The sequence below is a fragment of the Stigmatopora argus genome, chromosome 12 (assembly GCF_051989625.1).
Source record: "Stigmatopora argus isolate UIUO_Sarg chromosome 12, RoL_Sarg_1.0, whole genome shotgun sequence".
Lineage (NCBI taxonomy): Eukaryota > Metazoa > Chordata > Actinopteri > Syngnathiformes > Syngnathidae > Stigmatopora > Stigmatopora argus.
In genome coordinates, this window is record NC_135398.1 from 16,852,894 (window position 1) to 17,083,991 (window position 231,098).

The 231,098-nt window shown below is 42.0% G+C and overlaps 5 protein-coding genes and 1 long non-coding RNA gene across 19 annotated transcripts; 3 read left to right on the plus strand and 3 right to left on the minus strand.

The window, feature by feature from the left end:
- The first annotated feature begins 9,164 nt into the window (after positions 1 to 9,164).
- LOC144085801 (unconventional myosin-VIIa-like) lies at positions 9,165 to 37,447 on the plus strand. The gene is made up of 9 exons (XM_077615456.1): positions 9,165 to 9,182; positions 9,261 to 9,376; positions 9,465 to 9,592; positions 9,677 to 9,819; positions 10,511 to 10,624; positions 13,204 to 13,357; positions 28,143 to 28,219; positions 28,322 to 28,441; positions 37,199 to 37,447. Exons 2-9 carry the CDS (start codon positions 9,339 to 9,341, stop codon positions 37,349 to 37,351), a joined length of 927 nt encoding a protein of 308 aa, XP_077471582.1. The 5' UTR covers positions 9,165 to 9,182; positions 9,261 to 9,338; the 3' UTR covers positions 37,352 to 37,447.
- A 3-nt stretch (positions 37,448 to 37,450) lies between these two features.
- LOC144085799 (unconventional myosin-VIIb-like) lies at positions 37,451 to 85,178 on the plus strand. Of its 3 annotated transcripts, XM_077615448.1 has the most exons (37): positions 37,451 to 37,651; positions 37,761 to 37,896; positions 38,473 to 38,636; positions 38,726 to 38,866; positions 39,517 to 39,675; positions 40,070 to 40,162; positions 40,319 to 40,413; positions 40,700 to 40,784; positions 42,339 to 42,440; positions 46,132 to 46,245; positions 46,319 to 46,669; positions 46,761 to 46,985; positions 47,061 to 47,219; positions 47,381 to 47,443; positions 49,224 to 49,348; positions 52,307 to 52,433; positions 61,857 to 61,976; positions 62,093 to 62,266; positions 62,393 to 62,620; positions 63,303 to 63,470; positions 63,629 to 63,746; positions 66,689 to 66,815; positions 66,914 to 67,065; positions 67,135 to 67,316; positions 67,396 to 67,505; positions 73,629 to 73,744; positions 75,474 to 75,627; positions 75,720 to 75,875; positions 76,585 to 76,690; positions 76,770 to 76,883; positions 76,993 to 77,080; positions 77,163 to 77,260; positions 77,343 to 77,528; positions 77,643 to 77,759; positions 77,862 to 77,945; positions 83,232 to 83,351; positions 83,449 to 85,178. In XM_077615448.1, the coding sequence occupies exons 1-37, from the start codon at positions 37,544 to 37,546 to the stop codon at positions 83,542 to 83,544; spliced, it is 5,061 nt and encodes a 1,686-aa protein (XP_077471574.1). In that variant the 5' UTR covers positions 37,451 to 37,543; the 3' UTR covers positions 83,545 to 85,178. The 3 variants fall into 3 exon arrangements, 2 of the variants coding, with proteins under 2 accessions (XP_077471574.1, XP_077471575.1); XM_077615449.1 differs by lacking the exons at positions 37,451 to 37,651; positions 37,761 to 37,896; positions 38,473 to 38,636 and having other exon boundaries at positions 38,729 to 38,866; positions 39,075 to 39,675; XR_013304276.1 differs by lacking the exons at positions 76,770 to 76,883; positions 76,993 to 77,080; positions 77,163 to 77,260; ... (3 more) ...; positions 83,232 to 83,351; positions 83,449 to 85,178 and having other exon boundaries at positions 75,720 to 76,469; positions 76,585 to 76,654.
- On the minus strand, positions 81,444 to 87,704 carry LOC144085803 (uncharacterized). 2 transcript variants are annotated; one of them, XM_077615458.1, is made up of 2 exons: positions 87,646 to 87,704; positions 81,444 to 85,479 (listed from the first exon to the last, which is right to left on the minus strand). In XM_077615458.1, the coding sequence occupies exon 2, from the start codon at positions 84,257 to 84,259 to the stop codon at positions 83,867 to 83,869; it is 393 nt and encodes a 130-aa protein (XP_077471584.1). In that variant the 5' UTR covers positions 84,260 to 85,479; positions 87,646 to 87,704; the 3' UTR covers positions 81,444 to 83,866. The 2 variants fall into 2 exon arrangements, with proteins under 2 accessions (XP_077471584.1, XP_077471583.1); XM_077615457.1 differs by lacking the exon at positions 87,646 to 87,704 and adding an exon at positions 87,019 to 87,115 and having other exon boundaries at positions 81,444 to 86,946.
- A 10,729-nt stretch (positions 87,705 to 98,433) lies between these two features.
- On the minus strand, positions 98,434 to 130,744 carry LOC144085489 (Golgi reassembly-stacking protein 2-like). Of its 6 annotated transcripts, none has more exons than XM_077614813.1 (10): positions 130,582 to 130,744; positions 129,496 to 129,576; positions 128,758 to 128,961; positions 128,601 to 128,687; positions 128,373 to 128,503; positions 124,324 to 124,474; positions 124,115 to 124,238; positions 107,636 to 107,740; positions 105,184 to 105,309; positions 98,434 to 99,670 (listed from the first exon to the last, which is right to left on the minus strand). In XM_077614813.1, the coding sequence occupies exons 3-10, from the start codon at positions 128,899 to 128,901 to the stop codon at positions 99,453 to 99,455; spliced, it is 1,086 nt and encodes a 361-aa protein (XP_077470939.1). In that variant the 5' UTR covers positions 128,902 to 128,961; positions 129,496 to 129,576; positions 130,582 to 130,744; the 3' UTR covers positions 98,434 to 99,452. The 6 variants fall into 6 exon arrangements, with proteins under 6 accessions (XP_077470939.1, XP_077470935.1, XP_077470936.1 ...); XM_077614809.1 differs by lacking the exon at positions 130,582 to 130,744 and adding an exon at positions 130,205 to 130,489; XM_077614810.1 differs by lacking the exon at positions 130,582 to 130,744 and adding an exon at positions 130,205 to 130,486 and having other exon boundaries at positions 124,342 to 124,474.
- A 19,650-nt stretch (positions 130,745 to 150,394) lies between these two features.
- LOC144086233 (glutamate decarboxylase 1-like) lies at positions 150,395 to 212,961 on the minus strand. Of its 6 annotated transcripts, XR_013304381.1 has the most exons (18): positions 212,787 to 212,961; positions 211,940 to 212,056; positions 210,408 to 210,464; positions 208,887 to 209,027; positions 207,945 to 208,187; positions 205,454 to 205,544; positions 176,772 to 176,884; positions 176,067 to 176,182; positions 175,820 to 175,899; positions 161,967 to 162,021; positions 161,777 to 161,893; positions 161,618 to 161,682; positions 160,876 to 160,954; positions 160,619 to 160,768; positions 160,418 to 160,525; positions 160,254 to 160,343; positions 152,055 to 153,333; positions 150,395 to 151,929 (listed from the first exon to the last, which is right to left on the minus strand). XR_013304381.1 is itself a non-coding variant. In XM_077616099.1 (17 exons), exons 2-17 carry the CDS (start codon positions 212,013 to 212,015, stop codon positions 153,160 to 153,162), a joined length of 1,755 nt encoding a protein of 584 aa, XP_077472225.1. In that variant the 5' UTR covers positions 212,016 to 212,056; positions 212,787 to 212,961; the 3' UTR covers positions 150,395 to 153,159. The 6 variants fall into 6 exon arrangements, 5 of the variants coding, with proteins under 5 accessions (XP_077472225.1, XP_077472226.1, XP_077472227.1 ...); XM_077616099.1 differs by having other exon boundaries at positions 150,395 to 153,333; XM_077616100.1 differs by lacking the exon at positions 210,408 to 210,464 and having other exon boundaries at positions 150,395 to 153,333.
- A 7,946-nt stretch (positions 212,962 to 220,907) lies between these two features.
- Positions 220,908 to 221,509, plus strand: LOC144086241 (uncharacterized). The gene is made up of 3 exons (XR_013304383.1): positions 220,908 to 220,924; positions 221,006 to 221,389; positions 221,453 to 221,509. It is a non-coding gene; the product is annotated as an uncharacterized LOC144086241 (long non-coding RNA).
- The last annotated feature ends 9,589 nt before the right edge of the window (positions 221,510 to 231,098 follow it).

A 231,098-nucleotide genomic window follows, 5' to 3' on the forward strand; every position in this document is an offset into this window, starting at 1 on the left:
CATTATTCTACTCCAGGATGCTTTTTCATCTTGCGGTTTAGGGTCTGCAGGCCATCGTTGGCCCTGGTGTGGGACCCAGTGGGGGGCGTGTTGTTGAGTGCAACATTTTCAAACGTTGCATACGCCCCCTGCTCCTTCAAGAAGCATTTCAACCGCTGCACGATCCTGGAACGCCATCAGACTAGTGGCTGCCAGTTGTTCCTTTATCGCCACAAATCCCTGTTCAGTATAATTTCCAAGTTTTTGGACATTGTAGTGCAGGTAATTTATCCAATCAACATTTTTGTTTGGAGTAATTAAAAGAAAAATATACTCCCAACCTGCTGCGATCTGATTAGCCAACTTATACTCATCTGGTACGCCTCGTGGATGCCAATCGCATCAATGCATGTCGGATCACCCTCTCCGATCGACGCCGTCGCGAGGGGCCCGCCATCATACCGGATTTCTGTGCAGCCAATTGTATCTCCTCTACTGTAGATGGAAAAACAGACACTGGTAATAGCAGTGAGACCAAGGCACAAAGTCCTGCTGTCATTTTGGCAGGAGTCGTATAATTTGTTTTGACCCCACCACCACCATAGGTCAGAACGTGGAATCAGGGGTGCAGTCTGTTTTAGGACGTGGGCACACCACGTCACATTTATCGCTCCCAGTGCCGGACCGTGCCCTGTGAGGACTAAGCAGGTAAAATGATTAAACGCGACATGTGTTGAAAAGTTAGGCTTGTCCTTTGCTGCCGTTGTAACTGGATAGACATTATTCCATTTCATACATTTTGGGCTTACATCTTCTTTTGTCATTATCTCCTTTACACAATCAGGGGTAATTTGCGCGGGTACTACTCTTAAGAGAGGTCGGCCCCCCATACATGTTATACAGGTTTGATACAGGTTTGATTTATAATAGCTGCATTTTCCATCAACAATAACCAATTATTTCTTACCGCCTCCCGTTTGGGAACTCCCCGTTGCAAAAATGAATTCTCTGGTCATCTCAGATTTTAATTTTACTATGGCGGATCTGAATTATGATTTGTAATGCCCCCACCGTATGGGTTAATTTTATCGAAGGCCTGATGGGTTTTTTTCGCACGCGTGTGTCATCCAAGCTTGCCAATCTAGACCAGTTTCTGCAACAAGGTTTCCCCAATCTGTTTTAGGACTGTTATGTACCACACATATTCTATAAAATCCATGTGTATCCTTTGAAATGGATATGTAGCTTTTGTAGCTTGACATAAGGGGGAATCGCCCGTGTTTTTGCCATATATCTGCAAATAGATTGAATATATAACCTCCCCCTTTTTTGAGGCATGAAATTTACCATGACTCAAAATGGCAGCCCTCCCAGATAAGTCTTTTGTTTTTGTTTAGTCCCCCAGGTTCCCAAAATTTCCCATTGCAGAAATCAAAAATTTCATTTGGCGAAATTCTTTTCTTTTTTGTTTCTGTCCTACTCTGCCACCGCCGTCCTCGAAAGGCTTATCAGCGATTTCAGAAATATTCCACCTTGATATTAGAATATTGATATATCTTGGTGGCTAGCCAATTGAAACACAAAAGACAGACACTCATCCACGCTCGCACTCATAATCAAGGAATTTAGAGTGCTCCCCCAATCATCAAGATTGATGCCTGAAGAAACTAGATAATTAATGTATTAGATTCACATGCCACATATCTAAAAATAGAAATTTGTTCAATTGCCACCGCCCCTTACCCCAGTCAGCCAGCATGTAGACTGCCATGCGAGTGGCTGTGATTAACTATTCGCCAATAATGCAATAACGGAAAAGTTGTGACACATTGAAACACACACACACCCCCTTTTTGTATTTTAACCGTTTGTAAAAACTTTATCTCCATGTTCTGGATTAAGTTACACCCCCTTTCAATGTTATCGAATTTTGCCCATTCTAGTCAACCCATCTACTTAAAGCATTTCTCCAAGGTTGATATTTTATAATTTGGAGATGTTATTTTTAAAACATAGACATTATTTCACTTGTTTCACACCATGGAAGGCCCTACCAGACTTTGTTGTAGATATTCCCCTTTATCTAAGCTTGTTATTGCCAATCGTTATCACCGTAACATTTAGGTGTATTAACCCCATAATTGCAATGCAGTAAGTTTTGGCTAAATTCTTAATGTGTATGCCCCTAAAGCAATAGACAGTAATAACGTCCCAATAGTCATCAATATGACCTATACCAAAGCATACGCCCCCTTCAGGTCAAACAAGGAACGCGTTTTGTGCACTTAAAGGCGCTCCATGTTTCTTCTAGGGAAACTATGCCTATCCTTAACCAATTATCTTATCTACCCCAGCCAGGTTCAATTTACCTAACAATTTGGATGAATGCCATGAAATTTCTCATGCCATTTCTGCATTGTTAAATTCATGTCTGATTCCTTTAACAACCAAATAACTCTTAGTACCTAAAACATAATTTGTAAATCACCCCATACTATGTTTACTTAAGATAAGAGCCATTTCTTATAGCTCCCTGTTACCACAAGAAAAATCTACAATAATTAAATTAGAGAAATCCACCTTTTACTAGGCATTTCCTAATTACAATTTTCAATCCTTAATAAAGGACCCACAAATTGTAACCAATATGCCATAATATTGTAAAAAATCCATTCATTTTTCTTTAACCAGCCAACCATTCAAAAACAGTAATAATATCGTTTTATCCTCCAAAACTAGCTCTCTTCAATTAAGAGCCCTTTGAACTTCACAAAACAAAAAATAAAATAATAATAATAGTATTATTCCCAATTCCAAAGCTTTCCCCAAATCAATCTTTGCCAAACAGATTTTCTATCACCTCGAAAGACATTGACCTTCATGCTCGCTGCAGAAGCAGCATCCTTATCTTTTGTTTACAAATTCCAAAATGCTCTCTTTTCTTTGTGCCCAATGCTTCGCCTCCTGTGAGCAATTATTTTTTTTGAGAAGACTAAATTAATAAACTAAATTAATTACTCTCCCGATATCCAACTATATCATCATATCATCATAGTTTGCCAAGACCCCATAATCACAATACGCTGCAAGCACAACTATAACATAGCAAAACCCATTTCTGCCCTCAAGTTTGCTTCAGCACCCCCAAGGCCAATTATTTTAATATTCAGCCGCACCAAAAGAGAGCGCTCCCCCCGCAATCAAAGCATTATTCGGCAAGTTTAGAGTCTGACCAAAACGCAGTTTTGGCAACCCCGCTAAACATTTAATTGGCTGTTTTGTATTTCTGTTAACCAAAATATTCCCGCTAGCAGACGGGAACGAAACCAGGATAAGCCACAATAAGCCATTTCATTCCAGTACATTGACAGTACATTTAGTTACTATTAACAAGTATGCCTAGCACTTTGAAATAACCATTTTAATTGCCATTTTACAACTTTCAGCATCACACAAAAAAATCCAATTGAATTCATTCCCAAAGAATGTGATCTCTGGTTTAAAATTAACTCAACATCCTCATGTTCAAAATCCTCATTCAAATCATTTTGAGAAGGCCTGCCTTGTTTTTAGAGACATTTTTGTCCAGGCAATCACGCGATATATGTAATATATATAAGTATAATTTGAATGAGCATGCAACAAATTTTTTAGCTGCTCCTGATAAAGGCTGCCCACCGCGTGGTCTTCAGCGAGGCCGCTGTTGGCCTTAAAACAAGCCGTCATCCTGATTTGATATTCTGCAAAAGGCTCACCATCCCTCTGCTTAGCTCTGCTGATCACGGTATAATTAACTTTTGTTTTAAACTTCCCCGTAACCCGATCAATCAGTTCATGCACTCTCAAATTCAAATTACGACCGTCATGACACAACGGGCCACCATCAGCTTTTGGATTCGAACATCCAAATTTAGTAGGAGCCTGCTCCTTGCCCACATTAGTATTAGCAACTTCGATCATGGGATATTGTTCAATAAACACATCACTCATTGGCGGCGCCCCAGGCTGGGGAGATAGCGTTTTCTCCCCATGTCCCCCACGGGCCCTCCCGACCTGGTCATATTTGTCGGAGGGGGCCCTCCTTTTTAACAACAACAACAACACACTTCTTCCCCACCGGGCCAGTCTCCCCGTCCTCTTTTCTGTGGAATAACACAGCCTCTGTGTTTCCAGTCCCACCGTTAACTGATTTAACCCATGTATCATAAACCAATAATAGGTATCATTATATCCCTCCTGTTCCATTTTGTTAAGATTTCCCCCATGCTTAGCACGTATTTTATCCTGCAGTATCAATATCTTATGCATATTAAGCTGGCCAGCAAATCCATATTTATTTATCCATAAGTTTAGGTGTTTAACCCTTGTAGCGCTTTGATTTTCAACAATCCAATCTGTACACGGCAGACGTCAATAGCCGCGTTACTGTTTGCACCACCCATTTTTGGAGTGGATTTGTGTGTATCCCCGTAGTACCTTTTTTTCTTTTTAGGTTTTTTTTAACAACTACACACACACCCAAACACCGTCGATGTTTATAGACCACAACGTGTCTACCTGCTAGTGACTAGTATTCGCAGGGTTTTAAAATCGCCATCCCCAGGATGCGAGCCTTACTTCTCAAAATAAGGCCTTCGCGTGTGATGCCCTTCGCGCATTCGGATCCCGTCAACAATATGCAGCCATCACACGCGGACTCGGCAGAAATGTCGAAAGATGCTTACCCAGAGGATAGTCGTCAACCGATTAGAAAACAGGCGCTGCTGAGAAATAGTCCAGCCTGGAAAAGGGATTCTCGCCGTGCACGGTCACTCCAGATATTAAACTGCAGCGTCTGGATTCCTTATCGGTGTGTTGACCCCGGCTACTCGAAGGACCAAATGTTGGAATAATGATTCAAACCTTTTAAATCATTATTAGTAAGATTTAATTAAAAAAGGAAAAACATCTTTCAACAAATTCTGCTTACAACTTCGAAGGAGATGCCTTGTGACGCCGTCTCAGTCCACAGTGCATTCTGACGAGCGGCATACTCTTCGGTCCATTTAGCGGCACATAACCAAAACATTCAAAGGTAATCTGATTTAAACAATTGCATACGCAAAAACAACTGTCTCAACTGTTTTGAACAATTGTATAAGCTCAACCGAATAACATCATGAAGGTTATAAAAACACTGTCACAACAATCTGTTTTTATCGGAACACCTGCGTAAGAATTTGCACAATAAGCAAAACAACGGCATTATTATTTGCACCAGTAAGCATAATAATTTCTTTATAAGGTAAACAAAGCAAAGCAGTTTAATGTAAACAAAGCAGTATTTTCAAATCTGATGCTGGAGTCTTCGTCATAACATTTGGTAGAAGTGTCCGTAACGCCGTGACCTCTTTTCCTTCGCCCTTGAGGCAGGAAAAAAGTCCATCTTCCCATGACTTGATTTATAGCCTTACTACTTATTGAAAAATGCTTACAACACATATAGAATATTCCATAATAATTCTAACAACCATGAATGTTTTTGGAATGTGGGAGGAACCCGGAGTACCCGGGGGAAACCCACGCAGGCCCGAGGAGAACATGCAAACTCTACACAGGTTGGACATGACCTGGATTTGAACCCAGGACCGCAGATCTGTGAGACTGACGCGCTAACCACTTACTCCACCGGGCCGCCCTACTTTATATGTAAATTCCCTAATTCGTTACACGGTCCTTACACAACTACTTAACTAACTAAACCCTTTAAAATTGGTCAAAGTGTCCCAATTTGGTATGAAAACTCTTCTTTTTAATAAAATTTGTAATAAAATAATTTTATTTATTGCCTTTTATTTTAAAAATGGAGGGCTCAACGTAGGAACCGTTTAACGTGCATAGTGTATTTAGAGACGAGCCCATTTAGTACGCACACGCCCAGATGTTAATGTGTTTGTGTTGTCGAGTGAGTTTTTGCTGTTTTATTTTCTTTAATAAAGAATATAAAGAATATGTGAATTTGCTTTGTCTTCTTTAATAGTGGTTAAGGTTAGACGAACTGTCCGGCGACGAATTGTCCGGTCGACGAAGTGTCCGGTCGACAAACTGTCCGGCGACCAAACGTCCGTTCGACCAAACGTCCGGGGACGAAGTGTCCGTCGACGAAATGTCCGGGTACCAAATTTTCAATGTATTTTATTTTTGTAATAGAATAATCATAACATGTAAATTATATATACAGTGAAACCTTTACTTCCAGAATTAATTGGTTCTAGAATTTCAGTCGTAACTTGGATTTTTTAAAACTAGAGCAGTATTTTATATGTAAATTATTTAATTTGTTTCGCAGTCCTTAGATAATGTACCATCCGAACCCTTTAAAAATGATCAAACTATTCCTATTTTATATGAAAGATGTGAGGGAGACACAAAACTGAGTGAAAATGATAAGAAATTAATTTATTAATGGATTAAAATGGAGCTGGAGCCTATCCCAGCTAACTACGGGCACCAGGCGGTGGACACCCTGAATGGTGGCCAGCCAATCGCAGGGCACAAGGAGACAGACAACTATTCACACTCGCACTCATTTGTAGGGGCAATTTATAGTTTTTAACCAGCCTACCCTGCATGTTTTTGGTATGGGGAGGAAACCGAAGTACCTGGAGAGAACCCACGCAAGAGAACATGCAAACTCAGAGCTTCCGACCTCCGTCGACCCCATTTCTGGAGTACATATTTACTGAGTGAATGCGATTCACGCAAAATCCATATAAAAAAATAAGCGAGGACAATTTAAATCAAACTTTTATTTTCGTTGTTTTTACATAATATGAAATATTGTGTTTTTGCAAATTATTGAAAAAGCACAGCATAATGAAAATAAGTTGATCTATGTGTTTGGGTCCTTCTACGTGTATTTTACAGTCAGTAATTCCAACATGTGTCACGCTGTAGTCGCACTTGCATGTTCTGCAACACGCAAATGTCGGTCCTTTTGGAGACGATTTCAACATAGGATATTTCGTCAAATACGAACCAATAAACTTCTGCGAGTGTCTGGGTTTCTTATTAGAAGTTTCATCCCAATTGCCATCCATTTTGCACTTAACCCGTATTGATAAGACTTACCAGTGCTGTGTACTCTGACCTCCTTTAGAACAACCCCAGAAATGATAGGATTTGTTTCAAAACAAAAGACTGGTAGTTTAGTCAGCCTTAGTAATACTTGGTTCCAGTGGTGTGCCGTCAGGGCCTTCAAGGCCTTCTCTGCTGGCCTAAGAAATATCTGAATCACAGACTGATGTTAATTATATTTTCTCCATGAATACTTATTAAATAATTCCAAATTGTCTGTTAGCTTCCTTTCATTGCTTTTCCCCCTGGTTGCACTGCTTCCAGATGTGTGTTTTCATATTGAAGCATTTAACCAATCACATTTCAGCCATTATTTGTAGCCAGGGTCAGAAATCTGCCCCAAGGCCTTCACAATCAGTTCTGCAGGCTCTGCTGCATTAAACAAGCGTCGATAAGACTGTTGCTTGAACATATCAGAATTAAATTTGGTGACACCAAGGCCTTCTCGCAGGCGTAGGGATACGTCATTGCCTTCTCGCAGGCCTAGGGATACGTCATCGCTTTCACCAACTATGATTGGCTAGTGATAGAGTGGACTAGCCAGAGCTACCAAACTGGAGCGAGCTGCACAAGCAAATACATTGTTGTGTTGATTTAATAGCGGTTTTGTCAACCCCCAATGGCTGAAGGAGAAGAAATGGATTTGTTTGCAGATTTACTGTCAAAGCCTTTTTCAAGACGGACTTTTCAAGAAAAGAAAGCTGGACATCATTAAGTAAGGTCGGGCAACTCCAAAGCAAGCAAGCCTGTCACAACCGGAAACGAACATTTTCAGCACTAAATCGAATAAATACGTATGCCAGAAATACGACAGGACAGGCTCGACTTTCAGCATTAGCTTCGGTGGCGATAGAAAAGGAGGAAATAAAGGAGGGTGGAAATTGTGCACAGTTAAAAAGGATTTTTGGTGAGTAAATTATGGCTATATTCCTTAATAATATTTCAATTGTATGAGGTTATTATTGATGATTTTTTATGTGTCGCAGCTGTAGCTGCAGTAGAGGTTTTATAGCCATAAAATAGTTTTTGAGGGTTGGATTGATTCCGATAGCTGAAGGCGTCACAAGAAAATTCACGGACCGCCACTGCTTAGTTCCCTTGTGAAAAAAAATGAAAACGAAAATGTTAAAGTGATAGAAGCTACCTATGCTATCGATTCCGAATCGATTGCCACGCTGAAGTCACACAAGACGATTCATTCGTCAGAACTTGGAACTCAGATGATTCACAATGCACTTGTGTTACCGAATTCTTCCGGTTTACGGTGCAGTTGAATCAAGATGGCGCAAGCCGTAGTGAATTTCGAGGGATTTAAATTGAAAATCTGCTACTTTTCCGAAATGGTTGGTTGAAAAAAAAATTAAGTGTAAATTTTTGGGGATTTCTGGAGTTACAGGAGGTTGTTTGGAGTCCCGGGGTTTGCGTTGCATTTCTGGAGAAACTCCTGAAATTCCGGAGTAGTTGGTAGCCCTGCAAACTCCACACAGTGGAGCCAGGCCGATGCGCTAACTCCTAAAATAATATAGTACATAATTAATTTGCACACACAAAAGCTGTACGTCTATGTACACGTTATACTTGAAATGATATAATACTGTAATTCAGTCAGCAGTCTTTGCAGAACTTATTAACCCTAAGTTTCCTTAGAACAGGGGTGTTCAAACTTTTTTAGTCCAAGATCTACTTTTCAAGGAGTTAACCTTCCACGATCTACCTTTTTTACAGGCCACCGACAAAGCTCCGCAATTATTAGGGGTAGGGAACAGAGGTGAAATCCACTTTCAATCAATGCTAAAGCTTACTGCGGACATGCCTAATTCATAAGAGCTTAGGTAAGGAAATTGACAGAGCGGAGGGATCACAATGTTATTGTTGTGGTGATCTAACAATAGTTCCTTGGTGATCTACCGGTAGATCGCGATCTACGTAATGTCCACCCCTGCCCTAGAGCATGGTATAACATAATCAAATTTGTTTTAGGAACTGTAATAAAGGTCACCTGAACACATATCTTTCAGACTTACACAGGATCAGTCCTGGTGGCAGTAAACCCCTACCAATTTTTCCCGATATATTCAAATGACCAGGTGAGGCTAAAGTCCATGCATTTAATTACATTCATTTTTATACCATCTTTTTCATCTCTTCATTGTACTTTCCTTTAGGTAAGACTTTATCATGGTAAAAAACTTGGGCAACTCCCTCCACATATTTTTGCCCTGGCTGAATCTTGCTACTTCAACATGAAACGTTATTTTAGGAACCAATGCTGCATCATCAGGTTGGATTATTTTTCCTTAAGAAAACTCTGATTGCAGGACCAATGAAACCAGCCAATGTATGTTTTAAATAGTGTTTCTTTGTCCAAGTGGAGAGTCTGGAGCGGGCAAGACTGAAAGCACAAAGTTGATCGTGCAGTACTTGGCAGCAATTAGTGGTGAGCGCTCTGAACAACAGATTGAAAAACAGATCTTGGAGTCCAACCCTATATTAGAAGGTACAGCGCCATCATTGATGGTTCACAAAAATTATAAATAGTTGCGAATGTTTAGGCTTCTTTTGTAAATCAAAACTTTTTAAGGCTTTGGAAATGCTAAGACCATCAGGAATGACAACTCCAGTCGTTTTGGAAAATATCTGGAGATTATTTTCAATGATGCTGGAGCAATTGAGGGTGCTCGTGTTGAGCAATACCTGTTGGAGAAATCTCGTGTCTGCCATCAGGTGAGTGAACTACCTTACTAAGCAGCATTTTATACATTTACAGGGTCAGCTTTGACATCAGTTCAATGAGCTAACTGCTTTAAATACACAATCAATCGTATACAAATGTACATTTAGTGTTATAATGTCTCAGGTATGAATTGTGAGTGAAAGGTGTGTGTGATCTCAAACCTGCGAGTCACAGAATAGTTAAGAATGGCTTTGGAGGAATTAAGGAGATTTCCTGATGTGTGGCTGTGTTGATTCTTCTCAAATGAATCTTGGGGGGGTGTCAGTGTGGATGATGGTTAGTGAGCAAGTTGAAACATCATGGCTTTAAGGCTACATCAGGTCAATTTTGATTTATTATGTTCCATTTATTTGAATTTTTTTAACAGTAACTCTTTTTTTCTTACATGAAATTGTGAAAAAAAGAAAAATTGCACATAGTACACATTTAGATGATTTTTTTTTAGTAATGGCTCTAATGCCTGTGTTTACAAATATTTTCAGGGACAGTAACATGCATTGAATAATTCAACAATCTGTAGATTGTCTTCACTACATTTTCGTCTTGTGGATTCTTCACTGTTGTACCCTGAAAAGATGCGAAGGGAATACACAGTTTGAGTCACTGTACATGTTCTGATGCTATTCTAAAAAATTTAACCTTATCTGTGAGCAATATTAACAATTATTTTCACAACTTCAGGCCAAGGAGGAACGAAACTACCATATTTTTTACTGCATGCTGGCTGGAATCACAGCAGAAGAGAAGAAACATCTCGGTCTCCAAGATGCGAATGGCTATAAATTCCTTATCAAGGTAGGATAGTGTAAACTGACAACATTTGCTTTAGAATTGATTGTACTGTTTCTTGTAAAACGTTTAATCTTTTTTCTTTACAGTCCGGCACTATGTTCATAGATATAGATGTAGAAAAATATATTGTATTGGGAATCACTCACTTAAAACAGTTGCTTTCTAAAACATGTAGTAACTAATAGTACAGTCATCCTTTGCCACTTCGCGGCTTCAGTGAATCGTAGTATTTTTCATGTGTCCAAAACAATAAGCGTTCATAAAAAGTCTAAATTTGCGCTGAAACTGGCAAACAGGGGGTAGGCACCGCCCTTTCAACTCAAAGAAGAAAGATGAGTAAGAAAACCCCGCGCTGAAGAATATGGCGAGCGAGCTCATTCCAGCTTTGTTTTGGATTGATGACAACATCGTCAAAGCCATCGAATTTGGCAATCGTCTTGATGGTGTCATAACCTTGTATAAAACATTTATACAAAAAAGAAACAGCAGTCACAACTCCCACTCACATCGTGTTCTTTGTGTGCCGAAAACCTCCAGCATAAGCTCGTTCTGCTGCCACCTATGCCACCTCCTGAAGATTCCATCGATGATCCAATGCCTGGAATTTGACAAAAAGGCATTGACTTAGAATGACGCTCTCAATAACCTGTGCAGTGTGTGTGGCTTTATATAGCCCGATACAGCTTAGGGTTTTTTTTGTGTGTTTGAAAGTGTTATATATAAATGAAGTCAGGTTGATCTCCTGTCTTGTAAATGTATACAATAAAATTCTTACAAGAGGTGGTTGGAGTGCGTGAATAGCTTGAAGCTTTTGCCTTTTATTGTATTTGCAGTGTTGAGCTTAACGTATTGTATTGTTCAATGTGTTAAAGTGATGCATCATATACAAAGTAGGATTTCTCCGCTCCTGAAAAAATGGAATTATTAACCTTTTGTGAATAGACGATGCAAGCATCGAGTTGTTTGCTTGCCAGTAAAGGCCAAAATAGTTGGGCTGAAACACTAACAGTTAATCAATATTAAATTAGGATTGTATATATGCAAATAATTAACAAACAATATTATTGTATGCTGCATAGAGTGCTATGAAACGCAAAGGTTTCAGTTCTTTAAAGCAATTTTGATATCTAGCAGACGAGAGCGAGGTACGATTTGTATAACGATTCACAGGTTGCGATTCGATAAATTGGAAAAGCCATTCCCCTGCTATCCCTCCCTATCAAATCACAAAAAAACTGTTAGTAACCACAATTCTGGCAAACCTGAGTCCAACTAAAATGGCCACACACACCTGGTTGCCAACATCTTTATTGAAACAAGAAATCACTTAAAAAGGAACTGTTGGACAAAGTGTAGTAATCTACAAAATCCTAAGAAACAAAAGATCATGCCACGATCCAAATTATTTATGAAAGAAATGAGAATAAAAATATTGAAATTTGTAAGTGTGGAAAAGAATAGAAAGGGATTTCCTAGGTTATAGTGCTCTTGCGAAGCACTGTAAGAGAGCCATTATCAAGAAATGGAGAAAACTGGGAATACAGTAATCCCTCAAATATCGTGGATATTGTAAACCAGACATGGCTGTGATAATAAAAAAAACGCGAAGTAGGATGACCCCTATTGTTACTACAATATTATTTTTTTGAACTTTGTTTTCCAGAAGAAAAAAATTGCGATGTAGTGAAGCAGCAAAAGTTGAAGCCACAAAGTGAAGAAAGATTACAGTAGTGGCAAACTTTCCATTGAGTGGTCAACCAACAGAGATTACTCCAAGAGTCTGACGATAACACAGGTTAAAAAAGAATCTAGAAAACATACAGAAAGAAATGCAGGCCTTTTTAACCTCAGCTAAGGTCGTTGTTCATGACACCACAAGACATTGGCCCAAAGTGGCATCCCAGGGTGCGATGAGCAAATCACTCCAATCACAAAAGAAAAAAAAGGCTCCTCTCACATTGGCCATAATAAACTTCAAGACTTTTGGAGAATCACTCTGTAGACTGATGAGTCAAAATTTAAACCGCATACATCTAACATAAAAAAGGTACATTATTTGAGACCATAGTGTTAGCAATGTGATGATCTGGAGCTGCTGTGTTTCCTCAGGACGTGGACAACAAAGAAAAATTAATTCTGCTGTTTATCAGAAGATCCTGAAGAAGAATGTCTGGCCATCAGTTTTTACCTTGATCTCAAGTGCTTTTAGACCATGCAGCAGGAAATTAAATCAAAACACACCAGCAAGTCTACCTCAAATTGTCTTATACATCTTTTAAATATTTTTGAGGCGGACAACCATGTACAGAAAATGCACACTTTACAGTTTAGATTACAGTCAAATGTAAATGGAACGGTTTTCATATTTTAATGGCTTAATTTATTTTTACAGTTTGACAATGGCTGAGTTCTATTTTTAGTGAAGTGAGAAATGTAAGGTGTGGCATAGGACGTCAGAATGGACTAAAATGTGTAAAATTCGACAACCCTGGGTTTATGTTTAAAGAGTTTTGAGTCCCAAATAGCCTCCAAGTCTGGAATGATACGCTTTCCATTTAAAGACTAAATTTATGATTTTACAGGGTGAGTGCATGACATGTGAGGGGAGGGATGATGCTGAGGACTTCAAGCGAATTCGATCTGCCATGAAAATTCTGACGTTCTCGGATCAACAGTGTTACGAAATTTTCAAGCTGCTTGCAGCAATACTACACCTTGGAAACGTCTACTTTGAAGGTAAGTGTCATTTTAAAAATCTGATTTTCCAATAAATATGCATTCTCGAATCAAAGACATGAACCTATCAACTTCATATTATGTAAATTCAGGATGTTCCCGAACTGATGACGTTATTAGAAATTGACTTGATCATGTCATTTTAAAAGGTTAAAATTGGGTGAAGAAGATCAGGTTTGTAATTCACGGCAATCAATCACCAATCCATTTTGACTGGGAGGCAGCGATCGAATGATTGCCCACCCCACTCTGGTCAAATTGGATTGGACGTCTATAAACGTAAAAAGCAAAAAAAAAAAACCTGAATCGGTGGCCATCCGATCGCAGGGCACAAGGAGACGGACAACCATGCACACTCACACCGATACCTAGGGGCAATTTAGAGTGTCCAATCAGCCTACCATGCATGTTTATGGAATGTGGGAGGATACCGGAGTTCCCAGAGGAAACCCACACAGGCCCGTGGAGAACATGCAAACTCCACACAGGTGGGACGTGACATGCAATTTGAGATACGAGTAAAATTTCGAGCAAATATTTATCTTGAGATACGAGTAAAATTTTGAGCAAATATTTATCTTGAGATACGAGTAAAATTTTGAGCAAATATCTTTTGATACAAGTAAAATTTCGAGCAAATATTTAACTTGAGATACGAGTAAAATTTCGAGCAAATATTTATCTTGAGATACGAGTCAAATTTTGATATATGAGCATACAGCGGACGCAAGAGGCTGCTCATAAGAACATCATGGGCACTGTCTTTCTGGTCGCAACTCCCTCGTGTAATGTCTCTACGAGCACTGGGTGGGGCGTTGCATATTTTCAGTGTTTTTTTTCCGTTAGTGAGTGCGAATGGCAGAGCCTGTTCTCTAATACGAGAGGACTACTTCTTCCCGGGCAACTTGGCAAATGGATGTGCGTTATCTTATTGTGAGGACATTTGTGTGCATCATTTTCGGAATATTTTGAAGGGAAGACAAAAGCAAACAACCCTCGATAGGTTGCACCTGAAAGTCACGGTGCAGGCAGGCCAAATAATGCCAAGCCGGGAGAAGAAAGGTATAAAATTTTAAAACAAAATTAGGAATACGTTTAGTGTATGGTTAGATTAAACTTATTTTTGAGTGTCTGCATCGTAATCCAAGGTCATTTAAATTTGTTTATGTTATGTTACGAGCGCGTTGCTGTGCAAAAAGTCTCTCCCCCCTCTCGCTCTCTCCCCGCTTTCTCTCTGTCCCTCTCTCTCTCTCTCTCCCCTCCGTGAAATACGGTGTGTGTGCGTGCGTGCGTGCGTGCATACATATTTTCACGACTATTCGGTGCATTGTATTTTAAGGCGCAGTGTCAGTAACGAGTGCTATTTCTGTATTTTAGACACACAAAACACGCACCGTTTCATTACACGCATATATATTATATTTTATATATGGATGAACATCGAAACGCAATAGCGCTGGCTACCGGAAGCAGCCTATTTCCGGGTTCCGGTGCGCAGTGACTGCTGGGAAATATAGTTCTTGCACGCTACACCCACACGCTAAAAACATGTTTTAAAAAGGCAACGGAAGCAAAACTGAGTTCGGTTGTACTTTAATTAGACATTTTACAACTCACTCACATCATCATCACCCACAAATCCCTCAAAGTCCTCATTTTCTGTGTCCGAATTAAACAATTGCCCAAACGAGCCTTCCCCTCTCTTCGTTCTCAGAGTCACCGTCATTTCCATCAATCCATTCACAAATCGTAGCGTAAGAAGCCCGGCGCTGCCTGCCACTTTTCGTGAAGCCAGGCATGGCATATATATATTATTAATGGATGATTATCGAACCGTAATAGCGCTGTCTACGAAAGCAGCCACAGACGCTATTTCCGGTGCGGAGTGACTGCTGGGATAAATAGTCCTTTTGTCAATACACCCAGTTTGACGGCTGTGATAACTTTGCACTAATAATATCAATATACTACAACGGCGAACACACTAATTTGGTGCTACATGTACCAAATGCACGCTACACCCGCACGCTAAAAACACGTTTTTAAAAAGGCAACGGAAGCAAGACTGAGTTCGGTTGTACTTTATTTAGCCATTTGACAATATACTCACATCATCATCACCCACAAAACCATCAAAGTCCTCATTATCTGTGTCCGAATTAAACAATTGCCCAAACGAGCCTTCCCCTCTCTTCGTTCTCAGAGTCACCGTCATTTCCATCAATCCATTCACAAATCGTAGCGTAAGAAGCCCGGCGCTGCCTGCCACTTTTCGTGAAGCCGGGCATAGCATATATATTATTTATGGATGATTATCGAACCGTAATAGCGCTGTCTACGAAAGCAGCCACAGACGCTATTTCCGGTGCGGAGTGACTGCTGGGATAAATAGTCCTTTTGTCAATACACCCAGGTTGACGGCTGTGATAACTTTGCACTAATAATATCAATATACTACAACGGCGAACACACTAATTTGGTGCTACATGTACCAAATGCACGCTACACCCGCACGGTCCAGGCGGCCACAATTCATTCCCAAATGGTAGCTAGCTAGTAGCTAGCGTAACTATTCCAAGGCTGTCTTCCATGGTTCGCAACTGTGTTGATGCCAATCGCCAGGCCTCATCCGTTCACAAATGGTAGCTAGCTAGTAGCTACCGTAACTAGTATTCCAAGGCTGTCTTCCATGCTTCGCAACTGTGTTGATGCCGATCGCCAGGCCAGTCCATTCGCAAATAGTAGCTAGCTAGTGTTGATGCCGATCGGCAGGCCACAATCCATTGGGTGTATTGACAACAACAAAACTACATATCCCAGCAGTCACTGCGCAGTACTTTATCTACGGGAAAATAGTAGAGTCGGGGGCTGCTTGCCATAGTTGTCCTATCGACGGATTTATTTTATTTTATCGTGATAACAATTTTAGTATTGGTCCATATATAAAGCGCACTGGATTATAAGGCGCCCTGTCTATTTTGGAGAAAATTTCAGACTTTTATGTGCGCCTTATAGTCGTGAAAATACGGTGTATATATGTGTGTATGTGTGTGTGTGTGTATATATCAGTGGCGGTCGGTGCATTTTCTCGTAGCGCCTTCAACGTATCAATCCAACCCTCAAAAATAATCAATAAGTCAATGCACAAAAATGGGGTAAAATCCACTTCCTAGCAGCATTTCATGATTAAATACAAATATTGGAGCTTTTCAGACATTAAAACCAGGCCAAGGGGGCGATTTTCCAGGGAAAAGACAGCAATGAACGTCAATGGCGCATGGGCAAACATTGCCCGAAAATGGGGTAAAATCCAGCCGAAAACAGCATTTATTGATTAAATACAAATACTGGAGCTTTTTAGACATCAGAACCGGGCCCGGAGTATCATTTCCCCGGTAAAAAGACAGCGATGAACGTCGATACGTCCATACGTGAAATGACAAAAAATTGGATTGGATTGGATTGGATAACTTTATTCATCCCGTATTCGGGAAATTTCGTTGTCACAGTAGCAAGAGGGTGAGGATGCAGGAATAGAAAAGGCATTTCAGACATAAATAGATAGGTAATAAGTAAGTTAATAAATAAATACATGAATAAATATATGAATAAATAAGCGTGTTGCTTAGCACATATATACATACATACACATAAATGTACATGCATGCATACGGTAGGTCTTAACACTCAGCCATTTTTTTGTTAAAGAGCCTGACAGCTGATGGTAGGAAGGATCTGCGGAAGCGCTCGTTCCTGCAATGAGGGTGCCGCAGTCTATTGCTAAAGGAGCTTCGGAGGGACTCCACAGACTCATGCATGGGGTGGGAGGTGCTGTCCATGATGGACATCATCCTGGTCAGCATTCTCCGCTCTCCCACTTCCTCCATAGAGTCCAGAGGACAGCCCAGAACAGAGCTGGCCCTCCTGACTAGCTTATTCAGCCTGTTCCTGTCCCTCTCCGTGCTCCCGCGTCCCCAACAGAGCACTGCATAAAACACTGTAGATGCCACCACAGTGTCGTAGAAAGTCCTCAGCAGTGTCCTGCACACTCCAAAGGACCGTAGACTCCTCAGTAGGTAGAGGCGGCTCTGGCCCCTTTTGTACAGGGCATCTATGTTTGTGGACCAGTATAGTTTGTTGTTGAGGTGAACACCCAGGTACTTAAAATTCTCCACGATTTCAATGTCTGTACCCTGGATGTTCACCTGAGTGGTCTGTTCAGGATTCCTTCGAAAATCGATGACCATTTCCTTTGTCTTACTGGTGTTGATGTAGAGGTGGTTTTGCCTACACCAGTTAACAAAGGCTGTGATGACTCCCCTGTACTCCAGGTCGTTCCCGTCCGTGTCTCGTCCAACAATAGCAGTGTCGTCAGAGAACTTCTGGAGGTGGCAGGCACTGTTCCCTCTAAGCTGCGCGCGTGCGCAATTGCGCACTACTCTCGTCTTCTCTGCGCAGCAGCAATCCTATGGCGCGCAGTAAAAAAAAAACGGATTTTTTTTTTTTTTTTTTTACCCCTTTCTTTATGATGGCGCCGTTTAAGCGGCAGCCAGTGATAGTAGCTCTGTCCACTTATGTTTTTCGTGTTTTACAGCATGTTTTACATGAAAAATTAGAGGGAACATTGACATGCACCTGCTTGTGGCAGGTGTGATACTGGTGTGCCCATAGCGAGCAATGATGATGTCGTGACCGGATGATTCGCCTAAAGACGTTTCGCCGACGGACGTTTGACAGACGGACAGGTCTCCGAATGAACGTTCGTTCAAACAGCGTTTAATGATTAAATACAAATACTAGTACCGTAATTACTCGAATATAACACGCATATTTTTACTATATAATTAATTCCAATAGTTGGGGGTGCGTGTTATAATCAATAACTAAAATAAATTACAAATTTTCGATCGAAAAAAGCATTGTCAAACTCACTTTGACGCACGGACATTGTGCAATTTCCAACTTTGAATTCAAAATACACGCATATTAAAGATCGTCAAGCCTCACAAACATCACAATCCTGCATTAATAAGCTGGAAAGTAGAATACTACATTGTAGTGTAGTACATACTTGTATTTAAAAATATGTCCAGCGGGGGGCAGTACATTCCCTTGTTACATGTGATAGTCTTTTCCATTGTGCATATCTTCAAATCATTTATTTATTCAATTTGTATGTTCCTTTTCTTGTTTGAGAATGACAATAGATATTTGAATTAAAACATGGTATTGTCAATTGAAATGTAGTCAATGTTCAAGGAAGTCTAAAAGGTATTGCAACATAACATGTCTACATGATATGTTTGTCCACTCTGTGTATCATCTATTGCCCTAAAATTCAAACGCATAACTCCCAACTGCACGACACTCGACACGCTCGTACCTGAAGATTTCTCTATCCGGTTTTGAACAAAACAATCGTGAAACGAAGAAAAAAAGGTAAGATTTCTGATTTTCGTCAGCGGGAAATTTTAGGTGCGCACTATATTCGAGTACTGCGTTTTTCCAGATTTTTTTGGCCCAAAATTACCTGCGTGTTATTTTCGAGTGCGCGTTATATTCGAGTAATTACGGTATTTGTATTTAATCATTAAAGGCTGTTTTCAGCTGGATTTTACCGAATTTGAGAGCATTTTGAGCCGTTTGGCGAATGGACGTATATGGACATTTTTTTGCCTCCATCGCGACATCATCGCGACATTTTACCGAGGAATTCACTTCCCTGGGCTCGGCTCTAATGTCCAAAGAGCTCCAATATTTGTATTTAATCATTAAATGCTGTTTTAGGATGGATTTGACCCGATTGCTGTCATTTTATGGCTCGGTTCTGCTACATCTGCCCGCCCAAGAGTGCTTATTCCCGGGCTGCCATTGATGGTAGACTAACATTGATTTTTACTATAATTTGGACAACACCGGCGGCGGGCCGGATTAAAAATCCTAACGGGCCGTATATGGCCCGCGGGCCGACGTTGAAAAACTTGTACACACACGATCCGGGGGCGGGGCGAGCGCGCGAATCCCGTTTCGGCGAAACCTCCGTTCGGCCGAATGAACGTTCGGCGGAACGTCCATTCGGCGACCTGCCCGTCTGTCAAACGTCCGTCGGCGAAACGTCTTTAGGCGAATCATCCGAGTACCGATGATGTCGCTCACACTGGTACTCAGTGCGCTCAGGGAGGTTGACTTTCTGCTCAGACCAACGAAAAATTAGAGGGAACATTGGTGGCAGGTGTCTGTATTATGTTCGAAGTCTGATGTGAAGAGGGAGAAGAGGAGTGGGGAGAGCACTGTGCCTTGTGGGGCCCCCGTGCTGCAAGCTATCACATCAGACCTACAGTCCTGGAGTCTCACATATTGTGGTCTGTCAGTGAGGAAGTCGATGATCCATGCGGCTAGGTGGTTCCTTACTCCAGCCTCTTCCAGTTTCCCTCTCAGTAGGACCGGCACTAAAATTAGGTAAAATCCACTTCCTAGCAGCATTTATTGATTGAATACAAATACTGGAGCTTTTAAGACATTACAACAAGGCCAGGGGGTGATTTCCTCGGGAAAAGACAGCGATGGACGTCAATGGCGAAACGGCAAAAATTAAACTGGGGTAAAATCCACATCCTAGCAGCATTTAGTGATTAAATACAAACACTGGACCTTAAATAGAAACACTGGAGCTTTTCAGATATCAGAACCGGGCTCACAATTGAAATATTATTTAGGAATATAGCCATATTATACTCACCAATAATTATTTTTTACTGTACACTATCAATCCTCCTTTCTTTCTTCCTTCTTTCTATCGCCATCGAAGCTAATGATGAAAGTCGAGCTTGTCCTGTCATATTTCCGGCATAGTCCGTCTTGAAAATGGCTTTAAATCAACACAACAATATATTTGCTTGTGCAGCTAAGTTAGCGCACTGAAAGTGGCGCACACACCATTTTCCCGGCTGTAACAGGCTTGCTAGCTTCGGAGTTGACCGCCCTTTCTTAATGATGTCCATTTTTTCTGGAAAAGTCCGTCTGGAAAATAGCTTTGTGAGCAAATCTGCATCCGAATCCATTTGTTTTTGCCTCTGTCGTCCATTGTGGGTGGAGTTCGCGATCTCTGGCTGCCTCACTATGGCTTTGGCCCGCCTACTAGCCAATCAAAGTTGGTGAAAGCAATGACGTATCCCAGCCAGCAAAATGCCAATGCGAATGAAAAAGCATTGTGGGGTTGCCAACTCGAAATCTGATTGGTTAAAAGCAACAGTCTAGTTTAATGCAGCAGAGCCCGCAGAACTGATTGTGAAGGCTTTGAGGCAGATCTGATCTGGCAACAAATAATGGCTGAAATGTGATTGGTTAAATGCTTCAATATGAAAACACACATCTGGAAGCAGCGCAACCAGGGGGAAAAGCAATGAAAGGAAGCTAACAGACCATTTGGAATAATAAGTATTGATGGACAAAATATAATATGATTCAGATATTTCTTAGGCCAGCAGAGAAGGCCTTGAAGGCCCTGACGGCCCACCACTGATATATATGTATATATATTTATATATATATATATATATATATATATATATATATATATATATATATATATATATATATATATATATATATGTATGTATACCTACTTATTACCTATCTATTTATGTCTAAAATGCCTTTCCTATTCCTGTATCCTCACCCTCTTGCCACTGGAACAACGAAATTTCCCGAATACGGGATGAATAAAGTTATCCAATCCAATCCAATCCAATATATATACAGTGGTACCTCGTCACACGACCGCTCGTCATACAATATTCTCGTCTTACGACGGAAATTTCGATCGAATAATTCGCCCGTCATGCGATCAAAATTTCGTAATGCGACCAAGCTTTTTTGCATATCTTTCGTGTATAACAATATCTACGAGCACTGAACGATTAATTCAGACGAGTTTCTCCTCCTACGCATCGACCAGGAAACGCACAACGCGCATGCGCGGACAAAAAGTTGGCTTTCTGGGTAATGAAGTATACTCGTGCATACAACGCCGATAGGCAATGGCACTCTTTCTCAGAATGAAACTTCATTACCCACAATCAATACGTGGGTGAGCTGAGCTGTTGCATTTCCTGTTATTTTTATTATCTAATACAAGGAGTATTATATTACTTCTCGTTCGCTGCTCCTAAGAACATCAGCGGCACTGGCTCGCAATTCCCTCTTTGTAATATTTCTGGTCGCAACTCTCTCTCATAGGCGCAGTTCAAAGCGGTTGCAACCAGAGCCATTACGACGAAGGAGTTGCGAGCCGGTCTTTATGAGCAGCGGAGCGATCGCTAAAATGTACTACAAGACTATTTCTCGTTGGCAAGTGGTCGTGGGTTATCCTATTGTGAGGACATTTGTGTGAATCATTTTCGGAATATTTTGAAGGGAATACGTAGTACAACAGCAAACAGCCCATCGATAGCGAACGTGAGGGTGGAGGCGTGGCAAACCGCCAACCCGGAAAACGAAGGTAACAAAAGATTACAACAAAATTAGAATTCAGTTTTGTGTAAAGTTACATTAAACGTATGTTTGAGTGTCTGTATATATTAAACCAAGTTAATTTAAATTTGTTTGTTCCGTTTACGAGTGCGTTGTCGTGGAAAAAAAACGAACCCCACCCCCCACAACCCCCAAATGTCTCTGTCTCCCGTCGGCGAAATCTGCCCAATTTTAGTTAGATTAAACACATTTTATTACTATTAAACCACTAGTTATGTGTTACTTTGTTAATAGATGGCGAATTAGAAGAAATAAAACATTTTTTCCAATCCAATATCCTGTTATTGGTGTTTTTTCAGTGGGTTGGAACGAATTAATTTGTTTCCCATTCATTTCAATGGGAAACGTCCGCTCGAGTTACGAGAATCTCGTCATACGATCTCAGTCCCGGAACGGATTAAGATCGTCGAGGTACCACTGTATATATATATATGTGTGTGTATATATATATATATATATATATATATATATATATATATATATATATATATATATATATATATGTGTATATACATGTATATACATATATGAGGCAAACCTTCGCAGTCGCCGGGAGCTGGTTGCGCTCGGGAGGTGATGCGATGTATCCATCACGGCAGAATGCCAGCAAGTCTGAACCCTTGCCTGAGAAAAGTGCACTTCGTGGAGAAGCACCTTCAATTTCGTCATACGCAGCTGGGTATGATGACAATTAGGCTTTTGTCTAGTCAATGATGATGACAAGCCTAAGTCTGATTTTATTTTTATTTTTTTATTTATACAAATCAGTGGCGGGCGGTGCATTTTCTGGTAGCGCCTTCAACGTATCAATCCAACCCTCAAAAACTATTTTATGGCTATAAAACCTGTACTGCAGCTACAGCTGCGACACATAAAAAATAATCAATAAATTAATGCACAAAAATGGGGTAAAATCCACTTCCTAGCAGCATTTCATGATTAAATACAAATACTGGAGATTTTCAGACATTAAAACCAGGCCAGGGGGTGATTTTCCCGGGAAAAGACAGCGATGAACGTCAATGGCGTACGGGCAAACATTGCCCGAAAATGGGGTAAAATCCAGCCAAAAACAGCATTTATTGATTAAATACAAATACTGGAGCTTTTTAGACATCAGAACCGGGCCCGGAGTATCATTTCCCCGGTAAAAAGACAGCGATGAACGTCGATACGTCCATACGTGAAATGACAAAAAATGCACAAATACTAAAATTAGGTAAAAATCCACTTCCTAGCATCATTTATTGATTGAATACAAATACTGGAACTTTTGAGACATTACAACCAGGCCAGTAGGGTGATTTTTCCCGGGAAAAGACAGCGATGGACGTCAATGGTGAAACGCCAAAAATTAAACTGGGGTAAAATCCACTTCCTAGCAGCATTTTGTGATTAAATACAAACACTGGAGCTTTTCAGATATCAGAACTTGGCCCACAATTGAAATATTATTTAGGAATATAGCCATATTTGTAATTTTACTCACCAAAAATCCTATTTACACAAAATCCATCCTCCTTTCTTTCTTCCTTCTTTCCTATCGCCATCGAAGCTAATGATGAAAGTCGAGCCTGTCCTGTCATATTTCCGGCATAGTCCGTTTTGAAAAAGGCATTAAATCAACACAACAATATACTATTTGCTTGTGGAGCTAAGTTAACGCGCTGAAAGTGCCCCGCACACCATTTTCCCGGCTGTAACAGGCTTGCTAGCTTCGGAGTTGACCGCCCTTTCTTAATGATGTCCATTTTTTTCCTGAAAAAGTCGGTCTAGAAAATAGCTTTGTGAGCAAACAGAATCTATTTGTTTTTGCTTCTGTCGGCCATAGTGGGTGGAGTTTGCGATCTCGGCTGCCTCGGTACTGCTTTGGCCCGCCTACTAGCCAATCATAGTTTGTGAAAGCAATGACATGTCCCAGCCAGCAAAATGCTAACGCCTATGAAAAATCATTGTGGGGTTGCCAACTCGAAATCTGATTGGTTAAAAGCAACAGTCTAGTTTAATGCAGCAGCGCCCGCAAGAACTGATTGTGCAGGCTTTGAGGCAGATCTGATCTGGCAACAAATAATGGCTGAAATGTGATTGGTTAAATGCTTCAATATGAAAACACATCTGGATGCAGTGCAACCAGTGGGAAAACAATGAAAGGAAGCTAACAGACCATTTGGAATAATAAGTACGTATTGATGGACAAAATATAATATGATTCAGATATTTCTTAGGCCAGCAGAGAAGGCCTTGAAGGCCCTGACCGCCCGCCACTGATACATATATATATATATATATATGTATATATGTATATATATGTATATATATGTATATATATGTATATATATGTATGTATATATATGTATATATATATGTATATATATATATGTATATATATATATATGTATATATATATGTATATATGTGTATATATATATATATGTATATATATATATATATATTTATTCATGTATTTATTTATTAACCCACTTATTACCTATCTATTTATGTCTAAAATGCCTTTCCTATTTCTGCATCCTCACCCCCTTGCTACTGTGACAACGAAATTTCCCGAATACGGGATGAATAAAGTTATCCACACCAATCCAATAGATGGTGAAATAAAAATGTTTTTCCAATCCAATATCCTGTTTTTGGTGTATTTTCAGAGGGTTATATATATATATATATATATATATATATATATATATATATATATATATATATATATATGTATATATATATATATATATATATATATATATATAAAGTGAAAATGTTAAAATGCATGCTTCCCTTTCCTCCGTGTGGGCGGAAAAATAATAAAATACAGTTCCTTGCTAGGAAGAATGTAGCCAGATGAGCCTTCAAAAGATGAACATGCTTAACTAAAAAAATAATCAAAAAGTATTCTTTACACTTTCATACCTACATCCAGTTCATTTAATATCATTTACTGTACTGGCCTGAAAAGAAGACCATGTTTTTGCATTGAAATAAGACTGAAAAAGTCTCAGTTGTCTTGAAATCAGGGTCTAGACATTTGATAGGTTCACCAATAGGCATTCCCAAATGTACGCACAAATAAAGAGACAAGACAATCTTCTGGGTTTTCTTTCAAGGAGAATCGAACCTTTCAGATCTTCAGGCCCAGGTTCATTCTGGCGTCACACGCATCTTTTCCTCGTTTATTAGCTTCAAGGACCCTAGTTACAATGGACGTCTCAGCTCTCAAGGGAGGGGTAGGAAACAGAAGTGAGATGTCAAATAGTCAAAACAACTGAAGATCATGTATCATGTGCAGCCGAAGGATCTTCTCCACATTCCAGCAGTCCAAGTGGATTCGGCTTCCCTTTTGTTTAGTCCAGGGGTGGCCAACTCCGGTCCTCGAGAGCCGCTATCCGGTCTGTTTTCCATGTCTCCCTCCACCAACACACCTGAATCAAATAATCAGGATCGGTATCAATCTTCTGGATGGCTTGCTGACGAGTTGGTCATTTGATTCAGGTGTGCTAGAAGAGGGAGATATGGAAAACACACAGGATAGCGGCTCTCGAGGACCGGAGTTGGCCACCCCTGGTTTAGTCTAATTAAGGAGCAAAACATTTACTTCGTTGCAAGCAGGCGTTTAAGATGTAGTAAGCGAAGTACTTTCTTCATTGCAAACAAATATATAATAATGTAAGACTAATAACCCTAACAACATTGTACCCATTCACAGTGCTAGATAGTGCCAGATATTTTTAAAGCGAATGCCAAACCCTTTAATGGTTAATGGAGTTATTCCTTTTGGTTGTTTTATCACAGTAGATTAACTTGTTTAATTTACATATCAAAAACCATAAGTCATTCATTTACTAAATTGATATGTAGTTTTACATATTTAATTGTTCAGATACTATGTGATAGACGGTTTTCGCATAATTTAAATAAGGCAAAATAAGATGATTTTTCTCTCAAATATTTAAGGTTGATTTTGAGTTTGATTTATTTAATACAGGGACAATAGATATTAATGAACATATACCGTATTTTCTTGCATATACAGTGGGGCAAATAAGTATTTTGTCAACCACTAATTGTGCAAGTTATTCTACTCGAAAAGATGAGAGAGTCCAGTAATTGTCAACCTGAGTAAACCTCAACCATGAGAGACAGAATGTAGAAAAAAAACCATAAAGTCACATTATTTGATTTTTAAAGAATTTGTTTGCAAATCATGGTGGAAAATAAGTATTTGGTCAATACCAAAAGTTCATCTCAATACTTTTTATATGTACCCTTTGTTGAGAATAACGGAGGCCAAACGTTTTGTGACGTTTTGGGGCTGTCTGCATTTGATGAGTGCCTGTGTCTCACTGGTCATCCAGGGTTTTTGGTTAGAAAAAACCTGTATCCGTTTATTAACAGTGACGTTGTCCGTGCAGTTTTTGATGTAGGAAAGCACAGTGTCCGTGTAGTCCTGGAGGTTGTGGTTTCCGTGATGAAAATAATGTTGCAGTTCCTGACAAAGCTGTTGGTAGCAAGCTGAAGTTCCAAATCGTCCATTTTGTCGGTGATGGATATGGCATTGGTCAAGAAGATACTCGGAAGCGGTGCTCTGTGTGGTTGTTTCCTTAACTAAGTGTCAAAGCTGGGTTGCCTCGACAATAATCTTCATACTGAGGAAGCAGCAAAACACGTGGTAGTTTTTGACTCCCGGCCGATGGAGGTTATCTGGGAGGGAGGCCTCATCCTGACCGCTCTCAAAATGGTCGTTGCTCGCTCCGCTTCCTTTGTTCTTGGCTAGCCCCCTTGGCTAGCCCCCACCCTTCATAAGAAGGGGGGGAAAGCGGACGGATAGAGCTGTCCACGTGAAGCTCCCTCAACCAGATACGCCGTCCGCTCGGTCGGTGATGGTATTTAATAGAAGTTAGGCGGAGACAAACTTTAGGCGGGAACACGAAAGGGGTGTGTTATATACAAAGTGATGACAGGCCTTGACCTGTAGGTGTCAGTAAAAATTCTATTCTAGTGACTAAATTCATAAGAGTGCAGAAGGGTGCAAGATTAAATATAAGAATACAATTCATATTTCACACTAAGCATCCGCGCTTTTGCTTTCTTTCCCTTTCTTTCCCTTCCCCGCCTCTGTCGTACTCTGAGTGGGCTGACTATCCACGTAGATCCCGGTGGTCTCGAGATGTCCTCGGGGATATTGTAGGGTCGTTGGTAAAACAGATGCTATTAATACAGGTAGTGAGTGTAGACCTCGATTGACCTTGTTAGAAGTCTTTGACAGCCAGAAATTTTGCTTGTTTGTAGGTGACCAAATACATATTTTCCACTCTAATTTGGAAATAAATTATTTAAAAATCAAACAATGTGATTTTCATTTTTTTTCTCCACATTCTGTCTCTCATGGTTGAGGTTTACCCATGTTGACAATTACAGGCCTCTGTAATCTTTTCAAGTAGGAGAACTTGCACAATTGGTGGTTGACTAAACACTTATTTGCCCCACTATACACCATATTTGTAACTAAAAAAATGATGAATGAATCAAGGGTACGGCTCATATGCACACAAAGTAGACTTACCATGGACGAAATTGCAAGGTGACAAAGACGAAATGCCATAACGCAAGACAATGCAGCCGATACGGTCAATTTTTTCAAAATTGAGAAAAGATAAACAGATAAAACGCTAAACGAAATTTATTTAGACATCTATGAATGAAATTAAAGAAAAAAAACATATCTTGCATAAAACCGTGAAAAAGCTCTCTTGGGCCTGCGATTGCTCGCACAGGACGCCGGCACCTTACCGTAGTAGTTAAACGTGCTCTGACTGTTCACGTGCAGGCAACATCCTTTTGGAATGTGCAATCCAGCAGACGATCCTTTCAATTCATACAGCATCTCAGAAATACCTCGTGTGATTACGTTTCATACGATTTTCCCTTCAAAGTAATACATTTGTACTCCCTATTAAAACCATGAATATGGAGGTGAACATTGTGAATCAGGGGACGTTTTATACGAGAGAAATCGTACAATTCTGGAGATTGTTCCAGCTGACTTCGCAGACTACACCTTAGACTGTTCGCCAGTCAGCCGTAGGGCATACAAAGAGACATCCAACCAGTCACACTCACAATCATACTGCCGCCAGCGGGAATCAAGCCCGCGCCTGTCTGCACTGAAGTCAGGCAGGTGAACCACTACACCAACAGGCGGCTCTCAACAAATATCATCATCATTGTAATTTTTTTCTTGTTACAGGAAAAACCCAAAATTATTTGGAAACTAGCGACGTCAGCAAATCTGAAAATTTCAACACTGCAGCCTCATTGCTAGAGGTTTGTCTTGACATCATCAGGAACTGAGTGGATGTAAAACTACTGCATTAACAAACAATAAGATTATAACAAAAAAAACACTTTTTTGTATGCTTCCTGCAGGTGAAGAATTCTGTGCTGGCTAAGTGTTTGACTCATCATTCTTTAATGACCAAAAGAGAGAGGGTGACAAAACCACTTGACTGCGAGCAGGCCTCTGCATGTAGAGATGCCTTTGTCAAGGTCTGAGTTACTAAATTGTTTTGTTTTGTTTTTCTACCTGAATTTGGACTTTTTTTAACATGGATTTTCATCTCATTGTGCAGTCCTGATATTAAAGAACTATGTTTAAGTGAGTTAATAAGTGTACTTCAGAAAATAGTGTGAGCTACTTTCCTGTGGGATCTTTTGGTAAATGTGAACGTTTTCGGGTGTGCGTCAATTGCATACACTTGAGGAACTCCGTTATGTAGAAACTGTGAACATTCCATTTTGTGTTTGCTGGATGATTAACACAACTACATAATCTTATTTAGGAAAATAGAAATTTTACTCACCAAAAATTATTTTTATTTATACACAAAATCCATCCTCCTTTCTTTCCTCAAGAAGATTTCAATTACTCTGTCGTACAGATTACACATGTGTTTCAGGTCAAGAAGTTCTATCGCCATCAAAGCTAATGCAGTCGAGTCTGTCCTGTTGTATTTCTGGCATAAGTTTAGATTCTGTTTCGGAATGAAAATGTCCGTTCGACAGAAGCAGTAGACACGGGGATGGTCACTGTCAAACCCACTAATATGTACAGCCGCCCCATGCTCTCACTCAGATTTTTCTGCTGAAGGAAGTCAAGGAGATCAGTGGGAGATTTTCCTGTAAAATCATCTGCGGTATACATTACAATCAGTTCTGTTCTTAGCCGAGGCAGATCGAAAAGTGCTCCGTGGCTCTGCGTTAAGATAGAGAAGGCTGCATGTGGGAAAGTTTTCTGGTAATCCCGAAACTTCTGCGGATCGAGGAGGGAGAGAAACATCAGTCTTTCGTGTTCATGAAATCTGGTCCGCGTCTGGCAAATAATATTGTCCATAATCCTGTCGTGGAGTTGGTGGTAGTGCGCGCGAGAATCTTGCGCTTGACCTCTTCGTGCACTTGGAGCACCCGCACTGCATTCAGTGGCCTCGTAGATTTCCCTATATCGGCTCCTCTCGCGCTTAACTGTGTCACAAAACTCCTTTACTCTTGCAAGACAAAACTTTACATCCAGTTTGTTTTCTGTAGTATTGAAAAAAAGCCTTTCTGAATGCTCAAAAATGCCATTAAATGTGTGAAGCAAAAAAACAAAATTCAAAATCATCCAGATATGCTTTAAATCCATCAACACACCGCACAGACTCATTCACCATTACAGAGACAAACAGTACTTTTATTTCCCTTTTCATCACTTCAGCAATAGCAGTGATCAGGTTGTTTTGTATTTTGCCCGACGTGCCACTAAACACTTAATTAGTGGACAGGTGGGAATGTAAATCCGTGTTTCTCTCAGCAATGAGAGAAAGAAGTTCCACAAAATTTCCTTTGTTTGGGGATGCAGCGCTTTCATCGTGTCCCCGAAATGAAAGTTTACACAGTCCATCAAACTTTTTAAGATTTCCCTATTTTTCTTTACCTTTTCGTTGTGGCGCCCCTTTCCCTGCGCACTTGCTCGCTGAACTGTAATTCTACTCGGGTTTCCCCCAAAAGCTTTGGAGAGCACCGTTCCTTGTAAGTGTCCGGTAGTGCGTTGGTGTCTCGTTGCTGCTTTGGTTAATCAAGTCAAATTTGCAAATCCAGTGTTGCTCCAAACACCATGTCGATCGGTGGCAAATAACAAGCACTCCCAGCAATACAGTTTGCAGTGTTCCTTGGAGCCCATGAGCCAGGGATAGCACTCGTAGTTAGCGAACTGAAAGTGGCGGACAAACCCTTTCCCCGGTTGTAACAGGCTTGCTAGCTTCGGAGTTGACCACCCTTTCTTAATGATGTCCTTTTTTTCAAGAAAAAGTCTGTCTGAAAAATGGCTTTGTCAGTAAATATGCAACCAAATCCATTTGTTTTCCTCCATCAGCCATTGTGGGTGGAGTTTGCGAGCTCTGGCTGGCTCACTCTGGCTTTGGCCCGCCTACTCTATCACCAGCCAATCATAGTTGGTGAAAGTGATGACGTTTCCCAACAACTGCGAGAAACAAATAATGGCTGAAATGTGATTGCTTAAATGCTTCAATATGAAAACACATCTGGAAGCAGTGCAACCAGGGGGAAAGCAATGGAAGGAAGCTGATAGACAATTTGGAATTATTTAATAAGTATTCATGGGGAAAATATAATTAAAATTAGTCTGTGATTCAGATCTTTCTTAGGCCAGCAGAGAAGGCCTTGAAGGCCCTGACGGCACACCACTAATATATATATATATGTATATATATGTATATATATATATATATATATATATATATATATATATATATATATATATATATATATAAATCCGTGTTTCTCTCAGCAATGAGAGAAAGAAGTTCCACAAAATTTTCCTCTTGGTGGCGCTCACAAAGGGCGCTCTGCATTATAAGGCACCCTGTCTATTTTGGAGAATTTTTTTGACCTTTTTACTTTTATGCGCGCCTTATAGGCGTGAAAATACGGTATATATACATACATATATATATATACATATATATACACATATATATATATATACATATATACATATATATATATATATATATATATATATATATTGGAATTATTTTATATATATATATATATATATATATATATATATATACGCGCACACATAGATATACATATACATATGCATATGCATATGCATACGCATACAAGGTCTGAGTTCATTTTCATGATCTGGTTTTTAACCGTTACTGTGAGATGAGCACGCATGGAGTTGGAAATCAAAACAGACGGCGAGCCGTCATATATGTCACGAGCGCCGCCGAGACTGGTTACGTGACGTATACTCAGAGCTTGCCGTCATTCCCGGAGGCTTGACCAAAGAATTACAGCCGCTGGACATCGGCATCAACCGGGCTTTCAAATCAAAGTTATGAGCGGCGTGGGAGCAGTGGATGATCGCTGGCGATCACAGCTTCACGAAAACTGGCAGGCAGCGCCGGGCTTTTTACGCTACGATTTGTCAATGGATCGTTGCCGCCTGGGCGAACGTGTCTGCTTGCACGGTTGTTCGAGCTTTTGTCAAAGCCGGCATAATTTCTAAGGAGCCCAATGGAAATCATGGTGACTCTGATAATGAAGAGAGGGGGGGTGGCTATTTGGAAGGCTCGTTTGGGTAATTGTTTAATTCTGACACAGAAGATGAGGAGTTTGAGGGATTTGAAGGTGATGATGACTTGAGTAAATTGTAAAATGTCTAAATAAAGTACAACCGAACTCAGTTTTGCTTCCGTTGCCTTTTTAAAACATGTTTTTAGCATGTGGGTGTAGCGAGGAAGAACTATATTTCCCAGCAGTCACTGCGCATCGGAACCCGGAAATAAGCTGCTTCCGGTAGCCAGCGCTATCGCCAGCCGCTCGGCGCCCCCGCGAACACTCCCGCTCGGCGCCGCTTGGTGGCGCTCACAAAGGGCGCTCTGCATTATAAGGCACCCTGTCTATTTTGGAGAATTTTTTTGACCTTTTTACTTTTATGCGCGCCTTATAGGCGTGAAAATACGGTATATATATACATACATATATATATACATATATATACACACATATATATATATACATATATACATATATATACAGATATATATACACATATATATACATATATATATATATATATATATGTGTATATAATTTTATTTTTTATTTTTTTTACCTTTATTCTTCAGTGCTGAGTCCTCATACCAAGAGTGGCTTCTGGTTACGAGTTTCGGCATGTATGTTCACATTATTATGTACTTAAAAAATATAAAATAAAATTGTTTTTTCTTTTGTGCTGAGTCCTAGTAGCAAGCGGAAGAAAGGGGAGTTGCTTCCGCTTGTGAGTTTCAGCGTTATTTCATCTTAGGGTCCCAAAAATATACAAAATGTTGTGTTTTCATGTGATAGCTCCATTATCAACTTCTACACTCTGAAAGGGTACACAGGGCATTTAGGCACAGGAAGTAATGAACTAGACTTGTAACTTGGTCCCCAGCCGGGAAAGTTACAGTTAATATCCATGCCACCTGAGCCAGTGAATTATTTTTGCACATAATACATAGAGTAGCTAATATGTGACCAGACTTCATCTGAATTCTTAAGGCATGGATAATGTTTTGGACTGGTGTATCAAAAAAAGAGTTTTACATTCCACCCTTTGATGTAATTCTAACATACTTTCCATTTCACTCAGTATGTGAAGTGCCACTCAGACCACAACCTGGTCCATCTGATCCCCACCTACATCCCTATGGTGAGGAAAATATAACCTATCACGAGGATCATACAAAGATGGACCGAGGAGAGCAGCATGGTACTGAGGGACTGTTTTGAGACCACTGACTGGGAGGTGCTGTGCAATTCACATGGGAAAGACATTGACAGCTTGACCCACTGCATCACAGATTATATTAACTTCTGTGTTGAGAACATTGTACCCTCCAAGAAGGTCCGTTGTTTCTCCAACAATAAGCCGTGGGTCACCAGGGATCTAAGGGCCCTCCTGAACAAGAAGAAGAGGGCTTTTAGGTCTGGGGAGAAAGAAACTCTGAAAATGGTCCAGAAGGAGCTGAAGAGAGAGATAAGGAAGGGAAAGACCATCTACAGGGAGAAGCTAGAGAACCAACTCCAGAGAGGCTACACCAAAGAGGTCTGGAGGAGCTTGAGGACCATTTCGGGCCATGGAGGCAACAGTGAGACCCGGAGTCCGGCGGCAGGGAAGGTGCCAATGAACTGAATCAGTTATTTAACAGATTCAGTCCTGCCCCCACTCCCCTGACACCCCAGAGCAGAAGCAACGCTCCTCCTCCTCTTCCTCCCCCTCTTCCACCGGTCTCTGCATTACTGTCGATCAGGTGATAAAACACCTAAAGAAGATCGAGGCAAAGAAGGCTACCGGTCCAGACGGCCTCAGCTCCAGACTACTGAGAAAGTGTGCGGATCAACTTGGCAAAGTGATTCTGCATATTTTCAACCTCAGCCTCAGTCTGCAGAAGGTCCCCACCTTGTGGAAAACTTCCTGTGTGGTCCCAGTTCCTAAGACTGCGTACCCCAGGGAGCCAAACCACTTCAGGCCGGTGGCATTAACCTCTCACCTGATCAAGACATTGGAGAGAATCATCCTCAATCACCTCAGCCCCCTGATGAATGCAGAGCTGGACCCTCTGCAGTTCGCCTATCGTCCAGGCATTGGTGTGGAAGATGTTATCACCTACCTGATGCACAGGTCTCTTTCACACCTGGAGAACCCGGGAAGCACGCTGAGAATGATGTTTTTTGACCTCTCCAGTGCGTTCAACACCGTTCAGCCGGTCCTACTGAGAGGGAAACTGGAAGAGGCTGGAGTAAGGAACCACCTAGCCGCATGGATCATCGACTTCCTCACTGACAGACCACAATATGTGAGACTCCAGGACTGTAGGTCTGATGTGGTAGCTTGCAGCACGGGGGCCCCACAAGGCACAGTGCTCTCCAGGTGAACATCCAGGGTACAGACATTGAAATCATGGAGAATTTTAAGTACCTGGGTGTTCACCTCAACAACAAACTAGACTGGTCCACAAACATAGATGCCCTGTACAAAAGGGGCCAGAGCCGCCTTTACCTACTGAGGAGTCTACGGTCGTTTGGAGTGTGCAAGACACTGCTGAGGACTTTCTATGACACTGTGGTGGCATCTACAGTGTTTTATGCAGTGCTCTGTTGGGGATGCGGGAGCACGGAGAAGGACAGGAACAGGCTGAATAAGCTGGTCAGGAGGGCCAGCTCTGTTCTGGGCTGTCCTTTGGACTCTGTGGAGGAAGTGGGAGAGCGGAGAATGCTGACCAGGACAGCACCCCCCCCCCTGCATGAGTCCTTTGAGTCCCTCCAAAGCTCCTGTAGCAATAGACAGCGACACCCTCATTGCAGGAAGGAGCGCTTCCGCAGATCCTTCCTCCCATCAGCTGTCAGGCTCTTTAACAAAAAAATGGCTGTTAAGACCGACCGTATGCATGCATGTGCATTTATGTGTATGTATGTATATATGTGCTTATGTGTGTATGTATAGGTGTATGTACACGTATGTGTATATATATATTTATGTATATGTGTACGTATATATATATATATATATATATATATTTATGTGTACGTATATATATATATATATATATATATATATATATATATATATATATATATATATATATTTATGAATATGTGTACGTATATATCTCAGTGGCGGGCCGTCAGGGCCTTCAAGGCCTTCTCTGCTGGCCTAAGAAATATCTGAATCATATTATATTTTGTCCATCAATACTTATTATTCCAAATGGTCTGTTAGCTTCCTTTCATTGCTTTTCCCCCTGGTTGCACTACTTCCAGATGTGTGTTTTCACATTGAAGCATTTAACCAATCACATTTCAGCCATTATTTGTTGCCAGATCAGATCTGCCTCAAAGCCTTCACAATCAGTTCTTGCGGGCTCTGCTGCATTAAACTAGACTGTTGCTTTTAACCAATCAGATTTCGAGTTGGCAACCCCACAATGATTTTTCATAGGCGTTAGCATTTTGCTGGCTGGGACATGTCATTGCTTTCACAAACTATGATTGGCTAGTAGGCGGGCCAAAGCAGCCAGAGATCGCAAACTCCACCCACATGGCCGACAGTGGCAAGAACAAATGAATTCTGTTGCAGATTTCTCTCACAAAGCTATTTTCCAGACGGACTTTTCCAGAAAAAATGGACATCATTAAGAAAGGGCGGTCAACTCCGAAGCTAGCAAGCCTGTTACAGCCGGGAATATGGTGTGTGCGGCACTTTCAGCGCGCTAACTTAGCTCCACAAGCAAATAGTATATTGTAGTTTTGATTTAAAGCCATTTTCAAAACGGATTATGCCAGAAATATGACAGGACAGGCTCGACTTTCATCATTAGCTTCGATGGCGATAGGAAAGAAGGAAGAAAGAAAGGAGGATGGATATTGTGTAAAAAGGATTTTTGGTGAGTAAAATATGGCCATATTCCTAAATAATATTTCAATTGTGGGCCAAGTTCTGATATCTGAAAAGCTCCAGTGTTTGTATTTAAGCTCCAGTGTTTGTATTTAATCACAAAATGCTGCTAGGAAGTGGATTTTACCCCAGTTTAATTTTTGGCGTTTCACCATTGACGTCCATCGCTGTCTTTTCCCGGGAAAAATCACCCCCCTGGCCTGGTTGTAATGTCTCAAAAGCTCCAGTATTTGTATTCAATCAATAAATGATGCTAGGAAGTGGATTTTACCTAATTTTAGTATTTTAGTGCATTTTTTGTCATTTCACGTATGGACGTATCGACGTTCATCGCTGTCTTTTTATCCGGGGAAATGATACTCCGGGCCCGGTTCTGATGTCTAAAAAGCTCCAGTATTTGTATTTAATCAATAAATGCTGTTTTTGGCTGGATTTTACCCCATTTTGGGGCAATGTTTGCCCGTACGCCATTGACGTTCATCGCTGTCTTTTCCCGGGAAAATTACCCCCTGGCCTGGTTTTAATGTCTGAAAATCCAATATTTGTATTTAATCATGAAATGCTGCTAGGAAGTGGATTTTACCCAATTTTTGTGCATTAATTTATTGATTATTTTTTATGTGTTGCAGCTGTAGCTGCAGTAGAGGTTTTATAGCAATAAAAATAGTTTTTGAGGGTTGGATTGATACGTTGAAGGCGCTACCAGAAAATGCACCGCCCGCCACTGATATATATATATATATATATATATATATATATATATATATATATATATATATATATATATATATATATTCATGTATTTATTTATTAACCTACTTATTACCCATCTATTTATGTCTAAAATGCCTTTCCTATTCCTGCATCCTCACCCTCTTGCTACTGTGACAACGAAATTTCCTGAATACGGGATGAATAAAATTATCCAATACAATCCAATTTCTTAGTGCACTGTGGTCGCCTATTTCATGCATTTTACAGTTCTGACAGGATTCTTCTGGGATGCTCCCAGCTCGCTGCTAACTTGATGTTGTCTACAACACCCTTTCAAGCTTCAGAAATAAAAAGCACGGCGCTAGACTGGATTAGTAGGGAGATTGCTCCAGCACTGTGATGTTCTAGGTCTAGGCCCAGAGACACTTTATTCTCTGGGGGTCACATTTTGGTTCCTAACTGTCATGGCATTGGGTTTGGTGTATATCAGGGGTGTCCCAAGTATTCCACAAAAGTCCACATTGGGTATAGGTTTTTGTTTCAACTGATCCAGCACTGGCAGTTTAACCAATGAGATTTTCAAGCAGCACCTGAGTGCAAGATACTTATTACTTATTTACCATATTGGTAAAAATGTATTCTCTTTATTGCGTAGAATGAAAACTTGGACCGACTGTGACCCTTGAGGACCGGTGAGAACACCCATGGTCCTATATCAAAAGCCCCTTTAAGAACTTGAAAGCCCTGACCTCATCAGCGTCAAACAATGTTTTGAAGAATCTTGAACAAAAACTCTGAGCCAGCATCTCTTGTCTAAAATCAGTGTTCTTGGACCATAAATCCCACTGCCACACGAAAATTTTCTTTAACTCTTCTATAATAGTAGAAATGTGATCTGATAAGGTCTGTTTTCATAATTTCTTGAAATTTCAGAACTGAAGGTGTGACTCAGGATCAATCCCAATAGTTTTTATTCTAAGAGCAAGATCTGTCGTACTTCATCTGAAGTTTGATTATTCATTCACATCATTCTTCCTTATAAAGACCTAATTGAATGTTCATGTGTGCACTTGATTCCTCAGGCAATCTACAATAAACTATTCATATGGATTGTTGAGAAAATCAATGATGTAGTCCACAAAAGAATTTCTGACAGTCCAAAATCACAACCCCATCTGTCAATTGGCCTGCTTGACATATTTGGCTTTGAGAACTTCCAGATCAACAGGTCATGAGACTTTCTCTACTTTGCATACACAATATTATTGACAAGATATAATTCACTAAAGTTACCTCCAGAACTCAAACATTATTTTCCCCCCAGTTTTGAACAGTTGTGCATAAACTTTGCAAATGAGAAGCTACAGCAGTTCTTTGTTGGCCACATTTTCAAGCTGGAGCAAAAGGAATATCTGAAAGAACAAATAATGTGGAATACCATCAATTTTGTTGACAATCATGGGATTCTGGAACTTCTGGCTGGGAAACCTTGTAATCTGCTGGCGCTGATTGATGAGGAGAGCCATTTTCCAAAGGTCCTGTTTTACTCTATTTGTTGCATGGTTTTACTGTAAATTCTGGTTGTGGTGAATATGTGTTGCCCGTTATAATTTGTTCTTGATGTGTCGTTATGGTGCATGACAGGGGTCAGATCTGACAATGCTCAGCAAGATGAATCAGCAGCATCATGGAGACAAGGCTTACATTCCTCCTAAAAGTGAACATGACACTGACTTTGGGATTCACCATTTTGCAGGCATTGTTTTTTATGAATCCAAAGGTTGGCAAACTAATTATAGCGATCCAAATACTTTTCTTGTCTTGGTTTTGTGCTAAAATGGAAGTAGAAAAAAAAAGAAGTGATGCAAAATTAACTCATTGCTTACTATTGACAATGACACTAGATGTCCAATCGTTCATTCATCCCTCCCAGTCCAAATGGATTGGACGCCTAGCGCCCGTCAATAGCATCAAGTTAGTTAACTATTTCGGTAAAAAATATAATGATCTGGTCCACATCAGATCTAGTTGGCATTAATGTGGCCCGTGAACCAAACTGAGTGGTGATTGGTATAACACAAAGTTATTTTTCTGTTGTTTGAATGAGAACACCTGGAAACATAGATCAGGTGTACTCTCAGTATTTTCGTGGAAGATTAATTATGTAGTTGTTCTGATTTTCGTTGATTATTGCCGGTATAAATACAGAACTAGGACCAACTAATCCCTAGATCATTCCTCGCACAACACTAATGGTCTTCTGCAGTGTTTGAGTACCTCTTTGTACATAATAAGAAATGGATCAAGTGGGAACCAAAATATTTCATGATTAATTGTTAAATTCATTTCTCTGAAGGGTTTCTTGAGAAGAATAGAGACGCCGTAAGCACTGACATATTCAAGATGCTTGATATGTCCACCAACAAGTTGCTTCAGCGAATTTTCACATCAGAGCTCTCAACCAATGGAGTCAACATGACGAATAAGCGGGTTATGATCACACCTAATAATAGCATAAGGGTATGAAATCATCCTTGTTCGGTAATTGAAACATTTTTTATTTCACAACAGTTCTTTATCCCATTTGCATTGTTACATTGTTGATGCAGTCTGTTTCTAACAACCGCAAACAAGTGCCAACCCTCAGCGGTCAGTTCCGGAAATCTCTGGACACTCTCATGAAGGCTCTCACTATCTGCCAACCATACTTCATCCGATGTTTCAAACCAAACAACAACAAGCTGTCTGAGGTGCAAATTTACATTAAACATTTCTGCTTTGTCTCGTTTTAATTGTTTGTACCAAAATAAAATACATGCTGTAATAGTATGTATTTTGGAAGTCAATGAACACTGTATGTTTCACATGGTCTGAAATCTTTTAAATTAGTGCGTTTTTGATCACTTCGATCTGCTATTATGTTACATTTCATTAGCTGAACCGCTTTATCCTCATTAGGGTCGTGGGGGTGCTGGAGCCAATCCCAGCTGCCAGAGGCAGAGGACACCGTCAACCGGTGGCTGGCCGATCGCAGGCCACAAGGAGACGGACAACCATGCACACTCACACCCATACCTAGGGGCAATTTAGAGTGTCCAATCAGCCTACCATGTATGCCTTTGGAATGTGGGAGGAAACCGGAGTACCCGGAGGAAACCCATGCAAGCCCAGGGAGAACATGCAAACTCCACACAGGTGGACCGACCTGGACCTGAACCCAGGACCCCAGATCTTGAGGACGACGCGCTAACCACTCGTTCCACCGGACCGCCCTATCATGTTCCAATGTCACCATATTGTACTGAAAAGCATTTCAAATAATTTGCCACTTCTGTATGTTAGAAAAAAAATGTATGATCATTTTACAATAGTAAAGTGCTATTTGTTTTCCCCCACGGAGGACTTTGATAGAGAACTTTGTATTCGTCAACTGAGATGCTGCGGCATGATGGATACTATCCGCATCAGGAAATTGGGGTATGCTGTTCGTCACACCTTTGCAGAATTCTTGAAACGCTACAGAGTGCTCCTGAAAACAACCACCTGTGACCCCAAAACGGTTAGTACGTGGTGCCATTTATTGCTTGTCTAGGTATCAGGATCAGCATTATTGTTGAACCTGTAGCATACACTCATCTAAAGCATAATTCGGTACAATGTAACTACAAACCCTTGACAGCCGCAAACCCTAACCCCACCAAAAAAAGGAAATCCCTGTCATCATGACTGCACTGCAATATCCTCTCCTGACTTGCTCACAATACAATAAACAACAATAATAATAACCCTATAGTTAACCTTTAAATAAATCAAGCTTTAGTCTTATTAGATTGAAAAAACTTTACCTTGTGTAGTGATTTGTGAGTATCATCTGCTTCATGTAAGGTTTTCCATGGGTGAATGAAACCATACGGTTCTTGTCCGTATTCATCAATTAAATCTTCTCTCCACAGAACGCAGAGGCTGCCTGTTGTGAAGCCATCTGCCACACAGTGTTCACAGAACCTGACGAGTGGAAAATTGGGAAGACCAAGATTTTCCTGAAGGTTTGGAAGACTTTTCAGTTATCAAGTTTTGCATCTATTGGTTTGTATAATTTGACAGGGATTCTTTGTTTTCCAGTCATTGTGAACCTGCAAATTTTCAGATTCAGAAATTTCCCAGACTCATCGTGACACTGCAAATTGTTTTATTATTTTTAGGATACTCAGGATGCTGTCCTAGAACGACTGAGGGAAGAAGAACTCAACAGGAATGCTCTTGTGATCCAGCATTTCATGGTGGGGTGCAGACACAGGTGCAATTTGAATTCTATACATAACAGATGTAAATTATTGTAGGAACTCAAACAAGAAACAATGTAGGAAACTGTATGCTTACTCAAACAGGTTAGTGTTTTGAGGTGCACTGTAACCATATAGTTTCATATGGAGGGCTCTTTCTAGACTTTTAACCCTCTCAAATTTCAGATATTGATACCTAAATAAGATTATATTATATTGCCTATCATTGTCCTCTTTACCTAACAGCTGTGGCCGCTGAATCTACATAGCTTTAGCATTATTGCTCTGCCTCTTTTATAGAAAGTCTTTTCTGATGAAGCGTAGAGCAGTTATGGTACTGCAGAGATACTGGCGAGCTTACCAAGAAACTAAGGCAACTAAAAAGGTATACAATTTTTAATTCAGTTTCTCATCTCATCTTCTTCCGCTTTATCTGAAATCGGGTCGTGGGGGCAGCAGCTAAAGCAGGGAAGCCCAGACTTCCCTCTCCCCAGCCACTTCATCCAGCTCTTCCGGGAGGACCCCAAGGCGTTCCCGGGCTTGCTGGGAGACATAGTCTCCCCAGTTTGCCTGTGGCCTCCTCCCGGTGCGACGTACCCGGAACACCTCCCGAGGGAGGCTTCCAGGGGGCATCCTGATCAGATGCCCGAGCCAACTCATCTGGCCTCTCGATCCTGTGGAGCAGCGGCTCTACTCCTAGCCCCTCCCAGATGACCGAACTTCTCACCTTATCTCTAAGGGAGAGTCCAGACATCCTGCAGAGGAAACTCATTTCAGCCGCTTGTATCCGGGATCTCGTTCTTTTGGTGACAATAGATGAGGGTGGGAACGTAGATTGACTGGTAAATAGAGAGCCTCACCTTTTGGCTCAGTTCCTTCTTCACCACGACGGACCGGTGCAGAGTCCGCATCACTGCAGATGCCGCACCGATCCGCCGGTCGATCTCCCGCTCCATTCTTCCCTCACTTGTGAACAAGACCCCAAGATACTTATACTCCTCCACTTGGGGGAGGACCTGATCCCTGACCCAGAGAGGATATGCAACCTTTTTCCGACTGAGGACCCTGGTCTCAGATTTGGAGGTGCTGATTCTCATCGCGACCGCTTCACACTCAGTTGCGAATCGTTCCAGCGAGAGTTGGAGCTCACGGCCTGATGAAGCCAACAGAACCACATCATCTGCAGAAATCTACGCCTAGATATTCTGCCCATAAAAGTTATGAACAGAATCGGTGACATAGGGCAGCCCTGGCGGCGTCCAACCGCGACTGGAAACGGGTCTGACTTACTGGCGGCTGACTATGACACGTCAAAGGGACCGGACCTGCATATCAGGGGTTCCAGAACCCCATACTCCCGGAGTGCCCCCCACAAGACTCCCCAGGGGACATGGTTGAACGCCTTCCCCAGGTCCATAAAACACGTTGACTGGTTGGGCGAACTGTGATTCCCCTATAACACACCCTCCAGTCCCCCTTCTTAAAAAGGGCAACCATCACCCCGGTCCGCCAATCCAGAGGCACTGTCCCCAATGTCCACGCAATGTTTCAGAGACGTGTCAACCAAGACAGCCCCACAACATCCAGAGCCTTTGGAAACTCCGGGTGGATCTCATCCATCCCCGGGGCCTTGCCACCGAGGAGCTTTTTAACCACCTCAGTGACTTCTATCCCAGAGATAAGAGAGTTCACCACAGAGTCCCCCGACTCTGCTTGCTCATGTGAAGGCGTGTCGCTGGCATTGAGGAGGTCTTCAAAGTATTCGGACCAGCGATTCACAACATCCCGAGTCGAGGTCAGCAGCGCCCCATCCCCACCATTCACTGTGTTGGTGGTGCACTGCTTCCCCCTTCTGAGACGTCGGATGCTGATGAAATTTTGTTTTCTGATCAAGTAAAATTGTCTCAAACTCATTCCCTCCCACTCTTGCTTGAAATAGATCCTGCAGGGTTTTCACCGTCTTGTGTCAAAGATTCGTGGTCGGAAGCTTCTGTTCCAGTATCAGAGACAGCATGCAGCAGCAGTCACCTTACAGAAACATGTACGTAATAAAGATACATCTAATAATGTTTGGACACAGTACTGTATGGACCAAATGACAGTCTGCTCTATTTCATTTGACATGGTAGCATGCTATCTGTATGATGTGTTGTGTATTGTGTTTTCTAATGCCAAGATTGAGATCTATATTTTATGTGTAATTCTTGATTTATTTTCCATACTGATACTGCACTAGGGCCCGATTGAGGACTTTTCCCAGCTAACTATGGGAAGTATCTGTGGGACACATTCAATTAGTGGCAAGCCATTTCATTCCTTTTCTGTACCGCTTATCCTCATAAGAGTTGTGGAGGTGCTCGAGCCTATTCAAGCCAATGATGGGCACCAGGCGGAGGACACCAGGGATTGGAGGCCAGCCAATCACAGGGCACAACGAGATGGAAAACCATACATGCTCACTCAGGCAAATTTAGAGTGCTCAACCAGCCTACCAAGCATGTTTTTGGGATGTGGGGGGAAAACGGAGTACCCGGAGAGAATATACAATCTCCACACAGAATCAAACAGAACCACATCATCTGCAAAAAGCAGGGATGCAATACTGAGACCACCAAACCGGAGCCCCTCAACGCCACTGCTGCGCCTAGATATTCTGTCCATAAAAGTGATGAACAGAATCGGTGACATAGGGCAGCCCTGGCTGAGTCCAACCCCCACTGGAAACGGATCCCACTTACTGCCGGCTACGCGGAGTAGACTCTGCGACCGGTCATAAAGGGACCCCATACTCTCGGATTACCCCCCACAAGACTACCAGGGGCGCACGGTCAAATGCCTTCTCCAAGTCCACAAAGCACAAGAAGTCTGGTTGGGCAAACTCCCATGACCCCCCGGGTACCCTGCTGAGGGTGTAGAGCTGATCCACTGTTCCACGGCCAGGACGAAAACCACACTGCTCCTCCTGAATCTAAGATTCGACCTCCCGGCGGACCCTCCTCTCCAGTACCCCAGAATAGACCTTCCCGGGGAGGCTGAGGAGTGTGATTCCCCGATAATTGGAACACACCCTCCGGTCCCCCTTTTTAAAAAGGGGAACCACCACCCCGGTCTCCCAATCCAGAGGCACTGTCCCCGATGGCCACGCGATGTTGCTTAGGCGTGTCAAACAAGACAGCCCCACAACATCCAGAGCCTTTAGAAACTCCAGGCGGATCTCATCCATTGAGGAGCTTTTTAACCACCTTGGTGACTTCAACACTTCCTCATGGGAAGGCGTGTCGGTGGAATTGAGGAGGTCTTCAAAGTATTCGGCCCACCGATTCACAACATCCCGAGTCGAGGTCAGCAGCGCCTCATCCCCACTATATACAGTGTTGACGGTGCACTGCTTCCTCTTTCTGAGACGTCGGATGGTGGAGCAAAATATCCTTGAAGCGACCCGAAAGTCGTTCTCCATGTCCTCACCAAACTCCTCCCATGTTTTTGCCTCAGAGACGACCAGAGCCGCGTGCCGCTTGACCAACCAGTACCCGTCAGCTGCCTCCAGAGTCTAATGGCCAAACGGGCCCGGTAGGACTCCTTTTTCAGCCTGACGGCATCCCTTACTGCTGGTGTCAACCAGCGGGTTCTGGGGTTGCCGCCTCGACAGGCACCGGCCACTTTGCGGCCGCAGCTCCAGTCTGCCGTCTTAGCAATAGAAGCACGGAACATGGTCCACTCGGACTCAATGTCCCCCGCCTCTTCCCGGACATGATAAAATCTCTGTCGGAGGTGGTAATTGAAACTCCTTCTGACAGGGGACTCCACTAGGTGTTCCCAGCAGACCCTCACGAGATGTTTGGGTCTCCCGGGCCGCATTGGCATCTGCCCTCACCATCGAAGCCAACTCACCATCAGGTGGTGATCGGTTGACAGATCCGCCCCTCTCTTTACCTGAGTGTCCAAGACATGCGGCCGCAGGTCCGATGACACGACCACAAAGTCGATCATCGAATTGCGACCTAGGGTGTCCTGGTGCCAAGTGCACATATGGACACCCTTATGCTTGAACATGGTGTTCATTATTGTCAAACCATGACGAGTGCAGAAATCCAACAATAGAACACCACTCGGGTTCCGATCAGGGGGGCGTTCTTCCCAATCACTCCCCTCTAGGTCTCACTGTCATTGCCCACGTGGGCATTGAATGCCCCCAGCAGAACGAGGAAGTGTCCTGAAGGCACTCCCTCCAAGGACTCAAAAAGGGTAGGTACTCTGAACTGCTTTTTGGTGCATACGCACAAACAACAGTCAGGTCCTGTCCCCCCACCCGAAGACGGAGGGATGCTACCCTCTCGTCCACCGAGGTAAACCCCAACATACAGGCACCGAGCCAGGGGGCAACAAGTATGCCCACACCCGCTCGGCGCCTCTCACCGTGGGCAACTCAACCAGAGTGGAAGAGTGTCCAACCGCCCTCGAGAGGAGTGGTACCGGACACCAAGCTTTGCGTGGAGGTGAGCCCGACTATGTCGATCCGGAATTTCTCAACCTCACGCACTAGCTCAGGCTCTTTCCCAACCAGAGAGGTGACATTCCACGTCCCAAGAGCCAGTTTCTCCAGCCGGGGATCAGGCCGCCAAGGATCCCTCCTTTGGCTGCTGCCCAACTATCGGCACACCCGACCTCTTAGCCCCCTCTCACAGGTGGTGAGCCCATGTGAGGGGGAACCCACGTCCCCTCTTTGGGCTGTGCCCGGCCGGGCCCCAGGGGTGTAGGCCCGGCCGCCAGGTGCTCGCCATTCCGCCCCTCCTCCGGGCCTGGCTCCAGAGTGGGGCCCCGGTGTCTGGGCGAGGGAAGACGTCATCCAATTGTTTTTCATCATAAGAGGTCTTCTGAGTCATGCTTTGTCTGGTCCCTCAACTCAGACCAGTTTGCCATGGGTGACCCTACCAGGGGCACAAGGCCCCAGACAACATAGCTCCAAGGATCATTGGGACACACAAACCCCACCACCACGTTAATCGAAACACTAAATATCATCCTTCCCGGTTCAAATAAATTTGATGACTATCTTTGTCAGTGGTAGTGACTGAGTTAAAGGCTATAAGCCACAAAATAATCCAGAGGTAGAACGATTAGGGAAGTTCCTGATCTTATCACATGATCGTAAAATGGGCTTGAGCGCGTCATTTTCTGAATGGGGTCAAGAAGAATTGGTTATTAAGATCAGATTTGTTTTAGGGACTACACCAAAACAATGTTGTCAAAAGAAACAAAAACATTTTTTTTTAAATTTGCACAACACATTTTTAGAAGATCTTAATCGAGAAGAAAATGATTGCCTTTTAAAGATATTTTGATGGCAACAAAGCGACAAAATATTCAAGATGGACTTGGATATTGTCAAAAAAACAATACATGTTTTTTAATATTTTTTTCATCAGCAGATCCTCAGAATCAAGTGATTCAAACACAGGTGCAAAAATATGGGATCGGGACAATTACTTAGGAGTTATTCTTTTGCTGAATCTTCGCCGTCTCAAAATGACCAAATTATCCTTGAGACACATTGGTTTTGCGTTGACAAGTGGAGAGATGTGCTCTCTAACTCTCTAAGCAATGTTTCTTGTACCTTGTTGATTCTATGCCAAAAATATTCAAAGTAGTGCTATTGGCAAAAGAGGTCTAAGCCTCTCCTATAGCAATTAAATTAGTATGAATTGATGAGTAATCACTATGACAATGTTTAGGTGAGGCATTACCAAGCAAGGAAACGTCAAATAGATGCAGTCACACTGCTGCAGGCTTACACCAGAAGATTCCTTGCAAGAAAATTATTTGAGAGAATGAAGGTTGAGGTACCGGTAAGTGTTAAACCTCTTGAAATTTTAAGAGGTTATTTTGTGTTTTCTATACTCCATCTAACACTTGTATCAGGTCTACCCTGACCCCCATACCACATCAGAGGATCATGAGACTGAAGGTGACATTGCCTCAGCACTCACGTTCCGACTAGAAAAGGTTTGCATGCAGTCTGAGCAAGCGAATGAAGAATTTGAACCTGTCATTGAGGTGGATTTGGAGGACAACAAAAGCAATGTCCTTCCAATCACTGCGCTGGATTTGAAGGACAACAAAAGCAATATCTCTGAGGTGGATTTGGAGAACAATGAAGACAATGTCCCACTAAACATTGAAATAGACTTGGAGGACAATGAAAACAATGTAGCTCCTATACCTCCCTTGAGAGTTACAATGTGCGAAGACCTGGAATCAGATGAAACTGAGGTTTGACCACAGCTTCATTAAAATTGGCAAAATGATATGACAATGATTAAGCAAATATACGGCCTAACATCTGTTTATTTTAACCATACAGTATGCAGAGACCAGATCTGAGATAAGTATTAATGCCTCAGACATGACAAATCCAACTCCAACTCCATCACTTGAAGAAGAGGAAGACGATTTTGAAGATTTTACAGAGGACTTTTCATTCTACAAGTTTAGCCTTCTTCACTTTCAGAGTGAAATGAGCCATACACACATAAAACACAGACTTAAAAATCCTCTTCTCCAACACAATGATGAAGGTGATATATTGGTGAGTTGTAAAATTCTGTATTTATATTCTAGGATTTCTATGCTCTATCTGGACATTATCTATCATGGTTTTCAGGCATCGCTGACCGTATGGTGGATTATACTGCGATTTATGGGGGACCTACCAGAGCCACGATCTCCAGATTCGACCTCTCAGGTCTCAAGTCTCAGCATTTCTCGCCATCTGCCTAATAGGCAGGCAAGGAGGCTGAGCAACCTGGTAGGATTAGACCAGGTAAGAAAAGAAGAATAACAAGGATAAATATATATTTTTTAATATTAATGATAAGTTTAACAACAGTACTGAGCTTTTCCATCCTAGATGTAAATGCTTATTGGACTCACAAATGCTCTACAGATATTAATATGATTTGGTATTGGCACTTAACTGTTTAGAAAATACTGAGGAAGAACAAGAAAAAGCATGGAACCAGAAAAGCCTCTGCAATACTTGAGGAGGTTGGTCCACATTGCTTCCAAATCTTAATTGTGTGCGTGCGTGCGTGCGTGCGTGCGTGCGTGCGTGCGTGCGTGCGTGTCAGTATCAGTGGCGGGCGGTGCATTTTCTGGTAGCCCCTTCAACGTATCAATCCAACCCTCAAAAACTATATCATGGCTATAAAACCTCTACTGCAGCTACAGCTGCAACACATAAAAAATAATCAATAAATTAATGCACAAAAATGGGGTAAAATCCACTTCCTAGCAGCATTTCATGATTAAATACAAATACTGGAGCTTTTCAGACATTAAAACCAGGCCAGGGGGTGATTTTCCAGGGAAAAGACAGCGATGAACGTCAATGGCGTATGGGCAAACATTGCCCGAAAATGGGGTAAAATCCAGCCGAAAACAGCATTTATTGATTAAATACAAATACTGGAGCTTTTTAGACATCAGAACAGGGCCCGGAGTATCATTTCCCCGGTAAAAAGACAGCGATGAACGTTGATATGTCCATACGTGAAATGACAAAAAATGCACTAAAATACTAAAATTAGGTAAAATCCACTTCCTAGCATCATTTATTGATTGAATACAAATACTGGAGCTTTTGAGACATTACAACCAGGCCAGGGGGGTGATTTTTTTCCGGGAAAAGACAGCGATGGACGTCAATGGTGAAACGCCAAAAATTAAACTGGGGTAAAATCCACTTCCTAGCAGCATTTTGTGATTAAATACAAACACTGGAGCTTAAATACAAACACTGGAGCTTTTCAGATATCAGAACTTGGCCCACAATTGAAATATTATTTAGGAATATAGCCATATTTGTAATTTTACTCACCAAAAATCATTTTTACACAATATCCATCCTCCTTTCTTTCTTCCTTCTTTCCTATCACCATCGAAGCTAATGATGAAAGTCGAGCCTGTCCTGTCATATTTCCGGCATAGTCCGTTTTGAAAATAGCTTTAAAACAACACAACAATATATTATTTGCTTGTGGAGCTAAGTTAGCGCGCTGAAAGTGCCCCACACACCATTTTCCCGGCTGTAACAGGCTTGCTAGCTTCGGAGTTGACCGCCCTTTCTTAATGATGTCCATTTTTTTCTGGAAAAGTCCGTCTGGAAAATAGCTTTGTGAGCAAACAGAATCCATTTGTTTTTGCTTCTGTCGTCCATTGTGGGTGGAGTTTGCGATCTCGGCTGCCTCGGGTACTGCTTTGGCCCGCCTACTAGCCAATCATAGTTTGTGAAAGCAATGACATGTCCCAGCCAGCAAAATGCTAACACCTATGAAAAATCATTGTGGGGTTGCCAACTCGAAATCTGATTGGTTAAAAGCAACAGTCTAGTTTAATGCAGCAGAGCCCGCAAGAACTGATTGTGAAGGCTTTGAGGCAGATCTGATCTGGCAACAAATAATGGCTGAAATGTGATTGGTTAAATGCTTCAATATGAAAACACATCTGGAAGCAGTGCAACCAGGGGGGAAAGCAATGAAAGGAAGCTAACAGACCCTTTTGAATAATAAGTATTGATGGACAAAATATAATATGACTCAGATATTTCTTAGGCCAGCAGAGAAGGCCTTGAAGGTCCTGACGGCCCGCCACTGATATATATATATATATATATATATATATATACATATACATACATATAAATATTAATATGTATATATACACATATGTATATATATATATACATATATGTATATATATATATATATATATATTTTTTTTTTTACATAAAGTATACTCTTGTAATTCCTCTTATCTCACAAACAAGACAGAGAATTTGACAGAGGATGAAGATGTGTTAATTGGAGAGGGTCCTACATTGGACAGGCCTCTTTCCTCCCTGGAGAAATTACACATCATTGTTGGATACGCTCTTTCCAAACGAGGAATTCGGTGAGTGTGGTATACTAAATAATAATGGCTTATCAACATGGTATATGTGCTGGGGGAAATATAATTGGTAATTGAGGCAATCAAAATGGTACCTTGAACCAGTAATACATAGTTTTTGCGGTAGATATGTTCCACGACCTGCCGCAATAGGTGAATAACAGCGATGTATGGACAGGTTATGGTGCCTATTTAATATTATTTGTGCTTTTAAATCCCCTCTTTGTACGATCATTTTACTCTCTATTACAATACTGTTCACTAATCCTGCACTAAGGAAAACAATTGGTGAGAAGTATATATGCATATAATGTTAAATAAAATAAAGATTATTCTGTATTTGTTTTTTATTTGTATCCAAGGTTGTTTTATTTGTATCCAAGGATGTTTTTTCGGCATTCCACTATGCATATGCCGCCCAAAGTAGCTTCCATACAGATAACATTCTTATTATGAGACATAACAACCCTCCTTGCTGTTTTACCAATACTGATGGAAGTTATCATCCAATTGTTAGCTTCATCCTCCTTGATAAAAACAAGTAGTAGATTCATTCACTTCAAAATGGTGAGCAATGTTATCTTAAGTTTCCCCTTTCTTGCCTTTGCGCTTCCTTTCCCTCACTCATAGGACCCACACTACTGAAGGTAGACACTACCCCCTACTGGCCAATGAAATACTCTCCAATCGTGACTTGCCGTTTTTGCCCATTTCATGATTGTATTATTCATACCTCTCAACTATTACGATTTTGCCGTATTTTACAAGCTTTTTGTTAATTTTAAACTGTGTATGCCGTATAACAATTTTAGTACGGGGAAAAAAATTAAATGTATTTTTTTTTTGTAAAACTGACCTCGTTTTACCCATTCTGGCTCTAATCCGGATCGTCTTGATCACTGGTCGTCCAGCAGAGGAAAACAGCATCGTCAATTGCTAATACAGTCATACCTTGAGATACGAGATTATTGCGTTCCGGGACTAAACTCGTATGTCGATTTAGTCACTTCTCACACCAACGTTTCCCATAGAAATGAACTAAATACAAATTTTTCATTCCCACCCTCTGAAACAAACAGGATATTACAATTGAAAAACATATTTTTTATTGGTTGTAAATCACCATCTACTAACAAAGTAACAAATAACTAGTGGTTGTGATGTTTAATAATAAAATGAGACATTATTCAATACAACGGGAACTTCGCGGATGGGAGAGAGAGAGAGACTTGACTCGATGCGCTCGTAACGTAACCTAAACTTTAACTTTATCTTAAATGAACTTAGATTCCTATACACACACACTCACACTTTAAAAAAAAGTTTTAATCTTACGATACAATAAATTTAAAGCTTCTTGTGCAATAACCAAGGCAAAGAGGTTAATATTTTCCACCGTGGCTTTTGAGGCGAACTTCCTGCTTCTCCATACGTATTGGCGAGCTAGCTCAGTCACGCGTACACTACTCATGTTTTTTTTATTATTTTGTGCTTAAAATCCATTGTCATCATACGCCTTTTCTTCACACCACCCTTCATTGCACCGGCTTGTTTTGGACCCATTGTGTTCCACTTAATTCTGCACTGACTAACGCAACAACAACAAAACACGGAAAAAAATGCAACGCTCTGCCCATTGCTCGTGAAGATCTTTGCACGAGGGAGATGCGGTGAGAAATCATAAGCAGCCTCTCGCGGCCTGGCCACCTGGCTGACTCATATGCTCGTATTTCAAAATTTGTCTTGTATCTCAAGGTAAATATTTGCTCGTATCTCAAATTCCTCGTACGCCGGGGCACTTGTATGTCAAGGTATTACTGTATTGTCATGCTTTAAGATGTGCGCACCCGCATCCGTCACGCCCGCCTTTTCACTGTATAGCGTGTACCCAGACAATCAAGCTGTCAGCGTCATACAACATCTACAGAATCTTGAATTTAGTGCATACAAAAGGCTAATGACACCCTGTCCACTTAGGGGAAAATTGTATACTTCACAGTGCGCCCTATGCGAATAAATATGGGCCGCGTTGTGTTTGTACGGTTTATTATCACTTAATACGGGGAATTGCAATCATTAATAAGGGGAGCAACTGGCTGAGGTTGACAGGTATGTATTATTGTTCCTCCATTATGTACTTTTCATATATAGTTGGTGGATCCAAGCCGCTAAGTGGTTAATTTCCGATACTTGAACCGGAAAGGGGCAAGGTATTACTGTACTACTTTTTTAAATTTCCTGTTAAATCTGTGTGTTTTTGTGTGCACAGCAATACCCTGTTTATCGTGGTTAATAGGTTCCAAGACCTGCCGCAATAGATTAATAACCTTGATTAGGGACAGTGTTTTTATGGTGTCTATTTAATATTAACTTTTAAAACCCTCTCTATACTATTATTTAACTCTCCCTTAAAATACTGCTTACTGTTCCTGCGCAAACAAGAACAAATGTTAAAAAATAACATTTAATATAAAATAAAATAAAGATCGTACTGTACTTTGCTGTGATCCTATACATATGACTAACGGTGCTTCAATACAGACGTAATAACCCTCTTTGCGGTTTTATTAAAAGTGATGAAAGACATCTTCCTAATGTTAGCCTTGTCCTTATTCACATAGCGAATGGTATATGCAATATGTAAGATACCCCTTTGTTGCATTTACTCCTGCTCTTCCTGACTAGAAGGAGCCACACTAACGAAGATAGAGATTGCACCTTAGTGGCCGGTGACAGACTTCAATTGTGACTTGGCTTTTTCCCATCTTATTGTTTGTGTTCCTTGACTATAAACTTTTCATAAATATTTGGCGGATTCCAAGCTGGAATGTGGCGAATACATGATCGTTGTTCCACAAAGTGGCGAGCTTTGAACATATATACCATATTTTTCAGATCAGACGGATCATCCTAGAAATTAGTCTTTTATTTGGTATTTAGATTTATTTTGTTTTCCTACAGAGATGAGATTTACTGTCAAATCTGTAAGCAGCTGTTGAACAATAAAAAACAGACAAGCTGTATGCAAGGTTGGGCCCTACTCTCCATCTGTCTGGGGATCTTCCCCCCAACAGACCTGTTCCTCAAGGTTAGTCCCTGACACTTTATTTCTTCAAATTGTATTTTGTGTGAAAAGGCAAAAAATTGAAGGGCAAAAGTCAGATTTACATAGCCGAACTAAGTTCCATGATTTAATTTATGTACCATATTTTCACGACTATATGGTGCACCGCATTTAAAGGCGCAGTGTCAGTAACGAGTGCCATTTCTGTATTTGACACACACACAGGACGCACCGCATTTAAAGGCGCAGCCAGGTATGGCAAAACATACACCAGCTTAAACATACGGACACACGCTAAAAACATGTTTTTAAAAAGGCAACGGAAGCAAAACTGGGTTCGGTTGTACTTTATTTAGCCATTTTACAATGTACTCACGTCATCATCACCCACAAATCAAGTCCTCATTTTCTGTGTCCGAATTGAACAATTGTCCAAATGAGTCATCGAAAACGCCGGGTTCCCTCTCTTCGTTGTCAGAGTCACTGTCATTGCCATGTGGCTCCACAGAAATGATGACAAAAGCTTGAACCAGCGTGCAAGCAGACACGTTCGTCCAGGCGGCCACAATCCATTTCCAAATAGTAGCGTAACTAGCCCGGCACTGCCTGCCACCCTTCGTAAAGCTGTGTTGATGCCGATGTCCAGTGGTTTTCAAGCATCTGTTGTTAGTGCCTTTAACAACAGTGCAAGCAGACACGTTCGTCCAGGCAGCCATAATCCATTCGCAAATAGTAGCGTAACTAGCCCGGCGCTGCCTGCCACCCTTCGTAAAGCTGTGTTGATGCCGATGTCCAGCAGTTTTAAAGCATCTGTTGTTAGTGCTTTTAACAACAGTGCAAGCAGACACGTTCGTCCAGGCAGCCACAATCCATTCGCAAATAGTAATCCGGCGCTTTAGTTAAGCCTCCGGGAATGACGGCAAGCTCAGAGTTCATTTCCGTTACTTGGTTTTTCACCGCTGCTTTGGGGGGCCTTAGAAACCAAACCGAAATTGTTTTGCAATAAACACATGCCCACACTACGGGTACCTTGTAGGGGCATGCCCTTAGCGTCTGACCCCACCCACATCCGCCTTCTCTCTATATAAGAAGCGTGTCAACAAGAAGTGTTCTCAGTCAGGCTTCGCTGCCTGTCTGCTGGATGAGCAACAGGAAAGCATGGATCACAAAAGCCTTCACATAGGACTGGTTCTTAAACTATTTCATCCAGAACTCGACGCTGCACGTCACTGAAAGGGGGCTGCCCTTCAAGGTCTGGACTGTGCAGGAGGACTTGGACTAAAACTCCCATTAACGATTTTTTGGATTGATATCACACAGTGGCGGGCTGTCAGGGCCTTCAAGGCCTTCTCTGCTGGCCTAAGAAATATCTGAATCATATTATATTTTGTCCATCATTACTTATTATTCCAAATGGTCTGTTAGCTTCCTTTCATTGCTTTTCCCCCTGGTTGCACTGCTTCCAGATGTGTGTTTTCATATTGAAGCATTTAACCAATCACATTTCAGCCATTATTTGTTGCCAGATCAGATCTGCCTCAAAGCCTTCATAATCAGTTCTTGCGGGCTATGCTGCATTCAACTAGACCAGGGGTCCCCAAACTTTTTCTTGTGAGGGCCACATAACTTTTCCCTTCTCTGATGGGGGGCCGGTGTCAGTTTGTAACAGAAAAAGTGTGACGATCGTAGGGGAGCTTAATTTTTTTTAATTGTTTTCCAGAAAGCCACACATAACCAAATAACCCTTTCCAGGTTCTTTACAGAAAAAAAGTCAGGAAACATATAATAACACTATTAATGAAATAAATAATAACTAATTAACCCTCTCTGAGTTCTTCACAGAAAAAACTGGAAATAAATAACACTATTTATGAAATAAATAATAACTAAATAACTCTCTCTGGGTTCTTCATAGAAAAAAAAGCCATGGAACATTAACTTTCTGTTGTGCCATGCACAATCTTCTCCCTTTGCTCTGAAGTTTATGCACGACACCACAACCGTCATTACAGAATCCCACGTCAACATTTTGCAGCACAGTGCTTGGTGGTGAATTTGGCAGTGGACTCGTAGCGGGGCGGTGAGACCCCTTTTTTCCAACTCCCGGTTCATGCGTCCCATTATTAGACCGCGAGTTTCGGCCACCATGCTAGGAGCCCCGTCAGTCGTGATGCTAGCTAGCTTTGACCAGTCCAGGTCCAACTTCTCCATGGTTTGGCACACTTTGTCAAAAATATCCTCTCCCGTTGTAGTCCCTTTGAGACTTTGGAGGGCTGCCAGATCCTCGCAAATCTCAAAGTTTGCGCTAACTCCACGAATAAAAATGAGCAGTTGCGCTGTGTCTTGCACGTCCGTGCTTTCATCCAGTGCTAATGAAAAAAAAGTCAAATTATTTCGTCTTCTGCTGCAGCTGGGCATATACATTACTCCCGATTTCTTCAACGCGTCTGGTCATTGTACTCACCGACAGACTTGCGGCATTAAATGCATCTTTCTTCTCGGGACACACCTCCTCCGCGACAGTATCCATACATTTCTTAACAAACTCTCCGTCAGTGAAAGGCTTACCGCTGCTTGCTATCAATTTAGCAACCCAAAAGCTGGCCCGAACGGATGCCTGGTTCTGCTGAGATAGTAGTCCACTTTTTCGCTTTGAGAGTTTGTCTGCTTGTATTTGGCCTTGCAATCTATCGTACTTGTCTTTGTGACGGGATTCATAGTGTCGGCAAAGATTGTATTCTTTGAATACCGCCACCGTCTCTTGACAAATGAGACAAACAGCCTTTTCTTTGCATTGAACAAAAAAAAAATCGTTTGTCCACTCCAGGTTAAATACCCTGCATTCTGAATCAATTTTTCTCTCACCTAACTTTTTCGCCATTATTCCGTTCTCAAACAGGTTGCAGTTTTAATATGCTTGAATAGTCCGCGATGGTCCCAGGGCTCCGCCCTCACCTGCGATCGTCCAGATGTCTCGGTAACACTGCTCGTGCATGCAACGGTGGACGTGCCCGCATGCATCAAAGGGAAACACTCTCCCCGCGCGTGTCACCAAAGAAGCAATGCGAAGCCCCGCTTCACTGGGATGATTTGTGGGCTCAGCAGGGGGGCAATGAACCAAACACAAGATTAAAACGTCCCAGTCTTCAAGGCCAAATAGGAAAAAAAATCCGATAGCGTCTCTGGTATTGTTCAGAGGGCCGGTCCAAATGTGCCGGCGGGGCGCATCCCAAAATAAAAAAATTAAAAAAAAAAAATTAAAAAAAAAAAAAAAAATTAAAAAAAAAAATCCGATAGCGTCTCTGGTATTGTTCAGAGGGCCGGTCCAAATGTGCCGGCGGGCTGTATCCGGCCCGCGGGCCGTAGTTTGGTGACCCCTGAACTAGACTGTTGCTTTTAACCAATCAGATTTTGAGTTGGCAACCCCACAATGATTTTTCATGGGCGTTAGCATTTTGCTGGCTGGGACATGTCATTGCTTTCACAAACTATGATTGGCTAGTAGGCGGGCCAAAGCAGTACCCGAGGCAGCCGAGATCTCAAACTTCCCCCACAATGGCCGACAGAAGCAAAAACAAATGGATTCTGTTTGCTCACAAAGCTATTTTCCAGACGGACTTTTCCAGAAAAAAATGGACATCATTAAGAAAGGGCGGTCAACCCCGAAGCTAGCAAGCCTGTTACAGCCGGGAAAATGGTGTGTGCGGCACTTTCAGCGCGCTAACTTAGCTCCACAAGCAAATAGTATATTGTTGTGTTGATTTAAAGCTATTTTCAAAACGGACTATGCCGGAAATATGACAGGACAGGCTCGACTTTCATCATTAGCTTCGATGGCGATAGGAAAGAAGGAAGAAAGAAAGGAGGATGGATATTGTGTAAAAATTATTTTTGGTGAGTAAAATATGGCTATATTCCTAAATAATATTTCAATTGTGGGCCAAGTTCTGATATCTGAAAAGCTCCAGTGTTTGTATTTAATCACAAAATGCTGCTAGGAAGTGGATTTTACCCCCAGTTTAATTTTTGGCGTTTCACCATTGATGTCCATCGCTGTCTTTTCCCGGGAAAAATCACCCCCCTGGCCTGGTTGTAATGTCTCAAAAGCTCCAGTATTTTTATTCAATCAATAAATGATGCTAGGAAGTGGATTTTACCTAATTTTAGTGCATTTTTTGTCATTTCACGTATAGACGTATCGACGTTCACCGCTGTCTTTTTACCGGGGAAATGATACTCCGGGCCCGGTTCTGATGTCTAAAAAGCTCCAGTATTTGTATTTAATCAATAAATGCTGTTTTCGGCTGGATTTTACCGCATTTTCGGGCAATGTTTGCCCGTACGCCATTGACGTTCATCGCTGTCTTTTCCCGGGAAAATCACCCCCTGGCCTGGTTTTAATGTCTGAAAAGGTCCATTATTTGTATTTAATCATGAAATGCTGCTAGGAAGTGGATTTTACCCCATTTTTGTGCATTAATTAATTTATTATTTTTTATGTGTCGCAGCTGTAGCTGCAGTAGAGGTTTTATAGCCATAAAATAGTTTTTGAGGGTTGGATTGATACGTTGAAGGCGCTACCAGAAAATGCACCGCCCGCCACTGATATCACATAAAGGGGAACTGTTTTCACTGAGTACAGTAAATACAGTATTTAAAGTATTTATATTTTTTATATATAAATTATATTTATATATTAATACATTAGTCTTTTATATGCTTATAACTAATATTTAATAAATTCACTTCTTGATAATTGTACTAGTGTACTTGTGTTTTTGTATAAGCGTGAAAATATGTAGTATGGTAGTAATAATAGGGGTGATCCTACTTCGTGGTTTTTCGATTATCGCAGCCATATCTGGTCTACATTATCCACGAAATTCGAGGAATGACTGTATTGCAGCAAATGCCAGAAGATCATGGTACTTACTAAAAAATATCATCACAGTGCTTTGAATGCATTCTTTGGCTAACTCTGCCTCAAGATACATTTGTGGATCAGGATAGATTTCCACTGCATTGTTTGAAGAAGCACAATTAAGAGTTTTGCTATGAAGTGGCAAAAGTGTGTCAATGTGTGGAATTTTAAAAGTAAACTCAATGGATAAGTTGGAATCTCTTTTCTTGTAAATGTGGAAGAAAATCCGACACATTTAAAAATTATAGATACCGTATTTTCACGACTATAAGGCGCACTAAAAAGTCTTACATTTTCTCCAAAATAAAAGGGCGTCTTATAATGCGGAGCACCGTGTGTAAGCTCTAAAGCTTTGTTCTTGTTTTTTTAAAGCATGAGGAGTTCATTGAGGACAGTCAAACTTGTAGATTAAGGCTAGTTTCACCTTGAAGCCAGTCACATTCACACACATGATGATGATCCACACTTTCAGTTCATCTTTTAATACTAAGCATGTCTGGGAAGGCATCCTCTTCCAAAAAAGGCCAGTCTCATCCATGTTAAAAATTTGCTCTGGAAGATACCAAGAACAATTCTCTTGAATTATGTGGGACAACTCTTCCTCGATATAGTGTTTTGCTTGGTCTGCCCAGGAGGCTTCCCCATACAGCCAGTGCGGTGAGTGAGTCTTGTGGTTTTATTGCAAGCAAGGGCTGGTTTGAAAAGTTTAAGAAGAGGTATGGTCTCTACCTCTTAAGTGAGTGAACCTCGTGGCTTTATTGCAAGCAAGGGGTGGTTTGAAAAGTTTAGGAAGAGGTATAGACCATACCTATGGTCTATACCTCTACTTAAACTTTTTGGATTGCAGTCAGGTGCTTCTTGTTTCAGCAGAAATCAAATTGATTAAACTATCTGTATTGGATCAGTTGGAACAAAATTCTGCACCCACAGCAGCCCTCGAGAACCGGATGGCCCACCTCTGGATTTTAAACACCGATTCGAAATCCAAAAAATGCTGTAATAGGCTCGGCATAGTCTTTCTGTGCGCGATGCGAAATGTAATCCGAAGAAAAGGCAAGACTGTTACGATCACGCTGCGTCGCTGCGTCGTCGCAGCGCGATCGGGAATATCTTAGGGGACCCATGCGCAGGAGACATGAGTTGACTCGAGCCAGTTCACTTCAAACTACGTTCTTTAATGAATAAACAAAGGTCTACAAATCCACAATGGCCTGGAACAGAACGGCAGCATGCGACGCGCACGCACAAACAAAAGAGACGATCCGGCAATGGTCCTCTGACACATAGCTCCTTAAATAATAAAGCCAGGAAGCAATCAGCAGATTGACTGCAGCTGCTTCCCTGACGGCACGTCAGGAGGGACAAAACAGGCCACTCCTGACAAAGACAGCATCCTTCTCGGCATTCTTCTACGGTGAAATTTCGCTTCTTCTTCTGCGCTGAGTGCCACCCATTTCAGCGCCGAAGTGGAGCTCTGACCTCTGCTATTTTTCATCTCCTGTCTTCCGCTTGTGAGTTTCAGCATGAATTTTGACATTTTTATAAATATTTTTCTAATACTTAATATAAAAAACGCGACATAGTTAAGCCGCGAATGTTAAAACTGCGAAGTGGTGAAGGATAACAGTACAGTGGTACCTCGACATGCAAGCACCCCGACATACGAGCACCCCAAAATACGAGCATTTCGCAATACGAGTAACATTTCGAGCAAACAATTATCTCTAGATACGAGACAAATTTCGAGATACGAGAAAGCCAGGTGGCCAAGACATGAGAGGCTGTTTATGGTTTTAGCGCACTGTCTTTTTTGCCGCTTCTCTTTCGTGTATAACAGATATCTACGAGCACTGGACGGAGCGTTGCATTTTCTTGTGTGTTTTTTTTTCCGTCACTAAGCGCAAATGGCGGAGCGATCACTAATACGAGGAGTATATATTACTTCTCGTTGGCAAGTGGTTGTGTGTTATCCTATTGTGAGGACATATGTGTGCATCATTTTGGGAATATTTTGAAGGGAATACAAAAGCAAACAGCCCATCTATAGTGAAAGTCAGGTAGGATGCGGGGCAAATAGAGCCAACCCGGGAGAAGAAAGGTATCAAACTTTAATACAAAATTAGAATTAAGTTTAGTGTAAGGTTAGATTAAACTTATATTTGAGTGTGTCTGCATCGTAATCCAAATTCATTTAAATTTGTTTATGTTATGAAACGATCGTGTTGCCATGCAAAAAGCGCCCCCTCTCTCTGTCCGTCTCTCTTTCTCTCCCCCTTCGAAATCCGTATAATTTTAGTACTATTAAACACATTTTAGCAGTGGTGTGCCGTCAGGGCCTTCAAGGCCTTCTCTGCTGGCTTAAGAAATATCTGAATCACAGACTGATGTTAATTATATTTTGTCCATGAATACTTATTAAATAATACCAAATTGTCTGTTAGCTTCCTTTCATTGCTTTTCCCCTGGTTGCACTGCTTCCAGATGTGTGTTTTCATATTGAAGCATTTAACCAATCCCATTTCAGCCATTATTTGTTGCCAGGGTCAGAAATCTGCCTCAAGGCCTTCATAATCAGTTCTGCAGGCTCTGCTGGATTAAACAAGCGTCGATAAGACTGTTGCTTTAACCAATCAGATTTCGAGTTGGCAACACCGCAATGCCTTCTCGCAGGTGTAGGGATACGTCATCGCTTTCACCAACTATGATTGGCTAGTGATAGAGTGGACTAGCCAGGGCTACCAAACTGTGTCTGGAGCGAGCTGCACAAGCAAATATATTGTTGTGTGGATTTAAAGCCATTTCAAGACGGACTTTTCAAGAAAAGAAAGCTGGACATCATTAAGAAAAGCTCGGACAACTCCAAAGCAAGCAAGCCTGTCACAACCGGGAACGAACATTTTCAGCACTAAATCAAATATTAACGTATGCCAGTAATAAGACGGACAGGCTCGACTTTCAGCATTAGCTTCGATGGCGATAGAAAAGAAGGAAGAAAGAAAGGAGGATGATATTGTGTACAGTTAAAAATGATTTTTGGTAGCACTAAATCAAATAAAAACGTATGCCAGAAATACGACAGGAGAGGCTCGACTTTCAGCATTAGCTTCGATGGCGATAGAAAAGAAGGAAGAAAGAAAGGAGGATGATATTGTGTACAGTTAAAAATGATTTTTGGTGAGTAAAATATGGTTATATTCCTAAATAATATTTCAATTGTATGGGGTTATTATTGATTATTTTTTATGCGTCGCAGCTGTAGCTGCAGTAGAGGTTTTATAGCCATAAAATAGTTTTTGCTGAAGGCGTCACTAGGAAATGCACGGACCGCCACTGCATTTTAGTAATATTAAACCACTAGTTATGTGTTACTTCGTTAATAGATGGCAAATTAGACAGAAAAAAAATTCCAATCCAATATCCTGTTTTTGGTGTTTTTTCAGAGGGTTTGAATGAATTAATTTGTTTTTAGTTCATTTCAATGGGAAACGTTAGTTCGGGTTACGAGAATATCGACATACGAGCTCAGTCCCAGAACGAATTAAGCTTGTATCTCGAGGTACCACTGTATTGCACTATTGTACATTCCTTTATGATTCCAGTATGCCGTAAACACCAAAAAACTGCCTACTCTATCTGTGGAAGAATTACATACAACATTAGAGATGCATCGATCACAAAATTTTGGCTTATCACTGAATATAGAAAAGACTAACTTGCTGATCTATCTCGCGATTGTTTTCATTATCAACAGCAACCACTTTTAACATTCCAACAGGTCTTGTTTTAGTTGAATATGACCTGTGAAACTGGTTTGTTTTAACTGACCATGGAATAGTTTTCTAAAAAAAGTTTCAAAATTAAAAGAAATTCTTTCCAAACGACAAAATAATATTTTTTGCAATAAGCTTCCATATTTTCTGACTGAATTCAGTCTCAAATAATAAGTAATGAGCCTATCTAATGGCTGAAAAGTGATTACCATATAGCAACTACATATGTGAAACACCAACAGAAATTTGATTCCTTCCCACATGAATGTAACAAAGTGCAGTATACATTATCATTGTAAATATGTTGGAGTTGAAAAAGTATGAAAAACATCAACAAATGCACTTAACTTCTTATTTACATTGAATGCCTCATTATCCACAGCCAAATGCTAGTGAGCTAAAGTAGTTAACAGACTTTAAACGTGATCAGTGAACTGGTTATATTTTATCGTGTTCGACCGATCCATCACACCCCAAAATGTATGAAAGTGGAAACCTTTAATATAAATATTGGACATACAACTGTGTACATCTCATTCACAATATGAAGGCTATTGTGAGCAAGATTAATTGAATCAATTAACAATGCAGAAATATCTAAGTCCAATTCAAGTCTTTCATATATCATTGCAGCTGCATGCTTATGTTGAATGCATTTTTTTTCAGACAACAAGCTTCCTTACTGCCTTACACGTTTAAGCCATTTATTAACATTAAATTCATATTTGACCTGTCTTATTTGACTATTCCAAACAGTATTTAGAGACCTTTATCCGAAAGGGACCAAATGGGTATGCAGAATATTGTAGTAAGCGCCTGAATCGAATTAGAGCCAATGGAGAAAGAAAAGAGCTCCCTTCTTGGATGGAATACCAGGTAGATACCGCCTTGTTTATATTTTTATAAATTTGGAGTTGGCAAGAGTGTTCGTTCATTAACAAGCCACAAAAAGAAACTGTTGTCATCAAAGGTTTCCTTTCCTCCGTTGACAGGCTTCTATAGCTAAGGAGCCTATAGAAATGACTGTGATTCTAACAGATGGCAGTCAAATCAGCCTACAGCTGGACTCCGCTTCTACCTCTGCAGAGGTCTGTCAAACCGTGGCTGACAAGATTAATCTACGTGACACATATGGGTTCTCTCTCTACATTCACCTCTTTGATAAAGTGAGCTTTACTTCCCCTGGTTAACAGGAGAGGGATTTTACTCAAGCCAAGCTTTTCAAAATCACATCCACCTTTCGAAGGACACCTCACATAACACAGACTAATGATTTTAACCTTTGACACCAGATGTGGTCTCTGGGAAGCTGTGGAAAGCACGTATTTGATGCTGTGTCTCAGTGCGAGCAGGAGATGAGACGACAGGGCAGGCATGAAAAGGACACCCCTGTGCAGTTAACAATCCGCAAAGAGCTGTTCACACCCTGGCATGATTGCTCTGAAGACTCCATCAGCACAGATCTCATTTACAAGCAAGTCATTCAGGGCATCAAGTCAGGAGAGTACACTTGTGAGAAGGTGAGGCTGTAGATACAATATGCTGTAAAATGACATTGAAGAATAATACAAAGGAAAATTACAGGCGTTCACTTGAACAATTAATTTAAAGCTGTGATGACGAGTAGTTAGTGAATACAATCCATGCCAACCACAGATTTATGTTTAAAGTTAATGATGATGAATGTGAATAGAGGTCTATTACATTTTGAAACAGATGAAGATAATATTTAAAGGTCTTCTGAACTCAAAGTAAAAATGAATAAATTGTGGGACTGGGCGAAAGTGAGTTTTTAATTTTTTTCCAAAATGGAAAGAAATCCCAATACGTTTGAAAAAAGTGCAGGTTCACATGTATGCTAATTACAGTAATCCCTCGAATATCGCAAATTAATGTAGACCAGACATGGCCGCCATAAATGAAAATCCACGAAGTAGGATCACCCCCATTATAACTACCACAATACATACTATTTTAATACTATTTCAATGAACCACTCGGCCAGTGTTAAATACAAATCTTGAACGGCATGAAACTATCTATGTAATATTAAAGCCTTTTATCATTTTACATATGAAACGAGGACCAAACATTTGAAAATATGTGAACATTACCTTTGTTTCCTACATACAAATGTAATTGTAACCTTGCAAAGAATTTAAGCCTTTTATGTTGTCACTAAAATGAGTTTACATCCCTTAGGATGATGCATATATCTATCTAGCAACAAAGCACTATTACATTCAGTTTGGTTCAGCATACAAGAAAGAAAATGTGTGCAAGGTGGTTGAGGACATTATTGCTGTACCTCTCATCGAGTACAAGTCCATGACAAAATGGATCCAACTAATTAGCGAAGCATGTTTGCAGGTAAGATTAACAAATTGTACTGCATGTTCCTCTTTTGGGTTCACATGGTCACTCAGACCCAAACTGTGTGTAATACTAGATCATGCAGAATCTGCACATTTAACTTTATTTAAGTTGAACAAAACCTTAGCACAAATTTGCATTAAAAAAATTCACAGGATACTTACACAAATGGGACCATGAGCAAAGAGAGCGTGAAAGGAGAACTGGTTGACAGTGCCCGAATGGATTGGCCAGTCCACTTCTCCAAGTTTTATGATGTTACAATGATGTCAGGTCAGTGACCATGCATCAGATATTCCACACACACTATATTAGATGAACAATGTTAATGATGTCATTGTTGAGCATAATCCTTTACATGTTAATGGCATTTGATTGCTCCATTATGCAAAAAGTATAATCCAGATTTTTAGGAGACCAGAATGAACAATGTCCTAATCACAACAGCTCATCTCATTTTCTGAACCGCTTTATCTTATTGGTTTTGTCTTCAACCTGCACAAGGGCCTAAAGGTGGAAATTAGCCTCTGGATATAATCTTAAATATTTGCATATGTTCATTAACATGAACATGTACAGTTGTGGTCAAAAGTTTACATACACTTGTGAAGAACATAATGTCATAGCTCTCTTGTGTTTCTAGTTATTTCTACAACTCTGATTTTTCTCTGATAGAGTGATTGGAACAGATACTCCTTTGTCACAAAAACATTCAAGAAGTTTAGTTCTTTTATGACTTTATTATGTGTGAACAGAAAAAAGTGATCAAATCTGCTGGGTCAAAAATATACATACAGCAGCGCTAATGTTTGGTAACATGTCCCTTGGCCATTTTCACTTCAATTAGGCACTTTTGGTAGCCATCCACAAGCTGCTTGCAAGCTTCTGGTTGAATCTTTGACCACTCCTCTTGACAGAATTGGTGCAGTTCAGTAAAATTTGATGGCTTTCTGACATGGACTTGTTTCTTCAGCATTGTCCACAAGTTCTCAATGGGGTTTAAGTCGGGACTTTGGGAAGGCCATCCGAAAACCTTAATTCTAGCGGGGCTGATGACTTTAGGTTATGTTGAAGAATTTGAAGGTAATCCTCATTCATCATTATCCAATTTACTCTCTGTAAAGCACCAGTTCCATTAGCAGCAAAACAGCCCCACAGCATAATACTACCACCACCGTGCTTGACGGTAGGCATGTTGTACTTGGGGTTAAAGGCCTCACCTTTTCTCCTCCAAACATATTAATGGGCATTATGCCAAACAGCTCGATTTTTGTTTCATCTGACCACAGAACTTTCCTCCAGAAGGTCTTATCTTTGTCCATGTGATCAGCAGCAAACTTCAGTCGAGCCTTAAGGTGCCGCTTTGGAGCAAGGGCTTCCTTCTTGCACGGCAGCCTCTCAGTCCATGGAGATGCAAAACACGCTTGACTGTGGAGACTGACACCTGTGTTCCAGTAGCTTCTAATTCTTGGCAGATCTGCTTTTTGGTGATTCTCGGTTGAATCTTCACCCTCCTGACCAATTTTCTCTCAGCAGCAGATGATAGCTTGCGTTTTCTGATCGTGGCAGTTGGCAGTGACAAAACAGTGCCATGCACTTTATACTTACAAACAATTGTTTGCACTGTTGCTCTTGGGGCCTGCAGCTGCTTTGAAATGGCTCCAAGTGACTTTCCTGACTTGTTCAAGTCAAGGATTCGCTTTTTCAGATCCATGCGGAGCTCCTTTGACTTTCCCATTGTAGCGTTTGTGGGCGTTTGCATCCAATGAGCCCTATTTACATGGCCTCAGAGAAGTCACCAGCTGTAGTCACTCATAATCACTCACAAGAAGTTAAGAGGCCATGCTATGAAGCTCATTTCACTGACACAACTTTTTAAGTCACCAAAATTGCTAATTCGTGTTGCTGTATGTATATTTTTGACCCAGCAGATTTGATCACTTTTTCTGTTAACCCATAATAAAGTCATAAAAGAACCAAATTTCATGATTTTTTTTGTGACAAAGAATTTTCTGTTCCAATCACTCTATCAGAGTTGTAGAAATAACCGGAAACTCAAGAGAGCCATGACATTATGTTCTCCACAAGTGTATGTAAACTTTTGACCACAACTGTATATCTCATCTCATCTCATCTTCTTCCGCTTTATCCAAAGTTGGATCGCGGGGGCAGCAGCTTCAGCAGGGAACACCAGACTTCCCTCTTCCCAGCCACTTCGTCCAGTTCTTCTGGGAGTTACCCAAGGCGTTCCCGGGCTAGCCGGGAGACGTAGTCTCCCCACCGTGTCCGAGGTCGGCCCTGTGGCTTCCTCGATCTTTTTGAGCTCTCCATCTCCGTACATTACACTCTGACACCATATTTCATAGCCACTTTGCAATTGTTTGAGAGTTGGAAGTGACATGGCAGGACTCTTAACATCAATTTGACAATGATGCAACAAGAAATTAACCAACAAAGGAGGCTTAAGTATACTTGCATGAGTTAAAGTTCATACGGTCCTGTGAAAAAGTATTTGCTCCCTTCCTGATTTCTTTTTTTTTTTTTTTTAATATTTATCACACACAAAGGTTTCAGATCATCAAACCAATTTTAGTATGACACAGACACAACTCAAGGAAATAGAAATTGCAGTTTCTAAATGATGATTTTATTTACCAAGGCAGAAAAAATTACAAACTTTTCTGGCCCTCTGTGAAAAAGTAATTGCCCCCTGAACCTAATAACGGGTTGTGCCACATTTGGCCTATGGTCACGAATTGTGGGTCGTGCCTGGGTGAACAAGATTAGTTTTATCCTCTGCATTGGGAGCTGCCAGATGAGATGGCTCAGGCATGTGAATAGGGTGCCTTCTTTGTCAGGTGTTCTGGGCATGTCCTACTGGAGGAGGCCTCGGCATGAACCCAGGACACACTCGGGAGACTGGCCTGGGAACGCCTTGCGATCCTCCTGGATGAGCTGAATTAAGGGTTAGGGGAGAGAGAAATCTGGGCTGTTCTGGTGAATCTTCTGCTCCTTGAACCCGACCTCAAATAACCATAAGAAAGTGGATGTGTGGATGCTTCTTAGTGTCCATTGCACACATCAAAATGAACACAAAGTGTGGATGTAACAGATTATTGGAATTTCAAAAAAATACTACGACTATACTATTGTGTTTTGAATAACTAGAGTAGTCGTGAAAACATCCAAGTCAAGCCACCGTTATATGTCCACAGGACCTCTTTTGCCCAAGAGTAGGTTTTTTGTCGCAGTAAATTGGAATGGCATCTTCTTCATGGATGGCAGAGACAAGAAACTTCTTGAGTGTCCTTACCTGGAAATGAGAGAAGTCAAAAAGTTGAGGTATGGTTCATGTTTTCAATCATTGCTGCAAGCGTACTCATTTGTGTTAAACCATATTCAGCAAACAGTTTGACTTGTTCCAATGATGGTCTTTTTAGTGAACAGTCTGTGAGTGTAGCCACAGTGAGAGGTGAATTTGTCCTAATGTGCAGCGAAGCGGATGACATGAATGAAATTGTACAGCAAAACCTTACTGGACTACGAGCCCGCTCAGTCTTCGCACTGGCCGAACAGGATTTCAATAAAACAGGTATCATATTTAGTAACATTTTCTTTAACATCCATACATGAAAAACCTCTAATCTGCTTCCCGAAACAGATGACCCCACATTCTTGGTCTGTAAACAAGGAGATCTCTTGATGATAGAAAATCAGCAGGAAAATTCCTTTGACAAAAATGTGGTCAAAGCTACAAATCAGAAGACAAATATCAGCGGTTCCATCTATAAATATGCTTTGCAGTTTCTTCCAACTCTGACCAGACCCACTGATGAAATGCTGGTACCAATACACAGATTGAGTGAGAATGTTCTGTAAAGTTAATGAATGAAGCGTTATTTGTTTAAATTTACTTGATCAGGAGCTGCTGAGTCCAGGCCAAAGGAAATTGTCAGTTACACAAACTGGGGCCCAAAGAGAGGAAACAATTGCTCCAGTCTCTTTAAGAGAGTTTGCGCTGGAAAACTTTAGGTGATGTCTTAAAAAAAAAATCACAAATCATATATTGTGCTTGTTTATTTTTTCTAATTCAAGCCCTTAAAATCTATTTGATTGACGAATGAATAATCAATCAAACAAGAAATACTACTAAGTACAGCAATAACTGAGAAAGCCATCTATGCAGGATGACATTCTCATGGTGCTATACAAACTACTAAAGTGATGCCTCTACTTAAGAATGCTTTAACAGATGTATTTTTCAGGTTACAAAATGCTTTGATATGTAAATTATTGTTCCAAGATATGATAATTTGTCCAAGTTATGAAACATCAAAGTATAGCAAAAAAATATAACAAGGAAATGCCGCAACATTTGCTGTAGACTCACTTTCTACAGGCATCATACAAAAAATAGCTACACCCCTTCTTCCAGCAACACCCACCCTCCATACCATATTTTCTTGTATATTAGACGCCTCCGCGCATAAGCCGTACCCTTAAAACTTCCTTAAAGTCGTTGAATTTTACAATTTCCCTGGGTACAGTGGTACCTCGACATATGATCGTAATCCGTTCTGAGACTGAGATCGTATGACGAGATTCTCGTAACTCGAGCGGACGTTTGCCATTGAAATGAATGGAAAACAAATTAATTTGTTCCAACTCTCTTAAAAAACACCAAAAACAGGATATTGGATTGGAAAAAATGTTTTATTTCTTCTAATTTGCCATCTATTAACAAAGTAACACATAACTAGTGGTTTAATAGTAATAAAATGTGTTTAATCTGACTAAAATTAGGCAGATTTCGCCGACGGGAGACAGAGACGTTTGGGGGCGTGGGGGGTGGGGTTCTTATTTTCTCCACGACAACGCACTCGTAAACGGAACAAACACATTTAAATTAACTTGGATTAATATATACAGACACTCAAACATACGTATAGAATATTCCATAATAAATCTAACATCCGGGTTGGCGGTTTGCCACGCCTCCACCCTCACGTTCGCTATCGATGGGCTGTTTGCTGTTGTACTACGTAATTCCTTCAAAATATTCCGAAAATGATTCACACAAATGTCTTCACAATAGGATAACCCACGACTACTTGCCAACGAGAAATAGTCTTGTAGTACATTTTCGCGATCGCTCCGCTGCTCGTGGGGACATCGGGGGCACCGACTCGCAACTCCCTCGTTGTAATGGGTCTGGTCGCAACCGCTTTGAACAGCGCCTATGAGAGAGAGTTGCGACCGGAAATATTGCGAGGAGGGAATTGCGGGCCGGTGCCGCTGGATGTTATGAGCAGCGAACGAGAAGTAATATAAAACTCCTCGTATTAGATAAGAATAACAGGAAATTCAACAGCTGAGCTTACCCACGTATTGATTGTGGGTAATGACGTTTTATTCTGAGAAAGAGTGCCATTGCCTATCGGCGTTGTGTGCACGAGTATACTTCATTACCCAGAAAGCCCTCTTTTTCCCGCGCATGCGCGTTGTGCGTTTCCTGGTCGCAACTCGTCTGAAGAACTCATTCGGTGCTCGTAGTATTGTTATACACGAAAGATATGCAAAAAAGACAGTGCCATGGCCACCTGGCTTGGTCGCATCACGAAATTTTGATCGCATGACTGGCGAATTATTCGATCGAAATTTCCATCGTAAGACGAGAATATTGTATTACGAGCGGTCGTGTGACGAGGTACCACTGTATAAGACGCCCCCTGATTCACAATTTTGACGTCCATATTCATGGTTTTTGTAGGGAGTACAAATGTGTTACTGTGAAGGGAAAATCTTAAGAAAAGTCATTGCACGTGATATTTCTGACATACCATATAAATCAGGGGTCTCAAACTTGCGGCCCTCGGGACGATAATTTGCGGCCCCCGTCTTAATATGAAAGATTAATGTTCGTGCGGCCCGCAAAATTGATATGAATGACACTTGTGTTCGGAGCAATGTTCCCTCTAAGATGCGCGCGTGCGCAATTGCGCACTACTCTCGTTTTCTCTGCGCAGTAGCAATCATATGGCGCGCAGTAAAAAAAAAAATCGATATTTTCCTTTTTTTTTTTTTACCCCTTTCCCCATGATGGCGCCGTTTAAGTGGCAGCCAGTGGCAGTAGCTCTGTCCACTCATGTTTTTCGTGTTTTACAGCATGTTTTACATGAAAAATTAGAGGGAACATTGACATGCACCTGCTTGTGGCAGGTGTGATACTGGTGTGCACATAGCGAGCAATGATGATGTCGTGACCGGATGATTCGCCTAAAGACGTTTCGCCGACGGACGTTTGACAGACGGACAGGTCGTACTAGTATTTGTTAGTTTAATGATTAAATACAAATACTAGTATTTGTATTTAATCATTAAACGCTGTTTTCAGCTGGATTTGACCGAATTTGAGAGCATTTTGAGCCGTTTGGCGAATGGACGTCTATAGACGTTTTTTTGCCTCCATCGGGATATCATCCAGTATTTGTATTTAATCATTAAATGCTGTTTTAGGATGAATTTGACCCGATTGCTGTCATTTTACGGCTCGGTTCTGCTACATCTGCCTGCCCAAGAGTGCTTATTCCCGGACTGCCATGCCCGCCCAAGAGTGCTTATTCCCGGGCTGCCATTGATGGTAGACGAACATTGATTTTTACTATAATTTGGACAACACCGGCGGCGGGCCGGATAAAAAATATATGGCCCGCGGGCCGAGGTTGAAAAACTTGTACACACACGATCCGGCGGGGCGAGCACGCGAATCCCGTTTCGGCGAAACCTCCGTTCGGCCGAATGAACGTTCGGTGGAACGTCCATTCGGCGACCTGCCCGTCTGTCAAACGTCCGTCGGCGAAACGTCTTTAGGCGAATCATCCGAGTACCGATGATGTCGCTCACACTGGTACTCAGTGCGCTCAGGGAGGTTGTCTTTCTGCTCAGACCAGGGAGTGCAATATTTCTTTGTTGAACACAGGGGCACCCCGACGTGTCTCATTTACACTGAAAAAGTTGCGGTGCACAAGGAATACAATTTGAAACGTAATTGTACTACGAGACATGCTGAGGAGTACGAAAAATACCAGGGAGATGAGAGAGCCAACCAGGTTGCCAGTCTTAAAACACGTCTTCTGAGGCAACAGGGTTTCTTCAAGAAGGCTACCAAAGACAGTAATGCAGCAGTCAAAGCTAGCTACGCCGTTTGTGAGTTGATTGATCCTGTGCTAAGTGATCCCAAATGGCTCATGGACTTGGCTTTTCTTGTTGATATCACACATGAGCTTAATGTACTGAACAAGAAGCTACAAGGCCAGGGGCAACTTGTCAGTGCTGCCTATGACAACGTGAGAGCATTCTGCACTAAACTTGTGTTATGGAAAGCCCAGCTCTCTCAGACAAACCTTTGCCATTTCCCAGCATGCAAGGCTCTCGTGGATGCAGGCACACCATTCAGTGGTGAGAAGTATGTTGAGGCCATTTCGAAGCTACAGGAGGAATTTGATCACAGATTTGCAGAATTCAAGACACACAAAGCCACATTTTAAATTTTTGCGGACCCCTTCTCCTTTGATGTGCTAGATGCCCTTCCTGAGCTTCAAATGGAGCTCATTGACCTGCAGTGCAACTCTGCACTCAAAGCCAAGTTCAGGGAGGTGAGTGGAGAAGCAGACAAGCTTGGGCAATTTTTGAGAGAGTTGACCCCCAGCTTCCCTGAACTTTCCCGAAGGTTCAAGCGGACCATGTGCCTTTTTGGGAGCACATACTTGTGTGAGAAGCTCTTCTCCACCTTGAACTTCAATAAGTCCAAGTACAGGTCCAGACTTACTGATGAGCATCTTCAAGCTCTACTGAGGGTCTCCACTGCTTCCTCCCTCAAGCCAAATGTGACTATGTGAGAAGAAGCGCTGCCAGGTCTCTAGCAGCAAGGAGTAGGCAAGAGAAGCCGTGTTCAGAATATTTCATGTTCAATGTTCCATTCAAGTTCAGAAAGTTAAAGGTTAAAGAGCTGTTAATACAGACATTTGAAACGGAATAAAAATAATTCATTTTCTCTACTTAGCCAGCCAGTGTATATCTACTGTATGCTCATTAATATTATTTGGTTTTGTATTACTGATTGATTTATTTTTTATTCATCTTTAAGTTAATTTATTTAATTCATTATTTTTTGTTAAAAAATAAAGATATTTGATAACGTTGGAATGTTTTATCAGTGCTTTTCTTGTGGAAATCCTGATGCGGCCCAGTCTCACCCAGACTCGGCCTCTAGCGGCCCCCAGGTAAATTGAGTTCGAGACCCCTGATATAAATGCAAAGGATCGTCTGCTGGATTGCACATTCCTAAAGAGCAGTGGCGGTCCGTGCATTTCCTAGTGACGCCTTCAGCTATCGGAATCAATCCAACCCTCAAAAACTATTTTATGGCTATAAAACCTCTACTGCAGCTACAGCTGCGACACATAAAAAATCATCAATAATAACCTCATACCATTGAAATAGTATTTAGGAATGTAGCCATATTTTACTCACCAAAAATCCTTTTTAACTGTACACAATATCCATCCTTCTTTCTTTCCTCCTTTTCTATCGCCATCGAAGCTAATGCTGAAAGTCGAGCCTGTCCTGGCATACGTTTTTATTCGATTTAGTGCTGAAAATGTTCGTTCCTGGTTGTGGCAGGCTTGCTTGCTTCGGAGTTGTCCGACCTTTCTTAATGATGTCCAGATTTTTTTCCTTGAAAAGTCCGTCTTGAAAATGGCTTTGACAGTAAATCTGCAAACAAATCTATTTCTTCTCCTCCTTCAGCCATTGCGGGTTGACAAAACCGCCATTAAATCAACACAACAATATATTTGCTTGTGCAGCTCGCTCCAGATACAGTTTAGTAGCTCTGGCTAGTCCACTCTATCACTAGCCAATCATAGTTGGTGAAAACGATGACGTATCCCTACGCCTGCGAGAAGGCAATGACGTATCCGTACGCCTGCGAGAAGGCAATGACGTATCCCTACGCCTGCGAGAAGGCCTTGGTGTCACCAAATCGAATTTTGATTGGTTAAAGTAAAAGTCTTATCGACGCTTGTTTAATGCAGCAGAGACTGCAGAACTGATTGCGAAGGCCTTGAGGCAGATTTCTGACCCTGGCAACAAATAATGGCTGAAATGTGATTGGTTAAATGGTTCAATATGAAAACACACATCTGGAAGCAGTGCAACCAGGGGGAAAAGCAATGAAAGGAAGCTAACAGACAATTTGGAATTATTTAATGAGTATTCATGGACAAAATATAATTAACATCAGTCTGTGATTCAGATATTTCTTAGGCCAACAGCGAAGGCCTTGAAGGCCCTGATGGCACACCACTGCTAAAGGGTGTTGCCTGCACGTAGACAATTTTTTAAAAAAGTGCCGTGAGCAGTACAACCAGGAAGTGTGTCCGTAGCGGTCTCGTTTGTCATCCCTAGGTAAGATGGCGGTGCCCTGAATGAGAAATGGCAGGCACAAGTAGTAAGTGAGTTTTATCACGTTTTATGCAAGATAGGTTTTTTTCCCTTGAATTTCATTCATTGACGTCAAAATTAATTTTGTTTAGTGTTTCATCTTTTTATCGCTTCTCTATTTTGAAATAAATGACCGAATCGGCCGCATTGTCTTGTGATATGGCGTTTTGTGCATGTCTAGTCTAATTTGTGCGAATATAAGCCGTATCCTCGATTCAGTCATCATTTTTTTAGCGCCAAATACGGCGTATATGTGAGAAAATACGGTAGCTCACGGCACAACTCTATCTTTACGTATGCACACATTTATTTAACTCTGCGGCCTTCTTTAAAAACTTAGAATATATATTTTTAGCTAGACATTAATATATAATATTTAGAAACAGAAACATCCCTTAATTCTGATATTTCGCTAATGGTGTGAAATGTAGAGCCATTTTATCAGAGCAACTCAATGTTTTCTCTCCATCACAGCTGCTTCTTTATGGTGATTTTCAATAAGTGGTTAATCAATAGAGTGCATTATGTGTAGCCTGTATGAATAGAAAATCTTTTATATGGATTTGGAACTTGATTTGATCACGCAGGTGCCCAAAATGTATGCATAAATGTTTATTTAAACCCTCTCATTGTACTTAAATGTTTGCAAAGACCTCAAGATAAAGAAAGGCTATGGGTGTGTTCAAGAGAACCCGTGAAGCAGCCGCTTATGAAGAATCTGGTCCATAACTCTGATCTGAACTCCCTTGCCTGCAGTGCCTTCACTTATATCCTAATAGCAATTGCTGTTATGTCATTTGTGTGGATGACATTATCAATGTCTTACAAGGCTGAGTTTGTATAAACCCATTTATTTTAAACTTTATTTTTTGTTTCTCCAGAAAATGTTTTCTCAAAATATGACTTTAAAAGGTCCTTCATTTTCTTTTCTGTTTATTATTGAAAAGTGGTCCCCAATTACCGGTCCGCAAATCAATCTTTATTTTCCTTTAGGAGAGGCGTGCACATAATTGGTAGAAAATTATTGCAATACATTTCCATAAATATATTTTCAGTTAAGCTTTTGCGATATATTTATTTGCATCCTGAAAAAATATAAATTATTGGTCACCAAATCAAAATTATTTACAGTAATTTTCCTCAGCCATTCTTCGTCGCCCGCGAAAAATTTGCAAATGCATGCATGACTCCGGAGGTTGAAATCATCCAAGCTCCTCTGTTTGAAAAGGTTGTGGTGAAAACCCAAAACTTCAAAATTGGCGAGTTAACACTACAGGAAGAAAGGAACCATTGAGGCCCTCTAAGTGGACGCAAATTCATCAGGTGGTTTAAAATCGTCCGGAGAGTCCCAAAGCCTACTAAAGAGAATCGCCTCAGCATGGAGAAGCTCAGTCGCGCCCAATTAATGACACGCCGTTCATTTTGTCGACTTCAAATATCGTTGAACGTCAGCATCTCCTCCAAATGCTTGGAAATGCAACTTTTTTTCCCACCCATTAATGACCGTTTTTGAGATCGTGAGTTTGTCTCCCTTATCTTTTCATCAAATGCTGCTTCGGAAGGTCCCCCATAGTTTTTTTTCTTTTATGAGCGACACCAGTGCCGCGATTGAACGCCTCCAGTGCGCCATCCGGAACGCCCGAGTGGGTTTTGGGTCTGATAAATGCGCCTTCTTTTATCTTAGAAATCCACAATCGTAAATCCAATACACACAATTTTCTTCTTTATTTGGGATGGGAACTTTGGGATTACAATCCTGACCGCTTGGACGAGGTATGGGAATCATTTAATCATTAGTGGGCAGAGTATGGCTATCACAATATGATTGTAAACAATGCAAAAGTGCTAAACATGCAGTTTATTGAAAAAAGAAGAGTTTTTAAATTTAGCAAGTTAAACACCAATTTTCTTTTGTAAACGTGCAAAATATTTAATAGTGGGAGTTGAAATTTATTGCAATAATTTTCAATTACTGGTTTCCAGGCTAAAATTAAAATTAATTAAGTTTTTGCGGACAAAATAAGAATTGATTTACTCGGCTAGACAAATTAATTTTTGCCACAATTTTTTTTCTAGGCTCTGCTTTCGACTCAGCTGGTCCTCTAGGTCGGAGTTGCCACATCTTAACGCAAAGAAACCTATTCAATGCACATATCTGTTGGGCCTTTACACATTACATTTTCGTGATCTTTTCCAAGCTTAGGTATGATTGAAATTTAGCTCTCATAACATGTCGTTGTAGTAGTCATGCTCCTACCTAGAAAATAGGAAGCGCTTTAACCATCCATGGTGAGAAAATAGTTGTTGACCGTTATTATTGAGAACTAGGCATCAATTGAAAATTGAGTCCATGCCATCTGAAAGTCAACTCCATATCACGCACTTCCAACTAACTTAAAAAAAAGTTCCCTTTGCTTCATAACAGAAAACATAATTTCTGAAAAGGTCTTTGTTATTCTTAGTAATTATGAGTGAGTCCTTGACCTTGGTTGCTACCGATTCTTAAGTACATGGGTGACTACCCCATCAAGCAGGTCCGTAGCCCCATAGAGCTGACTGACCAGATCTTTGGCCCTGCTATCCAACACAAACTTCTGCAGGATGAGATCTATTGCCAGATCATGAAACAAATGACCAATAACAACAACAGGTACAGTAGTTGTGCCCATAGTTTTTATTTATTTTTTATTTTGATCATGTGAGTTAATTGATGAATTCCACTAAAATATTTTCTCCCTGCAGGTTGAGCATGGAGCGAGGGTGGCAGCTGATGTGGCTGTGTTCAGGCTTGTTCCCACCTAGTCAAGATTTATTGAGACATGCTCAGCGCTTCCTTGAGTCACGAACTAGACAACCCCTGGCTACAGAATGCCTCCAGAGGTTGAAGCAGATGCGCAGGTCAGGCTGCATACAAAAAGATAACATGAGGACACTTTAACACTGGATTTGATTTGGTACATGGACCTCCAAGCAAAGTATTGTTATACCATGACTCATAGTGTATAAAACTTATGCCTCTAACTGAATATTTGACAGTTTATACATGTATAGAATACTTAATTTCCCTCTTGTATTGGACCACATTAGATTGTTTTAAATTGAATGGATAGCTCTTTTACAATATTCTTTCATTCATTTTATACACTGCTTAGCAGTGCTGAGCCTAATCCAGCTAACTATGGACACCAGGTGGCGGTCACCCTGCATTGGTGGCTAGCCAATCGCAGAGCACAAGGAGACGGACAACCATTCACGCACACACTCATACCTGGACAATTTGTTCAACGAGCCTACTGTGCATGTTTTCTTGGGAGGGATGTGGGAGAAAACCGGAGTAACCGGAGAAAACCCACGCAAGCCCGGGGAGAACGTGGAACCTTCACGCAGGAATGTCAGGACCTGGGATCGAACCCTTGATCCCAGATCTGTGAGGCAGTCGTGTTAACTGCTTGTCCACCTTGCCACCTTCTATTACAAAAAGAACATAATAATGTAAACACTGTTCATCTTGTGTTTGTAAAACTCTACTGAGTGCAAGGTCTTTTACATTTCTCAACATAGTGGCTAGTTTTAATTAATGCCTCTTTCATTTGTCTCATATTCTCAGTAAGGAACCGAGGAAGAGACCACCTCCTTTGGTTGAAATAGATGCCATTCAACAGAACAGCACCCACATTTTCCATAAAATTCACTTCCCAAATGACACACATGATGTAAGATACAAACCACACCTGTAAACACAGTTAAAAAATATTTAATCACTTACATAGCATTTCATGAATATTTTTGCAGCTATACGAGGTGACATCTACGACAACAATCCAAGAGCTTTGCTACAGTATTTCATCTCAGCTAAATCTGAGGTCGCCCGATGGATATGGCCTCTATTTGAAAACACCAAACAAAGTGTGTTTTTTAGCTTCTATTGTTGTTTTTTTCCCCCCAACTTTGGTACTCTTCATTTCAAAGGCTTTGGGAAGTACTTTCATTTTCATCTCTTCCCTTTTAACTTTAGATGCTGAGCTTGATTGAAGATGAGTATTTCTTTGACAGTTTACGCGAGGCATCCGATATTTCAAAAAAAGGGAAAAAAGTGAGAGAAGGTATCACATCCAAAAAAGACACACTTGCACAATCTGCACTTTTTAGCCTTGCTGTTTTTCTAATTGACATTTTACTCATCAGTTAGCTTAGCCTATGGTCTGATTTTTAAGAGGAAGCTCTGGTTCAATGTCATCCCAGGAAAAGACTTAGTTGCTGACCTCACGTTCCATTTCCCACAGGTATCAAAAAGAATACTTTTTTGCACTGTTGTTGAAAAAAATCTACATGTAACGTGTGTGTTCTTAAATGCTGCCACATTAGGAAGTGCCTAAATACCTGCTGGGCTATCACAACTGCAGTAAAGACGACATGATTAGACTTGGTGGGCTGCTTTTCAGAGCCAAAGTGGATTCTGACAGGTCACAGTTTGTCATGATACCCAAAATGTTGAGAGACTTGGTCCCTGCTGACCAGATCAAAAGCTTGTCCCCTGAGGAATGGAAGAAGGTAACTAAGAATGACAGTGCATTCAAAGAATCTTACCAAGTGTAACCTGTACTTGCTTTCATGCATGCATTGATATCCTTCAAAATAAGTTGGGTGGAATTTTGCTTCCTCCAGAACATCATGTCATCCTACAACAAGCAGAGCGGCATCACACTGGATGAATGCAAAATTGCCTTCCTTCAAGCTATATCAAGCTGGCCAACCTTTGGCTGCTCCTTCTTTGAAGTTAAAGTAAGTTATAAGGATGAAAGACAGGTCCGCATAATACTGTATATGTGAATTTCCATTGTAAAATGTGTAGTTTATTCATGATTGCTTCTGCAATTTTTGCAGCAAATGTGTGAGTCGAGCTACCCAAGTACAGTTTTAATTGCTATCAGCAAACAGGGTGTAAGCTTAATAGACCCAAAATCAAAGGTAAGCACACTAAATAACAGTGTCTGGACCCGGCACACATTTAATCATTTATTTTATACAAATTCTTTGTTGGGGTTGGGGGTGGGATTGCCACAGAAAACAGGCTAGAACACTGTCACATATGACTAGAAGTGATCGTCAGAGGTGGGTAGAGTAGCCAAAATGTTACTCGAGTAGTGATACTTCAAGAAAATATTACTCAAGTAAAAGTAGGCATCCAATTTTTTTTACTTCGGTACAAGTAAAGTGAAAGTGAAGTATTTGTTGAAAATAATACTCAAGTAATGAATAACGGCTTACAATGTCTGGTTTTTATGAAAAACAATTATATTTTCTTTCTCAGCATCTATATGAACTTTTATCATTATATTGTATTATTATTATATTACAAGCAGAGGTGCTCGGCTTCGCCTGTCCCACCTGCTTGTTTAGAACCAAAAGACAGTTGATGCGCTATTTAAAAAAATCTCTTTTGAAAAATGGGTCAGATGAGAAATGAAAATTTCAGTTTCACGCAAAGCACAGCAAACATTTGTATACAATTATGTTCAGGTATGATACAGAAGAAGTTCAGCACTTCAAATAAATCAGGCAAAATGTACAGATATGATATGAGAAGCAATTCAATTCAATCAAGCTAAAGCGTCAGTAGGGTACCAAAACAAAGTAGCACACAATGTCAGTTTGAGGAATATGTAGAAATAGAATTCTCTTTCATGGGGATGCTGAAAAGTGAAAGAAAATATAAATATTCTGGAGAGAGCTAAGGTTAAAATGAAATTTACTTACAAAAAAACAAGATAGCAACACCCACACAGTCAGCCCAACCCCATTGGAAACAATAACCACAAACACGGATTACCCAAATCAACCAAGCAGCAGCAACACTTTAAATGCACATTTACAATCATTTGATTGTGTTAACGACGACCATCAACTCGCACCCATAAATCTGGATCCATGCCCTGTTTAAGAGCACAGGAGCCCCAAAGAAATGTATACCTCGAAATGCAAACAAATCAGGGCCAATCAAGGCTATACATGAAGCCAACTCAAAAGCACGAATATATCTACCGAAAGGCGTAGTAAACGTGGAAGGAAAACAGTTTTCCCACACCTGAAAACTCGCTGACCAATCAGGCACGCGGTGTGTTTAGGAACATCATGTAAAAACAACAATCCATACATAAACTCTGCTTTCAACTTTAACAAATACAAAGCTCTTTACACACTTAGAGAAGGTGAAGAAATTCAATCACTCGTCTATTAGGATGCTACAGCCGTTTCTGGCCAGCAAAAAAATTCAACTCCATGATGCACGGTTTGGATTAACGTAGCATGAGAATCTTAACATATCCATCCATCACTCCATCATCATAACTCCATCCATCCACCACTCCTTCCATCCATCATCACTCCATCCATCCATCCATCCATCACTGCGCCGGTCTTTTGGTCACCGGTCTTTTGGTCGCGGTCTTTAGGTCGCCCGGAAGTTTGGTCGTCATCTTTTGGGTCGCCGGTCTTTTTTGTCGCCGGTCTTTTGGTCGCCTGATCGGCTGCTGCCATCTACTGTCAATTTATTAAATAGCAGATGGTGTTTTTATTGAAGCAGTCCAATGAACCTTCATTCTCTCTTGTAGAACTTGGAGAACTTGCAATGTTGAAATACTTTAGATTAGATGGTCATTTTTATCAAACAAATAAAATTATTAGTATACTTTAAGTTAGACAGTATTTAGATCGTTTCAACAGTATTTAGACTCTAAATACTGTTGAAACGATCTCAATAGTGTTGAAACGATCTAAATATGTAATATCAAAATATCAATAAGGACACTCATTTAACACAACGGCTGCTGCCATCGACTGTCATAGGCGTCCAATGAACCTTCATTCTCGCTGGGAGAATGAATGGGAGAATCTCTCTTAAAGTATAAAAATGGTTAAGAATGCCCAGAAAAGTGTTCCAAAAGCGGAGTAATAGTTTTAAAAACAGCATTTAATGATTAAATACAAATCCTGGAGCTTTTCAGACATAAATTGGGGGTGATTTTCCCGGGGGAAAGACAGCTATAAACCTCGGCGCGACCAAATGCGACGACCATTTGCGAAAGGGCCTAAATTTCACTAAAACGGGGTAAAATACGCACTTATTGATGAAATACAAATACCGGAGCTTATCAGACATGACTACCGGGCTCTGGGGGTGATTTTCCCGGGGGAAAGACAGCGATAAAAGTCGGCGCGACCAAATGCGACGACCATTTGCGAAAGGGCCTAAATTTCACTAAAACGGGGTAAAATACGCACTTATTGATGAAATACAAATACCGGAGCTTATCAGACATGACTACCGGGCTCTGGGGGTGATTTTCCCGGGGGAAAGACAGTGATAAAAGTCGGCGCGACCAAATGCAACGATATGCGACCATTCGCAAAAGTGCCAAAAATGCACTAAAATGCGGTAAAATCAGCACTTAGTGATGAAATACAAATACTGGAGCTAAAAGGACAGCCGATGGCAGCAGCCGATGTGTTAAATGAGTGCTCTTATTGATATTTTGATATTAGATATTTAGATCGTTTCAACAGTATTTAGATCGTTTCAACAGTATTTAGATCGTTTCAACAGTATTTAGAGTCTAAATACTGTTGAAACGATCTAAATACTGTCTAACTAAAAGTATACTAATACTTTTATTTGTTTGATAAAAATGACCATCTAATCCAGTGGTTCCCAAACTGGGGGGCGTGCCCCCCTAGGGAGGCGTAAAGAGAATTCAAGGGGGGCGTGAAGTCATCTGCTAAAAAAATGTTTAAATAGATTATAAGAATAATAAAATCAAAGAACAAATATCTGCCATTAAATACATGCAAAATATGATTATAGCAGTCAATCCAACGGTCCAACCCGTTTTCTATTAACAGAGATCTGTTTTCCTGAACAATGCTAAGAAATAAATGCAATAAAATAAAATAAGTTCACATGAGCAAAAGAGGAAGTGGGAGGAGGGGCGTGCGCGTCTACTGGAAGCAAGAAGGGGGGCGTCAGGTAAGATAGTTTGGGAACCACTGATCTAATCTAAAGTATTTCAACATTGCAAGTTCTCCCAGAGAGAATGAAGGTTCATTGGACTGCTTCAATAAAAACACCATCTGCTATTTAATAAATTGACAGTAGATGGCAGCAGCCGATCAGGCGACCAAAAGACCGGCAACAAAAAAGACCGGCGACAAAAAAGACCGGCGACAAAAAAGACCGGCGACCCAAAAGACGACGACCAAACTTCCGGGCGACCTAAACGCGACCTAAAGACCGCGACCAAAAGACCGGTGACCAAAAGACTAGCGACCAATCGACCGCACACGATCACTCCATCCATCCATAATTCCATCCATCCCTCCATCATCCATCCTTCCATCCATCCCTCCATCACTACATCCCTCCATCATTCCATCCCTCCATCCTTCCATCCATCCCTCCATCACTACATCACTCCATCCATCCCTCCAAAGCCTCCCTGTATCGTAATCTAAATGCATTTAAGGTCGATACGGTCGTTTATTTCAAAATAGAGAAAGATAAACGGATAGAACGCTAAACAAAATTAATTTTGACGTCTATGAATGAAATTCAAGAAAAAAACGTACGTATCGTAGCATAAAAAGTGGAAAAACTCACATTCCCGTCAATGCTCGCTCGGGGCTCAGCCATCTTACCTAGGGCGCTGCCGTCTAAACCTAGTTAAACGTGGTCTGACTGGCCAGACGCGAGTAGCCTTGATTTTGAAATAAAACAAAATTTAGATTTTTTTTCGTTGTACTCTCTAATATGAACCATCGAAAGCATTGAGATATTTTGACCATAAAAGCAATATGGCTGCCACATCTTAAATTTCTGGTAAGAAAATTGTAATTTGTGTCATTAGAAAGCACCAGGTTCTCATCAAGATAGACTTATTTCTTTTTTTCAAATTCAATACAGTGGTAACTCGAGATAAGAGCTTAATTCGTTCCGGGACTGAGCTCGTATGTCGATATTCTCGTAATTCGAACGAACGTTTCCCATTGAAATGAACTAAAAACAAATTAATTTGTTCCAACCCTCTGAAAAAACACCAAAAACAGTATATTGGATTGTAAATTTTTTTTTATTTCTTCTAATCGCCATCTATTAACAAAGTAAGACATAACTAGTGGTTTAATATTCCTAAAATGTGTTTAATAGAACTAAAATTAGACGGATTTCGCGGAGGGTAGAGAGAGGGACATAGAGGGAGGCGGGGCGAGACTTTTAGCACCGGTGAATCGTAATATAACATAAACAAATTTAAATGAACTTGGATTACGATGCAGACACACTCAAAAATAAATTTAATCAAACTTTACACAAAACTTAATTCTAATTTTGTTTTACATTTTTATACCTTCTCCTGGCCGGGTTGGCTGTTTGCCACGCCTCCACCCTCACTTTCACTTTCAATGGGCTGTTTGCTGTTGTATTCCCTTCAAAATATTCCGAAAATGATGCAAAAAAATGTCCTCACCATAGGATAACGCACGACCACTTGCCAACGAGATGTAGTCTTGAACTAGCTATCGCTCCGCCAACGGGAGCTTACAGGCTAAGGGGGAACACTGAAAAAATGCAACGCTCTGCCCAGTGCTCGTAGATATCTGTTACACACGAAAGAGATGCGGAAAAAAGACAGTGCACTACAATGATAAACAGCCTCATGTCTTGGCCACCTGGCTTTCTCGTATCTAGAGATAATTATTTGCTCGAAATTTTACTCGTATCTCGAAATCCTTGTATGTCGGGGTGCTCATATGTTGAGGTACCACTGTAATTTAATATTTTGTATTTACAGAGACGGGCATATTAACTTCCTTATGATATTGACCCTAATAATGTGCTTTTGATTACATTTTACACAAAAAAAACGCTGTGACTCAAGTGTCCAAGCGTCTCAGAAATACCACTTGTGATGATTTTTCTCAAGATTTTCCCTTCAAAGTAACATTTAACACAGTATTTGTACTCCCTATTAAAACCATGAATATAGAGGTGAACATTGGGAATCATCCGCCCGGCTTATACACGAGAAATAGTAAAATTCAAAAATTTCAAGGCAATTTTCAGGGTGTGCCTTATACTCATCTCAAATTCCTCTTATGTTGGGGCACTTGTATGTCAAGGTATTACTGTAGTTATATTCTTTTGTCAAGCTTGAATTGACCAAAGTGACCCATTAACACTCAGTTGTATTTTGAACCTCACAGGAGTTGTTGGTCTTGCACCCATTCAGCCGCATCACAGAGTGCCACAGCAGAGGTGACTATTTCCAGATGACCATTGGCACCTTGGTCAAAGGGAACATCTTTACCTGTGAAACCTTCCAGGTGTCTCTCCCACTCCTGCATGATATTTAATCACCATATTCAAGGCCCTTGTTTTTCTAAGGCTGTAATTCCTGATAACCGTTATTTTATGTTTCAGGGACATACAATGGAAGACCTTCTCAGATCATATGTCCGGATGTATGAAAGGGAAAGGCAGGCATTTCAAACAAACAAAAAAAAAGTGTTTTCTTGAGCTGCCGTGATTTACACAAGCTCACATAAGTATCCACAGTTGTTATTATCATTATGCTTATCATTAAATTTCCAATTCACTGCATCCTTCTGTGAGAAAAGCAAGTTATTGTATAGACCATAATGTATATTAAGGACCTTTCGAAACATAGTCCGGCCGTTCCGGCAGTCGTCCTGTCCAGCCCGCGAGGAAGCGGCGGGCCCGCCAGTCTAGCAGTCGTCCGGCCCGGCCCTTGAGGAGTTGTCCTCGTCGGGAGCTCATCCCGGCCGACCCGCAATGAGGCCCCTGGCTGGCCAGTCAAACAATCGTCCGGGTAGTCCCGCTAGGCAGTAGCCAGGCGTCTCGCGCCCTGGAGAGTCTCTGCAGAGGCGACGGCACTGTCGCATGTTGCCGCCCCCTGAATGGTCTCCTGACCGCCGTGTTGGTGCGCAGCGGCGAAGTGGCGGAACGACTCACCCAAAACCGTGGCGTGTTGGGAGGCCGCCTCGACCGGGAAGCATGAAGGGTGATCGCCATCAGAGTCGCCGCCGAGGGCGTCTTTGCCCTCGGCCTTGGTGACGCTGAGAGGGTCTCCGCCTTCAGTCTCATTGTTGCCGTCACTAAAAGGGTCTCCGCCCTCGGCCTTGTTATCGTCGCCGTCGCCGACAGAGTCTCCCCCCTCGGCCTCGTTGCCGAGAGGGTCTCCGCCCTCGGCCCTTGAAGAACGTCTTGCCATTGACCATGAATACTTATTAAATAATTCCAAATTGTCTGTTAGCTTCCTTTCATTGCTTAACCCCTGGTTGCGCCCCTTCCAGATGCGTTTTCATATTTAAGCATTTAACTAATCACATTTCAGCCATTATTTGTTGCCAGGGTCAGAAATCACAATCAGTTCTGCAGGCCCTGGAGCATAAAAAAAGTGTCGATAAAACAGTTGCTTTGACGAATCTAAGTTCGAGTTTGCAACACCAAGGCCTTCTCGCAGGCATAAGGAAACAGCATTTTCACACACTATGTTTGGTGTAAGATGTTCTTTTGTTCTGAAAGATGAGTGACAAAATATTGGCAAGACATTATTGAAGTTTCCGTGGTCAATTCCCATTATTAGCAAGTGAAAGGACCAGAATCTCATGCTGACACCATATTTTAAAGCATTGTCTCCTCCCAAAGTGGGCATTAAATTGAATATAAGTTGGTTGGTTTCTGTTACACAGGAACATGGCTGGTTTGAAATCAAATATTATTGGGTCTTAACTTAGACATTTGTTGGGACAGAGATTCTCAAGATATCTCTTTGAACCATAAAAACAAGATATTTGAATGTCAGGAAAAGTTTTACAGTGTTTTGTTTCTCTTTGAACAGCTTTTTACAACTGCCAGAACACAGCTCAATTGTTTATACTGCAAACACCAGTGCCACATAGTCTGTTCGCACATTACTGTGAAGAATGCTACCCCATGATCAGATAGTGACACGCACTTCATTCTGTAAGCTAAATTATGTATAAAATAAAGTATATTTTGAATATGACACAAATGGGAATGTATATTTTAAATATATTACAAACCCCCTGTTTACAGATGAAACTGTGTAAAAAAACTAGTAATCAAATAATTCAAAAATTAACACATCCAAACCTTCAGTATGGTTAAAAAACGTGAGCAATTTTGACGTACCCGAAAGAAAAAAACACTTTACACACTACATCATGGTGACAAAAAAACTAGAAAGAAAATATAAAAATCAAATACTCATCGACTAGATAGCCCGCAATTGAAGCTCTTCTTGTAGTTCTTCCTCTTCTTCCAGCGGTCTGCGATCCCAGTCTAGGTCCATCAGTAATAAAAGTCCACATTCAAAGAAAATTAACCATGGGTAACAGACATTATTTCATTATCTTCCATAAGAACAGCATCAAAACGGCCATGAGAAGGAGAGCCGGTAGGAGAACACTGAATGGGAAAATTATACACAAGTGAATGAGTAGCAGAAACATTCGAGTTAATAATACTAAAAATAAATCTAATCATTGCTTTCACAATGCAACAATACAGAAACTAAGAAGTAAAAACGAGAAGAATAGAACGGAATAGTAAAAGAAGCCTTTAAAGAAACTCAATTTTTTCCATTTTGCAAGATTGTCAAAAGCAAGACATTGCAAGTTCCTGCCCGCCCAAAGGTAGCGGCGACTCTCCGGGCCCCCTGGACGAGGGGGTCGGCGGCAGCGACTCTCCGGGCCCCTTGGACGAGGGGTTAGGCGGCGGCGACCCTCCGGACCCCCTGGACAAGGCGCTCGGCCAACACTTAAAGGGCCGGTGCGGACGCCCGCAGGACTGGCTGATCCCACGCCTCGTCACCGGCCGGCGCGGACGCCCGCCGGAACGGCCAATCCCACGCCTTGCCACTTGGCTATCCACACAGGACTTTGAGGACCACACAGTTCCTCTTGCACGAATCAAACGTGACCTTATTCGATAAAAGTGTACGGGTTTTTATCGGCGCTACACACAGAAAAAAACGACTTCCGCACGCAGTTCACATAGAAAAGCGATTTTGTTTCGAAAAAGAATATAGCCTTTTTGGCCCGATCATACACAGAACGTGACTTTCAACACGGCCCACACAGAGCGCGACTTTCCTTAAACAACTTCAACAAAAATACACAGAAATACAATTTCCATGAATAAGAATAACAATGTTATCTCACCAGGACGACAATCACAAATCTTTCCCCAGACTCTTCTAATATTTTGATGCTTCTATAAATTACGCAGAATTTAAATCTGCTTACCTTTGTGTTTTCGAATATGACACAAAGGGAATGTATATTTAAAACGTATTACACTATTTATGATCCAGGCAAAGATACAATTTGCATGGCAGAGCATTGTGGGATGAAAAACAAGGCTCTAAATCCATTAAAACATTTTTTTGCTTCCCAAATAAATCCTACATTCTAATATATTTGTGGTTGCTATATTAATATTCCTTCATAATAATTTTGATACTAGATGCTTGCATACCTGTCAACCTCTGCCGATAACTGCCCTTATAAATGATTATGATTCCCCTTACAAACCCCCAAAAAACCTTACAAACACCGTACGACGCATGTTTACTCGCGGTAACCAGACATTGTAATAGAAATAACAAAGGTAATTTGCATACAAAGTCTTTTATTCAATTTAAAAAGTTTACAATGCAATAAACTGTGCCTTCAGGGCTTCCTATTGTAAGCCAATGTGCATGATTTAGCAGACTTTATCTGCTCTAATGAGGGTCTCACTTGTGAGCAACAGTTGTCACAGTTCAATTTCATCTGTAATAAAGAAGTAAGAGTGTCTGTTCCCATTGTCTTTCTGTACTCTGTATGAATTTTCCTCACATGGCTGAAAATCCACTCGCAGCAACTTTCACGTCTTTATTGCAAGGGACACAGAATGAGAATTGAGTGCCTCTTAACGATGCTTTAATCCAGCCAGCATATTCACCTTGAAGTAACTCCCATTCTTTCTGGTGTCGACCCAATCCTTGAGTTCTTCGTTTCTTACTAGGTGGCTCCTCCATGCTTGCTTCCACGATATTTACTCTATGTATATCTACGCATGCGCATGTCATTCTTTATCGATATTGCTGTACGCACGGCTAAAAAAATACATACGATTGAGGATAATTTTTGCTGGTATAACGTGACAATAGTAACGATCGATGACAGTAGCGTCGTTGGCTACCAGCCTACGAGACTATCTGGATTTTAGCCAAAACGGTCTTGTTGAGATCGGTTTTCATAAATATTGGCGATTTAAAAAAAAAAAAATGTTTCCCCGTACAAAAGTCGGTGTACGGCGTACATGATTTGAAATGGTAAAAAAACGTATAAAATACGTATAAAACGTACAAGTTGACAGGTATGTGCTTGGGCTTTTGTCAGAGTCTCCCAATATCAGGGCCCATGTAATACTGTATTATAATTTGTGACTTAGCACATTAGTTGGATATATTTTCACAATTTACGCAGGCTTGAAAACTGCTTACATTATTTTTTCATGTCTAAGCCTTGTCATTCACAAATCTTCTTAAAATCTGTTTCACGGTCTGGTTAAACCTAGTTAACTCACCTGTCTATGGATAATAAGGTGCAGAAGTATGCCCACATCTGCTCGACGCCTCTCACCGCGAGCAACTCCAGAGTGGAAGCGTGTCCAACCCCCCTCGAGAGGAGTATTACCAGAACACAAGCTGTGCGTAGAGGTGAGCCCGACTACATCAAGCCGGAATTTCTCGACCTCACGCACTACCTCAGGCTCTTTCCCAACCAGACAGGTAACATTCCAAGTCCCAAGAGCCATCTGCCGCCCAGCTTTCGACGCACCCGACCTCTTTGGCACTTCTCATAGGTGGTGAGCCCATGTGAGGGGGAACCCACATCGCCTCTTCGGGTTGTGCCCGGCAGGGCCCCATGGGTGTAGGCCACCGTGCTCCTCCTCCGGGCCTGCCTCCAGAGTGGGGCCCCGGTGACCCGCGTCCGGGGGAGGGAAATCATAGTCCGTAGCTCTTTCTCGTCACAAGAAGTCTTCTGAGCCATTTTTCATCTGGTCCCTTAACTCAGACCGGTTGCCATGGGTGACCCGCCCAGGGGCACAAGGCCCCAGACAACATAGCTCCAAGGATCACTGGGACACACAACCCCACCACCACAATAAGGCGATGACTCGTCGGGGGAGTCCTGTCTTTTCCCTTGCTAATAAAGAGAATTGACCACGGATGCTTCAATAATGTCTTGCTTATATTTTTGTTGACACTTATCTCACCAGATCTTTCAGAACAAAAATAAGAACATCTTACAATGGTGACGCTGGTCATGATTTGCTCTGAAAGTCCAGACGAAACCATGACTTTCCTTGCAGACTCTTGGGGTGACAAAACAAAAATGTAAGCGGATTTAAATTTTGCAAAATTTAAAGAAACATCAACATTTTAGAAGAGTCCATGGGGAAAGATCTGATATTGTCGTCCTGGTGAGATAAGATTGTTATTGTTATTCACGGAATTCATATTTTTGTGTTTTTGCTGAAATTGTTGAGTTTGTAAGGAAAGTCGACCTGTATGAATTGTGCCGAATACATACTTTTTTGAAACAACGTCGCTTTTCTGTGTGAATTGCACCAATAAAAACCTGTACTCTTTTATCGAAATGAGGTCACATTTCTGTCTGACTCGTGGAGGAATACTGGTCTTCCTTTTGGTAGCATCATGTATGGTTCGCCAAGAAAGCATCTGTGTGAGCTTTCGAAATCGTGCAAGAAAGCAGCTGTGTGCACTCTCAAAAACCGTGTAAAGATTTATTGTTTTATCAATAAACTAAGAATATGGCAAGTTCAGAGGTTGATGGAAAATATAGGTTAATTATACTGGTGGAATGAATAAGTAGATTCTATAAAATGAATGAGAAAACTTGAGGCAGATGGGTGGAGTAGAGCTGAGTATAGGACAGCAGCAGTTGGAAATAAAGTGGTGAAGTCAGAAAGAAAATGAGAGTGGTTTAAAGAGAAGGATGGTGATTGCTTTGAGAGAAGTGATTAATAGGATCGTATCGAAGTGTTGAGGTTTGTTTTGTTTGTTTCGGAATGTTGAGAATTGTGCTGTTAGAAAAAGTGTTATACGGATAAAAGAATGTTTGGGGAAACAACTCGGCAAATTTGTGTCGCCACTCAGAGAGAGAGATGGAGGGGCTGGGACCCCCCGAGCGCGGTGTGTGCGAACATGTGGCATCCGGTTGCTGAGAAAAGAATTCAAAATTATAGTTTGCGGACCCTCTGTGGCCCTCTAGTTGCAATATGAGCCCATGGACGGTAATTGCAGTTTTTTCCTTAAAATTGCCATTGTGGGAAATTTTTAATCTCTTTAAAAACAATTGGTGATACAAAACTTGAGACAAAATAGAAGAAAGATCAATGGATCTAAATGTACTTTAATTCAATGACAATGAAAAAGTATTGATTGATGGGTTTTGTCATGCTAAATTTGAGTCGAAAAGCTAGAAAAATTATATTAAGATAATATTGGAAGAGAATATGGGGAGGAATGTTACAAAAATGCCTGGCCAACCTATTTGTGGATATTCCAAATTGCCTTCTGAATCCAAAATAAAAAATAAAACAAAAGTAATAGTCTGCTGGCATGAATTGGAAAAAAAATCACAATTGCTACACTAAAGGTTTTAGTGGAGTTGATAATTTAAAGACTTGATCACTAAATGACTTAAGAGATGGACAATTTAATACACTTGTGGATAACACAAGTCACATGTTTGGAAACAGGAAGAATTGTTTCAATTCAGATAAGGTAAATATTTCCTAATGATAAAGTTTAAACTTGAAAAATAACGTAGAAAGAGTTTTTTTAGCCTGTGTAAAGTGTGAAAATATTGTCAACTAATTTGCAAAATAACAAATCAAAATATAGGAATAAATGGGACCTAATATCGCGAGACTTTGACAAAAGCCCAAGAGTCTATTATCAAAATTATTATGAATTAATATTAATATAGTGAGCACTAATACATTTGAATGTAGGATTTATTTGGACAAATGCTTTAATGGAATTAGATAGTGCCTTGTATTTCATCTCACAACGCTCTGCCATGCAAATTACATTTTTGCCTGGTCATAAATACAGTCGTACCTCTACTCACAAAATTAATTGTTTCCAAGACTTTTTTCGTAACTTGAAAAGAAGAGGTGTACTTTAGGAGGAGAGGAGACAGTGAGAGGTAAGTGATCCGCTCGGGGGGTGATGCGATGTATCCATCACGGCAGAATATCAACGAGTCTGAAATTATCACTTATTTGGGCCTTTTGCCGGGAAAACGCACCTTATGGAGAAGTACTACCAATTTCGTCTAACGCAGCTGGGTATGATGATAATTGGGCTTTTGTCGAGTCAATGATGATGACAAAACCTATGTCCGATTATTATTGTTATTATTATCATATTGTCATTGTTGTCATTGTTATTATTATTATCATATTGTCATTGTTATTATTATTATTATTTGTGAATTATCTAATTCGTTCCACGGTCCTCACACAACTACCAACTAAACCCTTTAAAATTAGTCAGAGTCCCAATTTTGTATGAAAGATGTGAGGAAAAAGAACAAAAATGAGAGAAAATTATAAGGAAATGATTTATTAATGTCTTAAAACAGGGGTCTCAAACTCGTGGCCCGCGGGCCAACTGCGGCCCGCGGGACGATAATTTGCGGCCCCCGTCTTAATATGAAAGATTAATGTTCGTGCGGCCCGTAAGATTGATATGAATGACACTTGTTGTGTTCGGAGCTGAATGAACCAATCACGGTGAGGTATACGGCTCTGGAGGGCGGGACATCGGCCGGGCTGTCCAGTGCCTCGCTCACTCACTCATTCATTCCTCCAATCAGCTGGGCGGAGGAGAAGCCGTGAAGCTGATCACTCCGCTCGGCGCCCACACTCCTCCGCTGCCTCAGCATACAACTGAATGAGGCGCTATGATCCGTGATCCAGCCTGTGTCAGTGTAGCCATCTTCGCGAGCGAAACGGAGAAACGGAGAGCGAAAGTGCGCATGCTCCACAAACCCGCGCGACTGAACGTGAAAGATCAACCCGAGACTCATTCCAAGTGGAAAAACATATTACAGAGCCCCAGAGATGTCTCTTTCAAAGCCTGGCGTGAAGAGAAAGGTCGTTGATGAGCACAGACAGTTTCAAGAAAAGTGGGGCGTGCAATATTTCTTTGTTGAACACAGGGGAACTCCGACGTGTCTCATTTGCACTGAAAAAGTTGCGGTGCACAAGGAATACAATTTGAAACGTCATTATACTACGAGACATGCTGAGGAGTACGAAAAATACCAGGGAGATGAGAGAGCCAACCAGGTTGCCAGTCTTAAAACATGTCTTCTGAGGCAACAGGATTTCTTCAAGAAGGCTACCAAAGACAGTAATGCAGCAGTCGAAGCTAGCTACGCCGTTTGTGAGTTGATTGCTAAAGCAGGAAAGCCATTCACAGAAGGTGAATTTATCAAAAAGTGCATATTACAGGCTGCACATATTGTCTGTCCAGAAAAGAAAAGTCTGTTCAACCACATCAGCCTTTCTGCCCACACCGTGGCAGAGCGCATTTCTCACCTGTCAAGCGACATTTATGATCAACTGTGTGAGAAAGCACAATGTTTCAGTGTATATTTAGTGGCTCTTGATGAGACCACAGACATCACAGACACTGCCCAGCTCGCAATATATATCCGTGGTGTTGATGACAATTTTAAAGTAATGGAGGAGTTGCTCACAGTAATTCCAATGCATGGCCAGACCACCGCGAAGGAAATATTTCACCAACTGTGTGATGCCATTAAGAATGCCGGTTTGCCAAGGAAGAGCTTTGTTGGAATAACAACCGATGGAGCCCCATCAATGACAGGGAGGAAGAATGGACTGGTAGCACTTGTTCAAAAAAAACTGGAAGAGGAGGGTGTGGAGGAGGCCATAGCTCTGCACTGCATTATACATCAGCAGGCCCTTTGCAGAAGATGCCTGAAGTTTGACAATGTGATGTCTGTCGTTGTGAAATGCGTCAACCAAATCAGATCCAAGGGCTTAAAGCACAGAAGGTTCCGTGCTTTTTTAGAGGAAATGGAGTCAGAATATGGGGATGTGCTCTACTTCACTGAGGTACGTTGGCTCAGCAGGGGAAACGTGTTGAAGAGATTTTTTGAGTTGAGAGCAGAAGTAAAAGACTTCATGGAGATAGACGGGGTTGCTGTTCCTGTGCTAAGTGATCCCAAATGGCTCATGGACTTGGCTTTTCTTGTTGATATCACACATGAGCTTAATGTACTGAACAAGAAGCTACAAGGCCAGGGGCAACTTGTCAGTGCTGCCTATGACAACGTGAGAGCATTCTGCACTAAACCTGTGTTATGGAAAGCCCAGCTCTCTCAGACAAACCTTTGCCATTTCCCAGCATGCAAGGCTCTCGTGGATGCAGGCACACCATTCAGTGGTGAGAAGTATGTTGAGGCCATTTCGAAGCTACAGGAGGAATTTGATCACAGATTTGCAGACTTCAAGACACACAAAGCCACATTTCAAATTTTTGCGGACCCCTTCTCCTTTGATGTGCAAGATGCCCCTCCTGAGCTTCAAATGGAGCTCATTGACCTGCAGTGCAACTCTGCACTCAAAGCCAAGTTCAGGGAGGTGAGTGGAGAAGCAGACAAGCTTGGGCAATTTTTGAGAGAGTTGACCCCCAGCTTCCCTGAACTTCCCGAAGGTTCAAGCGGACCATGTGCCTTTTTGGGAGCACATACTTGTGTGAGAAGCTCTTCTCCACCTTGAACTTCAATAAGTCCAAGTACAGGTCCAGACTTACTGATGAGCATCTTCAAGCTCTACTGAGGGTCTCCACTGCTTCCTCCCTCAAGCCAAATGTGACTCAGCTATGTGAGAAGAAGCGCTGCCAGGTCTCTAGCAGCAAGGAGTAGGCAAGAGAAGCCGTGTTCAGAATATTTCATATTCAATGTTCCATTCAAGTTCAGAAAGTTAAAGGTTAAAGAGCTGTTAATACAGACATTTGAAACGGAATAAAAATAATTCATTTTCTCTACTTAGGCAGCCAGTGTATATCTCTCATTATTATTATTTTATTTTTGTATTACTGATTGATTGATTTTTTATTCATCTTTAAGTTAATTTATCTAATTCATTATTTTTTGTAAAAAAATAAAGATATTTGATAACGTTGGAATGTTTTATCAGCGCTTTTCTTGTGGAAATCCTGATGCGGCCCAGTCTCACCCAGACTTGGCCTCTAGCGGCCCCCAGGTAAATTGAGTTTGAGACCCCTGCTCTAGGAGGAGGCTAAGTGCCATCCGGTGGGATGTAAACAGCCATTACAATGACAATCGTTAGCTCCCTAGGTAGATAGAAGGGCCTGCACCGAACTGCCAAGAGCTCTAAATCATGGGCACTGAGAAAACAAAACACCAAACTGGAGAGCAAAAAGCCGCTGCACCCGTGCGCGTCGCCATCTTGGATTTAAAGGCTTCTTTTACTACTTTTTATTCTTCTTGTTTGTACTTCTTAGTTGGTGTATTGTTGCATTGTGAAAGCTATGATTAGGGGATTTATTTTTAGTATTAGTAACTCGAATGTTTCTGCTACTCAGTCCCTGGTTGTGTATGATTTTCCTTTCAGTGTTCTCCTACCGGCTTTCCTTCACATTGATGCTGTTCTTATGGAAAATTGTGAATTACTGTCTGTGACCCATGGTTAATTTGCTTTGAATGCGGACTTGTATTGCTGATGGACCTAGACTGGGATCGCAGACCGCTGGAAGAAGAGGAGGAAGAACTACGAGAAGAACTTCAGTGGCGGACTATCTGGTCGAATAGGATTTGATTTTTATATTTTCTTTCTAGTTTTTAGTTACCATAATGAAGTACTGTGTAAAGTATGTTTTTTTTCTTTTGTGTGTATGTCAAAATTGTGTCAGTTTTTTTACCATACTGAAGATTTTGATGAGTTAATTTTTATTTGATTAATAGTTTTGTACCACAGTTTCCTCTGTGTAAACAGGGGGTCTGTTATGAATTATTTGTTATAAAAATTAACTTAATGGTTTGAGCCATATTCAAATTCACTTACTGAACAAAGTGCCTGCATTTATCTGATCATTGGGGTTTGCATAGCATTCTTCACAATAATGTGTGAACAGAGTATATGGCACTGGTGTTTGCAGTATAAACAATTGCTCCTGTGTTCTGACAGTCGTAAAAGTTGTTCAGAGAGAAACAAAACATTGGAAAAGCTTTTCCTGACCTGTCTAAATATCCTGATCCTTTACTTCAAAGAAAGGTGTCATATATTGAAAATCTCTTCCCAATAGTATTTGATTTCAAACCACCCATGTTCCTTTGTAACTGAAACCCATCCACTTATATTCCAATTAACGCCCACTTTGGGCAGAGACAATGGAGGCTTGGAAACAAATGGAGTCAGCACGAGAGTTCCCTTGGTAATAAAGAGAATTGACCACGGAAGCTTCAATAATGTTTCGTCCATATTTTTGTTGACACTTGTCTCACCATATCTTTCAGAATAAAAAAATATCTTACAATACGTATTCCTCAGTGTCTACATTCCTGCTGTCTTATTAATTTGTGAGCCATGACGAGCTGTTGGAGTTGATTACATTCCTGCTGTCTTATTAATTTGTGAGCCATGACGAGCTGTTGGAGTTGATTACAATTATATATGTATACAGTTGTGGTCAAAAGTTTACATACACTTGTGGATAACATAATGTCATGGTGATTGGAACAGATACTTCTTTGTCACAAAAAACATTCATGAAGTTTGGTTCTTTTATGACTTTATTATGGGTTAACAGAAAAAGTGATCAAATCTGCTGGGTCAAAAATATACATACAGCAACACAAATTAGCAATTTTGGTGACTTAGAAAGTTATGTCAGTGAAATGAGCTTTATAGCATGCTCTTAACTTCTTGTGAGTGATTATGCGCGACTACAGCTGGTGACTTCTCTGAGGCCATTTGGATGCAAACGCCCACAAACGCTACAATGGGAAAGTCAAAGGAGCTCAGCATGGATCTGAAAAAGTGAATCCTTGACTTGAACAAGTCAGGAAAGTCACTTGGAGCCATTTCAAAGCAGCTGCAGGTCCCAAGAGCAACAGTGCAAACAATTGTTTGTATGTATAAAGTGCATGGCACTGTTTTGCTGTCAGTTCTGTGGTCAAACGAAACAAAAATCGAGCTGTTTGGCCACAATGCCCAGCAATATGTTTGGAGGAGAAAAGGTGAGGCCTTTAACCCCAAGTACACCATGCCTACCGTCAAGCACGGTGGTGGTAGTATTATGCTGTGGGGCTGTTTCGCCACCAATGGAACTGGTGCTTTACAGAGAGCAAATGGGATAATGAAGGAGGATTACCTTCAAATTCTTCAAAATAAGCTAAAGTCATCAGTCCACAGATTGGGTCTTGGGCGCAGTTGGGTGTTCCAACAGGACAATGACCCCAAACACACATCAAAAGTGGTAATGGAATGGCTAAATCAGGCTAGAATTAAGGTTTTCGAATGGCCTTCCCAAAGTCCTGACTTAAACCCCATTGAGAACTTGTGGACAATGCTGAAGAAACAAGTCCATGTCAGAAAGCCATCAAATTTCATTGAACTGCACCAATTCTGTCAAGTGGTCAAAGATTCAACCAGAAGCTTGTGGATGGCTACCAAAAGCGCCTAATTGAAGTGAAAATGGCCAAGGGACATGTTACCAAATATTAGCGCTGCTGTATGTATATTTTTGACCCAGCAGATTTGATCACTTTTTTCTGTTCACCCATAATAAAGTCATAAAAGAACCAAACTTCAAGAATGTTTTTTGTGACAAAGAAGTATCTGTACCAATCACTCTATCAGAGAAAAATCTGAGTTGTAGAAATAACTGGAAACTCAAGAGAGCCATGACATTATGTTCTCCACAAGTGTATGTAAACTTTTGACCACAACTGTATGTATATATTATAGTGTAGACTACAGTAAAGTTCTGGTCAGCGAAATTTTCAAATGAACAAAAATTGTACAGTGACCTTATAGAGTAACTTAATTGTGCCAACTGTTCAAATCTTTAATCTATGGCATGTTTTACATTTTTTGGCCACTCGAGTGTTAGGTATTTTATACAGACTTCCGAAAACAAGAGTTGTTAATCCCCAATTTCATGACAATATGATATCAATTCTTTGGACGATGACACAATACCTATACGTAATTACAATTTTCTTTTTACAAATCCTGGCACACAGGTTGGCAATAAATAATTGGTAGAACATTATTGCAATACATTCCCATACATATATTTTCAGTTCAGCTTTTGCAATATAAATATATTTTTATACAGAAAAATTATCAATGAATGTTCGCAAAGCCAAAATTATTTGCAGACTTTGCAAATGCATGCATGCAGAAAACATGCAAGACACGCCCTGCACTTGCACGCACATTGCGAGCTTTTCAAAATACGTTCAAGGTCGAATGCTGTGAATTTGTGCAGTGCACGCACACGCCAGCATGCGTAATCCGCGAGATTGTAAAGCAGCTAATTATCGTGAGTCGTGATTATTGAATCTGTCTCCTGTATCGTTGGACACTAAGCTTCTGGTAACCTTCTATAGAGCCACTGTGGAGAGCATCCTGGCATACCATACTGGATTACAGTGTAGTACGCTGGAAGCACGGCAGCAGACAGAAAAGCCATGCAGAGAGTGATCAACACCGCCCAGAAGATCATCGGCTGCTCTCTGCCCTCACTGGATGACATTGCCAGCCTTCGCTACCTCAGAGCCAGGAACATTTTCAGGGACCAATACCACCCTGGTCAAAACCTGTTCCAGCTGCTGCCCTCTGGCAGACGCTACAGGTCTCACAAAACACAGACATATAGACTTTAGGGACAGTTTTTTTTCTTCCCAGAGCCACCAGGACTCTGAACTTGAGCTAGGACGACACACAATCCCTTCTGTGCAATAACTTCCGGGTGTGCAATAACAATGGGCAATATCTTAGAAATCTGTGCAATATTTTAGAATCTGTGCAATATTTCAGAATCTGTGCAATATTTTAGAATTCACCTGTGACTTTTTATACTTTTATACTACTATTTGTTTTTGTTTTTTTACTGGGAAAACACACTTTGAAAAGCTTGGAATAGCACCACCAATTTCGTTATACGCAGCTGTGTATGATGACAATTAAGGCTTTTGATTTGATTTGACATGGCCACAATAATCGGAAAAAAACGCGAAGAAGGATCACCCCTATTATTACTACATACCATACTAATGTTTTCACGCCTATACAAAAATACAAGTGTACAATTATCAAGAAGTGTATTTATTAAATAGAGTTAGAGGCAGATAAAAGATTAATATATCAATTTCTAAATATAATCTATAAATAAAAAATGTAAATACTTTAAGTACTTTACTCACAGTGAAAATAATTTAATAGATTTAAAAACATATATATTATGAGTTTCAGTTTACATCCTTGTCAGATTTGAGAGGCAATGGATCATCGATGAAACCTTCAGGAGCTTCTTTCTGCGAGAGGTTTTCAGGGCACAAAGAACATGGCGACCGCTGTTTCTTTTCTTGGACAAATATGAATTTGTATAAGGACATAACACTGTCAAGACGATTGCCAAATTCAAAGACTCCAACCATGTTGTCATCAATCTTCTGGAGACGTTGTTGCAAACTCTGTCCCATATTGAAGATCTCGTCATGCCAGTTTCACGGCCGTATCTACAGCGTAAATCCCTCATAATGGTGGTTCTTTTTTATTTTAATTTTATTCATTGTGAATACCACTCGCTTAGTGTCCTTGGAAAAGGCAAAGGATATTGTGGCCACCTACCGAGTATTCGCTTCTTCTTTCTTAGTAAAACGCACGGTAGATTTATTTATTCCCCAGTAACGTGCTACATACACCTTTTGCATAGCAGCGTTACTTTTTCTAGGTCACGGTCATACTGTCTTGGTTTTTCCTGGGCTCATTGGATGCTAGGACACATAGGAGGCATTTTCAATGGGGACCGAAGATTCAAATAAAGCTGGAATAGCATCAGCATAGTCTTTCTCCACAGGTGATGTGCGCAACGTGAACACAGTAGAAAAATGTACTGTAAATGAACGTGTTACGTTCACACGAGATCCAGTGCAGGAGCAGTGCAAAATTAAGGACAAAACAAATGCCTTCAACATAAGATCTATATTTGAGTTTCTAAAAATAAAAAGTTGTTTTCCCATGACCATTTGAAAGAAAACGAACATCGCTGTATACTGTACAGTATGTTTGGCTTTATTGCTTGCACTTCACATACCGGAACGTGTTTCAGTTTCATCGTTTACACTGACATCTGGTGGCTGTTTAGCATAATTAAAAGAACAAAGAAAGTTGATCCACATCATGACGCTGCACAGAATGCAACCTTAGTCGTTGTGGGCTACAGTAAATAAAAAGGGCAAGTCAGTTACAAAACGAAATAAAACGAACAAAAAAATAAATGACTCTATAACAGGAATAATATATTCATTTTTCAGGGGTGACCAACTCTGATCCTCGAGAGCCACTATCCGGTCTGTTTTCCATATCTCCCTCCTCTGCCACACCTGAATCAAATGATCAAATCATCAGCAAGCTGTCTAGAAGGTTGATCCTGATTATTTGATTCAGGTGTGTTGGTGGAGGGAGATATGGAAAACAGACCGGATAGTGGCTCTGGAGGACTGGAGTTGGCCACCCCTGCTTTATCACTTGGTTGAAGACCAAAACTACCAGTACATTTCAAATTTAAATATCCTGCAAAGGTTCATTCATTCCAGTAGCACAATTCAAAATGTAAAACTCATATGGAGTCACTTTTTTCCATTTATTGTGATAGACATTCATTTATTTGGAGTGCCAACAATCATTCACTGCTAGCTCCCAGTTCAAAAGGATTGGACATCATTATCATTCACTGTCAGTCCAACCAATTCAAATGGATTGGACATCTATTACCATCAACGGCAGCCAAACTTGTGTGTGCGTGCGTGCGCGCGCGCGTGCGTGCGCACGCACATAAATGCAATGTGAAGAGTTATTGAAGGCAAGCTGCAGTGCCACCTGCTCCACTGCAATATAATTTGTTTATGAAGACAAGTTCTTCAAACCGTACTCACACCTGGAATCTCTGATTTGGTGCAGCCTTTCCCTATTGGCCAAATAAATATAAAACTAAACTGAGACAGTTGGGAGAGGATAAAGATACTGGGCATGTTTTTTGGTTCAATGGTTAAGAGAGAAACATTCTCAGGTTATGAAGACGTCAGCATAGTCTCCGTAAGAGGCTGTACAGTACTTGCAGTGTCACCTATAGACGCTGCGGGAGGCGTTACGGTGAGAGTGCCCAAGGTGGGTAAATTGGCGGCCATTCCTTGAGACAACAGGGGAGTCAGCTGGGAGGGCATTATGGTAGGCAAAGGCGGCAGAGGAGCCAGGCCGGGTATGTTAAGAGGGGCCGGCAGGGAAGCAACTGTAAAGAAAAACGAGAGATGGCAAGTCACATGATCAAAGAATAGGCAACGTTACTAGATATGTTCTTGATCTGATCACATGAATGGAAATCAGGTTGATGACGTCAGTTTTCAAAGATGTAGGAAAGGGAAAAAAAGACTGGTTTTAAAAATGAATTTATTGATTCTTAAACATTTAAATGAATTCCCTGCAACAAAATAATCCAAAAGGTACAAAGATATGTTTTCAACATGCAACATATCTGGGAAACAGCTGACGTTTAGGTAAACACTCATTTTGGAGCTCTTTGTCAATTTATCCTTGTATGCAATTATTCTTGCTTTAGCACGTGACCTAGCAATAAAGTGTGTTCTTGACCCTGCAGGGCTCAGCGCTTGTTTGACCATAGTGGTGGTAAGAGCCTCTCCGAAAAGGCATAATGCCTTTCCTGAGTTTTTTTCTATAGTTATTTAGACATCAATTCATGTTTAAACCTTAACATTTTTTTCACTTCAAATTGCCTCCTCTCATGCCTACATGTTTGTGCACGCGTGTGCTGATTTGGAAATCCATGAGGAGTTTTCACGAGTGGAGTGTGCCAGCGGGTGGCTAAACTTTACGCCAGCCAAGGCCCTTGGCTGTACAGATGCTCCCCTACTTACGAACGAGTTACGTTCCGAGCGATTGTTCATAAGTTGAATTTGTTCGTAAGTTGATTCAGTGCTATATTTTGTATTATAATTTATGTTTAAGGCCTATATAAGTATATTGAAGGTTTATATAAGTGCATTTGTATGTTTAAGGCTTGTATAAGTAACCAGCATTGGTTTGTACTGAATTTTTTTTTTTTAATAAAATGGAGAGAATACATACAGTACTGTATACATACATGAGAGAGAGAGAGAGATTTACTAGAAACTGGCCGAAAGAAGCTATCTAATAACGATTGCAGTTTTCTTCTTTTTTTCATCATAAATTATGCGGTAGCACTGTATGACATCATTCAATTCATTTGCAAACTTTGTGCAACGTTCAATATTTGGGTCCTGCTGCTCGATCTTTATGTTTATAAATCGTACCGACGGTCGAACGATTCAAGTTGTATTCCCATGCAATGCTCACCACTTTCTCACGCGCATCAAGCTTCTTTATTATTGCCACTCGTTTCAAATGAAATGGCTTGCCTCTTCCTTGCACCTCCCTCACTAGAAGCCTTTCATTTTTCACCAACCATATTGAATAATGGATGCACGAGATATTTAATGATAAAAATGAAAAAGGTTCTTTGCGCACTGGAGATACGTTCACGCACTTCCGCACTACAACGAACTGGGCAGAGGAAGGTGAATGCTGGGTGAGCTGAGCTCTCACAGCGCCAGGCGTCTGTATTAGCGGCGGAAAGAAGCAATACTCGGAAAAAGGAGTGCAATACAAAATCGAACTTATGAACATTTTTCGACATAAACACAATTTGCAGACATGTTCGTATGTACCGTTGTTCGTAACTTGAATGTTCGTAAGTAGGGGAGCGTCTGTATTCAATTAAACTGAGGCTTGCCCGGAGCATGACTGCCACCAGACCCACTTAAAGGGGGTGGGAGTCACAAGCAAGCACTCATGGCACAGTGAGTCCTCGTGGACTCTACGCTTGACTGGGCTGTGCCTTAAAACCGGCAAACTGTTGATTCGTCAGCTCTAGACTACTGAGGGACTGTGCGGATAAGCTTGGAAGAGTGATTCTGCATATTTTCAACCTCAGTCTCAGTCTGCGGAAGTTCCCCACCTTTCGGAAGACTTCCTGTGTGTGGTTCCAGTTTTATCTAACTCTACAATGTCTTTTTCTTGTGTCTGTATCTGTTTTTGCTAATGCAACCAAGATGGCGTTGTTGTTTTTTTGACTCGAACCCCACCGAGTCGTGCGGCTTGGTCTGTGCTTGTACTGTCTTGCTACTGCAACCAAGGAAATTTCCCAAATATGGGATAAAATAAAGTTCCAATCCAATCTAATCCAAACAGCTCACCCTTAGAAGGCTACTAAAGTGACTGCATAAAGTCAATAATATAAGGCTTTCAAAAGTATTTCTTTACCACCTTGTGAGCTGCTGATGTTTCACTCGCTTGTCGCAAATAAGGTTGAATGAATAGTAAATTGGTGATGCTATCTAATGACACTGACAGAGATAAAACAATACTTTACTCTGAGTCTTGTGATCAATGATCAGGTGTCTTTAAAACATCATTAAAAAACATCTTTCACATATACTGCTGCGGTCCACATTACTCTAAAGTGCGGATTTCAAACACCTAATTTTCAACATCTAAACTGATCTTATCAATGTAATGCTTTAAATTATAGATATAACTGTTTTTTATTACTTTCCTCTTCACTTCCAGGCAATTGCAAATATTCTCAATTACCATACCAGGTTAAATAAAGGATAAATGAAAAAAAATTATTAAACAGGCACAGGTGGATTAGTTTAGCACATTCCCTTCACAGTTCTGGGATCAAAGGTACAATCGCAGACTGCCTTCCTAATGTGTGGAGTACAGAAATCCATTGATTATCACGTCTTAACTTATTGCGAATTCACTTCTTTGCGAATTTTTGCCGCTATTATTTAAAAAAATATTAATTGAATTATTTATTTATTTTTAAAGTTCATAAAAATTGGAAAATTCATGCTGAAACTCGTAAGCGGAAGCCACTCTTGCTACTAGGACTCAGCATCTCATCTTATCACATTTTCTGGACCGCTTTATCCTCATTAGGGTCGCGGGGGGTGCTGGAGCCAATCCCAGCTGTCTCCGGGCCAGAGGCGGGTGACACCCTGATTCGGTGGCCAGCAGGGCACAAGGAGACGGATGACCATGCACACTCACACCCTACCTAGGGGGCAAGTTAGAGTGTCCAATCAGCCTACCATGCATGTTTTTGGAATATGGGATGAAACCGGAGTACCCGGAGGAAACCCACACAGGCCCGGCGAGAACATGCAAACTCTACACAGATGGACATGATCTGGATTTGAACTCAGGACTGCAGAGTTGTGTGGCCGACGCGCTAACCACTCGGGCGCCCAGGACTCGGCACTGAAGAAAAAAAAAAGTTCGCGATTTTTCGATTATCACGGCCATGTCTGGTCTACATTAACAGCGACGGGTCGAGGGATTACTGTAGGCATGTTCTTACCGTAGCTGTGTGGGTTTTCCCCAGGTACTCCAGTTTCCCCACACATTCCAAAACCGTTCACAGTACACTTATTGAACCAGGGGTGTCAAACTCATTTGGCATCGTGGGCCACATACGGCCTAGGGAGATGTCAAGTGGGCCGGACCATTAAAATTATACCATGCTCTGCTATAAATAACCAAAATATCATGTCTTTCCTTTGTTTTGGTGTAAAGAAGCACAAGAACATTAGGAAAATATTGAAATTTAATGAACTATCCTTTTACAAAACATTTCATGAAACACCTCATATTTCCTTAGACAAATGTGCAATTTACTTTTATCATTCACAAATACAGACGCTCCCCTACTTACGAACATTCAACTTACGAACAACGGTACATACGAACATGTCTGCAAATTGCGTTTAAGTCCCAAAATGTTCGCAAGTCCAATTTTGTATTTCGCGTCTTTTTCGGAGTAGTACTTCTTTCCGCCGCTAATACCGAAGCCTGGCGCTGTAAGAGCTCAGCTCACCCAGCATCTACCTTCTTCGTTGCAATGCGGAAGTGCGTGAATGTATCTCCAGTGTGCAAAGAACCTTTTTCATTTGTATCATTAAATATCTCATGCATCCAATATTGAATATGGTTGGTAAAAAGCTAAAGGCTTCTATTGAGGGAGTTGCAAGGAAGAGGCAAGCCATTTCATTTGAAACGAGTGGCAATAATAACGAAGCTTGATGCGCGTCAGAAAGTGGTGAGCGTTGCACATTCAGTACCATTTATAAACAGAAAGATCGAGCAGCAGGACCCAAATATTGAACGTTGCACAAAGTTTGCAAATCAATTGAATGATGCCATACAGTGCTACTGCATCATTTATGATGAAAAAAAGAAGAAAACTGTGCAATCGTCATTAGGTCGCTTCTTTTGGCCAGTTTCTAATACATAAATCTATCTCTCTCTCTACAGTACTGTACATATTCTCTCCATTTTATTAAATGTTTTTTTTTTCAGTACAAACCAATGCGTGTTACTTATACAAGCCTTAAACATACAAATGCACTTATATAAACCTTCAATATACTTATATAGGCCTTAAACATAAATTATAATACAAAATATAGCACTAAATCAACTTACAAACAAATTCAACTTATGAACAATCGCTCGGAACCAATTGCGTTCGTAAATTGAGGAGTGTCTGTATGCATTGCAACTGATCCCTCTACTCTGATGGAAAGAGTGCTCCCCCTAGCGGATAATCCATGAATTGCAGCGAATTAAAAATATTAATTCCATGTCTTTTATGCATTTTTTCCACTTTCAAATTATCCTGCGGGCCTGATTGAACCTCCTTGGGGGCTGGTTCCGGCCCGCGGGCCGTATGTTTGACACCCCTGTATTGAACAAATGGTTGTTCGTTTCACTGTGACCTGTAATTGGCTGGCGACCAATTCAGGATCTACCCCGCCTACTGCCCATAATTAGCTGAGATATAGGGACCAGCACCCCTGACCGAGATTGTTGTGAAGATAATTGGAACTGCGAATGAATGTATAATTAAAACAACAAAAACTATTTTTTTTAAACTTTTTATTTATGCATATTTTTTGGATGCAATGTAAGTAAGTTTACAGCTATAAAATGTTAGGTGCCGCCTCATGATGCAGTGGTTCATTCGCTCAACTTCGCTGCGGGAAGTGTGGGAGCATTTCCCCGCTCAGTGGCGGTACGATTATGGTTGCAAATAGTTAGTTGTTGTCTTAGTGTGTGCTCTGACTGACTGGTGACAAGTTGAGGATGTAGTTTGCCTTTTGCTCCAAGTGAGCCCTGACGATGATAAGAAGTGTTGAAAATGAGTGAGGGAAAATGTTAGGCTCAGGTTAACACTTAACATTTTTGCAAGCTCACAGGTCACCAACAGATGCAAATAATCATTTTTTAACTCGGCTTAAAGGTGTCTCGCTATTCTACTGTCTGACCACACGAAACAGGATCGTGACTCTACGTTATTGTGTTTTCCATGCATGTATTGTTACGGCCTTAACCCTAGAACGGTAACCTGGGGTGACCGGGTGTCTACAATCTGTATGGGAGACAGACGAAAAAATTGTAAATTTTTCAGTACGTACCAAATTTTTTTTTTCCTTTCAACACTTGCAGTATGGCAAATTATGCTTCAAATGACTCAAAGTACATCAATGAAACACATACAGTACTATACATACACTCAACTGTTAGATACAGGGCGTGAAAGGGGTTACCTTTCACGCTTCTGAAATAGAGGGTTCCCATTCTAGGGTTAAGCAAAACCCTCGATTCATTCAGGATGTGGACACGTGAGTTGTCATGTACCTGTGGTTCCGCCTGGCATTGCCGTGCCGGTGCCCGCGAGTGAAATGGTGCTGAGGTCCGGGATTGGTAGGTTGAGATTGGGAAGGTTGGGCAGTGGAGGTAAACCACAGGTTCGAGGCACCAAGCCTAAAACAAAAGCAAATTATTATTTTTAGTGAACATTTATATAGTGAAAGAAAAAACACTTATTTCAAAATGCCATTTTACCTCCCTTAACATGGTGAAAAACCTAAAGGGTTTTAAAATCAAAGGACCTTTAATACTACCCCTAGCAGAAAGTATGGAATCACCAGTCTTGGGCAAACACTCAGACATTTTATTCTGCAGAAAAAACACAGATCACAAACAAACAATTCTGTTCAAACTAACTATTAGTTTTTCAAAAGTGCAATTCCATGGCATTCAGAAACACTAAAAGAAAGAAATAAAAAACATTATGGTGGTCAGTAAATGTTAGTAAAAAAACAAACAGGAAACACTCCATTCCGAGGGAAAAAAAAGAATCATGAAAAACAGAAAGAAAAAAACAATCAAACTACACATTGACTTGTGACAAAGAGTATCATTAATCAATCTGGTGCCAAATCTCTTTCATTACAGTTGCCAGATTGTCTTTCAGCCCGGAGCCTTTGCTGTGGGCCAATGTTTTCAATATCCACCGCAGGTTTTCAATTGGGTTGAGATCTGGGTTTATTTGCAGGCCATGAAATTGACTGGGTGCATTGTCATCTTGGAAAATGATTTCATCATGCCAGAAAATCTTTCAACAAGAAAGCTATCCAAAATCTCAATGTCAACTTGTGCGTTTACTGAAGATTTAACCATAGCCATCTCCCCAGTGCCTTTTCCCTGACATGCAGCCCCACACCACCAAGGACTGTGGGAATTTTTATACTTTCTTTAGGCAGTCATCAGTGTAAATCTCGCTGGAATGGCACCAAACAAAAGTTCCAGTATCATCACCTTGTCCAATGCATCAAGATAAGTCCATGGCCACCTCTTCCTTAGCCCATTGCAGTCTTTTAATTTTCTATTCAGCATCAATGGTTTCGTTTTAGGTTTCTTGTATAAAAATGCCATTTAAGCCTCAATGGTTTCCTTTTAGCTTTCCTGTATAAAAATGCCATTTCCTTTAGGCAATTTTGTTCAGTTCTGTCACATACATTGACTACAGCTTCCTCCCATTTTTTCTTCATTTGTTTTGTTGTGCATATTGCTTCCCATGTTGTTTTTACTTGGTCCAGATCTTCATTAGTGCTGACTGAACAGCCCACCATATGTCTAAAGTTACCTTCTTCAACCAGTTTGAAAATTCTGTATATGGTCTCAAAAACATCTCTCTTGTTAGAGCCATGATTTTTGCAAAACCACTTGGTCCAGCAGCCCCCAAGGGTGCAGTTTTGAGATACTGTATTAATCAAAAAGACATTCAATATCATAAGGAAGTTAATATGCCTGTCTTTGTAAATGCAAAATATCAAATTATTCAATTTGAAAGAAGAAATAAGTCAATCTTGATGAGAACCTGATGCTTTCTAATTGCAGAAATTAACATTTTCTTCACCCTAAGCTGTCCCCCTAGGTGCCTGAACAAAAAGGATATAACCTGCCTTTTAATGAAAACAACGGAATACATTTATAAAAATGTATAACAATCAAAGTGGAATTTTGTTTTATTTCAAAATCAAGGCTACTCGCGTCTGGCCAGTCAAAGCACGTTTAACAAGGTTTATACGTCAGCGCCCTAGGTAAGATGGCTGCCCTGGACCTAGGTAAGATGATGTGCCCAGAGTGAGCAGTGACGGGAACGTGAGTTTTTTCACGTTTTATGCAAGATACATACATTTTTTTCTTGAATTTCATTCATAGACATCAAAATAAATTTTGTTTTGGGTTACATCTGTTTAACTTTTCTCTATTTTGAAATAAATGAAAGTATCGGCCAAATTCGTCCTGACGTCACGCGCCGACGCAACATCGCCATTTTGCATGTCGTGTTTTTATGCGCATATAAGCCGTACCCTCGACTCAGTCATCATTTTTTTTGTCGGCTTATATATATGAGTACATACGGCCGACCCGCCATTAACCACAATAATAAAGGGATTACTGTATCGAAATTCAATTTAACATTTTCCACAGAATTCGGAAATTCCATTTTCCCCTGCTCTATAAAAGTAACATCTACTATACCTGTATAATGAGAATAAAATCATTTAATTCAATTCTATTCTTTCCTTTCTTTTAGTGTTTCTGAAAGCCAAGCTGTTGCACTTTGGAATGACCTTACGATTGTTTACTGTTTGCAATGCAATGTTTTTAGAGTATAAAATGTCCGTGAATACTCGTCCAAGACTGGTGATTCCATCCATACTTTTATGCTAGGGTTAGTAGTTATGTGAAAATATGTTATGATGTTTATTTGCTTCATAATATTTAGCATGCCACCCACCTGGCAGCGTTGTGGCTGCGTTGAAGCTGGCTGTGGCAGAGTTGAAGGATGCGAGGGGGCTGAGAGACTGGTTAGATGTTGGAAGCAGAGGTACTGTTGGCAAACCTGGTAAGAGGAGATACAATTGTGTCAATACACAATATTACATAGTATCATTCACTCCAATACTATTTGGAGTATCTGATTTAGTCACAAGATGAGATCCGTTCCAGGGGTCATGTGGGTTTTCAGCAGTCATGCTCTTTGGGTGATGTAAATTAAAGCAATATGTCCATTTATTTGATACTCACACACCCATAAATCATGTTTTATAAGGATCATAGATTAAATTATTATTGTTATTAGCACCTAGTTTGTTCAATAGCTCCCAAGCCATTTGACAGATTGACACGAAATTTACAGAAAAGATAGGCTACCTTCTGTTTAACGAACACTCATCTCAGGGGGGGATGAGTCTGCCTACCAAAAACTGTACGGACACTGGCCTAGTTAATAAACGTATCCGGGTTTTTGCAAACCAAAAACCCTGGATGACCAGTGAGACACAGGCACTCATCAAATGCCGTAACACTGCCATCAGGTCAGGGGACAAGTTACAATACAGCGCTGCCAAAGCAGACTTGAAGAAAGGCATTAAAAAGGCAAAGGCAGCATACACAAGGAAAATTGAGGAGCACTTCACAGAAAATAACCCAAAGAAGATGTGGCAGGGAATACGACATTACCAATTACAATGACATTAATGTGTCTGTTAATGCAGACGCGTCACTACCAGAGGAACTGAACCGTTTCTTTGCCCGCTTTGAGACTGACAAATCGGATTCAGTCTCAACACATCCACCACCCTGCAGCAGTACACTGAAGCTTCAGGAACATTAAGCCTGTGCTCACCAGCTGTCTGGGGTTTTCACAAATATTTTCAATTGTTCCCTGCATTAATCTGTCATCCCGTCCTGCCTGAAATCTGCCACCAATATCCCTGTCCCTTAAAGCCAACCATTGACAGCCTGAATGATTATAGGCCTGTTGCACTTACACCTGTGATCATGAAGTGCTTTGAAAAGTTGGTTGCCCACCACATCAGGGATACAATCAGTCCCTCAGCTGACCCTCACCAGTTTGCTTATAGAGCAAACAGATCCACTGAGGACGCCATCGCGTAGCTCTACACATAGCACTGAGCCACCTGGAGCACCATGGGAACTATGAGGATGCTTTTCATCGACTATAGCTCAGCCTTCAACACTAATACCGGACATTCTGGCTGACAAACTCTTCATCCTTGGACTATCCTCTTCCATCTGCTGCTGGATTAAGAACTTCTTAACCAACCGTCCACAAACTGTTAGAGTTGGTCCACACATCTCTTCCTCTATTACACTGAGCTCTGGCTCCCCCCAAGGCTGTTTACTGAGTCCTCTTCTATATTCCCTGTACATCGACCCACCAGTCTAACTCCATCATCAAATTTGCCAATGACACCACTGTAGTCGGACTCATCTCAGGGGGGATGAGTCTGTTTACAGAGATGAAGTCAACAAACTGTCTTTGCGGTGTTTGGTGAACAATCTCACACTAAACACCACGGAAACTAAAGAAATATCCTGGACTTTCGCAAACGCAGCACAGATCTGGCCCCACTCCTCATAAATGGAGTATGCGTAGACAGGATCCAGTCCTTCAAATTCCTGGGGGTTCACGTCACGGACAATCTCTCCTGGTCTACCAACAGCACGGCAGTGGTGAAGAAGGCCCAGAAGCGACTCAATTTCCTGAGGGTATTCAGGAGGAACAACTTGGGACACTAAGCTTCTGGTAACCTTCTATAGAGCCACTGTGGAGAGCATCCTGGCATACCATACTGGATTACAGTGTGGTACGCTGGAAGCACGGCAGCAGACAGAAAAGCCATGCAGAGAGTGATCAACACCGCCCAGAAGATCATCGGCTGCTCTCTTCCCTCAATGGATGACATTGCCAGCCTTCGCTACCTTAGCAGAGCCGGGAACATTGTTAGGGACCCTTACCACCCTGGTCACAACCTGTTCCAGCTGCTCCCCTCTGGCAGACGCTAAAGGTCTCACAAAACACAGACAAATAGACTTTAGGGACAGTTTTTTTTCTTCCCAGAGCCACCAGGGCTCTAAACTTGCATTAGCACGACACACAATCCCTTCTGTGCAATAACTTCGGCGTGTGCATTAACAATGTGCAATATCTTAGATTGTGCAATATTGTAGAATTTACCTTGCCCGGACGTGACTTTTTATATTACTTATGTTTTTACTGAGAAACACGCACTTTGTGAAGTAGCACCACTAATTTTGTTATACACAGCTGTTGTATCATGACAATAAAGGCTTTTGATTTGATATGATTTGAATATGCAAACTCCCCACAGGTGGACGTGACCCCAGAGCTGTGAGGCCGACGCGCTAACCACTCGCTCCACCGGTCCACACCTGGGGACTCATGGCCACGAGAAGACAAAGGACTTGGACTAAAACTCCCATTTACCATATTTTTTAAAATTTATATCAAGAAAAGAGGAACTATTTTCACTGAGTACAGTAGTTAAAATAGTTACATATTTAAGTACAGTAATACCCTGAGATATGAGCTCAACGCGTTCCGGGACCGAGCTCGTATGTCGATTTACTCGTATCTCAAACCAACTTTTCCCATAAAAATGAACTAAATACAAATTAATTCGTTCCCACCCTCTGAAAAAAAAAACCATGATATTACAATGGAAAAACATTTTTATTGGTTCTAATCCACCATCTACTAATAGAGTAACAAATAACTACAGTGGTACCGCGAGATACGAGCTTAATGCGTACCGGGACTGAGCTCGTACGTCGATTTTCTCGTAACTCAAACGAAAGTTTCCCATAGAAATGAACTAAAAACCAATTAATTAGTTCCAACCAATGTTCCCTCTAAGCTGCGCACGTGTGCAATTGCGCACTACTCTGCCGTGCACAGAGAACGCGAAACATATGCAGCGCACAAAATCAAATTGAATTGAATTAAATTGAATGCTTTTATTGTACGCCATCCTGAATTGTAAAAAAAAAAAAGACATTACATTTTTTTCTGTGCCATTTTGCCTCGCAACTCAGAGAGTGGCGGCCTGTCACTGACCGACAAACGACAACAAAAGGTCATTTCGGATAAAACTGACAAACACCGTGTCCAGCCAATGATATGATGCAGTTCGGGTCACGTCTTGTGCGTTTACTTCCACGGCATGAGTTCATTTCGCAGGTAAGCATATAGCCAACAACTTGGTGGAGCTGCTGCCAAGCCTTTATCATGGCCAAACGAGTCAAAGTAAAAAATAAATGCAGTTCTTCTAAGATGGAAAGGCTGTCGGAGCAAATAGAAGAACAAGCAGTGAAATTGGGTGAGAACTGTCAAAAATTTTACCAAGTGTGCGTCTGTGTGTTTCAGAGTGTGTGTGGTATATGTCATCGTTTGTCTTCAATTTACACGATGGACTATAGATGGAAATTAGGCCTTGGCTGCAATCTTACATATTTACATATGTATGTTCATGAATATGTGCTGTCCCTTATGAAATAAATCAAATCAAAATCAAAAGAAAGTTCTCTGCCAAACATAGGAAGCTAAAGTTGTAAGCGAGTTTTCCGATGGAAAAATATTGCACATAAATGGAAGCTTGACTATCTCGAGTGACACATTCAGCAGAAAAGTCATTTGAAGCAGATTGAGAAGTGAGGACAGATGTGAAAAATGAGGTCAACTTGAAGTCAGATTTGTGCAGATTCTAGTGTCATTTATTTAGATATTTTATCCACAGATATGAATCATTACATTTTATTAGGACTAGATCATTTATGGCTAGTAGAGACGCACCTGTCAAGGTACACATTTTTTGATCATTTCAAATTGTGTACGCTGTATAACAACCTTTGTACGGTGTTGGAATAATCATTATTATAAATGTGTTTGCAATGCTTATTTAGGAATAGAAAGCCTTATTATAAACATGCTTACTATATTAATCAATATATTTGCTTATTAGGAATAGTAATGCTCATCCTGAATGTGTAACAATATTAAACAATATATACATGTGTTGAACGCTGTGCTTTTATGTTAGAGTTATTGGCATTAATAAAAGCCATTTTAATGCATGCCTTGCTAAAGTAAGGACTGTGGTTCACATCAAGAGGACAGGGAATGGCCATGGGCATGGAGAAGGGCTCCTGGGTTCTCGACGGTTGACGACTAACACTCTGATAAACCTAACATACGGGAAAAAACTTTCTTTTTTAAATACGTTTTTACGATCTCGTTTTACCCATTTCGGCTGTAATCCGGAACGTTTCTGTTGCCGGTAACAGAAGAAAATAGCATCGTCAATTGCTAATATTGCCAAGCATTATATGTGCACGTACATTCCCCTTTGACCTGTCCGCCTTTTCACCATCAAAAATATAGCAAGCAAGGTACCCCGACATGCACCTGCTCATGGCAGGTGTTCTACTGGTGTGTGCCCATAGCGAGCAATGATGATGTTGCTCACACTGGTACTCAGTGTGCTCAGGGAAATTGTCTTTCTGCCCGGACAAACTAAAAATTAGAGGGAACATTGGTTCCAACCCTCTGAAAAAACACCAAAAACAGGATATTGGATTGGAAAAACATTTTTATTTGTTCTAATTTGGCATCTATTTACAAAGTAACAAATAACTAGTGGTTTAATACTACTAAAATGTGTTTAATATTATTAAAATTAGACGGATTTCGCAGAGGGGAGAGAGACGGACAGAGAGGTGGGGGGGCTTTTTGCACGACAACGTGCTCGTAACTAACAAATTTAAGTGAACTTGGATTACGATGCAGACAAACTCAAAAATAAGTTTAATCTAACCTTACACTAAACTTAATTCTAATTTTGTTTTAAATTTTGATACCTTTCTTCTCCCGGCCGGGTTGGCTCTATTTGCCCCGCCTCCACCCTGACTTTCAGAAGCAACCTAGATGTTTGCTTTTGTATTCCCTTCAAAATATTCCCAAAATGATGCACACAAATGTCCTCACAATAGGAGAACGCACGACCACTTGCCAACGAGAAGTAGTATACACGCCATTCGCACTGACTAACGGGAAAAAACACTAAAAAAATGCAACGCTCCGCCCAGTGATCCCAGAGACATTACACGAGGGAGTTGCGACCAGAGAGACATTACACGAGGGAGTTGCGGAGAGAGACAGTGCCAATTATGTTCTTATGAGCAGCCTCTCGCGTCCGCCGTCTGCTCGTATATCAAAATTTGTCTCGTATATCAAGATAAATATTTGCTCAAAATTTTACTCGTATCTCAAATTGTCATATGTCGGGGCGCTCGTATGTCGAGGTACCACTGTATCTAGTTCAATACTAAAATGAGACATTCAGTATAACGGGGAGTGCGCGGGGGGAGAGAGACATTTTTGGACGGCAATGCGCTCTTAACATAAACATAAATTTAACTAAAATTAACTTAGATCCCGATAAAGACACCCTTAAAAAAGGTTTTAATCTTACCTTACAGTAAACTCAATACTAATTTTGTTTTAATTTTTTGTACTTTTCTTGTTCTGGCTTGGCTCTTTTTGCCCCGCTTCCCGTGGCCGGATGATTCGCCTAAAGACGTTTCCCCGACGGGCGTTTGACAGACGGACAGGTCGCCGAATGGACGTTCCACCGAACGGTCATTCGGCCGAACGGAGGTGATGTCGCGATAAGGCAAAAAAAAACGTCTATATACGTCCATTCGCCAAACGGGTCAAAATGCTCTCAAATTCAGTCAAATCCAGCCGAAAACAGCGTTTAATGATTAAATACAAATACTAGTATTTGTATATACAATACTAGTATTGTATTTTATACTAGTATTTTATTTAAAAGAAGACAAAGGAAATTCACATTCTTCGTCGTCTTCCTTCTTTTTTTTGGCTTGGTATTCCCATAGGTATCGTGTATACAGACTAGATGTCCGATGCACGTTGTGAGGCAACGGAGCTAGACGTCGTCGCTTGTCGGCCATTATAAGAACAGGGCCATTCGCCAAACGGCTCAAAATGCTCTCAAATTCAGTCAAATCCAGCCGAAAACAGCGTTTAATGATTAAATACAAATTCTAGTATTGTATATACAATACTAGTATTTGTATTTAATCATTAAACACATTTTGAGCCGTTTGGCGAATGGACGTATATAGACGTTTTTTTGCCTTATCGCGACATCATCGCGACATTTTACTGAGGAATTCACTTCCCTGGGCTCGGTTCTAATGTCCAAAGAGCTCCAGTATTTGTGTTTAATCATTAAATGCTGTTTTAGGATGAATTTGACCCGATTACTGTCATTTCACGGCTCGGTTCTGCTACATCTGCCCGCCCAAGAGTGCTTATTCCCGGGCTGCCATTGACGGTAGACTAATAAATTGAGAGTGATGAGCGGCAAAGGGAAATGAATCATTGATTTTTACTATAATTTGGACAATGCCGGCGGCGGGCCGGATTAAAAATCCTAACGGGCCGTATATGGCCCGCAGGCCGAGGTTGAAAAACTTGTACACACACGGGCGGGGCGAGCACGCAAATTCTGTTTCGGCGAAACCTCCGTTCGGCCGAACGCCTGTTCGGCCGAATGACCGTTCGATGGAACGTCCATTCGGCGACCCGTCCGTCTGTCAAACGTCCGTCGGCGAAACGTCTTTAGGCGAATCATCCGAGTACCCCCGCTTCCACTTTCACTTTTAGCCGGAGTTTTTAAGAGAAACCTATCTATGTTTGTTTGCTTTTGTTTCCCCTTCAAAATATTGCAGACGCACAAAAGTGTCCTCAAAACCACTTGCCAACTTGTCCAGGTGCTCCTTTCGTATTGGCGAGCCAGCTCTGTCACGCGTACACCACTCATGTTTTTTTGTGTTTAATATCGATTTTCATCATACGCCTTTTCTTCGCACTACCCTTCTTTGCACCTGCTTGCTTTGGACCCATTGTTTTTTCCCTTAATTCTGCACTGACTAACGCAAAAAACACGGAAAAAAATACAACGCTCCGCCCAGTGCTCGTAGATATTTTTAGATGAAGGACATGTGTTGAGAAAGACAGTGCACTGTTATCATAAGCAGCCTCTCGCGTCTCGGCCACCTGGCTGTCTCGTATGCTGGTATCTCAAAATTTGTCTTGTATCTCAAGGAAAATATTTGCTTGGAATTTTACTCGTATCTCAAATGTATCGTATGTTGGGGCACTCGTATATACAATATATTTAGATAGTAATACATTACAGCTTATAGCTGTAATATTTAATATACACTTTGATAATTGTACTTGTGCACTTCTGTAGAGGCGCGAAAAATGTAATAATGGGGGTGATCCTACTTCGAGGTTTTTCGTTTATCACGGCCGGTACTCGGACGATTCGCCAAAAGACGTTTGGGCGACGGACGTTTGGGCGACGGACAGTTCGCCGAACGGACGTTTGGGCTACCGGACACTTCGCCGAACGGACGTTTGGGCGACCGGACAGTTCACCGAACGGACGTTTGGGCGACCGGACAGTTCGCTGAATGGACGTTTGGGTGACCGGACAGTTCGCCGAACGGACGTTTGGGCGACCGGACAGTTCACCGAACGGACGTTTGGGCGACCGGACAGTTCGCCGAACAGACGTTTGGGCGACCGGACAGTTCACCGAACAGACGTTTGGGCGACCGGACAGTTCACCGAACGGACATTTTGCCGCCGCGGGATTCGCACGCTCGCATGTCTTTCAACCTCAGCCCGCGGGCCATATACGGCCCGTTAGGATTTTTAATCCGGCCCGCCGCCGGCGTTGTCCAAATTATAGTAAAAATCTATGACATCATTCATTTCCCTTACCGCTCATCACTCTCAATTTAAAGACTGCTCTCTTTCGTTGAATAATAATATGTTCTTAATGTTGAAAGTAAATTTGAAAATAAATTTTCACCTTCAATTGTGTCTTTTTTCTTATATTTCAATCCCCAGCTTTCATAAATTCGATTGCGTGTCCAAATGCTGTCAAATTTTTGTATCCATTCTGGCCCGCAAGTCAAAAAGTTTGCCTACCCCTTAAACACATTATCAATAAGCTGCCATTGACTGCGGTAGACGTCCGATTCATGTTGACTGAGGTGCAGATGATATTTTTGTTCTTAGTCTACCGTCAATGGCAGCCAGACGTGCGGCTAAATAAAAGTCTTAGTATACTTTTATCCCGGAACTTTGACAATTGTATTAAAAAGAAGACAAAGCAAATTCACAGATAGTCATCTGTGAGCTTTTTCAACCGTTCATTAACAGCAAGGTCTTTTCTCTAACATATCATATTTTCATCCAACGTATATTAATTGTAATTTCTTGTAAACTGTGTGTATGTATATGTGACATGCTAAAGTGTTTAATTTATTATTTCATTAAACAAATAAAAGTGGGGATGTTTCGATTGGATGTTTCCACCGGACATCCATACATAGTTTGTATTGTATTTGCAATTTTTCTTTTCCCACTGCAGATGCTATTTCTGTTATTAGAGCTCCATCTAGTGGATATATAATGCAAAGTTCTGATACAGTATTAAATGAGTGCTGAGTACTCTGCACCTCACAGTCAACATGAATCGGATGTCTACCGCCATCAATGGCAGCTTATTGAGACTTTTATTTAGCCGCACGTCCGGCTGCCATTGACGGTAGACCACATGTCTCAAACCGATTCCGCCGAGGGCCGCAGTGGGTCCTGGTCTTTGTTCCAACCGATCCAGTACCGACATTTTAACCAATCAGGTGTCTTCTAAAATAAGTAGCACCTGACTTTAATTAACTGATTACACTTGCAAAAGGTATCCTCGTGTTGAGTTGGAATGAAAACCTGCACCCACTGCGGCCCTTTGAGGACTGGTTTGACACCCCTGCAGTAGACTAATAACAGAAATAGCATCTGCACCTGGAGTCATCATGAATCGGACGTCTACCGCAGTCAATGGCAGCTTATTGAGACTTTTATTTAGCCGCACGTCCGGCTGCCATTGACGGTAGACTAATAACAGAAATAGCATCTGCACCTCAGTCAACATGAATCAGACGTCTACCGCAGTCGATGGCAGCTTATTGAGACTTTTATTTAGCCGCACGTCCGGCTGTCATTGACGGTAGACTAATAACAGAAATAGCATCTGTGCAGTATGGAATGTATTCTTATGCTTTTTATTAGTCAATAGGTTTATTTAGTTTAGTCACTAGAATAGAATTTTGCATGGGCTAGCGGAAATTTCCGTCCGTGACACCTATGAGTTGGGGGCGCGTCATCTACCATGACACACCCATTTCTTTGTTCACAGTTTCCCGCCTAAAGTCTGTACCTATGTCACATGACCTTTGTCAATAAAACTGGTCAACCTGTTGGGGGGAGGCAGGGAGTTCAAACTGGTCAGGCTGGAGGATAGATGCGCTCCTGCCGCTGGCTGCTCTGACCCCCTCCTTCAGCTGAAGCTAGATAAAACTTATCATGGCCGACTCTGTGTGCTTCCTCTAATTCGAAGTTATTGAATGTTTATCGATTAGATCCAACATTTTCTGGTGCCGAAACCCGGGAGATTCATTTCTGAATTTTCGGACCGCGGTGGACTGAAGGCCGAGAATTACTGACGTCAGCTACTCTTACTTTGAAAGAGAGGGCATTTCGGTCGATTGCGGCCCGTTTGAAGAACGAACCCCCATCGAAAAGGAGGAGGCACAAGAGACGGTAAGGGGCTGTTTAAAATTAATATTTAGGACAAGGCTGGTGGGAATCCCGTTTTTCTAATCGTGAGAAAGTCGAAGAAAAACGCCTCATAAATAGGGGATAAATTGTGCATACTGTTGAGAAGTACGTATGTCAGAAAAAAGGAAAATAGATACGTAAGGTATGCAACGAACGTACATTTAGTCGGTCTGGCCAACTAAATGTCGATCCAAGAGGTGGGCTGGTGACGCGGCTTAACCTAGGGTGGGGGTTAGAGTCCCCCCAAGATAGGGGTTAGAGTCCCCTTTGTTAAAAGGATTTTCGGAGATTGTTAAAAATAAAGCTTCCAAAAATACTGCACCCGATGAGTAAGAAAGCGCTAGATTAAAAAGTATAGTACTACTATTATATAAACCAGAAGCGTTTGTTAAGAACCGGAAGTAGGCCGTGACGCGCTTTAGGGCGCGCTCGGTACGCGCTTGGTATGCGCTCATGAATCGAGAGGATTGAAGAGAATAACGGTTAAAAAGACGGCGTAGACGGATAAATAGGATAATAAAAAATAAGTATTAAAGAGATAATAAATTAGATGGGACGTCCCTAAAGAATCGCCGTAAAATATCGCCTTAAATGTATTAATAGCGTAACATGTGACCATTGTTTTAAAAAAAAAAAACGTTCAAACAAAGGGACGTGAAGTAAGAAGATGTGAAATTCATGCTGAGAGATTTTCCTCATCATTGAAGAATGAAACAAAAACATGGTTAACATGCTTGTGAAGATTCTGGACAGAAAGGATGAGGAGTTGCTTTAGGTGGTTGTCTTTCCTCAAGAAACTTTCTATCTTCATGGAGAACAAGAATGATATGTTTTTCACAAGTTCATGTACTAGTCACACATTTCAAAATTGGGGCCCTCCCTATTAACATCATTGAACATGAGCTCAAGAGGTACGACCTTTGGCAAGATGAGCTAAGAGGAAGGCCTATGAGGAATTCTCAGAGAACCAAAATCTGAAGAAGGAACATGAGAATTCCCTTAAAAAGTCTGCCTGCTTTTGAATCTTGCTGAAGACACACACAGAACAAAGGAAGAAAATGGCCGAAAAATGTGGAGCAGGCAAGAAGCCCACTTTACAGCCAGCCCCCCTTCACAGATGCGGACACCCCTCACCCGACAAGCCAAGCACACCCGGTGCAAACAAAAAGAGGGGGGGGGGCTCGCCCATAGCTCTTACTGCCCATTTCACACCTGGACCCAGGAGAGAGCCCACACCAGCCCAGCCCAAGGCCCCCTCCCCCTGCACAAAGAGAGAGAGGAACCACAGCACGCAAATGCCACTGCAGGTTTGAACCTAAATCACTTGAGTCCGATTGTCTCCCCACGGAGGGGGAGGGAAAGAGAGAGAGACAGAGAGATGACAGTGTTGTAATATATTAGTGAAAAATTATGGGTCCTTTATTAAACACTGATATTTATATTAGGAAATGCCTAGTGAAAGGTTATTTTCCCTAAATTTTAATTGAGGTAACAGTGAGCACAGAAAATGGCTCTTATTTTAAATAAAACCGCCTTCTTAGAGCGGATAGGAATTCAGCCAGAGCTTTAACTATTGGTTTTAGCAATATGAGAGTGATTTGCGATTTAGACTCAAGTATTAAGAATCATCCAAATTATTAATGATATCAAACAAGAGAACAATGCAGAAATGGCATTTATCCAAATTATTAGGTACATTTAGATAGAATAATTAATTTAGGATAGGCATGATTTCACTGAGATGGAATAAACATCATGGAATACCGTCAGTGCACGGAGGGTATTTCATTGTTTGCCCATCAGCAGATGGAATATGCTTTGGCGTGGGTCATATTAATGACTATTAGAATATTAATGATATACGGATTGCATAAGCATTGAACAATTAATGTCAACCAAATGACATTAACCTATTTCTTTTGAGAATGATTAGGCTGATAAGACAGCAAAGTGGAGGTAAGCTGCCAAAAAGCCCAGACGTGGGATGGCGCTCTTCACCAGTGATAAAAAATTGCAGACCACTGATTTTTGAAAATGAGTGTAAGCATGAATGGTTGTTTGTTTGTCTTTTTGTGTTTCTAATTGGCCGACCATCAAGATATAATCAATCAGATATCAAGGTGGAAAATGATTTAGAAATTTGAAATCAATTTTTGATGAAAATTATGGGAAATTGTTTAGTCAAATGAAATTTTAATGGTAAAAGCAGCAGTACTCCAAACGTGAAATTTGAAGTGGAGAAACAAATCTGCTATGCAAAATTTAGGAGCACTGAAAAGACAGTGCTTGATACCAAATTCCAAAGTACTATTGATTTATTGTGATAATGGCATCCAAATTGTGTTAACAGAATAATTGACTGAATTGACAAAAGTTTCCATATTTCGTTCCGAAGAAAAAAAAAAAAAAATGGAAATCCAATTTAGTGGAATGTACCAAACGCCATTATTAACTACACGATTGGAACTGGAGGATGAGGCTAAACATATGTCTGCATAAAAGAAAAAACTTTAAAGAAACGCATTAATTTTGGGTTGGCAGAAGGAGACTGTGCTTCTCAACAGGAAACAAACTGGACCAGCGGTGGTCCCGGGAGCCTGGGTGCTCAACACAAGTGTTCCTGACCAACCAGCAGACATGAAAATAGCTGAAAAGGAGGATGCGGATCCACCTTTGCACTGTAAGAAGGTTCTCTCAGTTGAAACGTTTGAGGAGACAGGTAAGATAAACTTTTGACGTAATCAGACGTAATGGAAAGCACTCCAATATTGATTGGAAAGATTATTGCTCGAGGAGCAATGCAATAAACCATAAGGAACTTTTTATATTGGTTTTATTATCTCCATAAAAAAGATGAAAGCGTTTCAATTGAGACCAAACCTTCTTACAGATTTTTAAAATAAACAATTAGAAAGAAAATGGATAGAAATGTAACTAGATTTTAATTTTATTCCTGACTATTGAAAAATATTTATTAAGAAAGTTTTATAGGAGATGATTGGCAAACTCCGAAGACAATGGAATGTTACATTTGATAAAAAGACTACTAGTTTGGGATATTTTGAATTTCAAAAAACTGAGTTAATATGCAACGCAATACACATTGTTAAATGAATTGGGACTTGATTAGTATGCATTTTAAAAGTAATGGGCTTTAATTGCTCTAAAGGATACAATTATGCTAAAAATATTGACCCTGACAAACAAGGGGTGGTTACATTTTACTGGGTTCAATTCTATTTAGAATTATAAATGTGTGCATTTTGTTTCTGGATATTAATTGATGTGAATCTAAACTGTTACAGAGAACGGGAAAGCTGTTTTCCTGAGGAGAAAGCAGCCTGGTTTGCTTTTTGTATTTTTCCTATTCTTAGTATGATTAGTTAATTTGTGTAATTGTAGGAAAGGAAAAATATATATATAGTTCTTGATCTTAACAAGGAAGCAGTGTTCAAAATAGAATACCAGCTAGCATTTTTGATTTTGACTGATAAGGCATTTAAATTTTCACAAACTATAGTGATGGAATAAGTAAGATTGTTGCGATTTTTGTTCATTGGGGTATTAAGCCGAACCAAATAGCTGGAAGCAAATGTTAAGCACGTGTTTAGGACAACGACAGAACACAGCAGCTAAAGCAGCAGCGCAAACACTACACAGGTAGCATACACAACAACAAAACTGAGCCGATCTCAAGAACAGTCAGCAGACGAACTGTACAAAGCTAAAGGCCTACCGTGCCTACCAAAAATGTATTCCATAATTGAGCCATAAAATGTCTCAACAGGGGGGAGATATGGTGAACAGGTATAAATACCTATTTTAAAATTTTTGTAGGAACTGTTTAATTTGTTATTTTATTGATCTGTAAAGAACATGGGATCTCCAGAATCATCTGGAGTGACAATGGAGCTCATTTTTCAGACAGCATAGTGCAAAACATGGCAAAACAACTGGTAGAACTAGCTTGAGATTAACACCTTTTGAGATAGTTATTGGAAGACCATTCCAACTTCCTTTATGGGAAGATGACCCATGATGAGAGACTAAGGAAGGAGAGAAACTTATCCAAAGAACATGTAAGCTGCCGTGATCCTTTTGTCTATCTTGCAGGAGGTGGTGAAGCCAGGTGACTGGATCCTGATCCGAGTCATAAAAGTGAAGTCCTGGTTCTCTCCACGATGGGAAGACCCATTCGTGGCCCAACTCACCAACCTCCACAGCAGCAAAGATCGCTGAAAAGTCAAAGTCGATTCAGGTCAAGGTATTCAAGACAGGTGACTGAGTAGGACTGCAAGTCGGACGGTGTCAAAACCCTTGTCCGTGAAGAAACTCATCTGACGTCTACTCACCAGCCACGAGCACCCCTCACTTAACCCTGACCTCCCATAGATTCTGCACCTCTATACAGAAGCCACAGTGAGAGCTGTTGCCATCCACATCACAGTGACTGGACTGTCAGTGACAGCCTGGGCGTGTCTGAACGCCCCGCCCACAGAGACTCGAGTTGGAAAACAAGTGCAGGAAACATCTTGCCTCATCACTGGAAAGGCAGAGCCAAGCGGTCCGCTCTTGGATGGGGTCAGGGGACCCAATCTACATCAACAACATCGGGGTTCCCTGCGGCGTACCAGATGAGTATAAGCTCGCTGACCAAATTGCACGACTCCAGAACAGGACGGAAGAAGGGTTTGCAGCCATCCATGAACAGTTGTCGGCGACCTCCTTGATGGCCTTCCAGAACAGAATTGCTGTTGACATGCTCCTGGCAAAGGAAGGTGGCGTGTGCTCCATCTTTGGCGACCAATGCTGCACGTTCATCCCTAACAACACAGCAGCTGACGGGAGTTTAACCATAGCCCTGGAGGGTCTTCGATCCCTCAACAGCAAGTTGAAAGAACATTCTGGAATCGACACCTCAATGTGGGGCGAATTTGGTAGCATGTTTGGCAGATACAAACAGTTGGTTGTATCAGTTTTAATGTCAATCTCTGTTTTTGCTGCCATTCTCACAACTTGTGGATGTTGTTGTATTCCCTGTATTCGTGCGTTATGTCAAAGATTAATAACAAATGCCATAGAACCAGTCAAATCCGAAATGTATGCCTTATTGACATCTGGAGGCGAACCACGGGATGACGACGACGCCGACGCATCTGGGGATGAGGAGGAAATGCAGTTCATGGGACTGCCTGACATGTTCCCAGATGCTAAAGACTATGCCATTGACTTTTAAGTGTAACGTTTTTCTGTTATTTTTGTGATCCTGTAATGTGAAAATCTGAAAAGAAGAGGTTATGGGTGATGATATTTTATAGCAGAATCCGGATAAACAGGAGGGTTATGTTGGAATTATTTTATATAAGTTATCCTGATTCTGGTATGACTGTCGAAATGTTAGTTAATAGAATGAGAGTGTCTTGGGCCCTGGAAAGTTTCACCTTATTCAACAAAGAGGAACTACCCAGGGGGGGCGATGCCTGTTTGAACTATTGTGTGAGGGTTGCAGGATATCAGGAAGGTGACTGTAAAGATGTTATCTTGAAGGGGCATATGGTCATGATCAAAGAACCTTTTGTAACTGGGAGAGATCTCTCTCTCCTTTGATCAGCTTGAAACTTCCTGTAACTTGGACACTCCCAAAACACAATAAGAGACTTGGCAAGGGGAGATTTTATTCAGAGTGTGTCGACGGGCTGAGACGCGAACGGTCCGAGACCCTCTCATTTTTAAATAAAGTTTACTAAAATTCTCTGTGATTTCCTTCTTTACAGATTGGTGATACAAATGTCTGGTGTTTAAACCTAACAGCATCTGCACCTCAGTCAACATGAATCGGACGTCTACCACAGTCAATGGCATCTTATTGATAATGTGTTTAAGGGGTAGGCAAACTTTTTGACTTGCGGGCTAGAATGGATACTAAAATTTGACAGCATTTGGACACGCAATGTGATTTATCAAAGCTGGGGATTGAAATATAAGAAAAAAGACAATTGAAGGAGAAAATGTATTTTCAAATTTACTTTCAACATTAAAAACATATTATTCAACGAAAGAGAGCAGTCTTTACATTGAGAGTGATGAGCGGTAAGGGAAATGAATGAGGTCAGAGAGCAGTCTTTAAAATGAGAGTGATGAGCGGTAAGGGAAATTAATGAGGTCATTGATTTTTACCACAATTTGGACAACGCCGGCGGCGGGCCGGATTAAAAATCCTAACGGGCCGTATATGGCCTGCGGGCCCAGGTTGAAAAACTCGTACACATACGATCGGGGGCGGGGCGAGCGTGTGAATCCCGCAGCGGCGAAACGTCCGTTCGGCGAACAGTCCGGTCGCCCAAACGTCCGTTCGGCGAACTGTCCGGTCGCCCAAACGTCCGTTCGGCGAACTGTCCGGTCGCCCAAACGTCCGTTCGGCGAACTGTCCGTTGCCCAAACGTCCGTCGACCAAACGTCTTTCGTCGAATCGTCCGGTCACAATCACGGCCATGTTTGGTTTAACATTAACTACGATATTCGAGGGTTTACTGTATAGCTTTCACAAATATGAATGATGCCATACGCCTAAAAAAATGGCGATACCACCCTTAAAATGTAAATACTGTATTTTCAACAACTAAAGGAGAATACTGTGTTATTGTGACGACAAGAAACATAAGTACTTACCTGTCTGCAGTTCGCTAGGCATGGCGGGTGGTGCAGTACTGACTGACAGGCCAGACAGTGAGTCTTCAAGGCCAGAGGGTAATGTTGCAGCTATATGAGGTGGGGTCACAGCCGATAACTGGACCTGAACAATTATTTATTAATGTTATAATACTACTAAAAGACATGGTATCTCATGCTTGCAGGACTTAAAAAGGATAGTATTTTACAAGTGAGTTTGCCAAGACCTCAGTAAATCCATCCTTCAAAGGACTGACAGGCTCGCCAGAAGCATTTCCTGGGAAGCTGAGCTTTTTCCCCTCTTCAAAAGGTCGCGTGGGAATCCTGTGGAGGTATCCGTACCCAATCCCACAACCAAGGCTGGGTGTGTTGGGGAAATAATTCAAACAAAAAATGACAATTTATTTCAAATAAAATAAAAATAAAGTTTTTTACCTTTTACCAGTTTTTTACCTAGGTCTGCAATGTCTTCTTTGTCTGTCTTGCTACTGTAACCAAGTTAATTTCCCGAATACGGGATGAAATAAAGTTCTAATGTAATCTAACTTGAAAATTATACAATACAGAACAAGTATTTGCTACAACATAGCCAAGAGGCAAGCAATTTCTGTTTTTTTTTTTGTATATGACTTCCTCCCAGTCCTCTTCTGGATCATCCAAATGATTTTTGGCAAACTTCAGACAAAAAGTCTACTGCCTTAAGCAGAGTCACATGCCTGGCACTGCAGAATTTGAGTCCCTACCTAGTATTTTTGCTCACTGTTCTTGTGAGCACTTTGACACTATGGGATGAAACCTTCAGTTGTAGCATAACTGTGGCCCCTTTAAACCTCAAAGTTTCCACCTCTGTTGGTTAACCCTGAAGCTGGTTTTCATAACTATATCTCAACTATTTTCAGTTTCGGCCATGATTTCTATGTTTGAAATACGGTCTTGAGCCTTCTTAAGTAGAGTTTGCACTTTGCGCATACACTATTTTGATCAATAGAGGATATAAAGATATCATATTTAATTGTATTATAATAGCCCCAATTATTTATAACATGATTTTAGTACTTTTATGATGTATTGAATGTTGGTGTATAATTCATATTTTTGCAAGCTTTATTTCACTAATATCATTTTTTGTATAATACGTCTCATCTCTCATCCCATTTTATGAACTGCTTCATCCTCATTAGGGTAGCGGGGGTGCTGGAGCCTATCCGAGCTCACTCTGGGCCAGAGGCGGGGGACACCCTGAATCGGTGGCCAGCCAATCGCAGGGCACAAGGAGACACAACCATGCACACTCACACCCATACCTAGGGGCAATTTAGTGTCCAATCAGCCCACCATGCATGTTTTTGGAATGTGGGAGGAAACCGTCGTACCCGGAGGAAACCCACACAGGCCCGGGATGCCACATCTTGCCCCATCTTATCCGAACATGCAAACTCCACACAGGCGGACGTGACCTTGATTTGAACCCAGGAAACCAGAGCTGTGAGACTGACGGGCTAACCACTCACGCCACCGGGCCGCACTGTATTACACGTATATAGTTAAATTATACAAACATACAGTCCTAACAAAAATTTTGGGTACCCCTGATCTAGAGCTGGGCGATATGACAAATAATGTGATCAAGATAAAAAGAAAAGTTGATATCGATATTCATCGCATTTTTTTTTCAAATTTGAAACTCCAAACTTCTGTGAATAAGTAAATTAATGACTTTCCTCCTTATTCAAATTTGAAAGTAACTATGTTACCTTACTTTATCAGAAGAACATATGAAATATGATCATTTTAAGTACCATATTTACTCACATATAAGCCGCTTTTGTCGAACAAAAAAAATGACTGAATCGAGGGTACGGCTTATATGCGCATAAAAACACGACATGCAAAAAATTGTAAATGGGCGGCGCCGTGACACGATGATGTCACGACAAAAATGGCCGCTGCGTCACTGCGATACTTTCATTTATTTCAAAATAGAGAAAAGATAAACAGATAAATTGCTAAACGAAATTTATTTTGATGTATATGAATGAAATTCAAGAAAAAAAAAAGTATGCATCTATCTTGCATAAAACGTGAAAAAAAACTCACGTTGCCGTCACGGCTCACACGCTATCTTATCCGGGTTCAGGGCAGCATTCTTACCTAGCGCGCTGATTTATAAACCTAGTTATACGTGCTCTGAATGGCCAGACACTAGTAGCCTTGATTTTGAAATAAAACAAAATTCCACTTTGATTGTTTTACAATTCCTATGTTTTCCGCTGTTTTCATTAAAAGGCAGGCTGTACAGTAATCCCTCGATTATTGGAGTTAATGTAGACCAGACATGGCCGCGATAAACGAAAAACTGCGAAGTAGGGTCACCCCTATTTAAAAAAATATATTTATTTTTTATTTTTTACTTCAGTACTTCAGTATCGAGTTCTAGTAGCAAGCGGAGGACAGGGGAGTTGCTTCTGCTTGCGAGTTTAAGCGTGGATTTTAACATTTTTATGGACTTCCCCCAGAAAAAAATCCACGATGGAGTGAAGCCACGATAGTTGAAGCCGCGATATTCGAGGGATTACTTTTCGTTCAGCCACCTAGGCGGACAGCTTGGGGTGCTATAGTTGTAGTTTGAGTTGTAGTCTTTAGCAGAGAGCACCGCGGACGTTTCCAGCGGAGTTTGATTTAGTGTTCATCAAAGTAATGTGTTGTCAAAGAAGAATGCTCTACATTGTCAATTACAGTGGTACCTCTACTTACGAAATTAATTGGTTCCAAGACTGTTTTCGTAACTTCAAATTTTCGCAAGTCAAGATGTACTTTATATGTAAATTCTCTCATTTGTTCCACGGTCCTCACACAACTACCAACTAAAACCTTTAAAATCGTCAAAGTGTCTCAATTTTGTATGAAAGATGTCAGGAAACACACGGGAGAAAATTATAAGGAAATTATTTATTAATGTCTTAAAATAAATAAAGCATATGAAAATGTGCCATGCGCCGCTGAAATATCTCCCTCCGCGGCCGTTATAGATGTAATACCTGTGTTTGTCGGCCAGATGGCGGCAAGGGGGCAGTCTAGGAGGGCCAAAAGCCATCCACTTTGTAGTACATTTTAGACTTATACGCCTGCCCTGTGTGTGAGTGTGCGAGTGAGTGCGAGTGAGTGCGAGTGTGAGAGTGTGCGAGTGTGAGTGTGTGAGTGTGTGTGCGAGTGTGCGTGCGAGAGAGTGTGAGAGTGTGCGAGTGTGCGTGAGTGAGTGTGCGAGTGTGCGCGAGTGAGTGCGCGAGTGAGTGCGCGAGTGAGTGCGCGAGTGCGCGAGTGTGTGTGTGCGAGTGTGTGTGCGCGAGAGAGAAAATATGCCATGTTGCATTTGTCGTTTTTAATTGCTTAATAAGGGGAATTCAAAATAAATTAATGGATAAGGAAATGCATTTACTTTTGGGGGGATTTCGTAACCTGGATCGTTTTCTTATCTGGAGTCACTCATTTGCATATAAAAAATTTCGTAACCTGAAACTTTCGTACGTAGAGGCATTCGTGAGTAGAGGTATGACTGCACTTGGATTTGATATAAAAGAAGCTAAAGAATCATCTGTGTGCTTTTGTCTCACTCTCTGACCAGAGTATCTGGGTAGATGAGGTGTCCCAGCGCTATCAAAGAACATCGCAACGCTAAGCTAACTCGCTAATTTTTTCAATTAAATTTGACACGGTTGTTAAGAACGGCCGTTACTCTTCCACAGTCCAACCATTTATTCAACTTCACTTTTACCACACCCAATGTTTTCAAGCAGCCATTCACACAATATAAAGTCTTTTATCATACTCAAAATGTGTTTTTGGAATGTGGGACCAAGTTTTTTTCTGGAGAAAAAAAACATAAGCACCAGATCTAAACCCACCATGAACGCTTCTAAAAAAAATGGTAACCTGGAGCCTTGGCTCATTTTTCTGCTGTTTGACTGATTCCATAGCATGTATTTATTTTATTTTATATGAGAACATTTGATCAATTCATTTTTCTATTGATATTGTTATAGTGTCTATTGTGACATCTATCTGACTCGTCTAGTACATGCTGCCTTCATGTGAACACAGACGACTTATTTTTCCACCACTGTCCAATACATGGACCAAGTGAGAGCCTAATCATGGAGTGACTCAGTACACCACTAAACAGCACTGATCAATAACTGAGCATGGACATGACACGCTAATAGAAAAAATATATACATTATAACTAATTGGAGTGTCTTACCTTCCACCACCTCCCCAGGCACTGTTAGGTGTAATGACTACCTCTCTACAGTTGTCGGTGTCTGTGTTGTAGACATAGAGCTTCAGGCCTTTTCCCTCATGACTCTCAATCAAAGAGAACAGGTCTTCGGACTGCACAGAATGAAGACAAAATTAGCATGATCAAGTGAAGAACGCGTACACACAACACAAGTATTACTCGCATAAACATTAGGTAATAATTTCCCACCTCGTTCATAACCGTGTCAGCGCCAATGACGTAGTCAGTGTACGGCCTCAACCCAGCAACCACTGCTGGGGACTTTGGCTCCACTTCCTATTAAATGTGTCGGTAATGAGTAGTAGGCAACATAAACGAGACAGTTGCAGCAGTGGGCTTTACCTACCAAAACATGCCAAACGTTCTCATTGGCGCCTTCAAAGCTACAGAAGCGAATCGAGACCCCGAGTAAGCCCTGCCCTCCCCACAAGTTGCTAGGTGTTACAGTTGACTCTCGCAAATCCAAGGTTTTTGATGAGTACACCAGCATCTTCACTGGTTTCTCCACATTGGCTTTGAGAAGGTCCTTCAAGGTGTCATTGTCCTTGTTCTGAAAACCAACGGTGATCGAAAAAAGGAAGTTAGGAAATGTTTACCAACGCAGTCTTTTGCTCAATTTTGAGCACATGCAGCTCCCATGGAGGTGACACAGATTCAACCCCCTGGAGGGTGCAATGGCAGACACAAGAGCAGTGAGGTTACATGCAGACCGGTTACTTAGGTGCCATGACCCAGATGGGGAGCTGGGTTTTTTGGAGGCTAACTGAAATTGAGGAAAGCAGGTGCTTGTTACTTTTAGCTCAGTGGGCAATACGGTCGGCTCTTGTGACGGTGGCACGCATTTGATCGCCAGGTGGGGTAAGATCAGGAGTGTTTGACCGATTAAAAAGGAATACTACCTTATAATTGTTATTCAATACATGTACGTGTGTTTGAATTTTGTTAAATATGGATTCCTTCTATATCACAATTTTCAACGATTGTTGGCATGTCAGGAACTCCTGACTCATTGTGAAGAAGGTAGACTGTAGGTTTGTTAGTTGTTGTGGTGTCTCCTCATACACACAATCCTATGTTAACTCACCAGTCGAGTGTTATTGATGGAAACAATAAAGTCAAAAAACGGTTCCAGTCCTGCTCGGTAACCTGGTGAGTTTTCCTGAACCTGCAAAACACAAAAGAGGGGAAAATGATTGAGAAGCATTGCGTTAAGCACTGCAACACAAACTCTAACGCAGCACTTGGCCTTTTGGGTTGTCTATTCTATTTGTTCACAGTAAAAAATAAAAAATAAATAGTAGTAGAAAGCACTCAAAGCCCTGTATACGGTAGCGTTTAAAACTTGGTGACTTTACTTTTTAAGTCAAGCAGGGGAATGGCCAAAACGCACAACTACTCAGATTAGCTTCAAGATCACGACGCTAACATTAAAATAAAAATGGCGGCTCCAACCCTTGACAATTAATATCCGTTTTTTTCAGTACCGTTTTAATACATTGCATTACATCTGATTTATCAGAGCTAAGAGCTAATCCGTGGCAAATGTCATTCGGTGCAGCCGTGTAGCATTTATGTTAAACTTAGCAGCCCAAATTCCTTTAACAGGTTTGTTGTTGCATTTTCAAACAGCAAACACAGGACCCAAGCAACATCAGCGCGAACATTTCATGACAGCTTTGCGTTTATCCAGCACAGCACCGACGAGACATTCAAGTCAACACACTTGACTGGGAAATTAACAATGAAAGGCGAAAGGCGAAGAGTAGGATATAATTCAGAATGCGTGCCACTACCCGAAGGACGTGATAGCCCTCTGTGCCACCTCCCGGTATCTCCACACTTTGTGATACTCCCATGATATCGCTGTCTTTAAGGCTTGTTGAGGTTTTATGGCGAGCTGATTGTAGGGAACGATGGAAGTATCCCCTATCACTTATATTCACCGGGTACACGTCGTCAAATGGGTTGCCATCTGCTGCGTATTGCTGCGTGTTGTGACGTGGCAGGAAATGTAGTCTCAGTGTAACGAAATGGAAGCCGCATATCTCACTCCGAGGTGTGCAGACTGACTTCCGACTAAACTGTCAACCGCGGCCAATTGCTCCCCTTATTAATGATTGCAATTCCGATAATAAACCTTACAAACACAACGCGGCAGATATTTACTCACATAGGGCGCACTTAAAAGTCTAAAATGTTCCCCAAAGTGGACGGGGACTATTAGTCGCTGTTAGAGGTAATATCTTGAGCCCGAGCCCGAACACGACCCGACCGGAAATTCGGATCGGGACTGGCCTAAAATGTCAACCATTACTTCGGGTTCGGGCCGGGCCGGGCTTCTCCCGCTAAAAAAAATGTACTATATTAAAACGCAGTGGCGGGCAGTGCATTTTCTGGTAGCGCCTTCAACGTATCAATCCAACCCTCAAAAACTATTTTATGGCTATAAAACCTCTACTGCAGCTACAGCTGCGACACATAAAAAATAATCAATAAATTAATGCACTAAAATGGGGTAAAATCCACTTCCTAGCAGCATTTCATGATTAAATACAAATACTGGAGCTTTTCAGACATTAAAACCAGGCCAGGGGGTGATTTTCCCGGGAAAAGACAGCGATGAACGTCAATGGCGTACGGGCAAACATTGCCCGAAAATGGGGTAAAATCCAGCCGAAAACAGCATTTATTGATTGAATACAAATACTGGAGCTTTTTAGACATCAGAACCGGGCCCGGAGTATCATTTCCCCGGTAAAAAGACAGCGATGAACGTCGATACGTCCATACGTGAAATGACAAAAAATGCACTAAAATTAGGTAAAATCCACTTCCTAGCATCATTTATTGATTGAATACAAACACTGGAGCTTTTCAGATATCAGAACTTGGCCCACAATTGAAATATTATTTAGGAATATAGTCATATTTGTAATTTTACTCACCAAAAATCATTTTTACACAATATCCATCCTCCTTTCTTTCTTCCTTTTTTCCTATCGCCATCGAAGCTAATGGTGAAAGTCGAGCCTGTCCTGTCATATTTCCGGCATAGTCCGTTTTGAAAATAGCATTAAATCAACACAACAATATACTATTTGCTTGTGGAGCTAAGTTAGCGCGCTGAAAGTGCCCCACACACCATTTTTTCCGGCTGTAACAGGCTTGCTAGCTTCGGAGTTGACTGGAAAATAGCTTTGTGAGCAAACAGAATCAATTTGTTTTTGCTTCTGCTTCTGTCGGCCATGTGGGTGGAGTTTGCGATCTCTGGCTGCTTTGCCCCGCCTACTAGCCAATCATAGTTTGTGAAAGCAATGACATGACCCAGCCAGCAAAATGCTAACGCCTATGAAAAATCATTGTGGGGTTGCCAACTCGAAATCTGATTGGTTAAAAGCAACAGTCTAGTTTAATGCAGCAGAGCCCGCAAGAACTGATTGTGCAGGCTTTGAGGCAGATCTGATCTGGCAACAAATAATGGCTGAAATGTGATTGGTTAAATGCTTCAATATGAAAACACACATCTGGAAGCAGTGCAACCAGGGGGAAAAGCAATGAAAGGAAGCTAACAGAGCATTTGGAATAATAAGTACGTATTGAAGGACAAAATATAATATGATTCAGATATTTCTTAGGCCAGCAGAGAAGGCCTTGAAGGCCCTGACGGCCCGCCACTGCTAAAACGATGTGTGGTATCTCGCTGACTTTTTTTTTTTAAAATAAATAAATGTTTTTAAAAATGTATACTAAAACGATGTGTGTATACTAAACTAAGGGATACTTGTTATAAAATGAATAATTTGGAATTTTGGATAAAACAGAGAAGGCAATGTAATGTAATTGCAATTGGAGGCGGTGCGGCAGAGCCAGAGCGTGCTCTGCGCACGTGACGTGATGTCGCAAGAAGTTAAGGATAAACTAAAGACAGGAGAACTGAAAGAGAAACATGCACGGGTACGGGAAACAGTGAGTTTTGGAAAAGCTTCGTTGAATGGAGTCATTGTGGCGCTTGGCTCTCACACGAGAGCAAAAAGACTGGAAACCCGGGGAGGGGATTAGATTAGATTAGATTAGAATTTTATTTCATCCCGTATTCGGGAAATTCCCTTGGTTGCAGTAGCAATACAGTAGCAAGACAGTAGCAAGCACAGACACAGAAGACATTATAGACCTAGGTTAAAAACAAAAACAAAAAAACTGGATGCACACACAGGAAGTCCACAAGGTGGGGACCTTCTGCAGACAGAGACTGAGGTTAAATATGCAGAATCACGCTTTCGATCTGATCCGCAGTCCCTCAGTACAGTAATACCTCGACATACGAGTGCCCCGACATACGAGCAATTTGAGATACGAGTAAAATTTCGGGCAAATTTTATCTTGAGATACGAGATAAATTTTGATATACGAGCATACAGCGGACGCGAGAAGCTGCTCATAAGAACATCATGGGCACTGTCTTTCTGGTCTCAACTCCCTCGTGTAATGTCGCTGGTCGCAACTCCCTCGTGTAATGTCTACGAACACTGAGCGGAGTGTTGCATTTTTTCAGTGTTTTTTCCCGTTAGTGCGAATGGCGGAGAAGGCGCGAATACGAGGAGTATACACTACTTCTTGTTGGCAAGTGGTCGTGCGTAATCCTATTGTGAGGACATGGACTATGTGTGCATCATTTTGGGAATATTTTGAAGGGAAGACAAAAGCAAACAACTCTCGATAGGTTGCATCTGAAAGTCAGGGTGGAGGCGGGACAAATTGAGCCAACCCGGGAAAAGAAAGGTATCAAATTTTAAAACAAAATTATAATTAAGTTTAGTGTAAGGTTAGATTAAATTAATTTTTGAGTGTGTCTGCATCGTAATCCAAGTTCATTTAACTTTGTTCATGTTGTTACGAGCGCGTTGCTGTGCAAAAAGTCCCCCCCTCTGTCCCTCTCGCTCTCCCCTCCGCGAAATCCGTCTAATTTTAGTACTAATATTAAACACATTTCAGTACTATTAAACCACTAGTTATTTGTTACTTTGTTAATAGATGGCGAATTAGAACAAATAAAAATGTTTTTCCAATCCAATATCCTGTTTTTGGTGTTTTTTTCATATGTTGGAACAAATTAATTAGTTTTTAGTTCATTCCTATGGGAAACGTTCATTTGAGTTATGAGTAAATCACATACGAGCTCAGTCCCGGAACGAATTAAGCTCGTATCTCGAGGTACCACGGTAGACTGGAGCTGATCATCTTCCTTGCCTAGATCCTCCTAAGATGTCCTATCACCTGATCAGCAGCAGCGGAGATGCTGGTAGGGGGCTATAAAGCACACAAGCAACCAACTCTCCCGTTGCAGCCCAGCAAGCACCGATAGCTCCTCCATCTGACCGGGGAGCGATCTCACGCTCCCATAACAATGATGGAATGCTCGCTCTGGTGCGTCGCCTTTTCTCCCGGTACTATTGTCCACTGCTCACAGCTGATCCCGCGTGCATAACAGCGGGAGACACGGCTGAATGGCTCCAAAGACGTCTAGGAATAGCATTAAGAAACCTTGAGTTGCAAAGTTCGCAAAACAAAGCAAAAAGCAGAAAGTACAAAGCAAAGTATATGGGAAAGCATTAAGAAGTATTAAAATGCAATTCAAAAATAGAACAGCAGCAAAAACACAAAACGAGCAAGAGCAGGCGGAGCAACCGCTACCGGCTGCCACTTGAGCGGTGCCATCTTGGTTGCAGTAGCAAGAACAGATACAGACAGAAAAAGACATTGTAGAGCTAGAAAACTGGAACCACACACAGGAAGTCTTCCACAACTTTAATCTGTTATCATAAATCACCCTTCCTCCTCCCAACTCGGGTCGGCAGTCCCAAATCCTCACAAAAAAATGTGAAATTTCGGGTTTGCTTTGGGCTCGGGCTGCAAATCAAGTTAATTCCTCGGGTTCGGTCTGGGTTTTTGGACCCACGGGCCCGATCGAGTGGGGGTCGGATCTTTCCGGTCCGATCTTACCTCTAGTCACTGTGACTTTTGTATGCACTAAATCCACTAAATCCAAGATTCTGTAGATGTCGCTGAATCAGCAGCTTGACTGTCTGGGTACATTCCTTGCTGACGTGCACAGTGACTGAGACGATCCGGATTAGAGTCGAAATGGGTAAATCGAGATCGGTTTTACAAAAAACATACTTTTAATTTTTTTTAATTTTACCCATACAAAAGTTGTTGCTCTGCGTACACTTTGAAATGATAAAAAATGTTTAAAATACGGGAAAAACGTATAAGTTGACAGTTATGCTTCTGATTATCGATTGGCAATACCAAACTTTACGGATTCAATACGATCCTGATCCTTTGTGTTGCAATATATAATCACATTTTCAATTCTCTTTGTCATTATTCCCCAGTCAAATTATTTTTAGGCTATTGTTATGTACTCACATTGATCATTTATCATGATTGTAATATCACTCATATCAGGTATATGCATTCACACTTATATTTTACATTATATGTTTAATACCTGAATTGTTGAAGTTAGTGTTCAATCCATTGTTCTGCAATACAACCTTGTATCTTCATAATTCTGTAATTTTAGGTCTAAATTGGTACTCGGGCGTTTGGTCGCCGGACGTTTGGTCGCCCGGACGTTTGGTCACCCGGACGTTTGGTCGCCCGGACGTTTGGTCGCCCGGACGTTTGGTCGCCCGGACGTTTGGTCGCCCGGACGTTTGGTCACCCAGACGTTTGGTCGCCCGGACGTTTGACATCATGACAGAGAGTTTACTGTTGAAACCAGCTCTCAAAATTATATTCATGAGATAGAGAGTTTAATATCTATTGTTGAAACCAGCTCTCAAAATTATATTCACCCGGGCGACCAAACATCCGGCGACCAAACATCCGGGCGACCAAACGTCCGGGCGACCAAACGTCCGGCGACCAAACATCCGGTCACGCCTAAATTGAAACATTCATTCATTTTCGGGTGACAATGAATCGGTGGCCAGCCAGCACGAGGAGACGGAGAACCAATCACGCTCACACTCATAATTAGGGGCAATTTAGAGTGTCCAACCAGCCTACCGTGCATTTTTTTGGAATTTGGGAGACCAGGATAAAACCCATGCATGGGGCAGGCCCGGGTAGAACATGCAAACTCCACACAGGAGGACCAACCTGGATTTGAACCGAAGACCCCAGATTTGTGAGGCCAATGCACTAACCACTCAACAGCTGCACAGCCTAAATTGAAACATGCTCCTAATATTCAAATGAACGCCCCCTTGCCTTCTGAAAATTGGATATATGCTGGAGGATGGGAAATGAGGCGTGTGTCATCATTAACCTCCTTAAACCCAGACTCTTGCAAAGCATGCATTTTTATTTTCTCTTTGATATTTAGGCTAATTGGGACCTGCTGAGTGTAAAAACAAATAATTATCTTTTTACATTATGTAGTTTCTGAGAAAAATAATGTCCACATCATAAGAGGACACCAGGCCCTTATAGTCCAAAATTTAACATAGTAGTCTTAGACAACCAAAAATGTAATGTCCACACATGTGGGCGCCAGGTCATAGGAGGTTATAGCTTTGCTGTGTTTGAGCGAAATCCTACAGAACAGAAAACAAACAAACGTTGTGGGTACGACGTCAAGAACCAACTCTAACACTATTTACTTGACCTATATTGGCCAGTATATATTTTCTGCACGCAATGTACAATTCAGAATAAAACTAGTCATTCATCTTCACATGGGTACTAGAGCCTATTCCAACCAACTGTGCGCAGAAGGCAGGGGACACCCTAAATTGGTTGCCAGCCAATCACAGAGCACATTGAGGCAAACACACATTCACGCTCACACTCATACCGAGGGGCAATTTAATCAGCCTAGCTTGTGGACATGTTTCAGTTTAGAAGGAACTTCCAAATGTGGAGTTGTAAAAGATACATGATCGTTGTGAGTAAAGTCAAAAGGATTATAGACTAGAACAAGTATAAATTTGAATATGTAAAACATAAATGTTTTTGGGATGTGGGAGGAAACCAGAGTAACTGGAGAAAACACACTCAGGCATAGGGAGAACATGCTTTCTGGCACCTCAGCTGGAGTCGGCCGATTGCCTTGCTTGCTCTTCTGGGTGGAGTTTCTCGCCAACCTATGCTTGTTTGTCTCAGATTAACTTTTTGCAATTTTCTATATCTTGAGTTTTCTTGCGAGCCACCTAATGATGCAGAGGTTCACTCGCCTGACTTCGGTGTAGGCAAGGTATCCAAGGTATGATTTTGTGTGCGTGTCTCTTTGTGCGCCCTACGGCTGACTGGCAAAGAGTTTAGGGTGTTGTCTGCATTTCACCCCAATTCAGCTGGAATAGGTTACAGCAGGGGTGGCCAAGTCTGGTCCTAGAGAGCCCCTATCCAGTCTGTTTTCCATATCTCCCTCCTCTACCACACCTGAATCAAATGATCAACTCATCAGCAAGCTGTCCAGAAGCTTCATACCGATCCTAATTATTTGATTCAGGTGTGTTGGTGGAAGGAGACATGGAAAACAGACTGAATAGTGTTACGTCTTTGGCAAGACGTTGTGGCGAGGTAATGAGGAATTAGGACCCAATCGCAGGAAATCAGGCGAGGACGAGGGAAGTAGTGCTTATACCAAAACTTTAATAACTTAGGGAGGATCTTAGAAAATAACAAAGACTTAGAAATCGAATCACAAAACGAAACCTGATAAGGAACGAGGCACATGGAACATGGATCGAGGTAACGAGGAAACGTGGCGAGGACGGACGAAAGCAGACGATCCGACAAATGACATAACAATCAGTGGGGTTTAAATAGACTGGCATGGGTTGACGAGACAATTAGGAAGACCTGGGAAACACATGAAGGAGCAGGGGCGGAGAAACGACAGCTGAGCACAATGGGCAATCACTCAGACAGAACACCAGGGGGGAAAAGCATAAAACCAAGCAACACCGGCACTTGACGAGGAGTGGGAGTTGCCGCTCCGCCGACCCCCTCGTCCAAGGGGCCTGGAGAGTCGCCACTGCCGACCCCCTCGTCCAGGGGACCCGGAGAGTCGCCGCCGCCAACCCCCTCGTTCAGGGGGGCGATTTGCCGCAGCCAACCCCCTCGCCAACCAGGCAGGAACCTGGCGGGCAGGAACCTGGCGGGCAGGAACCTGGCGGGCAGGAACCTGGCGGGCAGGAACCTGGCGGGCAGGAACCTGGCGGGCAGGAACCTGACGGGCAGGAACCTGGCGGGCAGGAACCTGGCGGACAGGAACCTGGCGGGCAGGAACTTGGCTGCAGGAACTTGGCGGGCAGGAATTTGGCAGGCTGGCCGGCATGGTGACACTGGTTTGCGGCTTCGGCACGGGGATGGCCGACGGGCCAGCCGGCACGAGGAATCTTGTGCGTAGCTTGGGCACAGGAGTTACTGGCGAGCCAGCCGGCGCGGATAATCTTGTGCGTGGCTTGGGCACAGGGGTGAGTGGCGGGCCAGCAGGAACGGGGCCACCCGGCACGGGCAAAGGCGAACGGGGAGCTCGGACGGGCGAAGGCGAGCGGAGAGCTCGCACGGGCGAAGGCGAGCGGGGAGCTCGGACGGGTGAAGGCAAGCGAGGACCTAACTCGGGGACTCGAGCGTCCAGCCCCTTCTTCCTCTTTTCCCCGCATCGTGGCGCTCGCCGCCTCCTTCGTAAGGACTGCGTAGCACGCCGGCCGCCATTCGGTGGTCCATTGTAGATGGCCAGCCGACACGGGGAAAAATCTCACACCCTACACCTTACACCCTAGACTGGTCGCCAGTTAGTCGTAGGGCACACAGAGAGACAAATGACCATCTGGACTCCCAATCATACCGCCACCAGCGGGAATTGAGCCCACGCCTGCCCGGACCGAAGTCAGACGAGTGAACATCGCTGAAACTCGCAAACGGAAGCAACTCCACTCTCTTACACTTGGTACTAGGACTAAGCACTGAAGAAAAAATTATATACATATATATATTTTTAAAGTTCATAAAAATGTTAAAATCCATGCTGAAACTCATAACCAGAAGCCACTCTTGCATCTAGGACTCAGCACTGAAGTAATTCTTTTTTAATAGGTGTGACCCTGCTTCATGGATTTTCACTTTTTGCTAGGGGTCCGACCCCCCATTAAGCGCGATAATTCAGCTGGGTTAGGCCTCGCCAGGACGCGAGTTACCAGGGCCCCACACTGGACCCAGCGCCTGGAGGAGTAGCACTCTATCAAGCGCCAGGTGGCCGGGCCTAGGCCCATGCGCCTCGACCGGGCAGAGCCCAAAGAGGCTACGTTGGTTCTCCTTCCCATGGGCTTACCATCTGTGGTAGGGGCCAAAGAGGATGGGTCCGACAACAGTTGGTCGGCAGCCAAAGGAGGGATCCTTGACGTTCCACCATATGAGGATATGCGGTGCGAAAGTTGAGGTTTAATCACATCCATTGGCAAGGCAGTCATTCATGCTTAGTTACTACAAAAACTAATAGCTGTACTTCAACTTCTCATCTCATGTCATTTTATGAACCGCTGTATTCTCATTAGGATCCTGGGGGGTGCTGCAGCCAATGCTAGCTGTCTCCAGGCCTGAGTCAGGGGACTCCCTGAATCGGTGGGCAGCCGATCGCACGGCACAAGGAGACGGACAACCATGCACACTCACACCCATAATTAGGGGCAGTTTAGAGTGTCCAATCAGCCTACTATGCATGTTTTTGGAATGTATGAGGAAACCGGAGTAGCCGGAGGAAACCCACGCAGGCCCGGGGAGAACCTGCAAACTCCACACAGGGTGACCGACCTGGATTTGAACCCGGGACCCCAGAGCTGTGAGGCCGACGCGCTAACCAGTCCCGTACTTTAACTTCCAAAACAAATTTATATTTGTAAATGTGTGGTGCACACTTGTCATACTTCTGATACCTATTTCCATAGGCAATGCTTTCACTAATGGTATGGCAAAAGAGGCTGCCACTTACCCCTTTGTGGGGATGGCAGACTCCACTTGTGATGAAAATCCTGCAGGCCTTCAATGTGGGTGGGCGGCCTGGGGGACGAGTGGTTAGCGCCACTGTTTCCTCTAAGCAATTGTGAACCGTGTTCTCAGTGCACAGCAAACAAATGCAGCGCACAAAATAAAATCACACCTGAATTGCAAAAAATAAACACATTACATTTTTTTTGTGCCATTTTGCAACGCAACTCAGAGAGTGGCAGCCTTTCACTGACAAACGACAAGAAACGTTAATCTATAATCCTCATAAAGCGTCATTTACGTGTGTGTGTGTATGTTAAGATTCTCTTGCTATGTTTGTCCAAACCATGCAATGTAGAGTGTTTTTCATGGTGGCCAGAAACGGCTGTCGGATCCTAATAGACGAGTGGTTGAATTTCTTCACCTTCTATAAGTGTGTAAACTCATTTATTTTTTAAAGCTGAAAGCAGAGTTGATCTATTAATTGTTGTTTTTACATAATGTGCCCTAAAGGCACCGCATGGCAGATTGGTCGTAACATTGGACGCATTTCCACGTCATTTGCAAACCTAATTTTTGGAAGAATTTCTGCCAGCGAGTTTTCCAGTGCTCCCCGAAACACTTTTTTTCCCTGTGGTTAGGGGAAGACTCTGTGAGACACGATGCTGCTGGCCGCGCTGACCCAATTTATTTTTATGGTACGACGCATTTCCACGTCATTTACAAATGTCATTTTCAAATGTCATTTTCGGAAGAATTTCCGCCAGTGAGTTTCTAGGTGCTCCCCGGAACACTTTTTTTTCAGTCGTGACTGGAGTTATAAAACATCCACCGATACATAAATCACGCTTTATCTATTCTATAATCCTTATAAAGCGTGATATATGGATGGATGTATTTGTGTGTGTGCACCTGGAAACCACACTGGAGTGCTTCTTCTTAGTCATTCCGCTTGAAGTTAGTTGCATGAACTATGCAACAGCACCGCTATTGTGAGTTTTTATTTTCGTCATATTTTTATTTTGGTTTACAATGTTTTACCAAAAATAACACCCAAACATTGCTTAAATAGGTTAAATTCGTCAGCCTTTCTTTGGAAATTGAGTGTTGAATTTATTATGGGATGTTTCTATATGTTTTGTAAGCATTTTTAATAAGTAATAAGGCTATAAATTAATTCATGATTTATGTTGGGACCACCCTTGAGGATGCTTTCCCCCACAGCTGCTTTCAAAGGCCAGTTCATTGTTTTCAGGACTATTGACGGCAACAAACCCCGTGTTTCTGCTGATCGGCAAGAAACTCTTACCTTGTTTGGACTGGACTCTGGCAGATGGCGATAATCGCATTATTGTTTAAAAATATGGCTGCTTTGTATACCTTATAATGAAAATATTATGCAAATTCTTACACCGTTGTTTTCGTTTCCCATCCGCTCGGGTCACCCTGTATGCAATTGTTTTGAATTAGATTACATGAAATGTTTTCCGTTTGTCGCGACTAAATACAATGAACAATATACTGCACGTCAGAAATGCTCAGGAATGAAGGTGCATTTTGAGTGTGGCTCGTTGCAAATTGCAACCAGATATGTGAAAGATGTCTTCCAATTTTAATTAAATATTACTAATATTGATATAAGGGTATTAATCATTATTCAAACATTTGGTCCTTCGAGTAGCCGGGGTCAACACACCGATAAGGAATCCAGACGCTGCGGTTCAATATCTGGAGTGACCGAGCACGGCGAGAATCCCTTTTCCAGGCTGGATTATTTCTCAGCAGCGGCTGGATTCTGGTCGGTTGAAGACTATCCATTTTTGGAGGCATCTATCAACATTTCTGGTGAGTTCCGTGTGTGATGTCTGCATATTGTTGACGGGTTCCAAATGCGCGAAGGGCATCACACGCGATGGCCTTATTTTGAGAAATAAGGCTCGCGTCCTGGGGATGGCAATTTTTAAAACCCTGGGCATACTAGTCTCTACCAGGTAAAGAGACAGAGCATGAGTCTATAAAACTGAAGGCAGTTCGGGGTGTCCTGTACTGTGGTCCAGAAAAGTACAAATATAACTCTGATGGTATATCAGGCTAGGGTATACATTTGTGTTACGTGTGTGTTAGGGCAGTTCGGGGTGTCCTGTACTGTGAAAAGTACAAATATAACTCTGACGGTATATCAGGCTAGGGTATACATTTGTGTTACGTGTGTTGCGTGTGTAGTTCCGATAATAAAAGGCGGAAAAGAAAGTTAACTAACTGATAACTGAGTGCACGCGAACTCCCTTCAAAATGGGAAATTCAAATAGCAAAGTGGCTAGGGATGACGTTCCGAAACAGCGTCTGCCGTGTAAAGATTGGAAATTTGTTGCAAATCAAAGCGCTACAAGGGTTAAACACCTAAATTTATGGATAAACAAATATGGGTTTGCTGGCCATCTTAAAAATGCATGGAATATTAAAACCTGAAGGATAAAATAAGCACTAAACATAGAAGTAATCTATATATAATATGTGAAGGGAGATACAAGCGAGGCGGCTTGTTCCACAGAAAGAAGGGTGATAAAACGGGTCCGTTGTGTGAAAAAATAAAAAATCCCAGGTGATAAATGGTCCAGATGAAATCAGGGACAAAGGAATTCCTGCGGAGAGGGCGACCATGCCAGATGTGGATTCAAGGACAAGCAGATTCTAGGAGAGGACACCCCCGCAGAACGTCGTGGGACAGTCCACATATCATTAAACTCAGCGAATGAATATTCATCTGTGTTATACTATAATTGGGCAAACGCGGGTTTGGACTTTAGTCTCTTTCATCCTCCACTGAAGCACGGCGACGCTCAGCTGGTTTTATATTTGGGATAGGGACCCGGAGCTCTGTAAGGATCAATATCAGGAATAAATCATCTGTGGAGTAACGCGCATACCCTGGTCTCTTCCTTCGATGCTGAACACGCACAACTTGTTAGACGGGATCAGACTGAGTTAAGGAATTATGGTTAGGTGCTAAAACTATACGTCTAACATAGACGTACTTTGTTAATAGTACCTAAATGTACTGTCAATTTAATGGAATGAAATTACTTATTGCGGCTTATCTTGATTTTATCCTGTACCGCTAGCGGGAATGTTTTGGTTAACAGTCGAAAAGAAATACAAAACGACCAATTAAATGTTTGGCGGGGTTGCCAAACCTGCGTTTTTGTCATACTCTAAACTAGTCAAATAATGCGTCGGCTGCGGGGGAGCGCGGCTGTCTTTGCTGCTGATTAGAACGCGAAAAAACATGGACCGCGTAGCGGCTGATTTGACGGTGTTAGACATTCAGTATGCGCGCGGACCGCACGAGCGACTAAATTTTTTGGACCCCTTCCGTGAAGACATTACAATAATTGGCCTTGGGGGTGCTGAAGCAAACTTGAGGGCAGAAATGGGTTTTGCTATGCTTGCAGCATATTGTGATTATGGGGTCTTGGCAAAATATTGTGATATAGTTGGATATCGGGAGAGGAATTAATTTAGTCTTCTCTAAAAAGCATTGTAATTGTGCACAGGAGGCGAAACATTGTGCGCAGAAAGAAAAAGAGGTCGCTTAGGAATGTCAACATTGATAAGCTGCTTCGCAGCATTCGTGAAGGTCACAGTTAGCGGCTAAGAGCGCGATTCCGTTAAACACTTCATAATAAAAGCAGCAGGGTTTCCGCAATGACCTTCGCACTTATTCTTTGGATTAAATCAGAAATGTCTTTCGAGGTGATAGAAAATCTGTTTGGCAAAGATTGATTTGGTAAAAGCTTTGGAATTGGGAATAATGCTATTATTATTATTTTATTTTTTGTTTTGTGAAGTTCAAAGGGCTCTTAATTAAAGAGAGCTAGTTTTGGAGGATAAAACAATATTAATACTGTTTTTGAATGGTTGGATTGTTCAAAATACTTTAATATAGGAGATTGGCTGGTTAAAGAAAAATGAATGTAATTTTTTAAAATATATTATGGCATATTGGTGACAATTTGTGGGTCCTTTATTAAGCATTGAAAATTGTAATTAGGAAATACCTAGTAAAAGGTTGATTTCTCTAATTTAATTATTGTAGATTTTTATTGTGGTAACAGAGAGCAATAGGAAATAGCTCTTATCTTAAGTAAACATAGTATGGGGTGATTTGCAAATTATGTCTTAGGTATTAAGAGTTATTTGGTTGTTAAAAAGATCAGATATGAAATTTACAATGCAGAAATGGCATGAGAAAATTCATAATTTGTCCAAATTATTAGGTAAATTGAACCTGGCTGGGGTAGATAAGATAATTGATTTAGGATAGGCATAGTTTCCCTAGAAGAAACATGGAGCGTTTTTAAGTGCACAAAAGACATTCCCTGTTTGGCCTGAAGGGGGAAATATGCTTTGGTATAGGTCATACTGATGACTATTGGGACATTACTGTCTATTGCTTTAGGGGCATACAAATTAAGAATTTAGCCAAAACTTACTGCATTGCAATTATGGGGTTAATACACCTAAATGTTACGGTGATAACGATTGGCAATAACAAGCTTAGATAAAGGGAAATATCTACAACAAATTCTGGTGGGGCCTTTCATGGTGTGAAATAAGTGATGACATAATGCCTATGTTTAAAAAATAACATCTCCAAATTATAAAATATCAACCTTTGAGAAATGCTTTAAGTAGATGGGTTGAATAGAATGGGCAAAATTCGATAGCATTGAAAGGGGGGTAACTTAATGCAGAACATGGAGGTAAAGTTTTTACAAACGGTTAAAATACTTAAAGGGGGTGTGTGTGTTTCAATGTGTCACAACTTTTCCATAGCACTCTAAATTCCTTGATTATGAGTGCGAGCATGGATGAGTGTCTGTCTTTTGTGTTTTAATTGGCTAGCCACCAAGATATATCAATATTCTAATATCAAGGTGGAATATTTCTGAAATCGCTGATAAGCCTTTCGAGGACGGCGGTGGCAGAGTAGGACAGAAACAAAAAGAGAAGGATTTCGCCAAATGAATTTTTTTGATTTCTGCAATGGGAAATTTGGGAACCTGGGGGACTAAACAAAAACAAAAGACTGATCTAGGAGGGCTGCCATTTTGAGTCATGGGGGATTTCATGCCTCAAAGAGGGGGTGGTTATAGATTCAATCTATATGCAGATATAGGGCCAAAACACGGGCGATTCCCCCTTATGTCAAGCTACAAAAGCTACATATCCATTTCAAAGGATACATATGGATTTTATAGAGAATATGTGTGGTACATAACAGTCCTAAAACAGATTGGGGAAACCTTGTTGCAGAAACTGGTCTAGATTGACAAGCTTGGATGACACACGAAAAACCATCAGGCCTTTGATAAAATTAACCCATACGGTGGGGGCATTACAAATCATTATTCAGACTGACAAAATAACTTGTGGGTCCTTGTCTGACGTTTTTCCCAAGTCCATGGGCAGGTGGAGAAGACCCTTTTTACAAAATTCTACATTTGTGTCTCAACAACAATGACCATGTCTATGGAGACGGTAAGAAAATCGTCAGAGATGGAAACACCCGGATCCGCCATAGTAAAATTAAAATCTGAGATGACCAGAGATGATGAATTCATTTCCGCAACAGGGAGTTTCCCAAACGGGAGGCGGTAAGAAATAATTGGTTATTGTTGATGGAAAATGCAGCTATTATAAATCAAACCTGTATAACATGTAGGGGGCCGACCTCTCTTAAGAGTAGTACCCGCGCAAATTACCCCTGATTGTGTAAAGGAGAAGATGTAAGCCAAAGTGTGAGAATTGAAATAATGTATACCCTGTTCCAAGAGCAAAGGACAAAGCTAACTTTTCAACACATGTTGTGTTTGATCATTTTACCTGCTTAAACCTTACAGGGCATGGTTTGAAGCTGGAGACCTGGTGTGCCCACGTCCTAAAACCGACTACACCCTGGTACCACGTTCTGACCTATGATGGTGGTGGGGTGGAAATAAATTATACGACTCCTGCTGAAATGCGGCAGGACTTTGTGCCTTGGGGTCACTGCTTTTACCAGTGTCTGTTTTTCCATCTACAGTGGAGGAGATACAATTGGCTGAAATCCAGTATGATGGTGGGTCCCTCCCGACGGCGTCGATCGGTATGGAGAGAGGGAGATCCAACATACATTGATGCGATTGGCATCCCCAGGGCGTACCAGATGAGTATAAGTTGGCTAATCAGGTCGCAGCAGGTTGGGAGTCTATTTTTCTTTTAAGTAGCCCAAAACAAAAATGTGATAAATTACCTGCATTACAATGTCCAAAACCTTGGAAATTATACTGAAGAGGGATATGTGGCGATAAAGGAACAACTGGCAGCCACTAGTCTGATGGCGTTCCAGGATCGTGCAGCGGTTGAAATGCTTCTTGAAGGAGCAGGGGGCGTATGCAATGAAAATGTTGCACTGAACAACACGTCCCCCACTGGGTCCCACACCAGGGCCAACGATGGCCTGCAGACCCTAAACCGCAAGATGAAAAAGCATCCTGGAGTAGAATTATCCGCTTGACAGATTTGCGGGATAAGGCCTTCGTACTAATAATGATTTGGCCTAATCTGTGGCATTTTCCGTAGCCATCTTTGCTACGATTTTGACATTATGTGGGTGTTGTGTTATTCCCTGCTTAAGATCCTTGATAAGCCGACTTATAACCACTGCGATTGCCCCTACAAATTCTAAATGGCATGAATTATATCCTCTGCTGATGAAACGTACTGAGGGGAGCAGTAAATTCCAGGAGCTTGGTCATTCCGAGGATGAATTGGGCGAAAATGATTTTGTTTTCTGCTTTTCAGACCTGCCGAACGAGTAGAGCCTAAGCGGGTAAAATTAAAGCAGCCAACGGAGATATCCCTCTCTTCTTGGATTGGCCATAAAATGAATAACAAACATATAATAAAAAGGGGGGAAATGTTGGATTTATTATGGGATGTTTCTATATGTTTTGTAAGCATTTTTAATAAGTAATAAGGCTATAAATTAATTCATGATTTATGTTGGGACCACGCTTGAGGACGCTTTCCCCCACAGCTGCTTTCGAAGGCCAGTTCATTGTTTTCAGGACTATTGATGGCAACAAACCCCGTGTTTCTGCTGATCGGCAAGAAACTCTTACCGTGTTTGGACTGGAATCTGGCAGATGGCGATAATCGCATTATTGTTTAAAAATACGGCTGCTTTGTATACCTTATAAAGAAAATATTATGCAAATTCTTACACCGTTGTTTTGGTTTCCCATCCGCTCGGGTCACTTTGTATGCAATTGTTTTGAATCAGATTACATGAAATGTTTTCCGTTTGTCGCGACTAAATACAATGAACAATATACTGCACGTCAGAAATGCTCAGGAATGAAGGCGCATTATGGGTGTGGCTCCTTGCAAGTTGTAACCAGATATGTGAAATTTTAATTAAATATTACTAATAATGATTTAAGGGTATGAATCATTATTCCAACATTGACCTTCAGTTTTCCTGACTATTTCTAAAAGTCATACTCCTGCTTCTGTATATTGTTATTAATTATTTGCTATAAAAAATAACTTAAAGGTTTGTGTAACAAAGTGATAGCCACTAAATTGATCATTGTGTCTGGGCAGAGGCTTCACAACAATGTGTGAAAAACAGCAGGTAACTTTGGGTGTTTGTTGTATAAAAAATTTAGCTATGTTCTGGCAGTTGTGAAGCTTTTACTAATTTGATCATTCCTGGCTTGTCTGGACATCCTCAACAAATGTTTAGGTCAATGCCCACTTTGGGTGGAGGCAATGAAGGCATTAAGAAATGGAGTCAAAACGAGAATCTCACCTTTTCTCAAGCCAATAAAGAAAACTGGTCATAGAAGCTTCAATAATGTCTTGCCTATATTTTTGTTAACACTTGTTTCACCAGATCTTTCAGAACAAAGAAAAGAACATCCAACAATATATAATACGTTCCTTTTTGGCATACTTTACGTACGTTTGCCCTGTCACTTTTCACCATTTCATCTCATTTTCTGAACCGCTAATATCCTCATTAGGGTCGCGGGGAGTGCTGGAGCCTATTCCAGCTGACTCCGGGCCAGAGGCGGGGGACACCCTGAATTGGTGGCCAGCCGATCGCAGGGCACAAGAAGAGGGACCACTGTGCACACTCACACCCATACCCATACCCATACCTAGGGGCAATTTAGAGTGTCCAATCATCCTACCATGAATGTTTTTTGGAATGTGGGAGGAAACCGGAGTACCCGGAGGAAACCCACGCAGGCCCGGGGAGAACATGCAAACTCCACACAGATGGATATGACCTGGATTTGAACCCAGGATCCCAGAGCTGTGAGGCTGACATGCTAACCACTCGCGCAACCGTGCTGCCTACTTTTCACCGATTATGCCAATAAAGAGGAGTTCTCATTTCGAAATGAGTTGGGAAAGGCGTAAACAATTGAAACTTATTCCAAAGATGCATTCCAAAGTGGTGGCGAGGCTTTGACCTCGGCGGTCATCTATAATCCTTATAAAGCGTGATTTATGGATGAATGTGTGTGTGTATGTTAAGATTATCTCGGTACTTTTGTCCCAACTGTGCAACGTAGAGAGTTGACATTTTCTATGGTGGCCAGAAAGAGCTGTTGGATCCTAATGGATGAGTGATTGCATTTCTTCACCTTCTCTGTGTAAACTCAATCTTTTGTTTGTTAAACACACATTTTTCAAAAGAGATTTTTTAAATAGCGCAACAATTGTCTTTTGGTCCTTGTTACGGATAAAACTATGACTAATACTGTGTAGTCAAGTCATGTGTTTTTACTTGTGCTGCATGTGTAAATGTTAACGACATTGATTGACTGCGTTAGTTATGCGTAGGTGCCTGTGTTTTGCAGGTTAGCATATAGCTAACGGTTCGGTGGACCTGCTGCCAACCCTTTTTTGTGTAGGTGGCTTTTACGATGGAATGGCTGTCAGAGTATGTGCAAATAGAAGAACAAGTGAGGAAATTGGGTGAGAAAGGTCTCTTCTGCAAAACATGCAGCGAGACTAAAGTTGTAAGCGAGTTTTCGGATGGAAAAATATGGGATATGAATGGATGCTTGACTATCTCAATGTCATAACTGCCTTGGGTGCAAAGTGAGGGAGAACCCAGGATGCGAGAGGCAGGAAAAAGGCAGCGAAAGTGCTAGCGCACAACTCGGGATTTTAATGAAAAATAATGATGCAAAAATTGGGACGAAAATTACCAAAGTAAAAGACAATGGAGAGTACGCATCCTGAATGAAGAGGCAGCCGGTACTCACAAACAACACGAAACAAAACACAATTGGCAATACTCCCACACGATACCACAAGAGACTCACGTTTAAATACACAGACAGGGGCTAATCACAAAATACACACAGCTGGTTACCAGAGGAAAGGGGAGTCAGGAGGGACGCAAGAGGTGAAAAACACACAATTACCCAACCAAGGAAAACACACGCACACCTACACACCTACACCAAAACCCCGACAAAAGGTGACAGCTCCCCTTAAGGGATGAATCCCAGTCGTCTCAAGATCAAAATTACAATGACAACAATACAAAGGGAGGGCGGCAGGGGGCCCGGATGATGGCAAACGTGTAGTGCAAAACATGGGGAAAAACAAAACAACCCTCGAAGGCAATGAACTGGCTGGTCGGGGAGTCGTCCCGGCCGGCCCGCGAAGATGCGGCGAGCTGGCCGGTCGGGGAGTCGTCCCGGCCGGCCCGCGAAGATGCGGCGAGCTGGCCGGTCGGGGAGTCGTCCTGGCCGACCCGCGGACATGCGGCGAGCTGGCCCATTAGGGGGTTGTCCCGGCTGGCCCGCGAGGGGGTCTCCGCCCTCGGCCTCATTGTCGCCGTCGCCGCCCAGGGGATTTCTGCCCTCGTCGCCGAGATGGTCTGTGCCCTCGGGCTCAAAGTCCTCGCCGAGATGGTCTCTGCCCTCGGGCTCAAAGTCCTCTCCGAAAGGATCGGCGCCGTCGGGGTCCCCAAGAGAATCGCCGTCGTTAGGGCCCCCGCCAAGAGAATCGCCGTTGTCGGTGCCCCTGCCAAGAGAATTGCCATCATCGGGGACCCCTCCAAGAGAATTGATGTCTTCAGGCGCACAAAAGCTGGGCGCCGGGACGGGCGCACAAAAGCATGGTGCCTGGACGGGCGCACAAAACCGGGGCGCCGGGACGGGTGCAAAAGAGTGGGTGCCGAGGCGGGTGCACAAGAGTGGGGCACCTTGGCGGGCGCAGGGGAGCGGGGCACCGGAACTGGGACACATGGGCGGCTAGCCAAAACGGGAACACATGGACGGCTAGCCGGAACAGGGCGCCGTGACGGGAACACGAGGAGCTAGCCCCTGGCCATTGAAGTCTGATGCTTGGCCGCCAAAGTCCGACACTCTCCACCTCTTCCTCCCATCCCGCCGTTGGACGCGCCATCACCGCTGGGTGGGTGGTGCGGTCCGGTTGCCCTCATCGGCGATATAGCGAGAGCCAGCCAGCTGGGCATGATGACTGCCGTGCTTCCCCGCAGACCACCACGTGGAAGGCCATGGTATATGGCCAAATGTGAACCCCAGCAGGGTTTCGCCGACTCATAGTACGGGGAAGTGTTCCGGGAGAAGGGGTCCACATAAAGCCGACACCAGGGCGCAGCCCGTGAAAAATCAAAAAGAGACCTTTGGCCTCTGATCACTTGGTTCGTTCTGTGGTGGGAGTATTCTGTCATGACTGCCTCATATGCGCAGCGAGGACAAAACCCAGGATACAAGATGCAGGAAACAGGCGGCAAAAGTGCTGGGGTTTTAAGTAGGTCTGTCATGATGATGAGTCACACCTAGTGTGTACCTGTGATTGGGTGATAGGCACATCTGGCCTGACAGCCTGCATGTGTTTGTAGTATTATGGTCACACTCAAAGGTATGAAAAAAGAGAATAACTCATACATTTAATAGATTTTATTAAACATTTAGAGAGGCTGTTTTTTTAAAGTGCCACTAAATAATCTTGGATACATTCATTTACAGCTAAATAAATCTTAAACCATACTGGTCACAAATTAGAGTTTCTTACAACAAAATGTTTCAATATGAATAATGCAATTCTTCTGTTATGGCCCCAGTTTGCCATCGATTTTCAATTAATTATCTCTACCTAATCCTGTTATTATACACATCTATTCATAATGGAGGAAAGAAATGTGAATCTAGTGGAAAGACACAAGGGGTCCTCCTTAAACAAGATAGTTCCTTAAGCTACCATAATACTGGAAATACATTAACATTTATTACAATAAATATACTATCTTCCAAAGCCGCCTCGTGGTGTAGATGTTCACTCGTCTGACTTCGGTCCGGGCAGGCGTGTGCTCAAATCCCGCTGGTGGCGGTATGATTGAGTGTGGATGGTTGTTTGTCTCTCTGTGTGTCCTATGGCTGACTGGCGACCCGTCTAGGGTGTAGTCTGCCTTTTGCCCGAAGTCAGATGGGTTAGGCTCCAGTAACCCTGCAATCATTTCCTTATCCTTCCAGGATGCACCGTATGGAAGATGAATGAATGAATACTATATTCCAGTAAATGTGTTAGAATTCCAACAAATACCATAATTCTTGCTATCCATTCTTAAGAAGCAAATACATTCTCACATCTCTATGCAACTCGCTACACTGGTAATATAAATATATTTTTCTCCATCACATCACAAGGGCGCCAGTCATCTCAAACATTCAGACTCACAATCACAGAAATAGATGCACGATAGAAATTGTATCACCGTTGGGGGTAACACATTACAAACATCTACAAGATATACATGAGGAATAATGACTTGCAATATTTCCACTCTATTCTTTCTTTGGCCCACAGTCATTACTTTTTAAATCTGATGTGATTGACATAATACAAATTATCACCATGTACAACACATGAAGATATATTTACATTAAAATACCTGAATCTTTGCAGCATAAAATGCAATATTGTCTACTAATAACAACATGAAATAGTCATTAAGAACACATAAATATAACACATATTTGCATAAAACAGACAATGAGACAACATTTTAAGACCGACACCACAGAGAATACGTGCAAACATTTTTTTCATTGTCATAATCTGTCCAATTTCGTGACCGGATGATTCGCCGAAAGACGTTTCGCCGACGGACGTTTGGCCGAACGTTCATTCAGCCAAACGGCGAAACGTCCGGTCCAGGAAGGTTCTGGGCATTTTCAGGCGTAGAATTAAAAGCAAGTTTTACTCATACAGTGAAATTACAAAAATTGAAATCAATTCTTTGTTTTTACAGGAAAAACCAAGAAAATGGAAGACAAAATGTTGCAGAAAATACAACAAGATGTGGAAATGAGAGAGGAAGATCTTTAAATGCTTTGCAATACTACCACTCCTTGTAAATAAAGTACACATGACACATGATGTTGATGACACTATTTCTGGGTAAACAGAAACCCAGAACCTTCCTGGACCTATATCTTGTTGTATTTTCGGCAACATTTTGTTTTCCATTTTCTTGGTTTTTCCTGTAATTTCACTGTATGAGTAAAACTTGCTTTTAATTCTACGCCTGAAAACGCCCAGAACCTTCCTGGACCAATATTTTTACACAAATTAGTCAATAATACATCTACCCACACATGGGACACAATTCCCGAGTAAAACTACCAACCAGAACCAAGATGGACCAGTTCTAATACTACCACTATTTGTAACGAAAATACCCCTGCTTTGAATCGGCAGAACTCTTCTATCCGGTGGACAAATTTATTCATTGCAATTGGGTCAGGTAAAAGTGCACTTTTATCTGGGAAATCAACCACCGGCTCGGTTTTAGTGTCCAAAGAGCTCCAGTATTTGTATTCAATCATTAAATGCTGTTTTAGGCTGGATTTGACCCGATTGCTGTCATTTTACAGCTCGGTTCTGCTACATCTGCCCGCCCAAGAGTGCTTATTCCCGGGCTGCCATTGACGGTAGACTAATAAATTGAGAGTGATGAGCGGCAAAGGGAAATGAATCATTGATTTTTACTATAATTTGGACAACGCCGGTGGCGGGCCGGATTAAAAATCCTAACGGGCCGTATATGGCTCGCGGGCCGAGGTTGAAAAACATGTACACACACGATCCGGGGGTGGGGCGAGCGCGCGAATCCCGTTTCGGCGAAACGTCCATTCAGCGACCTGTCCGTCGGCCAAACGTCCGACGGCCAAACGTCTTTCAGCGAATCTTCCGCGTACCGTCCAATTTGGCAACAGGGCAGGTTTAAGTAGCTGAAAGTTCCTATCAGCATATAACATTTATGCTGTACTCACATATATATTAACTTATCCTTAATAAATACCATCCTCGGAATACTATAGGACACACGCTACCCGCATTCTTGTATACATAACAATAGTTTTATGATGCTTTGTCAGATTATCTGTGCATTTCGCTCACACTTGGATTCAACGACAATCTACATTAAATGACACTAGATTGAATACACGCAATACGAGTCTTCCCACCAGCACACATCCTGGAACTATAGTATGTCGCACCACAGCTAAAGAAGGACAAATGTATGTGCAGAGGGTGGTGGCTATTTCAGTCTTATTGTTGCATTCTCCCCTCAGGTGGGATAATATCAGAGTGATCTGCTATAAAAATACAACATAAAGAACACAGCAGTGGTGGGAAGGGAGGTCTACAGGTCATGACCCAGCCTCTCAATCTCATCAATGAGGAAGTCGATGTCAGATTGGGTTGCCGCATGGTTGGAAACGACCATACGGAAGAAGTTGACTTTATTACCCTGAGGCTGGTAGCCCACCATGGTGGTTCCTGTCTCCATCATCATGGCCTTGATCTTTGGTGCAACCTGTCATAAATAAATAAATAACAATCACGGTAATAACAATCATGGGCCTGCGTGGGTTTCCTCCGGGTAATCCGGTTTCTTTCCACATTCCAAAAACATGCATGGTAGGCTGATTGGACACTCTAAATTGCCCCTAGGTATGGGTGTGAATGTGCATGGTTGTCCGTCTCCTTGTGCCCTGCGATCGGCTGGCCACCGGTGTACAGGGTGTACCCTGCCTCTGGCCCGGAGACAGCTGGGATTGGCTCCAGCACCCCCCATAACCCTGACGAGGATCAAGTGGTTTAGAAAAAGAGATGAGATGAGATTTGTGAATCTGTGCCAAAATGATTTCAATAAATGCAACAGTTTGAGAAACCCATTTGTCCATAATCCTTATAAAGCTTGATTTATGGATGGATATGTGTGTGTGTGTATGTTAAGATTCTCTCGCTACGTTTGTCCAAAATGTGAAATGTAGAGAGCTGAGATTTTTTATGGTGGCCAGAAACGGCTGCCGGATCCCAATAGATTGAATGTCTTCAGTGTGTAAACTCAATCTTTTATTTGTTAAAGCTGAAAGCAGAGTTGATGTTTGTTGAATTGTTGTTTTTACATGATGTCAAATTTATCAAATCAATCAAATCTAAAGACTTTATTGTCATGATAGACAGCTGCATATAACAAAATTGGTGGTGCTACTCCACAAACTGAGTTTTCCCAGCAAAAAAACAGAAATAAGTAATGTAAAAATATAAAAAGTCACGTCCTGGCAAGGTAAATTCTAAAATATTGCAAAATCTAAGATATTGCACATTGTTATTGCACAGAAGGGATTGTGTGTCGTGCTAACGCAAGTTCAGAGTCCTTATGGCTGTGGGAAAAAACTGTCCCTAAGTCTATTTGTCCGTGCTTTGTGAGACCTGTAGCGTCTGCCAGAGGGCAGCAGCTGGAACAGGTTGTGACCAGGGTGGTATGGGTCCCTAACAATGTTCCTCTGCTGAGGTATCGAGGGCTGGCAATGTCATCCAGTGAGGGCAGAGAGCAGCCGATGATCTTCTGAGTGGTGCTTAACAAGTTCTCCAACAAAAAACAATAAAAGTCCGGGAAATTTTGAGCTTTTCTTTATCCTAATAATTACTAGGGCATTAAGTATGACGAAATAGTAATTCGCAGTTTGTATTTAGGGAATTTGAGCAACGATTTAAATGGTAATTATCACGTACCTTTCGGGCGACCAAAAGACCAGCGACCAAAAGACCGGCGACCAATCGACCGTGTACCCTTCCCAGGTACTCTGTCAGGGCCAGCAGCCTTCCTGGTGTTCACAGTCCGCAGTACCTGTCTCACTTCATGTTCCTGAAGTTTCAGTGTACTGCTGCGGGGTGGTGGATGTGATGAGACTGATTCTGATTTGTCAGTCTCAAAGAGGGCAAAGAAACAGTTCAGTTCCTCTGCTAGTGAGGCATCTGCGTTAACAGACACCTTATTATTGTCATTGTAATTGGTAATGTGTCGTATTCCCTGCCACATCTTCTTTGGGTTATTTTCTGTGAAGTGCTCTTCAATGTGCCCTAAACGCACCATGTGGCTGATTGGTTGTAAGGTACGACCCCTTTTCACGTCATTTACAAACATCATTTTCGGAAGAAGAGTTATAAAACATCCACATAAATCACGCTTTATCTATTCCGTAATCCTTATAAAGCGTGATTCTTGGAAATGCGCTAACTTTCAAATCTCTCGACGTCAATGTAGACCCCCAACAAGTCGTAGCCTTTCTAACTGAGTTTCTTAACTCACAAAATCAATCAGGATTTCCCACGCATAAGTTAAAGCTAAAAGTTGGCTGCCCTATTATACTTCTAAGAAATATGTCACCGCAAAAACTTTGCAAAGGAACAAGACTGGTCTTCAGCCAGTCAATCAACAAATCTCAGGGACAAACGTTCACGTCTGCGGGTCTTAACTTGGAAGACAACTGCTTCTCCCACAGTCAACTCTACGTCGGATGCTCTCACGTCGGTAATTCAGCAAATCTCTTTGCTTATTTACCCAAAAGAGTTACAAAGAACATCGTCTTCGGAGAGGTTCTTTGCGGGAGACGATGATTTTCATCTCCCATTGCAGCGCTTTGCTACCATGACACGAGGATCCACTGAGTGATCCTTTTAATTCTTTTACTATTTATTCTTTATTTGTATCTTTTTTTCTCTTATTATTATTTAAATTTCAAGTCCAATCAAACCATAAAAAATAAATAATTTTCAAAGCAGATACTGACAGCAAGTGCTCAGATACACCCATAGGTTTGCATACCTACTTCGTGGGACTTTGAAGTGTAGAACTTCTGTAGCATACCTGTACATAATTGTGTACATGTTTGCTGTGCTATGCATGTAACTGAAATTTTCATTTCTCATCTAACCCATTTTTCGAGATTATTTATTATGTTAACCACTTATTTATCTATTACTATGTATTGATTATGTATTCACCTTACTATATATTGATTATCTGTGTTTGTTAATAAGTCCATAGACTCAGCAAGTGGTGCTCTCAACAACTTGGCGCTGAATGTCTCTAAAACCATGGAAGTCACCCTGGACTTCAGATGGAACAAGGCCACCCCCCTCTGCTGATCTCACTTGGACTACTTATTTCTTTATTTCTTATTTATTGATTATTTATTTGTCTATTTGTTGTTGTTATTTGTGCACTGCATGGTGAAACCTTTAAATCTCATTATACTTGTATAATGACAATAAATGCATTCAAATCATCTCATCTCATTTTCTGAACCGCTTTATCCTCATTAAGGTTGCGGGGGGTGCTGGAGCCTATCCCAGCTAACTCCGGGCCAGAGGCGGGGGACACCCTGAATCGTGGCCAGCCGATCGCAGGGAATAAGGAGACAACCATGCACACTCACACCCACACCTAGGGGCAATTTAGAGTGTCCAATGAGCCTACCATGGATGTTATGGAATGTGGGAGGAAACCAGAGTACCCAAAGGAAACCCACGTGGGGAGAAAATGCAAACTCCACACAGGTGGACATGACATGGATTTGAACCAAGGACTCCAGAGCTGTGAGGCTGATGCGCTAACCACTCGCCCCACCGGGCCGCCCACATTCAATTCAAATCAAATCAATCCAATTTTGTCATTACCTGGAGGAGTTACACCCATTATAACTACCATAATAAATGTTTTCGCACCTATACAGAAATACAAGTAAAAAGAAGTTCATAACATCTTTTTTTTAAAAGATGGCGCTGCCCAAGCGGTAGCTGGTGGAAGTAGCTCCGTCCGTTTTGACTCATGTTCTGTTTTTATATCTTTTCTATCCTTTTTTAAATTACATTTTAATATTTCTTAATACTTTACTTTGTACTTAATACTTTTTACTTTAATGTTTTAACGACTCAACTCCACCTGTTGTGTGTGAGAGGAAGTCTTTGTTTTATTAGTTTAGTTTCTTTCTGCTATTTCTGGATGTTTTTGGACCCATTCAGCCATGCCTCCGCTGTCCAACACACAGGATCAGCTGTTAGCACTACGCATCAGAAAGAGCAACACCTGTATACCCCTGGAAATCCCTGCGGAGTTAAAAAGGGTGTGTAGCTGGACGAAAAGGCTGTGAAAAGAAGCAACACTTCAGACCAAGCATATTATGGGGAACGTGAGATCTCTCCCCAATAAAATGGAAGAGCTTACCAGGCTGCAACGGATTATTGGGAGTGTTGTATTATGTGCTTCACAGAGACCTGGCCGAATGATATAATAACCGACTCACTCATCTCCCTGGATGGTTTTCAGCTGATGAGGGTGGACAGAGCAGCTGAGGAGAGTGGTAGGAGGAAAGGTAGCAACTCTATCATAGGCGCCGTTCGAGGGGATGCGAACACAGATGCTACAACCTAAAAGGAGCCGCTAGCCAGCGCCCCCGAAGCTCCCATGAGCAGCGGTGCGATCGCTGATAAAAGACTGCTGCTCGTTGGCAAGTGGTCGTGCGTTCTCCGATTGTGAGGACATTTGTGTGCATCATTTTCGGAATATTTTGAAGGGAATAGTACGACAGCAAACAGCCCATCGATAGCGAACGTGAGGGTGGAGTGTTTGTTCTGTTTACGAGTGCGTTGTGGAAAAAAAAAAACCGAAGCCCCCCGCCCCTTTTGTGCCCCTCTCACCTCGGCGAAATCCGCCCAATTTTAGTTAGATTAAACACTTTATTTCTATTAAACCACTAGTTATGTGTTACTTTGTTAATAGATGGGGAATTAGAAGAAATAAAACATTTTTCCAATCCAATATCCTGTTTTTGGTGTTTTTTCAGAGGGCTGGAACAAATTAATTTTTTTTCCATTCATTTCAATGGGAAACGTCCGCTCGAGTTACGAGAACCTCGTCATACGATCTCAGTCTCGGAATGGATTACGCTCGTATGTCGAGGTACCACTGTATGTGCTTATATATATGAGTATATGTATATATATATATATATATATATATATATATATATATATATATATATATGCATATATATATACATACACACATATAAGCACATATATACAGCAACACGCTTATTTATTTATATATTTATTCATGTATTTATTTATTTATTAACTTACTTATTACCTATCTATTTATGTCTAAAATGCCTTTCCTATTTCTGCATCCTCACCATCTTGCTACTGTGACAACGAAATTTCCCGAATACGGGATGAATAAAGTTATCCAATCCAATCCAAATGCCATACCAGGGACCACAAAACTCTGGACCTGCTGAATGCCAATACAGGGGAGGCATAGACCTCAGGCCCCTCCCCCTACTGGGCCGCTCAGTCCACAACCTGGTCCATCTGATCCCAACCTATATTCCTGTGGTGAGGAAACAACCCCAAACGACAAGGATCATAAAACGATTGACTAAGGAGACGAGCATGGTACTCGGGGACTGTTTCAAGACCACTGACTGAGGGGTGCTGTGTGAATCACATGGGGAGGACATTTCCAGCTTGACCCACTGCATCACAGATTAAATAAACTTCTGTGTTGATAACACTACCTTCCAAGAAGGTCCGGGGTTTCTCCAATAACAAGCCCCAGATCTTAAGGCCCTCCTGAACAACAAGAAGAGGGCTTTTAGATGTGGGGACAAAGAGAGTCTGAAAATGGTCCAGAGTTGAAGAGAGAGATTAGGAGGGGGGAGGCCAGCTACAAGAGGAAGTTGGAACTCCAGAGGAGCAATGCCAGAGTGGGCTGGAGGGGCTTGAGAACCATCTCCGCCCATAGAGGCAACAGACAGAGGGACCTGGAGTCCGGAGACAGGGAGTGGGCAAATGAATTGAATCAGTTCTTTAACAGATTCAACTCTGCCCCCACTCCCCTGGCCCCCCAGAACAGAGGCACATCTGCCCCCTCCTCTTCCTCTTCTTTCCCCTATTCCAACCCCCACATGTCACCACATGAGACATCCTCCTCCTCCCCAACATGCTTTCCATTACTGTTGATCAGGTGATAAGACAGCTTAAGGAGATCAAGGCAAGGAAGGCTACTGGTCCTGATGGCCTCAGCTCCAGAGTACTTAGGGGCTGTGCGGATCAGCTTGGAAGAGTGATTGTCCATATTTTCAACCTCAGTCTCAGTCTGCAGAAAGTCAGCACCTTGTGGAAGACTTCATGTTTGTTTCCATTTCTAAAAACTGTGAACCCCAGGGAGCCCAACCACTTCAGACCGGTAGCACTAACCTCTCACCTGATCAAGACAATGGAGAGAATCATCCTGAACCATCTTACCCCCCTGGTGAATACAGAGCTGGGCCATCTGCAGTTTGCCTACCGTCCAGGCATTGGTGTGGAATATGCAAGCATCAACCTAACGCAAATGTCTCTTTTACACCTGGAGATCACAGGAAGCATGGTGAGAGTCATGTTTTTTTTTTACCTCTCCAGTTCCTTTAACACCATTCAGCCTGTACTACTGAGGAGGAAACTGGAAGATACTGGAGTAAAGCACCACGTGGCAGACAATATGTGAGACACCGCTATTATTGGACGAGTGAAGTATGGAAACGACGAGGGAGTCATCAGTCTTTGTTGACTGGTCTGGGCGAAACCACCTCTACTAAAAACGCCAGTAAGACAAAGGAAATGGTGATTGATTTGCGGGGGAAGCCCCAACAGACCACACAGGTGAACATCCAGGAAACAGACATTAATATCGTGAACAATTTTAAGTACCTGGGTGTTCACCTCAACAACAAACTGGACTGGTGCACAAACATAGATGCCCTGTACAAAAGGGGCCAGACTCGCTTCCACCTTCTGAGGAGATTATGGTCCTTTGGAGTGTGCAGGACACTGCTCTTATGACACCGTGGTGGAAACTGCAGTGTTTTATGCAATGGTCTGTTGGGATGTGGGAGCATGGAGAGGGACATAAACAGGCTGACCAAGCTGGTCAGGAGGGCCAGCTCTGTTCTATTTTTGTCAATATAAATCAGTTGCAATTGCGTCACTGCCACCCTGAAGTATTCTGGTGTCTTGCTCACACATTATGAGACAAATGTATCCATTCATTCATTTCCCATAATGCTTATCTTTACAATGATCCCAGCCAATTGTGGTCAGTAGGCAGGGTTCAAATCAAATTGGTTTCCAGTCAGTCGCAGGGTACAAGGAGACAAACATTCAGTCATGCTCACACTCATACCAAGGGAGAATTTTGTCTGTTCAAGCAGCCTACCATGCATGTTTTTGGGATGTGTGCAGAAACCAGAGGATACAGAGAAAACCCATGCAGGCGCAAGGAGAACATGCAAACTCCACACAGGAAAGAACCCACTGGGGTTTGAAACCTCGATCTCAGAGGCGGACGTGCTAACCACCATGTTAATCACGGTATCCCTGTATCATTCTTGAAAGGCATCTCACCCTGTGGAGCTTTTCTTGCCTTTCTTCACTGTCTGGCATTCCCCTCAGACTCGGTGGAATGTACCAAAAGCAAACGTTGGTGTGCTGAGGCTGGAGAAAGAAATGGTCGCAAGTTAATGGGGAAAAAAATATATAGACATGAAACTAAAACCTGGAGGGCTTACCATTCCATCAAACACCATCTCATATCCCTCCCTGTTCTTGATCTTGTTGTACAGGTACTGAGACAGATCCAAGCACCTGTCAATGTGCTGCTCAAAGCCAATGGTGCCCTGTGAAGAGAAAGATCCCATTCCGAATAAGGGCCACAACATACTCTTGGTCTGTGCAGGCTTATTTTAAAGGTGCAGTATATGTCAATTAACCTTTGCCTTCCACATGAGCCAGAACTTAAATATGTCGACATGCCGACCACATTGGATGGCTTTATCCCCGGTGTCATATGTGACATCGTACTGCTTGTCTTGTTGGAACAAATAACCAGCACACATGGAGTTACAGTCGCCCATCAGTCCCTGGATACAAATGCATTCAAATTCTCAATGTTTTCCATATGCAAAATGAACTTTAATATGAATTTGATCATGCTGAATGGTCAATCTACAATGTGTGAGTTCTGTACCTTCTCTCTGACAAGAATTGCTGAGCATTGCAGAGGCACGCCCATCATCTTATGGGGGTTCCATGTGACTGAGTTGGCTCTGTAAAGTTTAAACTGAATTTTTCTTTGACTTTAGTGGGAGTAGAACTAACCTTCACAATATTTCTATGAATGCTGTAATTTGTATTACTTTGAATAAAATATGATATAATTGGAAACCAAAGTACAAAATAGAAATACAATTAGAATTTATCAATGCAAAGAAATACTGTAGCTCTACAGGATGTTATGAAAACCTTACCATCACAGATTTGAAAGCTTAGTATTCAATTCATGTAACATAATAATGTGTGTAGCTCACATGGGTGTAAAAGTACTACATCATTCTGAGAGCTTTTGCTATTATTTGTTTTAGATTCTTATCTAAGAGCCACAATATTACAAACATTTCTTACGTGAATTAAGTGTGGCATTATTTTCCACTCATTTAACCCACAACCTACATGAAAAATAATAAAACACTCATTTTTTATGAGCAATTTATTTGTCGTGAGACCCTTTTTTCTTATGCAAGATCATCAAGTAAAATACGATATAAACGACTTGTAGCTCAAAAGCTGGAAAACAATTTCACTGTACCATAGATTCAAGATAAATTAAGACAACTTAACAAAAATATTCTTGTGAATTATTGTCTGATTACACAATAGGCTGGGCACAGTATACATCACAAAAAGACAATTTTTTTGCTCATCAAAATTACCTCTCAATTCCATTGAGCTTATGGCGGTGCTTTCTAGACATCAGCAGACCACCACCCCATGCACCCTATGAGGACATGACAACAATTCTGTTGAAAGGCATCAAAATGATTTTTTAGCATTACTAATATAATGATGACAAACTAATGTTGGAGACCTACGTCAACGTGCAACCACAGATTGTACTTCTCACAAATGTCAGCAATCTCATTGATGGGGTCAAAAGCACCATAGACAGTGGAGCCACCTGTGGCGTTCACAAATAATGGTACGTAACCCTGTAAAATATAGACATTCTTAACACTTTGAATTTATGAACGTTTGCGACTAAAAGCAAAATAAAGATCCCACCTTTTTTTTTGCATCGATAATCTTAGCCTCCAGGTCAGCAGGAATGACCCGCCCCCTGGAAGAGAACAACATGAATCGCATAAGTGTTTGCCAGGTAACATTAGCGTAAGAAGATGCAGCGGTTTCTTCTGCAGCCCTGTGATTCAAGAAGCTTTATGGTCACATCAACTCCAAGGCAAAAGCATAATTCATGCTATATAAGTTTCTCTAAACAGGGTTTCCTCTTGACAAAGCATGCATCCAAAGGCCTGCTATAAAACCATCTCATTTTCTGAACCGCCAGAGATAAAAAAAAAACAGCTAGCGTTAGCCCAAATCTTTCTAGAGCAGGCGTCACCAACTCCGGTCCTCAAGGGCACCAATCCAATCTTTTTTCCATGTCTCCCACCTCAAACTCACTGAATTAAATGATCAACTCCTCAACAATCTCCTTTTCGAGTCCGCATCACTGCAGACATCGATCCGCCTGTCGATCTCCCGCTCCATTATTTCCTCACTCTGGAACAATAGCAGAGCTGCCAACTACTCCGGAATTTCAGGAGTTTACCCAGAAATGCAACGCAAACTCCGTGACTCCAGAAAACCTCCCTAAACTCCGGAAATCCCCCAAAAATTGTCACTTAATTTTTTTAAAGAAACAATTTCGGAAAAGTACCAAATTTGCACATAAAATGCCTCGAAATTCACACCATTGCTACGGTTCCGCCATCTTGATTCAGCTGAATTTTAAACCGGAAGAATTCGGTAACACGAGTGCTTTGTGAATCATCTAAGCTTCAAGTTCTGATGAATGATTCATCTTGTACGACTTCAGCGTGGCAATTGATTTTGCATAGGTAGCCTATATCACTTGAACATTTTAGTTTTAATTTTTAAGTATTATTAAGGCTGACTAAACCACCAGTCTTTTGTTTTGAAACAAATCCTATCATTTCCAGTGTTGTTCTAAAGGAAGTTCAAGTAGGAGTACACAGCACTTATCAATTTTCCTCCTCGGAATAAGCGCAAAATGGATAGCAAATTGGATAGCAAATTGGATGAAACTTTTAAGAAAGCCAGACGCTCGCGGCACTTTATTGCTTCTTATTTGACGGAATATCCCATTGTTGACCCCATCTCCAAAAGGACCGACATTTGCACATTGCACAACATGCTAGTACGGGTAAGGAACCAGCTGAAAAATGGTTAATGTTGTGGAAATTTGAATTTGCAAATAAATCATCAACCAATTCTACTTTGTTCACTCTTTTCAATTATTTTCATTATGCGGTACTTTTTCAATAATTTGCAAAAACAAAATATTTCAATTAATTGAATTGAATTGAATGCTTTTATTGTCATTATACAAGTATACTGAGATTATTGCAAAAACATGATAATAACAGTTTGATTTAAATCGTCTTACGCTTATTTTTTTTACATTTTATATCGAGTTTACATGAATCGCATTCACTCTGGATTGGATTGGATTGTTTAATAAAACTAAAATTAGACGGATTTCGCGGAGGGGAGAGAGAGTTGCACAGAGAGGGAGGGGGGCAGAGTTTCGGGGGGACTTTCCACGACAACGCACTCGTAACCGAACAAACACATTTAAATTAACTTGGATTAATATACAGTGGTACCTCGACCTACGATCAGCTCGTGGTACGACGAAAATTTCGATCGAATAATTTGCCCGCGATACGATCAAAATTTCGAGATGCGACCAAGCCAGGTGGCCATGACATGAGAGGCTGTTTATCATTGTAACGCACTGTCTTTTTTGCTGCATCTCTTTCGTGTATTACCGATATCTACGAGCACTGAACGATTTATTCAGACGAGTTTCGACCAGAAAACGCACAACGCGCATGCACGGGCAAAAAGAGGGCTTTCTGGGTAATGGAAGTATACTCGTGCACACAACACCCATAGGCAATGGCACACTTTCTCAGAATAAAACTTCATTACCCATAATCAATACATGGGTAACTAAGCTATTGCATTTCCTTTTATTCTGTCCTTAGCCTTAGCTCCCGCGATTGCTCATTCAAGACTACTTCTCGTTGGCAAGTGGTCGTACGTTATCCTTTTGTGAGGACATTTGTGTGCATCATTTTCGGAATATTTTGAAGGAAATACAATAACAAACAGCTCATCGATAGCGAACTTGAGGTTGGAGGCGTGGCAAACCGCTAACCCGGAAAACGAAGGTAACAAAAGATTAAAACAAAATTAGAATTCAGTTTTGTGTAAAGTTACATTAAACATATGTTTGAGTGTCTGTATATATTTATCCAAGTTAATTTAAATTTGTTTGTTCGTTTACGAGTGCCGTGGATAAAGTCCCCCCGAACACCCCCCCCTCCGTGTATGCCGCTGTCTCTACCCTCCGCGAAATGCGTCTAATTTTACCTCTATTAAACGCATTTGATTTCTATTAAACCACTCGTTATTTATTACTTTGTCAATATATGGCGAATTAGAAGAAATAAAACATTTTTTCCAATCCAATATCCTGTTTTTGGTGTTTTTTCAGAGGGTTGGAACAAATTAATTTGTTTTCAATTAATTTCAATGGGAAATGTTCGATCGAGTTACAAAAAGCTCGACATACGATCTCAGTCTCGGAACGGATTACAATCGTATGTGTTAGAATTATTATGGAATATTCTATATGTGTTGTAAGCATTTTTCAATAAGTAATAAGGCTATAAACCAATTCATGAACCACGGACACTTTTCCTCCACATCGTCTCCTCAAGGCCCCACAGCTCGAGGACACATTGTTTTCACACACGCTTTTCGGCAGAACACAACGGGACTGTTTTGACGGGACTCCAGCAGAAGATGGCGATAATCGCATTATTGTTTGAAAATACGGCTTTGCTTTGTTTACCTTGAAAGCATTCCTCACACTGTTGTTTTTCTAACCAGCGAGGGTGTTATTGTACTGATTACATAACCATGTTTTTCGAGTGTCGCGATTAAATACAATGATTCAGTTACTGCAATTCAGAATGCACTGGGGGCTAAGACGACGCCACATTGCATCTCCTTGCAAGTTGTAAGCAGAGTTTGTTGAAAGATGTTTTTCCTTTTTTAATTAAATATTACTAATAATGATTTAAAAGGTTTGAATCATTATTCCAACATTTGGTCCTTCGAGTAGCCGGGGTCAACAAACCGATGGGGAATCCAGACGCTGCGGTTTAATATCTGGAGTGACCGTGCACGGCGAGAATCCCTTTTCCAGGCTGGACTATTTCTCAGCAGCGCCTGTTTTCTAATCGGTTGACGACTATCCTCTTGGTAAGCATCTTTCGACATTTCTGCCGAGTCCGCGTGTGATGGCTGCATATTGTTGACGGGTTCCGAGTGCGCGAAGGGCATCACACGCGAAGGCCTTATTTTGAGAAGTAAGGCTCGCGTCCTGGGGATTAGCGATTTTAAAACCCTGGGTATACTAGTCGATGCCAGGTAACGAGACAGAGCATGAGTCTATAAAACTTGGGGCAGTTCAGGGTGTCCTGTACCGCGGTCCGGATAGGTACAAATATAACTCTGACAGTATATCAGGCTAGGGTATACATTTGTGTTGCGTGTGTTACGTGTGTCGTTCCGCGGAAAAAGAATTTGCTAACTGATAACTAAGTGCGAGCGCGCTCCCTTCTAAAAATGGGCAGCGCAAATGTAAAAGCGGCTATTGACGACGATCCAAAGATGCGTCTGCCGTGTAAAGATTGGAAATTTGTTGAAAATCAAAGCGCTACAAGGGTTAAACACCTAAACTTATGGATAAATAAATATGGATTTGCTGGCCAGCTTAATATGCATAAGATATTGATACTGCAGGATAAAATACGTGCTAAGCATGGGGGAAATCTTAACAAAATGGAGCAGGAGGGATATAATGATACCTATTATTGGTTTATGATACATGGGTTAAATCAGTTGATAACGTTGGGACTGGAAACACAGAGGCTGTGTTATTCCACAGAAAAGAGGACGGGGAGACTTGCCCGGTGGGGAAGAAATATGTTGTTGTTAAAAAGGAGGGCCCCCTCCGACAAATATGACCAGGTCGGGAGGGCCCGTGGGGGACATGGGGAGAAAACGCTATCTCCCCAGCCTGGGGCGCCGCCAATGAGTGATGTGTTTATTGAACAATATCCCATGATCGAAGTTGCTAATACTAATTTGCAAGGAGCAGGCTCCTACTAAATTTGGATGTTCGAATCCAAAAGCTGATGGTGGCCCGTTGTGTCATGACGGTGGTAATTTGAATTTGTGAGTGCATGAACTGATTGATCGGGTTACGGGGAAGTTTAAAACAAAAGTTAATTATACCGTGATCAGCAGAGCTAAGCAGAGGGATGGTGAGCCTTTTGCAGAATATCAAATCAGGATGACGGCTTGTTTTAAGGCCAACAGCGGCCTCGCTGAAGACCACGCGGTGGGCAGCATTTATCAGGAGCAGCTGAAAAATGTGTTGCATGCTCATTCAAATGTGTTGCATGCTCATTCAAATTATACTTATATATATTACATATATCGCGTGATTGCCTGGACAAAAATGTCTCTAAAAACAAGGCAGGCCTGCTCAAAATGATTTGAATGAGGATTTTGAACATGAGGATTTTGAACATGAGGATGTTGAGCTAATTTTAAACCAGAGATCACATTCTTTGGGAATGAATTCAATTGGATTTTTTTGTGTGATGCTGAAAGTTGTAAAATGGCAATTAAAATGGTTATTTCAAAGAATGAAATGGCTTATTGTGGCTTATCCTGGTGTCGTCCCCGTCTGCTAGCGGGAATATTTTGGTTAACAGAAATACAAAACAGCAAATTAAATGTTTAGCGGGGTTGCCAAAACTGCGTTTTGGTCAGACTCTAAACTTGCCGAATAATGATTGCGGGGGGAGCGCTCTGTTTTGATGCGGCTGAATATTACAATAATTGGCCTTGGGGGTGCTGAAGCAAACTTGAGGGCAGAAATGGGTTTTGCTATGATATAGTTGTGCTTGCAGCATATTGTGAGTATGGGGCTTGGCAAACTACGATGATATGATGATATAGTTGGATATCGGGAGAGTAATTAATTTAGTTTATTAATTTAGTCTTCTCTAAAAAATAATTGCTCACAGGAGGCACAAGAGGGGAAGCATTGGGCAGAAATAAAAAGAGAGCACTTAGGAATGTCAACATTGATAAGCTGCTTCTGCAGCGAGCGTGAAGGTCACAGTCAGCGGGTAAGGGCGCGCTTCCGTTTAAACATTTCAGAATAAGAACAAAACATGGTCTGCAAGGGATGCAGAGTTCCGCGATTATCTTCGCATTTATTTTTGGGATTTAATCAGAAATGTCTTTCGAGGTGATAGAAAATCTGTTTGGCAAAGATTGATTTGGTAAAAGCTTTGGAATTGGGAATAATACTGTTATTATTGGTTTCTTTTTACTTTAATATAGGAGATTGGCTGGTTAAAGAAAAATGAATGGATTTTTTTACAATATTATGGCATATTGGTTACAATTTGTGGGTCCTTTATTAAGCATTGAAAATTGTAATTAGGAAATGCCTAGTAAAAGGTGGATTTCACTAATTTAATTATTGTAGATTTTTCTTGTGGTAACAGGGAGCTATAAGAAATGGCTCTTATTTTAAGTAAACATAGTATGGGGTGATTTGCAATTTATGTCTTAGGTATTAAGGGTTATTTGGTTGTTAAAGAAATCAGACATGAAATTAACAATGCGGAAATGAGAAATTTCATGGCATTCGTCCAAATTGTTAGGTAAATTGAACCTGGCTGGGGTAGATAAGATAATTGGTTAAGGATAGGCATAGTTTCCCTAGAAGAAACATGGAGCGTCTTTAGGTGCACAAAAGACTTTCCTTGTTTGACCTGAAGGGGGCGTATGCTTTGATAGGTCATATTGATGACTATTGGGACGTTATTACTGTCTATTGCTTTAGAGGCATACACATTCAGAGTTTAGCCAAAACTTACTGCATTGCAATTATGGGGTTAATACAACTGAATGTTACGGTGATAACGATGGGCAATAACAAGCTTAGATAAAGGGGAATATCTACAAACAAACAAAAAAATCTAAATTCAGGTAGGGCCTTCCATGGTGTGAAACAAGTGATGAACGGTTAAAATACAAAAAGGGGGTGTGTGTGTGTTTCAATGTGTCACAACTTTTCCGTTATTGAACAAATTTCTATTTTTAGATATGTGGCATGTGGATCTAATACATTAATTATCTAGTTTCTTCAGGCATCAATTTTGCGGTTCGAGGATCTACTAATGCGGAGTGGATCCAGACCTTCCCGAGTGTGGAGTATTCCTGGTGTCCTCAAGAATTCGTAGGTTTTCTCTGGGTACTCCAGTTGTACTCCAACAAACCAAAATTGTGGATGATTGGGGGAGCACTCAAAGCAAATTCCTTGATTATGAGTGCGAGCGTGGATGAGTGTCTGTCTTTTGTGTTTCAATTGACTAGCCACCAAGATATATCAATATTCTAATATCAAGGTGGAATATTTCTGAAATCGCTGATAAGCCTTTCAAGGACGGCGGTGGCAGAGTAGGACAGAAACAAAAAAGAAAAGAATTTCGCCAAATGAAATTTTTGATTTCTGCAATGGGAAAATTTTGGGAACCTGGGGGACTAAACAAAAACAAAAGACTTATCTGGGAGGGCTGCCATTTTGAGTCATGGTAAATTTCATGCCTCAAAAAAGGGGGAGGTTATATATTCAATCTATATGCAGATATATGGCAAAAACACGGGCGATTCCCCCTTATGTCAAGCTACAAAAGCTACATATCCATTTCAAAGGATACACATGGATTTTATAGAATATGTGTGGTACATAACAGTCCTAAAACAGATTGGGGAAACCTTGTTGCAGAAACTGGTCTAGATTGGCAAGCTTGGGTGACACACGCGTGTGAAAAAAAAAAAAAACCCATCAGGCCTTCGATAAAATTAACCCATACGGTGGGGCATTACAAATCATAATTCAGACTGACAAATTAACTTGTGAATCTTTGTCTGACGTTTTTCCTAAGTCCATGGGTAAGAAGGTCGTCGGAGATGGAAACACCCGGATCCGCCATAGTAAAATTAAAATCTGAGATGACCAGAGAATTCATTTCTGCAACGGGGAGTTCCCAAACGGGAGGCGGTAAGAAATAATTGGTTATTGTTGATGGAAAATGCAGCTATTATAAATCAAACCTGTATCAAACCTGTATCAAACCTGTATAACATGTATGGGGGGCCGACCTCTCTTAAGAGTAGTACCCGCGCAAATTACCCCTGATTGTGTAAAGGAGATAATGCAAAATTTTTAGTGTTATATAAAGGTCTCATACTACAAGTTCTGTTTAGCATAAAGGCTCATTGATATTGACAAAAGATGTAAGCCCAAAATGTATGAAATGGAATAATGTCTACCCAGTTACAACGGCAGCAAAGGACAAGCCTAACTTTTCAACACATGTCGCGTTTAATCATTTTACCTGCTTAGTCCTCACAGGGCACGGACCGGCACTGGGAGCGATAAATGTGACGTGGTGTGCCCACGTCCTAAAACAGACTACACCCCTGATTCCACGTTCTGACCTATGGTGGTGGTGGGGTCAAAACAAATTATACGACTCCTGTCAAAATGACAGCAGGACTTTGTGCCTTGGTCTCACTGCTATTACCAGTGTCTGTTTTTCCATCTACAGTAGAGGAGATACAATTGGCTGCACAGAAATCCGGTATGATGGCGGGCCCCTCGCGACGGCGTCGCATGGAGAGAGGGTGATACATTGATGCGATTGGCATCCACGAGGATGAGTATAAGTTGGCTAATCAGATCGCAGCAGGTTGGGAGTATATTTTTCTTTTAATTACTCCAAACAAAAATGTTGATTGGATAAATTACCTGCATTACAATGTCCAAAAACTTGGAAATTATACTGAACAGGGATTTGTGGCGATAAAGGAACAACTGGCAGCCACTAGTCTGACGGCGTTCCAGGATCGTGCAGCGGTTGAAATGCTTCTTGAAGGAGCAGGGGGCGTATGCAACGTTTGAAAATGTTGCACTCAACAACACGCCCCCCACTGGGTCCCACACCAGGGCCAACGATGGCCTGCAGACCCTAAACCGCAAGATGAAAAAGCATCCTGGAGTAGAATAATGTCCGCTGACAGATTTGTGGCCTCACTAATAATGATTTGGCCTAATTTGTGGTAGCCCTTTTTGCTACGATTTTGACATTATGTGGGTGTTGTATTATTCCCTGCTTAAGATCTTTGATGAGCCGACTTATAACCACTGCGATTGCCCCTACAAATTCCAAATTGCATGAATTATATCTCCTACTGAAGTGCTGACACTAACAGTGAATTCCAGGAGCATGGTAATTACGAGGATGGATTGGACGAAAATGATCTTATGTTCTGCTTTTCAGACCTGCCGAACGAGTAGAGCCTAAGCGGGTAAAATTAAAACAGCCAACGGTGATATCCCTCTCATTTTGAATTTGTCATAAAATGAATAACAAACATATAGTAAAAGGAGGGAATGTTAGAATTATTATGGAATATTCTATATGTGTTGTAAGCATTTTTCAATAAGTAATAAGGCTATAAACCAATTCATGAACCACGGACACTTTTCCTCCACATCGTCTCCTCAAGGCCCCACAGCTCGAGGACACATTGTTTTCACACACGCTTTTCGGCAGAACACAACGGGACTGTTTTGACGGGACTCCAGCAGAAGATGGCGATAATCGCATTATTGTTTGAAAATACGGCTTTGCTTTGTTTACCTTGAAAGCATTCCTCACACTGTTGTTTTTCTAACCAGCGAGGGTGTTATTGTACTGATTACATAACCATGTTTTTCGAGTGTCGCGATTAAATACAATGATTCAGTTACTGCAATTCAGAATGCACTGGGGGCTAAGACGACGCCACATTGCATCTCCTTGCAAGTTGTAAGCAGAGTTTGTTGAAAGATGTTTTTCCTTTTTTAATTAAATATTACTAATAATGATTTAAAAGGTTTGAATCATTATTCCAACAGTATGTCGAGGTACCATTGTATACAGACACACTCAAACATACGTTTAATGTAACTTTACACAAAACTGAATTCTAATTTTGTTTTACATTTTTATACCTTCTCCTGGCCGGGTTAGCTGTTTGCCACGCCTCCACCCTCTCGTTCGCTATCGATGGCCTGTTTGCTGTTGTATTCCCTTCAAAATATTCCGAAAATGATGCACACAAATGTCCTCACGATAGGATAACGCACGACCACTTGCCAACGAGAAGTAGTCTTGAATGAGCGATTGCGGGAGCTAACAGGCTAAGGAAGGAAAAACACTGAAAAAATGGAGCTCAGCCTACCCACATATTAATTGTGGGTAATGAAGTTTTATTCTGAAAAAGAGTGCCATTGGCAATCAGTGTTGTGTGCACAAGTATACTTCATTACCCAGAAAGCCCTCTTTTTGCCCGCGCATGCGCGTTGTGCGTTTTCTGGTCCATGTGTAGAAGAAACTCGTGTTTAGAAACCGTTCAGTGCTCGTAGATATCTGTTATACACGAAAGAGATGCGGCAAAAAAGACAGTGCGCTACAATGATAAACAGCCTCTCATGTCATGGCCACCTGTCTTTCTCGCAGGTGCCACTGTACATGAATAAATATATAAATAAATAAGGTTGTTAATGAAATATATATATATATACATATATACATATATATATATACATACATATATATATATATATGCATATATACATATATACATATATACATATATATATATATATATATATATATACATATATATATATATATATATATATATATATATATATATATATATGCATATATACATATATACATATATATATGTATATATATCAGTGGCGGGCAGTGCATTTTCTGGTAGCGCCTTCAACGTATCAATCCAACCCTCAAAAACTATTTTATGGCTATAAAACCTCTACTGCAGCTACAGCTGCGACACATAAAAAATAATCAATAAATTAATGCACAAAAATGGGGTAAAATCCACTTCCTAGCAGCATTTCATGATTAAATACAAATACTGGAGCTTTTCAGACATTAAAACCAGGCCAGGGGGTGATTTTCCCGGGAAAAGACAGCGATGAATGGCAATGGCGCACGGCAAACATTGCCCGAAAATGGGGTAAAATCCAGCCGAAAACAGCATTTATTGATTAAATACAAATAGTGGAGCTTTTTAGACATCAGAACCGGGCCCGGAGTATCATTTCCCTAATAAAAAGACAGCGATGAACGTTGATACGTCCATACGTGAAATGACAAAAAATGCACTAATATTAGGTAAAATCCACTTCCTAGCATCATTTATTGATTGAATACAAATACTGGAGCTTTTGAGACATTACAACCAGGCCAGGGGGTGATTTTTCCCGGGAAAAGACAGCGATGGACGTCAATGGTGAAACGCCAAAAATTAAACTGGGGTAAAATCCACTTCCTAGCAGCATTTTGTGATTAAATACAAACACTGGAGCTTAAATACAAACACTGGAGCTTTTCAGATATCAGAACTTGGCCCACAATTGAAATAATATTTAGGAATATAGCCATATTTGTAATTTTACTCACCAAAAATCCTTTTTACACAATATCCATCCTCCTTTCTTTCTTCCTTCTTTCCTATCGCCATCGAAGCTAATGATGAAAGTCGAGCCTGTCCTGTTATATTTCCGGCATAGTCCGTTTTGAAAATATCATTAAATCAACACAACAATATACTATTTGCTTGTGGAGCTAAGTTAGCGCGCTGAAAGTGCCCCACACACCATTTTCCCGGCTGTAACAGGCTTGCTAGCTTCGGAGTTGACCGCCCTTTTTTAATGATGTCCATTTTTTCTGAAAAATAGCTTTGTGAGCAAACAGAATCAATTTGTTTTTGCTTCTGCTTCTGTCGGCCATAGTGGGTGGAGTTTGCGATCTCGGCTGCCTGGGTACTGCTTTGGCCCGCCTACTAGCCAATCATAGTTTGTGAAAGCAATGACATGTCCCAGCCAGCAAAATGCTAACGCCTATGAAAAATCATTGTGGGGTTGCCAACTCGAAATCTGATTGGTTAAAAGCAACAGTCTAGTTTAATGCAGCAGAGCCCGCAAGAACTGATGGTGAAGTCTTTGAGGCAGATCTGATCTGACAACAAATAATGGCTGAAATGTGATTGGTTAAATGCTTCAATATGAAAACACACATCTGGAAGCAGTGCAACCAGGGGGAAAAGCAATGAAAGGAAGCTAACAGACCATTTGGAATAATAAGTATTGATGGACAAAATATAATATGATTCAGATATTTCTTAGGCCAGCAGAGAAGTCCTTGAAGGCCCGGACGGCCCGCCACTGATATATATATATATATATATATATATATATATATATATATATATGTGTGTGTGTGTGTGTATAGGCATCGGCCTCATATCTCTGGGGTCCTGGGTTCAAATCCAGGTCATGTCCATCTGTGTGGAGTTTGCATGTTCTCCTGCGTGTGTTTCCTCCGGGTACTCCGGGTTCCTCCCACATTCCAAAAACATGCATGGTAGGCTGATTGGACACTCTAAATTGCCCCTAGGTATGGGTGTGAGTCTCCATGGTTGTCCGTCTCCTTGTGCCCTGCGATCGGCTGGCCACCGATTCAGGGTGTCCACTGCCTCTGGCAGCTGGGATAGGTTCCAGCACCCCCCACGACCCTAATAAAAGCGGTTCAGAAAATGAGATGACACAATGCATCAGAGAACTGCCTTTTTCCAGCAAGTCTGGGTGTTAACCAAAACCAGAAAATAGATGATCATTTCTACATTTCTTGTGCTGCTTAAGCTAGAACATGTTGGCAGGATGACAGAACGATCGCACTGAAACCAGACAATAGAAACTCTATGGATAAAATGCTAATGACTGCTTGTGACTAAACACTTAACACCACGAAAACTAAAGAAATAATCCTGGACTTTCGCAAACGCAGCACAGATCTGGCCCCACTCCTCATAAATGGAGTATGCGTAGACAGGGTCCAGTCCTTCAAATTCCTGGGGTCCACGTCACGGACAAGCGCTCTTGGTCTAAAAACACCTCGGCAGTGGTGAAGAAGGCCCAGAACTAATACTAATAGACTGGTTGTGACTAAACACTAAACACCACGAAAACTAAAGAAATATTCCTGGACTTTCGCAAACGCTGCACAGATCTGGCCCCACTCCTCATAAATGAAGTATGCGTAGACAGGGTCCAGTCCTTCAAATTCCTGGGGGTCCACGTCACGGACAAGATCTCCTGGTCTACCAACACCACGGCAGTGGTGAAGAAGGCCCAGAAACGACTCCATTTCCTGAGGGTACTCAGGAGGAACATTTTAATAATCGGACATAGGCTTTGTCATCATCATTGACTCGACAAAAAGCCTAAGTGTCATCATACCCAGAAACTGCGTATGACGAATCCCGTTTCGGCAAAACCTCCGTTCGGCTGAACGTTCATTTGGCGAAACGTCCGTTCGGCCGAACGTTCATTCGGTGAAACCTCCATTCGGCCGAACGTTCATTCGGCGAAACCTCCGTTCGGCGGAACGTCTATCCGGCGACCTGTCCGTCTGTCAAACGTCTGTCGGCGAAACGTCTTTAGGCAAATCATCCGAGTACCCTCCGAGCAGATCACTTACCTCTCACTGTCTCTCACTTATCTTCAGTCAGCCAGTAGGAGGCAGATCACCGCCCAACGTCTATTCATATTACCTCACCCCGAAGTTATTACGCAAAAAGGATTGTGTGTCGTGTTACCACAAGTTTAGAGTCCTAATGGATGTGGGAAAAAAACTGTACTTAAGCCTATTTGTCCGTACTTTGTGGGACCTATAGCGTCTGCCAGAGGCCAGCAGCTGGAACAGATTAAACTAGAGAGCATAGAGCCGCTGCATCCGTGCACGCCGCAATCAACTTGGACACTAAGCTTCTGGTAACCTTCTATATAGCCACTGTGGAGAGCATCCTGGCATACTGCATTACAGTGTGGTACGCTGGAAGCACGGCAGCAGACAGAAAGGCCATGCAGAGAGTGATCAACAGTGTCCAGAAGATCACCGGCTGCTCTCTGCCCTCACTGGATGACATTCCCAGCCCTCGCTACCTCAGCAGAGCCAGAAACATTGTCAGGGACCAATACCACCCTGGTCACAACCTGTTCCAGCTGCTGCCCTCTGGCAGACGCTACAGGTCTCACAAAGCACGGACAAATAGACTTAAGGACAGTTTTTCCCCCCACAGCCATCAGGACTGAACTTGCGTTAGCACGACACACAATTCTGTGCAATAACAATGTGCAATATCTTAGATTGTGCAATATTTTAGAATTTACCTAGCCGGGATGTGACTTTTTATACTTTTATATTACTATTTATGTTTTTTTTGTTTTACTGGAAAAACGCACTTTGTGGAGTAGCACTACCAATTTCGTTATACGCAGCTGTGTATGATGACAATAAAGGCTCTTGATTTGATTTTGATTTTGATTTGATTTGTGACAAAATCTTCTGTTACAAGCTTTTTGTAGTGGGCAGTTCCAAGACATCCAAGGAAGTAAGACTATATTGTCTCAAATTTTTTTATTAGGCCTTTTCTGTCACTTTTTGGCGCATGGATTTGAGTCCTGAATATGTTCTGTTATAATTTTAAAGTAATTTGTTGTTTCATAGCACATTTAAAGACCTTGTGTTGTTAAAGAGTGGATATGCGGTTGTTTATTGTATTTGTTTTCAAAATGTTTGAATTACCTGTCATCTGTGCTTAGCAGAATCACATTCTCAGTGCCAAATCCAAGTGCAGCACCAGCCTTCTTTATCGAGTAGTGGCTCTGCAGGAACAACACATCAGCTAAACAAGTAGGATTTTATTGGCTCAATGGCTCAATAAATCATCAAGTTGAATGGTGCTTTTTCCTTCTAAATCAAGCAATTCTCCCAAGGAGTAGTGGGCAAATTAAGGTCCACATTTCACATCTGTTCTTTAAATACAACATACATGTTCGGATGTGAAAAGAACCAGGCGAGGAGCAGCAGACATGCCCTTGGTCTTGACCTCGGGAAAATATTTGTAACGTGCAATCATTACACTGTACATGTTAGAAATAGCGCCACCTGTTGAGCAGAAGAGACAGTGGTGTTTAAAACAAAAATCATACTCTTGACAAAAACCTCAGTTAATGATTAACCATATTCAGGAAAACATTGGTTTTATGGACAGGAATTTTCTAAGAAATCTTGCTTCAGTTGGTTAAGTGTCACGGCATTCTTGCAAAGCTACGGATAAACTCGGATGTGCTTTCACACTGCATTAAAATGTTCACTAGGTTGTCAGTGGGTCAAGTGTCTCACATAGACGTGTATTTCTTTGTTGTTGTTTTTTTGCTCAGTGCACCTCGTTAAAACACAGTAGTGAATAGATTTTCTTGGTACTTCTTACGAATGTCTCTAGTTACGAAATTTTAAGGTTACGAAAGCAAATGAGTGCCTTGAGATACAAAAAAAAATCGTTATGCAAGATGGCGGCGCGCACTGACGCAGCGGCTTTATGCTCTCCAGTTCGGTATTAGTAAACGCAGCTTATGGAGAAGCACCACCAATTTCGTCACACGCAGTTTCTGGGTGTGATGACAAGTAGGCTTTTTGGTTGTTGATAATGACGACAGGGCCTATGTCCGATTATTATTATTATTATTATACTGACCTGGTGAGAATAGGCCATCTCCCTCACCACTGGGCCAGCCAATCATCTCTCTCATCTTCTTAAGGGTTAGCTGCTCCATCAAAACAAACACTGGAGCGATCTCGTAGGTGAACCTGTCAATCAAGAGGTATAAAATGCTTGCATCAACAACAAAAAAACATGGCATTCAGCACCTTGTGAATCAGTAAAAATCATGTCCACATGTAAAAGAGACAATTATATATGCATGACACACAGAGAGATTGGTATTACATTAGCTGCTCCATAATTCAATACACAGAGCAGAAATTGTCACCCTGTGCCGACTGAACGAATTAAAGTGTGTGATAGGCACCACATAGGCACCAAACATTCATATTCATATGCCTTGTTAAATCTCTCAGTTGTTTAATTAAAGCACACAATGCTGTGATGGCTATCTGTCAATCCTTCCAGACTCAGGGATAATTCTGAATGGAGTTGATTTGACAGTTGAGAGGGCTTCAATGTGTGTTGGGGAATGATAAGAGTGGGTGCGTGTATGTGTGTGTGTGTGTGTGTGTGTGGAGGGGGTGTTGGAATTTGATGTAGTCTCCATCTGTCTTTTTCTCTGTTAGGACCTATGTATAAGCAGAGACAGCTTTGTGTGTTGCTACCCCATGTGAAGGCACCAATCCAAATCTCTTTTCTCTTAAGACGTTTATGAATTTTGCACACAGTTGAAGTTCCATGACCAGCTTTATCTCCCATTGATTACTTAGTTTTCACGGCTCAATTGGTGGGAAAGCCCTTTTTAGTGTACTGCCATAAATGCCAATAACTGAATAACTGTGTTGCTGAATTTTTTTTTATAGAGTACCATTCTTGTTGTTGAATTGTATAGTAGCTTCTGCAAATCAGGGCTGTAGTTAGTCACCAATTTCTTTCCAATTTTAGTATTAAATAAAACCATGCAACTTCTTGTACGGTAACAGCACAATTGGTATTTGAATGAGTGCGTAATGGAATACAATTAAAGCACATTGTGACACCTGTCTGTAAAAGGCGTGATATTTGAATTTGATTTTGTTTAATAAAGGGACAATACAAATTAATGAACATATACATATTCATGTTAAAAAACATTCAGTAATTCATTTTCTGAACCGCTTTATCCTCACTAGGGTCACAGGAGGGTGCTGGAGGCTATTCCAGCTGACTTCAGGCCAGAGGCAGAGGACACCCTGAATCGGTGGCCAGCCGATCGCAAGGCGCGAGGAGATGGACAACCATTCACACCCACACTCATACCTAGGGCCAATTTAGAGTGTCCAATCAGCCTACCATTCATGTTTTTGGAATGTGGGAGGAAACCGGAGTACACGGAGAAAACCCACATAGGCCCGTGGGAGTATATGCAAACTCCACAGAGGTGGACCGACCTGGATTTGAACCCAGGACCCCAGAGTTGTAAGGCCGACGTACTAACCACTCAATTCCCTGGGCCGCATGTATACATGTATATATATATATATATATATATATATATATATATATATGTATATATATGTATATATATATATATATATATATATATATATATATATATATGTATATATATGTATATATATATATATATATATGATAGGTTTATTAATAGATATACTTTAATAAAAGGAAAGACATCGGAGCACATAATCCAGCGTTAACTTGCAAGTAAGAATCAATCCTGACTCGTCCCCGTCACGGACCATTCTAAAGAAAGACATCCTCTTCTGTCCATTTAGTTGCATTAGAATCAAAACAATTAAGGCTATCTTATTCAAAACAATTGCATAAGCTAACCGAATAACACAATTAAGGTCAAAAAACAACTGCAACAACAATTGCATATCAGGTCTTCAAAACAACAATTAAGGTCGGAAACCAAAAACAACTGCATAAGAATTTACACAAGCAGGCAAAACAATTTTCATATTAGGTGAAGCGAGCAACACTATTTTAAAACAATATGCGAGTATTTTCGGGAGTCGATTCGATTATCGCCATCTGCTCCGGAATCCAAGTCAAAGCAATTTAAGAGTCCTTCACAGATCTTCATTGCGAACCCAGATCAACAGTCCTCGGAGCTGGCTCCGAGGACGTTTTGTATATATATATAAATATATATATATATATATATATATATATATATATATATATATATATATATATATATATATATATATATATATATATATATATATATATATATATATATAAACATATATATATGTATATATGTCAGGCCAACACAGATGTGACGACTTCCCACTCTTCCCTCCTCCAATCACGGTCCACATCCTGCCCTTATTTAAACCCTCCTATTTTGCAGTTCTAGGCTCGACTGCCTGGCATGCAGGTGCTAAGGCAGTGGAGTCCTTACTTGCTTTAGAAGGCACCAATGTCTAAAGTGAAGTAAGTTTTGTTTGCCCCAGCTTCACCTTATTTGTGAGTACTATATTCATTGTTATATTGGGTATTCATGTTTTGATAAAGTCAATTATATTGGGCTGCATAGGGGAACTTTAGATAAGTTTAGACACCCCGGGGTATACATATAGTTGTTGCACTTATACAGACGCTCCCCTACTTACGAACATTCAACTTACGAACAACGGTACATACGAACATGTCTGCAAATTGCGTTTAAGTCCAAAAATGTTCGCAAGTCCAATTTTGTATTTCGCCTTTTTCGGAGTAGTACTTCTTTCCGCCGCTAATACCGACGCCTGGCGCTGTGAGAGCTCAGCTCACCCAGCATCTACCTTCTTCTTCGTTGCAATGCGGAAGTGCGTGAATGTATCTCCAGTGTGCAAAGAACCTTTTTCATTTGTATCATTAAATATCTCATGCATCCAATATTAAATATGGTTGGTAAAAAGCTAAAGGCTTCTATTGAGGGAGTTGCAAGGAAGAGGCAAGCCATTTCATTTGAAACGAGTGGCAATAATAACGAAGCTTGATGCGCGTGAGAGTGGTGAGCGTTTCACGGGCATTGAATCGGTCGACCGTCAGTACCATTTATAAACAGAAAGATCGAGCAGCAGGACCCAAATATTGAAAGTTGTACAAAGTTTGCAAAGCAATTGAATGATGCCATACAGTGCTACCGCAACATTTATGATGAAAAAAAGAAGAAAACTGTGCAATCGTTATTAGATAGCTTCTTTCGGCTAGTTTCTAGTAAATCTCTCTCTCTCTCTACAGTACTGTACATATTCTCTCCATTTTATTAAATGTTTTTTTTTCAGTACAAACCAATGCGTGTTACTTATACAAGCCTTAAACATACAAATGCACTTATATAAACCTTCAATATACTTATATCGGCCTTAAACATAAATTATAATACAAAATATAGCACTGAATCAACTTACAAACAAATTCAACTTATGAACAATCGCTCGGAACCAATTGCGTTCGTAAGTAGGGGAGCGTCTGTACATGTAGTTTATTTCTGTGTCTAGACTTTTATTCCATCAGTTCTCACAGTGGCACCCTTAGGCCTTATTTCCTGTATTTTGGGGTGTTCATTTGAACACCTGTCAGGGGGGGTAACCTTTTTCATTTAAGGGTGCCACTTTAGTATCTTTTGCTTCCCCTATGTTGTCCCGTAGTCCCGGTTGTCTGTTGACTTTGGTGTTAATAAATTATCAGTTAATGTTAATTGCCTTTTGTGTCTGTCTCCTCATTGGACAGGTCTTTCTGCTGAGGTAGTTGCGACTCCCTGGTACATCTTACCACCAGGGATAGTTGTAACTATGTACCTCTGTCTCTCCCTCTCTCTCTCTCCCTCTCTCTCTCCCTCTCTCTCTCTCCCTCCCTCTCCCTCTCTCTCCCCCTCTCTCTCTCCCTCTCTCTCTCCCCCTCTCTCTCTCTCCCTCTCTCTCCCCCTCTCTCTCTCCCTCCCTGTCCGTCCATCCAATCCATCCATCCATCCATCTTATATGTAAATTCTCTAATTCGTTCCACGGTCCTCACATCTACCAACTAAACCCTTTAAAATTGGTCATCATGTACCAATTTAAACACACACACACACACACACACACTCACAAACTGGGGCCCAAATTCAACAATTGGGCACGGTAAGATCCTAGAGCCATACATTTGCAATTGTTTGTTCAAATCCGCATTCAAATTGGATGTAGAGGGTGTTGTCTCCATTTTATCCGATGTTAACGGACAAACATACTAACGCACACACACACAACATAATTGAACACCGTTGACTACGACGTGTAACAGAAATTGTCGATGGCCTCTACATTTGAGCGTAGCGGCACTATGCCTTTGTTGTCCATGTGATGGTCAAGAAATTGGATAGGGGGAACACCAAAAACGCAGGCTTCACTATGAGGCTTTATACCTCTAGCGTGATGAACAACTCCTTTAGGTGTCGTTTATGTCGTCCAGGTAGAGGAACACAGAGGGCATGTTGCACAAAACAGAATCCTTTAAACCAGTGGTCTCAAACTCGCGGCCCGCGGGCGAACTGCGGCCCTCGGGACGATAATTTGCGGCCCCCGTCTTAATATGAAAGATTAATGTTCGTGCGGCCCGTAAGATTGATATGAATGACACTTGTTGTGTTCGGAGCTGAATGAACCAATCACGGTGAGGTATACAGCTCTGGAGGGCGGGACATCGGCCGGGCTGTCCAGTGCCTCGCTCACTCACTCATTCATTCCTCCAATCAGCTGGGCGGAGGAGAAGCCGTGAAGCCGATCACTCCGCTCGGCGCGCACACTCCTCCGCTGCTCTCAGCATACAACTGAATGAGGCGCTATGATCCGTGATCCAGCCTGTGTCAGTGTAGCCATCTTCGCGAGCGAAACGGAGAGCGAAAGTGCGCATGCTCCACAAACCCGCGCGACTGAACGTGAAAGATCAACCCGAGACTCATTCCAAGTGGAAAAACATATTACAGAGCCCCAGAGATGTCTCTTTCAAAGCCTGGCGTGAAGAGAAAGGTCGTTGATGAGCACAGACAGTTTCAAGAAAAGTGGGGAGTGCAATATTTCTTTGTTGAACACAGGAGAACTCCGACGTGTCTCATTTGCACTGAAAAAGTTGCGGTGCACAAGGAATACAATTTGAAACGTCATTATACTACGAGACATGCTGAGGAGTACGAAAAATACCAGGGAGATGAGAGAGCCAACCAGGTTGCCAGTCTTAAAACATGTCTTCTGAGGCAACAGGATTTCTTCAAGAAGGCTACCAAAGACAGTAATGCAGCAGTCGAAGCTAGCTACGCCGTTTGTGAGTTGATTGCTAAAGCAAGAAAGCCATTCACAGAAGGTGAATTTATCAAAAAGTGCATAATACAGGCTGCACATATTGTCTGTCCAGAAAAGAAGTCTGTTCAACCACATCAGCCTTTCTGCCAACACCGTGGCAGAGCGCATTTCTCACCTGTCAAGTGACATTTATGATCAACTGTGTGAGAAAGCACAATGTTTCAGTGTATATTCAGTGGCTCTTGATGAGACCACAGACATCACAGACACTGCCCAGCTCGCAATATATATCCGTGGTGTTGATGACAATTTTAAAGTAATGGAGGAGTTGCTCACAGTAATTCCAATGCATGGCCAGACCACCGCGAAGGAAATATTTCACCAGCTGTGTGATGCCATTAAGAATGCCGGTTTGCCATGGAAGAGCTTTGTTGGAATAACAACCGATGGAGCCCCATCAATGACAGGGAGGAAGAATGGACTGGTAGCACTTGTTAAAAAAAAACTGGAAGAGGAGGGTGTGGAGGAGGCCATAGCTCTGCACTGCATTATACATCAGCAGGCCCTTTGCAGCAGATGCCTGAAGTTTGACAATGTGATGTCTGTCGTTATGAAATGCGTCAACCAAATCAGATCCAGGGGCTTAAAGCACAGAAGGTTCCGTGCTTTTTTTAGAGGAAATGGAGTCAGAATATGGGGATGTGCTCTACTTCACTGAGGTACGTTGGCTCAGCAGGGGAAACGTGTTGAAGAGATTTTTTGAGTTGAGAGCAGAAGTAAAAGACTTCATGGAGATAGACGGGGTTGCTGTTCCTGTGCTAAGTGATCCCAAATGGCTCATGGACTTGGCTTTTCTTGTTGATATCACACATGAGCTTAATGTACTGAACAAGAAGCTACAAGGCCAGGGGCAACTTGTCAGTGCTGCCTATGACAACGTGAGAGCATTCTGCACTAAACTTGTGTTATGGAAAGCCCAGCTCTCTCAGACAAACCTTTGCCATTTCCCAGCATGCAAGGCTCTCGTGGATGCAGGCACACCATTCAGTGGTGAGAAGTATGTTGAGGCCATTTCGAAGCTACAGGAGGAATTTGATCACAGATTTGCAGACTTCAAGACACACAAAGCCACATTTCAAATTTTTGCGGACCCCTTCTCCTTTGATGTGCAAGATGCCCCTCCTGAGCTTCAAATGGAGCTCATTGACCTGTAGTGCAACTCTGCACTCAAAGCCAAGTTCAGGGAGGTGAGTGGAGAAGCAGACAAGCTTGGGCATTTTTTGAGAGAGTTGACCCCCAGCTTCCCTGAACTTTCCCGAATGTTCAAGCGGACCATGTGCCTTTTTGGGAGCACATACTTGTGTGAGAAGCTCTTCTCCACCTTGAACTTCAATAAGTCCAAGTACAGGTCCAGACTTACTGATGAGCATCTTCAAGCTCTACTGAGGGTCTCCACTGCTTCCTCCCTCAAGCCAAATGTGACTCAGCTATGTGAGAAGAAGCGCTGCCAGGTCTCTAGCAGCAAGGAGTAGGCAAGAGAAGCCGTGTTCAGAATATTTCATATTCAATGTTCCATTCAAGTTCAGAAAGTTAAAGGTTAAAGAGCTGTTAATACAGACATTTGAAACGGAATAAAAATAATTCATTTTCTCTACTAGGCAGCCAGTGTATATCTCTCATTATTATTATTTTATTTTTGTATTACTGATTGATTGATTTTTTATTCATCTTTAAGTTAATTTATCTAATTCATTATTTTTTGTAAAAAAATTAAGATATTTGCTAACGTTGGAATGTTTTATCAGCGCTTTTCTTGTGGAAATCCTGATGCGGCCCAGTCTCACCCAGACTTGGCCTCTAGCGGCCCCCAGGTAAATTGAGTTTGAGACCCCTGCTTTAAATGCTTCAATAATTGTGCGCCATTTTTCCAACCGAACTGTGTCCGAGAAATTCAAAGTCTGAACATAGTCTGTCTAACAATAGGAATTTGGTTATAATGAGCTGTAATTTTACAAATCATATGGTGAACAATACATTCAAATACAATTGAAATACCTGCACTCAAAATATATCAGTGTTTCAATAAAAACAGTTTAGGTCAGTGGTCCCCAACCACCGGTTATTGAGCTACCTAGTGCCGATCCGTCAGAGTAAAAATATCAACGTTTTCAATCTCGCCCTCCTACTTGAAATGAGAAAAGTTGTTATAATAATAATAATAATAATAATAATAGTAATAATTAATTGCTATGTTTGGGACTTTTTTGCCGCCGTGGGTGTCATTCTTGCACCGACCCCAGCCCCACACAATTTTGTCTTAAGTTGTCGCCCTCCCCATTTGCTGGTCTGCAAGAAAATAGAAAGAATGTACCGGTCGGCGGTGAGAAAAAGGTTGGGGACCGCTGGCTTGGGGCACCCAGTTGCTTTGTTAGTTGTGTTGACCATAACAGAAACAAAAACAGTTATAAATTCTCATGAATTGTGGTTAAATAGAAGAACAATAACAGATGTCAATAAAATATTTCTCTTACATCTGGCCACCCAATGCTGCAATGCTTATTTCGCCTGACTTCGGTGCAGGAAGCGAAGGATCGATTCCCACTCGGTGGCGGTGTGATTGAGAGTGCAAATGGTTGTCTAGCTTCATGTGTGCCCTACGACTGACTGGCGATGAGTCTAGATCAGGGGTGGCGAACACGCAACTCTCCTGGCTAAAATGAAAGTGGCTCTTTGAGTCTTATCATATTTTGGATATACTGTGGCTCTTTGCCTCATTTAATGTTTCACTTATTTTTATTCTCTCTTAAAACACACTCAAATTCACTTGTGCTCATTACTAAAAAATAATATATTATATTTAAAAAAAAACTCATTTGAGGGCGGCCCGGTGGCGCGGGTGGTTAGCGCCTAACAGTTCTGGGGTCCTGGGTTCAAATCTAGCTCATGTCCATCTGTGTGGAGTTTGCATGTTCTCCCCGGGCCTGCGTGGGTTTCCTCCCACATTCCAAAGACATGCAAGGTAGACTGATTCGACACTCTAAATTTCCCCTAGGTATGGTTGAGTGTGCGTGGTTGTCCATCTCCTTGTGCCTTGCGATCGGCTGGCCACCGATTCAGGGTGTCCCCTGCCTCTGGCTCGTAGACAGCTGGGATAGGCTCCAGCACCCCCCGCGACCCTAATGAGAATAAAGCGGTTCAGAAAATGAGATGAGATGAGAAAAATAATTTGACAGATTAGATTTTTTTATGTCACTTCTGACAGCAAGGTGTGGCTCTTTGACTCTCACAGTTTAACATTTTGGCTCTTTGTGTCCTGGTCTAAATTGTAGTCCTTTCGGCCAAAAGTTAACTGGGATAGTCTCCAGAACCCTGCGGCCCTGACAAGGTAAGCAGTGTTGAAAATGAGTGGATGAATGTATCTTTTGTATCCACTCTACACCTCGTACACTCCGTGATCCCACTTTGTAATGAGGACATATCAATTTTCACTGAAAACATCTTGTCCTCAATTATGCTACTACATCTTCTGCAGGATAGAAAAAAAGCTTTGTGTTTTGTGTTCAAGAGGAGATAGGATCAAGGCTGTGCAGACAAAACATGAAAGAGGGAGTGATTTGTACAAGTGCTCAAAGAAAAGGACATTAAAGGAAAGAAAATGAATAAATGAATAAAAACAACAACAAAGAAAATTACAATATGATGAACATAAATAAAAAATTGAAGGAGGAAAAATATGGGTTCTTTCAGAATAAATACAAAATAGCCTGTTCTTATATTCTTTGTCTTTCATATGCATGATTTCACAGCAAGCTGGAAGGAAAACAAGACCTTTTAAAATTTCTCTTTCCAAGGTTTCATTTCCCGCAATAATGACAATAATGATGATAATTACCACAATCAGAAACAATCATTGGTCTTTTGTGGGTGAAAATTACCCTTCAGTCACCTGCCTCTCTCTGGGGAAAGTCCCTAAATACCCTTATTATTATCATCATCATCAAGGCCACTGCTTGTGTAAATGAGTCTCATTTAGTGTATCTTTTAGGTGACTAACTCCGTGATACACAGTCTCTTTCTTTCCTGCCGTTATGTGCAGCACGGCCGACTCCGATTGTGTCCGCAGGGGACAAGGTCGCCTGAACGAGCGCTCCTTGGGGAGCTGCAGAGGCCACTTTTCACTGTGTGGTATTGCTTTATGTTGGGCCAGGGGACTTTATGTGACAGTGTGGGGGCCAGCTGGCCTGTCCTGCTAAAACCAGTTCTCAATGAGTCGGCAGTCAATGGACTGGAAACTACTGATGTATCTGGGGTCAAAACTGGTGTGGATTGATATTAGTGTGGGTGTAAAAACTTGTGTCATAATGAAAGTGTGCAAAATCCTCTGTGTGACTATGTAGTCTTTGTAAAGGGTTTGGATACATTACTAATGTTTTGAGAAATTGTATATCTTAAGTGTCTCAATCTGTGTTGATATCTCTAAATTGATCTTTTTTTTCTGAGCCGCCTGAGTAAAATAAATAACAATTGAAATATTCTGAATACATTGTACTACACATTTCACAAAGCATTTTAGATACATGTCCCAGAGCACTCATAAATGTTTGCTCTGGGACAGTGGTTCTCAAGTATTTTATAGGAAGTATGTTTGGCTTTACATGTGCCACCATTGTGTCCAACATTAAAATACAGTTGTGAGCCAGTAAATAAGGCCAAGGTTTGTTTTTTTAAATTCTAAAGCTCCAGATTAAACATTAACACTGCACTTTGTGGGGAAAAATTGTAATTGTAATGATGGAAAAGTGATAAGCATGTCAGCCTCAGTTCTGAAACGAATGATTCAAACCAAGGCTCTGACTTTCCTGTGTGGAGATTGCATGTTTTCCCTGTGCCTGTGTGGACTTTCTTCGGTACTCGGGTTTCCTCCATTGTCCCAAAAACAGGCTGAGTCAACACTGAAAATGATATCTATATAGAATGTGCACATGGATGATTGTTAGTATGCTTGTCCCCCATGATTGGCGGGCAACTCGTTCTTGGATAGTATAGGCTCCAACACCCTTGTGACCATCGTGAGAATAAGCGGCTCAGAAAATGAATGAGTATAGTAATGTCTTTTAGGATTGAATTAAATGGTATTACTGTTAAAAGTTGTTGCTAAAGATTTCCAAAGAAACCATTCTTAAACTTTGAAATTAATGTTATGTTGTGTAATTTAATAAAACTGAAATTTACTTGATATAGGCCGGTTTAGGGTGGATTTAGAAATGGTAAAATTAAATTGGCTCAGTCTTTCATGTACCACTAAAGTAGAGGTGGGCAAACTTCGGCCCGCAGGCCAAATCCGGCCCGTTGTTCTGTTTTAATCCGGCCATTTCCAATTAGCGCTCTTCTTCTACTGCTCAGATCAGAACCCATCCACAGCAATGTCAAAGAAAAGAAAAGTCAAGAGTAAGTACCAGTGTTTAACAAAGAATGGACGCCTAAATTCTGTGTTTTTACTGAAATCCAGTCCATGGCTGTATGTCTTATTTGCCAAGAAACCGTTGCGATTTTAAAAGAATACAACATCCGCCGTCACTTTTCTACAAAGCATTCTAATTCCGCCAGCAACCTTTCAACACAAGAACGTGCGACTACGGTTGACAGGTTGCTAGCTTGCAGGCTCAGCAAAACATCTTTATTCGAGCAACTTCCATCCAAGGAGCAACCACGAAGAAGTTATTGACTGGCATTCAAACTAGCAAAAGCCAGGAAGCATTTCTCTGAAGGGGAGTTTCTTAAAGAGTGCATGGAAGAGACAGGAAGTATTTTATGTCCTGAGAGCAAGAACAAATTTGAAAAAAATAGCTTATCTTGCCATATTGAAGTTATTGACGCACACTTAGCTAGCAAGCTAAACCAAAAATTGGAGACATTTAGATTATATTATTTGGCAATGGACGAAAGCAATGATTTAAAGACACCGCACAGCTTTTAATTTTTATCAGAGGGATTAATGACAATTTTGAAATAATGGAGTTTTTGGATATGGAATCATTGAAAGGAAAAACACTGGGAGAGGATTTATTTAACAGTGTGCCAGCTGTCATTCAGAGGCACAAGAATAAATTGGAGTGCGCTCACCAACGTTAACAGAGATGGATAACCAAATCTGACAGGAAAAAAACGTTGGGATGCTCAAGAGAATTCAGGAAAGGGTAAAAGAGGACAACCCTGAGAAGGTACATAATTAATCAGGAAGCACTATGTAAATCCATGTTGCGACGTAGACCACGTAGTTGAAGCCAGATATGAAACTCATTAACTTTATTCGAGCGAGGGGACTCACCATCGTCAGTTTATAAATTTTCTTGTGCTCTCTTTTCATGTGTTTTGTGTGTCTTGTCGCAAGTTGTTTGTCAAAACCGGACTTTAAATTCACCTATAACCGTTTAGACTTACAGTCATACCTTGAGATACAACCTTAATGCATTCCGGGACTGAGCTCGTATGTCAATTTACTCGTATCTCAAATCAAAGTTTTCCATAGAAATGAATTAAATACAAATTAATTTGTTCCCACTCTATGAAAAAGACAAAAAAACTGGATATTACAATGGAATCACATATTTTTATTGGTTGTAATTCACCATCTACTAACAGAGTAACAAACAACTAGTGGTTATGATGTTTTATAATAAAAGAGAAGAAAGACTCTACGGATGCGCTCGTAACATAACATAAACTTTAAATAAAACTTTCGAGGCGAACTTCCTGCTTCTCCATATGTATTGGCGAGCCATCTCAATCACGCATACACTACTCATGTTTTTCTATTATTTCGTGCTTAAAATCGATTGTCATCATATGCCTTCTCTTTGCACTACCTTTCATTGCACCGGCTTGCTTTGGACCCGTTGTGTATCCCGTAATTCTGCACTGACTAACGCAAAAAAACACGGAAAAAATGTAACGCTCCGCCCAGTGCTCGTAGAGATATTTGCACAAATGTTTGTTATCGGGACTGGTCGGCAAAGGAGAAGGCGTTGGCAAAGAAAACAGAAGCGACGGTGTCGAGCGGGTGTGTTGTGTAAGCTCAGGAAACAACCATTCAAATGTCTGCTCCCGAGCTATATCTCTCCAACGTCAGATCCATTGGAAACAAAACGGATGATTTAAAGTTAGAGCTCGCTGCTAATCGCTACCTACAAACAAGCAAGATTTCTGGCTGTCAAAGAGGTCTAATTTCTGCTAATGGAGTCTAACAAGGTCTCCACTCGTTACCTGTATTAATAGCATCTGTTTTAACTCATTATCGTTAGAAAAAACACCTGTCCACAACCTCAGTCTCTCACACTCCAAACTCCACTATGGCCAAGACCAAAGAGCTGTCGAAGGACACCAGAGACAAAATTGTAGACCACCGAAGATGTCACGTTTTGTTTGGGATTTTGGTGGAGGTGTGTATGTGCGTGTTTTCCTGTGTGGTGTCTGTGACCAGGTGTGCTTGATTCGTAATTATTCCTTGTGTGTCTATTTATACGTTGCGTCCTGGTATGTCTGGCTGTTGGATTATTGCTTGCATTTGGTCATGTCGTCTCCCTGTCAGTGTGCATATGTTCTATTCCCGTTTGGTTTGTTTCTATATTGATTTTTACCAAGTCCCAAGTTTGTATGGCTTTTTCTATTAGTTCTTAATAAAGCCTTTAGTTTTGTGCACCAGCACTCCTGTCTCGCCAACTTCCTGCATCTTTGGGTCCGACTCCACCGCACACCCGAGGCACATTTATGCCAGATTAATCCAACCAATAATGGACCAAGCAGGATCATACCTATGGTATGGGATCGCTCACTAGGCTTCTCCGCGTGAGCCGCCGGGAGGAAATCCTTGCCGGCATTCACGCCCGTCACCTGCCCGCCGCCAACCCCCCGCCTGCCTGCCCGCTCGCGCATCTCCCTCGTTATTCCCCCAAGGGACACTCATCGCTGCTTCTGCCTTCCTCTACGGATAAACATTTTTCTTTTGAATGGGACTCGGACTCGAATATGTTTGAATACGAGGATGGCCCAGAGCTCATTAATCTTCTCGGCTCTGACTCTGAGTCTGAATGGGACTTTTTTTTTAGCCCCGCTGTCTCCGACGAAGCAGCTCGACGGCAGCGGCATGCACCGATGGCCATTTTGAATCGTGGCAGGATGACAACGGCCATTACGTGTCATGGTGTTATTACGACAGCCATTTTGAAACTGGCCATGATGACGGCGGCCATTTTGGTACAGGGCAGGATGACGGCTGCCTATTCGAGACGGGGCTGGATGACGGCGGCCACTTTGAAGCTGGACAAAATAACTTCGGTCCTTTGAGACCTTTTGGAGGCGTGGGAAAAGGAGGACCGCCTCTTGCAGGTACCCGCTCCAACTAACCATCCTTGCATGGCCACTGATTCCTGCGCGCTGACGCCGCCTCGTCCGTGCGCGCTGACGCCCCCTTGTCCCTGCGTGCCAACACCTCGTTCGTGTGCGCTGATGCCTGTGCCTCGCTCCTACATGCCGACGCCGGTGGCTCGCTTCTGCGCGCCAACCCCAGTGCCCCACACCTGCGCGCCGGCACCCCGCACCCTCGCCCCCACACACCGCCCACTCAAGCCGACACCGGCGCCCCTCACACTCGCGCCGACACCCGCGCCTCGCACCCTCATGCCTGCCCCGCACCCTCGCGCCGACACCGGCGCCCCAGACCCTCGTGCCTGCCCCGCACCCTCGCGCCTGCCCCGGCGCCCCGCACCCTCGCGCCTAGCCCGGCGCCTTGCAGCCTCGCGCCTGCCCCAACATCCCGCACCCTTGCACCCCTGTGCCTGGCCCGGCGCCCCGCTCTCGTGTGCCCAGTGACGGCAATCCTCTTGGCGGAGGCGACGGCGATTCTCTTGGCGGTGGCCACGGCGTGGACTTGGAGGCCGCGGACGGTGAAAATTTGGAGGCAGAAGATCGCGGAAACTTGGAGGCTGAGGACGGCGGAAACTTGGAGGCCGAGGCCGGCGGAAATTTGGAGGCCGAGAACGGCGAAAGCTTGGAGGCTGAGGACGGCGAAGGCTTAGTGTTAGATTTATTATGGAATGTTTCTATATGTGTTGTAAGCATTTTTTTTAAGTAATAAGGCTATGAATTAATTCATGATGATATTATAGCATTTTAATTCGAGACTGGGACAAACTCGAGGTCACCCTGCTGGCTCCAGATTGTTGACATAACACCTCAAGGACTGTTACTGGGAGATAGCCCTCGCAACCCAGGCACCCAGATGCAAGTTCGCAATGATCTACGAAGGACTCATAAATTGTTTTGTCTGGGACGCCGGCAGTTTACCTTATAAAGAAATTATTATGCTTACTGGTGCAAATTCTAATGCCGTTGTTTTGATTTACGATCCGCTCGGGTCACTTTTTATGCTTATTGTGCAAATTCTTACGCAGGTGTTCCGATAAAAACAGATTGTTGTGACAGTTGTTTTTGTAACCTTTATGATGTTATTCGGCTAAGCTTATACAATTGTTCAAAACAGTTGAGACAGTTGTTTTTGCTTATGCAATTGTTTAAATCAGATTACCTTTGAATGTTTTGGTTATGTGCCGCTAAATGGACCGAAGAGTATGCCGCCCGGCAGAATCCTCTTGCGAACGAAGACGCGTTGGGAGTGATTTTCCTTGCAAGTTGTAAGCAGTTATGTTGAAAGATGTTTTCCAATTTTAATTAAATATTACTAATAATGAATTAAGGGTATTAATCATTATTCCGACATTTAGAGACCTCCGCATGGACTATCCAGGGCAATACCTGACTGGACGACCTTTCGGCGGGGCAGCTGGCCGCTTCTTTGTGGGCCGGCTGAGACGACCCCTGTAAGGACCTGTTTGCCGCTTCTTTGCGGGCCGGCCGGGTCAACCTCCTCACTAGGGATTCTTTTTTTTCGTGTTTTGGACAGCACGTTTTCTCTCCTTTGGGCGCCCTGACTCCCTCCCATTTATTGGCTCCCCATCTTTATGTGACCAGGTATGCTTGATTGGGAATTACCCCTTGTGTGTCTATTTATACATTATGTCCTGGTATGCCTGGCTGTTGGATTATTGCTTGCGTTTGGTCATGTCGTCCCCCTGTCAGTGTGCGTACGTTCTATCCCTGTTAGGTTTGTTTCTTTATTAATTTTTAACAAGTCCTAAGTTTGTATGGCTTTTTCTATTAGTTCTTATTAAAGCATTTAGTTTTGTGCACCAGCACTCCTGTCTTGTCAACTTCCTGCATCTTTGGGTCCGACACCGCCGCACACCCGCGCAATTATGACAGAAGATGCAATAACCACCGCCCTCCTTGCTGCACTGAACCACCTAGAGAAAAGAGCGAGCTGTGTCAGAATGCTTTTCATCAACTACACCTCAGCCTTTAACACCATAAGACTGGACATTCTTATCCCACACACACAACTGCAGACCCACGCACCCTGAGAACATCATTGTGAAATTTGCAGACGATACAACGGTGGTGGGGATGATCACAGGGGAGAATGAGATGGCCTACAGAGATGAGGAGGTCCTTTGACTCAGCAAGTGGTGCGCTCTCAACAATTTGGTGCTAACGTCTCCAAAACCTGAGAACTCATCCTGGACTTCCGATGGAACAAGGCTGCTCCGTCGCCCCTGTATATTAATGGCGAATGTGTGGAGCAAGTAGAGACTTTCAAATTCCTAGGAGTCCACATCTGATGATCTTACTTGAGCGACACCACCACAACACTCATCAAGGCGCATCTGAGGCTACAATTCCTGAGTGTACTCAGGAAGGAGCAACTGAACACCAAATTGCTGGTGACTTTCTTCCGGTCTGCCATTGAGAGCATGCTGACCTATGCTGTATCAGTGTGGCACTCAAGCTGCACAGAACCAGACAGGCAAGGACTACAGAGGGTGATCAACACAGCCCAAAAGATCATCACCTGCCCCCTACCCACCCTGTTCAAGATTTACGAATCCCGGTGCCTTACAAGGGCAGAGAGTATTATAAAAAAACAATACGCATCCTGGCTTCCAGCACTTCAACCTGCTGCCCTCTGGTAGCCGCTTTAGAGCTACAACTGAGAAGACAAACAGAATCAAGGACAGTTTCTTCCTAAGAGCTGTCACCATACTCAACTCGAGTTCTGCACCTAAGACCTAATGAAGACTTATTACTAATACTTACTTATTTTTTATGTTGACCACTTATTTGTCTATTACTATTCCATGATTATTTATTTATCATTACTATTTAGTGATTATTTATTTATCATTACTATTTAGTGATTATTTATTTATCATTACTATTTATTGATTATTTAGTTATCATTACTATTTAGTGATTATTTAGTTATCATTACTATTTAGTGATTATTTATTTATCATTACTATTTAGTGAGTATTTATTTATCATTACTATTTAGTAATTATTTAGTTATCATTACTATTTAGTGATTATTTAGTTATCATTACTATTTAGTGATTATTTATTTATCATTACTATATATTGATTTTCTATGTGTCTTCTTGTTTGTTGTTGCATGCATAGACTCTGCGAGTGGTGTGAATTGGCGCTGAACGTCTCCAAAAGGCATGGAACTCATCCTGGACTTCAAGTGGAACAAGCCTGCTTCACTCTGCTGACCTCACTTGGAGTACTTATTCATCTCATCTCATTTTCTGAACCGCTTTATCCTCATTAGGGTCACGGGGGGTGCTGGACCCTATCCCAGCTGACTCCGTGCCAGAGGCGGGGGAGACCCTGAATCGGTGGCCAGCCGATCGCAGGGCACAAGGAGACAGACAACCATGCAAACTCACACCAATACCTAGAGGCAATTTAGAGTGTCCAATCAGCCTACCATGCATGTTTTTGGAATGTAGGAGGAAACCGGAGTACCTGGAGGAAACCCACATAGGCCCGGGGAGACCATGCAAACTCCACACAGGTGAACGTGACCTGGATTTGAACCCAGGACCCCAGAGCTGTGAGGCTGACGCGCTAACCACTCGCGCCACCGGGCAGCTTACTTATTTATTCATTTCCTATTCATTGATTATTTATTTTTCTGTCTGTTGTTATTTGTGCACTCTGTGGTGAAAGCTTGAAATCTTATTATATTTGTATAATGACAATAAAAGCTTTCAATTCAATTCAATTTCTTGAAGAAATTGACGCGGATCACACGGACTTACTTTACCATTCTAATGTCTGATGCTTAAGTTTGGGAAAAGTGAGTCAACGTGCGTGAAAGCTCAAACGGGAGATTTAGTTTTTGGAGCTCTACTGTCAAATTTCTTGAACTGACTGACACAGTTTGGCTTTGTGATTTAGCTTTTACTGTTGACATACTGACACACACAAACGAGCTGAATATGAAGCTGCAAGGGGAAAACCAGTTTGTGCATGAAATGCAGGCAAACGTCAGCCCCTTCAAAACCAAGCTGCTTTTTTAAAATCAAATATCAGACAAGTGGTGCCTCATGGTGTAGAGGTTCACTCGCCCGACTTCGGTGTGTGGTGGTGGTATGACTGTGAGTGCGTGTGGTCTGTGTGCCCTATGGCTGACTGGCGACCAGTCTAGGGTAAATTCTTCCTTTTGCCCTAAGTCACCTGGGTTAGGTTCCAGGAACCCCCGCAACCATTGCGCGGTATGGAAGATGAATGAATGAATATCAGACAAGTCATTTGCTTATTTCCCCACACCTGCTGTGTTAAAAGGCCCCGCAACATGTGAAAAAATACAGGGAATCACTGGATGACCTACATGAGAAATTCTGCTGTTGGTTTAGTTCAAATTCAACTCCCTGAAACTGGATGAGTTTTATGTTTCATTAAGTGCAGTCAAATTTCCAAACATCCTGATGATGGAACAGAGGATTCTGATGTTATTTGGCTCTACATACTGTGGAGCAAATAAGTATTTAGTTAATAATAATAATAATCAGACAATTATAATCAGACAGGCTTTGTCATCATCATTGATTCGTCAAAAGCCTAATTGTCATCATACCCAGCTGCGTATGAGGAAATTGGTGGTGCTACTCCACAAAGTGCGCTTTCCCGGCGAAAAGCCCAAAATAAGTAATATAAAAATATAAGAATCACATCCTGTTAAGGAAAATACAAAAAAATGCCTAAATTGCCTAATCTAAGATATTATTACGATCCCGGTGGTTCATTTCAGACTCGTTGGCAATCTGCCGTGATGGATACATCGCATCTCCCCCCGAGCGCAATCAAATCCCGGCGACTGCAGAAAAGAAAGTTTGCCTCGCAGATGCCAGCAAACAACGAATCACTTACCTCCTCTCTGTCTCCTCACTTACCTACAGTCAGCCAGCAGGAGGCAGATCACCGCCTAACGTCCTTCAAGTTACCTGACCCCGAAGTTATTACACAGAAGGGGTTGTGTGTCGTGCTACCGCAACTTTAGAGTGCTGAAGGCTGTGGGAAAAAAACTGTTCTTAAGCCTATTTGTCCGTGCTTTGTGAGACCTGTAGCGTCTGCCAGAGGGCAGCAGCTGGAACTGGTTGTGACCAGGGTGAAATGGGTCCCTGACAATGTTCCCGGCTCTCCTGAGGTAGCGAGGGCTGGCAATGTCTTCCAGGGAGGGCAGAGAGCAGCCGACAATCTTCTGGGCAGTGTTGATCACCATCTGCATGGCCTTTTTGTCTGCTGCCATACTTCCAGCGTATCACACTGTAATGCAGTATGCCAGGATGCTCTCCACAGTGGCTCTATAGAAGGTTACCAGAAGCTTAGTGTCCAAGTTGTTCCTCCTGAGTACCCTCAGGAAATGGAGTAATTTCTGGGCCTTCTTCACCACTGCCGTGGTGTTGGTAGACCAGGAGAGCTTATCCGTGACGTGGACCCCCAGGAATTTGAAGGAATGGACTGTCTACGCATACTCCATTTATGAGGAGTGGGGCCAGGTCTGTGCTGCGTTTGCAAAAGTCCAGGATTATATCTTTAGTTTTCGTGGAGTTCAGTTTGAAATTGTTCACCAAGCTCCACGAAGACAGTTTGTTGACCTCATCTCTGTAGGCCGACTCATCCCCTCCTGAGATGAGTCCGACCACAGTGGTGTCATCGGCAAATTGGATGATGGAGTTAGACTGGTGGGTCGGTGTACGGTCGTATGTGTACAGGGAGTACAGAAGAGGACTCAGTACACAGCCTTGAGGGGAGCCAGTGCTCAGTGTAATGTAGGAAGGGAGGTGGGGACCAAGTCTAACAGGTTGTGGTCGGTTGGTTAAGAAGTTCTCTATCCAGCAGCAGATGGAAGAGGATAGTCCAAGGTGGGAGAGTTTGTCAGCCAGAATGTATTATAGTGTTGAAGGCTGAGCTATAGTCAATGAAAAGCATCCTCACGTAATTCCCATGGTGCTCCAGGTGGCTCAGTGCTGTGTGTAGAGCTACGGTGATGGCGTCCTCAGTGGACCTATTTGCTCTATAAGCAAACTGGTGAGGGTCAACTGAGGGAGGGATTGTATCCCTGACATGGTGGGCGACCAACTTTTCAAAGCACTTCATGATCACAGGCGTAAGTGCAACAGGCCTATAATCATTCAGACTGTCAATGGTTGGCTCTTTAAGGACAGGGATAATGGTGGCAGATTTCAGGCAGGATGGAATGATGGATTGTTGCAGGGAACAATTGATTTTTTTGTGAAAACACCAGTCAGCTGGTCAGCACAGGCTTTCACCACCTTCCTAGGTACTCCGTCGGGACCAGTAGCCTTCCTGGTTTTCACAGTCCGCATTACCTGTCTCATTTCATGTTCCTGAAGCTTCAGTGTACTGCTGCAGGGTGGTGGTGAATGTGTTGAGACTGGGTCCGATTTTTTAGTCTCAAAGCGGGCAAAGAAACGGTTCATTTCTTCTGCTAGTGAGGCATCTGCGTTAATAGACACATTATTGTCATTGTAATTGGTAATATGTCGTATTCCCTGCCACATTTTATTTGGTTTATTTCCTGTGAAGTGCTCCTCGATTTTCCTTGTACAGTGGTACCTCGAGATACGATCTTAATCCGTTCCGGAACTGAGCTCGTATGACGAGATTCTCGTAACTCGAGCGGACGTTTTCCATTGAAATGAATGGAAAACACATTAATTCGTTACAGCCCTCTGAAAAAACACCAAAAACAGGATATTGGATTGGAAAAAATGTTTTATTTCTTCTAATTCGCCATCTATTAACAAAGTAACACATAACTAGTGGTTTAATAGTAATAAAATGTGTTTAATCTAACTAAAATTGGGCAGAATTCGCCGACGGGAGACAGAGACGTTTGGGGGCGTGGGGGGTGGCGTTCGTTTTCTTTCCACGACAACGCACTCGTAAACGGAACAAACAAATTTAAATTAACTTGGATTAATATATACAGACACTCAAACATACGTTTAATGTAACTTTACACAAAACTGAATTCAAATTTTGTTGTAATCTTTTGTTACCTTCGTTTTCCGGGTTGGCGGTTTGCCACGACTCCACCCTCACGTTCGCTATCGATGGACTGTTTGCTGTTGTATTGCCTTCAAAATATTCCCAAAATGATGCACACAAATGTCCTCACAATAGGATAACGCACGACCACTTGCCAACGAGAAATAGTCTTTAAAGAACGATCGCGGGAGCTTCTTTCCTTAGAAAGAATAACAGGAAATACAATAGTTGAGCTTACCCACGTATTGATTGTGGGTAATGAAGTTTTATTCTGAGAAAGGTTGCCATTGCCTATGGGTGTTGTGTGCACGAGTATACTTCATTACCCAGAAAGCCCTCTTGCATGCGCGTTGTGCGTTTCCTGGTCTTAGGAGAAACTCGTCTGAATTAATCGTTCCGTGCTCGTACATATTGTTATACACGAAAGATATGCAAAAAAGACCTGGCTTGGTCACATCACGAAATTTTGATCGCATGACGGGCGAATTATTCGATCGAAATTTCCGCCGTAAGACGAGAATTTTGTATGACGAGCGGTCGTATGACGAGGTACCACTGTATATGCTGCTTTGTCCTTTTTAATGCCTCTCTTCAGCTCTGCTCTGGCAGCGCTGTATTGTACCTTGTCCCTGACCTGAAGGCGGTATTACGGCATTTGACGAGTGCCTGTGTCTCACTGGTCATCCAGGGTTTTTGGTTAGGAAAAACCAGTATCCGTTTATTAACAGTGATGTTGTCCGTGCAGTTTTTGATGTAGGAAAGTACAGTGTCCGTGTAGTCCTGGAGGTTGTTGTGTTCAAAAAGTTCCCAAATGGTGCGAGAAAAACAGTCCTGAAGCTGAGAAAGGGCGTCCTGGGGCCATGTTTTTATTATCTTTATTTGTGGCCTTGTTAGCCTCCGGAGTGGGGTGTATGAGGGGGTGAGGGACGGGAAGAGATGGTCGGATCCAGCAAGGTGAGGGAGGGGTGTGGCTCTATAAGCATGTTTGATGTTAGAATAAACACTGAGTTTTATCTCCTCTGGTGTGACACTTCACGTACTGGGTAAACTTACGCAGAACAGTCTTTAAACATGCTTTGTTGAAGTCACCAGCGAGATAAAGACTCCATCGGGGTGGTCAAGCTGCTGTTTGTTTATAGTCGCTAGCAGGAGGCTGAGTGCCGTGCTAACATTAGCATCCGGTGGGATGTAAACAGCCATTACAATGACAATTGTTAGCTCTCTAGGTAGATAGAAGGGCCTGCACCGTACTGCCAAGAGCTCTAAATCCGGGGAGCAGTGAGTGTTAATGATCCTACTGTTGCAGCACCAGTCATTGTGTATATACACGCAAAGTCCCGCCCCCCCTTGCTTTTCCCTGATTCTTTCGAACGATCATTTTGGAATAGCGTCCGGCTAGCTAGCGATACCGCGGCTTTGGGGATTTGCGGGTGTAGCCACGTTTCCGTGATGGAAATAAAGTTACAGTTCCTGACAAAGCTGTTGGTAGCAAGCTGAAGTTCCAAATCATCCATTTTGTGGGTGATGGATCTGGCGTTGGTCAAGAAGATACTCGGAAGCGGTGCTCGGTATGTTGCTTCCTTAGCTTAGCAGCTAGGCCCGCCCAGCCTCCGCGCTTTTGCTTTCTTTCCCTTTGCCGCCTCCGACGTACTCTGAGTGGGCTGACTATCCACGGAGATCCCGGTGGTCTCGCGATGTCCTCGGGGATATTGTAGGTTTGTTGGTAATCTGTTGTGATGGATATATCGCATCTCCAGCCAAGAGTAATTAAATCTTGGCGACTGTAGAAAAAGTTTGCCTCGCAGATGTTAGTAAATAACAATAAGATTGAGAAAGCAAAACACCGAACTGGAGAGCACCGCCATCTTGGTATCTAATTTTAATTTAACCACCAATTGTGCAAGTTATCCTACTTGAAAATAGGCCTGTAATTGTCAACATGGGTAAACCTCAACCATGAGAGACAGAATGTGGAAAGAAAAACCAGAAAATCACATCGTTTGATTTTTAAAGAATTTATTTGCAAATCATGGTGGAAAATAATTATTTGGTCAATACCAAAAGTTCATCTCAATACTTCGTTATGTCAAATCAAATCAAATGAAAAGCCTTTATTGTCATCACACAGCTGCTTATAACGAAATTGGTGGTGCTACGCAAGTGTGTTTTCCCAGTAAAAAAAACATAAATAAGCGATATAAAAATATAAAAAGTCACATCCTGGCAAGGTAAATTCTAAGATATTGCACAATCTAAGATATTGCACAATCTAAGATATTGCACGTTGTTATTGCACACCCCGAAGTTGTTGCACAGAAGGGATTGTGTGTCGTGCTAACTCAAGTTCAGAGCCCTGATTGCTGTGGGAAAAAAACTGTCCTGAAGTCTATTTGTCCGTGCTTTGTGAGACCTGTAGCGTCTGCCAGAGCGCAGTAGCTGGAACAGGTTGTGGCCAGAGTGGCATGGGTCCCTGACAATGTTCTGCTGAGGTAGCGAGGGCTGGCAATGACGTCCAGTGAGGGCAGAGAGCAGCCGATGATATTCTGGGAGGTGTTAATCACTCTCTGCATGGCTTTTTTGTCTGCTGCCATGCTTCCAGCGTACCATACTGTAATGCAGTATGCCAGGATGCTCTCCACAGTGGCTCTATAGAAGGTTACCAGAAACTTAGTGTCCAATTTTTCCTCCTGAGTACCCTCAGGAAATGGAATCGTTCCTTCTTCACTACTGCCGTGGTGTTGGTAGACCAGGAGAGCTGAAACCCTGTCTACGCATACTCCATTCATGAGGAGTGGGGCCAGATCTGTGCTGCGTTTGCAAAAGTCCAGGATTATTTCTTTAGTTTTCGTGGTTGTTCACCAAATATCACGAAGACAGTTTGTTGACCTCATCTCTGTAGGCAGACTCATCCCCCCCTGTGATGAGTCCGACCACAGTGGTATCATTGGTAAATTTGATGATGGAGTTAGACTGGTGGGTCGGTGTACAGTTGTATGTGTATAGAGAGTATAGAAGAGGTTATGTACCCGTTGTTGGCAATAACGGAGGCCAAACGTTTTCTGTAACACTTCACAAGCTTTTCACACACTGTTGCTGGTATTTTGGCCCATTCCTCCATGCAGATCACCTCTAGAGCAGTGATGTTTTGGGGCTGTCGTTGGGCAACACGAACTTTCAACTCTCTCCACAGATTTTCTATGAGGTTGAGATCTGGAGACTGGCTAGGCCACTCCAGGACCTTGAAATGCTTCTTACGAAGCCACTCCTTTGTCGCCCTGGCTGTGTGTTTGGGATCATTGTCATGCTGAAAGACCCAGCCACGTCTCATCTTCAATGTCCTTGCTGATCGAAGGAGATTTTCACTTAAAATCTCTCGATACATGGCCCCATTCATTATTTCCTTTATACCGATCAGTCGTCCTGAGCCCTTTGCAGAAAAACAGCCCCAAAGCATGATATTTCCAATATTCCCCATACTTCACAGTGGGTATGGTGTTCTTCGAATGCAATTCAGTATTCTTTCTCCTCCAAACTCTACCAAAAAGTTCTATTTTAGTTTCATCTGACCATAACATATTATTCCAGTCCTCATCTGGATCATTCAATTGCTCTCTAGCGAACCGCAGTCGGGCCTGGATGTGTACTGGCTTCAGCAGGGGGACACGTCTGGCAGTGCAGGATTTGAGTCTGTGGCGGCGCATTGTGTTACTGATAGTAGCCTTTGTTACTGTGGTCCCAGCTCTCTGTAGGTCATTCGCTAGGTCCGCCCGTGTGGTTCTGGGATTTTTGCTCACCGTTCTTGTTATCATTTTGACGCCACGGAGTGAGATCTTGCATGGAGCCCCAGATCGAGGGAGATTATCAGTGGTCTTGTATGTCTTCCATTTTCTAATAATTGCTCCCAAGGTTGATTTCTTTACTCCAAGCATTTTACCTATTGCAGATTCACTCTTCCCAGCCTGGTGCAGGTCTACAATTTTGTCTCTGGTGTCCTTCGACAGCTCTTTGGTCTTGTCCATAGTGGAGTTTGGAGTGTTAGAGACTGAGGTTGTGGACAGGTGTCTTTTATACCGATAATGAGTTAAAACAGTTCAACTATTAATACAGGTAACGAGTGGAGACCTCGTTAGACCTCGTTAGAAGAAGTTAGACCTCTTTGTCAGCCAGAAATCTTGCTTGTTTGTAGATGACTAAATACTTATTTTCCACTCTAATTTGGAAATAAATTCTCTAAAAATCAAACAATGGGGTTTTCTGTTTTATTTTTCCATATTCTGTCTCTCATGGTTGAGATTTACCCATGTTGACAATTACAGGCTTCTCTAATCTTTTCAAGTAGGAGAACATGCACAATTGGTGGTGGACTAAATACTTATTTGCCCCACTGTATGTGTGAACAAACTTTTAGTGTGATGAACACCAACAAAGGACCCCACAGATCCCAGATGAGTGATGAACACCTCAGATCTTTTCTGAGAAATACCACTACAGGATTACCACCAGACTTCGATGCACTGGCTAAAATGGCTTATTAATACTGTGCTCATTAAAAAGGTTGGTTAATACTTTCATGTTTTTTCTGTTTATGTTTCATATTTACTGTTAACAAATGCAGTTTTTATATTTATCGTATCTTGTGCTGACCCGGCCCGTCAGTCAAATTGTAAAGGTCAATGTGGCCCCTGGGACGAAAGGGAAACCGTGGATTTGTACTTGTACCTATAAATAAGAAAGTACTTCAGTATTTGTACCTATCCAACTACTGCTCTGGGAGATACAAATCAACAACATTCACAGTAATGTTTTACAATTCACATCCATGTACAGCAAAACATGTATTAGGAAATGGAAACATCGGAATATAGATTTCAAAGTTATATGGATTTTCTTTCATTATTTTTTTTTGATTGACCCAGATTAAAACAGCCAGGGATGAAGTGTATGTTTTAGCATTTAAGAATCTTAATTAAAAATTATGGTATGAAAGTGTCAATTTAGGGAGACGTTGATTCATTTTCTGAACCACTTATCCCCACAAAGGTTGCTGGGGGTGGTGGAGCTCATCCCAGCTGACTTCGGGCCGTAGAGGGAGGACACCCTGAATCGGTGGCCAGCCGATCACAGGGGGCATGTGGAGACGACAACCATTCACACTCACACTCATACCTAAGGGCAATTTAGAGTCTCCAACCAGACTGGCAAGCATGTTTTTTGAATATGGAAGGAAACCAGAGTACCCGGAGAAATCCCACGCAAGTCCAGGGAGATCATGCAAACTCAACACAGGAGGACCGACCTGGGCTCAGTTGGGCGTGTGTGGTCGTTTGGTCGCCGGTCTTTTGGTCGCGGTCTTTTGGTCGCCCGGACTTTTGGTCGCCGGTCTTTTTGGTCGCCGGTCTTTTGGTCGCGTTTTGGTCACCCAAATGATCGGCTGCTGCCATCTACTGTCAATTTATTAAAAAGAAGACAAAGCAAATTCACAGATGGTGTTTTTATTGAACCAGTAAAACTTACAAATTCTAGCAACCTTCATTCTCTCTGAGAGAAATAAGAGCACTCATTTAACACATCGGCTGCTGCCATCGACTGTCATGGGCATCCAATGAACTCGGAGGACTATGGAAACCCGGATCGATTCGTGAACAATGTAGAGTATCTGCAAGCCATTGCATACAATTTGTAATAAAAACTCCCATCTGTGAATTGCCTTTGTACATAATTTGTAAGTTTGTATTTGTAATTTTTGTACAGAATTTGTAAGTTTTATTGCTAAAATTTGTAAGTTTTACTGCTAGAATTTGTAAGTTTTATTGCTTCAATAAAAACACCATCTGTGAATTTGCTTTGTCTTCTTTTTAATAAATTAATTTTACTTATTACCTTTTATTTTAATGTCAAAGTTCCGGGCTAAGACTTTTATTTGTTTGATAAAAATGACCATCTAAAGTATTTCAACATTGCAAGTTCTCCCAGAGAGAATGAAGGTTCATTGGACGCCTATGACAGTCGATGGCAGCAGCCGATGTGTTAAATGCTTTCGGTGAATGCTTTCTCCCAGAGAGAATTAAGGTTGCTAGAATTTGTAAGTTTTACTGCTTCAATAAAAACACCATCTGTGAATTTGCTTTGTCTTCTTTTTAATAAATTGACAGTAGATGGCAGCAGCCGATCATTTGGGCGACCAAACCGCGAACCAAAAGACCGGTGACCAAAAAGACCGGCGACCAAACGTCCGGGCGACCAAAAGACAGCGACCAAACGACCGCACACGCCCAACTGCGCCCAAGACCCAATCTTCGGGCTCATGTCGTTAGGTTATCTTGAAGAATTTGAAGGTAATCCTCCTTCTTCATTATCCCATTTACTCTCTGTAAAGCACCAGTTCCATTGGCAGCAAAAACAGCCCCACAGCACAATACTACCACCGCATGGTGTACTTGGGGTCAAAGGCCTCACCTTTTCTCCTCCAAACATATTGCTGGACATTGTGGCCAAACAGCTCGATTTTTGTTTTGTCTGACCACAGAACTTTCCTCCAGAAGGTCTTATCTTTGTCCATGTGATCAGCAGAAAACTTCAGTCGAGCCTTAAAGTGCCGCTTTTGGAGCAAGGGCTTCCTTCTTGCACGGCAGCCTCTCAGTCCATGGAGATGCAAAACATGCTTGACTGTGGACATTGACATCTGTGTTCCAGCAGCTTCTAATTCTTGGCAGATGTGCTTTTTGGTGATTCTCGATTGATTCTTCTCCCTCCTGACCAATTTTCTCTCAGCAGCAGGTGAAAGCTTGCATTTTCTTCCTGATTGTGGCAGTGACAAAACAGTGCCATGCACGTTATACTTACAAACAATTGTTTGCACTGTTGCTCTTGGGACTTGCAGCTGCTTTGAAATGGTTCCAAGTGACTTTCCTTGTTCAAGTCAAGGATTCGCTTTTTCAGATCCATGCTGAGTTCCTTTGACTTTCCCATTGTAGCGTTTGTGGGCGTTTGCATCCATTGAGCCCTATTTGAATGGCCTCAGAGAAGTCACCAGCTGTAGTCACTCATAATCACTCACAAGAAGTTAAGAGGCCATGCTATGAAGCTCATTTCACTGACACAACTTTTTAAGTCACCCAAATTGCTAATTCGTGTTGCTGTATGTATATTTTTGACCCAGAAGATTTGATCACTGTTAACCCATAATAAAGTCATAAAAGAACAAAACTTCATGAATGTTTTTTGTGACAAAGAAGTATCTGTTCCAATCACTCTATCAGAGAAACATCAGAGTTGTAGAAGTAACTGGAAACTCAAGAGAGCATGACATTATGTTCGTCACAAGTGTATGTAAACTTTTGACCACAACTATATATAATATATATATATATATATATATATATATATATATATATATATATATATATATATATATATATATATAATATATATATATATATATATAATATATATATATATATATATATATATATATATAATTTATTTATTTATGTATTTATTATTTATTTTTTTATTAACACAATAAAATGTTTTCATCATTTATTCCCAATTTTGCATATGTGAACAATACTGAGTAGGTTTCTCAGATTTAGCAAAGGGCATTTCCTTGTGGTGTTATAAAATGTGGCACGATTATTTTTATTAGGAGCCAACATGTGTTTTGGTGTGTCTATGCTTGCATAAGGTGTGAAGATTTTGTGGTTCCTGCCCTCTATCAGACTAAGCTTCTATGTAACTGTGACCTGCGATCAATATGCAATCTAACCACCCCTGGGGCAGGAGAGACTGCAATACACAGAGCAGCTTGACAACTCTATCAACTCAGGTCTCTACAGGAATAAAAAAAAACATTTACAATGACTGGCAGTGTTGCCGTGTGGCCTACAAATGCTATATTTTGATAAGGCATGCAGTCGGGGGTGTCCATTAATGGTGCCAAACAAAAGACAAGAGTGAATTACTTACATGTTGGTGTTGGCAGTGGAGGTGAGCCACTCTCCTGCCAGGCCAATAATGTCCAAACCTGAGGACAACTGGTTGAAGAAGCGAGGGTGACCTAAGAAAGATACACAAAACCATGGAACTCATCCTGGACTTCAGACGGAACAAGACCGCTGCGTTCTGCTGATCTCATTTGGACTACTAATTTTTTATTTTTTATTTACTGATTATTTGTATGTATGTTTGTTGTTGTTATTTGTGCACTACATGGTGAAATCTTTAAATTTCATTATACTTGTATAATGACAATAAAAGTGTTCAATTCAATTCAAGCTGCTGCTGCTGCTAGCGCCTTTAGGAAAGCTATTCTAAACCCAAATAAATTGCTGTACCCCTCTGGTAACAATGTTGTAATGTGACAGCAATTTAGACTCAAGGTGCATGCACACAGTCAGCCTAAAAAAAGCCTCCAGCCTAAAGGCAGTCATGGATATAGATGGCATGTAAATGTAGTTTAAGTATTCACCTCTATAAGCTGCATTTTAAATGACAAATTGACAGTTGTACTACAGATCATAGTGGTTTGAAACTGGACCGGATCATATTGACTAGTATTGGTAGGTACAGTTGTGCTCTTAGATATTTTTACATTCAATCTTCTCACTCAAAATGCATATCTCGTATATATTTCCATGGTAGTTAATCAACTTGGCATGAATCTGAAACAAACAACAAAATGTGATTTAAAATAAAGTGTAGAGAATTATATATTTTTGACTCATTTACTTGTTTTTTATGCTTCAACTAAGTGGATATTGTGCTGTTCCTTATGGTGTCTGTCACACTCTGTCCTTTTGGAGCCAGTATAAAAAACATATTTTACTATGGATGGACAGTCTTTGTCACAGTGGACAAATAATATGAATGTTGTTTTTCAGCAGTATTTCGCATTATCTCATCCTATCTCATCTCATTTTCTTAACCGGGGTGCTGGAGCCTATCCCAGCTGACTCCGGGCCAGAGGCGGGGGACACCCTGAATCGGTGGCCAGCCGATCGCAGGGCACATGGAGACCCATGCACACTCGCACCCATACCTAGGTGCAATTTAGAGTGTCCAATCAGCCTACCATGCAGGTGGGAAGAAACCGGAGTACCCGGAGGAAACCCATGCAGGCTCGGGGAAAACATGCAAACTCCACACAGATGGACATGACCTGGATTTGAACCCAGGACGCCAGAGCTGTGAGGCCGACACGCTAACCACTCGCGCCACCGGGCCGCCTTATTTCGCTTTATAAAAATAGTTAATTATATATATATATATATATATATATACATACATACATATATATATATACATATATATATATATATATATATATATATATATATATATATATATATATATATATATAATAAGATGTTTTATAGTTTTTCCAAGAAAATATTCTAATTAACTCTCACTTAACAGTTTTATACTCAGTCTGTTCCTCACAAGTTAAAGCAAAATCTGGCCTAAACAGATCTTGAGATACTTTTTTTTTTTTTATGTCAAGGCACTTTTAATTTTGGTACATCCATCTGTCCTATATTAATAAAGTGACAAAGCATTATAAACAACACACAGCTAAATATTCAAAAGTAGCTTTATTTGAAAAGGCAGGATTTCTGTTATTTATCTTTTAGGAACTCATTGTGCATTTGTTTGCAGTAAAGTATTAAAGCATATTGGTTAGAGACAAACATGTGGAAACAATGGAATTGTATTTAGTAACATGGCCAAAGCCTAGCCTCACAATGGAGTATTTCTCATACATGCAATCAGAAGTGGAAATGGATGTAGATACATAGTGACATACTGTATGAAACCCAGGGGACTGTTTTAGCACTGTCGTTTTAACAGCGGCAAACCAGTCGGGTTAGGATGCCTCCGGGGGACATTTGCTTTAATAAGTGAGATGAGAGAGCAGAAGGGTGTCATGTGAATTAATTCCACGAGGACAATGAATAAGGCAATAGGTTCCTGAGAGATTCTCTTGAACAGTCTGTGGATTCATTCACTTCTCTAATTAGACAAATAATTATACTGTAGATTTTTTTTACCATGCTATTATCAGTGATGGGATTTGTCCTTGTCTGGGGGGGCTAGGACAGTGCTGGAGTCTATCCCAGCTGCTTTCGGGCCAGAGGCGAGAGATATCCTGAATTGGTGGCCAGCCAATCGCAAGGCACAAGGAGAGAAACAACCATTCACGCTCACACTCATACATAGGGGCAATTTAGAGTATCAAGTCAGCCTACCATGCATGTCCTTGGAATGTGGGAGAAAAACGGAGTACCCGGAGAAAACCCACGCAGGAGAACAAGCAAACTCCACACAGGTGGACTGACTTGGATTTGAACCCAGGACCCCCACTGTTAGGCCGACGTGGTAACCGCTTGCGCTGACGGGCCGCCCGTAAAAAAATTGTCCAGTAAAATATAATTTACATGTAATGCATGCATGTTTTTACCTGTGCGGATGCCGTATTTGAGTGTGTCCCTACAGTCCACCAGGATCTGCTCAAGAGACTCGGGTTGATCAGACAGCTCCAGGTTGAATCCCTCCATTCCCTCCAGGAGTTGATGAGGGTGGTGGAAGTCCAAGACCTTGGTGGAGCGGTCGAACGTTTTCTTCACATAGTTGGTAAGGATGTCAACCACCTCCAGTAAAAATTGCATGGTCGGTTCGTCTGCATTTTTTGCAGGCAATAGATCTCAAAACAGAATGGAAATGTATTTGTAAATATTGAAGATTTTAGCATTTTCTAATCAAATGTCATGAGCTTGGGAAAAGATGACAGTAGATTTAATTTTTCATTCATTCATCTTCCGTACCACGAAGGTTCGTAAGTGTCGTGGGGGTTGCTGGAGCCTATCCCAGCGGACTTCGGATGAAAGTCAGACCCCACCCTACGCTGATCGCCAGTCAGCCGTAGGGCACACAGAGAGACAGAGGACCTTTCACATTCACAATAAAACTGCCACCAGCAGGAATCGAGCCCACGCCTGCCTGCACTGAAGTCAGGCGAGTGAACCACAACACCATGAAAAAACAGATTTCATTTTGTTTTCATAATTTTAATTTGATTTAAATTTGTATGAATTAATTAAAATTTCACATTTAGAAAATGCATGCCACTCCTTTATGTATATTGAAAAGATGCACTGCATTAAATGAGGCACAATTAAAAAAAATACAATTTTGAACACTTGGGAGATCTATATTTTATTTTCATATCATATTGAATTATACATTTTACATTTTTATTAAGCCATTTCCTTCTTGCCATTAGTATTTCCTTATTTTGGAACCATCAGTGTAAGATTCCCAGAAAATGTGTGTTTTGATAATAATATTAATGGTTTTGATTGGTGCTACATTGTTTTAAATTTGTTTCTATAGTGATTCTTACCTCGAGCAAATAGGTTCGAGAAGTCTGTCTCGGTGCGTCGGAACCGGGCGTCCCTGTCGCTGTTGTCACAAGAGAGCAGGTTCTTTTGACCTACTCTTGTTCTACCTTTCTCCTCCATATCGTTGTTCTTCTGCAGGAACCCTAGGGTGTTGCATGGGGAAGTACACGAGTTGTCACCAAACATTTCCATCGTACAATGTTTTAAAATATCTTAAATATTTGTGTATTTTAAAGCAAACTGATGCGTTACTGGTTGTTTAAAAATCCAAATATTTCTGGCGAAGGCCAAACCAAATTTAGGCTATATACAGATTAGACCACACCCCCGCAAGCCCTCCCCCAACATCCGCATGTCCTCCCTCCACCCACATAACGAGTGTTAATGAAGGTTAGTCAGAACCACGGCATATAAGCCTGCTCAATGATTGATCCACCCCCTGTTCAAAGGCCCTAAAGGCTGGTAAAGTGCTAAATTTAGATGGTAAAACGAAAAATAAATGCAGGCATTCTATATCAAAAGCATTCACATACTTTTTTTCAATTCATACAATTTCTATGAAGAAAAATATCATCTTATATTTTTAACATATACATTCTAAAATAAACGGTGACATGAAACTCTGATTCCATTCGAGCGTAATTTCTATAATAATTGGTGGCAATGCATTCATCAATTACTGATGTATCAATTGTTTGTTCCTTGGAAAACTGTCATTTTCAATTAATGGTTGACAGTTACAGCCATCCCTGCCATGGTTATTTCTTTAAAAAATTAAAATTAAAACGTAAGTAAGAAAAAGAAATACTACACAATTCAGTAAATGTCCACCCACACAAACTTGACTGCTAATTTTCATCATGCAAATAATATATGCGACCGTGCATGCTTCATAACATATTTCCTTTGCTGACCGTGCCTGGAAAATGGAAAAGACATAGGAGGATCAGGGTGCGGTCAGAGTGGGTGAGAACAGCTCTCACCATCAGACCCACAGGGTAATGTCCACTGACCTTTCCAAGATGGTAACACACTGTGACACTTTTGTTCTCACAGCCTACAGTGGCCTATTTTAGAAGACAGTGACTTGGCTGCGAACAGCGACCCCCAGGACAATGCGACATTTTTGAACGTCCACATGGCACAATTTAATAAGCTCCAATACAACAGGTCTATCACATATTGCACATTATTAATGCGTCAATGTACTGACTATCCATAATAATGAGGTAGAGTATGGCTTATGTTTGACTCCCTGCCCTAAAAGGAGCAGTTACCCATGAAATTAATGTGCAAAATAATAAAACAAATGTGTTCATTCAAAAAATTACAATGGATCGACGCAAATTTTAAAACAACATTATAATCGCACTTCCAAGTTTTTTTGAATGTTTATTGGGTTGCAGGGTTATTCTGACGGAACATACCAACTTAAATATACATTCTTTCAATTAGAAATCTGCCGGAAATCGGGAACCACCTCAAGGCCGCGGCCATAATATTTGCAGAATGAGAAAACTTACCACAAATCCTCATGCCCAGTTTCCGTGTACAGCCATGCATCCACGCATATTCGTAGGCTAAAACAGAATAGACCTTTAATTTTGTGATGTACGGCAGCGAAAAAAAAGATGAAAATGTGGCCAAGCAGCGCAAGCGTGAGGCAGGGTTGACGGGTGATCATCGGACTCAATGAATTCAAATGTTCTTCTTTGATCTCTGTAGATCATTTGTTGTTTTTTGGGTCCCTACCCCCACCCCCCCAAAAAAACACGTCAAAAATGTTTACATGTTTAGTAAAAAAAAAAGAACTCCTAAATTCATGACAATTTAGATCGCTTTTTTAACGAAATTATTTTGTTCTATAAATGGATTATTAATATATTTTTTAGGATTACGCCACTGCATATGGGATAAGTCATAACATTTCCGACTCGTAGGCCAAATCAATAGGGACACGCTGGCTCACATCCTACACCCACGCAAAGTAGCCGTGTGGGAAACTAACACCCGTGAAATGAACTCAGGGAGGCGGGTGGAAATTAATTGAGTATAGCACCGTTTTTGACTGGAGCGAGCTGGTGGTGGTCGTGGAAGTCTATATAGCAGACATTCGGAGTCTCATCCATACACTCAAAAGCGTGGTTATGCGCAGAGACTAGGCTCATTTGAACCAAATGCATGGGGAAAAACAAAATCTAAGACATTTTCACGGACAAAAAAAATGTTCGAGCAAGGCCGCAGCACACGCACGACTACAAGGCTTCGAGAGTAAAATGACGCATATAACTAAGATAATGTCATCATACACCAGCAGTACGCAAGCCAAATCATCTCAAAATCACAAACAGGGTCCTAGATTTGAACAAATAGGCATTTAAAAAATATATTAATCACTTCATCATTTCAGCGTCCGTTTATATTTCGTAAACTGACAAAATATGAAACAAATATAAGCATTTGAACCATTTAGTGGTATTATCATATATCTTATGTTAAAAAACATGTTTCATATTTGAATATTCTTTTTTTTAAAAATCTCATCTCATCTCATTTTCTGAACCAGAGGCGGGGGACACCCTGAATCGGTGGCCAGGCGATCGGAAGACACAAGGAGAGAAACAACCATTCAGGAGATAGACAACACTATCACACTCACACCCATACCTAGGGGCAATTTAGAGTGTCTATTTTTTTTAAAATGTGATATTATTATGTCGTCGCCCCGCGCACTGCTTTGCGCACTACTGCCCTCAGACAGACAGACAGACGGACGAACGGACAACCCGGTAGTCGGACAGTCAGCTGTGATGGCTCTGTTTTTAACCGCAGTGATTAACGACGGAGCTCAAAGAGCAAATGATCCGGCCAAGAGTCGCTCCCCGCCAGACAGAAAAGGAGGGGTGACGGCAGAGACGACGGGAGGGAGCGGGGCGCACTTTGAGCAAAGCACCCCTATACTGGCAGTGGCAGCCATGCATGCACAGCATCTCCTTAAAACTAGACGTGAGCGACCATTGGGGGCCGATATTGCAAGGTCTTATAATTGACATACTTGTGGATGAGGCTCTTAAATCGAAAGTGTTGGGGTCCTGGTCTCCGCCGGTGGCTCGAGGCTCTGATGTGGCCATCACTCTTTGTTTATCTGATTTCCAAGAATGCTGTGATTCAACTGCAAACAAAGCAGATTATTTGGAAAAAATGTCACTTTATCAAACGTGTAAAATACATGCCAGTTAACCTGATGAGTAAGACAATAATAACAATAACAGTCGTTATAACACTACCAATAATAATTTTGTTGGGGCATTGAACATGAATGATATCATGCTCTATGCCTGGCGGGGTGCTCTAGGATGGGAAATTTGGAAGCACAATTGCGCACTGACACAACGGACAATAGGAATATATCCCCGAGGATAAAATGGGTTACATCCATCTCGGGAACGCGCAGCCACATTTCTTCGACTGTATTGGCCATTAAAATTTTCAGAGACGTCGGTGGAAGTCTGACAGCTTGAAATAAAAATATACTCTATCAGGAAGAAATAAGCAATACATTTGATTCGCTAGAGAAAATATCAACATTTCGTCAACAAGGACATTTCAGAATAAACAAAGGATAATATAATGCTAAAATAATATTTTATCTTTCAAATTAAACCTTCATGAATTGCACTTGTTATGCAGTAACCGCATTAAAACGAATTTTGCCAAATATTGTACACTGTTCTCAGGCAAAAAAAACAATGAAGGTGGACTAATTCATTTTCTGTCATTTAATATAATTTATTTTCCTTTTAAATCAGCCTCATGGTAAACAAAACCTTTAAAACCAAGACCATTGCAATTAAAACAAGATGCACTACGAGTGTCAGTGGGAATCAAAGCCAACGTTTTACCCGCACGAAGGAGCGCCCACAGGTAGTAGAATCCCCAAAAGTGGACGCTAAAGGTGCAGATGTTTCGAGGCGTCAATAATATCCTCCGGGGGTGCACAAGTGAGCACAGTCTCCCTTAAGAATATTTGATGCCTTATTTATATAGAAGCTGCGGCTACCCATTGGTCTGTTCACACACACACGTGCACACACCCAGCTACGCATTTTGTCACGCACGTGCGCGTGCACACATTCATGAATGACAGCTACACTCTCACCTCCATCTGATGACTTAGAAGGATGGCCAAATGCACATGAGCAATCAATTGAGAAACAATTATAAACAATTTATTTAAAAGATTCAAACAATGAACCCTCCACCACGAGTATATGTGAAGACTGTCAGCATCGCCTCAGGTGCATGGCGAGAGAGAACCCAGGATCCAGTAGGCAGGAAAAGCGAGGGAGGTGCTGGTGCAAAACTTCGGATTTTAATGACAAAAATGGTTGTACAAAAGTGATAAATAGAGGGGGGAGAACGCACACCGAAAGACAGGCAAAAACATGACTTACGTGAAGGCGACCAAACAAAACACCAGGTACATGAGGGAATACTCCCACACCATGCAACAAGAGACTCACACTTCAATACACGAACAGGGGATAATCACAAAATACACAACTGGCAACGAGAGTAAAGGGATGCCAAGAGGGACAAAAGGGGCGAAAAACACACACAATCATCCAGTCAGCACACACAAGGGACGAATCCCAGACGTCGCAAGATCAAAACTACAATGACAACACAGAAAGAGAAGGTCGCATATGTGCAGTGCAAAATGTGGGGAACAAACAAAACAACCCCCAAATGTTCAAAACCCAAAAGAAAAAAATCCTCCATCGGGAGGTCGTGCCGGCCACCGAAGAAGCGGCGAGCTGGTCCTTCAGGGGGTCGTCCCAGCTGGTCCGCGAGGAGGCGCCTGGCTGGCCCGTTAAGTGATTGTCCGGGTTGTCCCGCTAGGCAGTAGCCAGGCATCTCACCCTGGACAGTCTCTGGAGAAGTGATGGCAAGGTGGCGCAGCGACTCACCCAAAACAGAGGCAAATTTGCCGGATGTCTTGACCGGGGATCCTAAAGGTTGATCACACACAGAGTCGCCACCATGGGGGTTGCCGCCCTCGGAGTCCATATCGCCGTCAATATCGTCCTCGTTGTCCTCGAGAAGGTCTCCGCAGTTGGCCTCCAAGTCATCAGCGTCGCCGTCGGGGCCCCCGCCAAAAGGATCGTCGCCGCCGGGGCCCCCGCCAAGAGAACCGCCGTTGTTGGGAGGGTTGCGCCTTAATGGGCACACAAAGTGGTACGCAGGGGAGGGTGCACGAGAGCAGCAGGTGAAAGCTTGCATTTTCTTCCTGATCTTGGCAGTGACAAAACAGTGCCATGCACTTTATACTTACAAACAAATGTTTGCACTGTTGCTCTTGGGACCTGCAGCTGCTTTGAAATGAAGTGACTTTCCTGACTTGTTCAAGTCAAGGATTCGCTTTTTCAGATCCATGCTGAGATCCTTTGACTTTCCCATTGTAGCATTTGTGACACAATTTTTCTAAGTCACCAACATTGCTAATTCGTGTTGCTGTATGTATATTTTTGGGCACTCGGATGTTTCGTCGAAAGACGTTTGGTCCCCGGACGTCTGGTCCCTGGACGTTTGGTCGACCGGACGTTTGGTCGACCGGACGTTTCGTCGACCGGATGTTTGGTCGACCGGACGTTTGGTCGACCGGATGTTTGGTCGACCGGACGTTTCGTCGACCGGACGTTTGGTCGACCGGACGTTTCGTCGTCGCGAGATTCGCGCGCTCGCCCCGCCCCCGGATTCGTGTGTGTACATCAGGGGTCCCCAAACTTTTTCTTGTGAGGGCCACATAACTTTTCCCTTCTCTGATGGGGGGCCGGTGTCAGTTTGTAACAGAAAAAGTGTGACGATCGTAGGGGAGCTTAATTTTTTTTTATTGTTTTCCAGAAAGCCACACATAACCAAATAACCCTTTCCAGGTTCTTTACAGAAAAAAAGTCAGGAAACATATAATAACACTATTAATGAAATAAATAATAACTAAATAACCCTCTCTGAGTTCTTCACAGAAAAAACAGGAAATAAATAACACTATTTATGAAATAAATAATAACTAAATAACTCTCTCTGGGTTCTTCATAGAAAAAAAAGCCATGGAACATTAACTTTCTGTTGTGCCATGCACAATCTTCTCCCTTTGCTCTGAAGTTTATGCACGACACCACAACCGTCATTACAGAATCCCACGTCAACATTTTGCAGCACAGTGCTTGGTGGTGAATTTGGCAGTGGACTCGTAGTGGGGCGGTGAGACCCCTTTTTTCCAACTCCCGGTTCGTGGGTCCCATTATTAGACCGCGAGTTTCGGCCACCATGCTAGGAGCCCCGTCAGTCGTGATGCTAGCTAGCTTTGACCAGTCCAGGTCCAACTTCTCCATGGTTTGGCACACTTTGTCAAAAATATCCTCTCCCGTTGTAGTCCCTTTGAGACTTTGGAGGGCTGCCAGATCCTCGCAAATCTCAAAGTTTGCGCTAACTCCACGAATAAAAATGAGCAGTTGCGCTGTGTCTTGCACGTCCGTGCTTTCATCCAGTGCTAATGAAAAAAAGTCTAATTATTTCGTCTTCTGCTGCAGCTGGGCATATACATTACTCCCGATTTCTTCAACGCGTCTGGTCATTGTACTCACCGACAGATTTACGGCATTAAATGCATCTTTCTTCTCGGGACACACCTCCTCCGCGACAGTATCCATACATTTCTTAACAAACTCTCCGTCAGTGAAAGGCTTACCGCTGCTTGCTATCAATTTAGCAACCCAAAAGCTGGCCCGAACGGATGCCTGGTTCTGCTGAGATAGTAGTCCACTTTTTCGCTTTGAGAGTTTGTCTGCTCGTATTTGGCCTTGCAATCTATCGTACTTGTCTTTGTGACGGGATCCATAGTGTCGGCAAGGATTGTATTCTTTGAATACCGCCACCGTCTCTTGACAAATGAGACAAACAGCCTTTTCTTTGCATTGAACAAAAAAATAATCGTTTGTCCACTCCAGGTTAAATACCCTGCATTCTGAATCAATTTTTCTCTCACCTAACTTTTTCGCCATTATTCCGTTCTCAAACAGGTTGCAGTTTTAATATGCTTGAATAGTCCGCGATGGTCCCAGGGCTCCGCCCTCACCTGCGATCGTCCAGATGTCTCGGTAACACTGCTCGTGCATGCAACGGTGGACGTGCCCGCATGCATCGAAGGGAAACACTCTCCCCGCGCGAGTCACCAAAGAAGCAATGCGAAGCCCCGCTTCACTGGGATGATTTGTGAGCTCAGCAGGGGTGCAATGAACCAAACACAAGATTAAAACGTCCCAGTCTTCAAGGCCAAATAGGAAAACATATCCGATAGCGTCTCTGGTATTGTTCAGAGGGCCGGTCCAAATGTGCCGGCGGGCCGCATCCCAAAAAATAAAAAATAAATAATAATAATAATAATAATAATTAAAAAAAAAAAAAAAATCCAATAGCGTCTCTGGTATTGTTCAGAGGGCCGGTCCAAATGTGCCGGCGGGCCGTATCCGGCCCGCGGGCCGTAGTTTGGTGACCATTTCGACGAAATGTCCGGTCACGATGTACACTGTACATGTTTTTCAACCTGTGGGCCATATACGGCCCGTTAGGCTTTTTAATCCGGCCCGCCGGCGGCGTTGTCCAAATTATAGTAAAAATCAAAGACCTCATTCATTTCCCTTTTCCCAGCAATACCGCTCATCACTCTCAATTTAAAGACTGCTCTCTTTCGTTGAATAATAATAGGTTCTTAATGTTGAAAATAAATTTTCACCTTCATTTGTGTCTTTTTTCTTTTATTTCAATCCCCAGGTTTGATAAATTACATTGCGTGTCCAAATGCTGTCAAATTTTAGTATCCATTCTGGCCCGCAAGTCAAAAAGTTTGCCCACCCCTGGCATAGACAAACTTGCCTCTTTTATACTATTATTGTCCCAAATTAAACACTATCAATAAGATGCCATTGAATGCGGTAGACGTCCGATTCATGTTGACTGAGGTGCAAATGCTTTTTCTGTTATTAGTCTACCGCCGTCAATGGCAGCCGGACGTGCGGCTAAATAAAAGTCTTAGTATACTTTTAGTCCGGAACTTTGACATTAAAATAAAAGGCAATAAGTAAAATTATTTTATTAAATTTTTTATTAAAAAGAAGACAAAGCAAATTCACAGAAGATAGTCATCCGTGAGCTTTTTCAGCCGTTCATTAACAGCAAGGTCTTTTCTCTAACATATCATATATTTCATCCAACATATATTAATTGTAATTTCTCGTAAACTGTGTGTGTATACGTGACATGCTTTTTGAATGGCAGCTTATTGATAATGTATTTAATTTGGGACAATAATAGTATAAAAGAGGCAAGTTTGTCTATACCAGGGGTGGGCAAACTTTTTGACTTGCGGGCCAGAATGGATACTAAAATTTGACAGCATTGGGAAACGCAATGTAATTTATCAAAACTGGAGATTGAAATATAAGAAAAAAGACACAATTGAAGGTGAAAATGTATTTTCAAATTTACTTTCAACATTAAGAACATATTATTATTCAACGAAAGAGAGCAGTCTTTAAATTGAGAGTGATGAGCGGTATTGCAGGGCAAAGGGAAATGAATGAGGCCATTGATTTTTACTATAATTTGGACAACGCCGGCGGCGTGCCGGATGAAAGCCTAACGGGCCGTAAATCGCCTGCGGGCCGAGGTTGAAAAAGTGTACACACAAGAATCCGGGGGCGGGGCGAGCGTGCGAATCCCGCGATGACGAAACGTCCGGTCGACCAAACGTCCGGTCAACCAAACGTCCGGTCGACCAAACGTCCGGTCGACCAAACGGCCGGTCGACCAAACGTCCGGGACCAGACGTCCGGGGACCAAACGTCTTTCGACGAAATGTCCGGTCACGATATTTTTGACCCAGCAGATTTGATCACTTTTTCTGTTAACCCATAATAAAGTCATAAAAGAACCAAACTCCATGAATGATTTTGTAACAAAGAAGTATCTGTTCCAATCACTCTATCAGAGAAAAATCAGAGTTGTAGAAATAACTGGAAACTCAAGAGAGCCATGACATTATGTTCTTCACAAGTGTATGTAAACTTTTGACACATAATTAACATCAGTCTGTGATTCAGATTTTTTTTAGGCCAGCAGAGAAGGCCTTGCAGGCCCTGACGGTCCACCACTGGTTGAAGGCTGAGCTATATTCAATGAAAAGCATTCTCACGTAGTTCCCATGGTTCTCCAGGTGGCTCAGTGCTGTGTGTAGAGCTACGGCAATGGCGTCCTCAGTGGACCTATTTCCTCTATAAGCAAACTGGTGAGGGTAAACTGAGGGAGGGATTGTATCCCTGAATGGCGGGCGACCAACTTTTCAAAGCACTTCATGATCACAGGCGTAAGTGCAACAGGCCTATAATCATTCAGGCTGTCAATGGTTGGCTTTTTAGGGACAGGGAGAATGGTGGCAGATTTCAGGCAGGATGGAATGATGGATTGTTGCAAGGAACAATTGAAATTCTTTGTGAAAACACCAGTCAGCTGGTCAGCACAGGCTTTGAGCACCTTCCCAGGTACTGCGTCAGGGCCAGCAGCCTTCCTGGTTTTCACAGTCCGCATTACCTGTCTCACTTCACGTTCCTGAAGCTTCAGTGTACTGCTGCAGGGTGGTGGTGGATGTGTTGAGACTGGGTCTGATTGGTCAGTCTCAAAGCGGGCAAAGAAATGGTTCAGTTCCTCTGCTAGTGAGGCATCTGCGTTAACAGACACATTATTGTAATTGGCGATGTGTCATATTTCCTGCCACATCTTCTTTGGGTTATTTCCTGCGAAGTGCTCCTCAATTTTCCTTGTATATGCTGCCTTGGCCTTTTTAATGCCTCTCTTCAGCTCTGCTCTGGCAGCGCTGTATTGTACCTTGTTCCCTGACCTGAAGGCGATATTACGGCATTTGATGAGTGCCTGTGTCTCACTGGTCATCCAGGGTTTTTGGTTAGGAAAAACCTGTATCCGTTTATTAACAGTGACGTTGTCCGTGCAGTTTTTGATGTAGGGAAGTAAAGTGTCCGTGTGGTCCTGGAGGTTGTGGTGTTCAAAAAGTTCCCAAATGGTGCGGGAAAAACAGTCCTGCAGCTAAGAATGGGCGTCCTCGGGCCATGTTTTTATTATCTTTATTTGTGGCCTTGTTAGCCTCCGGAGTGGAGTGTATGAGGGGGTGAAGGACAGGCAGAGATGGTCGGATCCAGCAAGGTGCGACCATCTCTGCCTGTCCCTGTTTCCTTGTAACCTGCGATTGGCTGGCAACAATTCAGTATGTCCCTTGCCTGCTGCCCATAGTTGGCTGGGAAGGGCTTCAGTGACCCTTGTAGGGAAAATGAATGCATGAATGAATAATAATGCAGTATGCAATTCCTGACGTGCTTCCTCAACGTTTTCTTAAATGCAATATTTTCTTGAACATAGGGGGCAGTATTTGGTCGAGAAGCTAAAGTTGTTCTGTTGTTAAGGCAACCACAGTGTCGTTACCTTGTTGTCAAGTACATGTAAAATACTGGAGTTTATTTTACCAGAGTAACATCAGAGTGCACTCATTTTCAAACCTAGACAGGTAAATAAACGTTTCTTTTAGAATCACACACTAATACACACACACGGGCAAACATGCACACACACGCACACACACACACACACACACAAACACACACGCACACACACAAAACAATGCTTATATTGTCAATTTAACTAATAACAACTAATAATAACAAAGGTGATACATGATACACTCAAAGGAAGATTGTTTGACAGGTGTAAATTTACCACTAAGTACATTTATCTAAATATTTATGAATGTGTAATGTGGGACTTTCAGATACAAATGTAAAATGGAAACACTTGTCCAAAACCAATTCTCAACAATTGTTTTATCTTCCTAGCACCAAAATTAACTACACCCCCGGGCAGAGCAATTGTCATATCTAATTGTTTTTCTCATTTCCTTTGGGGCCTTCCTGATTTTGTCGTTTCTTGGAGGGAGTTAGTGGACTGTGTGACACTGCTGGCAATTATCCTCAACACAGTGTCTGGACATGGACAAATAGTATTTTAGTTGCCTCAGTTGCCATTGCAAATTTTTAAACTCTAGTGCAAATTTGTGCTCTTGCTCTCTGTAGTTGCTCCTGGTCCTGTGTTTTTGTAAGTTGTCTATTGCTGTAATTTTATGATCTTGTTTGTTTCCACAGCTATCGATAGGTTATGGATGTTTGTTTTTCCCCATTAAATTAGACGTCTTGTTCTCATCTTCTGCGTAAATTTCCATCGGGTACTCCGGTTTCCTCCCACATTCCAAAAACATGCATGGTAGGCTGATTGAAAACTCTAAATTGCTCCTAGGTTTGGGTGTGTGTGCATGGTTGTCCGTCTCCTTGTGCCCTGCGATCGGCTGGCCACCGATTCAGGGTGTCCCACACCTCTGGCCCGGAGTCAGTTGGGATAGGCTCCAGCACCCCCCATGACCCTAATGAAGATAAAGCAGTTCAGAAAATGAGATGAGATGGTGTCTGTCATGTTAAATTGAGTCTTTCTTTTGTGATTCACCTTCAATTTCTTGTCCAGTATTTTTTGTGATTTTGTCACATTGTTTTTTCTATACTTGGAATTTCTGCATGCGCTAGCTCATTGCTTGTTTTTTTTTCATTGTAGTCCAACAAGTTTTGTATATGCATACCCTTGAAACAACCCTCCTCATCCAAATTCCTAAACATCCATGTTAAAATTGCTTGTTTGACTGTTGTACCTCTATTTACTTTCAAGGAAGGAAATTGTCCATACAAGTTATCACATTTCAATAATTGCACCCTGTGCTTTTATATAGTTAGTATGTTAAACGCTCACTTGAACTTTATCGAACAGAGTTGAAACATCAGTCTGCTTCTAGGTTTGAACAGCACACTTGGCAGCAGAGTCTGGAACATACTTTAATTCCACAAAATGAATTGTGCTTCAGGTTCATCAGCAGGTTGTTATCTGGCAAATTCAAAACATTATAAAAAGAAAGAAAAGCAAAGGGCCATAGTTAATAGATGATCATGGTTTCCAGAAGAAACAACTCCACCTACAGAAACCCTCCGGGCATATGAGAAGAAAAATGACTATAACCAAAACCCTGCAGACAGTGCCGATAAAGACCGTGTTGTTCCAGTGAAATTGAAAATTGAGGTAAAATGAGACTGTTGTATTGAACTTTAATTCTCATTATAAGAAGGACTACATTCAGTTCCTCAGTGCTCTAAGGGCGAAAGACTTCCAGCTGGCCAAAAGACTTTGCCAGATGAGTATGTTCCTGCTCACTGCATTGATGCTACCATCTGGTGCTGTCAACATGTACTCTGACTTAATATTACATTTTCAGTTCTCGTCTATGATCCACATCATCCAGAAGCTTCTGAGTTCCTCCCTTTGATCCAGAGGAAGTTGCTTAAAGGTAAAGGGCAAGCACAATTCTTTGAGTCAAGGTTCACAATTATTCTACAGTTTCTCTTTGCAGAAAAATGCACAAACCAGAATAGTGATGACAATGAATGCAACGATGACGATGATTCTGGAAGTGATGAAGAATCATCTCAGACTTCTGAATGCTTATCTTTGCCGTCAGATGAGGATGCTGGTAGCGATCAAGAAAGCAAAATAAACTGACAACTAGTGTATCAACCTTATATCTACACCTCAATCAATCTTAACATAATAGAGTTCATTCATTCATTCATTCATTCATCTTCCATACCACACCTCCTCGAAAGAGTGGCGGAGATTGCTGGAGCCTAGCCCAACAGACTTCAGGCGAAAGGCAGACTGCACCCTAGACTGGTGCTAATGCATTTTGAATGTTTCCTCTGTCATGTTTGAAACAGCTGAGCCAGAATACATACAATACTTTTTTAACTGTCATTATACAGAGTATAGAGAGATTTAAAGCTTTCACCATGTAGTGCACAAATAACAACAACAAACAGACAAAAAATTAATAAATAAATAAATAAGAAGTCCAAATGAGGTCAGCAGAGCGGAGCGGGCTTGTTCTGTCTGAAGTCAGGATGAGTTCAATGGTTTTGGAGACGTTCAGCGCCAAGTTGTTGAGAGCACACTACTTGCTGAGTCTCAGGACCTCATCTCTGTAGCCCGTTTTCATTCATCAATGTGATCATCCCCACCACCGTTGTATCATCCGCAAATTTCACAATGATGTTCTCAGGGTGCGTCATCTCTGCAGTCATGTGTGTAGAGCGAGTAGAGTAGTGCACACAGCACACAGCCTTGGGGCGAGCCAGTGCTGAACATTCGGGAAATGAGAGGTGGCGACCTAGCTTCATGTGCTATGGTCGGTTGACCAGAAAGTTCTGAATCCAGGAATATGTGGAAGGTGGGAAGGTTGGGCAACCTGGGGATAAGAATGTCAAGTATTATGGTGTTAAAGGCTGAGCTGTACTCGATAGAAAGCATTCTGACATAGCTCCCTCTTTTCTCTTCTCTGGACGGAGGTGGTTATTGCATCTTCGGTGGATCTGTTCGGCCGATATGCAAACTGATGCGGGCCGTGAATGAGGGGAAGACAGGCTTTGACGTGTTTCACTACCAAATTTTCAAAGCACTTAATGATGTTTGCTGCGAGAGTTACTGGACGTTAGTCGCCCAGATTGTAAGCGGGTGACTTCTTGGGTACTGGGATGATGGTGGCTGATTTATGACAGGCTGGAATGGAGGCTTGTTCTAGTGAAAGGTTGAAAATGTATGTGGAGACTGGTGCCAGTTTGTCAGCAAAGGCCATAAGTACTTTACTTAGTATTCCCTCTGTTCCTGTGGCCTTCCTGGCGTTGACTGCACGAAGCACACATCTCACATCCACTCCCTCCACAATGAGTGGGGTCGAGCTTCTTCCCGAGCTTGGTGTGGGATGTACTAGAGGTTAAGGTAGTGTGACTGAGTGCTGGGTTTGGGACTCAAAGTCCGCATAAAAGTTATTTAGCTCCTCTGCCAGTGACGCATTGAGTCCACAGGAGTCGCAGCACAGCCCATGTAGTTGGTAAAGGTCCATATCCTCTGCCACATTGTTCAGGGGTCGTCAAGTTGCCCTTCTATCTTCCCCTTGTAGTCTGCTTTGGCAGCCTTAATTCCTATCTTCAGGTTGGCGCGAGCTGCGCTGTGGAATGCCCTATCACCAGATCTGAAGGCTGTATCTCGGGCCCGGAGGAGTTTTCGGACCTAGCTGGTCATCCACGGTTTACAGTTTGGGTACACCTGGATGGTCTTGTCCACAGTAGCCGTCCAGTACTTAATGTAAGACAGTACTATGCCTGTGAGGGTTCCCAGGTCCTCATGGTGCAAAGTTTCCCACTGTGTCTGTTCAAAGCAGTCTTGGAGTTGGGGGAGTGTGTTGTCACGCAATGTGATAATGGTCTTTGTGGCTTTGATTGTCTTCTAAAGGGGGTGTAAGCTGGGGGAAAGAACAAAGAGGCGTGATCTGACTGTCCCAAGTGTGTGCGTGGTATGGCTCTGTATGCACCTTTGATATTCGAGTAAACAGGATCCAGAGTTTTTTCCTTAGTCGAACGTCCCGTCTGATCTGAGTAGCGTGTGGCCTTTTAGCTGCATGGTAGCGTCTGGTATTTGTGGGTGTAGCCACATCTATGTGATTATTAGCATGGAGCACTCACAAATGTAGCGATTAACAGTGAGCTCTAATTCCAAATCGTCCATTTTGTTTACAATGGATCTGAAGTTGGAGAGATATATGCTTGGCAGTGGAGGTTTGAGTGTTATTTCCTGATCTTACACAACTGGCTTGCTCGACAGCCTCACTGTAGCTTGACTACTGAGGAACTGTGCGGATAAGCTTGGAAGAGTGACTCTACATATTCTCTACCTCGGTCACAGTCTGCAGAAGTTCCCCAGCTTGTGGAAGACTTCTTGTGTGCGCTTCCAGTTTTTGTCCAGCTTAGTCTTGTCCATATTCGGGAGGGGGACGAATGGAAGACGACCTTCTCCACCCCCTGGGCCATTTCGAGTACCTGGTGATGCCTTTCGGCCTCTGCAATGCCCCGGCGGTGTTCCAGTCCCTGATCAATGACGTCCTCCGAAATATGCTGAATCAGTTTGTATTCGTCTATCTGGACAATATCTTGTTTCCTTGGTGTTGCAACGCCTCCTGGCAAACCACTCAAGGCTTTCTGGGGTACGTGGTCGGACGCAGCATAACCGTCCTTCGTTTATCTAAAGTCTCATTTTACCTCTGCTCCCATCCTCGCCCAGCCAAACCCAAAATTGCAGTTTCAGGTAGAGGTTGACGCCTCGGCGCTGTCCTCTCCCAGCGCAAACAGACGGATGGAAAGTTGCACCCCTGCACTTTCTTTTCCCATAGGCTGTCTCCAGCGGAACGCAACTATGGCATTAGGGACTGGGAACTGCTCGTGGTGAAGATGGCCCTAGAGGAATGGCGGCACCACCTGGAAGGGGCTAGTCAGCCTTTCGTGTTTCTAACCGACCACAAGAACCTCGAATACCTCAAGTCGGCCTGGAGGAGGAACCCTCGCCAGGCCAGGTGGACCATGTTCTTCAGTAGGTTTAATGTCATGGTATCTTATGCCCCTGGTTCCAAGAACGGGAAACCTGATGCGTTAACCCACGTTTTCCATCCTACTTCCCTCCTGCATTGTGCCAAGTATGAGGACTGAGCTGGAGACCGAGGTACTGAGTGCCCAAGATTCTGAGACAAGCTACGCAGAAAGACCTTTACCATCAAGTCCTCCACCAAGCCGGGCTCCGGTTTACTCCGTCCACTTCCGATTTGTAGTCATCCCTGGTCTCACATTGCGTTCGACTTCGTCACAGGCCTTCCTAAATCCTGGGGTAACACAGTTGATAGTTTCACCAATAGGTATTTCCGCACAAATAAAAGAGACAGGACGATCATCTTTGGTTTTTCTTGCAAGAGAGAATCGATCCCGACTCGCCTTCGTCCAAGATCATTCTAAAGAATCGAATCCTCTCCTGCCCATTTAATTGCATTAGAGTTAGAATAATTAAGGTCATCTATTCAAAACAATTGCAAGTCTTTTCGGAGGGCGAACGGTATCGCCACCTGGGCCGGAGTCCAAGTCAAAACAGTTAAAAGTCCTTCCCGGATCTTCAGTGTGAGCTTGCGACCGTGTGAGAGGTCGAGGTTTCAAAACAATTTTGATAAGTACAGCTGGATAGAGGAGCATTTTTCCCGTTGTAAATCAGGACCGTTATTCTTGCAAAAGATGTATTACAATGCAAATTTATAATAATAATAATAATTCCAACAACCATCATACTAACCATAGTTGACCGGTTTTCCAACGCTACACACTTCATCGCCCTCCGCAAACTACCTTCGGCCCAGGAGACGGCCGAACTCCTTACACAGCATGTTTTCCGGCTGCATGGAATCCCGGCCGACATCGTCTCTAACTGGGGTCCACAATTCACCTCTCACGTCTGGTCTGCTTTCTGTTCAGCCCTTAACATCACAACGAGCCTCTCCTCGGGTTATCATCCTCAGACTAACGGTCAGTGCGAGCGCACCAATCAGCAGTTGGAGGCAGCAGTTCACTGCACCACCCATGCTGACGCAACCACTTGGAGCGACCAGCTGCCCTGGATTGAGTATGCCCACAACTCCCACCCTAACTCCTCCTCCAACCTGTCCCCCTTTGAGTAGTCCCTCGGCTATCAAGACCCTCGTTTCCTTCCGTGGAGGCAGATATTGCTGTGCCCTCCGTCCAGGCACACCCGACAAGATGCGGCCATATCTAGGAAAAAGTCCGGGCTGCGCTTCAACACGCTTCCACCCATGCCCAAAGGCAGGCCAACCACCGTTGTGCTCCCGCACCAGCCTATGTAATAGGTCAAAAGGTATGGCTGTCCACCCGAGACCTCCCTCTTAGGACCGAGTCCCGGAAGCTGTCCCTCTGCTTCATCAGCCCCTACGAACGGGTAATAAACCCATGCGCCGTGCGCCTCAAGCTACCACCGCCCCTCCGGATCCACCACGACTTTCACGTTTTCCAGGTCAAGCCAGTCGTGACAAGCCCACTATCCCCCATCACTTCCCCACCCCCTCTGCTGATGATCGATGGAGGCCCGGCATTTATGGTGGAACGGCTTCTGGACGTTCGTCGCCGGGGTCGCGGCCTGCAATATCTGGTTGACTGGGAGGGGTACGGTCCTGAGGAGCCCAGCTGGGTTCCTGCCCGCCAGATCGGCCTCCACCCAAGGGGCCCGGCCGGGCACAGCCCGAAGAGGTGACGTGGGTTCCCCCTCACATTGGCTCGCTCACCACCATCGATAGCTGGGCGGCAGCCAAAGTAGGGATCCTTGGCAATCCGATTCCCGGCTGCAGAAACTGGCTTTTGGGACGTGGACTGTCACCTCTCTGGTTGGGAAAGAGCCTGAGCTAGTGCATGAGGTTGAGAAATTCCAGCTCAATTTAGTTGGGCTCACCTCTACGCACAGCTTAGGTTCTGGTACCAGTCCTCTTGAGGGGGGTTGGACAGTCTTCCACACGAGTCGCTCATGGTCAGAGGAAAGGGTGGTGGAGAGTGCTCTTTCGGGGGACCCCCTCGTTCTGCTGGGGGACTTCAATGCTCACATGGGCAATGACAGTGAGACCTGGATGGGAGTGATCGACTCTCCTGATCCGGATTTCTTTGCTCGTCGTGAATTGACAATAATAAACACTGTTTTAACCACTGAGGTGGTTAAAAAGCTCCTCGGGGGGTCCAGTCCTTTTATGACTGGTGTCAGAGTATGGTCCGTGTGGCCGGCAGTAAGTCGGACCCGTTTCCAGTGGAGGTGGACTCCGCCACGGCTGCCCTATGTCACCGATTCTGTTCATAACTTTTATGGACAGAATATCTAGGCACAGGCGTTGAGGGGTCCGGTTTGTTGGCCTCAGTATTGCATCCTGCATTTTGCAGATGATGTGGTTCGGTTGGCTTCAACAGGTCGTGATCTCCAACTTTTGCTGGGACGTTTCGCAACCGAGTGTGAAGCAGTCGGGATGAGAATCAGAACCTCAAAACCTGAGACCATGGTCTTCAGTCAAAAAAGATGACATGCCCTCTGTGGGTCAGGGATCAGGTGGAGGAGTTTAAGTATCTTGGGGTCTTGTTCACGAGTGAGGGAAGAATGGAGTGGGAAACCAACAGGCGGTCCGGTGCGGCATCTGTAGTGATGCGGACTCTGCATCAGTCAGTCCTGGTGAAGAAGGAGCTGTCCCAAAAGGTGAGTCTCTCTATTTACCGGTCGATCTGTGTTTCCACCCTCATCTATGGTCACGAGCTGTGGGTCGAAGCCAAAAGAACGAGATCCCGGATACAAGCAAATTAGTTTCTTCCACAGGATGTCGGGACTCTCCCTTAGAGATAAGGTGAGAAGTTCAGTCATCCTGGAGGGGCTTGGAGTAGAGCCGCTGCTCGTCCGGATCGAGAGGAGCCAAATGTGTGCCCGGCTGGGGACACCTTGGGTTCCTCCCGGAAGAGCTGGATGAAGTGGCTGTGTAGAGGGAAGTCTGGGCTTCCTTGCTAAAGCTGCTGACACCGCGACTCGACTTCGGATAAAGCAGAAGAAGATGAGATTAGATGAGATGAGATGAGGTAGCCATCTATCAAGAAAGCTGTCAGTACACATAGTCCCTTAGCCGAAACTTTATGTTCCATTTTTTTTTTTGCTTCATCTGAAATTCTATGATTTTCCATTTGCCATGTTGTCTCATTCCTGGGTGGCCAAAGGTCACCACCGTCAAAGTGAGGAATAACAAAACGTTGGGTGGGATCATACAAGCAGATGGACGCCTTTTTAATATTTCACCAGGAAGAAAAAATGAGTACATACATCATCATGGCAGAGGCGGAAGGAAGAGAGACATCCCTCTGTTATCTCCACACACATGCAATGTCAAAGATTTATAGTCTGTTCACAGGAATTTAATAGTGCCCTCACACGTTTCCCTAGCACAAACCTTTCTCACACAAACACAACCATACATCTTTCTTTTTCTTCTGTTTCTTCACTTCTTCATCTGTTTGTCCCCTTCAAATTTCACAAATAACATCTTTTATCTGTTTTTGGGCTGCTTCTGTTGTTTACTTATTAATAATCGGACATAATAATCGGACATAGGCCCTGTCGTCATCATCAACAACAAAAGCCTACTTGTCATCACACCCAGAAACTGCGCATGACGAAATTGGTAAACTTTGCGATAAACTTACTTCTTGTACTGGTACTTCTTGCTTTATTAAAAGTACAAAAACATCAATGTTTTGAATGCACCTTGGAGGAGATACATTAGTTTGCAAATATACTATGCTTAACTTTCAGTTATAATAAATGCTACCGAATGGATGTATACACATACTGTATGAAATTATGTAATGCCTTTAATAAAGAACTTGCTGTCTGTCTCAAGAGACTCTTTAATAGGAGGGAATTAAACCTTAGGCTCAACCCATTTAACCATGATTCATGATTTATGCCGTGCACTTTTTTTTAAAATGCTAGCAGTGAGCACTCATGCAGTCTACAGTCTTGCGGTTAAGACTTATTCAAGTACATCGGTTGGTCAGAGTTTGGGGCAATTATCAGTGTTCATCCATCTTACCATAGATGTTTTGGGATGTGGGAGAAAAACAGCAGACTGGAGAAAAGCCATCCCTGCACAGTGAGAAAATGAAACTCCACACAGGAAGCTACCAGGGATTGAACCACTATTTTACCATGTCGTCCTTTTGTTACATATAATCAGATTTTTTTCATCCATGCAAATTTGGCAAGCATCATGACAACATTCATTACTTTCGCCCAGTCAAACAATGTATTAACTTTTACGTAGAATAGATAGTGCCTTTAACCGCACATGACTTCTGCAGGGCCTTGACATACGAGTGCCCCAACATAGGAGATATTTGTGATCCCATTAAAAATCCGAGCAAATATTTGCATCGAGATACAAGACTAATTTTGAAATACGAACAACGTGGTGGCCGAGACGCTGCTTATGATAACAGTGCACTGTTTATCTCGCCGCATCTCCTTCGTCTAAAGATATCTAGGAGCACTGGGCGGAGTGTTGCATTTTCTATGCGTTTTTTTTGTGTTAGTCAGTGCAGAATTAAGGGAAAAACAATGGGTCCAAAGCAAGCAGGTGCACTGAAGGGTAGTGCAAAGAAAAGGCGTATGATGACAATCGATATTAAGCATCAAATAATCGAAAAACGTGAGAGTGGTGTACGCGTGACGGAGCTGACTGCCAATACGAGAGGAGCACCAGGACAGGTCTGCAAGTCGTCATGCATTATCTTGTAGTTAGGACATTTGTGTGCATCATTTTTGTAATATTTTGAAGGGGAGACAAAAGCAATAAACCCTAGATAGGTTTCTTTTAAACAAATTAAAACAACATTAGAATTAAGTTTATTGTGAGGTAAGATTAAAACTTATTTTTAAGTGTATGTATCGTAATCTAGTTCATATAAATTGAATTTATGTTTATGTTATGTTACGAGTGCGTTGAACATCATAACTACTACTAGTTATTTGTCACTTTGTTAGTAGATGGTGAATTATAATCAATAAAAATACGTTTTTCCATTGTAATATCCTGTTTTTTGGTCTTTTTTCAGAGGGTGAGAACGGATTAATTTGTATAAATACAGTGGTACCTCGACATACGATCGTAATCCGTTCCGAGACTGAGATCGTATGTCGAGCTTTTCGTAACTCGAGCGAACGTTTCCCATTGAAATGAATTGAAAACAAATTAATTAGTTCCAACCCTCTGAAAAAACACCAAAAACAGGAAATTGGATTGGAAAAAATGTTTTATTTCTTCTAATTCGCCATATATTGACAAAGTAATAAATAATGAGGGGTTTAATAGTAATAAAATGTGTTTAATAGATGTAAAATTAGACGCATTTTGCGGAGGGGAGAGACAACGACACACACGGAGGCGGAGGTGGGGGCTGTTCGGGGGGGAATTTATCCACGGCAACAACGCACTCGTAAACAAACAAACACATTTAAATTAACTTGGATAAATATATACAGACACTCAAACATACGTTTAATGTAACTACTGAATAATAGGATATATTTTACTCCTTCATTTTATTGTAGCTGTTTCATTTTGATATAGTACCACAGTAGGATTAAAACTATTGTTCTCAACTCAATTACAATGAACAAAAGGTCTTTTGTCTGAGTTTCTGCTTCAAGGTGTGGTCCAGGTGATAAGTGGTCCAGGTGACAAGTGGTCCCGGTGATAAGTGGTCCAGATGAAACCAGGGACAAAGGGATCCCCACGGCGAGGGCGATGGTCCAGATGATACCAGAAACAAAGGAATTCCTGCGGAGAGGGCGACCAAGCCAGACGTGGATTCGCGGGCAAGCAGATCTCAGGGGAGGACACCCCTCCAGAATCGTCGTGGGACAGTCCGAATATCATTAGAATCAGCGAATGAATATTCATTTTTGTTTAACTATAACTGTGCAAACGCGGGTGTGGACCGTTGTCTTTTCATCCTCCACTGTGCATTACGACGCGCAGCTGGTTTACTATTATTTGGGAGGGGGCCCGGAGTTCTGTAAGGATCAATATCTGGAATAAACCATCTGTGGAGTAACTCGCAAACCCTGTTCTCTTCCTTCAATGCTGAACACGCACAGTTGTTAGATGGGATCAGACTGAGTTAAGGAATTAGGGATAGGTGCTAAAACTGTACATCTAACACTACACAAAACTGAATTCTAGTTTTGTCTTTTGTTAGCTTTGTTTGGCACACCTCCACCCTCACGTTCGCTATCGATGGGCTGTTTGCTATTGTATTGCCTTCAAAATATTCCGAAAATGATGCACACAAATGTCCTCACAATAGGATAACGCACGACCACTTGCCAACGAGAAATAGTCTTTAAAGAATGATCGCGGGACCTTCTTCCCTTAGAAAGAATAACAGGAAATGCAATAGCTGAGCTTCCCACGTATTGATTGTGGGTAATGAAGTTTTATTCTGAGAAAGGGTGCCATTGGCTATTGGTGTTGTGTGCACGAGTATACTTCATTACCCAGAAAGCCCTCTTTTTGCCCGCGCATGCGCGTTGTGCGTTTCCTG

What these genes read in the sequence shown, in the direction of transcription:
- LOC144085801 (XM_077615456.1), top strand. Translation starts at nt 9,339, where the DNA reads ATGAAACGTTATTTTAGGAACCAATGCTGCATCATCAG. An exon ending in GTCCAACCCTATATTAGAAG is followed by an intron (nt 9,593 to 9,676) that starts GTACAGCGCCAT and finishes AAACTTTTTAAG; the next exon opens with GCTTTGGAAATGCTAAGACC. An exon ending in GTAGAGATGCCTTTGTCAAG is followed by an intron (nt 28,442 to 37,198) that starts GTCTGAGTTACT and finishes TTGATTCCTCAG; the next exon opens with GCAATCTACAATAAACTATT.
- LOC144085799 (XM_077615448.1), top strand. Translation starts at nt 37,544, where the DNA reads ATGTGGAATACCATCAATTTTGTTGACAATCATGGGATTCTGGAACTT. An exon ending in AGACCAAGATTTTCCTGAAG is followed by an intron (nt 40,163 to 40,318) that starts GTTTGGAAGACT and finishes TATTATTTTTAG; the next exon opens with GATACTCAGGATGCTGTCCT. An exon ending in GACCCACTGATGAAATGCTG is followed by an intron (nt 67,317 to 67,395) that starts GTACCAATACAC and finishes TTACTTGATCAG; the next exon opens with GAGCTGCTGAGTCCAGGCCA.
- LOC144085803 (XM_077615458.1), bottom strand. Translation starts at nt 84,259, where the DNA reads ATGGCAAGACGTTCTTCAAGGGCCGAGGGCGGAGACCCTCTCGGCAAC.
- LOC144085489 (XM_077614809.1), bottom strand. Translation starts at nt 130,267, where the DNA reads ATGGGAGTATCACAAAGTGTGGAGATACCGGGAGGTGGCACAGAGGGC. An exon ending in CTGACACGGTTATGAACGAG is followed by an intron (nt 128,504 to 128,600) that starts GTGGGAAATTAT and finishes CATTCTGTGCAG; the next exon opens with TCCGAAGACCTGTTCTCTTT. An exon ending in AATGCCAGGCGGAACCACAG is followed by an intron (nt 99,671 to 105,183) that starts GTACATGACAAC and finishes TTTTCTTTACAG; the next exon opens with TTGCTTCCCTGCCGGCCCCT.
- LOC144086233 (XM_077616099.1), bottom strand. Translation starts at nt 212,015, where the DNA reads ATGGCCACATCAGAGCCTCGAGCCACCGGCGGAGACCAGGACCCCAAC. An exon ending in TTCTTTTCACATCCGAACAT is followed by an intron (nt 175,900 to 176,066) that starts GTATGTTGTATT and finishes TTGTTCCTGCAG; the next exon opens with AGCCACTACTCGATAAAGAA. An exon ending in AAGCTCAATGGAATTGAGAG is followed by an intron (nt 160,955 to 161,617) that starts GTAATTTTGATG and finishes TAAACTTTACAG; the next exon opens with AGCCAACTCAGTCACATGGA.